The 244,308-nt window shown below is 42.8% G+C and overlaps 6 protein-coding genes across 8 annotated transcripts; 3 read left to right on the forward strand and 3 right to left on the reverse strand.

Moving 5' to 3' along the window:
- Window positions 1-59,342: 59,342 nt before the first annotated feature.
- On the reverse strand, window positions 59,343-105,029 carry pcgf3 (polycomb group ring finger 3). The gene is made up of 10 exons (XM_079556732.1): window positions 104,777-105,029; window positions 98,753-98,866; window positions 98,221-98,338; window positions 93,530-93,626; window positions 89,515-89,570; window positions 86,733-86,840; window positions 76,887-76,975; window positions 65,897-66,034; window positions 61,692-61,772; window positions 59,343-60,608 (listed from the first exon to the last, which is right to left on the reverse strand). Exons 2-10 carry the CDS (start codon window positions 98,765-98,767, stop codon window positions 60,561-60,563), a joined length of 750 nt encoding a protein of 249 aa, XP_079412858.1. The 5' UTR covers window positions 98,768-98,866; window positions 104,777-105,029; the 3' UTR covers window positions 59,343-60,560.
- An 11,610-nt stretch (window positions 105,030-116,639) lies between these two features.
- slc49a3 (solute carrier family 49 member 3) lies at window positions 116,640-135,216 on the forward strand (the record flags this gene model as incomplete). The annotated part of the gene is made up of 10 exons (XM_079557067.1): window positions 116,640-116,885; window positions 121,460-121,618; window positions 123,469-123,691; window positions 125,783-125,856; window positions 127,825-127,959; window positions 128,942-129,058; window positions 131,384-131,536; window positions 131,618-131,775; window positions 133,728-133,831; window positions 134,954-135,216. The coding sequence occupies exons 1-10, from the start codon at window positions 116,718-116,720 to the stop codon at window positions 135,214-135,216; spliced, it is 1,554 nt and encodes a 517-aa protein (XP_079413193.1). The 5' UTR covers window positions 116,640-116,717.
- Window positions 135,217-137,362: 2,146 nt separating this feature from the next.
- ncbp1 (nuclear cap binding protein subunit 1) lies at window positions 137,363-154,931 on the reverse strand. The gene is made up of 23 exons (XM_079556974.1): window positions 154,761-154,931; window positions 153,289-153,377; window positions 153,115-153,215; window positions 152,047-152,203; window positions 150,471-150,578; window positions 150,262-150,383; window positions 150,022-150,091; window positions 148,730-148,945; window positions 147,326-147,423; window positions 147,078-147,141; window positions 145,943-146,053; window positions 145,332-145,396; window positions 145,197-145,259; window positions 143,986-144,060; window positions 143,814-143,917; window positions 142,889-143,011; window positions 142,445-142,547; window positions 141,933-142,026; window positions 140,621-140,724; window positions 139,834-139,951; window positions 139,509-139,649; window positions 138,851-138,964; window positions 137,363-137,941 (listed from the first exon to the last, which is right to left on the reverse strand). The coding sequence occupies exons 1-23, from the start codon at window positions 154,792-154,794 to the stop codon at window positions 137,828-137,830; spliced, it is 2,388 nt and encodes a 795-aa protein (XP_079413100.1). The 5' UTR covers window positions 154,795-154,931; the 3' UTR covers window positions 137,363-137,827.
- Window positions 154,932-155,243: 312 nt separating this feature from the next.
- On the forward strand, window positions 155,244-174,020 carry tstd2 (thiosulfate sulfurtransferase like domain containing 2). The gene is made up of 9 exons (XM_079556420.1): window positions 155,244-155,470; window positions 156,026-156,294; window positions 166,935-167,043; window positions 168,893-169,012; window positions 170,687-170,792; window positions 170,867-170,982; window positions 171,065-171,223; window positions 173,499-173,637; window positions 173,780-174,020. Exons 1-9 carry the CDS (start codon window positions 155,330-155,332, stop codon window positions 174,016-174,018), a joined length of 1,398 nt encoding a protein of 465 aa, XP_079412546.1. The 5' UTR covers window positions 155,244-155,329; the 3' UTR covers window positions 174,019-174,020.
- Window positions 174,021-175,485: 1,465 nt separating this feature from the next.
- On the reverse strand, window positions 175,486-183,899 carry LOC306963137 (ribonuclease inhibitor-like). 2 transcript variants are annotated; one of them, XM_079556611.1, is made up of 6 exons: window positions 183,753-183,899; window positions 179,050-179,226; window positions 176,794-176,967; window positions 176,367-176,540; window positions 175,968-176,141; window positions 175,486-175,611 (listed from the first exon to the last, which is right to left on the reverse strand). In XM_079556611.1, exons 1-6 carry the CDS (start codon window positions 183,884-183,886, stop codon window positions 175,596-175,598), a joined length of 849 nt encoding a protein of 282 aa, XP_079412737.1. In that variant the 5' UTR covers window positions 183,887-183,899; the 3' UTR covers window positions 175,486-175,595. The 2 variants fall into 2 exon arrangements, with proteins under 2 accessions (XP_079412737.1, XP_079412738.1); XM_079556612.1 differs by lacking the exon at window positions 176,367-176,540.
- A 3,678-nt stretch (window positions 183,900-187,577) lies between these two features.
- On the forward strand, window positions 187,578-221,050 carry sec24b (SEC24 homolog B, COPII coat complex component). Of its 2 annotated transcripts, none has more exons than XM_079557246.1 (24): window positions 187,578-187,799; window positions 189,735-190,253; window positions 192,403-192,561; window positions 193,429-193,536; window positions 194,253-194,336; window positions 195,634-195,764; window positions 195,835-196,019; window positions 196,088-196,190; window positions 196,526-196,652; window positions 197,112-197,221; window positions 199,441-199,553; window positions 200,509-200,627; window positions 201,163-201,218; window positions 201,968-202,174; window positions 203,059-203,182; window positions 204,721-204,879; window positions 206,835-207,008; window positions 207,812-207,922; window positions 208,099-208,274; window positions 208,845-208,982; window positions 209,956-210,060; window positions 211,049-211,141; window positions 214,211-214,314; window positions 220,734-221,050. In XM_079557246.1, the coding sequence occupies exons 1-24, from the start codon at window positions 187,757-187,759 to the stop codon at window positions 220,843-220,845; spliced, it is 3,360 nt and encodes a 1,119-aa protein (XP_079413372.1). In that variant the 5' UTR covers window positions 187,578-187,756; the 3' UTR covers window positions 220,846-221,050. The 2 variants fall into 2 exon arrangements, with proteins under 2 accessions (XP_079413372.1, XP_079413373.1); XM_079557247.1 differs by having other exon boundaries at window positions 192,403-192,545; window positions 193,428-193,536.
- Window positions 221,051-244,308: the final 23,258 nt, after the last annotated feature.

A 244,308-nucleotide genomic window follows, 5' to 3' on the forward strand; every position in this document is an offset into this window, starting at 1 on the left:
AAAAATCTACTTGAAACTAAGCCCAGAAAATAAGAGAACGTAAGACGAGCAGGTCAGACTTTGCACATGAAACAATAGAATATGAAGGTAAATTGCAGTCTCTAAAAGGGATGGGACGAAAAACCGATTTGCGCACGAGAGATGCCAGTGCATGGCAGAGAAGCCACAGATCGATGCAGTTCAGAGCATAAACATAAAATGCATCGGATTTTACGCGCTCATATTGGTTTAATCTAGATACTTACGGATGTAAAGCCTTTGGGCCACTGCGAGCGTCATCTGCCTGCGTGCACATGATGCTCAGGGTTGCCAGGTATGGGCAGCCAAACCCGCCCAAAAATATCTGAAAACCGCAGAAAACCCGCGGACATACGACGCGGCTGGAATTTTCAATATTGTTTACAAGTGAACTGAGCCCATGTGCTCCTACGATGACCCTACTTCCCTCCCTTATTGAAAAAGCAGCTTACAGAGCCTTGGATTTGCCTTCGAAATAGTGATTTGGATCAATTCAACATTGATTACAGCAAGGCAAAAAAACGCGGACAGTTTTTTTTCACCCGCGGAATGGCTTTAAAAAACGCCCAATACCGCGGACCTGGCAACCCTGATGATGCTCCTCCTACGAGGAGCGCGCGTGTCTTACCGGTAAACTCCAGGCTGAGAGCGGCAAAAGTTCAGAAACGCATCCGCGGTGTGGAGTCGGGTTTGCCCTCTGCGCTGTGTTGAAGGAAGAATGTCCCGCGTGCAGAACGCGATGAAAAGTTACAGGAAGAAAAACGCTGATAAATATTCCAAACATCACCATGATCAGCCATCTTCGTTTGCCCAAGTCATTATGTCCACTTACAAGTGTAAAGAGTCCAGAAAGAGTCCAAAAATTCACTTTACTGCATTTGAGCCAGGTGGAAGTACACGTGAGACTGCGCTGAGGCAGAGGGAGCCCCGCCCATTAATTAGCATAACCATGTGAGCTTTTCTGTGTGCGCTATTAATGTGGAAATAATGCACACAATCGCCTTTTTCATTTAACAATACTGATCATAGATTAATAATAATTGTCCCCCCAAAATTGTTGAAAAACTAAAGAACAAACAATCTTAAGGTGGATAAACCCCTAGACAGGGTTGCCAGGTCCGCGGTTAAACCGCGGAATTGGGCGGTTTTTAAAGCCATTCCGCGGGTGAAAAAAATGTTTTTTTTGCCTTGCTGTAATCAATGTTGAATTGATCACAATCCAAGGCTCTGTGAGCTGCTTTTTCAATAAGGGAGGGAAATAGGGGTGGTTTCTCATCATCGCAGGAGCACATGGGCTCTGTTAGCTAGTAAACAATATTGAAAATTCCAGCCGCGCCGTATGTCCACGGGTTTTCCACGGTTTTCAGATATTTTTGGGCGGGTTTGGCTGCCCAGACCTGGCAACCCTGCCCCTAGAACATGTAGGATACAAGCAAAGCGTGGATCACGAAACATTGAGATGCATCGTGATAATTGGCCTAAATGGAATCGTGTCGGGCTGGTGGTGGTTACAGATGTGTGGATCGAGATGCATCGTGGTCTTGGTGATGATTCGAATCGCATCGCAGCTCCGGTATGACCAAGTGTATCTTAAATGAATCGGACCGTGGCAGGTGTATCGAGATGCGAATCGGATCGGACAGAGGCCTAAGATTCCCATCCCTAAAATGTATGTTTTTTATAATAGAATGACACCGTTTATTTGGCAAATTGGTCTGTTTTTTCCTTTGCTTGTGTATGCTTTTGTAGGTGAAATGGGTTTGTATACTACCGCTGCCATTGCCCTTAACATCCTTCATTGGGTTCCATTTGTGTGACGTCACAGCCAGCTAACAGGTGTCAGGCAGGTCGAGCCCTCATGATGTGCTTCTGTTGCTCCAATTATTCTAACAAAAATCAGAAGATCAGCAAATGTAGATACAAAAATGTCCAGTGGATATCAGGAGGAGCGAAATCAGCAAATGCCTGCGTAGTGGCCTGTTCGTCAATGGTAAGATAACTCTTCTTTTTTACGTTGCATTACCGCGTGCAGCAGACCTGTACAGTTAAAATGTCGATAAAGGGCACTCGACTGAAAGTTTTGTTTCTTTAAATTAGCTTTTCCCAAGTACCCTTGAAGATTCTCACTCTGTGGATTGCGCCTCTCCCATAAACTTCGCAACGTGCCGAAGCCTAAATCACTCTCCTCTCAGCTTCGCACCGACAGGATTAAGTGCAGTGAAAAGAAAAGAGGCACTGCAAGATGGAGAAAGCCCACAGGATGTCCCTAATGAGCTGTACTTCAACTCTGAAGGTATATGCTTAAAAATAAGGGTAATTTGCAGAGAACATGACGACACACATTTCAAACACTAGAAAGAAACCTCTGGAAAGGCTTGTGGTGCATAGTGCTCACTTAATTTACTTTTATTTAGTCATTTACTCACTTACTGAATTGAACCTCTTAAGTACTGTGTTAACTTTTTAAATATCTGTATGTCATGGAATAGTTTTATCACACTGCACTTTTACATTTATTTGAGTAATAATACTTGAAGTAGCCTAACAGTAACCTGAATAACACATTTGGTTGCTCTTTCCACTGTGATTAAATCTTTAACTTAGTTATAGTTCCCCCGTTCACATAACTGTATTTAAATAGGGGAAACGTGGAACAGCTTGGTAGCTTCTAATTTCACGCCATATATCTTTGCTGGGGGGAGAGGCTAAATGCTAACAACTTTTGCGTGACTGAGGGCACGCACAAAGACCAGACAGGTACGCATCAACTCGTCTAAGCTCAGGTAAGAACATATCTCAGTATGGAAAAACAGTGGCCTGTTCCTTTAAAGGAATAGTTCATCGTTTTTCCATACTGAGATATGTTCTTACCTGAGCTTAGACGAGTTGATGTGTACCTGTCTGGTCTTTGTGCGTGCGCTCAGTCACGCAAAAAGACAAAAGATGTTGTTAGCATTTGGCCTCTCCCAATGTATTCCTACAACTCCAAACGGGGTGAAGTTGGAAGCGACCAAGCTCTTCCACGGGCACCCACAAAGACCAGACAGGTACGCATCAACTCGTCTAAGCTCAGGTAAAAACATATCTCAGTGTGTAAAAACGGTGAACTATTCCTTTAAGTTTGTTTCATTGTCTCCATAGAGGTATGTTTCTCCTCTATTTGATCCATCTTCAATGCCATGCTCTTTGTGCAAACTCATCCTGTGATGTAAGATTAAAACTCCAGCCCTCCCTTCACCTGAGGGAGACCGTCGTGTTGTGAACCACTGGAGGCCTGCTCTTAAGTCTGGTATCATCGCACGGCGTGGGCCCATGAGCCGCTGGTGCCGCCGTAACGAGGCTCCGCGGCTCTGGGATTAGCCAGTACCGCTGTGCGAGCTCTCTCTGGCCCCGGTGACCTTTGCCGGGGGAGTGTCGGGGCCTGTCCCGCGCGTGTACGCAGCTCATTTGTCCGTGGATGGGAGAATGAGCTCATTACGCGCGGCCTAATGAGCTCTCAGAAGGTCAGCTCACCTCGGCATCCGGAAACAATGAAGCAACGCGCCTCATTTGTTATAGACGCCTCGATTTCCCGCGCATCCATGTGTACGCGGCGGCGCTGACAGATTAGCTGAAAACAATGCGCGATAGGAAAGGATGTGGTGATTTCTGACAGCGCTGATGCATCTCACGTCACAGGCAGGATGTGAAGATGTTAGCCCAGCTCTCGTCCGGAATATCAATCAGTTTATGTGCAAATCTCTGATGATGGACTCGAGGGAAAGACCAGGAAGGGGCAGGCGCAGTGATGTAAACAGGGGGACCTCGTCTGACCTACAATAATTCAGATGAGCAAAAGAATGGGTGGTGGATTCATCAAAAAAACGCATTGCTCGTCCATATCAAAACAAACTTGCTCTGAAAATGTAATAGTGGTTCTTTGTTGAATATACAGTATTCAGTGTTGTTTACTTGAGGGTCTGTGTACTTTTTCATTCAATGTAGTTTTGATTTTAAAATGCAAATAAAAAAAAAATGTTTGTACCATTGTAATACAAAAAGAGAAATAATACATAAAAAGGAAATAAAGAAAAAAAATAACAATATAATCAAAATTAGAACATACTATAAAAAGTAGATATCAAGGTCAGCATTGGCAGTGCAAAGTTTACAGTCCTAGTGCAGGTTGTCAATAAGTGACACATACAATCTTGTTGTACAGTCTGACAGCAGTCGGGATGAAGGACCTGCTCCTTCTTGCAGTGAGGGTGTCTCAGTCTGCCACTGAAAGAGCTGCTCAGCTCCTCTACAGTCCCGTGCAGTGGGTGGGAGGTGTTGTCCATGATGGAGGTGAGCTTGGCTAACACCCTCCTGTCCCTCACCTCCTCCACAGAGTCCAGGGGGCAGCCCAGGACGGAGCTGGCCCTCCTGACCAGCTTGTTCAGTCTGTTCTTGTCCCGCTCTGTGCTGCCCGGGGCCCAGCACACGGCAGTGTAGTGGAGAGCAGAGGCTACCTCTTTCTTGGATGGTGTATTTAACTGTGCTTTGAGAGATGTTCAAAGCTTTGTAAATCTTTTTATAACCTAACCCTGCTTTGTACTTCTCAAGAACTTTATCCCGGACCTGTCTGGTGTGTTCCTGGACTTCATGATGTCGTCTGCTCCCCAATAGTCTCATTACAGACCTCTTAGACCAGGGTTGTCCAAAGTGCGGCCCGGGGGCCAAATGCGTCCCTCAGACCAATTTTTGGTGGCCCTCTGCCTTTTTGCTGAATCGGGACACGTCATCAGAGATAGTCCTTTTTATTTGAAATGTAATAATTCCACACAATTCTAACTTAACAACTAACCTTTTACTGTGAGACAGAGCTGGCATGAAGGTTTTGAGCAGAAATAAAGGTGTGGGGCGCAATTTAAACCTCTGCTAGTCAAAGGTTTTGCAGCACTAACTACCGATCTATGGCCCTTCACCCTGTGTACGCTTCAGTATGCGGCCCCACAGGAAAAAAAGTTTGGACACCCCTGTCTTAGACCATCACAGAGCAGCTGTATTTTAAGTGAACTTAGACTACACATAGGTAGACTCTATTGCGTGACCCAACACGTCATGCAGCCAACTTACAACAGAGGACACAGTCTGGACCTGGTCATCACGTATGGCCTGCATGTTTTTTAATGTCACTGGTTTTATCAAGGGAGAGACCTCAGCAAAAAACTCAAGAGAAATTGCAGGAAGGCTAGGGGATGGAGGTAAACAAAAGACCTACAATACAGCAATAAGAAATTTAAGAAACAAATTATTTTCCATAAAAATAACCCAAAAGTCTTTTTCTCAACAATAGAAAATGTTTTAAATCCTGATTTTAACAAACCTCCTTTAACCCCACAGACACTCACAGTGAGGCGTTTGCAGACCACTTCAGGGGAAAGATAGACATTTATTAATAAAATATTTTATCTACCCAAAGTAACAGTTTTAAATACATCTGATTGTCTATTTGTTCCAGATGCTAATGCATGCTTTTATCTCCAGTTGCATCGACTACTGTATTGCCCTGCTTTCTGGTCTTCCTAAAAAGAGGATCTCAGGTTTACAACATATTCAGCAGCTCATGTCCTGACCAAGATAAGGAGGCGGGACCACATTACACCGGTTATAGAATTGCTGCTTTGGCTGGTGTGTTTCAGGATCAACTTTAAAATTCTTTTAATGTTTTTTAAATGTCTGAGTAACCTTCACGGCCCCTTCGCTCCTCCGGCAGGGGTCTCCTAGTTATTCCTAAAGTCAACAAAAAGACTCATGGTGAGGTGTCGACTGTTTTTTTTCTTGACTGGCCTCTCACTGTCAGCTCCTGCCACATTCTCGTCCTTCGTCTCTCCACCCATTTCCACCTTGTTTATTTCACTCACTCCGAAGCTGTCTATCCTTCTCTGTCTCCATCTGAAATACTGCCTGCCGCCGTCCCGCCACACTGGCCAGACGAGCCTCAGCCAATGAGTAGTGCTACATCATTTATAGCTTGCACACAAGTCTAGCAAGTCTCTGCAGCGAATCATTTGCAGAAATGCAAATTTTACGCATCATATAGAAAAACTGGAACATTCAGTGTCCCAGGAGAATACTGTTTTCCCAATCAGGTAAAACCGGGACAGGTGGCAACACTAAATAAAGTGTTTAACTGAACTTTGCTGATCTACATCATGCAATATTTCATGAATTAATTCTTTCTACCAATGGGAACTCAAACTTCTACCTGTCCTTGAAGTAATTTTGAGGCGAGCAGCAGGGTCCAGCACTTTCATGTCCCTCAGGAATGGATCAAGGGGAAAGCAGGAGAACATTTGCCGAAGCACTGCTTCATAGAATCTTCTCATAGATCTACAACAGCATTAGAGTAAAAAGGAGTTCACATTTTAGGCATACTACAAACCATTCTCTCAGATGATATATCCCTGCTGGGTAGTGTCAGAAAATCAGGGTTAATGCCTAGGGTTTTCCAACTCTAGAGAACGCTTCAACTTCAACATGACACAGAGATCAACACTTTGGTTGACTTGCAAGGGAGAGGGCAGTACCACATCTACGCAGTGTAGTTCTCCTGCACCCATTTCTCCGAGAGTTGTTTTCTGCACAGCCTTTTATTTAGTTTTCCATAGCATATTACATACATACAGGTGGAGTTACAATTTCATTGGTCAACACATTTCAAACTCATGAATCATCCTTTACTTATCTCGAGCGTGAGGCCAGGCTTGTGCTCGGACACCTGTCCTTGATGATACACAGTTCGACCTGCACAATCCGGGCCCCACGTTACTCATATCTAAACCTGCTGAGTACACGCCTCTCTTTAGATACTACTATTCATTTACATATTTACAATTCTATTACAGGTAATAAACTCACTAGCACCCTAGCTCTGTGCTTTTCATGAATGCCTTTTTGTCTGCTCTTCATCAGCCAACTGACTCCACCTCCCTGAGAGGTAGACCCACAACAGCACTAGTTGGTACGAGGTAGGCCAGGACCCTCCTGATCAGCCTGCACATCTCCTCTTAGAGTCTGTGAATTTAGTAGTAGTAGTAGTAGTAGAAATGTATTGTCCCCGTGGGGAATGGGACATAGAATTATTATTGTACTAATAATAATGAATAATAATAATGCTTTTTATTTCTTAGGCGCCTTTCTAGACACTCAAGGTCGCCGCACATCCACAAGTATAATTACACAACAAATAAATAAATACAATTGAAAATTGAATAAAAGGACGATGCAGTTGTGGTCACAGTGAGTAGGCTTGTCTAAACAGATGAGTTTTGAGGATGGATTTGAAGTGTGGGAGTGAGTAGGTGTTACGGAGGTCAGGAGGGAGAGTGTTCCAGAGCTGGGGAGCCGAGCAACTGAAGGCTCTACTCCCCAATGGTGAAGAGACGGGCGGGTGGGGCGGCAGTGAGCCGTAGAGAAGAGGAGGGGCGGAAAGAGTGGGCAGGTGTGGAGATATGGAGGAGGTCAGTCAGATATGGAGGGGCGAGCTTGTGGATTGAGGAGCAGGATTTTATATTGGATGCGGTGGGTGATGGGGAGCCAGTGGAGCTGTTGAAGGACAGGTGTGATGTGGTTTATGGAGGGTGTGTGTGTGATGTTTTCTGAGGGAGACCAAACAGCAGGGAATTGCAATAGTGGAGACGGGAGGTGACGAGGCTGTGTACAAGTATGGCAGTGGTGTGAGGAGAGAGAGAAGGGTGGAGCCGGCGGATGTTTCTGAGGTGGAAGTAGGCGATGACTACCAGGGGCGGACTGGGACTGAAAAACAGCCCTGGACTCTGACCAGCCTGGCCCAAGTTAGCGTAATTGTGCACTTCCACGAATCCATATTTCAACCTCTTACCACCGCCTTAACCGAGTGCATTGTCCCCAGTTCGGCTTTTTTTTTTTTTTGGATTGGTATCATCAGCAAAAAGAACTGGACAGGTGGTCATTAATATAAATAATAAATAATAATGGTCCCAACATTGAACCTTGTGGTACACCATACATTCCTTTTAGATTCAAATTTTTTTATACCGGGCTTTTCCCCAAATCTAAAAGCTTCTTGACTGGAGAGCAACAATGTAACGCCTCATTTGAAAGAAGACCTACAAAAGTGATGGTAACTTTTTGTCACGTCACCACAATTTTGTCATATTTTTGTTTTGTTTGTTTTTTTCATTTTTTTTGTATCAGGTTTTTTTTTGTCCGTGTTTTTCTCATGTTTTTGTTGCCTTTTCATTATATTTTTTGTCACTTTTTGTTGCTTTTCCGGCACATTTTTGCTTTGTTTTCATCCTCTTTTTCTCGCTATTTTGATGGTTTTCTTTTTTGCTTTTAGGTTTGGGTAAAGCTTGGTTAAGGCGGGACCGGTGGCCCTAGAGCCAGTGGCCCTTGTGTGCTCTTCCAGAATGGACATATGGCCGGTCCGCCCCTGATGACTACGGAAAATATCATTGGTCACAACAAAACACAGTAAAATAAGAAAGCTAAAAAGTTCAATCATATTTTTATTAAATGGACTATTAGTGATTTTGCCACCTGAAAGGCAATTTCAAGCTTAGATAAAGGCCTGAGGGCAGCATTCAAGAACATGAATGATATTTTCATGATTGGATCCCACAAATGGCTTGCCAGATCGCTAAAGTAGGCCTACAGTACATAGGCACAAAGAGTAGCAATTCATGTTTAAGTTGGAAACATAGTAAACTGTGTATCTGCTAGAGTTACTGTCCTTACCCATAATGCATTCCACTGGTTCAACACTCTCTGGATGCAGGTTAACAGACTCAAAACAAAAATGCTGCTTTTCTGTCCATAAATCTGATATGACAAGTGAAGACCAATTATCATTCAGTGTGGCGGCTCATGTAAGTAAAAAAACAAAGGCCGGGAGAGAGTAACAGCATGACGAATCCACAGGTGACGCAATAACACTGCGTCGGAGAGAAGTTCTACAGTCAACTCTGTAACGTATGTAGGAGTGGCTGCCGTACGATGCCATTTCCATACTAGAGCTTCACACTAGAGTGCTGCAACCCGTCCGACGTCCGACGGGACCCGTCGGAACCCGACGGGCTCTGTCGGACACGGACAAATATTTAGAACTTATTTTCGGGCTCGGGTCGGACTCGGACACATCAGCACGATAATAAAAAATTAAAATAAAAAGGGGTCTGTTTCATTTCATGCATTGCAAGCGTTCATTTGTCAAAAAACTAAATAAATAAATCGTAGATGCGGCATTTAAACCCGCTTATGCACTGTGCAGTGCGCACGCAGTAATGCTTTTAAGAAGTTGTGAACTGCTGTGACAACGAAACACGTGTAGTGACCGCACAGGTAAAACTGTTGCTCCGCGTACGTGCGTGCTCCGCTCATCTGTGTTGACGTTCCGAATGCCTTTTGATGGATAAAATCTGACTTTTTCCACACAAACAATATCGTATCCTACTGTGTCATTAGGCTTATGGAAATATTGTGATTTTAAATGTGTCGGGCTCGGTCGGACTCGGACACAAATATCTTAATGCCTGTCGGGCTCGGTTCGGATTTGATCACTGCTCTGTCGGACGAGGGCCGGGCTCGGACAGAAAAAAACAGCCCGATCCGCACTCTACTTCACACTGCCAACGGCTTTGATAATTATTGGGGGGGGGGGGGGCTGTCCCCGGACGCCAAAGAACCATCATTATTTTGGCAGTATCGAGTTAAAGTAAAACTGACAGTAATAATACACTCAGTACAGACGACTGCAAACAGACTCATTGTTCCCTACACTGGCGACCGTTATGGACCTAATATAGTGTAGAAGAAAACCAAGCATATCCCACAGCTTGAGTGCAGGAATGGTCGCCCTCTGCTTCAAAAGTAAGTAAGTAAACTTTATTTGTATAGCGCTTCTCACAGACACAAAGTCACAAAGTGCTTCACAGTAAAAAACAGATAGGTAGATAAACATCTTAAAAACATATCATATGCCGACGATCATAAGCAGCGTGAGTTTTGTAAACAAATGTGTTTTTAGGCGCTTTTTAAAAATGTCCACGGAGTCTAGAGAGCGCAAGTCGAGTGGGAGTTCATTCCAAAGTCGGGGCGCGGCAGCTTTGAATGAGCGATCTCCCCGAGTTTTAAAACAGGTACGTGGAACCATCAATAGGTTCTGCACAGACGATCTCAAGTTCCGGGTCGGGCTGTAGGGTTTTATGTGGTCAACAATGTAAGAGGGAGCCTGACAGATTACTCTAAGGCATTGGTTGAAGGAAGGTTCAAATGTGTAGGATAACAGTCTGCAATAATTTAATATATATACTCACAGAACCCTATCCAAATGGGCCCTCAGAAGTTGGGCATAGGTCCAAAACCCCAGTCCGACAACCGATTAGTCCGACGTCTCATTACTCCAAAAATGTATTTGTAAAACTGAATTTGTCCTATCAGGCAAGAGTCCACTGACCTTAAGGTTAAGACCAATGGTTGTATATGGCTCTCTAATCCACAACACAACTGGGTTAAACATATCGGACTGATGGAACCTCTGCTCAATGGTCATTTTTGGAATAATGAGGCGTCGGACTAATGGGCTGTCGGACCAAAGACATGGCACCGTTCTGCCAGTCTACCCCAAACGTAGTTGAGGCTACGAAGGTAGCTTACCACCACTGAGTACGGAGTGAATGTAAAGTTTTCCCACGTAAAAGCGCTTTGTGATCATGTCTGCGACAAGTAAAGACCTGTCCTTCCATATGATGGTCACAAGTTTTTGGACATTTGTTTCTTTCATCAAATTGAATTACTTTTTTTGTTTTGTTCTAAAATGCTTGTTGTATGTGGTATATGCAATTCACCTTGTGTAATAAATAAACATTGTGATATGTTTGTGAATCAAATCAAATCAAATCAATTTTATTTGTATAGCGCTTTTCATACATGTCATGTAACACAAAGTGCTTTACAGATTTAAAAACATTCTCTCACACCCACTTCCTTCCAGAAAAAACAGACACATTGTAGCATTCACACTCCCCCCACCCACCTCCCCAGAGACACACTGCACAAGCACACAATACACACTCAAGGTAAAACAGTGGAGATTATGGACAAAAGGCTAAGATAAGGCTAAGATAAGGCTGGGTGCAGATAAACCAGGTAAGGGAACACCATCCAAGGAGCCGTCTGCATCGGGAGCGGCACCTCGGCTGCAGCCACAGGGACCAACACAGGGTGCCCGGACAACACCACACCTCCATCCAGACACCCACAAGACAGCACCCCAGCAGCCACAGCCAATCACCGCTCCCGAGGCAGAGGGCTCCTCCAGAGGAAACTGGAAGAGCATAAAAATTGTTAAAATAAATAAAAGTACGTAAGTAAAATTGAATAATAGGATAATAAAAAAAAATATAAGACCGAGAGGTAAAATACATAAATACAGAATAAATATTAATAACTATTAAATGTCAATTTAATTAATTATAAGGTGCTGATAAATAATAATAAATAGGCCTAGCAAAAATAAATATCAGTTAAAAGCTAAGCTAAAAAGGTGGGTCTTGAGCCTGCTCTTAAAAACATGAACGTTCTCTACGGCCCTGAGCTCCTCCGGCAGGTCGTTCCAGAGGCGAGGGCCGTAACACTGGAAAGACGCCTCACCGTGAGTTTTCCTGTTCACTTTAGGAGTAACTAGGAGACCCCTGCCGGAGGAGCGAAGGGGCCGTGAAGGTTCATAAGGTAAAAGCAGTTCTGAAAGATAAGAAGGACCAAGACCATTAAGACATTTAAAAACCATTAAAAGAACTTTAAAATCGATCCTGAAACACACGGGGAGCCAATGCAGCGATTCTAAAACCGGTGTAATGTGGTCCCGCCTCCTGGTCTTCGTCAGGACACGAGCTGCTGAATTTTGTAAGAGTTGTAAACCTGAGATACTCTTTTTGGGAAGACCAGAAAGCAGGGCATTACAGTAGTCGATACGACTGGTGATAAAAGCATGCATTAGCGTCTCCGTGTTGGCCCGAGAGAGAATGGGGCGGACTCTGGCTATGTTCTTTAGATGGTAAAAACCTATCTTTGTGATATTTTTGATGTGTGGAATAAAAGTCAGCTCAGAGTCAAAAATCACACCCAGGTTCTTCACCTGTGAGGAAGGATTAAAAGACAGTGACTGTAGTTTGGGTAAAAGTTTCTCTCTCTGGGCCTCAGGACCGATGACTAAAACTTCAGTTTTGTCCTGGTTAAGCTGGAGAAAGTTTTCTGCCATCCAGGATTTAATATCTAAAATGCAGTTAAAAAGTGCATCCATTGGCCTGGTGTCATCAGGAGACATGGAGATGTATAACTGTGTATCATCAGCATAACTGTGAAAGTTGACTCCATGTCTCCTGATGACATCACCAAGAGGGAGCATATACAGATTAAAAAGCACTGGGCCTAAAATCGAACCCTGGGGCACACCACATGTGATTTTATGGACCTTAGAGGAGAAGGTATCCACACTTACCATGAATGTCCTGTCTGTGAGGTAGGAAGTAAACCATTTGTGTGCAGCACCAGAGAGGCCGATGTGTTTTAAACAAGTTAAAAGAATAGTGTGGTCGACTGTATCAAAGGCAGCGCTAAGATCCAGAAGAACCAACACTGTCAACTTTTTAGAATCATAATTTAATCTAAAATCGTTTAAAATCTTTAAAAGGGCGGTCTCGGTGCTGTGGTTTACCCTAAAGCCAGACTGGAATTTCTCAAGGACATTATGTGCATTTATAAAATCACTAAGTTGGGTAAAAACAAGTTTTTCTAAAATTTTGCTTAAAAATGGTAAGTTGGATACCGGTCTAAAATTGTTAAAATCATTAAAATCCAAATTGCTCTTCTTCAACAGGGGCCTCACCACCGCCCCTTTAAAGGCAGCAGGGAAGACCCCCGTCTGAAGAGAGCAATTCATCATGTTTAAAAGCTCGTCTCTAAAAGATCCATAAAATGTTTTAAAAAACGGCGTTGGGGCCGGGTCTAAAAGACATGTGGTGGGCCTCACTGAGGAGAAAACTTTATCAAGCATCTCAGCATTAACCAGGACAAAACTGTCCAGTGTTTCCTCTGGAACAAGTAGACAATCAGATGTATTTAAAACCGTGTTTCTTTGGGTAGATAAAATATTACATCTGATAGTGTCTATCTTCCCCCTGAAGTGGTCTGCAAATGCCTCGCAAAGGGAATCTGATGGAGTTTCACGGAAAGCTTTAGGATCATGGTGAAGAAGGTTGTCAATGGTTGAAAAAAGGACCTTTGTATTATTTTTATTGTCCGATATGATTTTGGTGAAGTATGAATTTCTTGAGTTTCTAACTGTTTTATTGTATGTTTTCAACTGCTCTGCGTAAATTTGGTAATTGATTGTAATTTTATTTTTCCTCCATTTTCTTTCTAGTACCCTGCAATTTCTTTTTTGTTTTTTGAGGTCCTCATTTTTCCATGGGGGCGTGGGTTTGACTTGCATTTGTTTCAGTTTTAGAGGCGCGACCAGGTCAAGGGTGGATTGAAGCTTACTGTTAAAATCATCAACAATAAAATCACAGGGTGCAGGTAAAACCAAGGGGGGGTGTTTGTCTAAAATATCGATAAAAGTTGCAGCCACTTCAGGGGTTAGATGGCGCTTCCCTACAGTTCTCAAGGAGGTCTCACGCTGGATAAAAGCGGTGATTTTAAAAAACACGCAGTAGTGGTCAGAGACAGCCAAGTCAACGACAGAGGACACACCAGTGGACAGGCCATACGTGATGACCAGGTCCAGGGTGTGTCCTCTGTCGTGAGTTGGCTGTGTGACATGCTGAGTAAAAGACATGTAATTAAGAATGTTTAAAAATTCATTTGAAAGAGGGTCTAAAATATTATCTACATGTAAATTAAAATCACCAGCTAAAATTATTCGCTCATAGGAGTTGTGTAAAATTGTTAAAAACTCTGAAAACTCATGAATAAAAAGTGAGCACTTTTTTGGTGGTCTGTAGATTGTGACACATAAAATTTCAGGGCTGCTAAAAACAATGGCACTGTATTCAAAGCTGGTAAAATCATCAAATAAAATCGGCTTGGCAGCAAGGGTTATCGAATTTACCAGAGCAGTGCCGCCTCCCTTTTTGCCACTCCTTGTAGAATAAGTGAAGTTAAAATTAGGTGGTGAGACCTCTTTGAGAACAACTGCAGCATCTGCACCCAGCCATGTTTCTGTTAAAAACAAACAGTCAAGTTTATGATCTAAAATCAGGTCATTCATAATAAAAGTCTTGTTCAGCAGAGAGCGGACATTAAAAAGTGCCATGTTTAAGGTGACTGAGGGATGACTAAGTGAATGGTTTAGTGGTGATGAGACTTTTGTTAACTGCTTAAGATTATTTGGGTTATGTTTTATGGATTGTACATATTTAGTCCGCTCTCTGCTGATAATGACAGGGATGGGTGAATTATGTACAGAAAGTCCGTTATAATATGAATTACAGCTAAAATCAGAAGTGAGTTGAGTATAAAACGGGAAGGTTGAATGACAGTAGTGGTGAGGGCTGGTGCTAACTGGGACAGTTTGCTGGGGTGGAGGGCAGGGGGTTCTAAGAGGGAGGGACGAAGGTGTGGTGGGCTTGGGAGGGGTGGCAGGTTGGGAGGATGCAGGCAGTCAATAGTTGTTGTGGGAATGAATGGCATACACTATGTTGGCTGTTAAAATCCGATTTCCAAGTGGGTTGATGTGAAGTCCGTCAGGGTTATAGCAGGAGGAGCGGAACCAGAATAATGTGAAATTGTCAATGTAGCCATAGTTGTATGTGGAGGTGAAGTATTTGAGCCAAGAATGAAGTGCCTGTATCCTGCTAAAACGAACATCCCCACGGCCCAGCGTGGGGAGAGGGCCAGAGATAAAAACAGTTTTTCCACAACGGGATAAAAAGTCAAATAAAAGTCTAAACTCAGTCTTTGTAATTTCTGATTGATGGAGAGAAGTGTCATTGGTGCCGACGTGGATGATTATTGTTGTGATTGTGGCGGGCGCTGCTTGGAGAATGTCCGGTAGTTTATTGAGTAATTTACTGACAGTAGCTCCGGGAAGACAGTGGGTTTTGGAATTTAAAAATCTACAGTACCTTATGATGGAGTCTCCAACCAGGAGGGTAGTGGGGGAGAAAAGGGGCCGCGGAGGGCGAGGGGGAGGCACGGACGGCTGAGGTGGATGTAGCGGCGGGGCGGAGGTAGCGGCCCGTTCGGGGCTCCCGTGGCCGGTAGCTGTGGCAGCTGGGGCAGGGCAAGGCACCGGTTGAGGTTGAGCGGGTGCAGCGGCTGCGGCCGTGTTGACGCTGACAGGAGGACTCCGCGCCGGATCGGAGCGAAGAGCTCCTCCCGTAGCCAAGGCAGGGCTCTCCGCTGGTTTACAGCGAAGAAGCCCTTCCCCGGAGCGCCTACGGACGGCATCTTTTAGCAGTTTGTGGCGGGAGGAGGTCGTCACTGCCGTTCGGACAGGAACTCGCTCCCTCCGCGCGCTGTCCCGAGTTGTTTCACTGCGCTCGGTGCCATTGCCCCGCGGAGATGGAGCGTGGGAGAGGCCCACGGGAGCCGTCGGGGATCTAGCCGCTACAGCCTGGGGATCCGTGTCCTGACGGTCTGCAGCGATGGGACTGGCGGAGACATCTTCGGTGGTGAAGGCTGCGAAGCGGTTGGAGAGGACCGGCCCTGGAGCTGCGGCTGGGGGGGTTCTTTGCTTGCCCCGGACCACGATGTCCACCCAGGAGGACTGGTTAGCAGGAGATGGGGTTGAGCAGGATGACGGGCGCGGGCAGGTAAGGGGGTCCCAGGCTAGCGTGTCCTGCAGCGAGGCGCTCATTTTTGATATATGCTGTGATTGTTGGTGAGCAATGTCCATGAATCTATTGAGGAGCTTTTCATTGTCTTTGAGCTGCGCTACCAGTCTCTGGTTGTGGAGTTTTAGATCTGTGATAATTTTGACCGGGTCCTGGTCTTCTGGGGGCATGACGAGGACAGGGGCAGTTAGCTAGCTGCTGGGACCGGCCGGGTAGCGAGTTGTGCAAGTTAGTGCAGTTAAAAACGCTGATAAAATCCAATAAAATGTCACCATAAAATGCTGGGTAAAAACAATAAAATATGTGTAAAAAATAAATAAGTGTGAGTAAAAGCTCAGTAAAAGCTCAGCTCGAGACAGCTACTGGCAAGCGACTTCACCATCTCTATGATTCCTGCAGGTGGGGAAGCTATACAATGAATGAGAAGGCTCTCATTCATTGTAAGGCAAGGCAAGTTAACTTGTAGAGCACAATTCAAAGTGCTTCCCAGTTACATACAGCTACAAGAAAACAGATAAACTCAATCCAGCCTGGATTTGAACATTAAAGACTGTTCCAGATTTTAGCTTGAGCCTCACCATGTTTATTATTGACTCTGGGAACCACCAAGTTCTCAGCCTCCTTTACTCCTGTCTCAAGTATTTTGCCTTCTGTATTTTGATACATAATGGCTCACTGCAATCTTCCCCACACTGGATGTTCGGTTCTTTGGGTCACAAGTTAAAAATATAATGGTAAAATTCATAGTTATAAACAATCTGGTTAAAATATTGGTAGCAGTAGGGTTTAAATACATAAAAAAGATTTATTTGAATTAATTTATAATTATTTCAAAATAATAATAATTTTGTTACGTAATGTACGCATGCGCAGTTGCGCCGTAAACTTTAGTTAATGAGCAGCGTCCATCATTTTAATCACAACCCATCGTCAGGAGCACACAGCCCGTTGGTATGTACCAAATTCCTAAAATGAAAAGTGCTACGGTCTGTTGTATGTTCGTTTAAGCAGTTTAAAGTCTAGTGCTTGGGTCGTTGTTGGGATTGTTGCGCTCTGTCCGTGCTGGGGGACTTAATTGATAATTAAGGAAGCGCTCATGGCGCTTTCAGCTTCGAAGAAGTGCCCACACTGGTAATAAATAGCCAAGTGAACTAACGTAGCAGACGGCTGTGTGGCGGGCGGCGGAGGTGACGTTTTTGTAAAGCACTAAATTTAATCAATATAATAAAGATGCAAGTACTTGTTAACGTGTGGGAGTGGTACTCTGCGCATGCTCATTAGATGCTGTGCATGATGGGAGATGTAGTCTCTGCAGTATTTTCGAGGCTGCTGTGTAAGGTGTATTTTTGTTTGCAGTAGAAATTATTATTGTTTTTAGATTATTTGTAATGACTTAAATGTTTTGTTTTATCCTGCATTCAATGGGTATATTTGTAACATTGGTCCATCCATCCATCCATCCATCTTCTTCCACTTTTCCATTTCCGGGTCGTGGGGGCAGCTGCTGGAGCTGCCCAAATCACATTGCACCAGCCCCTTATGGCTCCTCCTGCAGGTGGTGGGTCCACAGAAGGATGGCCTCACGATTAACCGGGCCTGTTGGTCTCTCATGAGGGGCTTCTGAACCGCTCTTTGTCTGACCCGTCACCTAGGACCTGTTTGCCCTGGGAGACCCTACCAGGGGCACAAAGCCCCCGACAACAGAGCTCCCAGGATCATTCACCACATTAAGGTGGCCGTTCCAGGAGGGGGAACCGCCAATGTAACATTGGTTTATTTCCTTATTTTCAGGTTTATGACCTGTGGTCTGTGGTCCTTTGTTGAAATAAAAGTAAAATACAAGACGAGTCATGCCATATGTGCTGCCTGTTACTAGCCCATTCAGATGGCTGAAAATGTATCTGTGTTGACTAGTTTGAAAACCACTAGCATTTTGTGTTTTCTGCAAATCCTCTGCAGTTTCTCTCCTGCCCTTGCTACACAGGGTATGGCCACTTCTTTTCTTCTAGGGCTTCTTCGGGGACCCCTGCACTTTTTCAAAGGACCAGAGATTTCAGCAGGTGGGTGTAAACCGAAGCCCGGTTGGTATATCATCAAGAACATCTGGGGCTTAGAGAATAACCTTGTGGCATGATGTACAGCGGTGCAACAGACTATTTACGGTTCTGCATGGAGCAATAATTACAGTTCAGCATGCAAGGCTGCTCGCATAAATAAAACATGAAACGCTGTGCATGGCTCTAATGAGGAAAATGATAGTGCGGTTGGAATGTAACAATCTCGGTCTAGCATAATGAGGGGCAATGCGGCATTAATCAATCTATGAGATATCATGCAAAATTACAGTTTAACCCTGATATAATGTTCAAAAGGTATACCTGGAGTAGTATTTTGCCTCAGTTTGGTTTCACCTTCTGAAGCGTTCTGACCTGGATTTCTTAGATTCTGCTGCATAATAGATGGAACACAGAAGTCTGGCTTTACACATCCATTTGTTAGCATGCTATTGACAAAAAATGGAAGCCCTCATATCTTAAAATGTTTAAATGGCATTTTGTGATCACCTCTTCCACATATTTAACATTATTCAGTGCCTTAAATATTGCAAGAGGCAATATTGACCTAAAACAACTTGAAAATATAAATGAGTCATTCATTGGACTCAGCCCTGCCCCCAAGCAAACGCAGCTTCACCAAAACACAGTGTCCAGGCCTAAATGTCTCACAAACCAAAATATCAAAGAACTGTCACACAACCAGTCGCCATGAATGTAAAACATGAAGAAAGCGCTGCCCTGTTTCTGACAACGCAAACATGAGAGGGGTTTTGTATCGATGGTGTTGTTTCTGAGACATGTGTTAGTGTCACAGTCAGGCTTACCATATTTATATGATGAGAAGTAGTTACTGGAGCTTCGAGCCTCTCAATGCACAAACTCCGTTTTCCATTGTCCAATCATTCCTTGTTTACGAACTATTTGTCGGTAAAATGCCGCACAAAAATAAGTCCAAAGGGTGGCCACCATACAGTCCAACTGATCTCGCCTTGTGCCATGGCCTGGGACCTAAGAAAACGTGTTGGGGGGAAGTCCTCCAGAACCATCACACTGAACACGGGGGCTCCCCAAGGCTGTGTGCTGAGCCCCCTCCTGTTCACTCTGCTGACCCATGACTGCTCTCCAGACTCAAACCTCTTCATCAAGTTTGCAGATGACACAACAGTGGTGGGCTTCATCAGCAACAGAGACGAGTCAAACTACAGGAGTGAGTGAGCAGTCTGACCATGTGGTGCACACAGAACAATCTCTCTCTATATGTGGAGAAGACAAAAGAGATTGTTGTGGACGTTTGAAGAGCGCCGGTCCAGCTCCTCTAACAATCAACGGTGCTGCAGTGGCGAGGGTGACCAGCACTAAGTTCCTGGGTGTGCACATCACAGAAAAGCTCTCCTGGACCATGCACAACACACGACATCACTGGTCAAGAAAAGTAATCAGCGTCTCTACTTTCTCCGCAAGTTGAGAAGAGCCAGAGTCCCAGCCTCCGTTATGTCCAACTTCTACAGAGGGACTATAGAGAACGTCCTGACCAGCTCCATCACTGTGTGGTTCTTCTACAGAGGGACTATAGAGAGCATCCTGACCAGCTCCATCACTGTGTGGTTCTTCTACAGAGGGACTATAGAGAGCATCCTGACCAGCTCCATCACTGTGTGGTTCTTATACGGAGGGACTATAGAAAGCATCCTGACCAGCTCCATCACTGTGTGGTTCTTCTACAGAGGGACTATAGAGAGCATCCTGACCAGCTCCATCACTGTGTGGTTCTTCTACAGAGGGACTATAGAGAGCATCCTGACCAGCTCCATCACTGTGTGGTTCTTCTACAGAGGGACTATAGAGAACATCCTGACCAGCTCCATCACTGTGTGGTTCTTCTACAGAGGGACTATAGAGAGCATCCTGACCAGCTCCATCACTGTGTGGTTCTTCTACAGAGGGACTATAGAGAGCATCCTGACCAGCTCCATCACTGTGTGGCACGGTGCCAGCACTGCTTCCTGCCGAAGGAGCCTCCAGCGCATCGTGAGAGCAGTGGAGAAGATCTGTGGAGCCCCTCTCCCCTCCATTAAGGACATGTACTCCACCCGTCTCACCCGCAAACCCATCACACAGTCTCTTCAAGGTTTTGCCTTCAGGGAGGAGACTGCGGAATCTACGGGTCAGTTCCAGTTGACTGAGGAACAGTTTTCATCTCCCTCTGGTGTCTCTGGCCAGAAAACCACAATTTCAAATTTGCTGCCTCCGGGTCGGAGTCACCAATACACACTAATGCAGGGGTAGGCAAGTTTGCTTGGTGGAGGGACGATTTTCTTCATCGTTAAAAGGCCAAGGGCCGGACCCACTAATAGTACCCCGAAGTAAAGCATCACTTTCTACAAATGCCAGTGGTGTACATCATATATGGCCTAAATGGGTGTTCTGCTAATAAATTTGAAAGGAATTGACAGCATTCTTCACATTTCTAGAGTACTTTAACAAGCATTTGATCTCTTATATGTGTAATTTATCTAGAGGGCCAGAGGTTTTATGATGGAGGGCCAGTTTGTCAGGCCAGTCTAACGTTGTCTAACCCTGCACTAATGGAATCACGAAGAAGAAGCTAACGGGCAAAGCTAACTGTGGTCTAGCGCTACTTAAACAATATTTACGGCCAGGTTTAAGTTAAAAAAAAAATCATTTCCATTGTGTAATTGGATGTACAAGATCCCTCTCTCCCTTTGTGTTTTCTGTCAGCGTAGTATTTACTCTTACGGACAGTTAATGAGTAAAAAAAACGTAACATGCTAATACACCTGCAGTAACTCTTATGGCCTCTAGGGGCAATGGCATGAGTTACTTAGTACTGCTTTAGCCAGTTTAAAATTCCTCCTGCTGACAGTGGAGGGTTTACTCTAGTGTGTGCAACTTCAGTGCTGATCTATCTAAAAGTGCCTGACCTCAGAGCTTGTTGTTGTTGTCATGCCTGCCGCACTCACACTCCCAGGTATCACTGATTAAGTTGTTGTGTATGTTACATGGCCCCTGTGCCTTTCAGTCGTATGTCTTCTCCCTCCTGAGAGCCAGCTGCAAACAGAAATGCCCTTCTGGGATCAATTTAGCACAACCGAGGCGGCACTAAAGCGGAGTGAATCCCAGGGCGGCCTCTACAAACGCCTGACTCCAACACCAGACTTATGAGTTCACCTTGTGTTCAATACAAGGTGGAAAATAAATGATTGGATTTTATCAGATAAAGGTGGGCTGGGGAAGGGGAGTGTGGCAGTTTAAAGGCGAAATGAGCTTTCAAACATGATATAGCGTCCCCATGTCAAAATCATAATGGTATCTTGACACTGCAGGTAAATAGGGAAACTTTTTCAATCTAGAGTTATCAATTTGAAACTTGTTGTAAATTACTGGCATCAATATGAGGAAAAATGTATTGCAGGTTTTCTGTGACTTTGTTTTTCATATAAAATAAGGCCATTTATGCATAAAAATGCCCCAAATTTCCCATATTTTCAGTGATGAAATCTGAATAATGGATCAAGCCAAGTTTATATTTCTTTTTCAAAGGGGATTTTGGATATTTTGATTAGTTTTTCAAATAAACCATTTTTTTGGTGGAATAATCTGTACAGAAAAATTGCATTGTTTTTTTTTTTTAATTCAAAACTCAATAAATCAGGCAAGGAATTAGACATGCACAAAATCCTTAAGGAATTAGACATATTATTGTTATAATAACATAATATTGTTCAGTCCAAGGCTGGAGAATCTGAAGTCTGTAGGACCTACAGGAGTCCGTGGAGATATTATTGCACCAAATTGAGAAAATGGCCTTGAAATGACAATTTCCCAAATTCATCTAATGGAGAAACATTGAATGTGGGAAAACATGTCATTATGAAGATTAGGTAATGAATCTAATCCTGGTTAATACGTTTTTTTCTTCTACTCTTGAAGCGATTTGGTGGGTATTCAAATGAGATGCAAAGAGGACAGTCCATACTCATCAAGTATTACAATCATATTATTATACGTTATAAAACGTGAAACATAAAAGCTGGATATGCCTTTGAATTCCAAACCAAAAACCGATGCCTATCAGTGACAGTGTTGTTTATGTTTATTGTCAAAATCATTTATGTGATATCTCTTATTTTCAGGAAGAAAAGGTAACGGTGTCGGGCTAATAAAAACTCTTGGACTAAACCAGGGGTGTCCAAACTTGTTTCTACGAGGACCACATTGGATACACAGACCGTACAGTTGGCCAGGGGCCAACATCCTCAATAATGAATTAATGATTATCTCTGTAAATTAAGCGTAATGAAAACATAAGAATAATTATGAAGACAGGTCTTTGTTTAAATGTAAGCAATGTGAACAGCTTTCTTAACACATTGAGGCCGCTCTGCTTTGGGGATTTAGCTGCTCAGCGCCAACAATCCCGACCATTTTTCATGATATTTGTAGCACCACAGTGTATTCTATGTTCTATGTCAGAGGCTAGTTAATCAAAATCACTGTTTTTTTTCTAGATTCAGACGGGGGTTTTATGAAACACTCTCCTTTCTGATTAACTCCACTCTCCTCTCTGGACGGACACTAACGTTATGGGAAGAGGCAAATGCCTAAAATATTTCCGTTGCAGAACTAAACAAGACAAAGGCTACAGGAGGAACAGAGTCTTCATCAAGAACAACCTGCCTCATGGCTCCAACAGCTGTGCGGACAGAGGCTGACCAGGCACCTGTCAGTAGAGCTGCTGTGCTCCAAGACCAGATTTAAAGAAAAAAAATCAGAGGTGTGCCTCAATAACACTCCGCAGGGAAGCTTCAGCCACTCATGTACCAGCGCACACAACGCTCATCGATGCACTTTCATATTTCATCCACTTGGAAAACAGACGGTGCTTACCTTTATCGTGAAGTCACTCACGCAGTGTCCAGAGAAGTCATGCCTCAGCGAGAGCGAATCCTCCTCGCTTAGAAAACACGAGGCACATGGTCCTTGCTTCTGTCATGTGACATTCATCATTCCATTTAACGATACGCTTCCTGTTTTATTAGTTTAGCCTTGTTCTCCGTTTGACAGAGGCTGTGTTTTCATTTGAGCCCGTTCTGGGAGGTGATGATCATGATGCCAACACACAACTACTCAAAACCAAACTCAGAACCAAGGCAAAGGCGACTTGAAAGTGGCGCAGAAAACTGAGATTTGACTGAGATGCGGGGCCCTTGCGGCTACAGGGGCCAGGCGCAACTTGCGTAGTCTGCGCATTGGAAGAACTGGCTCTGGCGCCCAGTCACAATATGCATGGATTTTTGAGCGATGCTGCCATCAAGGGGCTGTACAGTGAAATCGCAGAATTATAATATTGTTTCTTTTTTTACTTGGGGGTCGCGGGCTGTACATCAGACTTGTATAGCGCTTTTTTTGGACACTCAAAGACGCTTTACATGGGGGATAAAACAAAACAAAAAAGGGGGGTTTAGGAAAAAGCTAGTTTGAACAGATGGGTTTTGAGTACGGATTTGAAGGTTGGTAGTGAGTCAGAGTTTCTAATGGGCTGTGGGGGGGAGTTCCAGAGGGTGGGGCGGCGATGGCGAAGGCTCGGTCCCCCAAGGTCCGGCGGTGAGTGCGGGTGATGGGAGTGAGGCGGTTGGAGTCGGCTGAGCGGAGGCGGCGGGTGGGTTGGTGTTGTTGCAGGAGCTCGGTGAGGTAGGGCGGGGCCAGGTTATGGAGAGACTTGTAGGTGAGGAGGAGGAGCTTGTACTGAATACGATATTGAAGCCAGTGGAGCTGTTGGAGGACGGGAGTGATGTGTTCTCTGGACCGGGTGTGGGTGAGGAGGCGGGCAGCAGAGTTCTGGATGTATTGCAGTTTTTGGAGGTGAGTGGTGGGAAGTCCGTAAAGAAGGCTATTGCAGTAGTCGAGTCTGGAAGTGATGAATGCGTGGATGAGGATTTCAGCTGTAGACTGTGTAAGGGAGGGGCGGAGGTGGAAGAAGGATGTTTTAGTGATGTTGTTGATGTGTGATAAATGACATTGGGGGCCAGACTTTGGGCATGTCTGGACTAAAGCATGACTTTTGTAATCAGGGCTTGAGCGCGGGGCTGGAGAACAGACTCTTGTGCCTCTTTGTCACAAATAATTCTCTATTAATTTGCAGTATATACATTACAGTTACATTTTATTGAAGAGATATATTCAAATTTTAAAACAATAATAACAACACTGATGAAAACAAAACTCGTACTATTGGGGAAAAATCTTTCTCTCATGAGCTTCATACGACCTTCAACTCTCATCCACATTTACGATTCTTCTTTTTAACATTGTTGACCATAATGCAATTGTGAAATATTAATACTTGTTCTTAAACCGATTCTGACTAAAACTAGGCGAAAACCTTTTGAGTTTTGGCCGGCTGAAACTGGTCTAAAACTATCACATGGCTCAAATGTGATTAAAACTAAAGAGGGCTGACAAAACAACTCTGATCAGCAAGGCACAATGTGTAGTGAAGGTAATCTGAGGGTTGAAATGAGAAGGAAACTGAAAACGCAGGATTACTGACACATTTACGAATAGAACCAAACACAACTATACTTTTTTTTTTTTTTTTTGATGAGGATGCAACATTCAATGCTCGCAAAGTTGAACCGGTGCATGAGGAGCCCAGTCTCATCTGCTCTGGACCTGCTGTGTGGACTCTGTTGCCATGGTGATTATTTCTTTACCACTCCACTTTCTGGAGACACAAAAGCTAAGTGACCTTCAATCATTTAGTGCGACCATTATTATTTCATTTGGAACATTCACATTTTAATAATAATAATAATAATGCATCGGTTTTATATAGCGCTTTTCTGGACACTCAAAGACGCTTTAGATTGCATTATTCATTCACTCCATACCCGGTGGTGGTAAGCTACTATTGTAGCCACAGCTGCCCTGGGGTAGAGTGACGGAATTTTAGATTTGTTTTCAGGTGCTCGTCATATATTTAGAATAAAGTGAAAAAGTGTTATTATTTCAGTAATTCCATTCAAAAAGTGCAACTTGTATTTTATATCCATTCATTCCACACAGACTGACATTCTATCTCAGGGCTCTTTGAATCACTGAATCACTCAGAGACCTGTTTAGTTTTCAGGTTAAGCCCAGTAAACGGAAAAACTACTGAAAAAGGACGTTCCACATTATAAAGCAGACCATAATTTTGAAGCAATATGGTAAAGAAAAAGGATCTCTCTGCTGATGAAAAGAGTGAAATAGTTGAATGCCTTGGTCTAGGTATGAAAACCTTCGATATTTTATGAAAGATTAAGCGTAATCATCGTACAGATAAGAGATTTGTGGCTGATTCAGAGCACACTCGTGGAGAGGTGGAGAGAGAGAGCGAGAGAGAGGGGGAGAGGTGGAGAGAGAGGTGGAGAGAGGAAAGGGAGAGGTGGAGAGGGAGAGAGAGGTGGAGAGAGGTGGAGAGAGAGAGAAAGGTGGAGAGAGAGGTAGAGAGGGGAGAGAGGTGGAGGGGTAGAAAGGAGAGAGGGTTTGTGCAGATAAAGGCACAGACAAATACATCAGATGAATAGAACAGCTGCTACAAAGCAGCAGACATGTATTTGAAGCTGCTGGTGCCTCTGGAGTCTCCCGAACATCAAGGTGTAGGACCCTCCAGAGAATGCAGTTAGGAATAAACCTTCTGTAATGGACATTACTTTATACTGAAGTACTTCCTGTCGAACACCGTCACTTCCTGTGAAAGGACATGAGGAAGTGGTTAAATGTTTGTCCATCTTTTAGCTCCTAGCTGTAATGGGGAAAAAGGTAATTCATTGTTCATTTTATTATACATTTGGATGTTTATGTTTGTTGTGTAATATTGTATATGGTTTGTCCAGCTCTTACGGTGGAATAAAAGACAGATTTATACACAAGGTCCACGTGTACGCTTTATCTGTTCTGCTGGGATGCTACAGTAAGAGCTTCACCCGCAGGTGTCGCCAATTCGGTATCTTTGTTTGATCCGCTGCTGTGGTCATGGAATGGGCCTTCGATACTCAAGTCGGCAAAGAAGTAAACCATCTACGCCGAAAGCTGGCTTTTCTCTAAAGTAAAGAGAGCCACGACTTAAACCTACACGGAGTTTGTCTTTTGGGCAAAACATAAGGATGAACTAGCCAACAAAGGACATTGGCCCAGAAGAAAAATCTGATAAGGACAATGAGATTATATGGACCTTTTAAAAGGTCTTGCGCTAAAGTTTTCACGGTGTTATTCTTTCAAGTTGTGTAAATATTTTAACTCAATCGCTGATTACTGGCAAATGATCTAGAAATCTATACAAAAAAACCTGGTAAAAATAAGAAGAAATAAATGGAGCAAGGGGTGCAAGTTTTTGAGCAGTCACTTCTTGCCAATACTGCTGTATCCACTATGGAAGATGATGTCGCAAGGATGGAAAGGAGACTGCTTTCTTCTCATGAGAAATGGAAATTGGATATCCGAGATGCCAGAAGGAGACTAATGTCCTTTATGTCTGAGGAGGAGCTGTGGGCATTAATTGACCATTTAAAGGAGAAAAGAAAAGATGTTTTGATGTGTGTTTGATGAAATGAGACATTTGACTGCACCGACAGTAGAAACAAGAAGAAGAGTGGACACTTGTCACGCTGTAACATCAGAATTGATCAGTATTGCTCACAGTAGAGCTGTTGAAGAAAGGGACGATTTTGATGAAGAGAAGGAAAGGAGCAGAATGCATGAATTTCTTTTGCAAGAGAATGTACGCTCGGTTAATGGTTCAGAAGCGTCCTTTCTTTCTGAAGAACTGTCAATAGCAGCTAAAGCTGCTGCTGAAAGGGCTGCAAAATGAGAAAGTTATGCACTAATACTGGAGGAAGAAATCGTTCAAAAATCAATAAGTCAATTAAGGTCAGCACACACTACACGACTTTTCTGGTCGTAAACGATTTTATATAGAATGGGGGGTCCACACTACACGACTGGATTCAGTGCGATTTTCGAACGTCTGGGGGTTCACACATAACGCCTGTCAGAATTGTGTAGTGTGTTCGCTCTTACGATTATCAAACAGCTGATGTTTTATAACACAGAGCGTCTGTCCTCTCTACGGCTTCGAAATCTGACCCCAAATCCGCAAAGATAGGTCTGTGTGCGTGGGAAATGTGTGCAGGTCCCGATTGGTCAACAGTGTCAACAATGTCACAACACCACAGCGCTAGGCTACTCCACTACGAAGCCTTCAACTTGGCTATAGTTCTATCAAATGGAGATAAAAGGTGACAACATGAAGAAGCGGGACGTATTTCAGTGGATTTAATAAGAAAAGGAGATGAGGCTCAGCCTCGAGATGGAGGAGATAGTGGAGGAGATGGAGGAGACAGCGGAGAAAGCGGGGAGAGGCGAACGGAGAAAGCGAGAGGCTATCCGCCATTAGCGGCGAAGTGAAGCTGAACCATTCGTCTCCAAACTCAGTAAGTGCCGCTAAACTCTGTTCGTGGTTGAAATGTAGCTGGAAAAGGTGGTTGTCGTGAACTTTTGGTGACATAAAGTTGTGCTGTTTCTTGTGTGGGGCTGTGGCCATGAAATGAGCTGTTTGTGCCGCTGGTTTAAATTCCTCTTTTTTTCTATAGATTTCAGACTGAGCTGCAGTGGCTAAAAAGAGGTTATGTGTTTGTGAATGTAAACAAGAACCACCTTGCTAACTTTTGAGGCAATGGTGCTTAAAGATTAGATTGAAATGTGACACTTACTACTGGCTGTCCTGACTCAGGTGGTCATGGTGATGAAAGAGTGCTGTAACGCCTGCGCTGGGGTCACTCTGAGTCTCGGGTCGAAAGACAGAAGACCTCTGAGAACGTCCATACACATCCTGACATCTTCAGCCTGCTCTTCATCCTGGCACACGAAAGACTGTAACAAGACAAGAAGAGTTAGTTAGACAAGCTAGATTTTCAAATGCACATTGATTGAAAATGAATCTAGCTCCGTACTGCTCTATGCATTTACGAAAACAATATATTATCAAGTACAAATGTCAGAGGCAAGTAAAAGTCATCCTGGCTTAAAGCACTTACATTGAGCAAATCGTCCAACATCATCAGGTCATTCTGGAGTGGACCGGGTTCTCCTGGTTCTTGACGACTTTACACGCCGGTATTCTTCAGGCGTCAGCAGCCTCCATGTTGGATTCGGTCGGCCATCTTCTTCTTTGGTGAAATAGAACTGTGGGCCAGATCTTGTGACTGGCGCAGTCCGTGCGCAACTCTAAACGCAACGTGATACATGCGCGATCTTGCATGTGGCGCAGGTTTTGCGCTAAAGGCTGCGCCGCGAGGGAGAGGGCGTTATTTAAGAAAAAGAGGCCGACTGAGGCGTGGTTCATTACAAGCAGCACTTGGAGCCGCTCTTCTATGGCAAACTTCACATTATGTTCCTCTTAGAATCGACGTCAAATTGAAAACAAAAGCGAAATTGCCTTGAAAAGTCTGTTTGAGCGTCAGTTACGCACAGGCTTACTTTGATACAATAGATCAACGCGCACACCCCTAACACCAAAACTACAACAGTTTTCCATAAATAAACCACACATGCCTTCAAGTGCCACAACACCACGTCTAACCTGAGTTTTAAGGAGACGTTTCCATCGTGTGTCAGTGTTTACCTCCTGATGATGCTCCTTGTGTAGCCACAGCTCAGTCCAAAAGAAAGAAGTGCATTTTACAGGGCACATAGCAACTTTTTTTTTCTGTTCCAATTCAGCCGCTCCAAGAATCCTGCAGCTGAAGCGCAAATGTTCCAATACGCTGCAGTTTTCTTGCAACTGCTGCATAACTCCTCCACAGCCGATATGACAGTTTCTGAGCAGTTAAATCCTGTACATTTCGTAACTTTGCGCATTCAAACGGTGTCCAGCGTGAGGCTGCTGCCTCTCTGTCCCGCCCGCTCATCTTGGATCTGCAGCGAGTGTTTATTTCTATTTTATTTCTACTTTTATTTTTATTTAAACAGTGCGTGGTGCATCGTGCATATTACGCATGTACAAGAGAACCCCCCGTCGCTACCCACCGCCTTCCGCAGGTCTGGGGAAAGCATGGGGAGGGGGCGGCACCACAACATCGCAATGCGAGTCTGTCCCCCCCTCCTGTCCTGCCCACTTTTTGCGCCAAGTATGACACTGAAGATTGCAAGGAGCGCCACCCGTCTGCGTATTCGTCTTCTCTACAGCCGGCGCTATGAACCACAAGATCTGACCCTGTGTGTGCTTTCCAGTATTAAGCATGTCGTCAGGAGGCATCCCCAACAGGTCAACCATCATCTTCATCGATTGATATCCACAGCAAGGAAACAGCTTTTTCCCGACAAGTAGACGGGCCAAAGAAGAAGAAGAAGATCTTTATTTATAAAATAAGGACAGCCCAGTCCCCACATGTCGATGGGAAAGTCATACAAACATCCCAAAGTCACCTCTGGAGCCCAGTATGCAGAGGGCATGTCTGAAAACTCCCTTCTTTACCTCTGAGGAGGTGAGGGCAATACCAAAGTCGATCAGTTTGAGCCTGTAAGGTTGGTTGGTCAGCATGACATTATCCGGCTTTAGGGCAGCGTGGATCACGTCGATGTCTTTCAGGGCGTTGAAGGCAACGAGCAGCTGCTGGGCGATCGGCCGGACCTCACCGATAGGTAGCACAGGCCTGTGCTTCATGAGGACGTCCCACAGACTGATATTCAGCATCTCAAAGACGAGACACGTGAGACCCATGTACTGGAAACACTCTTTGAGCTGCACCACATTACAGCGTTCACTGTCCAGCCGTCCGATTCTCTCCAATATCTGCACCTGTAACAAGAAAACACAGTTTAACGTATCCTGGGTCGTTTAAACATGATCATGAAAAATTAAAGCAATCCTCCTCCGCCTCTCTGATAGCTGCAGGATTCTTCAGCATTTTCACTGCCACTCTCTCGTTGGTGTCCATCTTCAGGCACTCCACTACCATCCCAAAAGAGCCTTCACCGAGAAACCTCAGCACAGTGTAAGCGGCAGTTTGTCCATGGAGGATGTCACCCTCACAAAGTTCTGCAATAAGAGTAAAACAACGAAAGTTAACAACCAAACAAACCTGCTCGGGGTGCACAACATTAAATACATATATACACATACAGTGGGAGAAAAGGTGATCACACTGTTTGGAATTTCTCACATTTCTGTCTAAATCAGTCATAAAATGTGTTCTGATCTTTATTAATATCATAAGAATGAATAATCAGAGTCTTCTCCAGCTAAAACCACCCAGACATTAACATTTTATCATATATTTATTTGCCATAACATGTAAACATTCACAGGTTAGGGGGGAAGAGGTGAGTACACCCCCTGAATCGCACTGAACTGCAGTTTTGTAAAGAGGAATGATCTAAGATTCATCCTGAGCCTCAACAGTTTGTCAACAGTTGATCATTTTACAGGAAAATTACATAAAAAGCAACATCTCTTAACGACGGTAGGCTATACTGGTTAAAAGTGATACATTTGAGCAAATTAACGTGTTTTACCTTAAAATCTTTCTCTCTTTAATGCACCAGGACCTGACAAGCTTTTAGTCCCTCCCCAGTACTGTTCACACAATCAACGCAACTATTCCTTAACTCCGCAACTCATGCACTACTTAAGTGAGTTTCTGATCAGTTAAATCTATTTTGTTTTTATCTTTGCATGTAGGAAATGGTTTTGCTGCATCTGTTCCCGTCCTCCTCCCACTCGCCCGGGTCTGACTTTACAGCAAGCACCGCTGTGTGCTCCTACCGCCCTCTGTCCGAGTTTCGTGTTAATCTGATCTAAATATTCTTTCCTCTGTGATGTGGTGGTGTTTGTTTGATGGACTGGAACGTTGTTTGGTGGAAAAATGCCCACGAAATCTGAAGGAACTCACTTTGGGAACCACTGTCGCACATAAGCATTGCATTTCTATATGTTCTCCCATTTGAGTCTTGTTTTGTAACCGGTTTAGTGTTTTATGGAGTTGTTTTGTTTAAATGTAATGAAACATGCATAAACTATTGCAGTAATAGCGTCAATAGTCAAGACAGTTGTTGACAAAAGTTCTCTGGAAAGCGCAAAGACTCAAGGGGCATTAGCTGCACTGTACCGCTTAAACCAACTCCAAAACCACAAAACTCTTTAAAAGATACTTACCAGACAGATCCATGTTTGTCGTAGTTTCCATCAGGTGAAAGTTGACATCCGCTGTGCAGACGTAAGTCATACAGGAGCAAAAATGTTCCGTCTTTCCGGGCAAATGGCTTGATCAAAATGGCAGCTCTCAACTTCACTTGTTACATGTAACATGCCTGACCAATCCCAGCCAATCAGAAACGCCTTCCGGAACGTGAGGGACTAATATTGCCATGACGATGATGCCATAAAATGTTGTTTTTATTTAAAGGGGGCCTATTATGCAAAATCGACTTTTTCAAGCTTTACATCATGTTATTAAGTCATTCCCTCATTAAAAACATGCCTGAAGTGTTGCCTTAGCACATTCACGTATTTTCGAGTAATCTGTAAAAACTCCGATGGCAGCCATTTTAGGGATAAAACGCCTGATTCCTTCAGGAAACGCCTCCGACCTCCAGGATACGCCTCCAACCTTTCGTCACCAGCCGAGTAACCAACCACTGCTCCTCAGCAGAACCCCCTCCCCGCAGTGTCTAGCCCTAAGATGTAAACAGAGTCATCATGGAGGATTAGCTTCATGTGTTGTGAACCGGAGCCACAGCAGACTTTTACAAAGACACACATCAGTGTTTCTGTTACCGAAACACCCAGGATTAAAACCGGTGACAAGAACACTTATTTCAGTGTCTGGTTCTGCGCTGGGCCTTGATGATGCACAGAGCCTCCGGAGAAAGCTAATGCTAAGCTAAACCTCGAGTCATCACGTGAAAACGAGAAATATGCACACATAAAGTCAATAAAACCACCACACACATAAAGAACCGTTTAACAATGATCACACACGGAGCCAGGCTTGTTGATTTGGAAGTTTATTGCTCACATTTCATCTACAATGGGTCATAGCCGAGTGGTTTTCTCCCGGAGCTAACAAGCTAGCCGCGACAAGCTAACGGGAAAATTCACTGAATACTAGCAGCATATTATGCATTGAAAACGTCACTAAAACAGGCAACTGCTTGAAGCAGCCTTTATGATGATCACACACGGAGCCTGGCTTGTTGATTTTGTAGTTTATTGCTCACATTTCATCTACAGTGAGTCGTAGCCGAGTGGTTTTCTCCCGGAGCTAACAAGCTAGCCGCGACAAGCTAACGGGAAAATTCACTGAATACTAGCAGCATATTATGCATTGAAAACGTCACTAAAACAGGCAACTGCTTGAAGCAGCCTTTATGATGATCACACACGGAGCCTGGCTTGTTGATTTTGTAGTTTATTGCTCACATTTCATCTACAGTGAGTCGTAGCCGAGTGGTTTCTCCCGGAGCTAAGGCACTATTAGCCACGACAAGCTAACAACCTTCACCTTCACAACATTCATTGAAAACAGGCAGCATATTATGCACAAATAACGTCAATAAAGCAGGCAACTACTTGAAGCAGCCTTTACGATGATCACACAATGAGCCTGGCTTTACACATTTGTGGTTTATTGCAGACTTTTCATCAACAATGAGCTGTAGTCGATTATAACAAGCTAACGGGTAACCTCGAAAAACCACTGTCCACCTGCACAGATAATGTCCGTCTTTGAATCGTATGGGCTCCTGCAGATCCTGGTGTCGTCCATGGGGGTATAGTTAGAGATCCATAGGGCATGGCAGATGCAAAGAGAGAGCCTCCAAACCAGTTATTTTTCAGGCAAGAGCCCCTTCCAAGCGTCCGGTGTGGAAGGTTTGTCTCCAAATAATATCCTGTGTGGCCATTGTTCACAAAGTGATAAACAGTAGCTCCTTTCCAACAATAAAAATTAAAATGCACCGATCGTAGTTTCAATACAGTTGAGACAACGAGCGCAGTGTTGTTGTGATGCCACAGACAGCGTGTGGAGGGGGCGTGTCGGAAAGGGTCAGAGGTTCTTAAAGAGACAGGGGCCTATTTCAAGTCTTTCGCTACCGCCATTTTGAAAGAGCAATTTTATACAAGGCAGTTATTCTAATTTACTGCATTTACAGACCAACAGAAGGTTTCGTCATCATTGTAGTGTGCCATAGACAGGTGCTATGTGGCTGAAAAAAGCATAATACCCCCTCTTTAAATCAGAATGGAACCTCAAATAGATACAGTAGAATGCATCTTTGGAAGTGACTTCCTGTTTCGATCCACCACACCGAAACAAAAGCACCATCTTATTCATTGGTTCAGCAGTTCATTAGTTAGTACTTTCTTTCTGCCAAACTATTAACAGACAAAACTCTTACTATGGGTATTTGATTATATTCTTGTAATGTTGCAAGTACCTGCTGAACTAATCAATGAGACGAGCTTATTTTTTTATTTGTGAAAAATTGTTATTCACATGACAAGCTTCCTACCTATTCCTAGCTTCGTATGACGCGTTGTCCCCGTTTTGTTACTTGAGCAGAGTTTACTGTTTCTGCCGCAGGAATATCTGACACGTTTACTTTCCAAGTGTCACAGGAAGCATTCAGTTGCTCTTTGCAGAGCTTTGATATTTCGCCATCGCTGAAAGCACACGGGACATGGCAATTGCAGGACACCACGCTCTGAAACACTGACAAACCCAGGAGGCAGGGCACCGTTACAGAGGAGCACTGAGGGCAGCCAGCCAGGTTTCCTCTGGGTGCTCCTACCTCCAAAAACATGCTGGTCAGGTTAGCCCACAATGGTGGCGCACTCAGTCGCAGCGTCTCTGTTTTTTTTAATTAATGTGAAACGCTAAAGGTGAATGGGGGAAAAATGTGAGATATCAATTTGAAACAAGTACCTGCTGAACTAATCAATGAGACGAGCTGCGTGCTTTTATTTTGGCATGCTGGATCGAAACAGGAAGTCAATTGGTCATGCTCGAAGTAGCCAAAGAAATACGTCCCGCATCTTCGTGTTGTCGACGTTTATCTCCATTTTGACAGAACTATCGCCAAGTAGCAGCATGAGCTGCGTTGTTGTGACAGTGATCACGTGACAATGTTGACCAATCAGGAGACACGCACGTGTTTCCCACGCTCACAAACAGAGGCCTATTTTCTGATCTGGTAAATAAAAAATATATAAATAATGATCTGCCATGAATAAATACTTGGGGACAACTGTCCCATGTGAGAGACTTTTTTCTTTAGCAGGTCATATTGTGCAGTAGAGGAGATCTAGTTTGTCACCAGAAAATGTGAACAAGCTGGTCAGCCTGAGTGACCGGTGGAAGAAGGAGAAATAGAGCTTGGACTGATTGACACAAAGCTTAGTAAACACTTGTGCATTTTATTGAACATGAATTATTTTCATCACCAATTATCATAGTAGAACATTCTCAAGCAGTTTGTGATGCATTTTGGAAACAGGAGATGAGCCCCTGGTCTAACGCACCACCTGACTTGTGAAACTCGTTCTCAAAGACTTACTTTTAGTCATTATTTGGGCAGCACACATATTCTGAACGGCTTCAGCAGAATTCAAGCGAGACATTTTAATCTAGATTAATCTAGATTAATTTCAAAATTAACATAGATTAATCTAGATTAATAAAATTAATCTATGCCCACCTCTAATTTTTAGTCAATATATTTCCCCTGTCAGGTTAAGCCCAGTTAACGGAAAAACTACTGAAAAAGGACGTTCCACATTATAAAGCAGACCATAATTTTGAAGCAATATGGGAAAGAAAAAGGATCTGTCTGCTGATGAAAAGCATGAAATAGTTGAATGCCTTGGTCTAGGTGTGAAAACCTTCGATATTTCATGAAAGATTAAGCTTAATCATCGTACTGTTTAGAGATTTGTGATGCTGATTCAGACACACTCGGGTTTGTGCAGATAAAGGCACAATAAGAACGGTTTCTGCCAGACAAACACATCAGATGAATAGAGCAGCTGCTACAAAGCAGCAGACAGGTATTTGAAGCTGCCAGTGAACAGGCCGGTACAATAGTCTAACCAACTGGAGACAAAAGCATGAATTAGTCTCTCCAAGTCTGGCAATGTTTTTTAGATTGTACTAGGCCGCTGATGTAATTGGCTTAATATCACTGTTAAAATGCAGATCCACGATAACCCCTAGATTTTGAACTTGATCTTTTTGGGGTCAAGATGACAAATGACAAGCTCTCTTTGTTGTTTTGGGCCAAAGACAATGATCTCAGTTTTCTCTGTATTTAACTGGAGAGGGTTGTTTTGCATCCACACACTAATCTGTTTGTTACAATGACACAGTGAATCTGCAGGCTCATGTTCACCCACTGTCAGTGAAACATAGATCTGAGTATCGTCTGCGTAATTGTGATCGGACACGTTGTTACTGGATATTAGTTGACTCAATGGAAGCATGTACAAATTGAACAAGAGGGCCCCGAGAATAGACCCCTGGTGAACCCCACAGGTCATAGTTTCCCATCACAACATAGTTATTCGGTCCTCGAGGTAGAATCTGAACCACTCGCGAGCCTTTCCAGAGATTCCCAACCTGGTTTTTAACCTCTCTTGTAAGATCCCTTGGTCCACTGTGTCAAATGCAGTGCTAAGGTCCAGCAGAACTAAAACTGTGACCTTTCCTGCATCTGTGTTTAGTCTGATGTCATTTTCCTGGGGATGTTTGCAGCAAAACTTTGTTCACACCCTACCTTTTAAACATCAGTTCTTTGCAGCGAGCCTCCAGCACACACACATACACACACAGACCATGAGGAGCGCCAAATCTCTTTTCACAAAACCCTCTCCTCCACAAGGCCACAGGTTTATGCAGGTGTGGGTGGCTGAACATCACAGAAATCCTCTCTTATTGCTTCATTCTAACTTCAAAAACATGCACTTGCAGTCTCCTCTGCTTTCAGGACTGTCGGTGAGGTCTAGCAACTCGTGCAATGTACGCTTTTGTCAGGGCAGAGAACCCAATGGCACACTGAAAATTAAAAGCAAGAGGCCAAAACTGCTCAACTTGCATAACACCCTTTTCAAAGAGAACAAATACTCGCTCCCAACATCGCAGTGCCCTTCTCAAACAGGTTGTGTTCACATTCTAGAATTCAATGATGCCATAATCTCAGATGGAGGGCACGGACTAATACAACTAAACTTTCTTAGCTTGCTAACATGCTACATATGCTTAAGCTTGCCTTGAGTGCCGTTTTTTATTTTATTTTTTGATTTGTGAATAATTGTGATTCACATGACTAGCTTCATATGACGCGTTGTCCCCGTATTGTTACTTGAGCAGAGTTTACTGTTTCTGCCGCAGGAATATCTGACACGTTTACTTTCCAAGTGTCACAGGAAGCATTCAGTTGCTCTTTGCAGAGCTTTGATATTTCGCCATCTCTGAAAGCACACGGGACATGGCAATTGCAGGACACCACGCTCTGAAACACTGACAAACCCAGGAGGTAGGGCACCGTTACAGAGGAGCACTGAAGGCAGCCAGCCAGGTTTCCTCTGGGTGAGGTTAGCCCACAATGGTGGCACACTCAGTCGCAGCGTCTCTGTTTTTTTTTTATTAATGTAAGACGCTAAAGGTGAATAGGGGGAAAAATTTAAGATATCAATTTGAAACTTATGCTGAACATTACTGATATAGATATGAGGACAAAATTATTGCAAGTTTTCTGTTTCATGCTTTTATATAACAACAAAATTGTCTACATTTTCAGTAATGAAATCTAATGGATAGGCCCAGGTTTATTTTTTATGATTTTATTTTGTTGATAGTTACAACAACAAAAAATCAGAGAGGTTTTTGGATCTTGATTTTAAATAAGCTATTTACAATCATTACAATGTGTGTCTATGTGACTGCAGACTTGTCTGATGACATTCACCGACAGTGCCGCATGCTTTATTGACAGGCCAACATGCTGATCCGCAGGTTTGGAAAGTGCTCAACACCTGTTAAAATCAGATGGAATAGTGCAAATGTTTGTAAATGCGGGTGGGCCAAACCGCGCGGCTGGACTGCGAATTCTCATGTACAGGTGCATGTGCAGGCTTACGAACTCAGTGAACAGTATCATCACTGCATTGACCAACCCTGGACTAAGCTCAGTGCGCTGACCGGTTCACAAACTAGGAATTTTCTTCAGAGAAATCATGAAATATGAAACATAATATCACATAAAACCTGGTAGAGATAGATAATAAACTATATAAACTTTAAAACTATAAAGCCATGCATAAAGTACATGCAAAGTAAAATGATGTCTGCTAAAAAGACTACAGATGTCAGCAGCACCGGCCTGTAGTCATAAGTCCTGTGATCCGTGGTTTCTTGGGAACAGGGACGATGGTGGATGTAGTGGCATGACTCCAAGCAGGTGTTGAAAATCCGCCATATATTTACGCCAAAAACCTGCAGTAAAGATGAAGGAATAAGTGTACGGCGGCATAGAGCACCCCGCGGGTCCACGGTGGAACAAGCAACCGTACTTCCCACAGCAGTGTTCCTCCTAAGGCGGCTTTACTTCAGGCTGTGGGTTAGAGCTTTACCAAACTGACCTGAGCATAAGCTGATTTGAAGAGGTTCGTTTTGAGCCTAGTCTTAAATGTCGGGACTGTGTCTGCTTCTGTAACGTGGGCTGGGAGTTTATTCCATAAAGATTCCGTTTCGTGAACTGTCTCTGGACATCGTGCTCCGAGATGGTGAGGGCAGGAGGCCGTGTCTCGCCTTAAAGGGGCTAGATGCAAGTAAACCATTGTATACTCACTACTGCCACCTCAGGTCATACGTGTAGCTGCACCTTTTATATTAAGCTCGTGCATGACGGTAATTCGGACCCAAAGTGACACCTTTTTGAGTGACGGTGCAGGATTTTAGAGGCAGTTGTGGTCTCGGCTCATTCTACACCTTACGAACATTGTTGGAACATTTAGGGGGAGGAAATTAGACAATTTTACCATTTTTAAACTCCGTATAGTCCCTTTAAGAAACTAAGTTTGATGGGTTAATGCTGGTGGTACATGTTGATCATAGTGAAGTGGCACTTTAAAGGGTGGGTGTTATGCAAAATCGACTTTTTCAAGCTTTACATCATGTTATTATGTCATTCCCTCATTAAAAACATGCCTGAAGTGTTGCCTTGGCACATTCACGTATTTTTGAGTAATCTGTAAAAACTCTGATGGCAGCCATTTTAGGGACAGGTTTGCCTGAGTCCTCCTAGGAACGCCCCCACCTCCTGGAGACGCCTCCGAGCTTTCGTCACCAGCCGAGTAACCAACCACTGCTCCTCAGCAGAACCCCCTCCCCACTGATGCCACAGACAGCTTGTGGAGGGGGCGTGTCGGAAAGAGTCAGAGGTTCTTAAAGAGACAGAGGCCTATTTCAAGACATTCACTACAGCCATTTTGAGAGAGCAATTTTATACAAGGCAGTTATTCTAATTTACTGCAGTTACAGACCAACAGAAGGTTTGGTCATCATTGTAGTGTGCTATAGACTGGTGCCATGTGATTGAAAAAAGCAGAATACCCCCTCTTTAATAAAGAAAATGGGAGCGAGAGTTCCATACTTTGGGGGCATTCCTGAAGTGGTTGCGCCAAATTATTCTTGAGTAAGCCTAAATGGGAAAAAGAAAAAAAAAAATCCCATTGGTGCATGTTAGTGTAGGGCATTTCAGGCTCCACTGACGCCAGCTGCAGCCCAATTACCGTACGCCAGCCTCTGGTCCTGCTCTTAATTTTTTGGCTTCTCAAACACAATAAAAAAGCGCGCCACAGTAATCACGCTGTTATTTGTTGAACTAAGGGCATGATTACAGTCTTGTGAACGCAGTAAATACTAAACACAGAGGTCTGCTTTTAACGCGTTTCCTCCTCTTTTGTAAACACCTCTCGGCCCCTCACTCCGTGCCGCCACGCTCGCTCTCCACTCGCCGAGAGAGAGAGAGGGAGGCCCCGCTCAGTCAACATTTGAAGGAGCACATTGCCTCCTTTGTGATTCCTCCCGCGTTTCCGAATCAAGATGTTGTTGTTCCCTGGCAACGGCGCATCTCTCCCACACACGTGCACAAACACACGCCCACGCTCGCATGGCGAAACGGCATAATATGATGAGCTGCGATCCGCCGACAAAGACGTGCTTACACATTTGGAGCGAGTCCCGGAAGGAGCTTAAGAGAGGGTTAAATGAAGATCTCCGCAGATGATATCTCAGTCAGGCCTCGGTGAAGACATCTCGGAGATGACTTTATTGATCAAGAAGCAGATGTGCCGCAGTATCGTAAAGGGGACTTCCCTGAGCTTTTATGATGTCATTATCCCACTACCCTCAGAAAAGAAGAAACTTTGAGATATAATACATTTAGTTTAGTTTAGTTTAGTTTATTTATTTATTTGAACAGGGACAGTGTACAATATACATTAACCTCAAAGGGAGAGATGCATTGTACCAGGTTATAGCACTTGTGCTAATTTCCACCTGTAGTCCCTGGGCAGACTGATGTCAACAAAGTCATAAAAATACTAATACAGAATAATACATTTCCCCAAAAACAGCATTAAAATCAAGTCTGTGTCCCTCAGAGCTCAAAACGCTGTGTTATAAGTTATACTTTATTAATCTCTGCATTTGACCCATCCTCAATGTCGCGGGCGACCTGTAGGAGCACTGAGCTGCCAGTGTGGGTTGACGCTCGTGGGATCCATCTCCATGATGTGGAGCCAGGCTGGTGATCAGAAACACTGGGCTGGAGGATTCACCTATAGCACATGTTTTCACCACTAACCAGGCCCCGTCCTGGTGGGAATCAAACCCGGACCTTGGAGCTTTGAGGCACGAGCGCTAACCGCTGCGCCACCGTGCTGCTCCGTGTTCCACCTGATGATGTCACAAGGTGGTGCTCAGTGCTCGGCTATACCCATGGGTGAAAGTAAGCTGGCACTGTCCGATTCGGCGTTCGGTTTACCCTAGCTAACCCTAACCCTCTCTCTGTTGAATCTCTCTGTGCAGTTGTGGAACATGTTCACAATGTCTTGTTTATCCATGTCTTGGAAATGTTAAATCCTTGCATAATAGCTTAATAATCATTAATAATTGCTTTATAATTAGAACTGAGTGCTTTTTGGCCTCACAAAACAAAAAAGCAACTTCCCCTGTTGTGAAAGGCATGACATTAATGAGGCATCTGAGAAGATAAAGATATATACTGTCTATGAAGAGTTCATTTGCAAACTCTGGCAAACCTTCATTGGTTAAAACGTTTGTCCATCAATCAAGTGGTTCGTGGGTGAAATGGCAGCTTCAAATGTTGAATAGGCTGCATTCACATTTGGGAATTTGATGATTGGCAGTGGCCAATACAACTGACAGATGTACCAACAAAATCCCGCCGTATGCATTTTATTAGCCTGGGGCTCACCACTGTACCAGCGGGTGAGTCTGGTCACCACAGCTGTCCATACGCAGGCAAACAGGAAGCAGAGTCAACCAATCAGCGAAGGGCGGGCGTCTATCGTTGACGTGGTGTTATTAGCAGTTTTGTGTTAATATTCGTGCAGGATTATGAATCATGAAACTCACCTACTTTCGATGTTTTTGGTCATGTTTTTACCACCGATTGGAGACACGCTTTCACTCCCTCGTGCACCGTCAGTACATTGGTATTGAGAGACTTCCGTGAGTGACGCCGCTCGTGAACGACACGTGATTCAAATGAACCAGTCTGATTGCACAGGCTCGTTTTGAGTTTTCTGATGCCTCCAATGGGGACGGCGTGTCCAGACTGATCCCCCTCTGTATAAAAAATATAGAGGGGAATCATTCTGGTCATTTATGGCAGAAAGTCCCTTTTACTGGCCAACATCACAGTCATGATTTTGATTATGTTCTCCACTTTTGAACTCCTTCTACAGAAAATAAATGTGCCTTAGTTTATGCACGCTGACAGAGAAAATCATGGACGTTGAGACAGTTTTTGTTTCAAGTGGATTTTCCCAGTAATGACGAGATATTCCCCTGCCTGTCCGCTCGATAACAACTGTCTCCTGGTTCTCCTCCATCAGCTCCATCAGTCATCCCGGATGCACACTTGATATCGGTGACTGTTCCATGGTCATAAAAATCAGATAAGTGGAACGATCAGATAATCCGGTAATCAGATCTGATGCTTACATGCAATCCAGGAATTTGATCATCGAAGTCTCCAGGGCCCAGGGTCCCAAACATAACGCATCAGGATTTCTCCTGGAGGACTCTCCAGTCTGATCCAAAATTGGATTTTTCAAACCAGATTTATTCTCGGAGATTCATATCCAGATTGGCAAACCTAGTCCTGCTATAAATTGATCGTCAGTAAGATTGCAAAGTGAGGAGAGAGTGAGAGTGAAATTTGAAAGTAAACAAGCTCCCTCCCCCTCCCTCCTTATTGCACCTGACGGGCCGGTCTCACTCATCAAAGTGATAACCCGGGGAGTCTGAGTCCGAGATCAGCAAACGGGGGGACTTCAGAAAAATTATATTATTGAATATTACATTACTTCAAAGCCCCAGGCGGACAATTATGAAATCTATTACATTTGGAAAACATTTAAACTTACAGACTATTGCGTCAAATCCAGATTTTTGCCTTTGTGGTGCATTTCAAAACTTTAGTCCCAAATGTGGATCATGTTCTTACAGATAAGTAGTGTCATAATGGTCCAAAACCAACTGTGTTCATAAATTTATTACTCCATGTAGACATTCACCACACAATCTAAGTCATATGGAATTCATTCATTACTTACAGAGTAGGATGATATTTTTATATACATATCATCCTACTCTGTAAGTAATGACCGTGATCAAAATTGGTCGATTTGGAAATGTCACCAAAGCACAAGCAAAGACTTGGGAAACTATTTTCCTTCACAACTTTAGATCTTAAACCAGCACAGAGGTTTGTTTTTTCTTCAGAATCGCGCTGCAGCGGCTCCTCCTGAAGTGAATGCGAGCCACTGATTTCAACCATTTCACGTGTTTTGTCCGGTTAGGTGTGTACGCACCTTTTGAGGATCAGGATCATTTCAATCCAATCCAGCAAAGTTTGGAAATCCTGGGATAGATCCTTCTAATCCAGGGGAAAAGCATCATGTTGATGTGGGCTAGTTGTCTTTGTTTGCCTTTTGCTTCTGCACTGCACATGTCTGACCTCATCACATCAGTAATCTAACTAACTATGGTCACATCCTGGCCATATCCGGCTGACTGGGCATGGGCCACAGCGCTCGATCAATCACTGTGTGAAAACAGCTGTTGACACTGGGAAACGTGTCACATGACTTGCCATCAATATAGCGACCTCCAGCTCAGCCACTAATCACGTGTTTGCAAAAGACCGGCAGGCCCGGCCCTCGTGCCGGTGCGTGGGTCAAGCTGTTTGTCCATACCTTTATCTAACAGCAGACGGAGCTGAAGCGTGTCCTCCAAATCAGCTCCTGTAATGAGTCTCCGTTGGCGCCTGGACCAGTGAAGAAGAGAAGCCTGTATGACTCAACAGGTCCATCTGCTTCACACCGTCAGCTCGACTGGAACCTCCTAATGAGGCTCTGGGGTATACTGAACTAACAGCTTTGCATGAACACTTCATTTGTCTTATGGGGGATTTTGGGACACTATGTGGCCGCTGCAGTGATGGGTCACTTATACTTCATTCTTTTGAGTTAACACAAGTAAATCTGATCTGAATCTTCAGCCACTCTGGGTCTGATCAAAAAAAAAAAGGGCTCTAGAGTCTCTCTCTCTCTCCTTTTGTGAAACAAACAGACGGACACACATGTAAAACAAACTCATGCAGAGAGACAGATGATGGACACTGGAGAAAAAAGAAGAAAGCACAAATGAGTTATTTGGATCGCAAGATGCAAAATGCTGAAATAATACATGAATTAATACAATGGTATATGCAGCTTTACAGAAAACCCACCTCGTCACAAACAGGGCGATGTAGTATATTCCATTGACTGATGAAGAGTGCACTGAGCCGTACATTAGGAGCACAAAGCAGCATCTGCACAAGAGGATGTATCAGCACTGCAGAGAGAGCAGCAGTGGTCACTGTGCACCTCCAATGAGAGAATGAGTGCGCCTGAATCTTCTTCCATTTGGATTACTATAGAAACACTAAACAGCAGGCCTCTTCAAACTCCAGACTCCGGTCCAGACGCAGACCTCGAGGTGATTTGGTACGGACCCTGGTGGTGCCTCTGCGATGTGAATTTTACTGCCAAAGCAGAGTGTGTTGCAGTTGCAGCTTTGGCCTGTAGGGGCAGCATACTAAAAAGAAACGCACCGTCTGGATATAAACACAGCTACTAACAATAAGATCTAGAGGGCCTGTGGAAATGATGGGCTTGTATCAAAAATAATTGAATAAATATAGTGTTATAATCAGGGGTTAAAGTGGGCTTCCCAAGCTTTATCCCACTTTTAATTTCACAACAATCGGCCTTATATCTTTGGTTTGAGAGATTAATTTAGGATGCACAATGAAGAGAGAAGGCGATAAAACAGTGTGGAGTTACAGCGCTCGGTTACAGCATGTCGGCCATTTCCACTAAGTATTTCCTCTGATCTGATCCTCTGAATCTGTCAGGAATCCAGGCTAAAGTTTAGTCTTTAGTCTCGTCTGGAGCCTGTGTCTCCTCTGCTCAGTACGTTGAGCAGCTACAGACGGAGGAAGAAAAGGGGCGGAGCTGACACGGGCAGCAGACGACTCGGGCCCAAAGGGAAACACCTGAACAGGATTTTGAAAGCACATAAAAATCAATAAATAGAGTAAATAATTAAAGTAGTGTAATAGCTATCCATCCATCCATCCATCCATCCATCCATTTTCTTCCACTTGTCCGTTGCCGAGTCGTGGGATCACATTGCACCAGCCCCTATGGCTCCCCCTGCAGGTGGTGGGTCCACAGAAGGACGGCCTCACGATTAACCCGGCCTGTTGGTCTCTAATAAGGGGCTTCTGAACCGCTCTTTGTCTGACCTGTCACCTGGGACCTGTTTGCCATGGGAGACCCTACCAGGGGCACGAAGCCTCCGACAACAGAGCTCCAGGATCATTCAGGCGCTCAAACCCCTTCACCATGATACGGTGGCTGTTCCAGGAGGGGAAGTGTAATAGTAGCTATAAAAATCAGTGCTGCTTTTCTTTCCTTTTTTTTTTAGCAATGTAATCATAATGTAGACAGTTCTGATTTTCATCACTGCATAAGGCTGATTTAATCAGCATATTTTTGCCTAAATTACACCAGATTGCACAAACTTGTATCTGATTAATAAAACAATTCCTGGGGAGGACTGGCTGTTGTTCTAACTTTCTGGAAGTATCTCAAACAAGAGCACATAATATGTGTATTTAGTCAACATGTGATCATTCAGAAATATTCATTCAACTTCTGGACCTTTCAGTTTTTTATTTATATATTTATATTTTATATATATATATATTTTTTTTAAATTTTGTTTCATAATTGTGTGTCACTTAGTGTGTGTCTTTCACATAAAACTTCAATGAAATATATGTTTATGGTCCATAGTGTGGAAAATGTTGAAAAGTTATACAACCCACTGTAAATACTGTGTGGGTTGTGATGATGATGATTTTATAATGAACAGTGATACTAACATGCTGATATATTGGGTTTATGAATTAATAATTATATACTTGTTTTAAAGTGTAGCATTTAGTGAATGTTGACTTAATGTAATGCATTGTTGCTTCTCATGAGTACATGAAACTAACTTAATTGTTTTATTACTAAAAGATACCAAGGACTAAACTAAGTTCAGCCACCACATTATTGAAATTATTTAGAATGAATGGGGGTGGGAGTAAATAAGTTTGTCTTCTTCCCACTCCTCTTTGAACTAAAATGTTACTTTATTTGTTCTTGAACACTGTTTGTATGGTTTGTTTATATGGCTCGAAATAAAATGTTCAATTCAATTGAAAAGGTTTGAGAACCCCTGCTCTACACGGATACACTAACAGACTGACATCTCACTGAGCTCCATTTTGGGCCTGGAACACTGTTTTTCCCCTTCTGCAGCGCATTAACGGTCCTATCTGACCGGCCTGGAGACTAGTTGGAGGCAAGTCTGAAGACTTTTTCAAGTCTCCATGTAGTCTCCATGTAGTCTCCATGTAGTCTCCATGTGGGCACCGTCTCAAGCAGTTGTGACGCAAATACAATTTGATGTCCTGTGATCATTGCTTCCGTGAACAGATTCAGCAAGTCTCCCCTCCAGAATGGACTCCTCAGATCACACAAGCTGCATGAGTTAAAGCAAATGAGTTTAAATATAATTCCAGCTTGTGCGTTTACCCGGTCCTGCAGTTTGATCCGGGCACGAGGGGCGCAGGCAGTATTCTTAAACATTACATTTTTTTCAACATCCTGAACTCTAGCACCGGCTTAAAAGGAATAATGGCTCCATTGGCTGGAATCTAAAATGGATGGACAATTTACGATAAATACATGTAAACTCCTATTAGAGAATCCTGTCTTTCCAGTCGATGCCAAATGCAATGTGCTTCTGCTCTTTTTTGGTCTTTTATCATGACTGGCAGAAGAGAAAAGTTCAGGGGTTAAACAGAATATTTTTCCTTCATACTTACTTTGGATAGTACTGCATCATTGGTAATGCAGGTTCTAATATTGGTGACAATGCGAAACCTTTGTGGGTTTTTCTTTAATATGTGAAGCCTGGAATGTTGCACTCATGGTCTTTGCTTTGAAGGAATATACACATGAGACCAAAAAGAAGTGAGTCCTCTGCAGATACAGGTAAAGAGTCCTCGAGTCGTGCTTGCCATGTTTTGTGCAAATGTTGTGTGGATAATCATGTGTGGACATGGTGCTCTGGCCGTCCCCTCACTGCACCGCTCTGCTCCGCCCACAGACGGACACAAATAGCTCGCTTTCAGAGTGAGAGAAACAAACAGCCTCTGCCTCCTGTGAGAACAAACTCAAATCTTTCTTGTGACATTGATCTGCTTTAAGCGTTAGACCATGTTCGAACGTTTGAGTAATGCTGCACATTTAGTCCGTTTCAATCTCAAAATGCTTAAAATGCCTCTTCTGAGCTTTTGAGGAGAATGGAATCATCCTCTCTGCAGCAGCACAGGATGATCCTGGATGTTCGATGTGTTCAGACACCTTTGATCTCGCTTATAGACTTATCAGGAAAAACGAGGAGCAGAAACTGTCGCAAGGCTTTACTCTGACCAAGCACAGAAAGCAACACCTCAGCCGAGCTGTGTCATTTCATGTCATTTGAAGAAACGTCACATGACCAACACTTTCACTGTGTCATTTAGTATCATAGTGTCAGACACAATGCAGAGCAGCAGGGGGCGCCAGCTGAATGAGAGCAACATGTGGCTCATTTTGTCATGTAGGATTAATGCACCAGGCACCTGTCCCGTGGGTGCAGCTGGGCTTCAGCACCCGCCCTGGGCCGCACAAATCTTTGGGCACCTGGCGAATTTGCCCTGATCATTTATTATGATCATAATTACCATACACAAAGTATTACATAGTAATGCATTAAAAACCAAGGGTGCATACATTTAAAACGAGCTGCAATGCACCCTTTTGCCTGACCAGTAGTGTTGGGGTTAACGTACTACAAAAGTAACGAGTTGGGATTAAAACATATTACTTTAACAAAATATGTATTTGTCTTTACAATTTAAGTAACTCAAGTTACAAGCATCTGCTTTGCCTGCACTTTATTACAAGTTTCAATTTAAGTAGTGTACCTCAGCTATGTTTTTAAGACAGTAATATGTAATACATCCATCCATCCATTTTCTTCCACTTGTCTGTTGCCGGGTCGTGGGGGCAGCTGTTGGAGCTGCCCAAATCACATTGCAGCAGTCCCTAAGGGGTCCTACTGCAGGTGGTGGGTCCACAGAAGGACGGCCTCATGGTTCTAACCAGACCTGTTGGTCTCTCAAAAGGGGCTTCTGAACCGCTCTTTGTTTGACGTCACCTAGGACCTGTTTGCCATGGGAGACCCGACCAGGGGCACGAAGCCCCGACAACAGAGCTCCAGGATCATTCAGGCGCTCAAACCCCTCCACCACGTTAAGGGGCGGCTCTAGGAGGGGTATATGTAATACAAACATATTACATTTTTAAAGCCACAACTACGACTATAGAATATATTACAATTTTAATACAGACTACACGCTTTACCCATTCATTACAAAGACGTGTATCGGGGATCAGGGGTGACTTCTTCAGAATTCCCGAAGGTTAATACAAGCGTATTACCCAATAAGAGCTACAGTGCATATTGATGCAAGCGCATTTTATAAACAAGGAAGTTGATCAGCCAGAAGAGCGGAGAAAAACAATCTATGTCGAATTTGCCACAAAAACTTGAGGATACAAGGTGTCATTAGCAACATTTAAACGTAGGAGAATTCAACACAAATGTGCATGTTTTTGAGCGAGATGGGGTTCAAACCCAGGCAAAACAGGTTCTGAGCGTGGAATCTTTTAACTTCTCATTGGCCATTGCAGGGTTACGTCAATTTTCCATCCACTTTTGTAACGCAAATAAAAAATAAAAAACTGAAAACAAATGAATAAACGGCAAGTGTGATTCACAACAATTGAAAAAGTGAGGTTTATTGCCACAATTGTAGGTTTATTCACTGACCCGTGCCCCATGTCCAGATCTTCAAGACCATTACAGGCTGGTTGACCAATGAAAGCGAACGACTACTTCCGCATTGTATTTTTTCATGTAAATGTAAAACAAAATACGATTGAAAAACAAGAGAATTTAAATAAGCATCAAGTTGTATGCTTTTCAAAAATACTTGTTCAGATTGTTGAGCCATTTTAAGATTTGTAAGTGTCAAATTAACGTTAGCCTTTAGCTTTAAGGCTAAAATCTATTTAAATTGAATGTGGCAGAAAACATTCAGCTGTTGGAGAATTGCTTGCAACACGTTTATAAAATTAACATAGGAGGCATCCAATTACACAATGGAGATCATTTTTTTCATTCAAACCTGACTGTAAATAGTGTTTAAGTGGCGCTAGTTTTGCCCGTTAGCCTGCTAGCTTTTCTGCGTGATTCCATTAGTGTGTATTGGTGACTCCGGTCCGGTGGCAGTCAAGTTGCAATTGTGGTTTTCTGGGCAAAGACACCAGGGGGGACACCAATCATCCCATTAACACTTGTATTAACCCCCAGAGGGACTTTGGAAGGATTTATTAAGGAAAACAAGTTACTCAGTACTGCTTTAAAGCTAAAGGCTAACACTAACACGATGCTAACAAATCTTAAACTAGCGCAACAATCAGAGCATTTATTTTTGAAAAACACTCCACTTGATGTTTACTTATATTTTCTCCCATTTAAAAAAAAATATTATATTAAATGATTCAGTTTTTAATTTACATAAAAAGATATGGACAGGAAGAAGTTGTTTACCTTACACTGGATAAACAGGAAGTTAGTCCAAAACATTCCTTGCACAGAGTATTCACCTTATTCCGGAGGCTCGCGTGGGCGCTGCCATTAATTGTGCCCGCCCCTTTTCTCCTATGTGTTAACATGGGGCTGGACAAGTCCACATAAAATCAGTTACTGCACGAAAACAAAGCCGTTTTTTGGCCGCGCTGAGAAACGGTGCAGTGTTGACATGTTGGTGCAAATGAACATTGGCCATTTTACACAAATCACTAAACATCAGATTTGAGCGGAGAATATTTTCCCTCGTTCTCCATTTAAATCAGGGGTCCTCAAACTACGGCCCGCGGGCCAAATCCGGCCCCGGACTCGTAGAGCACAAATCCCTGAGTATGTAAAAAAAAAAAAAGTAAGTCTCTAGTGCAGAGTTAGGATATTTTAACTAAATAACCAGTTTACTCATTCCAGCCACTAGGGGGCAATTTGAATATATAAAAAATAATTCCACAGGTGTCCAGCAGAGGGCACTTACATAAGAGATCAGAATATAAACACATTATAGCCACGTGGTAAATGAAGCTTAACACCACAGAGTGAGGAGAGAATGAATAATGACTACAGTACTTTGAGAAACTTGGGACACAGGCTTGTAAAGCACAATACAAGTGTAAGAAGTTATTACTTTGGTCACATTACATAATGATGTTTTATTTGAAAATGAAAATAAATGGAAATTAAAAGAAAGTGTGAAGACTTGATTACTATTTTTGCAAACCACTACAGTGAAACAAATATGTGCCTGGAGTCAAGTGTTGATCTTGTGGATATCGTCGTGGGGACGACTGTGCAGGTGAGTCATCTCTACTTCACAAAGAGGCATTTTGGTCTGAGTCATACAATTATATGTAATAACCTGGTCCGGCCCCCATCACAGTCAGGAACAATAATGTGGCCCCCAGAGAAAAAAGTCTGAGGACCCCTGATTTAAATGAACGGGTTTCGCGCTCGACCAGAAGTGTCTGGACAACGGAAGTGCCGAGACAACGCAAAAAGTGGCAAATGGGCGGGGCGGAATAAGGTGAATATAGGCCAAATCGTAGATAGCCTATATGCTATATAGGCTCTATATGTAGACAACACTATTGGACACTCATTTATACAGTATATCACAAACAAAAAGTGGATTTGAGGGTAAGTTTTCCTTTAAAGGTCTGGTTATGGGTCCATGTAACTGCACAACAGACTTCCCATTGTGACAATAAAGCTTACTTTACTTTTACTGTTTTGGGCAACTCTATAGAACTTTCTTCATATTCAGCTTCCTATCACACGCTCTTCACGAAAACGTGCACACCACTGCCAAACCCACATGAGTTGGTTTTCATTTTATTACATAGACATCAACAAATACAATGAATACAGTACATAAAATACAAATTCATAATTTAAGTCATTTTCAATAGAAACTGTGTTATGTCCAGAATTTCGACGTAGTCTCACGGACCAGAGAATACTGCAGAGGTGTCCTGAATGAAGGAAAGCAGACAGGTGCGGCTCGTGGGGACAGCACTCGTTCAAAATGGCTCTTTGGAATGCCCCCCCCTCCCATGTACCCCTCCATGGACACACTCGGACCCCTCTACACTCACGTCACACCCGACACACCGGGGGTCCCCAAATCTCTCCACAGGTCTTGCTCTAAACCATCAGAAGTGTCCCGTGCCTTTAAAGTGGACATATCACACAAAATGGTGGCTTGTAAACCGGCTTTTGGGCACCTTTGCGTGGAAAACGCTCAAGAACTACAAATCATTTCGCTGTATCAGGGAATAAGGCTGGGTACCGTTATACCTTTTTAGATACCGGTACTTTGTTTACAACACCGATACCTGAATGCTACTTGGGTTAATCTCCAATGTCAAGAAATGTGTGAAAATGGGGAATAATTTGGAGGAATTGTGGCAAAAAAAAAATCAGAAAACAAATTAAGGATTGAGGGAAAAATAGGGAAATTATTAATAATACAAAATTGGGAAAATATAGGGGAAAGAATAACGTTGAAATGGGAAAAATTGGGTGGGAAATCACGTATTTGATCTGTAACAACCAAGTCACTTCCTGGACCAACAGCATCAATACTTGAACTTTTTTTTTTTTTATAGCATACTAGTATCTTAAATGGTACCCAGCCCTAAACAGGAACTGTGCTGCTTTAAGTCTTGTTGTATTAGAGCTCCCACTGCTGGCAACTATGGGTAATATTGTAAACTGAAAGCACAAGCTAACGGCGCGCCAACACACGAGCTTCTCAGAATGGTTCCCTCGATGGTTTATGGACTTTAACAAATAAAAATTAAAAAAATGCACCGGACACTTCCTGGCTCTATTTATCAGGCAACAAAATCCAGTACATGCAGAATGAAGCGTTTCAGCAGAAGAAGAAATGTCCAGAGTAAACCTGATTTCTCAAACCTGCATGGATGACTCAACATACTGTGGGGAACTTAACAACATGGTGAAAAGTTCAGTAAAAGTACCTTTTGCATGATACGTCCTCTTTTAAGACATGACCACAGGAACCGACCGGAAGCAAGAAGGTCCTGAGTTGGATTCCTAAACCACGTAGGACCTTTTATTGTGCGAGTTTACAAATGTGGGAAAGAAATGTTTCCCGGATAAAAGACTCGTGGCCCAATCGTGAGATAAAGGGGACCGATCATGCATAACCGAGGATTTGAAACTTTATTAAGGGCATTGTTTTATTTTATTTTCCCAACTAAACCCAGTGTATGCATTTTGAGTGTGTTGCAAAAGGCAAGCTAACAAATCAACGGCTCCATAATGAACACGTTTTTTAAGCACAAAAATGCTCAGAACAAATCCAGTTACGATTTTGAAAATGGGGAGGACCAGCCAAATGAATGATGTTTTCGGTGATGGAATGTTATACATAAATGATTTTGCATGATGTGTCCCCTTTAAAATCTCTTGTCCTCGAAACGTCATGAGCGGGGAGATGCAGCGGTCGACTGTGTTTCCAGAACAGCTTATCGGATATTTCGCACCATGGTTTTTAAAACTGTTTATAGACCGATTGTTGGCATGAGATGAAAAGGACCGATTCAAAATGTCCGCCCAGCTAGCACCGACAGTTTAAATCGAGACTCCCTAAATTCCCGGCATTTCGTTCAAGTGGAGAGAGTTAAGGAACAGGGTTATCAAATATCCTTGGTGCACCTTGGTAATATTCTGGGAATATTATGTGCTGAAAATGAGAATAAATATGACTTACAATGTAAAGCTGGTTATGTTGAAGATTAGGAATGCTTTAAAGGGAATTTACAGATCATTTCCATTCACTTGAACCACAGCATCACACTAACCATAATACATCGGCCAACATGTTTAGATGCTGAACAACTCTAGAAAAAATATAAAATATGAAATAAAATACAAATTTAGTGGCTTTCAATTTAAATAACTCGATTAATCCCCGAGAGGCATTTTAAGAGCTCATCAGCGCGAGCTACAGCTAGCAAACACTAGCCTGAGAATTGAAAGTTATTTTACATAAATCACCACATGAGCTCACATTTGTTGTATCCTCATATCAGTTCTATCGAATGAGAATGTGTAAAAAAACTCTAAACTTTTATTTTACGTGCGTAAACAGCGCTTCAGGCAGTGAAGGGGCGTTAGCCTGCTAGCCTTCCAAGCAAGCATTACCATCGTATTTTGACCTCCCATAATGTCACACAGATACAGACGGTTTGTTTTGGAATTCACAAGTAGGTTTGTTGGCGGATGATAAACATATTTATCACACACAGGCTCAGATGGATGTTTTCTCACAGCTGATCTTTCAGTAGAAGCGGGAGGGGGAAAACGCACTTAAGCTAGCGTTAAGCTGCTGTAGTGTGAAGCTAACATTAGCATTAAGGTTAGCATTCTCCGTTAACAACGTATTTACGGGCTGTTGAACCACTTTGTTCTTCTCGATGTCTATCTTTATTTGTAAAGATAATACAGTCATGATTTAACATTTGTTAGAGAAGCTTTGGAGTTATGGGATAAAGCTTCGAACATGACCATTTAAAGATGATTCCAAAGATGCCATCTGTAACTATAAAAAAGTGTAGAGAGAGTACAGGCATTCTTTTCGTTCTGTTGCCGTGTTGGAATGTCATCTGTAGGCTCATGTTCATGTTCTACAATTCTGTTTCAGTTGGAGCAGGTGCCAATACAACTCTATGGGAGAGAAACAGAAAGGTAAAAAAAAAATTGATTCACAAACCTGCCACATTATTTTTCTGGCTGAAGGTTCTTTCTACAGGCCAACATCAACAATACTGTCATCACTTGTGGACGCCTTTATGAGGAAATTATTAGACCATAGTTCATATGTGCTGGAAAAGAGGACTTTGAACTCATGTCAATTGGCCCAGGAATTACAGAGAAATTAGCAATAAAGTAAGACTAGAAATCTGCATTTTGACAGTTGCCATAGTTACACCATAGAATTGTCAGCTGCTCCACTTCAGTTTTAAACTGTAGGCTCTTTGTGATGTCATGTGAACGCACCCTATTGCTGGGTTGCAGGTTCTAGAATTTGATGATGTCATCGGACCCAGTGGGGGGCAAGAGCCCGTTTTTCCTATTAATAACATTACACTTTCACAAGCCGTAGCTAAAAAATATATATATGAATTTAAAAAATGATCTTTAATATCAGTCACTGGGTCCAAGATCTCTCAGTACAAGACCAAAAATGTCCTCAAAAACAAAATAATTTTTCCTCTATATAATAGTATAGGCCTTTAGAATGCTGTGATGTCACCTGCAACCCAGCAATAGCTACAGCGGTTTGGAAGTTAATGAGTCATACCTTTCATATTCTGCTTCAGATATAAAACAAAATGGCAAAAGAAGTAATAGGAACAGGTTTGTACACGTTTTATGTCAAAAGAATACTATATGTATATTTATTATTATTTTTTGATGGTAGCAGTGTTTGACTTGGGTCCGCCTGGGACGAAATGCCGTTCTTTTAAGGGAGTCGCACAGTTTTTCAGTTCTGTTTAAAGTAAGGAAAGAGTACATGTCAAAAAGCAGGAGAGGACTGAGGAGCCTCACACAGCGGGAAGGTAAAAAGCCCAAAATGAATTCAGTGATGACATGCCTGTACTGTAAAAACCATCAACATATGAACCCGTAAAAACAGTCAAACACACAAGAGAACATTAGGTTAAAGTGCATATGACAAGTTAGAACAAGACAATTTGACTTTGCTTACCCTGGGTTGACAGTTCTTGCGATTTGTTTGATGCGTGTTACATTTGACTTCCAATAGAGTTTGGGATCAAGTGGTAGGAATTGAACATTGCCATGGAATTCAGTATCTTGAAGGTAAGATATGTCGTTGCTTTCTTATCAGTTTTTTTCCTCAAAACTGTCAGCCACCTAAATCCAATAATGTGGAGCTGTATCAATTTGGTGGACTCGGTTTATGTATTATCTTTGATGTTTGAGAGTTCATGCTTAAACCATTGAAATCCACCATTTAAAGGCGGAGCTGGAAAACAATGTCCACTAACATTTGCTAGAAACAATATAAAAACTAGAGAAAAGAGAAGTGGGATTCCTTTGCTGCCGGCACGCTCATTTATGGCTAAAGACTAATAAGGATTGTTCACCGAGAGCATTTGGGAGTCATAGCAACGGAGCAGTCTATGAGCTAATGGCTAACATAAGCCATAAGCCACGCCCCTGCACATCCTCATTGGATGACACTCCAAATGCAGCTTTTTCTGGTTGACTTTATTAAATTAATATTAAAGTTTTGCAAATGTTTAGGGTTTGAGGTTGGGATTCAGGTTAGAACAATGTAGGGTAGATCATAGATACAGACGGCATCGCGTCATAGAAGGGGGCGTGGCTTCGCCGAGTTAGCCCTTTTCTGATGGATTATGAACTTATTTATCACACATAAATAAAGTCAAGTCCAAATCGGGTCCGTGTGGATATTTTTCCACAGCAGATTGTTCAGTAGAAGCGAAAAAACGGCACTCGTAACTCGCGCTTGCTAGCGTTAACATTAGCATGATGCTAAAATGTAGCATCATGTTAGCATTCTCCGTTATTTGTCATACATGTCTTTGTATCTTTATTGGGTTTGAAAACTATATCAATTATTCAGCATTTGTTAAAGTAATTTTTGAATAATTAGGGAAAGTTTAGATTTTTCTCCAAATCGTTTTCCCCCTTAACCGTTTTCAGACATGACCATGTATGGAATGATTCCAGAGATGCCGTCTGTATCTACGGCGTAACTGGGTTGGAAGATTGAAAGACAAACTAACCTTGTAAACACAACCTCAGTTTTTCAGTAATTGTGCAGTTTAAAAAAATAACATAGCAGGTGATGCAATATTTCTTTTGCTGTCTGGCTTGTTTTCAGTGCCATTTTGTAGTAACTTTCAATAATACAGGCTGGACATTAGAAACATGTGGTTAAGAAATGAGCCTGAGCCCACTGCTCTAATGCTTACGATAACTCCAGTATTTTAAACATTTTAATTCTACATTGGCTTATGAGGAACTCTGTCCCTTTTCCCAGAACACTGAGCCGTAGCTGCATTTGACGTAAGAGGAGGTAAACATTCCAGAACTGCTACTGCAGGTGCACCGTGCTGTACATAAGGGCCATGAGAAAGTCCTTTGTTATGTTTAAGAACATATAACTCTCAACTTTTTATAACTTTTCCTCATAAAATGTTCCCTCACCCCAGGCTTTAAAGTAGATAATAATTAGACAAACATGAAAACCTGTCATACGCACTTCAAGTACAAATCAAAATGGCGATTTAAAGATGACAATTTGCAGAAAAGAGATGGCTGCAGTTATGTAGGCAACACCCTGCGCAGACAACTAAATAACACATCTGTCGGGCTGTGTAATGTTCAAAACCTGCCAACCCTGTAGTTTACCTCTACAAACATAGTCTGTAATGCACGTGGATCTCATATTAGTTTAGCAGTTCATATTTCAGTCTTCTCTCTCAAATGTTAATGCTCCTGGACGTGTTTAAAAATGTGCACCGTGAACTGTAGCTTTTTAAAATAAATATCGCAAAAAAAAAAAGGGAAAAAATACCCCGCCCCCCCAACAAAAAAACAAATCATTACGCCTTAAGAGAACATGGTGGTCAGTGAGGACACCACGGGAGAGGGGACAGTGCTTTTCCTGAGACAGTCCTCAAGAAGAGACACGTAAGCACCAGATGGCTGGGAGAAGTCGGTGTGTTTCCAAAAGGTCATGGACAGTTAGAAAACCTGAATGAGTTGTTTCCCAAAGCACCTGACAGTTAACGCAGGGTTTTGGAATGAGTGTTCGCTAGCACCTCTTTTGATCAGTGTGTCCGGAGCCCGGCTGGTCTTACGTTATGTCGCAGAGAAAGTCGGTCTGGTGCCGCTTGGTGCAAATGGGATGTGAAGGATATGGTTAAGAGGCGGTAAGTAACAAATCCATGAGGCGTAAAAGCGTATTGTAGGGATGAGGTTACGCAACACAACATTTCCAATATTTACCTATAGATTAGCTAATGGTGAATTCATGTGGACTGGGGAGCTCGTGAGATGTGACGTCATTGCCCCAGTTGGTTTGATATCTTTGATTAGCGCTTAGCTGAACTTATCATTTAAATGTGTTAGCATTGCAAAAGCTAAACTTTACTTTGTTAGTTTAAAAAAAAAAAAGAAATCCTGTAAATTTGCTTTTGCTAACATTGATGTCCGGCATTTCACACGCAATTTTGTTACTATGAGGATGACGACAGCAAACACTAAACTCAAAAGTAGCAGTGTTTAACTAAAAAGCTCACAGTATCCGAAAAAAGAACAAATCAGCTGATTTTCCCCAGTTCAGGTGTGGAGGTCGATAAGCTCGTTTTGACCCGAGTTCCCAAGTCGTTTTTTTGAGCGAGCGTTTACGTGAATTCCCCAACTGGGGAAGTCGGTCGCCCGAGTTCCCGAGGACCACATGAACGCACCACAAGAATTTTCAGGTAAAGCTTGCTTTTTCTAACTGTCAAAATGAAAATTGTTTTAATAAATTACCAGTTTGCATAACAGATACGGTAATTAGCTTGTTGTACGTTGTAGCTATGCTAGTCTCGTCGCACGATGTGGCTACACTAGTTCCGCTCACCTGAAGTTGCCACGATCTACCAGGAATTTGCTGTCCACCACAGAATCTTTAGAAAATACTCAAAAGTGGCTTCGCTAATCTCCATAGGAAATTAATAAGACGTAAAAGCACTGGCGCTTGCAACTTCAGGTTGCGGAACTAGCGTAGCAACACGTGCAGCGAGTCAATTACTGTTTTTTTTTTTTTTGCTTGGTTATTTGTCTCAAAAACAGTGATAGATACAGACGGCAACGTGTCATGAAAAGGGGTTGTGGTCTAGCTGAGAAGGAAAGAAGATTGTTCTGGAAATCAGACTTTTTCCCATTTTCTGTAAACATATTTATCACACACAAATGAAACCAAGTCCAAATCGGGTCCATATGGATGTACTGACGCGGCAAATTGTCCAGTCGAAGTGAAAAACCGGCACATAAGCTAGCGTTAGCATGTAGAATGGCGCCAACTTTAGCGCTACGGCTAGCCTTTCCCGCTATTTATGTATCTATGGGCTGTTGAACCACTTTGCTCCTCTCAATATCTCTGTATATTAAGTAGAAAATACATTCATAATTCGGCATTTGCTTGAGTAGTGGTTGAATAATGGGTGTAACAGTAGTTCTTTTCCCCGTATGGCAGCTTTGAACACAACCATTTTTGAGGCCGATTCCAGAGATGCCGTCTGTATCTATAAACTGACTGAAGACTGAGATATCAAAGTCTAGAATGTCATGAACGCAACCTATTTGGAGACATAAAGTCAGTTTGTTTGAGGAATTTTCACTCCATGTCTGTATCACTTCTTTTTCCACGTACGTAAAGATGAGCAAGCACTTTTAGAACTCACGGTTTGTATTTCTTGCCTCGGGTCCGATGAGAATGGACTGGAGGAAACCTAATCTCTCTGGAGCGACACCAGACGGACTTTCTCCGGAAAAAGGAAAGAAAAAAAGCAATGCGGCTCATCAGTCTACAGTGTGGGTTCTGTCTTGGACACACGCACGTCCTGCAGGTGTTAAACAAGTCCCCTGGGACCGAGAGTAGTGAACCGAGCTGTAACACCGTGCTCTCTGCTCATATGGGCACCCGCGACAAACTCCACAAGGACGTGTCAAAAGAAAATCTGAAAATGTTGATCTTTTGCTCAAGAATGCAACCACGTGGAACCTGTTGTACTTTAGATTCACATTCATTCGTGTGTGCTACAATTATTTGGGACCTTTAGGAATCCACGAGAAAAAAGTTGCCATGGAAAGAATTGAGTATTTAGTGCTCCGGCATTCCCAGCACGCGTCGTAACTTGATGCATAATTGAATTTCCTAAGCAAAAACCTCCCCGCGATCAGCCTGATGAGCCAAATCGATGTCTCGTCTGGTGCGTGAGCGCGGACGGCCGCACTTTAGACTATCATCGGGTTTCCATGGCAACACTCAGCACGACAAGCCCCCCCCCCGCCCCCCCCTCCCTTTGTTCTTTGGATTTGCTTATGTCTTAGAACATCAGCCTGACAGACAAGGCGATGTTCGGCAACTTTCCTGGTGGTTTTCTGTTTCTTTGTTAGTTGGGGAATTCCCGTTCGTCAAAAATCCAAAATAAATAATGGAATCGTAGCGCATGTACAACGGAACCTGTAAACTTGATGAGACATTTTAGATGAACGTGACATTTTCCAACCAACAAAGAACCAACTTGCCTTGTGAATTCACACAAGCTCCAATTTCTGTGGCACGGACACATTTAATAATCAATAATATGAAATCTATTGGTTCCCCTCTGCAAGTTGGGGATGTAATAGTTTGAGGCTGAAAAACAGAGGGGCCCTGGGTTTGTTTAAGGTCTCCCCCCACCTGCCTAACACAGCCCACGGGCAAAAAAACAAAAACATCTTTAAAAGGGATTTGGCCGGTAGCAAAAAGCGTTGTTCTGTTGCATTTGTGAGCAAAAGATGAACATTTTAAATCAGTAAAGTTCTTCTACTCTCTAGTTGATGTTTGTCAGGCGTGCCAATATCAGCAAAGGGCACTGAACAGTATGTATTTAATAAAACGCTTTATCCCTCTCCGTCTCTCTGTCTGCACGTATATTCCTTTTCCAGTGGAACCCACTTCACTTTCTTGGCTTCACTCCGCTCTCACTTCAGGGCACGCAATAAAGGCGAGCTGCACAGGCATCAGGCGTCAATGGTGCGACCGAGACGTATGGGGCTCAAGCGTCCCGCCCACTTCGAAACACGCTTCAAGTTCAGCAAGTAAAAATCCCATTCAAAATTACCCTAAACTATTGAAAAAAACAAACATTTTTTAAAAGCGTTGTAAAGGCACTTTTTGTGTTGATTTTATGTGTAGCACTTTGGACACGTTTTTCTTTTTTCAAATGGGTCTATAAATACGGTGGATTGGATCCGACCTCTGACTGGGAAAAATGCCTTGGAATGTCACTTGAACTGGTAATTACAACATGTAAACTGGGAAGAGCTCCGAGCTCAGATACCAGATGAAGACAGCAATGGCGCCCCCCAGTGGAGAAGTGCAAAACTAACAACAACAAAAAACACTGCACCAGTGAAGTGACCGTCACTTCTGCAGCCTTCAGTATAATGTTATCAAGCATGTTTTGAATTATATCTGGTGTGAATTAATAATAAAAACTTTAGCATCTCATTAGCTAACTGTTGTAGCATTAGCCGCTTTGTTTACATCCGACGTAATTCGTAATTTTCAAGTGGGGAAAACCCAATGAAAATACAGAAAAATAATAAATAAATATATATAGGCTATATAACTTTTCATTTTGTACAATTTCGGATTTGTCAACTAATTAAAATGGTATGTTCAGTGTCCATGACTTACCACATAGCTTATTAGCTTCCATCATTCTTTCAAACGCCTAATGGGAATTTAGCTTGCATCCCCTTTTTCAAGCTCCTTTGGGAAATTTAAATGGGACTTTTACTTCCAGAATCCATATGGGGTTATTTTACAGCGGTGCCGGCTGATATAACATCGCACAGTGCGTTGTAAACGTTAAGCCGCGTGGACTGCTGAGCGTTAGCATTAGCCGCCATTAGCTCGCTTGTTCGCGCTGACTTTTAGCCAATCGGCTCATCTCCTTTTCCATCTCCGCCCTCCTAAAAGCTAAATCTGTCCAAAGTATTGGCCTCGCGACCTGTAGAGTTCACTGACTTATTTTTAGGACAACAAAACTCCGCAGAGGAAGCATCAAACAGCCTCCATTGTTCTTGTTCTGGTTAGAAATAAGTGGGTCCCAGTGGAAAAGTGGCTTAACCGATAGCACTTACGGCTCCAACAGTCTAAAGTCTCTTCAATCTTTCCCATTATGACGTATTTATGTACAATATTGATATAGAACATAACTTAGTACACAAAAAGGCCTTTTCACGACTGACAACGAAGCCAAAAGCAAATCAGGCAAATCAACAAAATTAAATAGACATTTGTTGATAAATATTATGCCAAATATAATTCTGTCCTTTCTTTTTTTCTTTCACTTTCCCGTGCTCCCAAGACACCGACTGGGAGGAAGCGTAAAAAACAACAACATTTGCGACAAAGAGGATTCTCCCGCCACCATCGCTGAGTTAGGCTGAGCACCAGTAAGTAGTGTCTGGGTTCGTACAAAAGTATAGAAATCTGGTCTCTCCTGGTGGGTTGCTGGGTGGGTGCGGGGCCCGTTAGGTGCTCCCCAGGGGCCACCTCGAGGGAGTGGGGGGGCCCCCTGCTGCTGCTGCGCGGTGGACAGATACCTCCAAGGCGCCCGCTGGTGGGGACACTGGTTGGTTTTTGCATAAAAGAAGTTTTGGGGCACAGTCGGCAGCCGCGGCGGGGGCTACAACAGGTCCATCTTGGGTCTGTAGTGGAGCAGGAGGGGTGACTTCTGTTCGCGCAAAAAAGAGGAGAGAGAGAAAAAAAACAGATTGAAGTCAGCACCTTTTAGGACGAGAAGCACTTCATCTGATGTGTCCATTAATACATTTAGCTTGTTGAAAAAAACATTATTGATTTAGCTGAGAAGCCTTAAGTCTCCGGAACTTATGAATGATAAAGATATAGGCCTTGTCCACACGGAGCAGGGTATTTATAACTCTACCAAATTGGGTCCACTTGTTTAAAAGAAAATGTTTGCATCTCTCCACAAGTGTCTGCAGCACATTCATTTTTCTCATTCTTCTCACTGAGGTCCCACCGTTAAAACTTTGCAGACCTGCCTAACTGTTTTGAGGCAGTCGACCTTGACAAATTAAATGCTTTTGGACTGTAAAGTGCCCGCGAGCCTGTGCTCTTCGACGTGAAGCAGAACTGGAGTTTCATTAAAACACACACAGTTTTGAGGCGTCCATGCTGCGCGTGTCACATTAAAGCAGATTTAGTCACAGGCAGTGACTTTGGGCCATCTAAAAAGTTATGTACAGTATGTCCACACTCAAACGTATAACCGGACTATTCCAAAGTCTTCACTTTGCTCCGGATGTTTCAAAAACCTTCGTTATTTTAGGGACAGGAACATTTTTTTGTGGGGGTGATAGGCTAAATCGTAGGAAAATATCTTATACCCTGTTATGTGGGGACTAGGCCATAGTGAAAAACCTGCAGGTGGGTGGAATCTCCATCCAGGATGCTGAGAACAGGCAGGAGATACTTTCTCAGCTCCCATTTCTATAGAAAACTGACCCTACTACACCCTTTCAGAAGAAACCTTTGTCTCATCTTCAAGAGGCTAAAATAAATAACGAATAATGAATATCTCACTCTGATATTGATTGTCTTTATTGTGAATCCCCCATTTCTTTATGTGCTTGTTTGAACATATTTTTCTTTCATCTTACAACACAGCTCTTTGGCACCTTCAAGGGAAAAGGGTTGTCAGTGCGTCAGAGTGTTTCGGACTTAGTGGGAGAGTTGATCCTCAGCTGCGCACCACAACTGTTATCATCATTATCATATTCTACCACACAATTACCTTAAATCTCCATCTGGTCACCACCACAAACTTGAGCGTATGGTCCTTTCCCAGGATCTCCTCGTTGCATAAAATGTCCAGCTGTGGAAATTGAGGACAGAAAGTTATCCATAATGCTGGCTGATGTTTTTTATAAAAGGGCACAATAGATCTTCCTGCAGAAGAAGTGTTTTGTCAAAACCAGCAGGTTGTCGTAGCCTTGAAAAAATACAGTCATAAAAAATCTCTCGAAGAGCCTATGCCATACATGAACAGAAATCAAGAAGAATTTGAAACCAAGGGGTGTGCTCTCACTATGTCACACTGCGAGTTACTTCTGAATTCTCTGAATAAAAGGTGTGTTAAAGGTATATCTATTATTACTATTATCCTTTTATTTATACAGGTTGGTCACACACGGTCAACACGCAAAGCCTTCTGTGTCTCATTGCAAACATGTGGTGCAATGTAGCAAAAGGCCTTCTTACCCCATTCTGTCTTAACACTGTGCGACTCAAGAGTACTTGACTGATAAGTATTTGACCTGACATTTAACAAATAATCAGGCAGGACACCAAGAAGAGCTTTGTAAATAAACAGCAGACAAAGCTTCTGGATATTGCCATCCCAGTTTAGCATAAACATCACAGTGCTGAATGGAAAACTGCATCAATTCAGTGGAATAGGTCTGAACATGATCTGAAAAGTTTGGGAACCCTATGGATTTCAGCTGTTTGAACAAGCTACACCCCGGAATAAACACTCGACATTTTGAACTACAAAAAACATAGAATAGTCGGACTAAAATCTGAATCCAATTTCATACAGAAACAACCGCTAAGTTGGCGGTGAATATCAGATCGAGCCTCACGCCAAATGAGGCCAATGCTGCTGCAGACACGGAGAAGGCGGCCCCGCTGGTGTCGGAGCCGGGCGCTCGTTCCAATCACTCACAGCATCCGCAAAAGAAAAAAAAAAAAAAAGAAGAAAAATCCATCTGTCAATTCACCGCCCACCGCCGGAGCTCTCCTCGCTGCGGCGCCCAAAATAAACCCCTAAAATTACCATATCCTTATCGGCGGCGGCGGATTCTAGCGTGATTATACCGCGCTAACCACGGCAGTTTGGAAACACTGTTCAAATATTCATGCGGCGAGCGGTGCAGGGAGAGCGGCCCGTTTTTGAAACAAACCGAGGAGCATTTGCCTAAGCTGGTACTCAGGCGCTATGCTAATGCTGCATCGACATGACACAAATAACAAGGTAAGCTTCCTGCGGACTGGCACCGGGGCTGAGGAGGGAGATCCAACCCACTCTGACCAGGCACAAGGTTTGGGAACTGAACCGAGACGAACGGGACGTGGGCAGACTGCTGGCCTCTGATTGGTAAACGAGAGAGAGGACGGCCGTCTCTATTAACATGCAGGTCATACGAATTCACATCATACCGCTGTTGAAAAAAGTGAGTTTGCTGATGATAGCCATTTAGCCGCTGCTAGCACAATTTTAGCTGGTGTTAGCATGTAGCTTACCTTCATAGTCATCTTTTAGCAGCTTCTTTCCTCTAGTATTTGCCTTGGCGCCTCTGAATAATTCCATAAATGTACATGCTCAGAGCAGCTGTTTTTTGCTGCAGTTGCGCCAACATTTACCAGCTCTAGGGCTGTCACAATAATCACCATATTGACTTATTGCTCAATAAATAACTACTTAACAACTTACATATTCAGGCTCAGTATTTATCGCTTGTAAATGTATTACAATTCCCCCCCATTTTTTCTTGGTAAACCTTAGATTTTTGACTGCAGAAAATTGGGTTACATTACATACATTACACAGAAGAGGCACCAAGAGCCCCCCACACCAGCAGCACAGTGGAGGCGTCACAAGAGGAGCTACAGGAAACAAAAAAAGGACAAACGAGGAGGTATCCGGGCGAGACTCACAGCTAAGCCACACATACCTTCTGCAGCTAAATTGTTCCGGCTAATGGACGTTCGCTGGAGAATAAAACAGATAAACTGCTAAGCTCTTCCCAGAAGATGGTGAAAGACTGTTATGGAGCAGAAGGAGCTGTGCAGGAGGAAGAGGAAGAAGGAGGAAGGAGGAGGAGCTGACCAGTGCAGGACACCACGCTCTGAAACAGGGACAAACCCAGGAGACGCTGCACTGTTTCAGAGGATCAGAGGAGACTGAAGGCAGACAACCGGGTTTCCTCTACCTCTAAAAACATGTTGGTCAGGTTGGATCACAGTGGCAGCGGCTCAGTCGCAGCGGCTCAGGACTAACACCTGAATGCAATTTTGTTTTATGCTTGTACAATGACAAATAAAGCACTGACTTACTTATTACTATATTTCATGTTTGTTGCAGCTTGTGTAGTTTTTTAGGGTATGATTATGCACTTTTAGAACAAAGGTTTACTGTCATATGCTTTTCCTGCCTCAATATATCGAACTTCAAATTCGATCATGACAGGCCGAACTAAAAGAAAAGAAAGTCTAAAACTCTTCTTCAGGAGCCGATCTCACAAACGCAGCTCAAAGCAAACTCTTATTTGATGCCGCTGTGATGATCGTTTCTGTTCCCGTCGCATTTCACGTGTTACTGGCACATGCTTTGGTCTGACATGAACAAACAGCGCTGTGTGATGACGTCAGGCCACGCAGCTTGGTTTGCTTGGGCAGGTGTGAGGGCTGGCCAGCAGGGGGCAGGTGAGCAGATGTATCTAACAGTGGTTTAGAAACTTGAGCATTTTTAATATTTAGAAAATATTTATCAAATCTGCAAATATTTTGCAAATTTGTTTAAAAAGTAACCGATAATCATTTGAATAATCGTGATTTCAATCATTACTAAAATAATCGTGATTATTATTTGTTATATAATCGAGCCGCCCTACACGACCAGGACTTATTGGTCAGTTTGTGTCAAACCTGGCACAGTCCCAAGGTATAGGACGCTGCTGCTCCACCAGCAACAGTGAGTAAAACTACAGCAAAAATGTTACGTAATGTGCTCTAACTACTTCTCATGATATAAACACACAAAACCTGACTGTGACACTAACGTTGCACGTCTCAAACAAAACTCTTTTTTTGTCAGACTCAGGGCAGTGCTTTATTTGCCATCGTATGTTTCCTCATGTTTTACATTCTTAGCGACTGGTTCCGTGATAGTTTTGTGTGGTTTGGTTTGTTTTAGGTCAATATTGCAATGTTTAAAGTGTGAAATAATGGAATAGATGATCACAAATGCGAGAAAAATGACATAAAATGTCTCCTTTAAACACGTCCAGGACTGAAATATGCCTTTGGGATTATGTTTGTGTAGCCCGTGTGGTCTTAGTGTCTGTCAATTTCGTTAAAATCCTGGTCTGTCCTTTCTGTGTCCTTTGTGGTTTTATTTTGTAAAATGTACATAGGTTTTCCAATCTAGACTTTTATTTTGATAGCGGCAGTGCGTGCTACTTCCGGTCCCTTTGCGCTCGTCTCCTCAGTTGCTATGAGGAGGAAGGAGGGGAGGTGAGCCGCCGGAGTTTCTCTTAATCAGTTAATATAAGAAATATCACAAAAAATCATATTTATGTTAAAAATAGATTGGATCTTTGTTGGAAATGTATTTTGGCACGTTTTCCTGCTAGTTAATGTGTGAATCAGAGTTTTTTTTATGTTTAGTACAGCCCTTTAAAAAAAAAACGTTACTTAGTATCAACTGAACTAAGCAACCGTTGCTCATGCGCGTGCAGTGTTTTCTCTGTTCAACAGACGCAGTAATGAAGAGGCTGTACTAGATTTTTGTGTTTTGTGTTTCACACAGGTATGTGGCAATGTTTAGTTTATTTTATCTATTTATTTTTGTTTCTTGAATGTCTTTATTTTATTTATTTTTCCAATTTTGAGATTTTCCAATCTGAAAATTGTCATTTGATGGGGAATTTATGGACTAAAATGGAAATGTAATATAAGATCACTATGTAAAGAACTGTATATTGTAATTTGTAATTATATTAGTTGCTATGAGGACGACGGAGGGGAGACGCAGTAATGAAGAGGCTGTACTAGATTTTTGTGTTTTGTGTTTCACACAGTAAAGCCCCCCCTCATCAGCAAACCCCTGTGTACGGCTCCATGATTCAAGACACAACGCAGAGAGTTTTCCCGGTGGTCATGCAGAGTGAAAGGCCGACCCCGCTACATTTGTAGAGGTCTAAACTCCATGATTACCTCATTGAAGGATGTGAGGTTGAGCTTTTTGGCGATGAACTTCTTGAGGTGGAGCACAGTGGCCTGGGCCGAGCAGCGGATCCACTTCCTCTTCAGGCCGCGCAGTTTGCTGCTGTTGCACTCCAGACAGATGCTCACCTGAAACACAGGGACTTAGTGAGACTTCACGGCCCAACTGTCACTTAAGGGTTTAACGGTTTAACAAAGGCAGTGTGATCAATCCAAGTTACCTTTATCTACTACGAACAGCAGTAGTAGTGCTCGGGTTATATAGATGTTTGGCATTCCTTTTCCTGGATATGAGTTAGAGCTGGGCGATATATCGATATTTAAGATACATCGATATATTTTTAAAGGAGATATGGAATTAGATCATATCGCATATATCGGGATATTTCAAATTCAGATAAGCTATTATTTAACAAAAAGAAACACATAATCTCAAGCTGATTTTTTTAAAAAGTTGATCTTATTCTTAATTTTGTTATCTCTAAACATATAAATGCTGCCCTATTTTATCTTGTAGGCTATTTTTATTTAAGATTTTTTTCATTTTATTTTAATGTGCACCTTACGGAGCTTTGTTATACAGTGTTGTGTTTACATTTCTTAGTATGACATTTCATTTCACAGCTCTCACTTTGCGGAAAAAATATCGGGATATATACCATATATCGATATTCAACCTAAATATATCGGGATATGACTTTTGGTCCATATCGCCCAGCCCTAATATGAGTATAGTTTATTCCTATGTTGTCATTTCTATGCTAATATGACATTAAAATTGGAAATGTTCTACCTTTAACCTGTTGTACCTGTCAATTTAACCGCTTCATTCATTTCATTGTAATTCTTGAATGTATTGAATTGCCGTTACTCTAGCAACTAAGATGGTCTGAATGGGAGCAGGCGAAACGACTGCTCTGGGAGTCAGAGTAGTTTCAGACCTCTGGGAGTACTAATGTCAAACACATATCTGGGGATACAAGATTTTGGGGAAAACTCCAACAAACCTAAAGTTTAAAGTTTTTTAAAAGGTGCATTACGGAACTTTTAATGCCAAAAACAATTGCTTCAGGAGCGTCATAGAGAATGAAGCAGCCGTGCTAACCACACATAAAAAGGTCAAATACACACCAATATCAAGGATCTGTTTTGCATAAAATGTGCCATAACTTCCCTTTAAATGGAGAAGCTACAGTGACCAGTGGTTATTGGGGAATCAATAATAAAATACTGAAGCTAAAGTGAAGGCAAAACATGAAAAAACATTGATCCACCAAACAACATCCAACTACTTGGAGAAACTCAATAATCACACTCAAGGCAGGTACAAAAAACTACAAAACAAGATTCTTTCCAATCTACTTTTCCAACTGAAATAAAAGGGAAGGGCAGAGAAAATGTGCATTTCATTCGACATGCAAAATAAAAATGCTGGTCACGTCATTGCTTGAACACAGGTCATGTCTGGGTCATCACATCACTTCAGTAGCCAGCTTTGTTTTGTTCAAGTCCTTCGCAAAATCTGATGTAAAGTATTGCAAGCTTTTCAAACAGATGAGACATTAAAAAACAAGCCTTTGTCGGTCCTATATTAAAATGAGGTGAGGTCCTTCTGTTCTGGCTCAGGTGCTCGAGTCATCAGTGTCTGTTCAGCTTCAAAATGTTCCTGAATCTAATCATCAATCTGTATTCAGAGCAGGACACGGTGCGATCGCCGTGTCCTTGCAAGTCTTCTTGAAAGTAAAACGGTAAAACGGTTTAGCTTCGCTCATCGATCTCACGCTGTAACTACTTTGCCCTCGCTGCTGGTTCAGGTGAAGAACAGAGAGATGAGATCCCTCACCTCCAACTATTCTTCCAGAAACAGAACACTAACGCATTACTTAGTTCTGGATCAGAGGTTACATTAACCAAAAAACTTTGACCGAAAACTATGAAGGCATTCTGTTATTTGGACTGATTGAAAATGACGCCGCAATGAAAGTCCAAAAGTGGCAGTGCTCTGTCTCCGAGCCTCTAGACCAGGGGTGTCAAACTCATTTTGGGTCGTGGGCTGAATATAATAGAGAACATTTTTCCATTAAATGAAAAATACCAAGCTGTGTTTTGGTCAAAGCCCCAACTTGACTGTAGCTTCATTAATAACAATGGCTTACACTTGTATTGCACTTTACAAGCCTGTCACAAGATCCTCAAAGTGCTATATAGGTATGGATTAAACAACGAGGAGTCGTGCATTATAACCGTCTAATGCGGCTCCTCGTTGTTTACTCCGCTTATACCAGGGTCCCACAAATGTAACATTTATAATAAATGTTTTTTTGATTTACTAAAGTCACTTAATATGCCAGACCACCGGGACTATTTTCTGTGGGTTATTAGCCGGTCACTGAAGGCTGGTCTCAGAGCGAGTCATTCTCCGCAGCTGTTACGAGGATCTCAGTCAGGCTCAACCAAACAACATCAGCACAGAATCACAACACAACAGGACTAACCCGGCACTTTTCCGTGGAAGTAAACACCGATATGCGGCACTCGTGGGCAGGAGTTATTTCACTTTTACGCTGTTTAACCTGAAGCTAGCTAGCTAGCTCAACCAGCTCAACTGTTTATGGAAACAGCTGCGGTGGAGTCACTTACACCTGGGCCCCACGAACTGAAACTTTTATGTTTGACTTTACTAATCCAGCCAAATATGTTTAAATGTTGGGATCATTTTATGTACGCCTGAAAATAATGAATAGTACCTTAACCGTTTTCAATAGAAATGGAAAGCTCATATTTTATTAACAGTAGCTAACCTAGCTGCTCACTCTCCTCTACTTCACATTTATCAAACATTTTGCTTTTGCCAAAAGCGTTGAAATTAACACAAAATCATCTCATACGTTCCTGTCAGTCACTAATTACGCGTTTATCTGATTCAGCTGTGTCATGCGTTGCTATGGCGATGCCCACAACGGAGTGATATCACAGTGATTTAACTACCGGACTACGTGTGCGGTTATACCAAAATAATGCCCATCAGATTCGAGTATTCACCCAGACCATGGTATAAGTAAGGGATAATGTATAGAACCAGCGTTCTATACATTATCCCGCTTATTATACGGCCATTTGCCAACTGAACACACACAACATAAACTTTGTACAGTTTTATGAAGGTCGAAAGGTTTATTTAGTGACTTCCGCGACAAATAGTTCCCAAAAGTTTGTGCGTTGCTCTGCAGCGTTTTGCTAGGCTAGAAGCAGCAAGGCTAGTAGCTAGCCTAGCTACTTAGCTGAAGGCGCAGTTGGAGGAATGATGGTGAATCTCTGGGTAAGTTGAAAGTCAGACTCACGCTAACTTCACGAGCAATTCCCCAACTTCTCTCGCAGAGACGGGGACAGAGATAGTGTCGCTACTACGTACGCGCGGAGTGATATGAAAGCACGAACTCCGTTGCCATTGGCAGCGGTCATTATTTTTTTCAGGAGGTCCTTTATCAGAAAATAATGACCGGTAGAACGTTGGGAAATCCCATTTAAATCAACGGAGCTTCTACTTACATTGTGAAGAGCCGTATAATAATAGTCATTATTCATTCACTCACTCCACACTCAGTGGTGTTAGGCTGTTATTGAAGCCACAGCCGCCCTGGAGCAGACTGTCCATTTACCACTTTTTTTTTTTTTTCATTTAAAGGGATATTTCAGGATTTTTGACATAGGGTGATCTGCTAGATAATAGTCCCTCAAAATGCGATCCAAAAGTTATTCTATCGACACAGGCATTTATATGGTTAGTTTTTGCCTCAGGTGCACTGTGGAGCGGGTCAGACTGTTTTTAATGCAGGCTAGCTGATACCATAGAAATGCGCTAGCCTTGCATTAGCCTAGCGCCACGAAACTCTTCAAACATAAGAACTGCATGAATTACAAAAAAAATATCTCCAGGTACCAGCAACACTCTGGACAACTAGGAAATGAGGCCCTATGTCAAAAATCCTGAAATATCCCTTTAATACCCCTAGTGGCTAGAATGAGCATTCGGGTTATTCTATAAATATAACTCCGCACAGGAATGGGCTAGAGACTAACTTGTTTTTACTACTTACTCTGGAATTTATGCTCTACAGGGCAGGGGCCAGATTAAATCATCTCGCGGGCCTGGGCCATATGTTTGACACCCCCTGCTCTAGACTCTCCCTAAAGCAGCTACATCACTGTGGTACGCTGTTTATTTTCTCTTAGCATTTCACACGGCAACTAAGCAACCTTTTAACACCGTGATGGCTCCAACATGATGCACCCTCACATCAGAGCAGAGAGCATCGACTTGGATGAATAAGCTACACAAAAGGACAGATAGGAAAGAGAGGAGGCGAGGTGCAACATGAAAGGTAAGACACGGCGCCTGTAGCGGAGGCTTCTCCAGCACTCACGTCACAGTCATTCAGGTTTGCTTGGATAATGACCCCTCTTTGGTCAGGTGTGTAAATGTACTATAGTTTGTTCATGAAATAATTTTGTTCCAAAGGCTCGTTGCTTTAGAAGAAAACGATTGCCTGGGACCAGCTGGACATGCAAGACAAAAGATCATCATAGTATAGAGGTATTTGAAGCTTCCATGAATTTCTACTATGTTTGCAGTTCAAGTTAAATTTCAGTTTGTTTGTTATTTTTTTAAGACCTAAGACCCTCAATATTTCGTTTCATTTACATGTTCAATTGTTTTGTCCATTTACTTGATTTTCTTGAGTTTGTTGTAAACAAGCAGATGATGCTCTGACCTTTCTTTATGCACGAGTTTGACACATTTCTGTTGCTAAATTTGTTTGAGTTGTGTGACTCAGGAAGCATGTTTAGTTTAGTTCTTTATCCCTACAATCTCAGCTTATTCCTAATATAAATCATAGATATACATCTCTTTAAAATCCAATAAAAATGCATGTAATGAGACATTAATTCATGTCAGATTTTTGATCCCAAGCGAAGCCACTTCTCTGGACAACAGGCAGAGCTCACAGTGTGCGACGTATTTTCTAAAACACCACATCTTTATCATAACTCTGAGAAACAGAGGTTTCAAAAACACTTGTCGGTGCCACAGGTGAAAAGGATCATGGTCCGTGAGCGCCTCTCTGCTTTTTTGCCCGTCCACTGCGTCAAAAAGAACTGAATTTAAGCCGTCGCTTTCTTCTTATTTCTTTCTTCCCCCCCGAGCCCGCGGTTTGAGCCCCAGTGTCAGCCCATGGAGAGGCTGTGCAGAGGCTGAAGGTGACCTTGTGTGCGGAGAGAGGGACCAGCCCTGCTCACGTGGAGCCCTCTACAGCTCTGCGGAGGAACTACAGGCCCAGAGACATCACACTGGGGACTGGATCTCTTCCAAATCAGATTTTCTTCTAGACAAAGAAGATATGACAAAGCTAAGAAGGAATAAATTATGACTAAAACCTATTATATGCGATATTTGTGTCAGCTGATAAAAAGTAAATAACAATGAAAAGGAGGAAGCACTTCGGCATCCACGCAAGAATGTCTTCACTCCTATAGAATTCTATGCGCGGACGTCGAAGTGTTCCTAAGCTGTTATTCCCCCTTTTTATCCGCTTAGAAAATGGACATGTTGTATTTTGTGTAACTATACTTAGCTCCTCACGTAACCGTGTTTAAATAGGGAAAACGTGGATGAGCTTGGTCGCTTCTAACTTCACCCCCGTTTGGGTCCATAGAGGAGAGGTGGAGAGGCTAAATGTTAACAACATCTTTGGTCTTTTTGTGTGATTGAGCGAACGCCAAAGACCAGACGGGTACGTATCAACTCGTCTAAGCTCAGGTAAGAACATATTTCAGTATGGAAAAACAGTGGCCTGTTCCTTTAGAGACTGCAGTTACACCTGCAGTCCTGAGGTGGCAGTAACCTGTATAAAACCTTTTAAATGTGTAAAATCTGAGTTTATAAATCGCCATTTGACATTTATTGTTATTGTTTATTGTTAAGACTGAAAAGTGCATTGACACAAAGTGTAACAAAGTGCTGTGTGACTGTTATTGGAAGACAAAGGAGTGCAGGATAAAAATGCCTTCGAACACAAATATTGCGATACTTTATAAAGTATCGATACTTATTATATGGTAAAGAGTATTGTGATCCGATATTTTGTCCCAGCCCAAAGAAATGGTGTTTTGACCGGTACTGTAGGATATGTGGAGATATGTGAAAACCAACTATGAATGTTACTTATACTAACCATATTGTGCAACATCTGGATAATCATTATGTATACTCCTTGTATATAGTTGTACTCAAAGGTTTACATACACATAGGTTTACACATAATGGTTGTTTGAAGCCATTTGCGGGGAAACAACTGAGTTTGCTATTTTTAAATCATAATGAAAAGCACCAAAATGACCCTGATCAAATGTTTACATAGCCCAGATTTTAACACTGTGTATTTCCCCCTTCAACATCAATGACAGCTTGGAGTCTCTTGTGGAAGTTGTGGATGGGGTTCTGTATAATCTGATGGTAAAACTGACGATTCTCCTTGTCAAAGCCTCCGGTTACTGTAAATTCCTGGGCCGTCTTACATGAACTGCACGTTTGAGCTCTCCCCACAGTGTTTCAGTGATATTGAGGTCAGGAGACTGAGATGGACACAAACGGGATCTTCACTTTTTTCTGCTGGAGCCAGTGGCCGGTCTCAATATTTATGGACCTGACGGAATATATATTACACTGGGTTCCAAAAAGATACTAAGTGACTTATTATGATGCCTCTATTATTTCATTTGCAGATTTCCTGTCTATTTTGCACTCAAGCTGATGGAACAATTTATTTTCTCAATAAAGGCTTATCTTAGTTTTCCAATCTCCAAGAGCCACCACTTTGACTTTCTGTTAAAACTGTTATAATCGACGTTACAAGCAGCCGCTTTACACAACATTTTGTCTGTATGTTGCTTTCACAAAGTATGACCAACACACGCTCGTTTGAAGTACAGCTGCCTTGTACCAAAACATCTGCACAAATGCAAAAAAAATAAAATAAAGTAAAATAAAGTAGAAAGATGTAAAACCTTTGGTGTTTGCCATTAAGTTTCAGAAATAGGCCATGAAACACAACTATTGTACCAGTTTAGCTTTGCATCATAAAATTTCCATCGTTTTGCCTTTAATCCACAAACCCACTCGTGACCAGAGCGGAGCCGCCTTAGATATTTTACTAAACCTTTGGTTCAGCCTCGCCGCGCGTCTGTTTGCTCTATCTGTGCACCGTAATGTCATATTTGTTCATCTCACGGCTCCTCAGACTCTGTGGACTGAATCAGACAGAATCGGCCTCTCACAGAATCCCACAGTTTCAGTGTTGGCCACATTCATTTATCTTGTTTTCACCTGTGATCTCATAAACACAACACTAGAGTAGCGGCAGGTTTTAGCGACTAACATGGTTGTTGTTGTTGGCATGAACGCAGCACAGCGACCGTACGAGCTACATATCACGGAAAAACAAGCTGCGACTGATATTCTTCCCTTTGTTGACCAAAAACCTAGCTACGATTTTTCTGACAGACATTGCCATTGGATTTTAATTTTATATATAGACTACAATTCATTTTTCATGCAATTGAGCTGCATATTTATTACTTTTAAAACTGATGTTAAACATCCCGGTGTAACAGGCCAGAGTATATCCCCGATTTGGCCTAGGCTATTCTATACCCCGGGGTATATTATGGCCTAGGTATTTCATACCCCCCAGGCCAGATTATACCTCCAATGATAACAGTCATGTTAAGTGATATAGCAAGAATTATACAGTAGTTTAGGGTGATAGAGTGGGTTGTCCAAGGGCTGTGCAATTAATCAAAATTCGATTACAATTTCGATGATTCCACTAAACGATTACAAAATTAGCATAATCGGGGGAAAAAACAATTTTTTTCTCACCTTTTTAATTTTTTTTAGATTTTTCAAAAACATTTTTTTTGCAAAGCAGACTTGCATTATTTCACGGCGCTGGGATTATTTCCCCTTCGCATTTCACATGCCATGGCTCATGCTTTTGCCTGACATAAAAACAAACAGCTCTGTGTGATGATGTCATCAGGCCGCGCTGCTCAGTTTACTTGCGCAGGTGTGAGGGCTGGCCAGCAGGGGGCAGGTGTGAGGGCTGGCCAGCAGGGGGCAGGTGTGAAACAGAGACCTCTCCTTAATCGAGGCGAACTTGAAATCATTTGTACCTTTATGACTGTTCAGAAAACAGAAAATATTCAGCATAGTTTTTTTTTTATTAATAAATATACAAATAAAATAAAGACCTTTTTTTATAGGGAACAAATAATCGTTTGAATAATCGTGATTTCAATTATGACAAAAATAATCGTGATTATTATTTTTCCAATAATCGAGCAGCCCTAGTTTGTCCTTTAACCGGAGGTTGGCAGTTCAAATCCATGCTGCAGGTACAGGCTGGTGTTATGTCTTTGGGCAAGACACTTTCACTGGGCCTTATCACAAATGTCACCTGATTGTTTTAAATAGCACATATCTGTTTTTGCTAAGTAATTCTTAGATTTGAAAAAAGCTTGTGTTTTAGAGTCTTAAAATTGTATTTAACTTACACTTAAGTCAGTTAGCGAGGGAAGATCACTAGCTAACGTTGTCAATACAAGAAAAAACAACAACGTGCGAAACGAATGTTATGCGTCATCAAACGATGGATTTGCACTTTCAGTGGCTTATAGTTATTATGGTAATTCAAGGCATACAAAGTCGACATGTGATGCAATATTAATAGCTAGGCCTATATTATGTTATTACCAATGTTCACATTTCAAAAGTCAAATCAATGTCAAACTTTTTTTATATAGGCTATTTTATACCCCGGGTATAGTTTGGCGTGGGCCATAATATACCCGGGTTTACTCTGGGCGGGGTTTAATTTGGCCTGTTGCACCTGTACTCAGTATTACGATTCAGCTTCATGCAGCAACAAATCTGTGAGAGGCAAAGACCTGATGAAAAACATCCTTAGTTTGAATCAGTCTCAAAAGCAGCGCTCGCTCACGCTTTCTCTCTATTCAGCTACATGAATGCATTCTCTGAGTCACACGCTGCAAAACGCTGCCTCATATTCACATCAAAACCTGCTGTAAAGATGCTACAACACGAGGCTCACTACAATGATTTGTGCACACACCGATCACCTTCTTTTGGACCACCTCAACCCTCTCCGCGATTACATGAAAAATGAGTGACAGAACCCGACCCGCGAGACACTCATTGTTTGTTGCTATAGCGGTGAGAATAGACACACGTGGAGTTTGTTTATAGCAACAGCAGCACAGACAGACAGGATTCTCCTTCAGTGACTTCTGATTGGACGACGGCCAAAGGAATCACTCAAACAGCGGAGGAAAAATATCCAAAGCCCCCTGAGGTTCAGTTACTGCAGCTGCTCAAACCCCAATTTCGATGCGATAAAGGTTAATCGTGCAATTTGATCAGACACTGAGCTTCATCTGCCAAAGGCTGCACGAGCATTAATTAGGACTTAATTGGAGTCAAGCACCAGGATTGTGGAAGGGAGTGTCCCTGGAACTCATTTCCAAACTGTTTGGAGCCGCAGGATCTGTCAACCATACAATGTGTTTTGTAATTGTGAATACATAACATTACAACTCTTCAGTAAAACCAATATCAGGCTCACCTTATATTTGGATAAAGGTGGGTCATGTTTATCAATAATTTACAAAAATCATACATTTTCCTATGAAGTGCTATGACACATGAGACACAGTTAACACAATTATAGATACAGGCGGCATTGCGTCATACAATGGGGTGTGGCCTCACCAAGGGGAAGAAAGTATGTTTTGGGAAGCACAATTTTCATTATTTTATCTGTTTTCTGACGTAATATAAACTAATTATCACACACAAATGAAGTCAAGTCTAAATCATAGCCATATGAATGTTTTTTTTCAAAGCAGATTGTTCAGTAGAAGAGAAAAAACGGAAGTCGTAGCTAGTGTTAGCATGTAGTATGATGCTAACATGAAGCATCATGTTAGCATTCTCAGTGATTTATGTATTTATGGGCTGTTGAACTACTTTGAACTACTTTCAGATTCCAGATTCCAGATTTAGCAAAAATGTGACCACGTTTTCCTTAGTAAAGTAAGTCTCTAGCCCATTGCTGTGCGAAATAACCAGTTTGCTCACTGCAGCCATTAGGGGGCAGCTTAAATACAAAAAAGGGAAAGAATTCCACATGTGTCTCGCAGAGGGCACTGACATAATAAGAGATGAGGATATAAACAGCATATATTGTAGCCACGTGGTAAATGGTCAGTCTGCCCCAGCGCGGCTGTGGCTACAATAGTAACTTACTGCCATCCAGTGTGGAGTGAATGAATAATGACTTTACGTAGCACTTTGAGAAATGTGTGGCACAAGCTGATAAAGCTCAATAAGCGTAAGATGATGTTTTTATGAGGCCACAGGCCTTTAGAATATATGCGGCCTGCGACCCGCCGTGGGGACTGAATTTCGGTCCTTGACTCAAATGAGTTCGACACCCCTGCTTTAGTTTGACCATGACCATGTTATAGATACAGACGGCATTGCGTCATACAAGGGGACGTGGCCTCGCCGAGAGGGAACGAAGTATGGTTTTTGTTTTTAGGTAGAGGCAAACATTTTGAAACTGTTGCTGTGCCAACCATGTAAAACAAATGAGAAGCGAGTGAGAAAGAAATCTATGGAACTTTCCCTCTATGTCATTTGCTTAAAAAATAAACTAAAAATAACTTTTCATCTCAACTTCAGTCATAATTACAGGAGGATTAAAACCTGTCATATGTGCTTTAAGTAAAAAATAGCACTGAACAACTTGCTCACACTGGAGTAATACTTTGACCTGTACTTTTACTCGGGTAATGAAGTACATTGAGCGTCAGAGTTCATTTGGAGAGAGCCGACACTGACCTGCTCGTCGCTGCGGTGGTAGTCGTTGTCCTCCTCAGCCTTCTCCTCTCCCGCCTCCTTGTGTCCGGGCTCTTCACACTTGGCGTCTCCTGTGGACAGATGACAGGCGCTTCAGGACACGTTCACACTCACGAACTCCCCTGACAGCTCGCTGCGCGGCAACCCAGCGACAAGCGAGAAATCGGCAGCGAGCAAGCAACGCCGCCGACACTTCTTTGGATAAATTCCCTTTATGGAGCTTTAAACCATCGTATCACATTGTTCCCAAAAAACATACCTGGAGTATTTCAAACAACACACACACAAAGTTTGTAGCAGACCTCCGCAGAAACAAAGAAGCGGCGGCTTGCACTCTCACAATGAGGTCTTTTCAACAGAATTCTTCAAGACTCTGTCTGCCACATTCAGTACGTTTACATTTGAGTGTAGTCCAACTAGGCCAGCAGTGCCCAAAGTGTTTGGTGGCACTCAAGTTTCTTGTTTAAATTTGCACGTATTACCAGAGATGATTAGCCCCAGGCTGCTGTGTGCGCTCGAATCATTTCGAACTGCACAACAGCCTGGGGACCATGGCCCAAATTTTCGCACGGATGTGGGAACCAATCACAGAACGAGGAGGGACAGGAAGACGATGACGAGCTATTCAACAGTTCTATTTACAGATCCAACAAGACAGCAGTGACTCCATCTTTTGATCAAGCTTTAGACCATGTTCTAAATAGTTTAGCTCTAAAGTTTAGAGCTGGTATATCATACGTCATCGGATTCGATGATATGATTGGCTGTGGCCACGTGCAGACACATACAGTATGATAGACATTCATAGCGCCCAATAAACGGCTATGGACGATCGTCCACCACACCTCTCCTACAAAATGAATGAATTGAAAAAGAATTGGTGGTCCCCAGACTAAATATCACTTGTGATAATTTTGTCTTGCGATAGCCAGGCTAAGAGATAGAGATAGAGAGATAGAGCTGCATTAAGCTGTGAGAGGTTATGTTCGCCCGTGTTGACTACTGGTTTGTGGCCCTCAATGCCATACAAACTTCAAAATGCTGCCCTCGATGGAAAAGGTTTGGACACTGCTGGACTAGGCTAAAGATTCGACTCTGATACGTTTTTCCAGGAAAACCTGTCAAACCATTCTTGTCCCAGTCTACTTTGACCAACCGTTGACTGCTATGTTGTTGCTAGCAAAGAGGTAGCCCAGTTAGCCCTGTTTAGCCTAAAGTGCTTTCAGGCCGAATTGCTGTTCTGGGGTCAACTGCGTTGCATTAACAAAACACCCGTGTTTAAGCTCAAGTCCACCTAAAACACTTAAAAAGAGGAAGATTAGCATTCGACGGCTAACAGCTAACATTATATGACACTGTGCTACCCAGCGATGCACTGTGGTCAATATCGACCCAAAAACGTCCACTGAGCATGTTAACGGACTCTGAAAATGTTCCCAGACCAGCTGACTTGCTAACTGTCTGCAACATTTGACGGTTCAGTGACGCAGTAGGAGGATCACTCAGTAGAAACTTCTACTGTATCCATGGTTACCGTGGCATATCCACTAAAAAGTACCAGGTAACAGTAAAGTGGGCAGACAACAAGGTCTTGGCAGCAGCTTAAATTAGACGAACGTGGTAGTGCGTTAATGTAGCGCTCCCTGTGTGGCAAAAAAAACATCTCCACAAAGGTCCGACGGGGTTGTTCTCACTAAAGAAAAGGGACCCGTCAAAACCCGCTCGAGCGCTTCAGACAGGAGATAATCGAATCGGTGTCCAAACTGAGTTATACAAGAAAATGAGACTTTTTAACAACAAGAGAAGACAAAGCCTTCAAAAAACGTGGCTCCAGAGTCGCAGGCTGCCGGTGTTTTGAAGGCAGATGCGCGATGTCACTAGTGCACAGACGCCTGGAGCGAACGGTTGTGTGTCTGCTCCATCTGTGAAATGAGCCACAGCACAGTGTGTGTGTGTGTGTGAGTGTGTGTGTGCGTGTGTGTGTGTGTGTGTGTGTGGGGGGGGGGGGGGGGGGGGGCAGAGACTGGGAGCAATGAGGCACTCCCGCTTCCAATTGAGCCTTAATTACCAAACGGAGGCTTTAAAGGAGCTCGGGCCAGTACGAAACCCACACCAGATCCATGTCGAGGACTCCTCCGACAGGCTGGAAACTACAAACAGCTTTAGAAGGAAGTTGCTTTGATTTTAACGTTTTTAAATCAAAACTCAGCTCACAATGCATCTTTTCAAGCTGGAGCATTTGCGTTTTACTTCATTCACGCAGTGTTGAGTAATCCTCAGGTGATCCTGTTCAATTAAGCCGTGTCTTCATCTACTGCTGAAGCCCTCTACTCTCTATCTCTACTCCCTTAGCCTGGTTTTACCAGACCCTCGTGCTCATTGTGTTTCGTACAAGGGTCTGGACCTTCACAATTGAGCTCCGTTATCAGGTGGGAGGGGTGAACTCCTTTAAAACCATTGGATCTGATTTTCGCTAGCGTTTGGTCGTGTGTGAGTGAGTGAAGCAGCTATTATAACTCTGTCATAACTCTGTCATAGCTCTGTCATAGCTCTGTCACAACTCTGTCACAACTCTGTCACAGCTCTGTCACAGCTCTGTCACAGCTCTGTCACAGCTCTGTCACAGCTCTGTCACAACTCTGTCACAACTCTGTCACAACTCTGTCACAACTCTGTCACAACTCTGTCACAACTGTCACAACTGTCACAACTCTGTCACAACTCTGTCACAACTCTGTCACAACTCTGTCACAACTCTGTCACAGCTCCGTTCCGACCCTATCACGACTCTATCACGACCCTATCACGACTCTATCACGACCCTATCACGACTCTATCACGACTCTATCACGACCCTATCACGACCCTATCACGACTCTATCACGACCCTATCACGACCCTATCACGACTCTATCACGACCCTATCACGACCCTATCACGACTCTATCACGACCCTATCACGACTCTATCACGACTCTATCACGATCCTATCACGACTCTATCACGACCCTATCACGACCCTATCACGACTCTATCACGACTCTATCACGACCCTATCACGACCCTATCACGACCCTATCACGACTCTATCACGACTCTATCACGACCCTATCACGACCCTATCACGACTCTATCACGACTCTATCACGACTCTATCACGATCCTATCACGACTCTATCACGACCCTATCACGACCCTATCACGACTCTATCACGACCCTATCACGACTCTATCACGACTCTATCACGACCCTATCACGACTCTATCACGACCCTATCACGACTCTATCACGACCCTATCACGACTCTATCACGACTCTATCACGACTCTATCACGACCCTATCACGACTATCACGACCCTATCACGACCCTATCACGACTCTATCACGACTCTATCACGACCCTATCACGACTCTATCACGACCCTATCACGACTCTATCACGACTCTATCACGACCCTATCACGACTCTATCACGACCCTATCACGACTCTATCACGACTCTATCACGACCCTATCACGACTCTATCACGACCCTATCACGACTCTATCACGACCCTATCACGACTCTATCACGACCCTATCACGACTCTATCACGACTCTATCACGACCCTATCACGACTCTATCACGACCCTATCACGACTCTATCACGACTCTATCACGACCCTATCACGACTCTATCACGACCCTATCACGACTCTATCACGACTCTATCATGACTCTCGGGGACATTCCTTGCACATTCCAAGGCTTCAGTTTTAATTTCTGGATATTTGGGAGCCGAGCCAGGATGGATTGAAGAGCTTCCATTACTTTCGTATATGCCGCCATTGCCAAACTACAACCAGCAATGCGGCACAAATGCTTGACGTCACCTACAAGTCCCGCCTCCCCCGCTCGCTGAATGACAGGTTGAAATTCAACCGATGTAACGCGGCCACTGAGATCAAGCCCAGACGTACATGTAGGGAAATTATAACTGACTGGAGTTTACGGAAGGCTAAGGCCAGGCTAGTACTCCTTGGTTATATTGTGTCATTGGTAAAAAACCCATAACATTTTTAAAGTGCATAATCTAACGTCGGGTCAGTTTGGCATTCAAATGTCCTTTCCAAATCTCTCATCCCTTCTCGTACCCACTAAGGCCTCTCTGAAGCCACCTTCAGAAGTTCCTTCAGAAGATACTTTGAGCTGTGACTGTCAGGCGTCCTCTCCCTCGCCCCACAGAACAGAAACTGGAGGTGGGCTATATCTACGAGATGATATCGAAATTTCTGTAGGGAAGATATGTAAATTTACAATAATGAGTTTATCTCCAGTGTAAAAAAAAAAAAGCTGCAGCTGACTGTGTAGTCTCTCACAAAAGGGTAGTAAGAGTTGTTTTTAACTGAGGAACAAATTTAGATGCTAGCCATATACCCAATGTCATATTTCCCAGTGTGTTGCGTTCACGTTTTGGAATTTGATGCCATAATCTCAGTTGGAGGGCAGGGACCAATACAACTCTATGGGAGAGAGACTGTTTTTTATATAAATCTCCAAAAAGAAAAATGGATACTTATTTGGAAATGATTGGTTTCACACATTCATCTTATGGCTGAAAGTCATTTCTCCTGACCAACATCAAGCACATCATTTAGAACATTGTCACCATTTTTGGACGCCTTTATGAGAAAATAATTGGACCCAAGCTAATACTTGATGACAAAGAAGACACTGAACATTTAATTTGTCTCATGTGGTTTGTCCCAGTAATGACAGAGATATTAGCCAAAAACCACGACAACAATATCTGCATTTTGACTAGGGATGCACTGATCCTACGGGACGCAGCTTTCCACTGAAGAGAGCACATGGCAACAAACTGGAGAATTGTTTAGTGGAAATACAATAATCCACATAGAGCTGACTCTATTACAGTCGACACTCCCTAAGTCAGAGTCTGTGCTGGATTTAACCAGAGCTAAATGTTGTTAGTGCTGCAGCGTGGAGTCTGCAGTGTTTACAAGATAAAGGCTAATGATGCTAACTCGCGGCTAACAGTTCTGGCGATTCTTACGTATTATACCCAGGGGCTTTTTCATCTGAAAAACTAACCCAGCGACTAAAAAGTACTCAGAAAATCCAAAATAAAGAGATGCTATAAACACACGAGAAAAAACACACAAGCTGTAATAAAGCCGAAAAGAGACCTTTTAGCTGCAGTAATAAGTAACATCTCAATACTGTTGTTAAATAAAAATACATCAATGAATAAAGCACAGGCATTGGGGAGCTTTTGGACATGGGCTGTTCTGTCTATGACGGACAGTGTCTGATATAACTTCTCTTTAAAGCAGTACTAAGTAACTCTTCCCCCTAGAGGCCATAAGCGCAACTGCAGGTGTCGTAGTAAGTTATGATTTTTTTTAACTTATTAATTGTCTTGGAGAGTAAATACTACGCTGACAGGGAAGGCGAAGGGAGACAGGGTCACTGTGCATCCAATTATACAATGGAATTGTTTTTTTCACTCAAACTTGGCTGTAAATACTGTTTAAAGTGACGTTAGCCCGCAGTTAGCTTTGCCCGTTAGCATGTTAGCTTCTTCTTCGTGATTCCGTTAGTGTGTATTGCTTTCTCCGCACCGGTGGCAGTCAAGTTGCAAACATGGTTTTCTGTCCAGAGACACCAGGGGGAGATGAAAGACCCTCCAATCATCCCATAAACACTTGTATTACCCCCACAGGGACTACGAAAAGGATTTATTAAGGTAAACACGTTACTTAGTACTGCTTTAAAGTGTAGCCTACTTTACTCAAGGAAATGTAAATGAGTAAATTAACTAATTACTAACTAATCCGCTGTGAAAAAGTAAGTATGTTAAAGAAAATGCCTTGTACTTGTATCGGTATCGGCAAGCACTTAAACAAAGTACTCGAACTGGTATCGGTTTTAGACAGTAATCTAATTTTGACAGTTGTCATAGTGCCTGCCCTCCGCCTCAGCTTTAAGCTTCAGGCTCTTCAGAATGTGATGTCACACGAACACAACCTGAAATGAGTGAGTCAGTATTCTATTTGATCATCGAAACCGAAAATGCCAATGCTGAGTCGCCCGAAAGAATGTTTCCTTTTAAGCCCCAAGGTCCAGAACTGAACTGCGAAACTAAGACCACATTTGTAGCACTTTAATTCAACTACGGGGGTTAGCAGCTTTTAAGACCCCATGGAGACGGGATTTTTGTCAATGTGATTTCATTTCCCAACTGTCCTTCCCACAGGCCCATAGTTGCGACTTCAGCTGTGGCTCCGGGCGCTTCATCCGAAAAGGTCCACAAACATGGCCGACAGCGGACTCTCTTGGAGCCTTGCGTTCTGAAGGACTCATTCAGGAGCTTTGGATCACGCGGGCGCCGATGCTGCCAGAGTAATTGCGATCAAATCACAATTAGAGCGGGCGTAATTTGGCAAATGGCAAAGACCACAATTATTTAGGCGCTATAATCTCCTCTACCTAGAAACTGAACGACCCCGAGTTCCTGTGAGGTCTCGTGTGTAAAAACCCTGTCGTTTAGGCACGGACTGCAGGATTTTTGGATTTGATTGGATGTGTTTTGGATTTCCGATTTGTGGCTGAAAATAAAGATTCAGGTCACAGCACGTCGTATTGACAGTATGGAGCTTTCAGCATTATTAGTGGACATTATCTCCTCTAAATGAGCTTAATCTGAAGCTCGGGGGAGAAGGTAACACAGAGTCCCCTGCCGTCCTTTGAACGGCTAGAGAGAAACTATGATTGTGTCGTCTAAAGTAAAACAAATATATGGGCCACTGCTGGAGCGGCTAAGTGTCTGTATTTTTGTATGAAAGGCTGTTAAAGAATAACTGACACACCATAATTGTAATGTACATGTTGTAATGATCAGATCACTTTATGTGTTATTTGTATTAATGTAACCAAATAGCCTGTCACTGATAAACCCAGGGATATTTACTGTAGAATTGACCAGTGTCCTGCAGACATGGGGAGAACATGCAAAACCCCGGTATCGTATCAGTATCGGAAGCAAAAAAGCTGAATTGGTGCTTCTCTAGGCCACACACCCACTTCCTTACTCTGCTTCAGCAAACTAACGGAAATCACCACCATCATCATCTTCATCATCATCTTTCCTCATTGCTGAATTTAACAAAAACAGTCCCACCAGCGCTTTGAGGGCTTCAGTGTGTGGATGCATAACTTTAGCTTCTCTGGCTAAAAACAAAACAAATGGAGTTCTCCCAAAAAGCAAAGCGCATCTTTCCATGAGAAAAATAAAAGAAACGGTGCCTCTGCAGACTGAACTTATTGACCTGCGGGAAAATGCAGAATTGCAGAATTGACAGTCCAACAGACACCGAAATGTTTTCCCTCCTTACAAAGAGTTTCTAGTGTTGTCCTGACCATGTGTCACAGTGTTCATTCTCAACCATGAACGTGATCGAGAACTCCAGGTGCAGCAGTTTGACCGAAGTGAATCACTTTGTGCCACGATTGAGGCGTCTTTCTGAAGCCGGGCAGTGCCAGGCCTGTCACTACAGCTACTGCTTCTGTCTTTAATGAAATCCAAAGCATCATTATTCATGCAGAAAAGGTGCTCTATTGAAAATTATAGCATCTGCTGTTTAGTGTTTAAACAGTCTACAATTTTTTTTTTTTTTTAAAGGTGCATTAAGCAACTTTTTATGCACCAAAAAGTTGTTTTATAGGGTTTCTGGTAGGTTTTCACTGCTGATGGACCAGTCTCCATGGATACGTATACATTCCATCCTGAAAAACCTACCAGAAACCCCATGAAACAACTTTTTTTATGCCCAAAAAGTTGCTTTATAGGGTTTCTGGTAGGTTTTCGATGGACCTGTCTCCATGGTTACGTATACATTCCATCCAGAAAACCTACCAGAAACCAAAAAAAAATGTCCTAGTTGTGAACCTGGTCATGCCAATGGCAATCAAACAATTCTGATTCTGATAAACCCTAAAAAAATGAAATAAAATCGGTCCTTGGGTGTCGTAGAGGCCACCGGGATGGAAAGTCCATACAGCCACAAGGTCACTGAACCAATATGAACTCTTTTTTTCACATATAAAAGCTGTATAATGCACCTTTAAATGTGTGCATTTGCAAAAGAGTTTGACATTTTACTGTTGAAATGTATAACTAATATGTCATTTCTATAAAACAAGTGTTGCCTTGTTCATGGGACAATATGCTGAATGTCTCTCCCAGCTTTTCACCCCATCGTGAGCTGTCCTATCTAATAAAGCTGCTCCTGAATACAGTTTGTATGTTTGTGTCTCTAAACCACAGGATAAATGGACTTGATGGAATGATGGAATCTGGTTAAGAGAATGACCTTTGGATGAGCGATGAGCACGACTGTAGGGACCTATAATGTAATAACAGTCAATAATGTAAGAAAGACTGATCATTATGGCCAAGTCCTCAGTAAGCTGATGTCAAAATGAAACAATAATGTCATAATACGTCCTTTTTCTCCCAGTAATGTGCAATATGTAATTAATTATGTCATACTATATTAAAAATGACTGTGTTCGACAGGATGTCTCTTTTTGGGAGGGGGGTCGACTTATGAGAAATAGCTTATATGATCAGCGCAGAAGTGCAGCTGGTGATGTTATTGCACCCCCTATGGACGAAAAACTATTACTGCCAAAGAAATCCGGCAACACTAAAGAGCATCTGCTTTCCATTTGATCCCATTTAAAAGGTGAGGCTGAACTATTATGAAGGGATAAACTTACTGCCCTGTGCAGATAGAGGTCTTTCTTGTTATCAATTCTGAGCACTTATCCCGATTCAGTCTTGGTTTATAACCAGCAGGGCTGGGTGCGTTTAAAGGATACCAGTATGGCATCAGGAAAAAAAGGTTTAGGTACGACTGGAATCTAAAAAATCAAAAGCAAGGGCCGGAAAAAAATGTATACTGTTGGTTCAGGGACAGTATTAAAGGAAGTTTCTTGTTTGCTTCAGCTCAAACAAATACATTTTCCCCCATATTTTTCTGCATATTTGCCCCATATTGCTGAGCATATTTCTTTTTACAAGGTTTTCCTTATTTTTGCCTATTTTTTTTAGTACTAATATTTTTCCTTTTTTTCCCTCCATATTCTTTCCCAATTTTTTTCTTATTTTTCTGCCACAATTTCTCCCAATTTTCCCCCATTTTTTCGCAAATCAATCCCAATTTTTCACACATTTCTTTACTTGAAGATATTGTAAATCTGAATACATTCTGTTTTCTGGTTCTAGACACCAAACATTTTAGTAAAGGTAAAGGTCGGAGAAATCATTCAGGTATCAGCCCTAATAACGCTCTTGATGTGCCGTGTTTACACAGAGGTATTTATGAAGGGGATCTGCAGCAGTTATTCATGCATTTTCACAACATACCCTGTGCTGTTGTATTCTCTAACAAAATCCTGTTGTTCTTGATAGATTCAGCCCTGGCTCAGATCTGCTCTCTCTTATAATGGCTTGCGTTTTTGTAAGACAGCCTTCCATCGCTTGAGCTGTTCTTTTTAAAAGAAAACAACCTGCATTGCGCTGAAGCGTGGCTAATTAACTGTGCGTACATTTTATATAATGACTCCTGCGTGGGTTTTTCTCACATCATTTCTCCTCCAGAAACAGAGACAGAAGCCTGTGTGCATTCATGTCGCCTTTTAGAGCCACTGCGGGTGTTGAATTGACGTCTGGGGGACCAAAGTACCGAAACTAAGCACCGGAAGACCTGATTTTGTCTGATACCGCCCCCTGCTGGTGGCACGGGGGGAGCACGTACCGTTGCGTTGGTCCAGGTGGCTCTTCACGTTGCACAGCTCTCCTTTAATGTCTCCCGGGACCTCCATGCCCAGCTTCTGGTAGAACTCCCTCTGCTTCTTCAGCTCGGCTGCACGGGACACAGGACACATTGTTGATCCATCGGAGTGAATCACAGATTTGTTCGCAAATACACGACTCAATCATAACGAGACGTGACTTAAAGGGACTATACAGAGTTTAAAAATGTTAAAGCCAAGTATTTTCACCCCGTACATGTTCCAGCCATGTCCTAATGTGTGGAATGAGCCCAGACCTGTTCACCACAACTGCCTCTAAAATCCTGCACTGTCACTCAGAAACGTGTTAATTCAGGTCTGAAGTGCCGTCATGCACGAGCTTAATATAGAAGGTGCAGCTACACGTCTGACCTGAGGTGGCAGTAGTGAGTAAAAAATGGGCAAACTTGCATCTCGTACCTTTAACATGGACTGAATCAGGATCTGAGTTTTACGTTTCGACTTGGACGCCGTTTACCAGGTTGCTGTTGCTCTGTCCTGACAGTGCAGCAGCCAGTCTTAATTTTAGTCAAAGTGATATTTTTGACGACTAAAATTGGACTAAAACTAAATTAAAAGTTTTTCATGAGACTAAAACTATGACTAAACTGTCCAGATATTTTAGTCGACTAAAATAAGACTAAATAAAAATGAAAAGGAGAGACTAAAATTATCCAAACTCCTGTTGACCGTCTGAAAGAGCCTCAGATCATGTAAATTCTCTGCCAAAGGATCAGCTCTGAGCTTTATCATGTGGAGCAGCTCCATGAAGCAGAAGAACAAGAGTAAATATGATTATAATGAATATTATAAATGCAAAGTCCACTAAATTAGTCTTAAATTTAGTAGACTAAATTTACTTGCAATTTTAGTCGACTAAAACTAGACTAAAATTGAAGATATTTTTTTGACTAAAACTACACTAAAATCGAATAACATTTTCGTCAAAAGACTAAGACTAAAACTAAATTAAAATATGTTTATTAACACTGGCAGCAGCAAACTTTTACTTTTCTCAGACATTTTCTAGTTGACAAAACTTTTTTCTCCGAACAGGTTGCGGTCACGATCAAAAGTTTCAGGATTTTATAATCTCAGATGGAGGGCAGGGACAGAAGCATCCAAAAAGAAAACTGCCACAATGGATCATTATTTGGAAGTGATTGGACTCACAAACCGGCCACATTCATCTCACGGCTCAAAATCCTTTAATCACGCACATGTTTTTGAATATTGTCACCACTTTTGGACACCTTTATGAGATAATAATGTTTATCAGGGTTTCCAGAGGTGTCAGCACCTCAAAGTAGATGCTTTTTAATGCTATTTGAATCCCTAAAAACTATATCTTTAATGCCACAAATGCAAAACAAAATATCAGTGCATACTTCATTTCTATTTGTAAATATTCAGTCAAACAGGGGAATAAGGGGAAGTCTGGATATTGAAAAACCAAATTGAACACAACGCACAACTTTTGAGCAAAAGATTGGGTCAAAATTCCATCATAGCTGCGGCAAAATTTGTTTTAGCCCATAGTTTTTGACAAAAGTTTGCCGTGAAAAAGTGAGCAATGTCATTGCTGTGGGTTCTGTCTCTAAGGAAAAATTCTATTTTCTATGAAATTTAGATTTATTGCCAGTTTAAATCCAATTTAAAGCTTTGAATGACTTTAAACGTGCATTATGCAACTTTGTTTGCAACATAGAAAGTGAATACAAGTGCATTATTGACCTTTCAGTGACCCATGAGCTGTGGGTGGTCAACATGGTGCCTTTGCTTTCCATCCCGGTGGCCTCTAGGACACTACAGGCTTAATGTCATTTCAGGTTTTTTAGGGTTTCTGGTAGGTTTTCTAGATGGAATGTATGCGTAACCATGGTGATAGATTCATCACCAGAGAAAACCTACTGGAAACCTAACAAACAATGGACCCAGAGCATTACAAATGCCACAGGGATGGAAAGTAAGGCCGCCATGCTGCCCACCCATACGGCCACTGGGTCACTGAAAGGTCAAATATTCACACATATAAGTGGGTTCCTTTCAATAAAAAGTTCCATAATGTAGCTTTAAGGCTTTCATGACTTTGTAATGCGCTGTTTGACAGAAAAGACGCTGAATATTGTGACCATTTTTGTTTCATGTGGATAATCCCACAAATGACAGACATGAGCCAAAAACCAAGATAAAAGTATCTGGACATTTTGACAGTTGCCATAGTTACCATCATGGACTTCTTTCCTGCCCAAAACCTCAATTTTAAACCTAGGCTCTGTAGAAAGGGATGTCACGTGAACGCAGCCAATACAGACGGCATGTTTGGAATTGCCCATATATGGTCATGTCCAAAGCAGCCAGAGGGAAAAGAAACAAAGGAAAGGCTAAACTTTCTCCCACTTCTCCACCATTACTTGAACAAATACTGAGTTATGAAGATCAATAGTTAAAAAACAGACAATGCTAACCAGGAAGCTAAAGCTAGCTTCAAGCTACATATGCTAACATTAGCAACAAGTGTAACTTTTCACTTCTACAGAACAATTTGCTGTGAAAAAACATCCATATGGACGCGATTCTGGCTTGGCTTAATTGGTGTGTGATAAAAAGTGTGATTCCAGTGTATCTTTCTACACTAATATAGTTTGAACTCCGCTTTAATTGTTTTTGTTGGGAAAGGCACATATGTATCACTGGGCTCTATAATCCTTTATGTTGGTGGAATTGCAGCAGAAAGAGCCTCACCCTCCTGTAGTCCCGGTACCAGCTTGTAGACGATGTCCTGCATTGTTCTGTCATGGCTGCAACGAAAAGCACAAAAGAGACAATGAGTGTGAAACTGGTCTAAAGGCCCGCAGCATGAGAACTATGGCGAGCTACGTCTAACCTAGTGTTTCCCAACCCCTGGGGGAACCTGAGCACTTGGCAGGGGTAATTGGAATTATTACAGATAAGATAAAAGTAGTCGTATTCCTATTATTGTAAAAGAAAGATAATTTTAATGATGATTCTCAGCACAAGGTTTGAATTTGAGTATTTTTGCTTCATTTTGAACACAACATATAGTTAAATACTGAAAGAATTAGTTTTGTTGACCACTTAAAAAAATAGATATTTTGGCAAGATCCTCAAGGTATGAGGTGCTGGAGTTTAAAAGCACGATTTAAGCCAGGAGTGTCAAACTCAGTTTGGGTCCTGGACCCAAATTCAGCTCCCACGGTGAGTCGCAGGCCACATTTAACATAAATGAGAAAACATATTCCTATAAATTAATCATAATAATTAGCTGCGATTTCAAAATAGTGACAATTTGGTCCAAAGCCTGACAGGACTGCAGCTTCATAAATAATAATAATGCTTTACCAGGCTGTGTCACAAGTTTATCAAAGTGCTACATTGTAGTCATGATTCATTCGCCCCACACTCAGCTGACTGTTTACCATGTGGCAATCAAATGTTGTTTATATCCTGATATCTCATTATGTCAGTGCCCTCTGCTGGACACATGTGGAATTATTTCCTTTTGTTTTTTGGCTGCCCCCTAGTGGCTGGAGTGAGCATTCTAGTAATAAAAAAAATGACAACTCTGTACAAAACAAAGAGCAAGTCTCGAACCCATTCTCATAAAGACAATCCTGTTATTACTCATTTATTGTCATTCAATTCTAAAAGATCTAAACTCTTACAGAGGTTGGAATATTCTCTTTATCGCGGACATCGAGTAGAATCTTCCACAGAGCTCAACTTTCATGCTTATGTTAAAAAATAGCACAGATCGACAGCAGTGGACTGGGCCTGGAGCGGTTCTAGCGTATCCTGTAGGGTTACGTAGGGTTACGTAGGGTTATGTAGGAGTACATAACCCTACCCTCATTTACATCTCTGATTCTACTTTACAAAAGTACTTTCCATCATTCCGGTGTTGACCTGCTATGTATTAAAAAATAAGCTCAGAGGACTGGATGTGATCTGACTCTTTTAGATCAGGTGAAGTCCTCCAAAGGCCAGTTCATGGGGAGGCGCTGACACCTGGTGGCTACATGTTGCACTACAACTTTTTGAGATGAACCATGAGCCTCACCCAGCGCCTGGCTCTCAAAATGAGCTCTCAAACTATGAAAACTACTTAAATATGGGACTCTGAAGCTGGATTTTTATGGTAATTTAGAATTAAATTATAAAAATGATGGAAGAAAAGGACAAAGACTCAACATCCATTGCCCATCTTAACCAGCCAGATATCAAACCTGAAGCTTTTTTTGCACCGATGGTGTCATACCATGACAACTTAAGTTTGGAATAGCGACTAGGGACCACATTATATAAGTTTAACGACTAATGAATTAAAGTATATAAATATTGATATACATTTTCAATATTCAGCAGGTTATTTGTCCCTGCCATGTTGCCTTAAAGAACCAAATAAAGACTGTTTAAATTCAAGAGAGTTTCATATTTACGGATAAATATCGGTCAGAAACGCTTTCTTTCACGTGGATTTGACATAAATGATGAAAAGGGCTTGGATTATTGCCTTTTTCCCTGAGAGGGGGAGCTATCGATCATTTAGTTCAAGCGAAAGGTCACACGTAAGCCACTTTTCACCGTTACCATTTATATTAAAGGGACTACACGGAGTTTAGAAATGTTTAAATCATGTATTTTCTAGGGCTGCAGCAACTAGTGATTATTTGGTAATCGATTAATCTACCGATTATTTACACGATTAATCGCTTGGCTGTGAATGGTGCATGAAAATTATATTTTTTTAAATCACATAACGCTAATGTGGCATCGCTTGATATGTTCTTCCCTGAGCTTAGACGAGTTGATGTGTACCTGTCTGGTCTTTGTGTGTTCACTCAGTCATGCAAAACGACCATAGATGTTGTTTGCATTTGGCCTCTCCCAGCATATTCCAATAGCTCCAAATGGGGGTTAAGTTAGAAGCGACCACGCTCTTCCACAGGCATAAAGACCAGACAGGTACGTATCAACTCGTCTAAGCTCAGGTAAGAACATATCTCAGTAAGGAAAAATGCTGGCCTGTTCCTTTAAAGTGAATGTTTGTAGGAGGCTCTTGGCGCTCATTCTGCTTTCTGATTTCTGACAGAACACTACAGACCCTAAATTTAAAAACAAAGTAGGTTTTCATTAAAAAATACACAATTTTCATGTCATTTTTGCTCCATTTCAGTCTGTGTTTACTGGAAAACGATTAATCGATTACTAAAATAGTTGTAGACTATTTCATTAATGGATTAGTTGTTTCAGCCCTAGTATGTTCCTCCCCCTACATGTTCCTCCATGTCCTAATGTGTAGTCTGAGCTCAGACCTGTTCACCACAACTGCCTCTAAAATCCTGCACTGTCACTCAGAAAGGTGTTACTTCAGGTCTGAAGTGCCGTCATGCACATGCTTAATATAGAAACTGCAGTTACGCGTAAGACCTGAGGTGGCAGTAGTGAGGATAAAATGACCAACTTGCATCTAGCCCCTTTAAAAGGTGCTTTATGCAACTTTTTATGTAAAAAGAAAAACATTTATATTTGCGCGTATTTGACCTTGTGGTCTCTACAACGCACCAGGATCAATTGTTTGGAAGGTTTTCACTGCTGACGGACCCTCTCACCAGAAAACCTACAAAACCATTGATCCTGGAGCGTTGTAGAGACCAGCGTGATGGAAAGTAAAGGCGTCATGCAGGTCATGCAGCCACTGGGTCTCTACGGGTCTCTAAGGTCAAATACGTGCAAATATAAACTTTTTTTTTCCAGCATAAAAAGTGCATCTTTAAGTGGCTTATTCAAGTAAACGCTGCACCCCACTTTTCTAGAGTGCATTGTGGGACATTTTGAGCACACTCCTTTTTTTTCTGTCTGGACATTCGGACACCACGACAATATGGCGTGACCGCGGTAAAGCGAACTACACACAGAATAGTGCGGACATTCAGCCCATGTTTGAGAAAGCGCAAAGTAATAATTCACATCCATACTTTTACCTTTTACGTTGAATAAATGTAGGCCTGTCACGATTGCAAATTTGAAGTTCGATATATTGAGGCAGGAAAGTATCGTGATAAACGATATTATTGACTCTAACGATACTAGATACTGTCAACTCCCAGGCATAAAAATGACAGTAAACCTTTGTTCTAAAACGGCATAATCATATCCTAAACTACCACAAGCTGCTATAAACATGAAATATTATAAGTTTTACAAAGAAAATAAGTGGGAAATGCTTAAAGTGGATATAGTAACTCACGCAGTAACTCCTAAAGACTTCCCCCCGCTCACTTCCGTCAATAACCTTTAGGAGTTACTGCGCGGACGTTGATACGTTGTATCATTACGCCTCACAATATAGTCCCCCTTTTTATCTGCTTATAAAATCAACATGTTACATTTCTGTGTAAATATACTTCGCATGAAAATACTTCGCGTAACTTTATTTAAATAGGGAACACGTGGAAGAGCTTGGTAGCTTCTATCATGAGCTTTTTTGGAGCTATATGACATGTGGGAGAGGCTGCGTATGTGCTCCGTTTGCGTGACAGAGCGCACGGACAAAGACCAGACGGGGATATATTAACTCGACTAAGGTTAGGTAAGAACATATCTCAGTATGTAAAAACGGTGGCCTATTCCTTTAAGAGTAAGTCACTAGTTGACCAAGAAACCTTTACTCGTATTGGCGTAATATATGAGAAGAGCAATCTGTACTTTTACTCAAGCGACACACTGAAGTACTCACCCGATGTACTGCAGCGGGTGGCTTTGGTGGATGACGATGCGGCACGTGGGGCATGTGTTGTTCTCCTCCAGGTACTTGACCAGGCAGCTGCGGCAGACTGTGCACACACACAAGAGCGTTAAAGTTCATACCACACATTAGACACAATTTTTGCTAAAACATAGTTAACACAATTATATCTAAGATTTTGATAAAGATTGTACCCAGTTTTCTTTAGTTTGGCCATTTTTGTAATGTTTAAAATTTCACTTCCCTATTGGACACCAAGAGGAAGTGACGTAGAAGAAGGTAAACAACTTTAAACTGTTGCCCTGCTACCATGTTAACCCTCGTGTCGCCTTCGCGGGTCTTTTTGACCCGCTGTCATGTTCCGGGCATTTGGATGCAAGGTGACACAAGGGGGCGCCCTTCCAACCTTCTCAGTGTAAATGTGAGTTGACTTTCTTCAGAGTGAGACTTTAGGTCAGACACCATGAGTGACAGTAACATGACGCTAAATACAGTGAGCTCTTTGTTTGCAGTAAAAAGGCTGAGGCCTCATTGCTCTTCAGTCACAGACTGAGAAGTGAAGAAGGAAGTCATGGAGCTTCTGCTTTAGACAGAACTTCAGACTTCTGCTGCATGTGCTGCATGCAAGAGTCATATTACATCATGTCAAATGTTGTAATCTGTAAAGCACTTTCTGATACCTTTCGGTATGCAAAGTGCTTTATAAATAAAGATTCATTGATCATATTCTGAAACCCAAATCTGTAGTAAAAACATAATATATGGAAATAATTATTACAAATAAATAAAAAGAAAAATATTTGGAAAATCATGTATCTAATCAAAAAAAAAGTTTTATTTACTCTCATTCTAAAAAAAAATTAAAACAAACAAACAAACAAACCCTAACCATTTGTATCTGCTGTAAAGTCATGTTCGTCCCAGTTCCTCTGAGTCATGGTGGGTCATGGTGGACCATGACAGATGTGGACAGGACTGTGGTAGATCTACTTTTACTTTGGAGAAAATAGTTACTATAGTAACTGTTGAAGAAATGAACCTCACAAGCTTCTTCTGTAACATCTGTCCACATCAGTCCTGCTGCACCACGACTCAGAGGAACTGGGACAAACATGACTCTACAGCAGATACAAATGGTTAGGGTTTGTTTGGGTTTTCTTTTTTAGAATGAGAGTAAATTTAAAAAAAACTTTTTTTGTAATTGTAATTATTTTCAATATATTATGTTTTTACTACAGATTTGAGTTTCAGAATATAATCAATCAATCAAACTTTATTTATAAAGCGCTTTTCATACCAACAGGTATCACAAAGTGCTTTACAGATTACAACATTTGATATGATATAATATGATTCTTACATGCAGCAGAAGTCTGAAGTTCTGTCTAAAGCAGAAGCTCCATGACTTCCTTCTTCACTTCTCAGTCTGTGACTGAAGAGCAATGAGGCCTCAGACTTTTTACTGCAAACAAAGAGCTCACTGCAATTAGCGTCATGTTACTGTCACTCATGGTGTCTGACCTAAAGTCTCACTCTGAAGAAAGTCAACTCACATTTACACTGAGAAGGCTGGAACGGCGCCCCCTTGTGTCACCTTGCATCCAAATGCCCGGAACATGACAGCGGGTCAAAAAGACCCGCGAAGGCGACACGAGGGTTAAGTCAATGGGAAATGAGCGAGTCAAATTGCTATACGTTTGTTAAGTGTGACGTCACGACTTCTGCTTCCGGGACCGGCAAATATGTGAGAAAAAAAACATAAAAAAACTCTTAAACACAACCATCAATATTTCTGAAACGCCGCGGAGTTACTGAACCTACTTATTTCTCAGACTCATTAGCAAGTCACTACTTCCGGGGTTAGCGATTTTGGTAAATTTTACTTTTATAGCAGTAGGTGCAGCATTATTGGCTAATGGGCCTGATAAATAAGTATGTTCAGTAACTCTCTGTTGAGTTTCAGGAATATTGATTGTTGTTTTTAAGAGTTTTTTTTAGTTTATTCATTATTCATAATTTTTAAGAGTTTTTAATGTTTTTTTCTCGCATATTTGTTGGTCTGCTAGGACCCGGAAGAGGAAGTTGTGATGTCACACTTAACAAACATATAGAACGTTACCTTCTTCTATGTCACTTCTTGTCAGCAGCTTAAAAATAAAAATACCTTTCCTGACCAACAATTCTTTATTAAAATTGCTGCTTCACTGAAATAAAATTATGGATAACATCATATTTTCAAAAGCATTAAAACCTGTCATATGCGCTTCAACGTACGGGACAAGACCGGACTGAAACGTGTAGACGTAGAAACTTTAGATCAAAAGGTCAGAAAAGGGTATTCTTTTACTAAATCTAAAAAGCTCATTGCACTGAAACTGTAAACATATTGGAATTTATTTAAGAAAAAAAATATCAACACTAAAAAGCAGAGTTATGGTGAGAGTTCTGTTGTCTCCTAAAACGTGGTACAAATAGCAACGTATGACACAGCTGAATAAGATAAACGCGTAATTAGTGACTGACAGGAACTAATGCAATGATTTTGTGGTTAATTTCAACGTTTTTGGCCAAAACAAAACGTTTGATAAATGTGAAGTAGAGGAGAATAAGCAGCTAGGTTAGCTACTGTTAATAAAATATGAGCTTTCCATTTCTATTGAAAACGGTTAAGGCACTATTCATCATTTTCAAGCGTACATAAAATGATCCTGCATTGAAGCATATTTGTCTGGATTAGTAAAGTCAAACATAAAAGTTTCAGTTCGTGGGGCCCAGGTGTGAGCGACTCCACCGCAGCTGTTTCCATAAACAGTTGAGCTTGTTGAGCTAGCTAGCTAGCTTCAGGTTAAACAGCGTAAAAGTGAAATAACTCCTGCCCACGAGTGCTGCATATCGGTGTTTACTTCCACGGAAAAGTGCCGGGTTAGTCCTGTTGTGTTGTGATTCTGTGCTGATGTTGTGTCGTTGAGCCTGACTGAGATCCTCGTAATAGCTGCGGAGAAAGACTCGCTGAGACGAGCCTTCAGTGACCGGCTAATAACCCACATAAAATAGTCCCGGTGGTCTGGCATATTTAGTGAGTTTAGTAAATGAAAAAAAACATTTATTATAAATATTACGTTTGTGGGACCATGGTATAAGCGGATTAAACAACTCGGAGCCGTGCATTAGACGGTTATAATGCACTGCACAACGTTATAACGTCGCTCCGCTGCGCGTCGTGCATTATAACCGTCTAATGCACGGCTCCGAGTTGTTTAGTCCTTACTTGCATCACTATGTTTCAAAAGAGAGCTTATCATTTTCCAATAAGAGGAGCATTAACACCAGTAAACAATGTATATAAGTGTTGCAGCTCTATCATCAGTAAGGCCAATTATAAAACTATCTTTATTCAACTATTTTCATACAAGCCAATAATCTGAAAAGGGACCTCAAGAGTTTATTGTCAGCAGCAGTGTCTAAAGTGTAGCTCTATTCCAGCAGACTGTGCACATCTTTTTAGGACGCTGCCCCCACAGGCCAAAGCTGCAACTGCAGTTCTGGTAATACCACACGCTCCGCTCTAATGTTTGAGAAGGTTTTGAGAGTTTGAGAAGGCCTGGGTTAAGCAAACACAAGAATCACACGCATTTAAGGCATTCTGATCCCAGAGGAGACAATTTACTGGTGAAACATTTCTGTTATTCAACTTAAACTGTGAAACTAACATATGATTATATACTCATTACATGCAAAGTGAGATATGTATAGCCTTTATTTGTTATCATTTTGATTATTATGGCTCAGCTTGTAAAAACGGGCTGTAAGCCATAATCAAAATTATAACAAACAACGTTGCATGTAATGAGTCTATATCATACATTATTCTCACATTTTAAGTTGAATGACAGAAGTAAATTAACTTTTGAACAATATTCTAATTTTCCGAGTTTCACCTGTGCTGCTTAACTTAACACCCGCTTGAACCGAGAGCATTTTAATCCAGCTTTACCCAAATCCTGTAGGCCGCTGTAACACCTCATTTGAACACTAAGACTTACAAAACTCATCTCATTGTAGTCACATTTTCATCGCTTTTTTGCCACATTTTTGTCACATTTTTTGTCAACATTTTTTCATTATTGTCAATTTATTGTCACTTTTTTGTCACTTTTTTTCACTTTCTCCTTTAATCCATTCGCTCTGAAAGAGTCTCCTCTGTAAAGCCCTCCGTCTCCGTGTTGGTCTGTCTAACGTTGCCATGACTACGGGGTTGGACTTCCGGTCCCCCTCTGTAACGTTTGAGTTTTTTCTTAAATATGCTGATAAAATTACGTTTTGAATCGATGTTGCACTTATTTACACTTCATTACGCTGGTTAAAAACTTTCCAAACTCCAAAATGTCAATTCGCACGGGACTAGAATCACCTGTGGACTGAGAAGTTTTGCAGAATTACCCTGAATGACCGACATGGCAGATTCGTACGGGCAGAAACTCCGAAGACGTCAGCAATATTGACATTCTACCTGAGGTCCATAGGTAACTCTAATCCCATACGAATAGGGTTTAAAATTGAACTTTTCGCACACTTCCTCATCCCTGGTCTCATCACTGGTCTCATCACTGACTCGTGTGCCATGACTCTCCACAAACGTGAAAGTAGACGGGCGTGTCCAGGTGCAGTGTAGCGGTACGTACAGGTGTGTAAGCACTCGGTGACCGTGGTAGCGTCGATCAGGTAGCCCTCGCATAGGCGGCACGTGATGTGGGCGTTGATGTGACACAGTTTGATCTTCCTGGTCAGCATGTCGGGGTTCTACAGACAGAAACAACACCATTTAAAAGGTCAGATAGACGCACTATTCGTGTGTTTTAAACAGCATTGGACATTGAGGCATATTCCACAACCTTAAAACATAAACAACTGGGGCCTCCACCCTGTAAAACATTCAGCATCTCGGGGCGTAAAAACTAACATACTTTAGCCGCTTTTAGCCGCTGCTGTCTCCCACAAAGGAAATGACCATATTTAGATTACAGCGAAATCTCGAGCACCTTCCGCAGAACACGTGGACACCAAACATGTCAATATTTGTCAATTTGTGAAGCGTGGGAAACCGGCCGTTCTGTCGAGATATTGTAGTTACTTCCTGGAAATCTCCGTCTCGCTAGCGACAAAAGGCCACAGAAAAAGCATGGTAAATGGTACTTGGGCTGAGAGGAGGCTTACCCCTAGCACCGCCATGCGTGGGCTGGGTGGAGGAGCAGAGGACCAGCCTGTTCAGCTCCTCATCGTAAGGGGGCCTCTCATGGAGCCGGCGCAGGGGTCTGTGCTCCTGCGGTCCTGCACAAGCAGAGAAAGAGCCACAAATCACACACACTTTAGTACACAATATCGCAACATGCAAATCATTTAATCACGGGACGTTTACAACAGAAAAGTTTTGTAACGTGCAATGAATTATTCAGGAGGTGCCAAGGTAAATACTTGAGGAAAAAAGCAGCTAAAAGCAAGTAAGTAAGCGCTTTATTTGTCATTGTACAACCGCACAACGAAATTGTGTTTAGGTGTTAGTCCTGAGCCGCTGCGACTGAGCCGCGCCGCCACTGTGGGCCGACCTGACCAGCATGTTTTTGGAGGTCGGGGAAACTGTAGCACCCGGTGGAAACCTGGCTGCCTTAAGTCTCCTATGATCCTCTGAAATGGTGCAGCACCTCCTGGGTTTGTCCCGGTTTCAGAGCGTGGTGTCCTGCACTGGTCAGCTCCACCTCCTCCTTCCTTTACCTCCTGCGCAGCTCCCTCTGCACCACAACAGTCTTTCACCGTCTTCTGGTTAGCTTAGCAGTTAATCTATTTAATTCTCCAGTGAACAAACATTAGCCAGAACAATAGTAGCAACAGAAGGCAGGTGTGGCTTAGCTGTGAGTCTTGCCCGGACACCTCCTCGTTTGTCCCTCTTGTGACGCCTCCACTGTGCTGCAGGTGTGGGGGGCTCTTGGGACCTCTTCAGTGTCTCAGAAGAAGAAATTTGTTGGTCTCAAATGTCTTTAGCTCAGAAGCTAGCTGTTTGTTTATGTTTAAAATGCTGCTTTCTTCAGGGCCTCTTTGCAGTGAAAAAAAAAATCGTCCAAACCCCTCAAAAACACGGCACAGACGTACAAAAGAATTCAGTAGAACAATGTGGAACATAGATGCAATTTGCAGAAAAAGGCAAAAAACACAGCTGTACTAAGAGAGATGGAGGTTGCTGCTTGTTTACTCATCACCATGACTAAAAGACAAACTATGAAGGTAAGCTGCAATAACGATTTTGTAATCGATTAATCTAGCAATTCTTTCTTACAATTGATCACTTTGCTGTGAATGGTGAATGTTTTTTTTTTATTCACATGAAGCAAAAGTGGCGCCATGTTGGAGTAAACTTAAAGTGAATGTTTGTAGGAGGCTCTTACTGCTAATTCTGCTTTCTGATTGGATGAGACACAGACAGATATTTATGAATTTTACAATGTACAAAACATTACATACCCGAACTATAAAAACAACATAGGTCTAAAAAATACACAGTGTTCATGTCATTTTTGCTCTATTCGAGTCTGTGTGAACCAGCCAACGATTAATCGATCACCATTTCAATATTCGATTAGTTGTTTCAGTCCTATAAGCTACATGCAATGTTATGCTAACACCACCTAAGGTTGTGCTAATAGTGCACATAAAATAATTATTAAAGCATTAGCTTAAAGAAAACTTACAACACATTTTTCCTCATAATGACTCTCTACTACACTCTCTACTATCTCCAATCTTTTTTTTTCCTTTGTAAGCTACTTTTACGTAACAAAAATGGCTTCTTAGAAAGAACCGGGGAGCCACTGGTTGGAGATCCCTGCTCTACGAGGTCTAAAACTGGACTAGACCTGTGGTTCTTCAAGTGGGGGTCGGGAGGGGTCATGAGGCACTGAGCGGGGGTCCCAGGATGATTTCAAGACTCAACAATGAAAGACAGAAGGAGAGAAGATGGAACTATACAGTTACAGCATATTTGTAAAAGTCAAATTCAGGGCTGTGCGTTATTGAAATAAATTGTGATGTACGGTACGGGCGTGCAATACAGCGATCCCGTTTTCTCATTCACCTACAGTAAAGAAATGGCATATCCACGAAGCAAAGTGAAGTGGAATCTGATTTCTATAGGTCTTTTCACATGACAGTCGCTTCACACAGGGGGCGGCATTTTTATTCAATCATTCCACCACACGCTGTGAAAGTAAGCTCGCACACATCTGCGCCAACGGACCTTCAGGCCACCGTCTTTCACTCACACACACAGACATCGTTCATCCGGGCCTATAGTACATGTTTTTTAGCAATGGGGAATCTGAAGGCAGGCATGGGGAGAACATGCTCCACACACAAATATGTTCCTTAAAACCTGTCAGCCGCCGTCTTCGGGTTATTATCGCTGTTAGGTTACATTCACATTCTAGAATTTGACGAGGTCATAATATCAGATGGAAGGAAAGAAAGAGAGAAAGAGAGACAGTTTTTGAAAGAAATCTCAGAAAAGAAGATCTGAAATTGATCATTATTTGGAAGTGACTGGATTCACAAACCTGATATATTCATCTTTTGACGGAAAGTTCTTTCATCTGACCAACATCACACAAATGAGTTAGAGTATTGTCTCCACTTAAATGTCAAAATAATGAAACCCTTAGCACTGAACATTGCTAAAGTTTGTGTCTCATGTTGATTACCCGGTAATGACCGAGGTATTAGCCAGAAACCTTAAAAGAAAATTTTGACCATTACCACAGTTACCATCACGGAATTCTAACCTGCCCACTGCCTCAATTTTAGATTGTTGTGATGTCACGTGAAAACAAACCATTATGCAAAACCAAATCTTAAAGCGTATGGACTGGAGAGCTTGCAGCCGGTGTGATACCTCATTTGAAAGCTAAGGCCTTCTAGTGTCTAAAAGTATGTGTAAGATCTGTGTGGGCGAAACACAACTTACATCACATTTGCCAACCCTAACCCTAACCTAACCCCAACCCTAACTCCAACCCTAACTCCAACTCCAACCCCAACCCTAACTCCAACCCTTACCCTAACCCCAACCCCAACTCCAACCCCAACTCCAACTCCAACCCCAGCTCCAACCCTAACCCCAACTCCAACCCTTACCCTAACCCAACCCCAACCCCAACTCCAACCCTAACCCCAACTCCAACCCTAACCCCAACTCCAACCCTTACCCTAACCTAACCCCAACCCCAACTCCAACTCCAACCCCAGCTCCAACCCTAACCCCAACTCCAACCCTAACCCCAACTCCAACCCTTACCCTAACCTAACCCCAACCCTAACCCCAACTCCAACCCTAACCCCAACTCCAACCCTTACTCTAACCTAACCTAACCTAACCCCAACTCCAACCCCAACCCCAACCCTAACCCCAACTCCAACCCTAACCCCAACTCCAACCCTTACCCTAACCTAACCTAACCCCAACTCCAACCCCAACCCCAACCCTTACCCTAACCTAACCCCAACTCCAACCCCAACCCTAACTCCAACTCCAACCCTTACCCTAACCTAACCCCAACTCCAACCCTAACCCCAACCCTAACTCCAACTCCAACCCTAACCTAATCCCAACCCCAACTCCAACCCTAACTCCAACCCTAACTCCAACCCTAACCCCAAACCTAACCCTAGCCTCCTGATTAGGTGGACGGCAAAGGTTAACAGTTAAAAATGCCCTTATTTATTTACATCCAAGCCAAAATACTGAAGCTTGATATTAACATTCAGACAAAAGTATACACAAAAGTATACTATTCTGATTTGACGGCCCTTCAATGTTCAGTAAAGGTTTCTGACTCTGTTCTGTTGTTTGTCGTTCTCAGCTTAGCCGCCGCTTGACTGCGTTGGGATTTTCAACTTGATAAAGTCGTTGTAAAGTGAGATTGGCCCTACGTGACTGTGGACGTACGTCATTGGCCTTGTCACCGCTAATTTTTTGACACAGCTTCCACATCATGTACGTTTCTGACGCGTTCTCTCTCCAGAGCTGTCCCGTATTCCAGTCGCGCAATTCCTTTGAGATCAAAAGTTACAGCAGGAGAATCATGTTCGTCTCTGCAGTCGTTGAAAGCAAACTCCTCGTGTGCCTCGCGCAGCACAAACTGTGACCTATTCTCATCGCTTCGAACAAGCAGTGAGTGTTTCGCGACCTGCAGGTGGGGCTGTGTCACGGAATTATCAATTCATCAGAGAGCGGGTTGAGATGGTAAAAAAAACTGTCCCCGATCATTGGCGTACGCGTGCATCACTTTACAAAGCTACATAGGACCTGTTTACAGCAGGTTTTGATGCAAATATATACATGGAAATGAATAAGGAGAAAGAGTGAGGGAGCGTCACGTTTATTCGAGAATCATTAAAACAAAGCATGTTTTTCTGCCTCTTTCGGATTTGGATCTGGCCGAAATGTAATGACTGAGGACCGTGACGTTTAACAGCAGGTCAAGAAGTTCATTTGCAGCTCAATGGCATGAAAAATAAACAAAAACTAAGAAATTGAATCACAATCGCAATATCTGTCAGAGAAATGGCAATTGCAGCCCTAGTTGTGAGCGTTCAAGGAAGCGCCTGATTGGTTAAACTTAGAGAGTCGGCTGTGCACTCGAAAGCAGAAACTCCATACAAAACGATGAAGTAATCGATCGCACAAGTGCTAATATCGCAATAATAAAAGTTTTGCGAAATACTGCACAGCCCTAGTCGGATTGTGAGTAAACTGTGTATGTCATCAAACCAGAATGTTGACGTTTTGCCTTTAGCCGAACCACAGTTTGAGAACCACTGGTCTGCAGGTACAAAACAGGGCCACGTTTATCCTCAAACACAAATGACTAGGATCCTCGCCTTGTGGGGTTTGCTGCCACTAATAGGGCTGAAAGACGCATCGTTATTGTATCGATATCAAGATATGAACATTCAAAATATTCAAATTGAAAAAGCAAGATATAAACAATATAGATTTTTATCAATAAAACTGCATTCTTTTGTAGTTTTCACCCAACCCATAGTTTTATCTTATTGTATCGATGTCGAGATATCTGGCATGAATATCGAGATATGAAATTTTGTCCATATCGTTCAGCCCTAGCTTCAAAGCAATGTCACAGTCCACAATATTACCACAGGACCTCTGATTTTGCAATTTGGGAAAAGATGGAAAGAGTTCAGACAAACAAGTGTGGCCTGCTTTTGAACAACAAAAGTTTCTGTGGTCAGTTCCATTCACTGCCCCGACACAGAAAGTTACAGCTTTTAAAGATAAAGGAGAACAGTTTCACTGTCAGACAAAGGTATTAATAGAGGTGTGTTTACTTCCTGAAGTGCCTCGTGTAGGTGAAACAGCAGATGTATTTATCATGACCAGGGCTGCAGCTGTTTTGGGGACAGACGGCCTACTTTCTGATGTTGATAAACGCAGACAGGTCCACACCTCTCCACAGTAAGATGGAGGACAGTAGATCACTATGGGCTGGTCCACACTGACTGCAGGAGTCAGGACTGACTGAGTGAGTGAAGTTTAAGTGTGAACATTTCCAACGTCTTTATGTAAACAACACAACAGTCAGAGCACTCCTTCATTGTAGTGCTGTTTACCAAACTTCCACAGACTTGTGTGGTCTAATGTGGAGCTGCTGTAGAGCTGCAGACTCTCAGAGGTCCACGCCAGCCCAGGACCAGTCAGATGAACAGAACTCCGGAGCTGCTCATCAGAAGGCGTGATGTGAGGCACGGACTTGTTGGCTCCAATGTCAGCCGGGACACCCCCGCCCCGGTCCATCAGAGCGGCTGTCCACACTCCAGACACAGACTCCAGACACACGCCGAACTTCGGACCGAGTGGATCCCTGCTCCCCGCCGCACAGGCGTGCGCCCCACAGGCGCAGCGTTCACCCGGGGACAGGCGCCAGGCTGCAGCCCCAGCCGGTGCTCGGACAACAAGGCACACCGTGTGCCCTGCACCGTCCTGTCTGTGCCCCCTGTCCCCCGTCTCCTGTCCCCGTGTGGACAGCAGGGCCCGGCGCCGCCATACCCCACAGCCCCACGGACACAACACCGAGAGAGCGTGCTCGAGCAGCGGCGGAAAGACAGGCCTAAACACCGCGATCAGCGCACACCGAGCCCCGGCCCCAGCCCCGGAGGATGTCCCGGAGTACTGACCTGTGTAGAGCCGACGGTCCGCTCGGTACCGGGCCGGAGACCACTTCAATCCACGGTCCGTAAAACAAAGAGGCGAAGATAGCCGAGCCGTGCCGGAACAGGCCGAAACAGCACTGTTTAGGAAGCGCGCATGCGCAGAGCTGCTCGGCGGTACGGGGGGAGGGGAGGGGGGGTGAGTGAGGCCAGAGTCACCTGAAGTGTCCCCGTCAGGACCACAGTCAGGACAGGACCGCAGAGACAGGAGGGACTTCACCTGTGCGCTTCATTATACAGCTTCATTATACAGCTTCTATATACAGCTTATATATACAGCTTCATTATACAGCTTCATTATACAGCTTCATTTAACAGCTCCTATATACAGCTTCATTATACAGCTTCTATATACAGCTTATATATACAGCTTCATTATACAGCTTCTATATACAGCTTCTTTACACAGCTTCATTATACAGCTTCTATATACAGCTTCATTATACAGCTTCATTATACAGCTTCATTATACAGCTTCATTATACAGCTTCTATATACAGCTTCTATATACAGCTTCATTATACAGCTTCTTTACACAGCTTCATTATACAGCTTCTATTTACAGCTTCTATATACAGCTTCATTATACAGCTTCTATATACAGCTTCATTATACAGCTTCTATATACAGCTTCATTATACAGCTTCTATATACAGCTTCATTATACAGCTTCATTATACAGCTTCATTATACAGCTTCATTATACAGCTTCATTATACAGCTTCATTATACAGCTTCATTATACAGCTTCATTATACAGCTTCATTATACAGCTTCTATATACAGCTTCTATATACAGCTTCATTATACAGCTTCATTATACAGCTTCTATATACAGCTTCATTATACAGCTTCTATATACAGCTTCTATATACAGCTTCATTATACAGCTTCATTATACAGCCTCTATATACAGCTTCATTATACAGCTTCTATATACAGCTTCATTATACAGCTTCATTATACAGCTTCTATATACAGCTTCTATATACAGCTTCATTATACAGCTTCATTATACAGCTTCTATATACAGCTTTTATATACAGCTTCATTATACAGCTTCATTATACAGCTTCATTATACAGCTTCATTATACAGCTTCATTATACAGCTTCTATATACAGCTTCTATATACAGCTTCATTATACAGCTTCATTATACAGCTTCATTATACAGCTTCTATATACAGCTTCATTATACAGCTTCATTATACAGCTTCTATATACAGCTTCTATATACAGCTTCATTATACAGCTTCATTATACAGCTTCTATATACAGCTTTTATATACAGCTTCATTATACAGCTTCATTATACAGCTTCATTATACAACTTCATTATACAGCTTCATTATACAGCTTCTATATACAGCTTCATTATACAGCTTCATTATACAGCTTCATTATACAGCTTCATTATACAGCTTCTATATACAGCTTCTATATACAGCTTCATTACACAGCTTCATTATACAGCTTCATTATACAGCTTCTATATACAGCTTCATTATACAGCTTCATTATACAGCTTCATTATACAGCTTCTATATACAGCTTCTATATACAGCTTCATTATACAGCTTCATTATACAGCTTCTATATACAGCTTTTATATACAGCTTCATTATACAGCTTCATTATACAGCTTCATTATACAGCTTCATTATACAGCTTCATTATACAGCTTCTATATACAGCTTCTATATACAGCTTCATTACACAGCTTCATTATACAGCTTCATTATACAGCTTCTATATACAGCTTCATTATACAGCTTCATTATACAGCTTCTATATACAGCTTCATTATACAGCTTCATTATACAGCTTCTATTTACAGCTTCTATATACAGCTTCATTATACAGCTTCTATATACAGCTTCTATATACAGCTTCTATATACAGCTTCATTATACAGCTTCTATTTACAGCTTCTATATACAGCTTCATTATACAGCTTCTATATACAGCTTCTATATACAGCTTCATTACACAGCTTCATTATACAGCTTCATTATACAGCTTCATTATACAGTTTCATTATACAGCTTCTATATACAGCTTCTATATACAGCTTCTATATACAGCTTCTATATACAGCTTCTATATACAGCTTCATTACACAGCTTCATTATACAGCTTCTATATACAGCTTCTATATACAGCTTCTATATACAGCTTCTATATACAGCTTCATTATACAGCTTCATTATACAGCTTCATCATACAGTTTCATTATACAGCTTCTATAAACAGCTTCATTATACAGCTTCATTATACAGCTGCTATATACAGCTTCTATATACAGCTTCATTATACAGCTTCATTATACAGCTTCATTATACAGCTTCATTATACAGCTTCTATATACAGCTTCATTATACAGCTTCTATATACAGCTTCATTATACAGCTTCTATATACAGCTTCATTATACAGCTTCATTATACAGCTTCTATTTACAGCTTCATTATACAGCTTCATTATACAGCTTCTATTTACAGCTTCATTATACAGCTTCATTATACAGCTTCATTATACAGCTTCATTATACAGCTTCATTATACAGCTTCATTATACAGCTGCTATATACAGCTTCATTATACAGCTTCATTATACAGCTTCTATATACAGCTTCATTATACAGCTTCTATATACAGCTTCTATATACAGCTTCATTATACAGCTTCATTATACAGCTTCTATTTACAGCTTCATTATACAGCTTCTATATACAGCTTCATTATACAGCTTCTATATACAGCTTCATTATACAGCTTCATTATACAGCTTCTATATACAGCTTCATTATACAGCTTCATTATACAGCTTCATTATACAGCTTCTATATACAGCTTCATTATACAGCTTCTATATACAGCTTCATTATACAGCTTCTATATACAGCTTCATTATACAGCTTCTATATACAGCTTCATTATACAGCTTCATTATACAGCTTCTATATACAGCTTCATTATACAGCTTCTATATACAGCTTCATTATACAGCTTCTATATACAGCTTCATTATACAGCTTCATTATACAGCTTCATTATACAGCTTCTATATACAACTTCATTATACAGCTTCTATTTACAGCTTCATTATACAGCTTCATTATACAGCTTCTATATACAGCTTCATTATACAGCTTCTATATACAGCTTCTATATACAGCTTCTATATACAGCTTCTATATACAGCTTCATTATACAGCTTCTATATACAGCTTCATTATACAGCTTCTATATACAGCTTCTATATACAGCTTCTATATACAGCTTCATTATACAGCTTCATTATACAGCTTCTATATACAGCTTCTATATACAGCTTCATTATACAGCTTCTATTTACAGCTTCATTATACAGCTTCATTATACAGCTTCATTATACAGCTTCTATATACAGCTTCATTATACAGCTTCATTATACAGCTTCTATATACAGCTTCTATATACAGCTTCATTATACAGCTTCATTATACAGCTTCATTATACAGCTTCTATATACAGCTTCTATATACAGCTTCTATATACAGCTTCTATATACAGCTTCATTATACAGCTTCATTATACAGCTTCATTATACAGCTTCTATTTACAGCTTCTATATACAGCTTCATTATACAGCTTCTATATACAGCTTCATTATACAGCTTCATTATACAGCTGCTATATACAGCTTCTATATACAGCTTCATTATACAGCTTCATTATACAGCTTCATTATACAGCTTCATTATACAGCTTCTATATACAGCTTCATTATACAGCTTCTATATACAGCTTCATTATACAGCTTCTATATACAGCTTCATTATACAGCTTCATTATACAGCTTCTATTTACAGCTTCATTATACAGCTTCATTATACAGCTTCTATTTACAGCTTCATTATACAGCTTCATTATACAGCTTCATTATACAGCTTCATTATACAGCTTCATTATACAGCTTCATTATACAGCTGCTATATACAGCTTCATTATACAGCTTCATTATACAGCTTCTATATACAGCTTCATTATACAGCTTCTATATACAGCTTCTATATACAGCTTCATTATACAGCTTCATTATACAGCTTCTATTTACAGCTTCATTATACAGCTTCTATATACAGCTTCATTATACAGCTTCTATATACAGCTTCATTATACAGCTTCATTATACAGCTTCTATATACAGCTTCATTATACAGCTTCATTATACAGCTTCATTATACAGCTTCTATATACAGCTTCATTATACAGCTTCTATATACAGCTTCATTATACAGCTTCTATATACAGCTTCATTATACAGCTTCTATATACAGCTTCATTATACAGCTTCATTATACAGCTTCTATATACAGCTTCATTATACAGCTTCTATATACAGCTTCATTATACAGCTTCTATATACAGCTTCATTATACAGCTTCATTATACAGCTTCATTATACAGCTTCTATATACAACTTCATTATACAGCTTCTATTTACAGCTTCATTATACAGCTTCATTATACAGCTTCTATATACAGCTTCATTATACAGCTTCTATATACAGCTTCTATATACAGCTTCTATATACAGCTTCTATATACAGCTTCATTATACAGCTTCTATATACAGCTTCATTATACAGCTTCTATATACAGCTTCTATATACAGCTTCTATATACAGCTTCATTATACAGCTTCATTATACAGCTTCTATATACAGCTTCTATATACAGCTTCATTATACAGCTTCTATTTACAGCTTCATTATACAGCTTCATTATACAGCTTCATTATACAGCTTCTATATACAGCTTCATTATACAGCTTCATTATACAGCTTCTATATACAGCTTCTATATACAGCTTCATTATACAGCTTCATTATACAGCTTCATTATACAGCTTCTATATACAGCTTCTATATACAGCTTCTATATACAGCTTCTATATACAGCTTCATTATACAGCTTCATTATACAGCTTCATTATACAGCTTCTATTTACAGCTTCTATATACAGCTTCATTATACAGCTTCTATATACAGCTTCATTATACAGCTTCATTATACAGCTTCTATATACAGCTTCTATATACAGCTTCATTATACAGCTTCATTATACAGCTTCATTATACAGCTTCATTATACAGCTTCTATATACAGCTTCTATATACAGCTTCTATATACAGCTTCTATATACAGCTTCATTATACAGCTTCATTATACAGATTCATTATACAGCTTCTATTTACAGCTTCTATATACAGCTTCATTATACAGCTTCATTATACAGCTTCATTATACAGCTTCATTATACAGCTTCATTATACAGCTGCTATATACAGCTTCTATATATAGCTTCATTATACAGCTTCATTATACAGCTGCTATATACAGCTTCTATATATAGCTTCATTATACAGCTTCATTATACAGCTTCATTATACAGCTGCTATATACAGCTTCTATATATAGCTTCATTATACAGCTGCTATATACAGCTGCTATATACAGCTTCATTATACAGCTTTATTATACAGCTTCTATATATAGCTTCATTATACAGCTTCTATATACAGCTTCTATATACAGCTTCTATATACAGCTTTATTATACAGCTTCATTATACAGCTTCTATATACAGCTTCTATATACAGCTTCATTATACAGCTTCATTATACAGCTTCTATATACAGCTTCATTATACAGCTTCATTATACAGCTTCTATATACAGCTTCATTATACAGCTTCTATATACAGCTTCTATATACAGCTTCATTATACAGCTTCATTATACAGCTTCATTATACAGCTTCATTATACAGCTTCTATATACAGCTTCTATATACAGCTTCTATATACAGCTTCATTATACAGCTTCATTATACAGCTTCATTATACAGCTTCATTATACAGCTTCTATATACAGCTTCTATATACAGCTTCTATATACAGCTTCTATATACAGCTTCATTATACAGCTTCATTATACAGCTTCATTATACAGCTTCTATTTACAGCTTCTATATACAGCTTCATTATACAGCTGCTATATACAGCTGCTATATACAGCTTCATTATACAGCTTTATTATACAGCTTCTATATATAGCTTCATTATACAGCTTCTATATACAGCTTCTATATACAGCTTCTATATATAGCTTCATTATACAGCTTCTATATACAGCTTCTATATACAGCTTCATTATACAGCTTCATTATACAGCTTCATTATACAGCTTCATTATACAGCTTCTATATACAGCTTCTATATACAGCTTCATTATACAGCTTCTATATACAGCTTCATTATACAGCTTCATTATACAGCTTCTATATACAGCTTCTATATACAGCTTCATTATACAGCTTCATTATACAGCTTCTATATACAGCTTCATTATACAGCTTCATTATACAGCTTCTATATACAGCTTCATTATACAGCTTCTATATACAGCTTCTATATACAGCTTCTATATACAGCTTCATTATACAGCTTCATTATACAGCTTCATTATACAGCTTCATTATACAGCTTCATTATACAGCTTCATTATACAGCTGCTATATACAGCTTCTATATATAGCTTCATTATACAGCTGCTATATACAGCTTCTATATATAGCTTCATTATACAGCTTCATTATACAGCTTCATTATACAGCTGCTATATACAGCTTCTATATATAGCTTCATTATACAGCTGCTATATACAGCTGCTATATACAGCTTCATTATACAGCTTCATTATACAGCTTCTATATACAGCTTCTATATACAGCTTCTATATACAGCTTCATTATACAGCTTCTATATACAGCTGCTATATACAGCTTCTATATATAGCTTCATTATACAGCTGCTATATACAGCTGCTATATACAGCTTCATTATACAGCTTCATTATACAGCTTCTATATACAGCTTCTATATACAGCTTCTATATACAGCTTTATTATACAGCTTCATTATACAGCTTCATTATACAGCTTCTATATACAGCTGCTATATACAGCTGCTATATACAGCTTCATTATACAGCTTCATTATACAGCTTCATTATACAGCTGCTATATACAGCTGCTATATACAGCTTCATTATACAGCTTCATTATACAGCTTCATTATACAGCTTCTATATACAGCTTCTATATACAGCTTCTATATACAGCTTTATTATACAGCTTCATTATACAGCTTCTATATACAGCTTCTATATACAGCTTCATTATACAGCTTCATTATACAGCTTCATTCTACAGCTTCTATATACAGCTCCTTTATACAGCTTCATTATACAGCTTCTATATACAGCTTCATTATACAGCTTCATTAGACAGCTTCTATATACAGCTTAATTATACAGCTTCTATATATAGCTTCATTATACAGCTTCATTTAACTCTTTTCTTTCTTTGTTTAGTGTATTTGTTTTGCAGCTAAGCTTTTGGACCCCCCAGGCAGTGCCTCTGAGACCCCCCGGGGGTCCCCGGACCCCACTTTGGGAGCCCCTGGCCTACACACTGCCCTCTGTAGGCCTAATCCTAAGGGATGGGTGAGGCTTTATGAAACATGAATGCAGCTGAACTGTTATGAAGCTTTCATGAAACATCATCCTGTCTGAGTCACATTTGGTCAATTTCTTGATTTTTAGGATTCAGAACTGTTTAGTTTCACGTGGAAACAAAGGAAAAGCCTAATCCGGTGGATTTCCCTTGAAGCATCCTGGATCGAACTGGAGAAAACCACATCCCCAGTAAATGCATTGAAATGTAAAAAGACTATAAATCTCATTGAGATTAAAATTCTCTTTTTCAAGTGTCCTGGCCAAGATGCAGGAGAACAACTTCACACTCAAGTAACATTTATCCAAAAAACAATCATAAACAATTATTAATTAATTCCATTTTTTCAAACAATGAATGGAATTTGGAGTGTTTTTGCTATGTTCTCAGAAGCTTAGAGTCCCACTCCAGGCAGTGGCTCCATCACACGAGGGAAAATGATACTGCTTTATTTTCTTTGCTCATGTTCAAATGCACTCCGATCATTGAATTATTATATTTACAAATAAATGTTTTACTATTGAACCTCTTAACCTAGGCCAAAACCTACTGCATTTTCTCCAGTTCAGCTCCACCCAAATCTAAAAGGTTACAGCCAATAGGCCAGAATTACCCCTCATTTGAAGTTAAAGCAGAACTAAGTAATTTGTTTACATTAATAAATTCTTTATATGGTTAGTCTGGTGTTATAAGTGATTTGCCTCAGGTGCACTGTGCAGCGGGTCAGACTGTTTTTAATGCAGGCTAGCTGATACCATAGAAATGCGCTAGCCTTGCATTAGCCTAGCGCCACGAAACTCTTCAAACATAAGAACTGCGTGAATTACAACAACAAAAAATTCTCCAGGTACCAGCAACACTCTGGATAACTCGGAAATGAGGCCCTATGTCAAAAATCCTGAAATATAATATATTAACTATATATATATTAACTTCTTTGAAGAACCCCTGCCACAGCCTCGCCTGCCAGTCACAAGATGTCCGCCACGTTTACCACATCAATGAGCGCCATGTTCGATCGGGTTTCATGAAATATCTTTGGGAGGAAGACTGTCATTTCAAAATTAAACATTCACTGCATTTTCTGATTGGACCTGACAGGCTGGTTTACAGGAAAAGCTCGTCTTATTGGTCATAGTAGCCCCTGGCCCGCTGTGCCAGACTGGCATCTCTGGTACAGCTCTTCACTGGTTCAAATCATATCTCTCTAATCGTTTTCAGTTCATTCAGTTTAAATCATTTAAATCCCAGCCATTTCCCCTCTCCTCTGGTGTTCCCCAAGGCTCTGTCCTTGGCCCTCTTTTATTTATCATATATACCTTCTCCCCCTTGGCCATTTTCTTTGCAAATTTCACATCAGTTTCCACTTATGCGGCTCTACCAATCCACCAAACCCACCACTGCTCTCCCTCCCTCTTCCCTCTGTGCCTGTTTACAGGAAATCAAATCCTGGTTCTCCCTCATTTTTCTTAAGCTCAACAGTGATAAAACCGAGGTTCTCCTCATTGGCAAAAAGTCCATCCTAGCCAAAACTGACAGCTTCTCCATCCACATTGACACCTCCACAGTCCTCCCCTCCCCTTAGGTGAAGAGTCTGGGTGTCATCCTGGACGGCGCACTCTCCTTCCATATCAGCAATATCACCCGTTCTGCAAATTTCCATCTCCGGAACATCACCCGCCTCCGCCCCGCCCTCACCCCCAATTCAGCTGCCATTCTGGTACACAGGCTTGTCACATCCCGATTAGATTACTGTAACTCACTCCTCTCCCCCAAAAATCACTCCACAGACTCCAGCTCGTCCAAAACTCCGCCGCCCGAATAATCACCAGAACTTAGAGTGAATGAGAGAGTGTTTCAGAGGGCGACTGGGAGACGACGGGTGCAAATTGGCCCATGGCAACAATCTGGCGTGGCGTGTTTTACCCCATGTTTCTTCTTTGAAAAAACACCAAGATGACGGTTATTCAAGAAGAAATCTGCTTTAACACCGATCAACATGACCAGCCAACATCAGAATGAAAAAATGGACCTACAATTTATTTTGAACAGTGAAAAACACTTTTTAACCTCTTGACCCCCACCTTAACCAAGCACATTTTTTCTAGTTATTATCCAGGCATTACCCAAAGCTAAAAGCAAAAAAAAAGCGTCAAAATAGCGACCAAGACAAGATGTAAACGAAGATGGAAAAAAATATGTGTTAAAAAAGCGACAAAGTTACAAAAAAAGAAACCATTATAATTTTACTCAAGTCGAAGTAAAAAGTACCATATGATGAAGCTACTCTAAGAAGTACGATTACTTCAATAAGTTACTCGAGTACATGTACTTCAGTAAATGTAACTGAGTACGAGGCAAGGCAAAGAAACTTTATTTATACTGCACATTTCGTACACAAAGCAACTCAATGCGCCTACTACCCTCCTCTGCTAATATATGTGCACATAGTACTTTTTACTTCCACTTGAGTAGCCTATTTGTTTCTTACTCTAGTAAAAAAAAAAAAAAGAAAAAAGTGCTATTGGGAGTAAATGTTAAAGGGAAAAAAAATCTTCATTTTGACTCGTAAAAAAGATAATTTCTTGTTTCCTTTAATACATTTTTTGTTTAATTCTTCACAATATTATTTTTAAAATGTTTTTATAACATTTTCTTTGAAAATATTATAATTTTCCTCATTAGTCACACGTTTTGATTCTCATCATTTAAGTCACAACAGAATCCTGGGTAACACTTAAAAACTTAAAAGGGCTAGACGCAAGTTAGTCATTTTGTACTCGCTACTGCCACCTCAGGTCACACTTGTAACTGCAGCTTCTATATTAGTGCATGACGGCACTTCAGACCCGAAGTAACACCTTTTTTAGTGACAGTGCTGGATTTTAGAGGCAGTTGTGGTGAACAGGTCTGAGCTCATTCTACACATTAGGACAAGGAGGAACATGTAGGGGGAGGAAAATACATCATTTTAACATTTTTAAACTCCGTATAGTCCCTTTAATAACATAATAACTACACCTTCATCATGAACATCTTATTAAGGGGTCATTAACACTTAAAGCAGTACTAAGTAACGTGTTTACCTTAATAAAACCTTTCTGTAGTCCCTGTGGGGGTAATACAAGTGTTTATGGGATGATTGGAGGGTCTTTCATCTCCCCCGGTGTCTCTGGACAGAAAACCATGTTTGCAACTTCCCTGCCACCGGTCCGGAGAAAGCAATACACACTAATGTAATCACTAAGAAGAAGCTAACATGCTAACGGGCAAAGCTAACTGCGGGCTAACGTCACTTTAAACAGTATTTACAGCCAAGTTTGAGTGAAAAAAAATATTTCCATTGTATAATTGGATGCACAGTAACCCTCTCTCCCTTCGCCTTTCCTGTCAGTGTAGTATTTACTCTCCAAGACAATTAATAAATTAAAAAATTGTAACTTGCTACGACACCTGCAGTTGCGCTTATGGCCTCTAGGGGGAAGAGTTACTTAGTACTGCTTTAATTCTTCACAATATTTTTTTTAAAATGTTTTTATAACATTTTCTTTGAAAATATTATATATATTATATGTTTTGATTCTCATCATTTAAGTCACAACAGAATCCTGGGTAACACTTCACAATAACTACACTTTAGCCTTAATAAATGATGAGTTAACGCTCCATCATGAACATCTTATTAAGGGGTCATTAGAACTTAATAACTACTTAACTACAGTCAATGCCTGACTCATAATGAATAGTTATGAACTAAGTGTTAACACATTATTTATTAAGGCTAAATAAGGTTTAGTTATTAGGCCAATCATTTTTACTTCTACTTGAGAAAAAATCTTTCAAAGTAACGTTACTTGAGTAGCCTAAATATTTGAGCGGCTCTACCCTCCTCTGTTATCGTAGCCTAACTGAGTAGTAGCGTCTGGTTTCGTCCCATTAAAGGTTATTTACCACACTGGTCATAACCTCAGCTCTGACCCAGGGCTCACTCACTGTCACGTGATCGGCTGCTTTGTCTTTTCAAACTCCGGCAGTGGATAATAGATCCATGAGAGGAAGTGTGACAGAGCCGAGCGGAGCGGCCCATCCTCTCCACACACGATCTTCGCTCGGGGACTCTCGGCTCTGTTGTTGTCGTACAGCCCGCTCTGGTCCCGGGACCGGCCGGAGCGACTTCACTGAGCCGCCGGGATCGACCTGAAAACACGCTCACGCAGACTTTGCACTTTGGAACCGCTCTCAAGTCTAAACTATTCCCTGTCTCACCCCCGGCTCCTCTGCGCGTCCCCCCCGCCTGTGGATGAGGGCTCGGCCGCTGGAACTTCCTGGATAAAAGCCGCGTCCGATGGAGGAGGATGACAGCGGCGAGGGCGATCCTGCCGCCCCGCTGACGAGCCCTCTTCTCCCGGGGGAGGACCGGGCGAAGCTGGAGAGGCTGCTGGAGTTTAAGGTTTACAAGCGGAGGTGGTTCGTCCTGCTGGTGCTGTGCCTGCTCAACCTGTCCAACGCCACGGTGAGCCGCTCTCCAAACAGGACACTGTGTGCTAGTCCCAAGCCCGGGGAAAAAACAACAACCATAACAACCAAGTCCTGGTTTAGACCTTTGTCTTACGCGGGTAGGAACAGTAACAGACAGAAGCCGCTGATACTTTAGTTTAGTCAGTCAGTGTCTGATCGGTCTGTGACACACAGGAGTCCTTGAAGCCCACATTGTTATAACATTATTATAATGTTGCACCGACATTAAGATGAAATGAATATGTTTTATGTGGGTCACTCACAGTTGCAGCAGAGGCTAGAACCACTGGCTTAGTTTTGGTTTAATCTAAAGCTACAGTCCTGATACATAGACCTGGTTTAGGTCCAGGTCATCTCTTCTCCATAGTTGCAAATCCTTTCCAAAGGTGTAATCCTGGTTTTATAACTTGAATACAAATGCTCTCTTCCATAAACATGGCCTCCTAATGCAGTGCAAACTCAGTCCGTTACACTCACCCTGTCAGCAACATAATAACAAGGAACAAGTTGCTGCTAACAGGGAAATATAGGAAATTAAAATGTACTTGTGTTAGCACATTATGCCACAGTGAACCTAAGGAATGAGCTGGAAGATGACTTAAAACAATCTCCTACTTTAACTATATTTAAAAGTACTAAAGAGTCCACTTGTGGAGAGCGATGCCTCTGGTTTACTTGTGGCTTAGGACTTCCAGGGTTCAAACTAGGGCTGCTCGATTATTGAAACAATAATAATCACGATTATTTTTGTCATAATTGAAATCACGATTATTCAAACGATTATTTGTTCCCTATAAAAAAAGGTCTTTATTTTATTTATATATTTATTAATAAAAAAAAACTATGCTGAATATTTTCTATTTTCTGAACAGTCATGAAAGTACAAATGATTTCAAGTTTGCCTCGATTAAGGAGAGGTCTCTGTTTCACACCTGCCCCCTGCTGGCCAGCCCTCACACCTGCACAAGCAAACTGAGCAGCACTGTTTGTTTTTATTTATTTTATGTCAGGCAAAAGCATGAGCCATGGCACGTGAAATGCGAAGGGGAAATAATCCCAGCGCCATGAAATATGCAAGTCTGCTTTGCAAAAAAAAATGTTTGGATCGTTTTTTGTAATCGTTTAGTGGAATAATCGAAATTGTAATCGAATTTCGATTACTTGCACAGCCCTAGTTCAAACTGGTTTCTCTCTGCACATGGAACATTTCGAAGCACGAGGTGTTACACTGATACTGATTATTGTTTGGATCATATCTAGGACCGCGCTAGTCAGCAAATGCAATGTATTTTTTTATTTTACTTTTTTTTTAAGTATTGATTTAAAAAAAAAAAAAAAGAATAAGTTGGTCAAAAAGCCCATACTGATGCTTTGATGGGATGAGATATTGGTTGGTAATGTGATGACAAAGTGATTCTATAAATGAATAGTAATCGAAATGTCACTTGCTCTGTGGTTGTGTGGAGTCCGCCTTCACCTCTTGACAGAAGTCAGAGCTATTCTTTGTTTATGTGCTAAGACGTCTTTGCTCAGGGTGGTGGACCTCTGTTGATAAGATCAAAGCTCTTTGCGTGTCCATTTATCACAAGCATAAACTATCATCAGCTAAACTAAACATAGCCCTTTGACCTGATTTGTTGTCTAGAAGTGGTATAAATGGGTTTGTCCAGCGAGTGGCCGTTTACATTTCTGTGAATCACGCTCATAAACTGGGAGGACTGGGATGTTTGAAACGTTTGGACCAATATCTCGGTCTCAAACTTGCATCTCTTCAACGTGACCATCCGACGCCACATGTGCCCGTTTTCAAACTTCCCTCTTTGTGGTCCTCCTGCAGCTGCTCCTCCATCACTTACACCACTCTGTCCAAACGTAGCACTTTCACTTCCCCAGACTCATGACTAGCAGTATTCCCCGGAGGAAACAAGAACAAAGCTACACTGAGCTCTTTAGTAAGTCCATTCAGGCGTCCTGGAGCAACCGCTTTGTGTTACGTGGACTTAAGTTGAACCGTATTAGTGATCAAAGTACATAAATGAGAAGCCTTCACATGTACTGTATGTACTGTATTTTAAGGGGAGACGCTACAGGCAAAACTCATTTTTTTTCAGTTTTCAGGTTTTGGGCCAAATTGGTCTCTGAACATATAAGCTTTCACCCGGAAACAGAAAATATGCCTAATCTTCACAACAACATGTTTAAATATTGCGCTGATTCAATGTTCCCCCATAGACTTATATGGGAGAATGCTATTTCAAGGGCCTTTTTCTCAAAACACACTTTTCTGTCATTGTGGCGACACTATGTCCACGTCAGTCGGACCTAAAGACTTCAAATTTTCCAGCCTTGGACTGAACAATATTTGGAAGATTTGGAGGGATTTTTTATTATTTAATCCCTAAGCCCCATTTATTGAGTTTTGAATGTCAAAAAATAAGGCAAAAATTAAATTTTTACACATTTTCCCACTAAAAAACAGCATTCATCAATAAAATGAAAACATAAATTTGAATGTAGCTCTATCCATTATTCAGATTTCGTCACCGAAAAGATGGGAAATTTGGGGCATTTTTAAGGTCAAGGTCAAGGTCAAGGTTTATTTATATAGCACATTTAAAAACAGGGTACTGCCCCAAAGTGCTTTCCATATTCAGTGCAAAATTACAGACACAAAAAAAGGCATAAATCACCTTGTTCTTATATGAAAAGATAAAATGACAGAAAACTTGCAATGCATTTTTTTCCTCACATTTATGTCAGTGATCTACAGCAACAGTTTCAAATTGATATCTGTAAATATAATTTTTTTCCCTATTCACCTGCAGTGTCTCGCCTTAAATTCTACAAATGTCCTTTGTTCTTGGCCTTTTCTCCATGAGCTTCAAAAGTCCTTGAAATTGTTTTAACGAAGTCAAAACCATTTCCTTGACGACATCGTGAAGCTCAATGAGAAAATGTCAAAAGTGACCGACTTTTGTGTGTATTCAAATTTGCATATTTCAAACACAAATTTCAGTTTGAGTGTATTTTAATGGTGCCGTTAGACACTGTATTTGAAATCTAAAATTTACAAATGTACCAAAATACCAATTCACTGCAAAAATAATTTTAAATACATTTACTATGTCATAGTATTGGAAAAGAGTGACGACATACGAAATATAAGAAATACAAAATAAATATAATTTTTGATTGAGTCTGAGTCTTTTGATGAAACAGTCGTTTGTTATGTAGTGATGTCAACGGAACTTTAGCCCTGTTCACTATGATGGGATTTAGCTGATTTTAACCTGCTGTAGAGCCGACAACATCTGATCACAAAGAAATATTACATGTTCTCTGGATTTTCATTAGTAATGCTTTTCTGGCCTCAATTATCAAATTATTTTTTACACATATAGGCTATGCCATCTAAATTGACTTTTTTTTTTGTGTTTTTTACGAGTGATCTGATGGTGAACAACATGGCTAATCGATCGCTAATTTGACAGACGGAAATGTACCCACTATATCTAACATCAACACCGTTTTGAAACTTTTCCCTACGATTTCAAGACAAATTTAAATGATTTAAAAAGTGGCGGCGTCTGTGTCAGGCTGATCCCAGGTCCTGTTGTCCCCCTGTCCGCTATGGTCCGCTATGGTCCGCTATGGTCCGCTATGGTCCGCTATGGTCCGCTATGGTCCTCTCCTGCCTACAGAGCCGTCGTCCTGACTTCTCCCTCGCTTTCAAGATATTGACAACATAAATATGTGCAAGAAATGTCACTTGAGACTTATAGTCTTTAAACAAATGCCCGTAAGCCTTGTAATTCACGGTTATGGCTCAATAATCTTCAGTGTTCTCGCTCCCCTACCTGAACTCGCTCACACATTTCAACGGCTGAGTGGTTTGTTTGGGCCGAAATTAGGAGCCTGATTGACCCACGCACGCGCAGTCGAGATGGGCATTCGGCTTATTACACCGATATTAACCATAAACTAAAGCCTTTTTTATTGTTAAAGGAACAGGCCACCGTTTTTCCATACTGCAATATGTTCTTACCTGAGCTTAGACAAGTTGATGCGTAACAGTCTGGTCTTTACGCGAGCGCTCAGTCACGCAAAGACATGTTGATAGCATTTAGCCTCTCCTCCTCTCCTCATGGACCCAAACGGGAGTGAAGTTAGAAGCGACCAAGCTCTTCCACGTTTTCCCTATTTAAATATGAGTAGTTACACGATCTAAGTCTAGTTACACAAAATTAAACATAAAAAGGGAAACTACATTGTATGGCTTAATAATACCTTAGGAGTACTTCGACTTTACTGTGTGGATGTTGAGGACGAGAGGAGGATAAGCTAATGGGAACAACATGTTTGGTGTTTTTGCTTGACTGAGCGCACGCATAAAGACCAGACAGGTACGTATCAACTAGTCTAAGCTCAGGTAAAAACATATCTCAGTATGGAAAAACAGTGGCCAGTTCCTTTAAAAGGCTAATTTTATCATTTGAAATACTAACAGTTAACTTAAACTACGGACCGTTTGTCATTGTCCCGCTGTAACGTCTCCGCTCTCTGTCGCAGATATGGCTGTCCTTCGCCCCGGTGGCCTCGCAGACCGCGGCCTCCCTGGGGATGTCCCTGGAGCAGGTCAACTGGCTGTCTCTGGTCTTCATGGTGGTGTCCATACCCCTCAGTTTGGTAACCACCTGGATGCTGGACGCCCTGGGCCTGCGCATCACGGTACGACCCTGCATTCACACAGAGGCAGCGTGACATAAGGTCGAAACACTGCTAGCCCGGTGTGTGAGTGATACTACATTGAAAATACATTGTATGATGTGTATGATGTATATTCAAAATGTTTGTTCATCTGTTTCAACTTCACTCTGTACAGGCCTAATGGTAACATGATAGATGAACTTGAGGTCGACCGATGTATTGGGCTGACCAGTGTTGTTTTTGGCAGCCCTTTTAGTTTTAGTCTTAGTCTTAGTCCTTTGGATGAAAATGCATTTAGGTTTAGTCACATTTTAGTCACTTCAAAATGTGATCGTTTTAGTCACGTTTTAGTCAGACGAAAATTAAAAAGGTTTTTGTCAAGTTTTCGTCGGTTTCATTATAAGAAGTGATAATTAATTTCGATAAGTCTTGGAAATTGGGATAAATAATAGCTTCTATTGGCTTTTGACAAACAGATGACACCACGATAGGCACTGGCAGAAGTGGTCGGCCGACTGTGAACAGGACTTTTCCCAAAAACGCCCGCTCTCCTCGTCCTCTGATCGCTTCGAGATTTTTATTTTTATTTTTTTACCAACAGCGCTGTCTGCACATACGTAGCCTACATCAACGTGCTTTCTACGTTCATACGCCACGGTAATGAAAACTGTCCTGAGAAACAATAAAGTCCCTGTGACATGGATGTCAGACGCTCCGAGGAGGATGTACGCGAGCAGTGACCACACGCCACGGGGAGAGAGAGAGAGAAAGAGGCGCCGCTGCCCGGTTACACCGGCTGCATCATGAGCATCACGGCGCCGCTCCGGGTCACGTTTACCGTGTGTTCTCTCACTCCGCGCACAAACTCTGTTTGTGAACCATCTAACGAAAAACGTTCTCCCATTTTTGTCTCGTCTCGTCTCATTGACGTAAACTCGTAAACGTCTCGTCATGTTCTCGTCCCCAAAGAGCTCATTTTAGCTCGTCATCGTTAAGTTATCGTCATTAAAAAAAGGGGCGTCAACGAAAAGATATCGTTATCGTCTTCGTTGACGAAAACAACACTGGGGCTGACTTGCTAGGAGAGGTTTGTACACCTTTGGTACACCTTTGATCATAATTTATATACAGTATTTTATGCTGTAGACCTTTGCGTATAACTTCGTAACCATATGAGATTGGAGACTTTGCGTTTTTTGGTTTGGAATCTGCTGATTTCTGTCTTTGAAACAATCTCCCTGAAGAACATACTAATCATGAATATCCTGAATAAATCACCTCTCTGCCTCTAATAAAGCACCTCCTGCTGTCACAGTTATCAGTGGAGCATATATATTTATATATATATAGCATGGGCCTTAGAAAAACCCATATCGGTCGACCTCTAAGATGAACAATAGAAAATAAATGAGTAGGACTAGTCCAATCCTCCACAGGCCAAATATTGGTGGGTGTTAATGTCAATCCCTGAAAATAACGTCAGCGCAGTTATATGAAACGGGATGACTACTGTTTACATTGTTGAATAAGAATGGCTAAAACACAATAAGTTGTAAATGCTTCAAACATATGTTAACAATAAACAGGCTATGGAAATGTATATACTTCGCTATTGGCTGGAATCACCAGTGGTGTGGCCTCACCAGGACGTGAAGAGACTGCAGGAGAATCGTTAAAATTAGAAAAGATTAAACAGAAAAATGACTTTTTAGAGCTTTGCACCATGTCACTAAGTACAGTAGTTCCCTCATCAAAAACAGACCTCGAGTTGTGTTTCAAGCCACTCGAACATGTTTGGGTTACAACTGAAACCCGTAGCATAGATCTAAAATCCTGATGTTTAAAAGCACTCTCTTTTTCGTGTGGTGCAGCTGATCCTGGGCTCGTGGCTGAACATGTTGGGAGCACTTATCCGGTTTGGGGCCGTGAGCCAGACCGTGCCGAATACCAAGGACAGTTATGTGTCTGTGGTGTTCCTGGGACAGACCCTCAGTGCACTGGCTCAGCCTCTCATCATCTTCACCCCCACCAAACTGGCAGCCCTGTGGTTCCCCGAGCACCAGCGCGCCACTGCCAACATGCTGGCCTCTATGTGTGAGTACCCCACATCCCAACGTGCGTGAGTACCCCACATCCCAACAAGTGTGAGTACCCCACATCCCAACATGTGTGAGTACCCCACATCCCAACAAGTGTGAGTACCCCACATCCCAACATGTGTGAGTACCCCACATCCCAACATGTGTGAGTACCCCACATCCCAACATGTGTGAGTACCCCACATCCCAACATGTGTGAGTACCCCACATCCCAACATGTGTGAGTACCCCACATCCCAACATGTGTGAGTACCCCACATCCCAACAAGTGTGAGTACCCCACATCCCAACAAGTGTGAGTACCCCACATCCCAACATGTGTGAGTACCCCACATCCCAACATGTGTGAGTACCCCACATCCCAACAAGTGTGAGTACCCCACATCCCAACATGTGTGAGTACCCCACATCCCAACAAGTGTGAGTACTCCACATCCCAACAAGTGTGAGTACCCCACATCCCAACATGTGTGAGTACCCCACATCCCAACATGTGTGAGTACCCCACATCCCAACATGTGTGAGTACCCCACATCCCAACATTTGTGAGTACCCCACATCCCAACATGTGTGAGTACCCCACATCCCAACAAGTGTGAGTACTCCACATCCCAACAAGTGTGAGTACCCCACATCCCAACATGTGTGAGTACCATATGGCTGCGTCCAGTCCTCCTCACACTTAGAATTAGGGATGCAGCGATTCACTTTTGTCACCATTTGATACATATTTCGATATGACGGTCACAATTTCGATTAGATTCAATACATTTAATAAGCTGAACAAGGAATATAATTAAATTTTATATTATTATTTTGCTGACAGGCAAAAAATCCTGAATCAGAATCACACTGCACTACTGTATTATATCAAAATAGGCTCGAGTGCAAAATATTCAAGTCCTTAGCTATATTCAATAGACCTATTCGACTCGTGCATTTTATAGTAACTCATGTGCATTACTAATAAATAATAACATGTCAGCTTCTCACATACAACTGACATTGCTGTTTTCCCCGGACAATAAGTCGCTCTGAAGTATAAGACGCATCAGCCAAAAAATGCCTAATGAAGAAAAGCGTATGGTTTGCTAACGTAACACATTGATGGTTAGCTACACAAACTAAATAGGTGTCTGGTATGCTAACGTCACATAAACAGTTCAGATAACTATAGCATAAAGAACATACCAAACTCTCCATCTCACTCCAAATCACTAAATCCATTGAAATTGAATACTCGGGCACGGACATCGTTGACAAGCCTCTCCCGGCAGCACGTTTTTCAAGCTCTCATTTGTGAACTCGTTCCTCTTGCTGTGGCCATCGAGCTTTTAGCCCGTGATTAGCTTTGTTTTGTTTCCAAAATGTGTTTCTGCAGCTCGAGTAGCCTGCAGTGCCCTCTAGCGGCATGTGAAATTATATATTTGAATTTAAAAAAGGAAAAAAAATCACATATTAGTCGCTCCGGAGTATAAGCCCTGCTAACTATGAAAAAAAGTGTGACTTATAGTCCAGAATATACGGTACTTTGACATATGATACAGCTTATTCCCTCCTGAGTTTGCCAGAGAAAGTGCTCGGAACAATTTGTTTTCACAGTTTTAATGAGTTGTCATGAGGCACAAAAGCAGTCATTCACAGTCACAGAATAAGGCTGCAGCAAATGTTCCAACAGCACAAGTAGTTTTCTTGAGTTCATCGGAGGCGAAGCTACAGGCGCCAACAATACTCTGAGCTTTTACTGTGCCTAATGCAATCAGATTTTGGCTGTATTGAACTTTTGGCTTTGCACCTGTTTCCACCACTTTAGTCCGTCTCCCTCCTCCAAACGCCTTCACCAGACTAGTCCAAACTGTCCGTGGTCAGACTCTCCTCCCCGCACAGACACATGCTTGCGAGTAGCTATCAGTTAAAAAGTTTCATTTTTAACTGCTTCTCTTTTCCCTCCATCAGCAGGAGCAAGGTTGTGCCCCCTGCTGGCCTTTTCATATTTGTTCTTTTCATTATTCTGCAATAATATTAAGGCTAAGGTTTCCAAAGGTAGTTTATAAAGCCTGATGTGTCTGCCCTGTGGTATGTCCAGCCAACCCCCTGGGCCTGCTCCTGGCTAACATCGTGTCTCCTCTGCTGGCGGACAAGTACGACATCCCCACCGTCGTGAGTACAGTCACTTTTGGACTACACCTTTCACTTTTTGACAAAATGATTGTATTGTATTTACTCGATAGTTATTTACTTAGTTCCTTTTTTGCCTTACTACAACGCCATGTATATTTTGCCATATGTCTGCGTTTGGCTACAGAATTTTGGTTATTCATTTTCTGCAGCTAAATGTTGCTCAACATGGACATGCTGTCACTTTTTATATATGTACTTTTTAGTTGCTGGATTAGTTTAACATTTGTTTTTAAGTGCCTATTATTCATTAGACTTTTTTTTTGTGCTAAAACACAGTTAACCAATGATACTTGCACATTTTCTTTTACCCAGTTTTCATTAGTGGGACATTTTTTGTGACGTTTATAGTTTCACTTCCTTATTGGACACTGACAGGAAGTGACAGACAGAGGCAAACATTCTTAAACTATTTTCACTCTTTTTGGCTGTTTTCTGAATATAAACTTATTTATCACACACAAATAAAGTCAAGTTTAAATTGGGTTCAGATTGTTCAGTCGAAGCAAAAAAACAGCAGTCGTAGCTAGTGTTAGCATGTAGCATGATGCTAAAGTGAATTCTCCTTTATTTATGTAATTATGGGCTGTTGAACCACTTTGACCCTCTCCATTGTTGCGTAGAAAACTATATTGATAATTCAGCATTAGTTAAAGTAATTTTGGAGTAATTATAGAAAGTTTAGATTTTTTTCTCCTCTTTGTTTTCTCCCTCAGCTGCTTGAAACGTGACCATATATGGCCAATTCTATGGAACTTTCCCTCTACCCGTGTCATTAGCTTAAAAATAAAAAATTAATTTCGATGTTATCCATCGAACCAAGTCATAATTACAAAATGATTAAACCTGTCATAAACATTTTAAATCCATAAGTGTGAACAATCGCCTGAGCCGTTAGCAGCTAGTTAGCAATGTTAGCTCCTCGTCTTGTAAACACTGCAGAACCAGTGTTGCGGTACAATGATGACATGTAGCACTGGTTAAATCTGGCAGATGCTATGATTTAAGGAGTGTAGTCTGTAACAAAGCCAGCTTTAAGTGGGGTATTGTATTTCAAGTCAGCTGGTATCGGGACGACATTAAAGCAGTACTAAGTAACGTGTTTACCTTAATAAATCCGTCCCGTAGTCCCTGTGGGTGTAATACAAGTGTTTATGGGATGATTGGAGGGTCTTTCATCTCCCCCTGGTGTCTCTGGCCAGAAAACATGTTTGCAACTAGACTGCCACCGGTCTGGAGCCACCAATACACACTAATAGAATCACGAAGAAGAAGCTAACAGGCTAACTGGCAAAGCTAACTGCGGGCTAGCGTCACTTTAAACAGTATTTACAGCTAAGTTTGAGTGAAAAAAAAATATTTCCATTGTATAATTGGATGTACAATATCCCTCTGTCCCTTCGCCTTTTCTGTCAGCGTAGTATTTACTCTCCAAGACAATTAATGTGTTAATGTGTTAAAAAATCGCAACTTGCTACGACACCTGCAGTTGCGCTTATGGCCTCTAGGGGCAAGAGTTACTTAGTACTGCTTTAATGAGTACAAGCACAAGCTCATGGTATCGTGCTGATTCCCCGATGCTCGCGTCAGTTTCAGTGCCCCCCTAAACAAATGACTTTAATTTCTACGAGGTGATTCACGGCGTATTCAGGCGTGATGTTTATGTCACATTTTCAGTGCATTCATATTTTAGTATTATTATATTATATTATAAACCCTGAAATCAGACGTTCAAAGTGTGTGGGGCCTGCGGCATTTGGGTGACCTTTTTACAGCCCACAGGAACATCCAGGGGCGCGTCTATCAAAGCAGCAATTTTTGTTTGTTTTTCGTTTGAGGAGCTGTTAGTGGTCGTCAATAACACATTCAGAGTTTGAGTCTCCATTAATGACTTTTTGTTGAGAGCTTTGTTTGTGTGGAGACTTTCTGACCCTGCTTTGTGCTCCTCAGACTCTGGCCTACACGATACCCGCCGCTCTGAGCTGTTTTATGGCCACGGCGGGGGTCCGCAGCAGCACGCCCCCGACGGCCCCCTCCGCCAGCGCCCAGTCCAGCCACGAGCCCTTCATCCACGGACTCAAACTGGTGAGGACTGAGCTCGGTGCACTTCACAGGCCAACAGCTCAGGACAGAGCTCACTCACTTACTTGGAGCTTTTAACTATGTTAGAATATTATCAGAAACAGACTTGAGAATCTGTTTGCACCCTCAGTTTGTTCTGGAGCCGGGGCTGCTTTACAATATTTGAAGGTTTTTCCTGAGGTATTTTTGAAAGGTGTGCCGGGATCAATTGTTTGGAAGGTCTTCTCACCATTAAAACCTACAAAACAATTGATCCTGGAGTGCTGTAGAGACCACTAAGATGGAACGTAAAGGTGCCATGCTGACCACTCATACAGCCACTGGGTCAAATACATACAAATATCAACTCTTTCTTTTTCTTTTTGCATAAAAGTTGGAGAATGGACCTTTAATACACAACTCCCAGCCTGATTAATTGAGCTTTGAACTCCCTCCCTCCCTAAAAATAAAAAACAAGGTGAAATTAGAATGTAATGAGTTTTTTCACATATGAATAGCTTATTCGTAACTGAACAATATCTCCCTTTGAAAAATCTTTGTTACATATACAACAGCGAACTAAAACCAAACATTTAAACCTGGCTCTATCCATTATTTAGATTCGGTCGCTGAAATTATTGGCGATTTTGGCCTGTTTTTGGCCTTATTTTCATATGAAAAGATAAAATACATGTTGATAGTGATGTTCAGCAAAAGCTTCAAATTGAATTCTCTGAATTTGTTTATTTTTTCCTATTCACCTGCAGCGTCTCGCCTTAAGAGCTCAAAATGGTCTGTTGCACCTGCTGATGTCATGAGGGGGTGCTCCTCCTGATGCCTTCCTTCACCTGATGATTAAAACAGTGTTCAAATTACTTTCATGTTTACCCCCCAGTTCATATAATAATAGTCAGTATTGAGATTCTTTCACTCAAACGTTTCCTATCTCTGCAGTATGAAACATGTATTGATTTGAAGTTCTGTGATGTTAAACTCGTGTGTGCAGCTGATGAAGAACAGGGCCTACCTGACTCTGCTGCTGTGTCTGGGAAGTGGCATCGCCTCCTTCACCTGCTTCTCCTCCCTGCTCGACCAGATCCTCTGTGTCCAGGGCTACTCCGATGTAAGTACAGGGGTCGTACTGGTCAGTCCATGATACTCCAGTGGCAGCTGCTGCTCCAAACCGTCGGTCTGTCTCCTCCAGCGGTTTGGGATTGCTAATACGATGGTACATTGTGAGGTACATGCACTATTTAGCAGTTCATTCATTATGTCGGACTTTTCCCACGCATTTGTTTCTCTTCTCATTGGCCTCATTCATGACACGTTCTTACGCATGAATTTTTTTAACACCTTGTTCACAAAATTTGCCGGGTCGCGGAGGCAGCAGTCTGAGCAGAGATGTCCAGACTTCCCGATCCCCGCACACACCTCGTCCTGAGGCGACACCAGGCCAGCTCAGAGACATAGTCCCTTAGGGATGTAACAATATCAAAATCTCACGGTACGATATTTATTGCGATATTGTGGAGAGGCTCACAGTATTGTAAAACTTTCTATGCTCGGATTAAGAATCCGAATATACAGGGGCTGGGGGTAAAAACTAAAATATTATTTTATATTTATCTTTCAGACTGCAGGGAAAAGCAACTCATGTTTAAGAGACTCTGTTTCCATTTTTGTTTTAAAGTAGCCCTCCCCGGCCCCCTTCCTTAAAGGTCCTATATCATGCAAAATCGACTTTTTAGAGCTTTTAGTCATGTTTTTATGCTATTTCCTTATCAAAAACACCCCCAGAGTGGTTTGTGGCTTCATTCACGCAGCTCTCAGTAATCCTCCTGAATCCTGCTCTCTGAGCAGCTGCTCCTCCCTCTCCTGGTGAACGACTGAGTGTTCAGTTGTGTCGTAACAGCGGAACGGAAGTGCTCGACGTCTGTAAAGCAATGTCTTACAGCCTGATTTTAATTTGTAAAACTGCTTTTTCATTATTTCTGTCGTAAGAGAGAAACAAAGAGAAAAAAAAAGTGAAGGAAAAAAAATAATAAAAAAGGATGTGCCCGAGGTGCTTCCAGGTCAGCTGTGGCCAAAACAAACACATCCCTGAGCGTCTGAACAAATCAGTCATGTTTGCGCTGCAGCTGTGAAGATGGAGCTCGTTACCTACTCTGGACACATCTGTTCTTTATTCTTAACTAACGATCATGTCACGGAGAAAAAGAAGCGCGTTTTGCTACGAGGACGGGAGTTTATTCAACCTTTTTCAAGCAGAGGCCACTCTTCATCAGAATTGTTTTTTTTCACCGGGATTCGGCGACTTTCACCAAAATATTGTTTTTCTGTGACTGTCTCTGATGGATGTTTGGGGAACCTTCACCAGAATCAAAGTGGATTAACTTTTATAACCAACACGAATCCCACTATGTAAACAGCGATAGACCAGAGCGGTGAGTCAATCCAAACGCGGGTTAGCTTGTGTGTGTTAGCATATTAGCATGTGTGTTAGCCATTTATGAAGCTGTGTTGCAGATGTCAACTCCGTATAACTGCATCGTGAAGTAACTTCACTTATTGCTGTTTATTTATATTACGGTAAAGTATGTGCGGAGAGAGGGGGCGGAGTTAACTGAATCGAAGCGTTGTGTCTTCCGGGTTTGAAAAATACCTCCAGAAAACACTTATATTTATCACAAAAATGAGTGCTCCATAATGGTAGAGGTACAATATATCATATACATGCCTATACTTAACTTTGGAATGGCTAAAATAGCATGATATAGCTCCTTTAAAATGCTGTCCCAGTAATTTTGTACATGGAGTGGAGCATTTAAAATATATATAGTTTATATTTTGTGGCTATTTAAATATTAATTAGACTTTAAATGCAACTCCAGTAGATTTTAAAAAGTTTGATTTTAGCCAAAAATGTCAACATTGCTAAATCTTGAGAAAGCACTTTATGTTTTCAAGTAGATTAAACACATTTTGAAAAGAAGAATTAGGCTTAATGCTGACGTTTGCGATTTGATATGACTTGCCGGCTAAAGAAAGACTTGACTTGACAAAAGCAATGACTCGACTTGACTTGACCCCATGACCAATGACTTGGACTTGATTCGAGACTTGCATTTAGTGCCTTACTCCCACCTCTGAGATACTTGAACTCCTCCACTTAACAAAACATAATCAGTCATGTAAAGCTAATCTCCCCCAAAATGTTTTACAAATTTTTCCTTATTTTTTAATTACTAATATTTTCACTATATTTTCTTCCCATTTTTTGTTCATTTTTTTCCTTGACATTGGAGTATTGTATTGTAAAATTGCATATCTTCCAAAATAGTAACGGTCAGGTATCATTATCATAAACCAAGTATTGTTAAAATACCCTGATGGTGACAGGCGCGCTGCACACACCCTCCGTATCAGGCCGTGTCCTCTCTGCTCGCAGGAGTTTGCCGGCCTGTGTGGGGCGCTCTTCATCATATGGGGGATCGTGGGGGCCGCGCTGCTCGGCGTGTACGTGGACAGGACCAAGAGGTTCATCGAAGTCACCAAGATCAACATGAGCCTAAGCGCCCTGGCCTGCATCGCCTTCTCTGTGGTGAGGCCCGGGACACTCGCACTTACATCCATTCATTTGCTTGCACGTCGACTCACAGCACGCCCTTCCATTTGCCTGCAGGTGGCGCTGATGCCGCAGCAGCAGGTGGCGGTGGCTCTGGTCTGCTCGCTCTTCGGGTTCTTCGGCTTCTCCGTGTACCCCGTCGCCATGGAGCTGTCGGTGGAGTGTTCGTATCCCGTGGGAGAGGCCACCTCCGCGGGGCTCATCTTCGCCTCAGGGTGGGTCCACAGGCGCACGCCGCTCATCGCTTCCCGAACTAAACCTTTTTAACCTTTTTAAAAATCGAGTTCATATTTATTTTCTTTTTTTATATATATTCTTTTTTTTTGCTCTCTGCTGTGCAAATGTGCCAAGAAGAACTATGGAAGCCCGTTTCCGCCATGTTAAAAAATAAAAGCCCAACAGGAAGTCAAAATTACGAGGTTTTTAAGTCTCGAAATTACGACAGTAACACTAGCTACGACTGCGAAACTCTTACTACGTGTTTAAATCGCGAAATTCCGCGTTTTTAAAATCCGTGATCATAGACGTCGGTGCAGCGGAATCACCGGTGCAGATGTAAACAGTCATGGAGGATTAGCTTCATCGTGTTGTGACCCGGAGCTACAGCAGCTCTGGGATTTTTACAGAGACACAGAAGTGTTTGTTTTACCTCAACGCCCAGGATTAAAAGCGGCGACAAGAAAACGTGGCTGGATCCGCGATAGGAATGTGTTTAGGCCACGAGCGTTCCCGAAGCTAATGCTACGAGCTGAAGTCCCGATGATCATGTGAAAATGAGAAATATGCAAGAATAAAGTCAATCAAACCACATCTACATAAAACATCTGTTTACACTGAGCCGGGCTGGGGGATTTTGCAGTTTATTACTCACACTTCATGTACAATTGGCCGTAGCCGATTGTTTAGCACCCGGAGCTAGCAAGTATCTTAGCAGCTAGCCCCGATAATGGATCATATTACGCACTAATGACGTCAATAAAGCCGTAACTTCATAAAGCAGCCTTGTAGATGATCACACACACGGAGTAGGGATTGACGCATTTGTGATTTATTGCAGACTTTTTATCAGGCTGATTGCACATGCTAACCGGGCTAACCGAGACTAGCCATAGTCCACCGGCATCGCCCTCTTATCAAGCGTATGGGCGTAAATACCGGTGGAGACCATGGGGGGATCCATAGGACATGGCAGAGGCAAAGAGGGACGAGTTTGCCCTATATAGCAGTTGTTTTTCAGGCATGATACGATTCCAACAACCTCCGGATTTTTAAAGTAAAATAGGGCTGACGTCTATGATCACGGATCTTAAAAACCTGTAATTCCGAGTTTAAATCTCGAAATTATGACTTTAAATCTCGCAATTTCGACTTCCTGTTGGGCTTTTATTTTTTGACATGGCGTAAACGGGCTTCCATAAAGAACAGAGCTCACCTACAGATTTTTAATTTATTTTATTAGCTCAGTCCACATACAATATAAATAATTTGGATGTTGAACAATCTTTGTTGCACAGTGACTTTTCAGTTGGAGAAAGGGTTTGCCTTTGTAATTTTGTTTATGTTGATGCACTTTAATTAAATACAATAAAATATATTTACAGGTCGTATGATTTTAACATTAACACATTAACATTTCACCCAGTTAATAGAATAAAATACAAGCATTTATTTATTCACAGATATTTTTATCGCTGGAAAATGGGAAAATGCATATATAAAGGGAGCCGAATATGAGATTTAAATACAGGGTTTCTACAGGGCATTAAAAAGTATTACTTTAAGTCATTAAATGAATAATGCCAAAAACAAGATGAAATTTTTGCTCAAAAGTTGCCCAGTCATGAATATCAACATTTCCCTTTGTTCCGGTGTTCGATTGAATGTTTACAAATCTTACAAAATGAAATATGTCAAGATTTTTTGCATTTGTGGAGTTAAAAAGCTGTAGTGTTTAATCCATAAAATGGTCAGAAAGGATTATCTATTACTTATTATCCAAGCTGCATGACAGCTGCATGTTTCCTGCCACGAACTGCTTCAATATTTACATATATCAACATGATACGGCTAACTCTCCATAGGAGTACACAGGGACAGGAAACAGCAGGAAGTTGTTTTCTGACATTGAGCGCACCGAGCCTATTGTCGTGTGCTTTGTGTTTGACAGTCAGGTCCAGTCCGTGGTCTACGTGGTGCTGCTGCAGAGCCTGACCACGCCCCTGGCCCCGCCCCTTCACTCGGTGTGTGGAGACTCGCCCCAGAGCTGGAGAGGTCAGTGAAATTAAACCGAGGAACACAAGTAGGACCCCACCCTCTCTCTACAGATAAAACAAACTAAAGTGAACTGTTCCACGACCAAACAGCTCCGAGCCCAGACCCCTTCGACCCTTGTGTTCGGAGCGGTTTGAAGCAGGTCAGGGGAAGAGACACAGTGCAATTCAATTTAATATTTGTATATATCTACAGTATAAGCTGGTAGATTTTATAGCCTATACACAATAAACCCTCTACATCGTTACATCTGAGTCAAAAAGGAAACATTTTTTTCTGGACTATAAATAGGCCCTTGTGTTTCCAAACCATAGACTGTATAATTATGAAGCTAGGTTTTTGGAGCCAGATCCATTATTTAGATTAGAGCTAGTAAAAGGAAAACTAGACCGTTGTTGCACATGTTAAAACAAACAGGTGGAAGTACTAATGACAAGCCTGTGATCTATAACGACTTCAAGAGGAGGAAAACAGTCTGAATGGAAAGCCCATTGGAGCCAACCGCCATTTCCTTATGCTTACAGGAAGAAGTCTGCCACAATTAGTCCATTCTTAATTTTACAGTCCATGTTCCAAACGTACAGACCACTTTACATTATGATTCCGATGTCCAGAAGGTGTTTTTGAGCCTGAATATTGCAAAACATAGGCTGTTAAGATACGATTGCTGCTCATACTGCAGTCGCCACTTTAAATGGAGATGTTCCTAGACTGTGAGAAAAGTAGAAGAAGTATAAACTTTACCGTCCCCGGAGGGAATTCTGTCTTGGACTCGGCAACTTCCACCACACAACATTCAGACAACAGCTGCTCTTTCATGTCCATATTGAAGTGCAGCGCAAAAACATAGATAGGCTAGTATATAGTTGAGATGTTCGTATAGCTCTGTGAGGAGAGCGTCCGGTTAGGAATCACAGGGTCGTGAGTTCGAGCCAGATGGTCTTTGGTGGTTTAGTCCTTTGACATGACATCCACTGGTGTATGACACACACTTTGAGGCATCATTTACCCATCACTGACAACAGCTCACATTCAGCAAAATGACATTACAAATAGAAGATGGTAAAAGGTGCAACTATGAAGGTGCCTGGAATGGCCGCCTTAAGTTTGTGTTTTCTGCAGTGGCCCTGATGCTGATGGGAGGTCTGTGCGCCCTCTTCACCTCCGCCTTCGTCCTGTTCTTCCACACCCGCTACAGACGCCTGGAGGCCGAGGAGCAGGCCCAGTACGGGAGCAGGCCGAGCCTCGTCGCCACTGACCAGAGCCCCCCCGCCGGGCTGAACCAAGACCCAAACCAAGACCCAAACCATAGCCCCTCCACCGAAGTGACCAAAGACACAAACCATAACCCCTCCCCCGAACAGTCCCTTGGACCCCTCCACTGAACCAGGCCTGACTGGACCAGTGGTTAACTTATTGAAAAATTGACCGAAGAGCTTTTTACCATATTCCGCACACACTGGAGGCCGCTGTGGTCCCATAATGAACGCTGCACACTTTGACCGTGTAGCACTGAGCAAAAGCCTGGTTTTATATCTGGTTTTATATTTTTAATAGTACAATCTAACAGCAAGGAAGGCTAAAGGCAAAAATAAATCATTGTAATTAACGATTTATTTAACAGACCGGCAGCAACCATAGTTCTCCAGGGCCTGTCAATCAAAGCCCAAAGCTAAAACTTTCAAAATCTAGAGAACAAAAAACATTGTGGTAAAAAATGTGATACTAGAACAGTTTTTGACACTTGTAAAGTCTCCATTGGTTTACATGTTATAGGGAGGGTGGTATCGCAGCAATGTCAGTGCCATGAAGACCAAAGTGAAGATATTTATATTGCGTGTTGATTGATTATTCTACTTTGGATAAAACCACTGAGATGGTAAACGTAGATTGTATAGTTCTATTTGACCAAGTATTGCTTAGTAATTTAAAAAGTGGATTATTATATCGTATTTAAATCAGTATCCGATCTATCCATCCGTTTGAGTAATCCTTGAATCTTCCGTCACTATTTGAAGTGGCACCTGCATTGCTTGGTTCGTAACCTAACCTGGAAGTGCTCTCCTTACCTCAAGCTTCAGCTTTTAAACGCTTTAAAGAACCTTTTAATCGAGAATTGATCACTTGAATTTTAGTGTTCTGGCAAACTTTCATAAATAATTGTGTGCCTATTTATAGTAGCCATGTGCTCATATTTGCCATTATGTAATTTGGTAGCTACACCGGCTCAGGCCCGGTGTATGGTCAGCTTCCACCCCCCAGGAGACACTCCTGGGGGCTGGGGGGTAACAGGTTCTTGTTAATGCTGCTTCTGTGGACCAAAGGTTACAGTCGTTCAAGGTCTTTTCGGTCTTGTTTTTACAGAATATTGGTCTTTTTACTTTGCTCATGTTTAAACACGTTTTACATCTGTAACTCTGTCATTAACTTGGTATAAATAAATAACTTATGGTTACGAAAACAAACCTGTTCTAAACCAAAAAGTTGTACATGTCAGCCTTTAAAGGGGCAACTTTTTATGCAGAAAACATTAGTGTGTATTTGACCTTTCAGAGACCCAGTGTCTGTATGGGTGGTTAGACTAGGGCCACTGTGGCCTCTGACGCTCCAGGATCAATTGTAGAGTTTCTGGTGTAACCATGGTGCCAGCACCAGCACTGAGCCAGAGGATCTGATTGGCTGTCAAGACACTGGACGATCCTCGACCAAATGAAGCCGCGACTGGAGCGACTGCAGCCCAATGACCAGTGGTTCCCACAGATGAGGGGCTCAGTCTGAGGGATGCTCTGTTACATCCGCACTGGCACCACCTGAAGATCCATTGTTCCACTGAAGGTCATTATAGCGCCCCCTCTCTGTGGTGTGTAGAAAACATCTCTGCTGGTCATGTCAATAATGATGGAAACTGTCACATTTTTCTCATCTGAACTTTCACCTTTCAGTTGGTCTCTAAGGAGACGAGGTCTTTGGAGACGTTTTGTGTTTTTTAAGCCCTTCTGTCACAGACGCCTCTGATGGTCATTGGCTCAAGTAACGGCTTCATTTGGGTCGAGGATCGTCCAGACATTTTTTAGTTCAAAACCTTTGCCATCAGGACAAAGTCATGACAGTGTGAATACCTGACAGAAAATGGCACTGAATCCATATTTTAGCACTGATTTGGCCTTTAAAGGCATGCGGTCCTAAACTTTTTATCAGCTGCAAAAACAGACTATTTCAGGTTATTTGTCGTTTTCAATAAAAGCTTTACTAAAAAAATGTTTTGTCTCACTCCCATTTCTTCTTGAATATTTCAGTTTTTCTTGGAACCTTGTTAAGATCCAACCATGCAAATGTGATTTTTTTTCGTTGACATTTTTCAACTGGTTTCAAACATTTGATTTAGGACTGTAAACGTTGTAAGTGTATAATCATGTCAGAGACCAACAAAAATCATCCCCTGGAGTCTGACATGTATGCATTAGACGGCTTTACATGATAACAATGGCACAGACTGGACTAGGACATATACAGCTCATCAGCAAAAACACACCGTCTTAGTGTTTAGATACTCATGTATTTTCCAGACACAAACAGAAGAAGCCGAATACAACAGGAAATAATGCCAAGATTAAGTCTGATAGTAGTTTGAATGAAAATCATTATCATAATAATAAACGTTAAAGCTTAAAGAAACAAACGAGCCAAGAGCTGAAGTGTACTGGGAGTCGACAACAGCCGTCAGAGGCCTGGGTCCATCTGAAGGGACCCCTGACCTCTGACCTCTGACCCCGCCGTGAGGTCATACACGAGTGAAAGGAGGAGAAAGACATGGGCTCTGGAGAATTTAATCATTTCCATTCCACATAAAACAAATATAAAAACGGAGCATTGTGTCCACTGCACATGAGCGGCTTAAAACACTACTGGAAAAGGAAAAGAAACCAGTGTCCGAGTCAGAGAGGGGGAAGCGACGCTGCAGACGGGACGGGAGGGGAGGGGAGGGAGGCCCAGAGCTCAGAGCTGCAGGGCACAGAACTGCTGGTACACGGCCAGGATGTGGTGGTCGAGCTCGGCCGTGAACAGGAGGTTCTCCAGGGTGCCCATGTACTGCTGGATGGTCTGGTAATGCTGAAAACACAAACGCAAACGTTATCAGCTGATGGGACGCGAGCCGAGAGCACAAGGCCAAACTCTGCAGGTCAATGTTGGATTTGGATTGAAGAAGCTGGACACCAGTGAATGTTTTCTGTTGTTTTATGGTCAAAGGTTTTCTGTTTATGGTCAAAATTGCCTAGAATTTCAGTGACAAAATTGACATAATGGATGGTTTAAATTAATGTCCTTTCGTTGTTGATAAATTAGTTGCAAAAATATTTTCAAAAGGGGATTCTGGATCTTCTTTAGTTTATGAATGGTAAATGGACTCAACTTATATAGCGCTTTTCTACCTTGATCAGGCTCAAAGCGCTTTACATTGAGGAACCAGTCACCAATATACAGACACTGGAGGCATGGAGTGTCTTGCCCAAGGACACAACGATAGGGTGCATTCAAAATATTGCTGAGTCTGAGCCTGTAAAGTGTGGAGTCTAAAGTGTGGAGTCTCGGGGGGAAGCAGGGCAAAGATGGGGATAAAAGGAGAGATAGTGAGGAAAATAATGTGGGGGGAAAAGTGGTTTGGCTCCAGTTTGGCTTTACCCCAAATCTAGAGGCTTCTTGAAAAAAGTGTCAAAATAGCAACAAAAATGAAAGAAAAACGAGGATGAAAATACAACAACAAACAAGTGATGAAAAAGTGATTAAAAAAGTGCGGAAAATGCAACAAGAAAACCACAAAAACAGAAAAGTGACAAAAATGTAACAAAAACACATTAAAGAAAACAACAAACAGTGATCTGTTGAAATGAGTTGTTCTGTAGATTTGGAAGTGTAGAAACTGCACTTGGTTATGGTGGGGGACGTCACATTTCCGTCCTATGTGCTCACTTGCGTCGGAACATTTGTGCTCATACAGTGTGTGGTTTGGTCTGCGCTCACCGAGAGGAAGATCTGCTGCAGCCGGTCGGTGCAGTTCTTGTACCAGGGCGTGCTGACGTCCACGCTGCCCGTCTCACAGCGCACCAGGTGCTCCGTCAGCAGCATGATGAACCTCTGTGGGGGACAGGGACAGGGTTTGGTACAAGGAAGGGGTTCATTCATCCACAAGACGGACATGAGCTCAGACAGGGGGGTAGAGCGGCTGAAGAGAAATGTTTAAATGTGTGTGACTGAATCATTTTTTAAATATAACCATTTTGCATTTAAAGCATCAGCTTCCTGGTTGCTAGCTACGCAGCGGCGGAGTGATCTGCGAGGTTACCGGATCTACTGCAATTTGTTTACCTGCGGCCGGCATTACTTCACAAAGGAGCTTTCTACAAATCAGACATGGCAACGTTTGGAGGATTACCCCATGATTTTGAAGAGGTTTTTAATGCAGGCTACTAGTTACCATAGACATGCGCTAGCCTAGCACTAGCCTAGCGCCACTAAACTCTTCAAATATAAAGACTGCAGGAATAAAAAAAATATATATATGTCTCCAGAAATCAACAACACACTGGATAACTCGAGATGAGGCCCTATGTCAAAATCCTGAAATATCCCTTCAATGTCTGGCCCTAAATAAAAACTGATCCTGTGAGTGTGTTCTGACCTGGAAGATGACGAGGAACAGGTTCTTCTGCTCGCTCTGGGCCGACTCCACCTTCTCCTGCAGGCGGTCGATCAGCTCCTCCAGCTGACCCTCCTCGTCCTCACTGGTGCGCTCCATGTCCTCGTCGTCCCCGCTGTCCCGCTGTGGGAGACGGGCACACGGCTCAGTAAAACCTCCCCACACTCGGCACGTTTGCATAGGATGTCCAGTCAACTCTAGTCTAACACATGACCACCGATCCGAATGTCCTTTGGGAGCAGCAGAGGAGCTTCGTCCATGTAACCGCACTGATCTTAAACCCCCAGGTGAGGGAAAGTGGACCTACCCGCTTGTGCTGCTGCTTCTCCAGCTTGTCCTTGGCCTCCTCCAGCTCCTTCTGGATCTTCTGGACGTGTTTGTTCATCTTGCGGATGGTGGAGTGCAGGATCTCCCAGATGTACAGCCTGAGGAGAGAGGGTTTGTGGGGGTGAGTGGGCGCCTGAGCGGGTGGCTGTTGCCAGTAGGGATGCACCGATCCGATACTGGCATCGGATATCGGAGCCGATGCTGGAAAAATACAATATCTATCCATTGGCTACAAGTATCGGATACTGAACCGATACCAGTTTTGGCTCTTGCCGCTTTAAAAAACACAACTTTCACCGACTAAATCCAAGTGAATATAGACATGCTGTACATCATTTTAAAGCTCAGAACCTGGAGAAAACTGTGTAACTTCCACAGACGTATTTTTTATTGTTGCTGCGATGCTGCGGCTAGCAACAGCATGCTAAAGCTAGCAACTAATCAAGGCTGGGTCAGAAACTATGATATCGGCCACTGCTGGAACCAATTGTTTGTATTTTAGTTTATAAAATGCTGTTAAAGAATAACTGATATAAGATATGTGTAAAGCACAAGTTGTAATGATCAGATCACTTCATGTTTCATTGATAATTGATCTGTAACATCATGACAACACATTGCATTGATCTCACAATAAGAGGACCATTCACTTTTTCACTCAGAGAAACCCACATTCAAAAAAGTCTCTTGTCAACGGAAAATATCAGATATCAGCAGATACTTAAACCCCAGTATCGGTATCGGTTCGCTCCAACAGCCCCGTTTACCTGGTGAACTCGTGGGCCATGTCCTGGGAGAAGAGCCAGTTGGCCACCGCTGCACAGTCTACGATCTGTGTCCGGACCATTTTATCCACCAGGACTGCAATCATCTGCACAGGAAACAACACGTGTTATTCCACGTGTTTTACAGCTGCACTGCCCAAGTCCTCATGCTTTCATTAACAGTTAAACTTACCCTCAAATCCATGAGTGTACAATAGTGCTGGCTACAAACCCTGGTCATAACTTTTGCAATTTAGTGCAAAGTAAATAGATCAACTTTCTGCCTAAAAACGTTGGTGTGGCACCGCCTCTGGTGACATGTCTGTCCTGCATTTGATTTTTGAATTGGGCGCCACTGTTGGAGACGGCATAACATCTAATGTCACTGGGGAAATGTGATGTCAGTTGCCCGGCAGCGCAAACCGTCCAATGAAACGCTCCCACACATGGCCCTGGCCCCGCCTCCAGCAGTGAGCGGAGAGGGAGATTACTTTTATTTATTATGATTTTTATTCACTTTTTCATAATGAATGAAATACATCTTGCTGATTGATAAAATTAGACATCTTTTATTCAAACGTCAGCTCAAACTAAAACAAATGCTTTCCTTCAGTTCATTTAACACAAAAGTCTTCCATTGTCTCATCCAAACTCAGTACGGCTTGTGCCAAAAAACTATAAATTATAAAGTCCTTTGACGATTACTGAGGTTGACCAAAGTAGAGATTGTCAGCACGTATAAACTATGGTCTGATTATTTTCTCATAAAGGTGTTCAACATAATGCAAATGTTTTTGAATATTGTATCACTTTTGGTCAGATGAAAGAACTTTCAGCCAAAAGAAAAATATAGCAGGTTCATGAATCATCACTTCCAAATGATGATCAATTTCAACATGTGTCATTTTTGGGGGATTCTCTCCCATAGAGTTGTATTATCCCTGCCCTCCATCTGAGATAATGATATCAAATTCTAGAATGACATCATAATAATAATCAGCAAACTACCTGGTAACAAACCTGGGCCTGGGGTTGGATATGAAAAATAAAACATTGGATTTGCGATTTTAGTAACACAGTAGTAGTAACACATTAGCATTATCTGTCTGAAAAATTGCAATTTCCTTAAATGTTTTTGTCAAAATAGGCCTCTGTGGGGAACAGCTCTGAGATAAATGCAGTCTGTTTCTCAGCCTGACAGTGTGAGCGCTGGATTAAGCCGCTTAAAAAAAGGTCTACGTTTAAAAGCAGAAGAATTTAACCCTGTTTCTTTTGCTCCCTTTATTGTTGACATGCAAGGAAATGCAGGCCTCACCTGTGGGTGGTTCTTCCACGCGTCGTACACAACTTTGAGAATGTGCAGTTTTCCCTCGTCGCTGTCTGTGAGCGCCTTCAGGATCTCATGGAACCTGCAGGTCAAAGGGCAAAACCACTTAAACAATGATCTGCATCCTACGTCACAGCACAGGGTTCCAAACTACGAGAGCTCATTTGCAGGTCTCATTATGTCAGCAGACTTCAACCATGTTCTTCATGAAAAAGGGAGTTACTTCTTTTCTCCCCATTTTATTTTATTTAGGCAATAGGTTTTAGTCATCCTGGTAAATCACTCTAAAAGAGCACCTTCACTTTAAACATTCACCACTGGGGCTTTTTCCCCCTTATTACAACAGTACATCAAATGTCCAAAATGAAGAACATGAGAGTTTCTATTTGACTTTTTACTTAGAGTCAGATAAATAGTGTATGTGTGAACCAACAAAGTAAATGTATCAGTGTGGATGTGACAAAGCTGCTCTGTGAGTGTGTGTTTGTGATGACACTGACTTGCCCAGGGCGCTGAAGGAGTGGCTGAAGGACTTGGCCGCCATGTGGAGCAGGGTCTGCAGGAACACGTCGATCTTCAGCGGGTTGAAGCTCTCGCCTTCATCTGCAGGAGCACGATACAAGATTACGGTAAAGGGTGTTTAGGAAGCATGGTTTACTCAAGTTAAACTAAAGTCTGCCCATTGTTTTTTACTTTCCCGTTAGAAAGAGCTGCATGACTGCGGAAAAGTGCCTGTGAAATGCTTTACATAAGAGTGATTTTCCACTTTTTGATGAAAACTATCATTCTTTTACCAATTAAAAAGGAACCAATAAACCAAAAACAAAATACTTTTCTTTAACTCTAATCTTTGTTTCTGTACAGAGCATGTGGTTCTCAGAGTAGTATAACATTTTCTGTGGGAGGGCAGAGATGGTTGGGAGCAGGTGTGTGGGCTGCCTTACCGTCGTCGTCCTCCTGGTTGGGGTTGGGCACTTCTTTGAGGATGCTGAGGATCTCCTCGTTGGTGGCTTTGTTCTTGATGGCGTTTACCACAGTAAGAGACACGGGGTACCCGGGTAAAGAAGCTGTGGAAACACAGGAGAGAGGACTTTATGTAGCAGCAGTGCCTTGTTAATGTGGCTCTCAAGCTTAGCTGCCTGTGTAAAGCGCGGTCAAATTTACCGTTCTTTCTCTGTCTGTCCCACAATTCTTACGCAGTTCTATGGAGCATTATCGAGAGACTTTCGTGTGTTTATTTTGTCTGCTGGTTTAAAAACCTTTCACTCGTAGACAAAAATAGTCTGAATCAAGTTGTAAAAACCTGCTCTAAAATCATTGGAGTTGAGTTGAGGGACCTGTCTGTTTTTTGTGATCAGCAGATCTTTAGGAGAGCCAAGACAATTCTTGCTTCACCAGAGCATGTTCTATATGGTGAATTCTCATTGTTGCCTTCAGAGCGTCGTTATGCCTCGCCATGCGGTAAGAGGAACCGCTATATGAAATCTTTTGTTCCGGAGGACTCTTGAACTCTCCTAATTTAACTTGAGGTTGTCTCCTGCCTGTTATTCAGACAGACTGTATCTATGTGTGAGCTCCACTTGCTTGGACGTGGTTTGTGTGGCTATTTTATGTTTTTCTGCCCTAAAGGAATGCCCCATGTGGGATAAATAAAGTTTACTAAACTGAACTGAACAAGCTTTTCACACCAAGCACCACCTCGAATATTTTCCGAAATAGAAACAAAGTTGTAGTGCTCTAGAATAAAATCTTAAAGCGCACTGTGCTCTTTAAGTGTGCAAGTGGTTTGTCCCGTACTATTGATTTGGAACCCTGAAACTGTCTTGCCAAATGAATAAAATCAATTGGATGAAGAACATGTGAAGTTACCTGCGCTCTCGTCTGCATACTTGTAAATAAAGAGTGGCTCTGCAGGGATGAGGGCGGAGAAGGTGGGAGGGACGATGTCCACGATGCGCTGGTGGTAAGACAGTCTGGAGGAGTGGACAGTTAAGTCAGTACTTGGTTAAAAGTGTTCAACCCGTAATGTTGTAGGTCCTACCTCATGGACTTCTGCAGAACCTCTCGGACAAACTTGGGCTTAGGCATTTCTGGATCCACGGCCAGACAGTCGGACCTAAAATCAAACAAACATGTATCCTATGATTAAAGCATTAAGAAAACAATCAAAGTAACTCCAATGATTTCCGAAATGGATGTACTACTAATATTTCTGAATCATACAGTCAGGTCTATAAATATTGGGACATCAAATCAGTTCTCATCTTTGTGGCTCTATAAACCACCACAATGGATTTGGAATTAAACAACCAAGATGTGCTTAAACTGAAAACTTTCAGCTTTAGTTTAAGGGTATTTATATCCAAATCAGATGAAGGGTGTAGGAAACACAACCGTTTGTATGTGTGCCTCCCACCGTCAGTGGCATAACTTCAAACAAGGGGCGTGGCCTCGCCGAGGAGGAGGGAAGTAGGAACACAATCTTTCACTCTTTTTAGCCGTTTGTGGCAGAATATAATAAACTTATTTATCAGACATAAAGTCAAGTCTAACTCGGGCCATGTGGATGTTTTTTCACAGCAGATTGTTCAGTAGAAGCGGGGGGAAAATGGCAGTCGTAGCTAGCGTTAGCATGTAGCATGATGTCAACATGAAGCACCATGTTAGCATTCTCCGTTAATTTGTATTTATGGGCTGTTGAACCACTTTGCTCCTCTCCATGTCTTTGCATCTTTATTGCGTAGAAAACTATATTCATAATTCAGCGTTTGCTAAAATAGTTTTGGAGTAATTATAGAAAGTTATGCTTTTCTCCTCTTTGTTTCCTCCCTCAACTGCTTTCCATTCCAGAGATGCAGCGGTGAGCGTTCCACAGATCGAAAATAAAACTCTAGGGATGTTGCCACTTCGATCCACTGGAACTAATGTCCAGCTCCTGCAGCCTTTTTGTAATTATTCATTGGGTTTGTGCGATCAAATGATCAGGAGCTACTGTATGCAGGCTACCCACAGCCCTACACTGCTCATGATAAAGGAGCACTTCTGTGAGACGTCTCGTGAGTTCTGAATGTGGTAGGGGTGGGCCATACGGCAAAAATAGAATATCACAATTTTTATTATAAACTCAATCACTTACAGTAAAACAGTAAAGGGCTCTGAAAGTCTTACATAACACTTCAAGCCACTTGATAATCTACGTTTCATCCCTGGTCCTTTAGAGACTTCAACCACCCCGTGTGTGCAGTGACTCACCAGTCGTCCCAGCTCCAGCGGAACTGAAAGTTGCTGAGGTGGTGGGAGAACCAGTTGATGAGTCTGAAACGGCAGTAGAGTTGTTAGAGGGGAGAGGCGTTCACGGTAAACTCGCTCCTCGCGTGTCATGCTCACCGGTCTATACAGGTGGTGTTCATGGTGTCCAGCCTCATGTACAGCATCTCTGTGGCCTGGGCCAGCTGACACACCATCGTTAAAGGATTTTCACTGACCATATCAATCAATACTTCCCAATGCGTAATTGGGCAACATCTTATATCAAACAGGGGCCAGTACTAATGAATGTGAGTATTTTACCACATCAAACCTTTTATTAATGATTCAACCATCACCGCTTTCACTTCTCCTCGAGCAGATATTGAAACTGGGACTTCACGCTTGCTAGAGCAGTGTCGGGGCCTTCGTCTGTCAAATTAAGGCCCATTCATACTTCATCCTCATTTTTGCCTTGTAACCATGGAAACGTCTAACTGAAGGCATGTCTATGGTTACGTGTCATTTTGCTCTTGCAGCTCTTGGTGTAGGAACAAAATTCTTGCGTCTTATGAAGCATGAATGATCCTTTATTGTGATGTTATTGGCCGATGTGCAGGAAATGTCCACTATAAAGTATGTGTGATCATCTGTATCCAAAATGAACAGTACTCTGTGACTTCATGAAGTACCCAGTGATTCCCCGTCCAAATACACCGACTACGTCAGTGCGGCTCGAAGTTAAAGGATACGACCTGTGGCAGAGAGCCAGGCTGTAGTTTGCACAGTTCAATGAGCAGCGTGGTGTACATGACGTCTAAGTGAGGAGGGAGGGGCAGCTGGAACAGTTGGCCAAATATCACCTAGGAAATAAACACAGGAAGAAAGTTATGTTTGTGTAGATTCATCCGATATCCTCAACTGGACTGGGCTGACTGATTTAAGGACTCTTTGTTTCCACCTTCAGAAGCTTCTTCTCACTCTTGTAGTTAAAGGCCTGACTGGTCAGGGCAGGTGTACTGTACACAGTAGCATCAAGGTAAAGTGCCTTTGACTTTAATGATTTTGATAATGACTTATTTAGATGGATAACATCTGTTGTAAGTAATAATTATAATTTTATTTCAGTGAAGCAGCAAATAAATGAAGAAATGTTGGGAAGAAAAGTTGACAGGAAGAGATCGAGGTAAAGTTCCATAGCAGTTTGACTCACCCATTTCCTATTTACATAATAATATAGTTTGCCTCCAACTATGTCGCTTCCTGTCAGTGTCTAATAAGGAAGTGAAACTATAAACATCACAAAAAATGTGAAAAATAAAGACAGCTGGGTAGTTTGTATTAACTATGTTTTCACAAAAAATGTGTCTAATGCACTTTAGGGTGTTCTTTATTGTCCACGTAGGGAAATCTGTTCTCTGCATTTGACCAATCCTCCTGGGGCGACCCGTCAGGAGCAGAGGGCCTCAGGGACCCATCTCCAGATGTGGAGCAAGGCTGATGGTCAGAACCACCTAGCTAGAAGATCAACCTATTGCACATGTTTTTGTTGATGTAAACCTGAGCACCCAAAGGAAACCCACGATCAACAGCTGCTCTCTCCGCTCTGTGTTGATACATCATTTATGAAGCAGCTGCTTAGTTTCCACAACTGCTCACAGGACTGTTCCCTGCAGTGGGCTGCATACATGGGAAACTATTACAGGGCAGAGTAACCTCTATCTTGTGTCTCTTACTACCGACTTTTGACCAAAAGAGCGACAGCTTTCTGAAAATAGAGGTGAAACATCCTCAACTTAATCAACCCAAATCTCTACTACAAAAACAAAGTTATGTGTGACAGAAGCCGGATAGAAGTGAGATGACCCAGCACCCTGCAGGACATACCTCCACGATGTGATAGTTGAGGGGGATCTTGCTTTTTCCTGGATAACTGAGTAACTGGGCCGCACTAAAAATAGACAGAAAATAAGACCGTTAATAACACCTTAGCCTTGGGGTTTTTGCACAGTGTTGTTTGAGTCCTATGTGCCTCTAAAGGCCTTGCTTGTTCTAATGTGTTACATTTAGGACCTTAAACCGGGCACCAGGCAGAGCTGTGGGATTTTATGTTGTCATTTGGTTATTTGGTGTACCATGTCTTGCGCTCTTTCCAGTGGGTCTTGATGATACAGTTGAGATTCTCTTCTATGACGAACCGCTCCACTGAATGGCTCCCAGGCATCACTGGGCCCTGGACAACAGACAAATCAAGACTTGCTCTGACACATTACCCTCCAGACTAGCGGGCTGTACTTCAAAGCTGGTTAGTTTCACTTTCACGGGTCGACAAACAGAGACACAGGAGCCTCTGGATAAGTTTTACTACAAAGTGTGCTATACTATAAGTGTGCTGAGTTAGGGTTTTTCTAAGAATGTGGAGCGTCTTCATGTGGAACAGGAAGAGTCCAAGCTAAGCGGCCAATCACGGCTTGAGACAGAGTTCATCTGAATATCAAAAATCACTAAACTCAAGGGAACTACATTAAGAGTCTGAACCGAGACGAGAAAAGCATATGTTGTTAATCTTTATTACAACTTAAACACTTAGGTAGTATTACGTAGTATTATGTGAACAACAAATTAGTCACATGTGTAGTCACCTACGTTGCTGCTGGCGCGGTTTGATATAAAGGAATTCTCTCGTCGCCAATAACCATTTTACTTCACTTAATATCAAAAAGCAGTATTTCCTATCAGAGTCTTGTTGATTCATGTGTGCGTTTACAAGGGCTCGAGTTATTGGGAGTTTTTAATATTCCGATGTGATCATATAAACAGTTTCCCGATTATAAAAAAAACTGGGCTAAGATTTTCCATTGGTAACCGGGATATAACTTCATGTATACACCATTTTCCGGCTTTAAGAAACTTCCCATTTTCTTGCGCATTCGTCGTTCATAGTAAACAAACATGGTGGCAGCGGCGAGTCCAAAGAGCTCCTTTTTTCCTTCATTTTCTATCGTGAACTCCATCAGCTTCACTCTGTCACAACAGCCCCGGCTTTAACCTTCCCCCAGTGACTCCTGGTCCGCGTCGGGGATAAAGTCAGACCCAGGACGGGTAAAGGTGAGGAATTACCCACAATCTGCCGTTGCTGCCGTAGTTCAGGATGTAGAGGACGAGCAAAACATTGACTCAAAAGAACAAGCCCCGCAATAAGCCACACATTCATGCTTTTAATATTTTCCCCGTATGGTGCTAAAAAATCATGTAAACAAGGGATTTGAGTTTCCCATTTTCTCAGTGGCATATAAACACCATTCCCCTGACAACTGCCATAACTGGGAATTTCAAGCCCATGTAAATACACTCATGGTAGACAATCTTTTCTTGCAGAAATAAGACCTATTTGCACTTGATGAGAATGTCCTGGGGATGTCGGTAAAACTGAAATTAAAAATCTGAAATGAGCTCCAACTAAATATCCAACAGACTGATTCTCACCCTGCTCTGAAATCTCTCCCTTTACCAGTAACGCTGTGTAGTGCGGTACGTACCTCAGGGGCGTCTGTGTAGTCGAACATGCGGAAGATGACGCGGGGCATGGGGTAGTGTGCGTCGGGCATGTGTCCCGGGGGGGTGAAGGGGGGCAGGTTGTGCTGCAGCGCCTCACACAGGACGCTGTCGAAGGCGATGTAGGGACGGAGGATGTGCCGCTCCTGCCACCGATCCTTCTTCAGCTTCTGGATCTGAGCCCACAGGCAGTCCAGGTACTGAGACACACACACACACACACACACACACACACACACAGTTAGCACACAGTTAGCACACACAGGGGATCAGGGAGTCCCGGTCCCGATAGGCGCAACTGGGAGCAACAGTGAAATACCTCATTTGAAAACAAAGGTCTACAAAACTTTTTGTTGCATTTTTGTTACATTAATGTCACATCTGTCACGTTTTTGTCGCATTGTTTGTCGAATTTTCGCTACGTTGATCGAGTATCGGGCCAATACCACATGCTTGTACTCATACTCGTACTCATTAATGATACCAGATACCAGAAACCCATACCACTTGACTTGCAACCATTGCTCCTACGGGACGCCTCAAAATAGCAACAATCTATGTAACAATATTCCACATAGAGCTGACTTTATTACAGACGACACTCCCTAAATCAGAGTCTGTGCTGGATTTAACCAGAGCTAAATGTTGTTTGTGCTGCAGCGTGGAGTCTGCAGTGTTTACAAGATATAAGCTAATGTTGCTAAACTAGCCGCTAACTCGCGGCTAACAGTTCTGGCGATTCTCACGTTTTATGCCCAGCGGCTTATTCATCTGAAAAACTAACGCAGCGACTAAAAAGTACTCAGAAAATGCAAATTAAAGAGATACAGCATTTATATTGAGCCAAAATGAGCTGCAGCAAAACAATCAAAATGCTGTAGCTACTGGATGAGTAACTATAAACACACGAGAAAATCCACACAGAGCTGAAGTAAAGGCGAAAAGAGACCATTTATCTGCAGTAATAAGTAACATCTCAATACTATTGTTAAATAAAAATACATAAATGAATAAAGCACAAGCATTGAGGAGCTTTTGGACATGAGCTGTTCTGTCTACGATGGACAGTGCAATAGAAATCTCACATTTTTGTTGCTGTTTTGTTGCGTCTGTCACGTTCTTGTCACATTGTTATGTTGTTGTTAGGTTTTTGTCACATTTTCATCGCTATTTTGATGCTTTTTCATTTGAAGCTTTTAGATTTGGGAAATGCCAAACCGGAGAACGCGTACTCGGTTCAGGTGGGCGTAAACAGGTTATTGAGTTGCCAGGTTACCTCCTCCTGTGGGTGGGGCTTCTCCGCCGACCACACCTGTAGCATGGACACGTGCGTCTTCACTCGCCTCCTGCGCACAGAAGAAGAAATGGGTGACCGGGGGGGAAAGCTGAGCAGGTGTGAGCGGGGACGGGGTGAGAACATGCATCAGACGAGGAAACGACTCACTAAGGAGGAGGATTTGGGAAGATTTGATCATTTTTGTTATGCTTTTTTTTTTTCAGGAGCGGACCCACTCACTTGAGGTAACCTTCGATCTGACTGAGGAGCCGGTCCATCTCCACGTCCTTCTTCTCGTACAGCTCTTTGCCCACCCAGGGGAGACAGGACAGCACCACGTACACAAACCAGTCCGAGCGCACCTGAGGAGACACGCCAGGCTCGGTGAAAAAGCGCACACAAACTGAGCTTTCAGAACATAGCCTGCTTACTTTGTGTGGCTCACTTACCTGTGGCACATCCTCTTCCTGCGTCACACTGACAAAGTTCTCAAACATGGCGATCATGGAGGGAGCGGCGATCACGTGGCAGTTGACCAGATCGGACAAGAAACGCACCTGCAGGAAGAAAAACAGCATCTTAAGAGTTTGAAATTTGTCGGGGTGAAGGCAGTCTTAACACTAGTTTTTTCTCACGTTTTGTGGCTTTTTTTGTCATTACTTATTTGTCTCGTTTTATTGCATTTTCTTCGCAATTTTGGTTTTAAGCTTTTAGATTTGAATAATACCAAACTGGAGAAAATGTGCTTGGTTCGGGCGGGGGGGGTAAGAGGGTAATACCTCAATATTTTGGGGGAGTCTCTCGATAACGATGATGAAGCGATATTTTAACAAACCATCAGAAACATGGAAAATCAAAATTTAGATTGCCGTCGCTCAAAAAGATTGCTGTGTAGGGATTGGAAGCGAGACCCAGTATCATGGCCCCGGGGTCACGTGAGTCGATCCTGGACCTATCAACTCCAGCCTTAACGGTCTGCGGTGCGGTGTGAAAACGAGGAGAAAATCTAGTTCATTATTTTACAGCAGTACGTTTTCAAGCTCACAGCTACAGCCAAATCTAACCAACACCAAAACACTTATGAGACTTCAATACTATATTTGTATTTTACCTCCCTTATATTAATTGTATACGGGAAATAGAAATGAATAAAAAATAAACAAAGGCCTAGGCTGTATTGCCCATTATACTGTAGCCTCTCTCTCTCTCTATATATATATATATATAGGCCATATAACTATGATTTTTGCCTTTTTAGAATACCGATAAGAATATTGTGCGACAGTGGCATAGATGGTAGAGAGGGTCGTCTCGTGATCGGAAGGTCGGGGGTTCGAATCCCACCTCCTGAAAGTGCACATTGTCGTTGTGTCCTTGGGCAAGACACTTCACCCACATTGCCCCCAGTGTCTGCGTACATTGGTGTATGAATGGGAGTATGAATGGGTGAGTGGATCCTTGCTGTAAAGCGCTTTGAGTGCCTAATGTAGGTGGAAAAGCGCTATACAAGTTGAGACCATTTACCATTGTTAAAGTACTGGATCGATAACAGTATCAATAGTAGTAGTAGTAGTAAACTCGACTGTATTTTAAAGTCATTTATTTTGAATTAAATGGTTAATAAAGATATTTTAGCACAATTCTGATTATTGGGATGATCTTAGTTAAGCAAAGGCCAAATAAAAGATATACAAAATGTATAAAAATTGCATCCGTTCAGTGTAGTTCTATGATCTTAGTTTGGTCCTCTTTTTCAAAAGGTTTCGACACCAAAATTTGGGGTCCCATCCTCTAGATTGGATATTACTCTGTGACTGTAGGGCTGGGAGATGAATCAAATCAGATACAGATGATGTGAAGAATAGCTACAGTACATCGTGCAATAGAATCAGTTGCAAATAAATGATGCAATAATTTATGCAAATCCTCAAGAGTATTCGATGTCTGCGATCTTGGTTTCTAAAAGTCATGGTCCACATGAAACCTAACATGTCTGTAATTGTTCCAGTTGCTCCAGGTACATACCAAGTAAACGGCCTCGATGTACAGGTTGTTCTTTAGAGTCTCTTTAAGTTGGCGGATCATGGCTTCCACAAACTCTCCTCCGAAGTTGTAGTTGCGCGCATTAAGGAGTCCGACCAGCGTGGTGTAGACCGTCAGCTTCTCGGGAAGCAGCCGGGCCCTGTCAAAGACCACCACATCCATCACACACAGGTAGGAAACACATGTACCACCAGAACCTTGACCGCTGCTCTGTTCCCAACCTTGGAACTCTCAACATCTTCCATACCCGTCATAATGGGCTTTTCTAAATGTAATAGTTGTATGGTGTGAATTTATTTTTTTATACTATAGTATTTTTTTTCAGGCAATCACATCCCTGTCTGAGTTTGCGACTCGTTTGTGCTTCGCCTGGCCTCTCCATAACGTGCATCTGAATCAAACACAGTGCAATCAGGAGCAGCATTTTGGTTTTGGGCTGTAACTTTGGACAATATATGAAGAAAGAGGAGTAAAATTGCACGAGGTGACGGCGACATGAGGTGCCAAACACACGTTTTTCTTCCTCTCGAGCTCGCAGCCATTTAGTGACACTTCAGCACTAATGAGCACGTTTTCTCAGACAGGCTTCACGGACTCCTGCCTCTGATTGTAGTTTCCAACACTTTTCATACAGCAGTTTAGCTCTTATCTTCTCGAGTGTGTACTACCTACGGGGGCGTATATATGCGGCAGATGCAGAGGTAAATAATGGCACATGGCAGGTCGTCTCCTTTGCCTCCTGTTAGAAGTCCCATACACAGATACTTTACGGTCATGAACTGTCATTATGCTTTGTCTTAAAGCGTAGCGGGTTAGCTCTAGCTCCATGGCTGTCTTGTTTAGCTACAGGGCAGTCTGAAAACAAGTAGGCACACGAGGAGACAGTTGGATTATATTTAAATCAGGGTTTAGAGCCGCGTCATACTTTTGAAAGAAAGTATGTGAAATCCACATTTGATCGGTGCAGTTAACCAATCAGCGGTCAGATCAGAACATAACAGTTGAATGACGACATATTTTACACTAACCACCAAATCAAAGGTCACTTACACAGAACACAAAATACGCAAGATCTTGTTCTTGTAGTTGGGAAGGTCCGCCTCCAACACTCCAGCCAGGCCCTCCAGGTTGCTTTCCAAGGAGGACGTGCTCTGGAACACAGCACCACCAGCAAAAACTTAGTTCCAATGAAATCTTAACATGTATTGAACACGTTTGACGTACCTTCTCCCCAACCCGACATATGAGTGACTCCAGGCGGTCTTCAATCTCTATGGGCTCCGAGGTTCTCCTCCTTTTATGGGGCTGACCTCCTGGAACACCAGCATTACATCATGATTAAAAATACAAGGAAATTACTGTCAACACAGAGCACAGGCCTGTCTCTCATCGCTTTTCAGCTGCAAAGTAGAGGGTTTAGCCCTGAGTACGAACAGGAAACCACTGCCTGAGGACTAAACCTTGGGCCAGAAAAAGGTCTAAACCAGGACTAAGCACTATTCAGGATTAAAGGAGCCCCAATACTTAGTCCAGACTCTGGGACCAGAAGGAGACCACTCTCACAGTCCGAGATGGTTCATACTGCATGGCACTTTCATTTGGTTTTAAAGTGAAGGATGATCCTGCCAGTATTTTTCAAAGTGATCTACTAAAGTGAAAATGAATCAGTAATTAGATGTGTTTAATTAGTGTTCGAAATTAATCTAAAATAGTCTCCCACCATGATCAATTGTTGTAGGGTTTCTGGTAGGTTTTCTGAATGGAATGTATGCGTAACCATGGAAATGACTCCATCAGCAGAGAATACTTACCAGAAACCCTGAAAACAACTGATCCTGGTTCCTGGAGCATCATATGTGGCGTTCGATCCCAACGTGTGCGTACTGTTACTGACTGCACTTTGGTCACTGTTTGTTTGTTTTCTAAGTGCATTATCAATAAAGCTGGATTGAATTGGACTGGACTTTTCAGAGTCCGTTGGCCTGCTTGATGTATTTATATATCGATATATGAAGTATCACCTAAACATGGATGTCCTGAATAAATCAGCCCTCTGTTGTACACAGGATGAGAGTTCAGGACTGTGACATCATATAGCTAAGCATCATGGGATTTGCAGCAAAAGTAAACTAATGGAGATTTTAAAAGGTGAAATGCTGGAGTCATTGTTCACATATAACCACATCACAGTGTGTTTCGTGTGTTTTTAAAGAGCCAAACATATAGGTGGTCCAATATACGCACGAATAACAAACTTTTTTCTGCATCAAAAGTTACATAATACACCATTAAACAAAAGAAAATGTGCAATATTATTTCAACTCCTATGTTTTTGTTATTAGTCGAAAGCCATGTGAAAACCCATTTCGACTCTCCTGCAGCACAGCTAAATGGGAACAGTGAGTGCATGTGAGTCTGTGGGGCAGAGACCTGGCTCAAGCTAAAAAAAAAAGCCTCAGTTACCGCCCCCATGTTCCTGCTCCCGACTGCGGCTATCAGACCCAATATCTCCCCGGTGTTATCACGCAGATGTCGGTTAGTGGAACCGCTGGGGCCGCGTACGAGACCCGCAGAGCCACAGCTGTGCAGAACCCAGAACCATTAGGCACAGGGGCAGTGTGTGTGTGTGCGTGTGGCCGGTCGGAGCAGCTCACACCGCCGTTAGCTCTCCACACATGCACAGCTTTACTACTCACCCTCATTGTCGTCGCTGTGTCGCCTTCGGGACATTTTAAAACTAATGGCGATGAAGCTGTGCAATAAAAAAAAGAATTCACTCCCAAAACAAGTCCGGGGTTGATACTCCGCGGAATAAAGAAGAGTACAAACGAGTGAAAAGCGGCTGCGGCGCCTCAAAAAAAGCGCACAAACGCCAGCGCTCTGAATGAAGAAGCGTACTTCCGCTGCAACCCGGAAGTGCATTGTTTTTTTATTTTATTTTTTATTTAAAAGATATGTTCTTACAGAATAAAAGTGCAGCAGACATAAGTATATACATGTAACATAATATGCACGTGTTAAAAGCCAGGGGAGAAAAACATTAAAGTAAAATGACACCGTACAAAACAGAGGGGGACATTTGCGTCAAGATATTATCCCGGAAGTGCATTCGTTTAATTCCTCCGACCGCTCCTCCTCCTGGCGCGGAGACATGTTCCGTGTCCGGGCTGCACGCTACAGCCGACTGCCACAACACGCTTGTCTCGAGGAATTATTAGAACCTGAATGAATACTTTTTTTCTTTATATATATATGTATATATAGAATGGCATCAGATGGATTGATCTGCGCGGAGTTTGTGGGCTTGGATCTCGAGTCAACTGTCCCTAATAGTCAGCACATGTGTAAACAAGAGAAACAGCTGAGCGCTTCTCTGCGGAAACACTTCAGTCTGTGTCGGAGAAAGGTATACACTACGGTGACTTTTTTAATCTGGAAGGATTAGGATCTGGTAGGGGCTAAACTAGCAATATTTGGTAAATTATACGTATTTATTTGTTTATTTTTAATGTATGTTTAATATTTTTTATATGTTGTTCTATGTTTAATATTTTTTATATGTTGTTCTATACATAGTTAATTTAATTTTACTTTATTTATTTTTTCATTTTATTAAATAATATTTAATATTTGTTGTTCTATTTATACTCGCCACTCTGCTTGAAGGGAATAATGAATAGATTAATTTTGCAACATTAATTTGAAACTAACATCAGGACTGAACACTATTTCGTTGTACGGTTGTGACAAATAAAGCACTTACTACTCCAGCGAAATAGATAATTGTTTCTTGATGAAAGCACATATTAAGAGAGAAAACTGGCCCAAAAGCTCCAAATCAGAAAACTGAATAAACATAATTTGCCTGTGGTGGCTCCCCATACAATGTTCTATAAAATAAAAGTGAATTGGGCAACACTGAATATTTACATTGATGAATATTTCTCTTCTCACTCTGCAGTCCTTCGCTGCCTTTGTCGCTTCCAAGAAGGCTGCAGACCGAGAACACTGGCTCTGCTGCGGTCAGACCTTCGGCGAACACTCCTCCGTTCACAAGCACGTGGCCCGGTGCCATCATGCCGAGGTGGAGCAGGCGGCGCTGAGGGGCTTCGAGAGGGTCCAGAGGGAGACGGGAGCGGCAGGACCCGGGGCGAGACCTGAGCTGGAGACCACAGACCTGTCCTCCTGGACTCCGGACACCAGCCACCTGTCTGAGGAGCAGCTCACACGGTAGTCTACCGCCCTTCCCTTCTGCAGGCGTGACGACACTGGAAATAGGAGTCAAGTTCTGGCCTCTGTGGTGGCCTGTCCATGTGTGAAAAATGAAAACTTTTTCCTTCTGCGAGACGCCCGGTACGGAAGAGCGGAGAAATACATGCACGCTCAGTACAAAACTTTAGGGCTGGTTTTCTCAAAATTAGGTTTTTGCTCCACTCATGCAACAAGTTAGCCACTTTAGTAATGTTAAAGAATTAACAATGGTGTTCGAGAGTTGTCAGCAGTCTGGAAGTCTTATACAAGAGAAGTATTTACCACCGGTGCAGGACCCGGAGACATACACTCAAGACATTGCGCTAGTCCTACCATTCCAGTCTGTCTATGCTTCCACAGAAAAGGGATAAATACCCTCGAAGATTTTTTCATTTATGAGTAGTTTATTCAGAAACTAAACAAGATCCAAAATCCCACTGAAAAAGTCTTGTTACTAATATGTGTCAGAAAATTAGGGTTAACACCTTGGTTTTCCAATTCTGGAGAACGCTTACTTGAAAGAAACGACACAGAGATCAGTACTTTGGTTGGCTTGCAAGGGAGAATTGCAGTTCACCACAGCTACGCAGCGTGGTTCTCCTGCACCCATTCTCAACGAGTTATTTTCTGCACAGCCTTTTATTTAGTTTGTCCATAGCATATAACATATACAGAGGTGGAGTTACATTTTACATCCTCCAATACATCTCAGACACATGAATCACACTATTTTGTCTAAGTGGGGGAGGCCTAGTGCGTGCAAGGCCATCTGCTCTTAGTGACACACAGTTAGCCTGCACGCGCCAGGGCCCCCCTCCCTCTCGACGCCTTACTGTCTCCTTATTTCTGATAAAACAGTCTCTTACAGATATTAAGGGAACAATGTGACACTTATGCTAACCTTGCAGATAATTTCAAACACTTGATTATTGCATCATTCTTATACCAATAATTTTATTGCAGTTATTACCATATTTACAATTCTATTACATTTCCCTCCTGTTTATCAAAATGTTAGCATATTTTCTCACATCCAGATACACCATTCCTTCCAGATTTCAGTATACCCTTCATATTTTTTAACTAATGCTTTTTACACCCAGAGAGGTAATACCTAAGCAGTGTAATAATCGTCAGTTTCGGCTGTGCTATCTTCTGCTGGTACCAAAGCGTATGTGTGTGTGGTAAACTCACTCGATACTGCCTTCTCAATCGTACGTAAAATGACAGTTCTACACAAAGGTATACAACAACATCCGCAGAATACAAAAAAGGCTGTGATTGCTAACACAGTGGTCAGAAGAGGTCCTGCCACACTGCTCCATCTCCCAAAAAGCTTGTCAAACCACTCCTGTATTACGTTGCTTACCCCTGTATGTACTTTCAGAGTATTTGCCATGATTTTTAATTGTGTCAATGTATGTGTTAGGGACCCATCTGCTGCTGTATTGTTGGGAATGAATGTGCAACACTGGTCTCCAAATATGGAGCAGACTCCTCCTTTCTCTGCCAACAACATGTCCACTGCCATTCTATTTTGCCACGTCATTAAGGACGTGTGATGTAATTGACTCCCCAAACTTTGTCCTAAGTTATGGGTGAGATTGGTCAGACGTTGCATCTGGAAGTGCAGATAATTTATTCTGTCAACATTTTTGTTTGGAGTTACAGGGAATACTGCTGATATCAGTGGGAGGTTTTCAAACCCGGTGGCAATTTGATCCACCAATTTATACTCATTAGGGACCCCCCTTGGGACGCCAATTGCATCCATGTATGTGGTGTCGGGCGCCACAGGTAGCAGGACCACAGGTGAAGACGCTGTGTCACGCCTCCCCCTGGTCCCCCGTACCTGTGGGGCTGTGATAACCGTGGCAGGCCATATTAGGGACACATAGGCACAGCTCCCCGTACCGCTGGCTTCCATGTGACCTCGTAACATGTTGCCTCCACACCACCACCATACATCTTGTCGTTGTATAGTCAGCATGCCATTCCCTTTTAACTCCAAAGTCTTATTACACAGGTGCTTAGGCACCCTTCCAACGTCTATGCATGCAACATTAGATTGGCACGTGGTGATGTCGTAGCAGGTAAAGGTGGTGTCTGTGGGTAATGCAAAAATAGGTGGTTGTGTATTGCTGGTTACTTTTGGAAATGCTGTTTGATAGGTAGTGCACATGTTCCTATCACCTGTTCTGCTCGCTAGAGTGTGTGCACAAGATTCATTTACAGGTAATGCATTTACCAATAATAATTTGGGCATTGCTGTCATACATACCACACAATCCTGTCTTACCGCTGTGCCTACCCCCAATGCCTGTCGCACCCATTCATTGTCAGTCGAATTTAGCCCTGTTGCTGCATACATATAGTCAGATGAATCCATTGTGTCCGTGTCTATTGCAGTGATACCTGTAGTTAACCTTGTGTGAACAACCGTTTCTTTGCTTGGGACTGCCACAGCGCAGATGCTTATGTAACAAAACGGGTCTCTGCCGGTAGTGTACCAATAGAGTTTAAATAAAGGACACTGTGTAATGTTTTCCATGTGTTTCATGTTTACTGTCACTGATAAGTGTTTTGGTGTCTGTATGAGGACTATCCTGCCCGCCCACACTTTGGCCTGTGTTGATGCTGCCTTGGGTACCCACTGATCCCCTGAATTAGCCACCTCATTGTCCCATGAGTTCCCCCCTGGCAACACCACAGCATACACTATGTCATTTCTAATGTCTGCTTGATCTGACAACTTGATTTTTCTATGCACAAACTTATCATATGGCACTTGAAAGGTATAAGCTTTATTCACTGGTACACAAAATTTGAGCAGTGTTGACTCTGAGCTTTGAAAAGAACATGGATCAGATGACCATACGACCTGTTCCTTGTCGTCAGTGCCGTCCGCACCATGTGTCCACGCCAGGATGGTCACCAGGCCCCAATGGATGGCAAACGTGCTGATGATGACCAGGGGTTTTTTCCCTGAATTGGAAATGCCACTCATCGTCGCAGAGTAGTGATACTTTGCGCACCGTAGTACTCTGTTGTTGTCTCAGCTTACAAGAGAAGTCCTGCGTCTCTCCGGTTTTACTCACTCGACGTGGTGGGTCCAGAGATGTTCAGGTCTGGCAATTCCCGCAGCTTGCAGTGAGACAGGTGCACCCACGTGGTTCGTGCCTCCACCTTTACAGCTGTTGGTGTGGCCAGCAGTACTCGATATGGCCCCTCCCACCTTGGACTGTTCCACTTTGGCCTTTTCACAGCCTTGATGAACACCAGGTCCCCGATATTCACCAGCTGTGAGGATACAGTAGAATCGTTCGGAAGTTCGTGCATTTTATACAGTTCTCTCGTTAACATTGTCTGTTTCATATGCCATGATAAGTCCTTTGGTATATTGTCCTCTTTCTCTCGTACGTCAGCTAGTCCAGGAAGTCGCATTGGTCTGCCATGTATGATCTCAAATGGTGAGAGTGTCTGTCCTTCTGCAGGCATCATGTGCATATTCAATTTCACCAAGTCTATGCACTGTGGCCATGGTCTTCCCGTTTCTTTTACAGCTTTTGCTAGTTTGTTCTTTATAGTCCCGGATGGATGGAACGAGCAGTGATTTTTTAGGGTGATGTCGAGGTTCGTGGCCATCGTTGAGATTACCTCATTCACAAAATGGCTGCCGTTGTCTGATCGTATTATTTCTGGGATGCCAAAAGTTGGTACTATATGTTTACATATTGCTTTGGCTACTGTCATGGCATCTGGTGTTGCTGTTGGGAATATTTCTATCCATTTTGAAAATGCATCTATTATTACCAAACAGTACTGTACTCCTTGTACTTTGTCTAATTGTATGTAGTCCATATGTATTACTTGAAAGGGGTATTTTGGCTCTGGGAATCTACCCCTCTTTGGCCTCATGTTTCCTTGAGTATTGTTCATTGTGCAGATTAAACACAGCTTGCAAAATTTCTTTGTATACGTATTGAAACCATAGGTGTGGTAATATTGTTCAACTAGTGCCACCATCCCTCCTGTTGAGACATGGCATGCCCCATGGCTCAATTCAGCAGCCCATTTGAAAAGTGATTTAGGTAACCAGGGTTTACCATCGGGCCCTCTGTACACTTTGTCTTTTAAAAGTGCACCTTTTGCGATCCATACTGTCTTTTCTGATTGTGGTGCGTCATTTTGGTGTTGCTTCAAAATGTCTAAAGGGTCAGTGTCTTCCTGTTGTTCTGTGTACATGACAATTATCCCAGATGCTGCTTTTTTAGCGGTGTCGTCGGCCAGATTGTTTCCGAGTGTTATGGGATCTGTCCCCTGTTTGTGAGCTTCACATTTACAAATGGCCAATTTTGATGGCAGATGTATGTTCTCTAATAATTTCTTAAGTAATCCCCTATGGGTTACTGGTTTCCCTGTAGTAGTTTTGAAACCTCTTAAGCTCCATTGCTTGCAAAATGTATGTGCAGAGCCGTATGCATATTGACTGTCAGTCCAAATTGTTACAGCTTTGTTTGCATATAAGCGACACGCCTTCACTAAAGCAGCCAGCTCAGCTGCTTGTGCTGATAGATTGCTTGGTAATTTTAGTGCTTTGATAACTGTGTCATTTGTTGTAATTGCATAGCCTACGTTATTGTTCCCTTTTTGGTCTTTACTGGCGGAACCATCTATAAAAATAGTATCACCGACTGTCAGTGGGGTATCCAGAAGGTCTGCTCTAGTCTTATATTCAGTTTGTGCTAAATCTACACAATTATGGGGATCACCATCCCCGGGAAGAGGCAGTAACGTTGCTGGATTGAACCCTGCGCACCGCGCTAGTGTCAAATGTGGTTGTGAGAGCAACACTGCTGTACACATAAGGTGTCTGGCTGGTGACAGGAAGGTCATGTTGGTTTGCAGAAGTAGTGCTGAAACAGCGTGTGACACTTTAAGAGTCAGTGGATGAAACAGTACTACTTCTGCTGAGGCCTGTACAGCTGCTGCTGCTGCTAGCACAGCCTGTACACATGGAACAGTGGCCCTAGCTACTGGGTCCAATTGTACGGAGTAATATGCCACTGGACGCATTTTAGAACCGTATTTTTGCATTAATACTGACGTCATAAATCCATTTCTGCAGTCTACTGTTTGTATAAATTGTTTTTCATAATCCGGTATGGCTAACGCCCCCGTGTCACACAGGTGTGATTTAATTTTTTCAAATGCTAAATCCGCCTCTTCATTCCACGTTAATTTATCCGTCATGGCTAACTTTTGTTTGAACATCATGTTTTGCAGGGGTTTTACGATCTCCGCATATCCCAGAATCCACATGCGACAATAATTGCTCAAGCCCAAAAAGGACATCATTTGCTTTTTAGTTGTGGGCTTTGGAGCCACTCTGATTGCTTCCTTTCGAGCATCATCAACCGTCCGGCCTTCCGCACTTAGGGTGTGGCCTAGATATTTCACTTGGGGTTTCCAAAGTTGGAGTTTGTTTTTGCTCACTTTGTTTCCTGTTTTATACAGATGATTTAGCAGCGCCAGTGTGTCCGCAATACATGCTTCCTTTGTCTCACTTGCCACCAATAAATCATCCACAAACGACAGGATCTGTGAATGTTCAGACGGTTGATGTTGCGCTAGACAATTTGACATTTGTTGTGCAAAAATTGTGGGCGATTCGCAGAACCCCTGGGGTAACCGCGTAAATGAGAGCTTTTCTCCTTCAAATGTGAATCCAAACCATGTTTGGGCCTTTTTTGACAATGGAATTGAGTAGAATGCATTTGCCAAATCAATCACACTGAAATATTTTGCAGTTGGTCGGATACTGTTGAGCAACGTATGTGGATTTGGGACATTCGGCGACCTCTGTTGTACAGCTTCGTTTACTGCACGCAAATCCTGTATCATTCTCCATGCCACAGAGGGTGGTGCTTTCTTTACTGGAAATATAGGTGTGTTGCACTGTGCTGTAGGGCATGGAATAATTATTCCTGCTTTCTTTAGATCTTCTATGACTGGTTTAATCCCTGCAATTGCGTCTGGTTTTAAAGGATATTGCTTAATTCTTGGCCTATATTCAGTTTTTGGGGTGATTTCTACTGGGCTAGCTCCTTTCATTAGTCCTACGTCAGTGGGTCCTTTACTCCATAAATCGTCAGGAATCTGTTTTACACAGTCTTCCTCCTCCTCTGTTAGGGAGTATACAGAAACCTCCTCCATTACTCACATCTCTACACTGTCTTTTAAATGCACAGCGGGTGTGGTGGTTACCCGCATGGAAAGTGGTGTCCTATACCAGGATGTTCGTTTGCTATATTCTTCCTTTCCCTTTCCTGTTTGTGTCCAGTCTTTTGTCCATCTATTGCTGCGTGCAAGTGTTCCTAGTTCTGACCAGTATCTGTCTTTTCTTTTAGTCAATGACACGTGTCTGCTGTCGTAGTATGGCATCAGCTGAGTCACTGTTTCAGTCACGTCTATGTCACAGTACGAGTCCTGTTCGTTGTAGTACAGATACGTCAATGTAACTACCTGGGGTCCCAGATCTCTGGCTGCTTTGTCATAGTCATAATCTGGCCCTGGACTTTGTTTTAACCGTAACGTCATGTGTAATTGATCCCTTTCCATTACATCTCGTGGTTTCTTTGTCAACTGTTTCGCAAGTTCAAGTAGGGTGTCAGAGGTCTGGGCTGGGTCTCTGTGTGGTAAGTCTAGTGACCACCAATAGTATGGTAAGCCCTTTCCTTCCACTACATAGGCTTCTGAGATGGGGGTGTTCAGAGGATGCTTCACTACCTTCAAAACCCCCTCCATTGTTGGTACTATGGCCATCTCGAGAGCGGTCATTACTTCTCTTCCCAACAGGTTGTGTGGGCAGCTTGGTGCCAACACTACAGATGCACTTATCTCTTCGCCTGTCTCCTCCCACTTAAATGTAGTCGCTACACTCATATTGCTAGTCTTCGCTTCTCCATTTGCTGACATCATCCTGATAGTCTGTGAGCCTTTAGTTGTCACTGAGATATCTCGTAAGACTGTTCTTTCTGCTCCTGAGTCGACTAGGAATATGAGTGGGACGCCGTTGACCATGAGGGTTACCTCTGGCCTTTGTTTGTTATTGACTAGCTCTAAATTTAAAAACATTTCTGTCTCTGTGTTGTCTTCCCCTTCTGCCCCTGTGATAACACCTGCTGCTGCAGCACACTCTCCCTTTTTGTCTTTGCAGTTCTTACAACAATTTCCTTGACAATTTTCTCCTAGTCATGCCTGTCCCTCACTGTCTTCTTCATCTTCACTGTCACCTTTGGCCTTGCGCTTATAACAGTTCCTGGCTAAATGTCCCTTTTTGTGGCAAACAAAACATCTTCCCTCTCTCCAGTCCTGAGACTTCTGTGGATCATCCTCGTCATTTTCTTTCTTTCCTCCGTTTCTTTTCTCATTACTTCTTCTCCCTGATTTCCCTTTTTTGCCTGTACTTTTCTGTGACAGGGCCTCTGATGAAACTATGACATATGTTTCTGTGGCTGCTCTGTTCTTCTCTTTTTCTTTTTCCACTTTTTCTGCATGTATGGCTTGCTCCATAAACTGATCTAGGCTCCCTGTAGTCATATGCACATAGTTCTTGCTAATCCAGTGTTTGATGGCTGGTCTAAACCCGTCACATATGGCCTTCTTTAATTGCTGTTGATATGCACTCTGTACATCTGCACTCTCGGGGATACCACTGTGATCTCTGAAAATCCCTGTCATTTTGCACCTAAACTCCTGTACGGTGTCTGTGTCTTTTTGTTTAGTGTTGTGTATGGCGGCATAGTCAGTTTTTCGTTTATACACTACCTTTGCCCTTCCCCACAACCCTCCATCAGCTCCCAGTGACAATTTTGCTATGCTGTCGGCTGTAAATGGTGTTGGTGTCGCCCCTGTTAGCGGGGTCCAATCTCCCTGTATATGAATATACTGCAACCCAAACACGCGCCTGAAACACTGCTCCATTTCTACACCATTCAATCTGTGATTTGTGATAATCAGCTCCAGTACTTTCAAGGTTTTGTCAATGTTTACTTTTGGGTCAGGGACTTCCTCCAAGACTTCTCTTACGTCTTTCATTGTCCATGTGCGATACACTTGTTGTGTCCCTCCTCGTCCATCTGGGACCTCAATCATGGGACAAAATTGCCCTTCTTCCACATTGGTCCCGTATCTTTCAGGTTGTTTTAGTTCATCACGTTTTCTTAAATTTGCTCGATTGTAGTGGGGCTGATTAGCACTATTGGGCTGTATAGGCATGGAGCCAGTGTCACAGTCGGCCAGACTTGGGTACAGTACACTGCTTGTTCCCTGATTGTATGGTGGGGGTCTACCTGCCTGCTCATTTGTGTTACCTGTGTATGAGTCAAAACTACGAGTGTCGTGGTCTTGTATTTCGTCTGCAGAATGTGCCAGGAGGGAAATATTTTTTCATCCATTTCACATCTGTTAAGTCTTTATCACTTGATTTTACTGAACGAGGTGTAACCTCATGGTCAGCCATTATGTGGTCTGGTCGTCTGGGGAAAATGCTACGTGCTCTGCCAACGGACCCAATGTCAAGCTTCTAGTGGCTCCCCTGTTGGTTACCACCGGACATTAGCTAGGTGTTCAAGATTCACACCCGTTGACAAATTTTAGATTCCTCAGATTAACGCCTTTTGACCCTAATAGAATTAACAGTGCTCACACAGATTCACAGGGAAAAAAAAATTACAATATAGCACGTCGTTAATTCTCATTCATTCAATCATACTTTTCATTCCTGTTGTCTGTCTTGACCACTCTGTCTTGAGCTTGGTTGTACGTTTCGTTCAGTTCGTCTGTCTTGACTACTCTGTCTTGAGCCTGATCGCTCGTACTTCAACCAGTATGCATATAGCGCTTATATGTCTCACTCTGTCACACAAAGTTATCTGACCTCTGTCCTTGTCGCTCGTTCTCCTCTGGCTCGGATGACGAACCGTCTCCGCGGAGAATGAGGTGAGATGGACGGCCACTGGAAGGTGGACTTCTCTCGTTGCTGTACAGACTTCGCCAATCGCCGTTCACCCTCCACGAAGATCAGCTGTCATCCGGCTCGAAGGACCATCTGTATGTCAGAAAATTAGGGTTAACACCTTGGTTTTCCAATTCTGGAGAACGCTTACTTGAAAGAAACGACACAGAGATCAGTACTTTGGTTGGCTTGCAAGGGAGAATTGCAGTTCACCACAGCTACGCAGCGTGGTTCTCCTGCACCCATTCTCAACGAGTTATTTTCTGCACAGCCTTTTATTTAGTTTGTCCATAGCATATAACATATACAGAGGTGGAGTTACATTTTACATCCTCCAATACATCTCAGACACATGAATCACACTATTTTGTCTAAGTGGGGGAGGCCTAGTGCGTGCAAGGCCATCTGCTCTTAGTGACACACAGTTAGCCTGCACGCGCCAGGGCCCCCCTCCCTCTCGACGCCTTACTGTCTCCTTATTTCTGATAAAACAGTCTCTTACAGATATTAAGGGAACAATGTGACACTTATGCTAACCTTGCAGATAATTTCAAACACTTGATTATTGCATCATTCTTATACCAATAATTTTATTGCAGTTATTACCATATTTACAATTCTATTACAATATGTCAATGAAATAAAACCATACATTTAACCCTAGAACAATATCACTCATATTCAAAACACCATCACTAACACCGGGAGATTTTTTACCACGAGATAATACACCCACGTCATATATGTAAAAACATGACGATATATGACAAATTTGAGTAGTGTTCTTTTATATTAAACTGTGTCATGTCTAACCATATGAAAATCCTCCAAAATTCCTGGAAAATGATGAATTTGGGAACAAAAAGGTACTAAAAAAAAAAAAAATGAAGATGGAATCGTGTTTTTTGGTCCACCCATTCCTCGGGTATTTGAGACTTCACTGGTGAAGGTTCTACCCTAACCCTGTGTAGAATCCACCCGAAATCTATTTTACACCCAAACATGTGCCTGTAGAAAAAAGTGTGTTTTGTATTAGGAGAACACCCAGGCCATCGAAGATCTCAAAGACAATGCTGAAGCTGCCCAGAGACCCAGGACACTCAGATAAACGCAGCCTAATGAAAATCACATATATGTATTTGCTCTGGTGAAATACACCTGGGAATAGTGTTCTAGGGTTCAAGGGACTAGATGGAAGTTGTTATTTTTTAAATTGCTCCTGCCACCTCAGGTCTTATGTGTAACTGCAGTCTCTATGTTAATTTTCGAGGCAGTTGTGGTGAATAGGTCTGGGCTCATTCTACACATTAGCACATTGCTGGAGCGTGTAGGGGGTAGAAAATCCCTTTAAATCTGGGTACAGCATATCTATTATTTAGATTTCGTGGCTTATTTTTATATGAAAACATAAAATGACAGAACACTTGCAATACATTATTTTCTCATATTTATATCAGTAATGTTCAGCAAAAGATTCAACCTGATGTCTCTAAATGTAATGTTTTTCTCTATTCACCTGCAGTGTCTTACAAACAATCAAGCCTTTAGTCCTAATACTGTGCTCTAACATGACGTATCTCCCCACGTGCTCCTGTTGCAGCGGCCCGGGCAGAGTTCTGCTGTATTACTGCTACACTGATGTTGCAGACCCACAGGCCGTCTGTGCCTGGCAGAAACAACTGTGTGAGAAGCTCCACCTAACGGGGAAGGTGAGTCCGACCACTCTAAAGCACTGTCATTTACGGACTATAATCACACGCTTTGAACCTTACAGCTTTTACAACGAGGCCGGTAATTTATATAATGTTACGTTCATACTGATCATTGTGTCATGTCATCAATAACAAAGTACCTGGGTCCATCAATTACTAATGAAAGAAGAACAGATGGCAAACCCTATCGCTAAGCATCATGGGATTTGCAGCAAAAATAAACTCATAGAGATTTTAAAAGGTGAAATACTGGAGTCATTGTTCACATATAACCACATGTCGTGTGTTTTTAAAGAGCCAAACATATAGGTGGTCCAATATACGCACGAATAACAAACTTTTCTTCTGCATCAAAAGTTACATAATATACCATTAAACAAAAGAAAATGTGCAATATTATTTCAACTCCTAAGTTTTTGTTATTAATCGAAAGCCATATAAAAACCCCTTTCTAATCTCCTGCAGCACAGCTAAATGGGAACAGTGAGTGCATGTGAGTCTGTGGGGCAGAGACCTGGCTCAAGCTAAAAAAGCCTCAGTTACCGCCCCCATGTTCCTGCTCCCGACTGCGGCTATCAGACCCAATATCTTCCCGATGTTATCACGCAGATGTCGGTTAATCCATTACATCAGTCCAAAAGGGTTCCTGATACTACTAATTTACAAATGAAACACTTCCTGTAGTCCTTGGTCAGGTCGATCGTTTAGAAAAGTATATGCAAACACTTACAGAATGAATGGAATGTGAATTAAAGGGACTATACAGAATTATGTATTCCCCCCTCACCCCTACATGTTCCAGCCATGTCCTAATGTGTAGAATGAACCCAGACCTGTTCACCACAACTGCCTCTAAAATCCTGCACTGTCACTCAAAAAGTTGTTACTTTCGGGTCCGAATTGCGGTCATGCACGAGCTTAATATAGAAGGTGCAGTTACACGTATGACCTGAGGTGGCAGTAGTGAGTATAAAATGGCGAACTTGCATCCAGCCCCTTTAAAGGAATAGGCCACCGTTTTTACATACTGAGATATGTTCTTACCTTAGCTTTGACGAGTTCTTTAGGACCTGTCTGGTCTTCACCCGTGCCTTCAATCACGTAAACACAGCGCAGACGGTGTTAGCATTTAGCCTCTCCCTCTCTCCACTATAGCTCCAAAACAGGTCAAGATAGAAGCTACCAAGCTCTTCCACCAGGAGTAGTTTGGCATCCGCACAGTAAAGTGAAGATTACTGCGCAGTAAAGTGAAGATTACTGCGCGGATTTCGAACTACTCCTGGTATTATTACGCCTTACAATATAGTTCCCCCTTTTATCCGCTTAGAAAATCCTCATTGTTTAATTTTGTGTAACTATACTTTGTAGTGTTACACTTCACGTAACCATATTTAAATAGGGAAAACGTGGAAGAGCTTGGTAGCTTCTATCTTGACCTGTTTTGGAGCTATAGAGGAGAGGGGGAGAGGCTAAATGCTAACGCCGTCTGCGCTGTGTTTACGTGACTGAAGGCACGGGGGAAGATCAGACAGGTCCCAAAGAACTCGTCAAAGCTAAGGTAAGAACATATCTCAGTATGTAAAAACGGTCGCCTATTCCTCTAAATGACCAATTTGTACATTTCAAATTGTCAAGCGTCACATACTGTACATCTCTAGCTTTGTAGCCACGTCACTTCCTGGTCTGACTGGAAAGTGTTACCCCCAGAGCAGGAGCTGAGACAGTCCCTCGAAAAGTGTCCCCGTCCCAGTTCTCTCCTGTCTAATAGCGATGATCAAAAGGAGGAAACAGCACCAAGAACTGCTCAACTAACGATGAATCCCATGCTGCTGTGCGTGTGCTGTAGGTGAGAGTGGCATCAGAGGGCATCAATGGCACCGTGGGCGGCTCTTGCGTTTCCACTCAAGTCTACATCCAGGCCATGTGCTCCAGCCCAGTCTTCAACATGAGCAGAGACGACTTCAAGGTTAGTGGCTCACTGTGAGTGGAAAAGTGGGTGGTCCTCTTTTCTCCAAGTCGTACTATATCTAGTAGGACTTATCTGTCTGGAACAACCTGCCAGAGGAGCTCAGGGCTGCAGAGAACGTTCAAGAGCAGGCTCAAGAACCACCTTTTTTCATCTTTTTTCTTGCTAGGCCTATTTATTTATCTCCAGCACCTTATAATTATTGATTGACTGCGGAATTCTTCCGCAGTCAATTATTGGTTTTCATGTTCTTTATTATTATTCCTCTTCCATCTTTTTCCCGATTTTCTAGAGCTTTCAGCACCTTCATGCTTTGTGCAATTTATGCAAGTTATGCATCAAAATGTTCCGCATGTTGAGGAGAAGGGTGCTATTACTTTTGGGGCTTCTGCAACTTATGGTTTTTCCGCAATCGGCCAAAATGTCGGAGATTTTTCCCATTGACTTATAATGGGGCTGCCGCAAATCCATGCTTTTCTGCACTTTTTTCTGCATTTTATGCAATTTCTGCACTTTGTGCATGTTCAGCTTATGCAACTTGTGGGTTTTGAGAAAAAATTGTCCTTCTGCAGTTTTCCAGTTTTTTTATACAGGAGTTTGAAATTTTTGAATTGGTGTGTATGTGGGAATCCAGCCAATGGGGAGACTCCAGGCCTTTCAGCCATTTGTGCAGCTTCTGCCAATCAAGCACTTTCAACAGTTTGACCAGTTTATGGAATATAAAAGTTTATGCAATATGAATAATTTATGCAAAGTAACCACTTTATGGGATTTAACCAGTTAATGCATTTTAAAGCGTTTATGCAACTTAAGAGTTTATGCCATTTAGGATTTATGAATTTTAAAGAGTTTATGCAATTTACATAATTTATGCAAAATAACCCATTCATGCATTTTACCACTTTATGCAGTTCATGCAACATGACATTTTATGCATTTTACCAATTTATGTAAATTAGATTATGCAAATTAAGCAATTTATGCAATTTGAACAGTTTATGCAATTTCTGCATTCGCTTCCCGCAATTCCGCAGTCAATCGCAATGGCGCAGCCATTGCATTTCTAGTTTTAATAGTTATTAATATTTTTTTTGTATTTATGTAGTTTACCTCTCGGTATTGGAGTGATCCCCTTATTCAATTTTATTTATTATTTATTTTAAAAATGTTTAGGCTCTCCCAGTTTCCTCTGGAGCAGGCTCTGCCTCGGGAGCAGTGACTGGCTGTGGCTGCTGGGGTGCTGTCCTGTGGGTTGTGGAAGTGTGGCGTTTCTACCACACTTTTTCCGGGCACCCTGTGTTGGTGCCCTGTGGCTGCATCTGAGGTGCTGCTCCCAATGCAGACGGCTCCTTGTATGTGCCAAAGCACACTCATTCTGATAAAAACAGAGCTTCCTGTGACTTAAAGAACCCTGAAGATGCTGGTACTGAGTCCGTCCAGTTTGCTGCATGTGTGCCCTTCCTGCCAACATTTCGGTCTGCAGCTATGAATGCAACATGTCTTTGATACCAAAAAGATATAGAGACACTTTTAGCTTTGACAAAAGGGTTTTGAAGGCTGTCCATCATTTTCGGACAGAAATAGCTGTTTATGATTATGTCTGACAAAATGATGGAGGGAAATGATCCCTAGTGAAACCGCTGGTTCTGATATAACACTGTGTTTTCTCTTTAGACGAGTGATGGAGGAGCGGAGTGTTTCACAGAGCTGAAGGTGGGGGTCTACAGAGAAATCGTCCCGATGGGAGTGGACCCTTGCTTACTCTCGTACCGTCTGGCAGGTGCATGTCAGAACTTTATACCTCTTTAAAATATAGCAAAACCGTCTGTCTAATTTAACTAATGTGTGGCTCAGGAACCCCTTTGGAGCCGGAGGAGTTTCACAAAGAAGTGGAGGCCTTGTTGTCTGAAGGCGACAGCGGCGCAGACACCGTTCTGCTGGACTGTCGCAACTTCTATGAGAGTAAAATAGTAAGATAATGGTCATCTTCTCCTTTAGTGTTAAGTTTTCAGTTAAAAACTAACACTGTTCTTCTCTCGCCGAATGCTCCAGGGTCAGTTCACTCACTGTCTGGCTCCCAACATTCGAAAGTTCAGCTACTTCCCCGACTACGTGGACCAAAACCTGGATCTGTTCAGGGACAAGAGAGTGCTGATGTACTGCACGGGGGGGATCCGCTGTGAGCGCGCCTCGGCCTACCTGCGCACTAAGGTACTCGAAGTTACTTTGCATTTAAAATACCTGCCAGTAAAACATTATTTCCATGAGTCCAGATTTAGCCTGTTTTATTCAACAGGTTTGACTGACTGACAGGCTCAGACTCAGTTTTCATAGTAACTAAACTTAGCCACACTTGTTATAGTTCATGACACAAAATAAGCTTAGATTTACACTGCGTTCCAAATTATTATGCAAATTGGATTTTTGTGTCAAAAAGGTAAAAAAACAACAATAATAATGAAACTCATGGATGATATCGTGTCTTGGGGCTCTATGAATCACTGACATTAATCTCAGAGACCTGGGATGATTAGTTTGCAGGTTAAGCCCAGTTAAGGGAAAAACTACTGAAAAAGGGTGTTCCACTTTATTAAGCAGATCATCATTTTTAAGCAATATGGGAAAGAAAAAGGGTCTTTCTGCTGATGAAAAGCGTGAAATAGTTGAATGCCTTGGTCTAGGTATGAAAAACTTCGATATTTCATTAAAGATTAAGTGTAATCATAGAACTGATAAGAGATTTGTGGATGATTCAGAGCAAACTCCGGTTTGTGCAGATAAAGGCACAATATGGACGGTTTCTGCCAGACAAACACATCAGATTAAGAGAACAGATGCCACAAAGCAGCATACAGGTATTTGAAGCTGCTGGTGCCTCTGGAGTCTCCCAAACATCAAGGTGTAGGACCCTCCAGAGGCTGCAGTTGTGCATAAACCTTCTATCCGGGCCTCCCCTAAACTGTTTATTGAATGTTCATGAACAAAAACGGCTGCAGTGGCTCAGAAATACATGAGGACTCATTTTCAAACAGTTTTGTTCACTGATGAGCGCCGTGTAACCCTGGATGGTCAGATCAATGGAGTAGTGGATGGTTGGTGAATGACCACAATGTCCCAACAAGGCTGTGACGTCAGTAAGGAGGTGGCGGAGTCATGTTTTGGGCCAGAATCATGGTGAGAGAGCTGGTCGGCCCCATTAGGCCCTTTTAGGCTCCCTGAAGGTGTGAAAATGACCTTTGAAATATATGTGGAGTTTCTGACTGACCACTGTCTTCTATGCTACAAAAAGAAGAGCCGTGCTTTCCCGAACAAAATCCTCTTCATGCATGACAACGCACCATGTCCTGCTGTAAAGAAAACCTCTGCATCACTGGCTGATATGGGCAAAAAGGAGAGACACTCATGATGTGGACCCCCTCCTTTCCTGACCTCAACCCTGTTGAGAACCTTTGGAGCCTCAACAAAAAAAAACTTCTATGAGGGTGGGAGGCAGTTTTCATCCACAGCAGCTCTGGGAGGTTATTCTAACATCCTGCAAACAAATCCAAGCAGAAACTGTCCAAAAACTTACAATTTTAATGGATTTAAGAATTTTGAAGCTGCTCAAAGAAGGTCCTATGGTAAAATATAACTTGACCTGTTAATATTTTTTTGATTGAAATAGGATTTGATTTCAGTAAATATGACCTCCTAATGCTACAAATACAACAAATGACCATTTTCAGTTAATTACAAGCTTTAAAATGTATTGAAACGATGAGTTGCATAATAATTTGGAACGGTGGATTTTGAGGTTTTTACTATATTTATTTTTGAAAAAAATACTGTTATCACTAGGAAATTTTTTCCACCACATTTAAATGATCGTCCACCAGGTAAAGACTTAAAAATTATGCTGACTCTCATTTGAGTTGACAATTTAGAAAATCTTAGAAAAATGTAATTTGCATAATAATTTGGAACGCAGTGTACAAGACAGCCTGAGTCTGAAAGAGCAGAGCATTATGAAGCCTAAAAGAAAACTAAATAAGGCACTTTACTGGTTCTCTTCTCTTCTCATCTGGATCGGTGTTGTTTACATCAATGATGATGGAATGTTTTTGTTTAGGCCCCATTTTTTTCCTGACGTGAGAGAACACAACGCTCCGTGTGACAGATGGGGAGAGTGGCCGCTGTAGGAAAAGCCCTGTTCACAATTTTATTTGTGCCGATACTGGTGGAATCTGTCAAAAGCTTGATACAACCTGTCAATCTTCAACCCAATTTCAAACACTTATCAACCTATATTCATTTGTTGAAATACTAATTATTATAAAAAAAATGTTTTGCTGAAACTGACTTAGACTAAACATATAGACAAAACCTTTGGAATTTTTGTCGACTAAAACTGTCACTTTTATAAATGACTAGAATGTGATTAAGACTAAAAAGTATTTTTGTACAAAGGACTAAGACTAAAGCTAAAAAGGCCCTGTCCTGTCCTCAGGAGGTGTGTAAGGACGTGCTGCAGCTCCGAGGGGGGATCCACAGGTATCTGGAGCAGTTTCCTGAGGGACATTATCGAGGAAAACTCTTTGTATTTGACGAGCGCTACGCCATTTCCTTTAACGACGACGTCCTCTCAGGTACACTGTGCCTACTGTCAAATTAAGAATACTTATTATTTATCGCCTGTGTCTATGCTTTCATGCAGTGTCCAAGTCCACTTTGAACTTAGTCCACCTGTCACTCATTGTGTCTAACCTGTCCCTGTGTGTCCGTGTCCAGACTGCAGGTACTGTGGAGCCCCCTGGGACCAGTACGAGCTGTGTTCCTCTGCCTCCTGTCGGCAGCTGGTGCTCTCCTGTCCGGGCTGCAGACAGCGAGGACTAACCGCCTGCTGCCCCACCTGCCAGAGCAACGACTCGGCCTCAGCCCTGCACCTGAAGGAGGAGTGTGAGTGCACGGCGGCCAGGCCGAGGATCCCGCTGGACATCTGCACCACAGGGCAGGACAGTCAGGACTGACTTCACCTGATCCTGTCACTGCTCAGATTGCCTCCTTTGAAAGTGTTTCACACAAGTGCCATGCACTTTCGTGATGCACTGAAATCAAGGCTGAATAACTTTTATTTTCAACTTTATTAACAAAAACAATATTGGAAGTGTGCTGTTTTACCACAAAATTCGCCAGATCATACATAGATTAAAAAACTAAAATCTAAATCTGTTTTATTATTTTGTTGTAGACTGTGTGTGCTATTTTATCATTATTTGTTTTGTTTGTCACAGTGAGAGTAAATAGTACATACCCTCCACCGTTAACATTTATGGACAGACTTTGATTCAGGGTTGCGCTGCATCGACTTGCTCCTCCACGCCATGGGCCCGAGCGCAGAGGCTCAGCCCAGACCAGAGACACTAGAACCTGGGCAGCGGTGGCACAGAGATGCTCATGGTGTTATGTTTTTGATACAACGTGTACTGGGACTCACAGGCCTCCTGATACATGAATATTTTGGGCGTTTCATTCAAATGATGCTAGTTTTCTGCTGCCTCATCTGTCATCAGCTGCTCATACCTACAGCAGGATTGGAGCAGTACGCACAGGTTCATAAATGCCACATGCCCTCCAGCGTAGAATCATAATACACTAAAACACGCCATTTTTGTGCGCAATGTTGATAAATGAGAGCCAGTATGTGGGAAATGTCTCAACCATGTCAGATTGGAACACTTTGCGTACAAATTCTCATCATGTATCCTTTTAATAAAAGTTTCCAAACTCAATTATCAATAGTTTTACATGTTTTATGATCAAAAGTGCTTTTCTACCAGGGTTTCCCGCAGCACTTTCCTGTTTAGGCGGCCGCCTAAACTACACCTAAGTTCTAACTAAGTTCTTCAAAAAATAAAAATTAAAACTTTTTTTTGTATTTATCAATTATTTTGTTAAATAATTGTTTAATGCAGTAAACAGAGTCTGGTGGAGAAACCACCAACTACCGAATTTCCTGGGGAAACTCTGTCTACTATTGTCATACGTCTGTCTTTGCCTAATGAAGCCAGTCTTGTCTTTGTTTGTGAATGCTGTGATTATTTATTTACTCATTATTTTTTCTATTATAATACTTTATATATAATACTTCAAAACTTCCCCAAGGCCCGGAAATAGAATTTTATAATTCCATGACTTTTCCAGGATTTCCATGACTGTTTGAACTCTGAATGACGGATATAAAAAGGTCATCACTGATTTGTTTATGATCTTGTCCATCAAATTGACGATGAGAAATTATCCCTAGAGAAACTACTGGTTTAACGATACCCAGCCCTATCAATAAACACAATGGAAGTACGACGGATAAAATCCACAATCTGACGCCTGGAGGGTTTGTGATCCGAAGAGAAAGGACTTCACTTTCTTCTCACGTCAACATCGTTCTGTTTTTGGAGGTGACTTTTTCCTCAGACCCGATCTGGATGGATCTCAGACCTGTTCCACTGAGCCGCGATGCTGCGCTGGATGGTTTTGTCGGTTCATTCTCTCTCACCTGGGCTCAGTCTGAGGCATCTGCTCTGGAGCTACACATCTTCAGGACACATTAGTCCCATAACGCGCTGTTGAGAAGCAGATTAGATTAGACGCCAATTTTAAATGATGAATTACAACAATTATTTTCACAAGAAATATTATGTTAACTGACACAAAAATCTGACACGGATAAAGTCTCAATATTTTGGAGTGTGGGCTTTGACTGAGGAAACGGGAGATGGACTGAACATGTACTGAAAGTAAACATTTCAGGTTCGTTATTCTGATGAGGATATGACATAATAACATGGTTAAGAGAAATTCAAATGTAGAATGGATTTAAACACAACAAACTCCAACAGCCTCAGTGTTTTATTCAGACAAAAACAGACAGAAATGTCCCGCTCCAGGTTCAGAACAGTCTCATGAAGTCAGTACTCACTGCAGTCTCTCCAGTTGATAGTGAGGGCTCTCTTTCAGGACGAAGAGCTCCTTCATATCTGACTCTCTCAGACTGTTATCATCCAGCTCCAGTACAGTGAGATGTGAGGGGTTGGACTTCAGAGCTGAGGCCAGAGAGGAACAGCTGATCTCTGACAAACCACAGACATTCAATCTGAATAAAGAATACATGAAATAAAAAGTGATTAAAGTCCAGAGATAAATACACCCAGGGAAGTCATGAGAGGTATCCAAACTGAATTGTAAGTAAATGTAATGGATTTAAAAAAAAATAATTCACAATTTAATTTCTCTGAAATTATCAATATCATCAGCAAAAACTAAACATCAAACCTGTTATGTTCATAGTTAAGACCTGACCCAGAGACAGTGAACTGACCTGAGAGTCTGCAGGCGACAGTCTGACCTCTGTAGAAAACCACACAGGTGAGACACTCCTGAGTCAGACAAACTGTTTACATTCAGGTCCAGTTCAAACAGATGTGAGGGGTTGGACTTCAGAGCTGAGGCAAGAGAGGAACAGCTGATCTCTGACAAATCACAGCCATACAGTCTGAATAAAGAATAAATGGAGTTGTTAAAGTCCAGCGATAAACACACCCGGGGAAGGACATTTTGGATTTAAAAAAAAGTCCATGAGAGTCATCCAAACTGAATTTTAAGTAAACATAATGGAATTTTTTTTATCACAGACTAAAACAGACAAGACTTTAATTCCTCTGAAAATGATCATTTCCATCGCAAAAACTAAACATTAAAACGGTTATGTTCATAGTTAAGACCTGACCCAGAGACAGTGAACTGACCTGAGAGTCCGAAGGCGACAGTCTGCCAGTTCTAGAAAACCACAAAGATGAGACACTCCTGAGTCAGACAGGCTGTTCATACCCAGGTAGAGATCAGTGAGATGTGAGGGGTTGGACTTCAGAGCTGAGGCCAGAGAGGAACAGCTGATCTCTGACAAACCACAGTCCTCCAAGCTGAATGAAGAACAAATGAAGTGGTTAAAGTCCAGAAATAAACACACCCTGTGAAGGACATTGTGGATTAAAAATGGGCATGACAGTTTCTGGAGGATCTGAGCATTTTTAAAGAATATGAAAGATAACACAGTCACTCATAGTTAGTGATTGTGAAGCCAATTATGGTCAAACAAATGAGTTTGCTCTTTTGAATTCATAATGATAATTGACACTTCCAAAATGACCTTGATCAAACGTTTACACGCCCCAGTTCTTAATATCTGTGAAAATGTAGTCTAATGTGTCATATGCATGACACTATGTCTAATGTGTCATTATGTCTAATATGTCTAATGTGTCATATCCATGACAGCTTGGAGTCGTTTATGGTAGTTGTGAATGTGCCTCTTCATTCGGATGGTAAAACTGGCCATTCTTTTTGGCAAAAAGCTTCCAGTTCCTGTAAATTCCTGGGCTGTCTTGCATGGACTGCACGTTTGAGATCTCCCCACAGTGGCTCAATGATATTGAGGTCAGGAAACTGAGAACGCCACTCCAGAAATTTCATTTTATTCTGCTGTAGCCAATGACACGTCGACTTGGCCTTGTGCTTTGGATCGTTATCATGTTGGAACGTCCAAGTGCGTCCCGTCTGCAGCTTCCATAGCCACTTCCATAGAACTCCCCCATGCACCACGGATACACCACTGATATTCATTCACACCCCATACTTGTTTGTTATTATTTCAGTTTGTTATGATCATAAACAATAAAACTACCAAAATTGGCCTGTACTGTTGTGGTGTCCCCTCATTCTCTGCCACAGGCATGAGCCAGCCTGTGACACAGTGGATCATACCGTCCTCATCTCCTGGCTTCAACACGCTGTCGGTTTACACTGCGCGGTGCTCAATTGGTTCTCTTTATATCTCACTAACAGCACTTTTCTGGACTTTTCCTCAGCTGCCCCTCTATCATCCGGCGTGCCTCAAGGATCCAGTCTCGGTCCCATTCTGTTTTCACTTTATATGCTGCCAATTGGTCAACTAATTTATCACAACATCCATTTTAATATCTATGAAGATGACCTCCAGGTCTACCTCCTGTGATTCTGAGCAACCGTTCTGCATTGGACCCTCTGCATAGCTGCCTTGAGGACATCAAACAATGGCTTTCCCAGAATGTCCTTCCTCTGAATGAAGGTAATACTGAGTAGATCCTGTTCAACCCGGACGCAGTTCCCTCAGTTTTGGTCCTCTAACACCTCACTTTAGTCCCACCGTCCGTAACCTGGGTGTCATCTTTGACAGTAGTATGATAAGTGCAGTTGTGAAGCCGAGCTTTCACCAGCGAAGGCGCAACAGTAAGGTCAAACCATTCTTATTCCGAGCTGACTTTTAAAAGACTGTTCATGCCTTCATCAGTTCGAGGATATAGATTACTGCAAAGCCCTTAATCAATCACTCCTTAATCGGCTTCAACTGGTACAAAACACGGCAGAAAGTCTCCTCTCCAATACCTCCAAACGCGCACACATCACCTCCACTCGCTCCACTAGCTCCCAGTGTGGTTCAGGGTGGAGTTTAAGGTCCTGATGTTCCTGATCAATGGTCTGGGCCCGGCCTACCTCGTAACAAATTAGTAACGGTCTACCAACCAGCCAGAACTCTGCGCTCTGCTGAACACACCTTGCTGGTCACTCCCCAGTTGAAATATAAAAAGTTTGGAGGCCGGTCATTTGCCCTCCAAGGCCCAAAGCTGTGGAACGCACTTCCAGCACACCTACAAAGCATCACTGAGTTGAGTGTTTTTAAATCGCAGTAGAAAACACATCGATGCAGACAAGATTTTAACACGTAGCCTCCGACTCGACTACTATTTTTTTAATGTACATTTGTCTTTTTATTTACTTTTGCCTACTGATGTTTTTGCTGGAAAGCGCCTTGTGCAACTTCTGGCTGTTGTAAGGCGCTCTGTTTTCACAAACTAAAACAGATAAGTCTTCTAGGCTTCTGAAAATGATCAAGGTCATCAGCAAAAACGACACCTTAAAACTGTTATGTTCATAGTTAAGACCTGACCCAGAGACAGTGAACTGACCTGAGAGTCTGCAGGCGACAGTCTGACCTCTGTAGAAAATCACACAGATGAGACACTCCTGAGTCAGACAGGTTTGTGTTAGAGTCCAGGTCCAGTTCAGTGAGATGTGAGGGGTTGGACTTCAGAGCTGAGGCCAGAGAGGAACAGCTGATCGCTGACAAATAACAGTCCTCTAATCTGAAAAAAGTAAAAATGAATTTATTAATTTATTTCAATGGGACAATGCACATTAATGAACAGATAGAGCCCAGGTGGTGTTCAAGCACTTGCCCCTTTTCCCTGTGCCCTTTAAGTGCCCTTCTCAAGACCATTTTTTTTTTCAGTCAGAGCAGTGTGAGGTGAGCTGAGGAGACAGAAGGGAGAGGAGGAGAGAGGAGGAGAGAGGAGGTGCCTGGGCTCTGGACACTGTGCATCTGTGGGAAGAGCACAGGAACATGAACAGCCCAGGATTATTGTTATTTAAGATATTTTCCCCCTTGTGCAGTTCAAGTCTGGGCCTTGCGTTGCCGCGTATCTCCATCGCTCTTGATGCTGCGCTTGGCCCTCCACCATACGCATGGAGGCCTCGCAGTCCCACGCCTTCCCCGCCGCCGCAGTCAGGTTTCCTACTTCCTCCTTGGCAAATACAATATACAAGCAGTAACACTAACAGCTTGTGTTTTGGCCATGGTAGGTGTTAGGTGTGTTAAAAGCTTATAGTAGATAAGCATGGTTTTACATTTGTGATCTGAAAGAAGGTGTGACTTCCTCCCCCTGCCAGCAAATCCAACTGACCACCAGGTGGTGAACGGTTGACAGCTCAGCCCCTCTCTTCACCCGAGTGTCCGAGACACACGGTTGGAGGTCTCATGACACAACTACAAGGTCGATCATCAACCTCCGGCCACGGGTGTCCTGGTGCCACGTGCACTTACGGACACCCTTGTGTTCGAACATGGTGTTCGTTACGGACAAACTGTAACTAGCACAGAAGTCCAATAACACGCACTATAGGGTTTGGATCAGGGAGGCCGTTCCTCCCAAGCAACCCCGTCCAGGTCTCATGGGCGTTGTAGCCCAAGAACAATGGAGTCCCGAGTCAGAGCACCGTCGAGTGCACCTCCCAGGGACTCCAAGAAGAGAGCTGCATGAGCTAAAAGCAAGCCCACACCAGAACCAGATGTGGAGTCCAGCCTCTCTCCAGGAGTTGGGATGCAAAACCCAAGCTGTGCAACGAGGGCAGACCCACGTCGTCCCTTTAGTCTGAGCCCGGCCGGGCCCCGTGGGCAAAGGCCCGACCACCAGGCGCTCGCATATGAGCCCCAACTCCAGGCCTGGCTGCAGGGTCGGGCCGCACCATACTATACATAAGAGTTTTCTGAACTGCTCTTAGTCTGGCCCGTCACTTAGGACCTGTTTGCCATGGGAGACCCTACCAGGGGCAAAATGCCCCAGACAACATAGCTCCTAGGATCATTTGGGCACACAAACAACCCCACCACGATAAGGTGGCAGTTCCCGGGGCGATGCCTAAGTAATAATTTAACGTAATCATTTGTTTTATATTATTTGACCTTTATCTAACCAGGGAAGACCCACTGAGATTAGGCATCTCTTTTTCAGGTGAGTCCTGAAGCAACACCCCACCCGTGCTGTGAGAATGTGGGAGGGGCAGATGTAGATCTTGGAGGAGGCCTGCGTCGTGCACCTCAGCGTAGAGACTGTTTGGGGCGAGGCTTGTTCAAGTAGCCCTGGGAGTCCCGGCGTCTCTCCCCGAGGTCTCTGGCTTCAGCCCAGTGCACTGAGGTCTGAGTGGAGGGTAGATAGTCTTAGTGAACTGAGGAACACAATCCATCCTCCATCTTCATCACGGGTCTTTGTCAAAGCAAGTCCTAATGTGAGTAGAAATCTCTCCCCGAGCTGAGAGAGGAGTCAGTCACAAACATTCTTGGGATCCAGAAAACGGCATCACTTTGCCAGGGGAACTTTTCAGCCTTCAACATAAGACATGGCCTGATATAAAGAAAGTATGTGTAAAGTAAAATGTATTAAAAGAGAAATGTATGAGAAGAAATGTCGTCTGTGTCTTGTCAGAACAAGCGACTGACCCAAGTGAGCTGTGGGTCTCAGCGGCTCCCACTGCCAAAGGTGAAACACGGAATGTGTGATGTCACAACAGAACTGATGATGTCACTGCAACCGGCCAATCAGAGGTCAGAATCTTTTTTCTTTTTTGTTGCCATGGAGATTACTCTGCCTAAATAGAGTTTGGGATGGAATGTTCTGAAGTGAACGTTACCATAGAAACCCGCCATGTTTGGGAGAACTAGCAAATCAATGAACCTGAGCTAAAACCAGTGTAAACAGTATAAAAGTGTCCAAATGCTTCTATGTGAACAATAATCCCAGTATTTTACATTTACACAGTGGCATGCTGGGTAGGAAAGTCCGAGTGTTCGACAGTGGGCTACAGAACTTTTGGGACGCCAGAAAAAATATATAGATTTTTTTTTATTACAGTAACATAAAGTGCTGTGAAACATTAATAAAGTATCAATACTTAGTGAGACGTGCTGTGTTATGTTGCTAAATGAGATATTGTTCCAGCCCTCAGCATTAGCGCCTAAATCTGATCTGTGAATGAGTGAATGGTGCGTTTAGTCAGTGGTGCAGATGGTAGAGCGAGTCGTCTCATGATCGGGAGGTCGGTGGTTCCAATCCCGGCTCGGTGTGTGCACAGTGTGTCCTTGGGCAAGACACTTGGTACATGGTAAGGCCCGACCGATATGGGTTTTTGGGGTCTGATCCTGATATAAAAGGAATTGACCGATAGCCGCTATATAGGCCGATATTTTAAGTAGTTTAATTTGATGTAGTTTTTCTCTCAAATAGCCTATAGGTAAACATTTATTATTATAGTAAAAGTTTCAATCATAGGAATGTATAGGAATATATCTAATAGAGGTCGCCCAATGTGGGTTTTTCTAAGGCTGATACCGACGGGCACGTGCACAGATAGAGCCCAGGTGGTGCTCAAGCACCTGCCCCTTTGCCCTGTGCCCTTTAAGTGCCCTTCTCAAGACCATTTTTTCCCCTCCCCAAAATTAAGTATTATTTCTTTTATTATTCTTAGATATTTGCGCTACTAAGCCAACATGTGCTGAAAATGCAGTTTTAATGTTCAGCAACTTCAAATCGCACTTCATTCCTCCTCTGCCTCTATTTTTGACATGGACAAAGCAATGATATTCACAAACCAATGTTGGCTATAGTACCTTTGCGTAATTTATTTGTATTTGTGCTAATCTTAAGTGCAGAGCCTTGTGATAGTCTTACATCGTCCTCTAAACTCTATCTAGTTTATTATTAGGTCCACATAACATGGACATTTTATGTTGCTGTGTTAATCAATGGTCTGTTACTGTCAGTAGTTACAGAAAAAAAAGAAACACCTCTTTTTTTTTGCGGGGTGGGGGGATTGCCCTTTTGTCTTGGTTGAGCACCTGCCCCTCAAAATGTCTGTGCACGCCTAGTGCTGTAAATATGCCGGATTTAGCTCAAAATTTAAAAATGCGTATATTTGTCTAGAAACGCATACATGAAAAGACTGGGGTTTTCCGATCAAGAATCTTAATAGCCTTTTTATACAACTGTTGGATTGAGCGCAGTAACACCAGTGAAGGACTACACTTTACAGCAGTTTTCAATATGGGAGAATATCACACAGTGGCTATAGGACTTTGCTGCCTCAGTTGTCTGTTGTTTTGCAGGTTACATTTAATTGATTATTATTGTATTATTGTCAATTATTGGTTTTCATGTTCTATGCATCAAAGTTATGCATCAAAATGTTCCGCATGTTGAGGAGAAGGGTGCTATTACTTTTGGGACTTCTGCAACTTACGGCTTTTCCGCAATCGGCCGAAATGTCAGAGATTTTTCCCATTGACTTATAATGGGGCTGCCGCAAATCCATGCTTTTCGGCACTTTTTTCTGCATTTTCTGCAATTTCTGCACTTTGTGCATGTTCATCTTCTGCAACTTGTGGGTTTTGAGAAAAAAATTGGCCTTCTGCAGTTTTTTTATACGAGAGTTTGACATTTTTGCATTGGTGTGTATGTGGACCTGTCGTATTAGTGTGTATGTGCGAATCCAGCCAATGGGGAGACTCCAGGCCTTTCAGCCATTTGTGCAGCTTCTGCCAATCAAGCACTGAGGCCATTTCAACAGTTTGACCAGTTTATGGAATTTAAAAAGTTTATGCAATATTAATAATTTATGCAAAGTAACCACTTTATGGGATTTAACCAGTTTATGCATTTTAAAGCATTTATGCAATTTACATAATTTATGCGAATTATCCCATTCATGCCTTTTACCACTTTTTGCAGTTTATGCAACATGACATTTTATGCATTTTACCAGTTTATGCAAATTTGATTATGCAATTTGAGGAGTTTATGCAATTTCTGCATTCGCTTCCCGCATTTACGCAGTCAATCGCAATGGCGCATTTCTAGTTGTATTTGCAACCTTTTTAATGTGTTTTTTTAAACGAAAGGTTGGAGTCCGGCACATCCCCATGGTATTTAAACTGGGTTACCAACTCCAATTCCTCTCCATCCAAGAAAACAAACAAACGATCTGCCTTGTGTTGATTAAGTCCAGAGCAAAGTCAGAGGAGGTTTCATAGACAGCTGAACAGTCGAGTCCCAGCACTGACCTGAGAGTGGAGAGCTGACAGTGAGGACTCTTCAGAGCAGCACACAGCACAGACACCGAGGAGTCACTCAGGTTATTATTACTCAGATCAAACACTCTGAGATGGGAGGGCCTGGAGCTCAGTGCTGATGCCATCACTTCATAGCGAAGTTCTTTTTTTTTTTTTTATACAATCGTTGACTCTTGCCACAACTCTTTTGGTGACACAAAGTTATATGACACCAGATGGACCACTATAAGTATGATTTAGTTCAAGTTTGAACAAATGAATAATATTTAAAACAAATAGACAATAAAGCTGAAGTGTCCCACATTACCCAAATCCGTTACTCCTTTACTCATTAGCAACATGCAAGTGCACGAAGTGGACACAGTTTTGTTTCCATATCTCAGCAGACTTAACAGAAACAATACTGGACAATCCTAAGATGAGTCTGATCCTGTTTCCACTGAGTCTATGTTCATGATCTTTGATTCAGAATGTGCTACTGGAAAATGTCCTCATGTTGAAATCACGGTGAATAAATAAATCCTAAAGACTCACCTGGATCTGACGCTCGCAGATGAAAACAGCTCTGAGGAGATTTGGAACCTGGGCTGATCCAAGGAAACGGCAAGTTCCTGTAATACACGTGCCCGCTCAGCCAATCAGAGAGCAGGGGCGTTCACCCAGCTGTGCGTACGTGTACGTGTACGTGTACGTGTACGTGTACGTGTACGTGTACGTGTACGTGTACGTGTACGTGTACGTGTATGTGTAACAATCCATTACGAAACTGCCATCCAAGTCCTTAACTGAGCTTTTGCAAGTTAAGGTGAAGTTTTGTTTCCAGTTTGGGGACTATTTCTGCCAAATGGTGACAAAGATTCAAAGACATTCAAAGATTTTTTTATTAATCGATTCATGTGTCAATGAATTTAAATGATCGTTCGGTAACACTTTATTTTACACTACCCCTGTACCTAACTAAATTTAGTACAATGTAATGTGCTCTGTAGCGATGTGTAATAACTTGTACCTATGAGTTAGATACACAATGGAATAATATGTATTTGTAGTTTGTAGGTTCATAATGTAATAGAACATAATTCTATAACCGAACCTTAAGTCCTATAACCTTAAGGGTCTCGTACTAATACAAGTTATTCCATTGTGTACCACATAGGTACAAGTTATTACAGATTGTTACAAAGCTTATCACATTGTATTAAATTTAGTTAAGGACAATGTATGTTTGTTTGTTTGTTTGTTTGTTTGTATACTTTATTGTCCCCGTAGGGAAATTTGTCCTCTGCATTTAACTCATCCTTCGATGCCGCTGGGGCGACCCGTAAGGAGCAGTGGTCGACGGCCGTGCCGCAGCCGGGGACCCGTCTCCATGATGTGGAGCCAGGCTGATGGTCAGAATCACCTGGCTGGAGGATTCACCTATTGCACATGTTTTTAGTGGGAGGGGAAACCGGAAGTGTAGTGTCAAGGTAGTGTAAAATAAAGTCATACCGATCATTCTCAATGAGGGGCAGGGAAGGGAGGGAGTTCAGCTTCCTGACAGCCTGGTGGATAAAACTGTTCTTCAGTCGATTGGACCAGGCCTGTGGATTCCGAAGTCTCCTCCCAGAAGACATTACCTTGGAAAGAATGTGTGATGGTTGCGTAAGGTGGGGAGAGGGGCCCCACAGACCTTCTCCGCTGCTCTCACAGCGGGCAGGAGGCTCCTTGGGCAGGAGGCAGTGCTGGTGCTGTGCCACCCAGTGATGGAGCTGGTCAGGATGCTCTCTATAGTCCCTCTGTAGGAGAACCACACAGTGATGGAGCTGGTCAGGATGCTCTCTATAGTCCCTCTGTAGGAGAACCACACAGTGATGGAGCTGGTCAGGATGCTCTATAGTCCCTCTGTAGAAAAACCACACAGTGATGGAGCTGGTCAGGATGCTCTCTATAGTCCCTCTGTAGGAGAACCACACAGTGATGGAGCTGGTCAGGATGCTCTATATAGTTCCTCTGTAGAAGAACCACACAGTGATGGAGCTGGTCAGGATGCTCTCTATAATCCCTCTGTAGAAAAACCACACAGTCATGGAGCTGGTCAGGATGCTCTCTATAGTCCCTCTGTAGAAAAACCACACAGTGATGGAGCTGGTCAGGATGTTCTCTATAGTCCCTCTATAGAAGAACCACACAGTGATGGAGCTGGTCAGGATGCTCTCTATAGTCCCTCTGTAGAAGAACCACACAGTGATGGAGCTGGTCAGGATGCTCTCTATCGTCCCTCTGTAGAAGAACCACACAGTGATGGAGCTGGTCAGGATGCTCTCTATAATCCCTCTGTAGAAAAACCACACAGTGATAGAGCTGGTCAGGATGCTCTCTATAGTCCCTCTGTAGAAGAACCACACAGTCATGGAGCTGGTCAGGATGTTCTCTATAGTTCCTCTATAGAAGAACCACACAGTGATGGAGCTGGTCAGGATGCTCTCTATAGTCCCTCTGTAGAAGTTGGACATAACAGAAGCTGGAACTCTGTCTCTTCTCAACTTGCGAAGAAAGTACAGACGCTGATTACTTTTCTTGACCAGTGATGTCGTGTGCATGGTCCAGGAGAGCTTCTCTATGATGTGCACACCCAGGAACTTAGCGCTGGTCACCCTCTCCACTGCAGCACTGTTGATTGTTAGAGGAGCATGCTGGACCCGCGCTCTCCGAAAGTCCACAACAATCTCTTTTGTCTTCTCCACATGCTCATAATAACTGGTTCCTTGATGTAAAGAGCTTTGAGTACCTAAAGCAGGTAGAAAGTTACATAAATGTGACCATTTATCTCATTTTTGCCACTTTTTTGCGGCTTTTTTGTCACTTTTTTTGCCAACTTATGTAAATTTTATGTTATACTTTTGTCGCTTTTTTGTTGAGTTTTGTCACTTTTTTGTTGACTTTATTATCGTAATTTTCTTCTCGTTTTTTGTCGCCGTCTTGACGCTTTTATTCCAAGAAGCTTATAGATTTGGGTAAAGCCAAACTGTGATCGTTTCAAGTGGGGGTTACCCGCAGGGGCAGACTGGGACAGAAAAACAGTCCTGGACTCGGACCAGCCTGGCCCAAATTAGCGCAATTGTGCAGTTCCACAAATACATATTTTAACCTCTAACCACCCGCCTTAACCAAATGCATTCTGTCCTCTTTTGGCTGTGTAGCACCTCATTTGAAAGCTAAGACCCACAAAACTGACCTTTTTTCCTCGCACTATTGCTGTGTTGTGTCACCTTTTGTATGTTTATTTCTTTTTTCTTTTTTTTTTTCTTTTTGTCACATTTTTGATAAATTTTTGTCACATTTTGGTTGAGCTTTTTGTCACTTTTTGTTGAATTTTTGTAATTATTTGTTGAGTTTTTGTCACATTTTTGTTGAGTTTTTGTGACACTTTTGTTGAATTTTTGTGACACTTTTGTTGAATTTTTGTGACATTTTTGTTAAATTTTTGTCACATTTTGGTTGAGCTTTTTGTCACTTTTTGTTGAATTTTTGTAATTTTTTCTATCATTTTTTGTTGTGTTTTTTGTCCGTGTTTTTCTCATGTTTTCATCCCTCTTTTCTCGCTATTTTGATGCTTTTCTTTTTAGCTTTTAGATTTGGGTAAAGCTTGGTTGTGGCGGGACTGGTGGCCCTCGAGCCAGTGGCCCTTCTGTACTCTTCCAGAATGGACATATGGCCAGTCCGCCCCTGGTTACCCGGTTGATGTCCTGTCCTCCGAGTGGACATGTCCTCATGAATGAACTGGCACTATTACGGACAGACACGAGGGGGCGCCAGAGCACCGGAGCTCACGAGCATCCTCAACATCCTCACTCCCAGCCTGAGCGCAGCCTCTCGGTGCGTCCTGCTCCAGGCAGCCGCTCTCTTTCACACCTCCTTGTTTTGGGACAGCTGGCCCAGGACCCGGGGCCTCATGCCCGCTCACCCTGCCGTGTCTTCGCCGGCATAGAGAGAGGGCACAGGCGGGCACAGAGATGTCTGCGCCCGGGTACAGCAGCACCGGCTCCACGGCCAACGGTAAGCAGCTCGTCCCAGCAGCAGCGGCTCCACCGGGGCAGGCCCATGCGGCATGTCCATCTCCGCCACTGCCGGCGAACCCCGAGAAACACTTTAGCCCGACCTGTCCGAAACTCACGGATTACACAGGACTGCTTTAATATCATCGCATTAGGTCAACGTTAGCCGAGCAGCGCGTGGAGCTGCTGAGGTAAAGCAGAATCAGGGGAATCCACTTGAGGATGAGCCAAGTGCCAGAACAGGCGCAGGTGCATTTCTTATTTCAGTTTGCAACACGTGCTTGCCCTTTTATTCGTGAAATAAATAATCACTATAATAAAAAACAGGCCAGCGTCTCGTCCCGCGGAGCTCTTGGAGGATTACTGCTCCAAAGCTAATGCTAACCACAGAGCTAACCCGGGCTGATCCACGGATGACGCGCACCGCGGTGACACTTCCAACCCCGCCGATGCTCGCTCTAAGTCATGTTTTATGTCCTGGCTCTGGGGTGGTGCCCCGGGGCTGTCACGGGATAAACGGGGTCATTGCCAGGCCACAATTGTTTATTTAGCCGCCGAAGCTAGGTGCTTTGTTATGCTAGCACGGGGACTTTTACTTGGCTTTCATTGATAGCGTAATCCAAGACGTGCTGCGTTTACTGCCAAAGAGAGCATAGGAATATGGATGTACTGGACCAGTTTCTTTCACTGTTGAGTTGACCTGCTGAGGAGATGTCTGGGTTTCATTGGCACCAGATTTACCAAACCACTGTTCAAAGAGACAGCAAAACTGGGGCTGTCAATCACTAGCCTGTTCATGATATGTGGCTATTGCTTATTATACAGAGGTCTGCAATCTACATTAAAGCGGATATGCCTCGTCAGCACTGATATTTTGTTATTTGAAATGATGTCTCTGTAAATGGTGATGAAATACAGGTTAGGGCTGGTGAAGACTTTGACTGGGGCTCCTCCTGCAGGCAGATGTAAGAATAGTCGATTAAAAAAAAGAACTTCCAGTTTCGATTTACGGTGTGGTTTACAGCTTCAGCACGACGTGATAAACACACTTGGTAACTGCGAAAAGCTTGTGAATGTAGTGAAATACTACTAGGTATCTCTTTAAAGGGGCTAGATGCAAGTTGGCCATTGTGTACTCACTACTGCCACCTCAGGTCATACGTGTAACTGCAGCTTCTATATTAAGCTCCTGCATGACGGCACTTTGGACCCGAAGTAACACCTTCAGGTCTGAGCTCAGTCTACACATTAGGACATGGCTGGAACATGTAGGAGGAGGAAAATAGTTCATTTTAACATGTTTAAACTCCGTATAGTCCCTCTAACAATATACACTAGCATTTTATTTTCTCCATGAATTACTTTGAAATGAAAACAGCAAAGAGTTACTCTCCCTTTCAAGATACTTGTGATACACTGGAGTTGGAGACAGTAAATATGTCAACCCAGAGTTTAATTCCCAAGTTTCTTTTTCTAAATCGAGATAAAGGCAAGTTTATTTATACCACGCATTTCACACACAAGGCAACTCGATGCGCCTTGATAAAGATCAAGCTAGTTTGGGACGACCATGAGTCTGATTCAAATGTTTAAATGCACCACTAAAGCATCAGTACAATGTGCATAGTTAAAATGAATGAAGTCTAAAGTATCAGATGTCCCTGTATAAATGTGGTGCGCCCCACAGTGTGAAAACCACTGACCTAAATGATGGCTAGACACAGAAACTGTATTGATCCTGAAGGGAATTACATCCAGAGTCAGCTGCTCTCATTTACACATCAGAAAACAAACAAAGTTTAATTGTGCAGTCTGCTGGGAGAGCAGTCAGCTGCTGAGCAAGACCATATGACAATCAGTCTGGTCTATAATCCTGTGAAGAAATAAATACTTTAATACTATCCACACACTTTAACAGAGCTCTCCATGTGTGCAGGCCCGACACAGAGCTACCCGCAGATGTACCCACCACCGTCCGCCGGATACTACGGAGCCCCCCCTCCTCAGAGCTACCCCAGCAAACCCCCGCTCTCCAGCACCACCCACTCTCCACACTACTACCAGAACAGCCACACACAGCCGCACCACCCCCCACCATCCCAGCAGGCCTACCCTTCTACGGCGCCCCCGTCCAGCCCGCAGTACGGTCAGCAGCCGTTCCCGCCGCAGCAGCCCTCTTACGGCACTCCTCCGGGCTCCTACTACGGACACCAGCCGTACCCTGGCCCCCCACCCCCGCAGCAATACCCCGTGACACCTGCCCCGGGGAACTACCTACACCCTGCGCCAGGGAGCGGTCAGTACGCTGCCCCTCAGAGCGCCGTGGGTGGGGCAGCGCCTGTGCAGGTTGGAGCCCCTCTGCATCAGTACAGCCCTGCACAGCCTCCGCGGGGGTACGGCAGCGCCCCAGGACAGCAGCAGACGGCCGCGGTCAACGGGCAGCCACACGGCACAGGTATGACAGTACTGAGGGCATTTAGAGACACTGTTTGAAGTTTCCCCAGGAATTTGACAGAGGAAAACTGATTCTCTCTCATTTAGGTTTTCATTTTGAGAATGTTCTGCATAAAAATGCCCCAAATACAATTCATCGGACAGTGTTCTTTTTTGGCAGCTTTAGATTTAGCCTTTTGGATGAAAGTGCCTCTAATTTTAGTTCTAAATGTGATAGAATTTTAGCTTAGTTTTAGTTAACATCTAAACCCCCAAGCACATTTTCTCCAGTTCAGCTTTAACTTGTCATCACGTTTTTGTCGTATTGTTGGTTTTTTGTTGCATTTTCATCACTTTTTGCCGACTGTTTTGATTTTTCATCATTGCCTGTTTAGCTGGGGGTTTTTGGCGCCTGTTTTGTTACATTTTTTGCTCTTGTGATGCTTTTCGCTGCCTCTTCCTCCTCATTTCTGTCTCATTTTTGTCTCAAAACGTGCTTGGTGAAGGTAAACAGACAACAAAAAATTCATTTAGATAAGTATTGATAATAAGTATTGAAACAGGGTTTCTGCAGGGCATTGAAAAGTATTAAAAGTCATTAAATCATTAGTTTAGATTGAAACTGGCATTAAATCTGAATAGTATCAGAAAATTATGACATTTCTCAACATTGTTTACTGTTTAAATTAATCAAAAAACTAGGGGTGCAACGGATCAAAAAACTCACGGTTCGGATCGTTCTTCGGATCAGCAAAAATTATAAAAAGACAAATAAACATAGGTTTTGTCTTTTTTTTATTAACAAATTCAGATGTATAAAATCAACATGAAGGGCAGAAGCATTATATCTTCTTTTTAACAAAGTGCAACAAAGGCATAAAACGGGGAGAAAAGACTTTATGTTGAAGAAAGGTAAATGATGCCAACAAACCTGTCAAATTTCTTAGTATTTACTTTAAAATGCAGTATATATATTTTTGGTAACTGTAAGTCTGTCTCTTCTTCCCTGTGGCCCCGCCCCTCACTGCTGTCATTACAGTCTGAAAGCAACACACCGCCGTCCTCCTTTCCCCACTTGACCTCTCAATAAAACTAAGTAATGGAAAGAGCACAACAGCTATTTTCTGATCGTTTTCTAGTAAAACCTTTTGATCAAATTAAACTACAGACATCACGTGTTTCCGCGTAAATGCAGTGAACGTAAATAAACAAACTGTAGGGCTCTTGCAACCTGAAAATATGAATATCTCCGCAAATATTTCACCAATTAACACGAAACAAAAAGCGCTGTGATGCTGACCGTCCACTCTCCCACGTAACATGCCAATATCAGTTTAGTGAAAGATCGCACAGTCAGAAGACGTGTCCCCTACGCCCCTCACATCGCAGTGGGAGCAGCGGGGCATCATGGGCTCAAAGACGCTCTGAACTCTGCCCCGCCGCTGATGCTCAAGCTACTGTCCACAGATGTACATGCTCACAAGGGAAAAGTTGTGGCATAATGGTGGGGACATGCAAATAGGGGATTTAAATGACGCCGGGCGTTCAAGCTCCTCGGTTCCTCCACTCGCCTTGTCCACACTATGTAGACTGAACGTGCGCATAAAGCAATCATGTGTGTGCCGTCCCGAAGAAGTCGTCTGGTTTGTCCAATTATCTTTCCTCTGTTTGATAAACATATTATCACATCTGAAGAAATGAAACATGCACAGATCATTCTCTGCGTTTGTGGCTTTAAAATATAGTATTTGGGCATTAAAAGGTATACATTAGTGTAAACCCTGTAGAATGAGATGATGCCATAGTATCAGGTGGATAACAGAGCAGCTCTATGGCAGGAAGACAAGTTTTGAAAGAAGAAGAAGAAAGAAAAGAAAGAAAAATCTGTTTTTCTACTGGCCAGTATCATACTAATGTTTTTGAATTTTGTCGTATTGTCATCTTTCAGTGAAAATAACTGGACCTTAGCTCATACAGACAGACAGAGAAGACGATCAATTATGATACTGTTTTTGTTTCATGTGGATGCTCCCAGTAATGACACAGATATATGACAAAAACTAAGATAAAGTACCATCGACACCACCATGGGATCTTCAGTTCAGCCCCCGCCTCAAGTTTTAAACTCTCGTCTCTTTAAGGATGTTGTTCTGTGTTGCTCCTGTGCCCAGCCCCGCAGAGCTTTGACCAGCGCCCACAGCCCTCCTACGGCCCGTACAGTGGAGTGGAGCCCAGCAGTGGACAGACAGACGCCCCCTCGTCCACTGGAACCCCCTCCGCCTCTGTGGCCCCCTCACCCGGGCACCACCAACACGGGAACGCTGCCTCAGGTTTGTATTGTCGCTACCCTCGTCGTCCCAGAAGCACTTAAGTGAGAATCTGAAAATTGGTAAATTAGAATACTTTACATTGATAATGAATAAATAAGTAGCCTATAGTTTATTTTCAAAACAAATGTATATCTCTAAAAGTAGGGATGCACCATTACCAGTATCGGGCATCGGGCGATACCACATGCTTGTACTCTATACTCGTACTCATTCATGAGGTCCCGATACCAGAAACTGATACCACGTGACATGTGACCGGTGTTCCTACAGGATGCAACTCTCCACTGAGGAGAGAAAATAGCAACAAACTGGAGAATTGTTTAGTGGAAATACAATATTCCTCATAGAGCTGACTTTAATACATTTGTTTTAGAATCTGATTTCATTCAGTACATTTACATGTAAAGTCTAATGCGATTAGGCCAAAGGTTTGACTCCGATGCGTTTTTAAAATAAAAAAAATCTAACTCTACAGAGTAAAATCTGTCAAACCAGTCTTGTCCAAGTCACATGACAGCCTCCGATGCCTCATGGCGTTTAGCCGCAATGCTAACAGTTAGCTTAAATGCCGACATTTTCTTTTAGCCTATTTGTGGTTTATAGATGCATAAAAATCAATCCTAATTAACGTGAACAACTTTGTAATAGCTTTGGCTTCAACCATTTGAATCTTTATTCAACCTAAATGTTTTACAATATTAGAAAAATGGGGGAAGATGCAAATAAATGTAGTGAGGATTAATATTGAGCCCAAAATGTGTTGTTTATCCATCATTTATCGAACGATAAGTCGATATAGTAATTATGGTGACAGCCCTTTTGAACAGAAAGTGGACATACTGTAATGTGTCTGCCTTTACCCCGCAGCCCCCCAGTCTGCGTATAGATATGAGGGCCACAGCGGAGCCTCCGAGCCAGCACAGTCCTCATCCAGCTCAGAGGACGAAGACATCGAGGAGGAGGACGAGGAAGCAGGTGCTCACGTGTTTATCTGTATACAGACATTTCAGAGAGGGTGTGTGAGAGGGTGCACCTGCAGAGGGCTGTGGTGTGAAGGGAACAGGTGTGTGTGAGAGGGTGCACCTGCAGAGGGCTGTGGTGTGAGCGGACCAGGTGTGTGTGAGAGGGTGCACCTGCAGAGGGCTGTGGTGTGAGCGGACCAGGTGTGTGTGAGAGGGTGCACCTGCAGAGGGCTGTGGTGTGAAGGGTACAGGTGTGTGTGAGAGGGTGCACCTGCAGAGGGCTGTGGTGTGAGCGGACCAGGTGTGTGTGAGAGGGTGCACCTGCAGAGGGCTGTGGTGTGAAGGGTACAGGTGTGTGTGAGAGGGTGCACCTGCAGAGGGCTGTGGTGTGAAGGGTACAGGTGTGTGTGAGAGGGTGCACCTGCAGAGGGCTGTGGTGTGAAGGGTACAGGTGTGTGTGAGAGGGTGCACCTGCAGAGGGCTGTGGTGTGAAGGGAACAGGTGTGTGTGAGAGGGTGCACCTGCAGAGGGCTGTGGTGTGAAGGGAACAGGTGTGTGTGAGAGGGTGCACCTGCAGAGGGCTGTGGTGTGAGCGGACTGATAATCCACTGGAACTGTCGGCTCAGCTCCTGCACCGACCACCATGGATTAACTGTAGTTATACAAGAGTCTCTGTGTGTGTCCCCTCTCCGTCTGTCTGTGCTATGTTTGACCTGTGTTTGTCTGCAGGGGGCGACACCTCCTCGTCCACCACTGGCAGCGCCTCCCCTGTGCCCAACAGCTATGACTCTCTGGAGGGAGGGAGTTTCCCAGGTACCGTGTGTCACACAGGTCTCAGTGGTTCTCAACTGGTGTTGGTGCAGGACAAGCCACAACCTCAATGAGAAAACAATATTGTTAACACAAAATATGCATTCAACCAAATTATCCAAACCCTTTGCCGTTTTGAAAGTGTTTAAAGTGACATAAAGTGACCACAAGAGCGTTTATATCACCATGACCAGGCGTGTCGGGTCATTTCTTCATTAGCTTTATGTTTTTACGCACACGTCCACACTCCTCGTGTTTAAGGGCAGATCTACTATAGACTTATACTTATGTAGCTTTTCCGGCCAGTCTCACTTACTTTGTGAACTGTACAGGAGCCTGGATGATCCATACTCTCTGTTTGTGAAGGCAGGTCTCTTGAACATCTCTTGTTTTGTTTATATTTGGGACATGTATTATGCCGCCTCATCACTGTGCGCGTATCCCTCCGCTGTCGTCATTACACGAGCCTTAACTTAACGCGGGCCTGTCGTATATTTTGTTTCCACTCAGTGTCGTTTCAGGACTACTTCTTCAAAAAATAATACCATGACGATAAATCCAGCGCTTTATTAAAATTGCGCTGCTGCGGACGTAGAAGGAGGGGAGTGCGCTCTGATGCAAGAGAAGAGTGGAGACGCCGACTGTCAGTCACAGTCCGCTGATTAGAAGAGTGAAAGAGTCGCCAAACTTCAAATGTTTTTGAAAAGGCTAAAGTACACTTGAAAGAATGGAGCTCCTGGATAAAGAATACATCAGAAGTAGGGCTGACACGTGACAGCCACAGTTAACCAGGCAAAGGGATCTTAACCGGTTATGCAATTAGCAATTAACTGGTTAATCGGTTAACCATGACCATCCCGAGTTAGGAAATAAACCTAAATCCTAAATCAAAATAAGAAAATAGGCTAAATAAAATGGACAGAGTCATTGAACATTTTTGCAACAGAAATGTGTCATGTAAGAGCTTAATTTGTCCTGGTACAATTGTAAATTAAAATCTCATTCAGGTGTTGGGTCAGTCCTGAGCCGCTGAGGGCCAACCTGAGCAGCGTGTTTTTGGAGGTCGGGGAAACAGGAGTACTGCCTTCAGTGCACCGCCCCCTGGGTTTGTCCCTGTTTCAAAGCGTGGTGTTCTGCACTGGTCAGCTCCTTCCAGTTAATGTAACCTCGGCCCCTCACACAACTGTTCCAACCCAGTTTTGGTCCTGCCCCGCCAGATGAGAACCTGTTTTGGACCATGGCTGTCTCTGTGGTGTGTATATGTGGAGTCAGTGTTGGCTTTAACCATTCTCCTCTGCAGATGCACAGACTCCCTCCTCTGAGGTGGCCCCTCACGTGCAGCCCTACACTGGCTATGGTTACCCCAATATGGAGGCCCCTACCTCTGCTCCCCAGCACCAATACCAGCCCGGATACCAACAGTACTCCCAGGTATGTGCCGCGCTGTCATCGACTTTTCAAATGAGAGGAATTCAATATTAAATGTAATATGTTTGGGCAGCCCTTCCCGAATCTGTCCCAGCTGTCAGCGGCCCTCGGGGGCCTTAGTGGAGTCCCTGAGCTGGAGGTGGAGACTCTGAGGCCAGTCAACCTGCTGCAGGAGAGGAACCTGCTGCCCCCCCGGCCCCTGGGGGCCCCCGAACCTAACCTGAGCCCGGAACTCAAGAAGGTCAACTGCAGCCCTGAGTGAGTCCAGTTAAAGGGCGAGGGTTTAAAGAGCGGCGCTCGTGCTGACTGTGTGTGTGTTTGAGCAGGACCTTCCGCTGCACTCTGACCAGTATCCCCCAGACCCAGGCCCTGCTCAACAAGGCGCGGCTGCCCCTGGGCCTGCTGCTGCACCCCTTCAGGGACCTGCAGGTAAGGGCCTCATGGAAATCACATACAGCATTTTCATTTGCCTGCGAGAGTAATCTTCCCAGTGCACTCCCTCCATCACCTGTTGCTGCTCGCTGCCCTTTTTTGTGAGCGTGAGAGGAAACCGTGATTCCCACATTACGAACAATGTGGGACACAGACACCACAAATGCAGTTAGCAGAAAAAGGCAAACAATGCAGCTGTACCAAGAGAGAGGGAGGTTGCTGAAATTGTTGTATTTAACATTGTGCACTATCAACGTGATATCCGAAGATCCGGAGATTGAAATGGTCCTGTATCCAGCGTGTGAATGACTGTTTGTGCTCCTCCTCCGCAGCAACTACCAGTCATCACCTCCAACACCATCGTACGCTGTCGGACCTGCCGCACCTACATCAACCCTTTTGTCACCTTCCTGGACCAGCGCCGGTGGAAGTGCAACCTCTGCTACAGGGTCAACGATGGTAAGCGTATAAGGCGTCTTTCCAGAGGAGGGGCACGGTGCGGACCGACAGGGCGGAGCGGTTTCGGAGTGTTTACAGTGATATATAATGTACAGCGGGAGGAAGAAGTTTGGAATTTCTCACATTTCTGCCAAAACTTGTCATATAATGTGGTCTGATCTTTATTTAAATCACAAGAATGAGTAAACAGTGTCTGCTTTAACTAATACCACCCAAAGCATGTACATATTATCATATTTTTATTGGCCAAAAAGGCTAGCCTAGCGCCACGAAACTCTTCAAATATAAGAACTGCATGAATTACAAAAAAAAATATCTCCAGAAATCAGCAGCACTCTGGATAAGTAGGAAATGAGGCCCTATGCCTATGTCCAAAATCCTGAAATATCCCTTTAACAGCACGATAAGACGATAATGCACAGTGATGACTCTGTATTGACCCGTCTGTGTTGATGTCAGTTCCAGATGAGTTCATGTACAACCCGGTGACGCGCTCGTACGGAGAGCCCCACAGGAGGCCCGAGGTCCAGAACTCCACTGTGGAGTTCATCGCCTCCTCAGACTACATGGTAAACAATCATCTGTCCGCTCATATGTGCACATCTGTGGTTTCCAGACCCACCTTTATCTTCTCATTATTCTGCCAACATATCTGAACGAGCCGCCATCCAAAGGGAAATCTTCATTTAGACTTGTAACAAAAGAAATGTGCAGTTTTGACCTGTTTTAAGGCGAGACGCTGCAAGTGAATGTGGGGAAAGATTAAATTAGAGACTTGAATTTCAAACTGTTGTGGCCGTAAGGTCTCTGGTGCCTGTCGCGGCGGCAATCCCTGAACCCGGTGGTGGCGCCCGGAAGTAAGGGATGCCGTCAAGCTGAAGAAGGAGTCCTACCTGGCCTTGTTGGCTTGTGGGACTCCGGAGGCAGCTGAGAGGTACCGGCAGGCCAAGCGTGCTGCAGCTCGTGCGGTCGCAGAGGCAAAAACTCGGGTCTGGGAGGAGTTCGGGGAGGCCATGGAGGAAGACTATCGGTCGGCCTCGAAGAGATTCTGACAAACCATCCGGCGCCTCAGGAGGGGGAAGCAGTGCTTCACCAGCACTATTTACAGTGCGGGTGGGGGGCTGCTGACCTCGACTGGGGATGTCGTCGGATGGTGGAAGGAGTACTTCGAGGACCTCCTCAATCCCCGTCGTCATGTCTTCCAATGAGGAAGCAGAAGCTGGGGACTCGGAGGTGGGCTCGCTCATCACCGGGGCTGAAGTCACAGAGGTGGTGAGAAAGCTCCTCGGTGGCAAGGCTCCGGGGGTGGATGAGATTCGCCCTGAGTACCTTAAGTCTCTGGATGTTGTAGGACTGTCTTGGCAGACACGTCTCTGCAACATCGCGTGGCGGTCGGGGACAGTGCCCCTGGATTGGCAGACCGGGGTGGTGGTCCCTCTCTTTAAGAAGGGGGATCGGAGGGTGTGTTCCAATTACAGAGGGATCACCCTCCTCAGCCTCCCCGGTAAGGTCTACTCCGGGGTGCTGGAGAGGAGGATCCGGCCGATAGTTGAACCTCGGATTCAGGAGGAACAATGCGGTTTTCGTCCTGGTCGTGGCACACTGGACCAGCTCTATACCGTTCATCGGGTACTCGAGGGTTCGTGGGAGTTCGCCCAACCAGTCCACATGTGTTTTGTGGATCTGGAGAAAGCGTTCGACCGTGTCCCTCATGGTGCCCTGTGGGGGGTGCTCCGGGAGTATGGGGTCCGGGGCCCTCTGCTAAGGGCTGTCCGTTCCCTGTATGACCGCAGCAGGAGCTTGGTTTGCATTGCCGGCAGTAAGTCAGACCTGTTCCCGGTGCGTGTTGGTCTCCGCCAGGGCTGCGGGTGAAGAGTTACGCTGTGTGGCTTTAATGGAGAAAACTACACACAAATCTCAAAATTGTCCACTACTTGAAAAATCTGAGTTTTCCCCTGCAGCGTCTCGCCTGAACTACACCCGGACGTGACCATAATAACTGAGTCTGATCCATCTGGACTAGAGTGCGGATCGGGCCGTTTTTTTCTGTCCGAGCCCGGCCCTCGTCCGACAGAGCAGTGATCAAATCCGAACCGAGCCCGACAAGCATTAAGATATTTGTGTCCGAGTCAGACCGAGCCCGACACATTTAAAATCACAATATTTCCATAAGCCTAATGACACAGTAGGATACGATACTGTTTGTGTGGAAAAAGTCAGATTTTATCCATCAAAAGGCATTCGTAACGTCAACACAGATGAGCGGAGCACGCACTGCAGCACGCACGCACGCACGCACGCACGCACGCACGCACGTAGGCTACGCGGAGCAACAGTTTTACCTGTGCGGTCACTGCACGTGTTTCGTTGTCACAGCAGTTCACAACTTCTTAAAAGCATTACTGCGTGCGCACTGCGCAGTGCATAAGCGGGTTTAAATGCCGCATCTTCTATTTATTTAGTTTTTTGACAAATGATCGCTTATAATGCATGAAATGAAACAGACCCATTTTATTTTATTTTTTTATTATCGTGCTGATGTGTCCGAGTCCGACCCGAGCCCGAAAATAAGTTCTAAATATTTGTCCGAGTCCGACCGAGCCCGTCGGGTTCCGACGGGTCCCGTCGGACGTCGGACGGGTTGCAGCACTCTAATCTGGACGTGTCCCCAAACAGAAAAGTCATTTAAATTCATGTAGAGGCGAAAAGCTTCAACGAGTCAAATGTGCTTGAAAAGTTGGATGTAGTTTTGTTTCCCGGTATAACCGACTCTACTCCGCCTCCGCAGCTGCGCCCCCCTCAGCCCGCCGTTTACCTGTTTGTGCTGGACGTGTCCCATAATGCTGTGGAGTCCGGATACCTCAAGTACTTCTGTGACTCTCTGCTGGAGAACCTGGACAAGTAAGTTTCTCTCCTGCCAGCTCTTCAAATCTCTGTGATCACTGGCATCATAATATATATACATGTACAGTGTAACTTACAAACTTTTTATGTCATTTCCAATGAAATGCTCCTCGAATAACACTGAACCACATCGCTCTGTTTGTGGCTGGGGGTTATCTCTATTCGATGCAAAGAAGAGGAATGCAATTGACACGTTATGTCACTTCCTGTGTCCAATAAAGAAGTGAAACTACCGTATTTTTCATAGTTTGGCTGGGGGTGCGACTTATTTATCAAAATATATAATTTCACGTTTGTTATTTTCACACTGACAGCCACTAGAGGGCGCTCTAGGCTAGTGTACCAGTATCTGCTAATCCTGTACAGTTGTATAATGACAATTAAAGCACTTACTTACTTACTGTACCACTGAAAATGTAAAAAACAGTAAAGTTTGGAGTGAGCGTGAGACATGTGAGGGACTGGCGAAAACCAATGAACTCTTACTGCAATGAAGAAAGCAAACAAAGCTAATCGCTAGATGGCCACAGCCAGAGGAACGAGTTTGCTAATGGGTTCTTGAACAACCTGAACAACGGTATAGTTACGCCTCCATGCCCTAATAGTTGCCAAGGCTGGTGCGACTTATTGTTTGGAGTGACTTATAGTCCTGAAAATTCGGTATAAACATCACAAAAATTGTCAAATTAAAGAAAGCTGGAACATTTTTGGCAAAATCTTAAAAATAATTGTATGTTTTAGCAAAAAAATGTGTCTGTGTCACATGAAACGGCGAGACTGCTGGATGAAACAAGCAAATGCTGTGATGTATAGTTTCCCTCCCTCTTGTGCCGCCCTGTCTCAAAAACCGCCACTGAGGACGTGACCGTATTCTCCAATTGGATAAGAAGTGTTTTCAGAATGGGGTGTGACGGAGTGTTGTAGCTGCTGTTAAAGCTCTCCTCTGTCTCAGGCTGCCTGGGAATGGTCGCTGCAGAGTGGGCTTCCTGACCTTCGACAGCACCATTCACTTCTACAACCTGCAGGACGGACTGTCCCAGCCCCAGATGCTGGTGGTGTCGGACATCCACGGTGTGTGACCTCTGCGCATGTCCAGATATCCTCTTCCCCTGCACTGTCACAGTAGGACTCGCGCGGTACACTGTTCACGCCAGTGTTGAGAACTTTGGAAAAGTCACGTATTTGCTGCACGGCATTCAAAACATATCTAGGTGCAATTTTGTTTGAACCTGAGTGGCTGGTTCACAGGAAAGCTTCATCTGATTGGTCACAGTGATGGCACTGGGGATTCTGATTAGCTGCTGAGTTCAGTACAGGGAACGACTGTAGAAAAATGTAATTATTTACTATTTATTTATAGTATATAATATATAACATTTGTAAAACATTTAAATTGACAGTATTGACAGAGTATTGCTTTAATATGCCCATGGTGAGCTTGAGTACAACCAAAGTACAGTAGGTTAAATGCATGTACCCAGCAGCATCTCTCTCTGAAGATATTTCAAAGTTGACTGAAATATGATTCTAATGGTGTTACATTATTATTAAAACATTATTGTTGAGCAATAAATCACTGTATAACATGTTGTTTTTTCCCTCTTAGATGTCTTCATTCCCTCTCATGACAATCTCATGGTCAACTTGAAGGAAAGCAAAGAGGTACGCACTTTTCTCTCAGGTATAGAGTGACTCTGACTCCAATAAGGTTTGTTGGACTGAGGCCACTTTAATGGACATAAAAGATCTTTTCTAAACCAGATGTTCAGTTCCCAACATTAGCTTACTACAATAACGCGATTCATTGGAAATGAATCCAGTATTGCCGATGTTTGTACGGTTATTGCAGGTGGGAAGAGACAAGAACACTCCAAAATCATTTCCAAAACGTGCTGTAAAAGCAAGCTATAGTGCATCTCTTCATTTCCAACAAACTCTGTTTGAAGGAAGCACAGAGGTGCTTTCAGTGCAATGGTTGAAGTTAATGAGGATAAAAAGTTCAATAACCTAAATACTGAGGCACACACATGTGCGTCCTTGGCTTGACATGGCTAAATATTTACAGAAAATAATAATCCTACTAAATAACGGTTGGTATCAGCTCTTCAGAATACACAAAGTTGAGCAGAAAAAGTTTGAGTTATTGTTGGTGCGGCCCTCTGACTCAATTCAGGCTTCTCATGTGGCCCCTGATGAAAATGAATGGCCCACCCCTGCTGTATACCAACCTTTGGCTCGGCTGATCTACTCCCACCTGAGTTTCCACATGACAGACTCTGTCCCCTCTGTGATGTGATTGGAGTGATACACTGGTTAACTCTGGCGACAGTAGCTTGAAGCCGCCGCATCAGCGTCTCTTTACTCATCCGGTCTTTACTCTCTGATGTGTGGACTGTCTGTGCTGTGTGCAGCTGGTCAAGGAGCTGCTGGCCGCGCTGCCCTCCATGTTCGCTCACACGCGGGACTCCCAGAGCGCCCTGGGCCCCGCTCTACAGGCGGCCTTTAAGCTCATGACCCCCACGGGAGGGAGGGTGTCCGTGTTCCAGACCCAGCTGCCTACGCTGGGGGCCGGCCTGCTGCTGTCCAGGGAGGACCCCAACCAGCGCTCCAGCACAAAGGTACTGCAGTCTTAAGCTAGTTTAGTGATCGATTACTATTGTGCCTTCAACTAATATGTGAATTAAAAGTGCTTAAGTGCATAAGACCAGTTGATAGATGGTAAAAATCACATTTTGCATGATTGGATCCAAGTAGAACTTCAATATGCAACAAGAAGAAATGGGAGTGAGATAAAAACTTTTATTGAAAACAACAATTAAACGGATTGATTTGGGGCGATTGATTTGGTTAGCGCTCGTGCTTCACAGCTGGAAGGTTCCGGGTTTGATTCCCACCTTTCTGTGTGGAGTTTGCATGTTCCTCTCTGTGTAGATTTCCACTGGGTTACCTTACCACAAAAAACATGTACAATAGGTGAATCCTCCTGCCAGCTGTTTCTGACCATCAGCCTGGCTCCACATCTGGAGATGGGTTCGTGGGCGTGGTACTGCCGTCGCCCACTGCTCCTTACGGGTCGTCCCGGCGGCATCGAAGGATGGGAAGATGCAGAGGACACATTTCGTTGTACAGTTGTTGTATAATGATAAGTAAAGCACCTTTAAAAGGCCAAATCTGTGATGATGATGTGGATTCAGAGTCATTTTCTGTCAGGATTTCACACTGTCATGACTTTATCCTGGTCAATCAATCAAACTTTATTTTTAAAACGCTTTTAAAGCACAGGTGTATCACACAGTGCTTTACAGAATAAAATAGTTAAAAAACATTCTCACCCAGAGCCTCCAATATCTACAGATATCACGATGGTTACATACACCCACACACCCTCACCTACACCATGCGCTCCAGGACTGGCTAATAAACCTTTCTTCACGTGTGCACATGCGTGGACTGGATTGTCTCCTGCTGCAGCAGTAGCCTGACGTGTTCTGTCCATACACAGGCGGTGCAGCACCTGGGCCCGGCCACAGACTTCTATAAGAAGCTGGCTCTGGACTGCTCTGGGCAGCAGATCGGAGTGGACCTGTTCCTGCTCAGCTCGCAGTACTCGGACCTCTCATCTCTAGGTAACACTACACACACACACCTGTACTGCAGACACGGTCGTCTAATCTGCCTCTGTGCTAGGGCAGGGCCATTTTAGAAAACAAAAAAAATCACGATTGCTTTTTTTTCCCCCATATTGATCGATCTCGATTTTCGATTCCATTTTTTTGATTAAAAGAAAAAAACAATAAATGTGGTCTTTCCTGGACGAGCATGTAAACAGATGCTGCCAAACTGAAAACTGCAGCTAGCTCATCAGCAAAAACAAACACCACATTTCTAGCGTCACAGTAAAACATCCCCATGTCACCCCTTCACCTGGACATTGGACAAGCAACACAAATATCTGCAAAGGAGACGCAAAAAAGTGGAAGGTTTGAAGAATGTTAGAAGCAGAACAACGAGCGCATATTTGAAGCGTTTACTTATTATGTACAGAAATAAATGTGTAAACTGTGCTTTTATTTGTAAAAAAGACGATCAAACTTACAACTCACTGTTAGAAGTCCAGCTAATCCACGGCTGCAGCCTCAAAACAAATCCACATGGTCCAAATAGCGATCGATAGTTTTCCTCCTCAAAGGTAAACTCTTCATCCCCGTGTGTGTCCTGGTTCTCTGTCAGCTCCTCACGTGTTTCTGTTTTGCCCTTTAGACGAGTTCGCGCAACTTTGTAGCTGATTTTACTCGTAAAATCATCAGGTCCTCTCCTCTGGCTGCCGCATGTGTCATCCTGCGCTTCCTGTTCCAATTCTCCTCGATTAAAACGCACCACGCGATGATCGTGATCGACCTTTATTTACCCTATTCTGTGCCCAACCTGTTTCGGACTCGATGAGAAAATGAAATGTTGATTCTTTGGTGTTCGAGGTGGGCAATATATCGTCTGTGAGATAATATCGAAATTGCTCTTTGGAAGATATTTACATTTACAAGATTGAGTTTATCTCAAATTTCAAGAAATGTGGGGGGAGAGTGAAAAAAAGAAATGAAAAAAGGGGAAAATTTAAACAAAAATGTAGAGAAAATTAGGGGGGGAAATTTATATAAATGGGGGGAAAAATAGTAAGTAAAGTGGGAAAAACTGTAAAAGAAAAGGGAAAATAAGTAACATTGGGAAAAAATTGGAAAATTAGGGGGAAAAGGTGAAACAAATTTCAATAATAAATGTTTTTAGAAAATTTGAAAAACAAAAATGGGTGTAAAATAGAGAAAAAAATTGGGGTAAATAGTGGAAAAAATGTTGGGGAGACAATGAGCAAAAATTAGGGAAGAAATAGGGGAAAAGTGTTTTTTTCTGCCCTTTTCTAGTCTGTGCGGGGCCATTATCTGTTTGAGCGACAAAGCCATGTAAGTGAAGATGTTTGGAGCACATTAAGCATATTTCTGATGGTTTGCAGATATTTATTTTTATCACTATCGCCCAGCCCTACTGTGGTGCATTTTGTATTTGACAGTCTTCATTAAACCAACGCCATGCCCTTTATAAATACTTGCATGCAAAAACAAAACACAGTACATAGCAGCGCGTTCTGACGTCCTCTCTGTTTTCTGTACAGCGTGTATGTCCAAGTTCTCGGCGGGCAGTGTCTTCTACTACCCCTCCTTCCACCACGTCCATAACTCCGCCCAGTTGGAGAAGTTCCAGAGGGACCTGGAGCGCTACCTCACCAGGAAGATCGGCTTCGAGGCCGTCATGAGGATCCGATGCACTAAAGGTACTGCGGCTGCGGGACAGTAGTTAGAATTAGTAGTTAGAACTGCCCTGCTCCCATTGCAACAGGGTTTGTGTCACTGTGAGGAAACCTGGGATGAATTCTTCAAACACAAGCACAAGCCGGGCGGTGAACTCGCATGTTATAGATCGATGGTCTCTCCAGCACAGAGGGGTTCACTCCACTTTAACCAAGCGCATTCTCTCCAGTTCGGCTTTACCCAAATCTAAACGCTTCTCAACTGGAGCTTTCAGCCCATAGGCCAGGGTGATGCCTCATTTGAAAGCTAAGTCTGACCAAACTCAGCTAAGATTTTTCCTTGCACTGTTGCCCTGTTGTCACTTTTTTCATGCATTTTTCATCACTTTTTTGTCCGATAGTTTTTTGTTGCTTTTTTGTCACATTTTTATAACCTTTTTGTCATTTTTTGGTTGCTTTTTCATCCTTGTTTGCTATTTTGACTCTTTTTCTGGAGAAGCTTATAGATTTGGGTAAAGCCAAACTAGAGAAAATGTGCTCGGTTAAGAGGTTAATGAAACTCCACAAATGTATTTAACGATAATATATATTAGTATAGGTCCACAAATGCTATGTCAGCCTACATTCTTAGTATTTACGTCTAAAAATATTCAGAGCCTTGAATAAGATTCATTTCCACAAATCCAGAACATGCAGTATCTCAGCCTATGTTTTAAAGGTGCATTATAAAAAAAGTTGATATTAGTTTGTGTTTGACCTTTCAGCATGGATGGCTCGCATGCCGTCTTTATTTTCCCTCCCAGCAGCCCATAGTAACAGACGGCATCTCTGGAATCGCCCATGTGTGGTCATGTTTAAAAACAGTTAGGGGGAAAACAATTTGGAGAAAAATCTAAACTTTGTCAAATGATTCAAAAAGTACTTTAACAAACGCTGAAATATGAATGTAGTTTTCTACTAAATAAAAATGCAAAGACATGGGGAGGAGCAAAGTGGTTCAACAGACCATAAATACAGAAATAACAGAGAATGCTAACATGATGCTACATGTTAGCATCGTGCTAATGCTAGCGTTAGCTAGCACTAGCTATAGCCCATGTATCCATATGGGCCCGATTCACACTTGACTGTATTTATATGTGATAAGTTTTTTAGCCATTTTCTTTTTAACCAGAAAATGGCTAAAAAAGAGGGAAAATTGTGTTTCTCTAAAGATTCTATTTTCCCCCTTGGCAAAGCCAGCTCCCTTCTGTGACGAGATGCCGTCTCTATAGGACGCTCCAGTGTAGGTTACCCCAGTTAGCATGTTACAATCGCCTACACCTCATTGTTGATGAAAAGTCTGCAATAAACCACAACTGCGTCAAGCCCGGCTCAGTGTGTGATCATCTTAAAGGCTGCTTTAGGTTTTATTGACGTTATTAATACTTGTTTTGTAGGATCAATTTGTGCAGCTAGGTTAGCCATCTCCAGATGCTAACCATGCTACAATCAGCTACGGCCAATTGATGAAAAGTGTGCAACAAATTACAGAGTCATAATAATTGCCTTTTTTGTGCGTTTCTCTTGTTTTCACATGATCAGAGCTTTAGCTCATAGTAGCATTAGCTTTGGGAATGCTCTGTGCATCATCAAGACTCAAACACATTCCCAGTGCAGATTCAGCCACTGAAATGTGTTCTCCTGTCACCACTTCTAATCCTGGGAGATGAGATTAGGTGAAAGAAACACGATGTGTATCTGTAAAAGTCCCAGAGCTGTTGTAGCTCCGGTTCATAACACGATGAAGCTAATCCTGTTTACATCTGTGGTTGCTCCACTCTTACGTCACTGTTGGGGAAAGCTCCTGATTGGTCGATGCACCTCAAATTTTCCCCAAAAGTTCTGCAATGCCTTTTGACTATACTTTGAGTAATGTGTACATGTGTCTAACATTAGCCTCGTCCTCCTGTTGATATTAGTGTCTTCGCCTCTTGCAGGTTTATCCATCCACACGTTCCATGGGAACTTGTTTGTTCGCTCTACGGACCTGCTGTCTCTGGCCAATGTGAACCCTGACTCTGCCTTTGCTGTGCAGATGTCCATAGAAGACTCTCTAGCAGACTCCTCTCTGGCCTGCTTTCAGGCCGCACTGCTCTACACCTCCAGTAAAGGTAAGTCTGTGACCAGTGTGGGCTAGTCTTACTTTTACCTCGTGACTCCTCTGTTGTAGCGTGATTGAGTATAATAGACATCTATATGCAGCCTTTATTTGCCAATCTTCTCTTCTGATGCTGAAGGCTCCATTTCACAGACTAAGCCGCCAAACAAACTGGTTATCAGTAAATGCATGAAAAATAGCCTTAAATCAATTTTTTTGCGTAATTTATTCATTTATATTGACAAACAGCAACTGTCCATCTTAAAAGATGAACAAATTGGAAATAAACGCACTCACCAAAAACACTGATGCAGCAAAGTTGAAGTGCAGCTTCTCCGCTCTGCTGCCCAGACCTAAGAGCCTGTTCTGGGGCCGCACTGAGCGCAGGGAAACACTGAGGCTGAGAGGAGACGGCCTTAACTAATGCCCTACGTTACTTGTTACTTTACAAAAGTACGAGTGAGTCATATTACCATAGTACCATGTTTATTCTGGATTGTGGCATTGTTTCTCAAAAAGTCATGCTAAATATTAAGGTTTATACTGTCTGTGAAGGTCAGTGTATATCAGTGTGTCTTAAATCATATTGGGTTGGTCTTGCTTACGTGTAGCTCCATTGTTTAGTTTAGTGGTTTAGATGTATGAACTTCATGGAATAATCAGGCAATTCCTGGTACATTGAACATTTACATTACAATGTGGTGAAAATGAGTCACTACAGCTGTGCAGTGGAGTTCACAACATGGTTGTGAAGTTTGTATATTGGATATCACAATATGACTTGACTGTTGTAACTCGTGCTTGTGTCTGCTGTAGGGAAGCGGCGGATCCGTGTGCACACTCTGTGTCTGCCTGTGGTCACCCAGCTGAGTGAGGTGTATGCGGGGGCAGATGTACAGGCCATCACCTGCCTCCTCGCTAACATGGGTAAGGATGCACACCGGCCAGGGCTGGACAGTAAATCCTCACTCTCTACACTCTATACATGACAGTACACATCAGATTTGTTCCCAGCTAGACATTGCACTTAGTTTGGAGATGTAAAGCTCTGTGATTTCCGGCACTGCAGAAATCTTCTTATTAAAGCTCACCATGTGCCGCAGCTATCGACCGCTCGGTGTCGTCGGGCCTGCCAGATGCCCGGGACGCTCTGGTGAATGCCGTGGTGGACCTGGTGGGTGCGTACAGGAGCAGCGTGTCCAACCTGCAGCAGAGCTGTTTGGTGCTGCCCTCAGCCATGCGCCTCTTCCCCCTCTACATCCTGGCCCTGCTCAAACAGGTTTGTGTGCTTGGTGAATAAGACTAAGTGTAATGTTGTGCTGCACAATGGCTGAGTTTCTCAAAAGGCGTTTTCGCACCAAACAGTTCATGGGGACAGTTCCAGAGACGCCCTCTGCTCTGTTCACACTGAACAGGGGGCGGCGCCGTGTGTGCCTGTCTGCGCACTAACCTCACTCTACTGTTAGCACAATAAAGTTTGCAGCATGTGTGCAAAGCCTCAAGATCGGTCTTTTCACTGCAGAAAATATATAATTGAACAAGAAATACAGCGTGCAATGAACAGGATTTGGAAATTTACAGAAACACAGGGATTCATGGTTTTATTTTTCCTGTTCATAATGCACAATACAAAAAGCAGATCCACAATGACAAAAGCCGTCTAACCGGTTTGAAATTAGCTGCTGGATTGTATGTTATTCTTAACATAACATACACCTCCTGCCATGTAGTAAGTTCTGAAACTTCAATTTATCCTTACAATATTTTCAAATGACAAAACTGGACCAAAGCATTTCTCTTCATTCACTGACGTAACCCCTGTACCTCCTGCTCTGGTGTCGTCTCACAGAAAGCCCTGCGGACTGGCACCAGTACACGGCTGGATGAGCGCGTCTTTGCCATGTGCCAGTTTAAAACCGAGCCTCTGCCACAGCTCATGAGACTGATGCACCCAGACCTCTATAGACTGGACACCATCTCTGATCAGGTAACTGTACTGACCTCTATAGTTAATTGAATTAAAATAACATGGGTAGTACAGGGTTCTCGGCAGGATTTTTTCACAGCGTAAGAGCAGCACATAGATCTAAATAATAGAGATCGCCGGGTCCCCTTCAGCCCTCATTCATAGTATTGACCCCCAGAGGTCTGTGAAACTTAGTGAGACTTAAAAATGCATATAACTGAAAGTATTTTATCTACACTCTTGCCTCTTACTGTAATTGATTAATTCTATGTTGATGTTTTTATTGATTGTATTTGTTTTCTTATATTTATGCAATAGTGAAGCACTTTGAATTGCCTTGTGTATGAATTGTGCTCTACAAATAAACTTGCCTTGCCTTGAAATGAACGTGGCTGCTATATCTCCTCCTATAAAGCCTGTTCCTTGAAAGGGCAAAAAGGCTTCAAGCCTCCACAGAGCTCCAGAGCCTGTCAATCATAGACTTAGGCTCCCACTTTTTATTTCTAATATACAAAAAACAGCTTGGTTAAGAATATGATACCCAGCCCAGCGTTGTCACATGGGTCATTGTCATTTTTAGAAACAGAAAAACTTTTAGACTTTTTCAGGCTTTTAAGCAGTTTAAACCAGACCCAAAGCTACATGAGAACCCTGTTCACCAAGTGTCTTTTGGAGTCTTTTGGCCACCAGGGGGTGGTATTACAGCAATGTTAGCTCCCCGCATTAGGACCACAGAGAAGAGCCGTCCTGCCTATTGGGTGGAGCTAAATCAGATACTACTACAGAAACTGCATACAAATAACAACCTAACCAAATGTTGTTACTAATACTCATGTTTACGTGAGTATTCTGAATCAGAGAAGAAATTTGTCATGAAAAACATGATAAATTATAATCTGAACTCATTCACTGTCACTGCACAGAAATTCTTGACAACCTCCGTGCTAAACCACAAAGGGCCAAAATGTGTTGTTCACTGTTGTGCTGCCTCCAGGGGGCGCTCCACCTGAACGATGTGATAGTGCCTCAGCCGCAGCTCCTGCACCTGTCTTCGGACAGGCTGAGCCGGGACGGGGCCTTCCTCCTGGACTGTGGCTCGGTGAGTACCTCTGACCGGCTCTTCTCTCACCTTTAGAGATTAAGATCAAGCACATTTTTGAGCCAAACCCTTCGCTTTGTGATGCAAGCTCCAAATTTGGGAGAAATCTTGCCTTGGAGAAAAGCCTGTCCACAAAAACGATCAGAATAGGCAACATTTTGCAAGAGAGTTTCCATTGGCTCCACTGGAACTGGATACAGGCGACGACCCTCATACAAAGGGGCGTGGCCTAGCCTAGGGGGAAAAAAACGTATGTTTTTTCACAGCAAAAAAGCAAAAAACTGCACTGGGTACTAATGTTAGCATATAGCATTATACTAACGTTAGCGTCCTGGTTTGCCTTGTCTGTTTTTTATGTATTTATGGGCTGCTGAACCACTTTGATCCTCTCCTTGTCTCTGTATCTTTAGTAGAAATATATTTCAGCATTTGTTAAAGCTACTCTAATGAGGAAAATGCATAATTTTAACATTTTTAAACTCCGTCTAGTCCCTTTAAAGTAATGGTGGAGAAATGGGAGAAAGTTGACAGTCGAGGTACAAACTATTATGACATGATTTGAATAATTGTTAAATAGGATAATGGGCTCTGCGCCAGTTTTAGTGTTGAACATTTTAGAGGCTAACATTTAAAATTAGAGTCTGTTTTAAATCTAGATGTTTTTAGGGGGTTTATGAACCAGTGAGCATTCATACCACATGAGTGAAATGTCGCTCAGTCAAAGCCATTTATTCTTTTTCTACTGAGGGGTATCTGCTGTTTTTACTATAGGCTATGCATGCTTATGTACTATTATGTAAATGAACAAGTCAATTCTGTCTATTCTTAATATTGTGCCTGTATTTCAAGGGGAATAATATTTTTTTTTTGTCTAATGTTCTGCACTATGACGTTAAAACTCTGCTTGTACATGTACAGTGACACATCTTCACACTTCACACTCTAACTGTGTCTGTGTGTGTGTTTGTGTTTGTTTGTTTGTGTGCAGGTGCTGTTCGTGTGGGTGGGCCGGGCCTGCTGTGATATGTTCTTGCGGGACGTGATGGGAGTGCACGACTACGCCTCCTTACCCCCCAGTATGGTGAGTCCACACACTCTTGGCCCTCAGTTGGGCTGCGCAATCAATCGCATTCAAATGGAAATCACCACTTAGCAACTGGCATGAGCTGCACTTATTTAGGCAGCACCAGATTCTTTCAAACAACCAAATATTCTGCCTCCAGTTCCTTTTCTATGATAAACCCAACTGAAGTGGAGTCATTTTCTCAAAGACATGGGATACTTGTGTCTGTTTAGCGGTTCATATTTCAGGCTTCTCTCAAATAATAAAGCTTCTTGAAACTTGATTTTAAAACACATGTATTATCTATTTTTGGGGAATCCCCAGCACAATGAGGCCATTCTAAACCCAGACCTAATAAGATCATATTGTAGTGTTGCTTTATGGAACTTTTTATGGCTAAGGGGGTGCAGAAGGTTATTTTTTAGGGTTTCTGCCAGGTTTTTCATCAGCAGAGAAAGACAGAGGGTTTTGAGATCTTGCTTTAGCGTATATAAGTGTCCTCTGAGCTAAAATGCTAACTCAAATTCAGTTCAGTTTCTGCTTTTTGTAAGAGCGATGGGTACAATGGCCACTAAACTAGGGCTGCTTGATTATTGAAAAAATAATAATCACGATTATTTTAGTCATAATTGAAATCACGATTATTTGTTTCCTTTTAAAAAAAGTCTTTATTTTATTTATATATATTTATTAATAAAAAAGCTATGCTGAATATTTTCTGTTTTCTGAACAGTCATAAAAGTACAAATGATTTCAAGTTTGCCTTGATTGAGGAGAGGTCTCTGTTTCACACCTGCCCCCTGCTGGCCAGCCCTCACACCTGCGCAAGTAAACTGAGCAGCGCAGCCTGATGACATCATCACACAGCGCCGTTTGTTTTTATGTCAGACAAAAGCATGAGCCATGGCAGGTGAAAAGCGCCGTGAAATAATGCAAGTCTGCTTTGCAAAAAAAAAAAATATATATATATTTTTTTCCCATTATGCTAATTCTGTAAGCGTTTAGTGTAATAATCGAAATTGAATTTCGATTAATTGCACAGCCCTACACTAAACATCATCTTATAACACGTTAATGATAAAGAAACCACAGAAATGATCTAAATGCCATGAAAAGGACAAAACATACCTCCCCATACGTTAGTATTGCATCTGTCTTCCCCATTCATTTGTATGGGGATAGAATATTCAATTTTGAACGGGTTCAGGCATTTCTATTATTTATGTGGAGAAAAGCTAATATATTACCTTAATAACCTTAAAAAACAAAAGGATTTACGTGACATCACAACATTTTAAAGAGTTTGAAATGGGTTGTGTTCATCATGTTATAGAATTGTATTTCATTTGGAGCAGGTGTCTATATAACTCTATGGGAGAGAAACCAAATGTTTTCCCTGATCACATTATTCTTATGGCTGAAAGTCTTTTCTACTGACCACACTTTGTGATTTTGGACGCCTTTATGAGGAAATAATTAGACCATAGTTTGTATGTCATCTTTCGCAGATGTCGTGAGGAAAAAACATCTCCGGGGTCCGCCAGTCCCGCTTTAGTCCAGGTTTTGCCTCGTCTGCTGCTCTATAAAGATCCACGCGTTTCCGAGCGTAAACTGTCACTGCCAGGTTAAAAATTGCAAAAAGAAAAACCAACACGGCCACAGTCTGATACCGCTCCATTTTGTAAACAAGAGACGGAACAGGAAGCAGAGTTTAATCAACCAATCGGAGAAGCGTGTTTCTTTGATCACTGTTTTTTCTGTAGACGGTTTTGCCACAGCGCCCCCACAGGCTGCAGAGAGCTGGAACAATGTTGCAATGTTGGTCCCCAATCGAACCGAGTCTCAGGTGTGAATGTGACCTTAAATATTAGGCTCTGTTGGAATTATTAGTGTTAGAATGTTGTCTCACACACTGCTGTGCCCCTCTCTCCCCCTCGTACATTACAGACAGGTCACTTTATCTTTTCTCAGAACGTTTTTTTTCCCCCAATAAAATACCGTAGTGTGTGATCAGAGGACGAGGAGAGCGGCCGTTTTTGTGAAAGGTCATGTTCAGACTGTCACACGCTCAGAACAGCCTGTCAGACTCCATCCACATGTACAGTACTTATTTTCAATACTCTACCTATCAAAATGAATTTGTTGAAATACTAATAATTACTTTTTATAATGAAACCGACAAAAACGTGACTTAATCTGAAAGCATTTTCATCCAAAAAGACTAAGACTAAAAGTAAAACTAAGAGGGCGCCCAAAACAACACTGTTACACCCGATTTATTCAGCTTTGAACCCATAAAAACAAGGCAAAATTTGACGATTAGCTTATTCAAAATCGAGAAAAAAGGAAAAAAAAGATCCAAAATCTGTGTTATTAATATGTCACAAAATAAAACCATAAACTTAAATCTGGGTCTGTCCATTATTTAGATTTTGTCGCTGAAATATCTTCTACATTTTTTTCCTCATATATATATCAGCAAAAGTTTCATTTATATCTCTTCATTTATTTTTTGTCTCTATGCCTTAAGAGGAATATGTCCGGTTGGTAAATCCAATCCCTTCCAAATCATTTCTTTTTGGAGATTTGTTTCAAAAAATGTTCTTCTACCATAGGGTTGGCCCCGTCCTCCATCTGAGATTATGACATCATCCCATTCTAGAATGTGAACGCAACCTAAAAGGTCAAATACACGATACAGGTTGTTTGTAGCGTAAATGATATGTTAAAGCCACACTCCGGAACATTCCTGGAGGATCAGGTCAGAGCAGTTTGTGTTGTACTTAAAACATAGACATGCGTCGGTACCAAAGGATCAGCTGGACACCGACAATGCTATTTCTGATTGAATGATGGAAGCAATTCAGAAGAGGACCTTATTTTAAACCTCACTTTTGTCTGAGAGTCAGGTCTGAGGTTTTTAAAAAGGTTCCAGTTCTCCTGCCCGTCAACACACTGAACTGTGAGAGATTCCTGACCTCCTGAAGCGCACTTAGCTCTATTTGAAATCCTCCTCCGCACTGTGGATAAGGCTGTTCGGGCTCCGGTCTGTTTGGCTGATAGTGCCTCTCCTGTGTGCTCCTCCAGAACCACATTCCGGAGCTGGACACTCCCCTGTCGGAGCGGATCCGGGCCTTCCTGGACTGGCTGCAGGAGAACAGGGCCTTCAGCTGCCCCCTACACGTCATCAGGTACGTCCCGCCTTCCAACCACACAGCTCATGCGTTTTCGATCGTCCGTTGAGGTTCAAAATGATTTCCACATTTCCTACTGCGTTTCTAACTTCCCTATTGTTTGTTGGGTTCATGGACGAGTTTCACAACTTTCAGGAAGCAGTGGAAGCAGCACAGTAATGTTTGCAACTGCCATCCTGCACCAGGGCCACGTTTTTTTAGTTTCAATAGTACTTCGCACACTTCATGCAGTGGTCCTTTTACCCACAAATGTAGAGGAGAGTGCCCGCTGGGTCACTACTGCAGAAGTGTACGCTAGTCCCTGGAGAGCGCACTAAGCTTACCTCAGGTGGGGCTCGTGGGGCCAAGCAACAAACAAGAGAGAAGAGAGATTTATTATCGTCAACATCGCCCAGCCCTACTTTTAACACACAAAAAAGAATGTTGTCTCCAGCCCATCTCCTCGACAGTCACGTGCTGCGCTCCTACACACTTGTTTGTGGATTAGTGAGGCCATGTTTTCACTGTCGACAGCGCGGGGCGTTCCTGCTGTTTCACACTTTTACATGCTGTTACATCACATGCCCCTTCTTTCTGAGAAACACAGCAGGCACAGAGCAACAAGTCCGCCCGGTTACACTTCTCACTCAAGGCACCACAGAGTCATGTTAGTGACATGGCAACTGGCGGACCTGGGTCCAGATCCAGACCTCCAGAGGCTTTAGTCCGGACCCCAAAAGCCTTTTCATCCTCTCAATATGCTTAATTTCTAAGACTGAATAAAGAAAATATCTAAACAGTTTGAAAAACATTGAAATGAAATGGCAAAATGACTGATTCATTGCTCAGTAAATAGACAACCTGTGCTTATGTTTTAAGATTTTCAAGAACAATGACTCTTTTGTCCGGACCCTGGAGTCTAAAGTTCCGAAAGAAAATTTTGTGGACCTCGAATTGAGTTGGCTGGGACCCCTGTGTTAGACTGTGTTCATAAAGGCTTATTTTCTGTCAAGTCCTGGGACACCCCAGCTTTAGAATTTCACATATGCATATCCTGTGACGTCCGCATGTTACAATATCTCTACTCATCCTCTTGTATGTCATTTTAATCACTGCTCAGGAAGATGGCTGTAAAAAGACAGCCCCATAGGCACATGTTTATGTCAACAAACCAGCATGCGGTTGTTTTTAAAGAGCAAAGACATAGCAGCCCTTCAGTCCAGCTACAGCAGGATTTAGCAAAGCTCAGACTAAATGAGCACGTCCGAGAGGAAGCCGATACCTTTCTCTGTGATTTTTACACTTTGCCATGTCAACAGAGCCTCAGTCTGAGTCGGTGTTCACGCTGCTCCAGACGTCAGCATTTCAATACAGTAAACACATCTGTGAACCCTCTGAGGAAATCTACAGTCACAGCTCAGCTCTGACCTCTGTCACATGTTATACCCAAGGCGAGATGTTTGGAGTGTGGTTCAGGGCTTTTCTTGGAGAGGTTTGTACCTCCAAACCACAGGCAGATATTATTTGATCATTGCAAGGAGCGGTGGAAAATGGAAAAGCTAAAGAAACCTACGTTCAGTTTAATGGTGCATTATAGAACTTTTTGTATGCAGGGGAAAAACAACAACTGAAAACTTGATATTACTGCGTATTTGACCTTTCAGTGACCCAGCGGCTGTGTGAGTGGTTAGCATGGTGCCTTTCCTTTCCATCACAGAGGCCTCTACAATGCACCAGGATCAATGGTTTTGTAGGTTTTCTGGTCAAACAATTGGAGCGTTCTAGAGACGTCCATGATGGAAAGTAAAGGCACTCACACAGCCGGAGGTCACTGAAAGGTCAAATATGCATTCCTATCAACTTTTATTTCGCATAAAAAGTTACAGATGCACTTTTTAAAGATTGCTTTTCCACAGAAAGTTATGTTAAATGTAAATTAAAAAGAGGACAGTGGTCTCTCTGTGGAGGTGAGTCTCTGAAGAGAACAGACTATGTAATGTTTGTGGCCTCTGTTTGGTGGAGGATGAGTCCGTTGTATAACCATTGAAATACTGCTTTGTTTGAAAAAGTTCACCGCAATACTCCTGATCCATTTTGGTTGGTTTGGTTGAGTTGGTTATTTAGAAATGTTTTTTTTTTGCATGGCAAGATCGGTAGAGAAAGCATGGACAATGTGACTGAAAGCTTTGGACTTTTTTGTGGTGAAGATCAGAAGCTGTAGCTAATGTCCACACATTTTCTCCAGGGTAGACTTTGTGCTTTAAGTGGTGTCCGTAACGCTCCAGGCACTTTAAGTTAAGTGCTTTGTTTGTCCTACCGTTGTACAACAAAACAGCGTTCATGTTTCGGGTTAGTCCTGAGCCGCTACGACTGAGCGCACCGCCATTGTGGGCCAACCTGAGCAGCATGTTCTTGGAGGTCGGGGAAACCGAAGTACTGCCTTCAGTGCTCCTCTGAAACGGTGCAGCGCCTCCTGGACTTGTCCCCATCTCAGAGCGTGGTGTCCTGCACTGGTCAGCTCCACTTCCTTCCTCTTCCTCCTGCGCAGCTCCCTCCGCTCCCCAACAGTCTTTCGCCATCTTCTGGGAAGAACGTGTCAGTTAACCTGTCTTATTCTCCTGTGCCAGAACAACAGTGTTAGAAGGCATGTGTGGCATAGCTGCAGGACTTGGCTGGATACCTCCTTTTTTGTTTTTGTTTCCTGTAGCTTGTGACACCTCCACTGTGCTGCAGGTGTGGGGGGGCTCTTGGTGCCTCGAAATGAGTTGGTCTCAAATGTTTTTAGCTCATAAGTTGCTGTTTGTTTTATAAAAGCTGGGTTAGGCTTGTACAGACTCTCTGCAGTAAATCAGCTGAACCTCACAAAAACACAGCAAAGATGTACAAAAGTATTCAGTAAAATCACCTGGAGCACAGAAACTACAAATTAAGTTAGCAGGGAAAAAAACACAGCAGTACCAAGAGAGAGAGAAGTTGCTGCTTGTTTACGCGTCGCAAAAAAAGGATCAAACAAAAAAGGATCACATTTTGAGGTTTGTGTTTTCTCTAAGTATCAGCTCTGCTCATCACCACTATTTCTGGATGCAGTGTCTTGACTTCAGTCAGTGGAGATGCATTGTTTCAGATGATCTACACTCAACTAGCCAGAGGTGTCCAAGATGGCGGCCACACCTGTAGGAGTCATGCGACTGAAAGCCATGTATACGTTGAATCTATGTGCTCGTGTGGAAATTAGACTTGGTGAGTGAGGACTTCTCTTTTGCTCACACTCTTGAGTTGCTTGAAGCACACTCGGTTTGCAGTTGGGAGGATCAACCATGACAACGACCAGGTACAAGCTACCATTTTCAGTCAACAGCATGCTAACCAATCAGCGGCGCCGTGACCAAAACCGTTTGAGCACAGAACTGGTTATGGGCTATAAAGATGGAGGACGCTTTGTTCTTTCTGTTACACCTCAAAATCCTGGAAAGCCCTTCAGCAGGAGGAAACAACCACAGTGATTAAAGCGCTTCAGTCCAGCGTCTGCGCCCTCTGTTGGCAGCAGTGTGTTCGGGCCGGTGTCTTTGTATAAGTTGAGGCCTTTGTCCTCCTGAGGACAGCTCCCCTGGGACATGTTCGCTGGGGTTTGTCCCGTGTACTGGATGACTCACATCCGTGTACTCTCATTGTTTTGCTGCCTGCTCCCGGGCTGGGCCATTGTGAAACAGGAGGGTGGTTCTTATTTATAGACTGCACTTCACACGCAGCGCTGGTGTCAACAACAGCCCCACTGAGGGAGGAGGGGCGAGCTGCAGAGGGGGGCTGATGTTTAGGACTCTGCAGGGGTTTCAAGATCAGAACAACTAGGTAAGACTGCTGAGTAAATCCAAACCGAAAAACCCAAAAAGAAATACAATTTGAGTGGTGGACAAAAATGTACATGTGATTCCAAACATAACATAAGACAGAACTTTTTTAAACATTGGACCCTCATAAGGCTAGGACTTAACCGGAATGTACTGTATAGGAATTAATGGAAGTCAAAAGGGAGTTAACGCAACTCACGGTTGAATTTTACAGACAGATTTAAACTAAAGATTAAACTTCTTTTTATAGTTAAACACTGAAACATCTCTCATAGCAGAGATGAAAAGTCTTAAAGAAATCCTCGTCACCTTGTGACAATTATTTAGTAATCGATTAATCGTTTTCAGCTCTTTTTACTCGTGCATATGATGCTGAAAGTATTTTATCTGCACTCTTTGCTTTTACTGTGAAGTATTTATAATTTTTGATGTTTTATGGATTGATTTGATCTGCTTTCTCACTTTGAACCATTACCATGGCTACGAGTTGTGCTCTGTAAATGTCTGGTTTACACAGACTGAAAAGCAGCAAAACAATCACCTGAAAATGTAGTATTTTTGCAGAAAAAATGACTTTGTTTTTAAAGTTTGTGCTAATTCTGCTTTCTGATTGGAGAATTGCCCTTAGACCCAGACTGATATTTATGAAATTTACAATACATACTCTTACAAACGTTCACTTTAAGTTCTCTTCATCGGCACGTCCACTTTATGTGGGGAAAAAGGTTGAAAAAATAAATACAATTTCCGCACTTTTCACAGCCAAGCCATTAAGAATTGTCTGCAGATTAATAAATGACCATAATAATGTCCCCTCGTCAGAAACACTTTGGTTACTACTTCTGCTGCTGAAGCGCTTGGATGTGCATTTCCTGAATATTCCGTCGCTGGACCTTTTCTAGACTCAAACTGCACTTACCGCGGCCACGTCAGTTTACCGGCATGCCATTAGTTTAAAAATGACGTCTTATCACATGTTTAATTCCCCACCGCTGACAATCAAATTTGTGATGCAAAAAACAACCCTTGCCCTTGGTTACAAAGTCTCCTTTCTATTCCCAGCATGGATTCCAGGTTATAACATGTAAGGCATCATTTCTACAGAGTTACAGTTTGTAAGTTCACACACCGAGAGCCAATGAATGACTGTTATTTAGTTGTTCAAATGTGCACTTTGAACTAAAGAGTGAAATGGAAAAGTCCCATAGGTGCAGAGTGATGGGTGTGGCTTATGTTTGGAGAGCAGGTGGGTGTAGAACAAGCTGCACTGTTGCAACAGACGTGTGTTTTGTTTGCGCAGAGCTTTTGACTTTAGCCATGGTTAAAACTGAAACAGGCAACTGTGGCTCTCAGCACATCTGGCCCCGGGGCCCACAATTTACTCATTATATGCATTTTATTATATTTCTGAACACAATTATGGATCAAAAATTTTGCAACAAAAACTCGTTTGTAAGTCTCAAAGGAGGACGACTTATTCAGAGCATCATCTGCTCCTCAATATTCAGGCTCATATTTTACTGTTACAAATGCAAATTGAAACTTATTATTTGCATTTCCTCAGTTTTAACTGGTTAAGAAACACAGGGAACGGGAAACATTCAGCAGTTCACCTGGTGCGTCTTTGAAGCCTGTACTACATCCGCCCTGTGACCTCTACACAATGACTTATGACGGACGGCCTCATTTTCCATCCATTTTCTTCCACTTTTCCGTTGCCGGGTCGTGGGAGCAGTTGTTGGAGCTGCCCAAATCACATTGCACCAGCCCCTTATGGCTCCTCCTGCAGGTAGTGGGTCCATAGAAGGACGGCCTCATGGTTCTGACCGGGCCTGTTGGTCTCTCATAAGGGGCTTCTGAACTGACCGTCTGACCCGTCACCTAGTTCTGTTTGCCGTGGGAGGCCGTACCAGGGGCACAAGGCCCCCGACAACAGAGCTCCCAGGATCATTCGGGTGCTCAAACCTCTCCACCACGTTAAGGTGGCGGCTCCAGGGGGGGATCTGACGTTTCATATCCTCTCATTTAGTCATTGATTCATTTATATGGCCAGGGGCATCTGCTGTACTACAATGCTTTCTCTGATTCCATCTAAAATATTTACTCAAGGAGGAACCTGCCTTAGTCCAAGAATGGATTTACACACCACACCAAAGCAAAACGCATTCTAAAGCATACATTATAATATACAGAATATATTAAATATTTTAAAACATGAAATTCATTCAGTGTTTTAAAATTTCTTTGATAACTGACGGCTTGTGGGAAAAAGGAATCTCTCTGTTGAAGTGAGTCCTGAACTTGGTGTTGTTTAGATCCTGATAACTCTGTAAAACTCCCATTCAAAACTCCTCTAGGGACAAGACAGACAAGTCTCATTGAAAAACTCAACATATGCGTATTCTAATGGGACTTTTACTTCCTGAAACAGACCTGGCTCCATGTCCTGTCATCATGCTTCCCCTCTGCTTTGTATTCACAGAAGCCTTTGTTTACCCGCTCGTGCTACGCCGCGTTTGGAAAAGTCAGGAAATGAGTTTTTGATTGAGGGCTCACGCATTGTTTTTTTTTTGTTTCTGGTTTCCGCAGGGACGACGCTTCGGAGAAAGCCACCTTCTTCCAGCATCTGGTGGAGGACAGCTCCGAGTCCGGCTCGTCCTACTACGACTTCCTCCAGCAGATCCTCCTGCAGGCGTCCTAATGACCCTCCACCTGCCAGGGCTAAGTCAGGTCTTAGCCAGGACTGAAACCCCGGGCCGAGCTGAGCGGGTACTGACCAGAACCCCGATGAACCCGGGAGTAGAGCTTGGTAGAAATGAGTGAGGGCGGGGGGGGGGCGCTCTCTGCAACAGTGCTCATTTTGTCAACTGATATCTCCATCGAACAAAGTAAATATTTGAGATTTTGCTAAATCTTGTCCCGAGTTGGACCTTTTCGTTCAGTACTTTATTTGACTTCCGTATTGCGAATGAGCACAGGATGTGGAGTAGAGGAAGAAGGAGGAAAACATTCCATAACTGTTGCCAAGACACCACACTGTACAAAAGGGCCAGCTCCTAGTAACGCCGTTAGCCGTCTGAGCCTGTTCCTATGAATGAAGAGTACTCCGGTTAGCCAAACGTCTTCCTGGAGCTGTTCTGGAGAAGCCGGTCCCTATATTAAAGTATGGCAAGGTCTGACATGTCAGTTTCATGGCATTTACATAATTTCTATAGGTTCTCCATCATTAACACATGATGAAGTTTAGTGGCCACTGGATGTGTAGAAACTGAACTGAGTTTGAGTTAGCGATTAGCTCAGTGGACACTTTTAGATGCTAATTCGTATCTAAGGTAATATCTCTAAAAGTCTCTACATTAAGTAATAATTTCTAATGCTATAGGAAAAATACATGGAGCAGACTAATGCAATGGCTATTCACCTTTTTCCGCCCCGCCCACTTTTGCCACTTTTTGCGTTGTCCTGACACTTCCGGTCGAGCGCGAAGCCCGTTAATATTCTCCGCTCAAATCTGATGTTTCTCAGATTGATTTGTGTAAAATGTTCAATGTTCATGTCAACACTGCACCGTTTTTCAGCGTGGCCGAAAAACGGCTTTGTTTTCGTGTAGCGACTGATTTTATGTGGACTTCTCTAGTCCCATGTTAATAGATAGGAGAAAAGGGGCGGGCACAATTAATGGCGGCGCCCACGCAAGCCTCCGGAATAAGGTGAATAGGGAAAATACATTGAGCAGGCTAATGCTAATGGCTATAGGGAAAATACATTGAGCAGGCTAATGCTAATGGCTATAGGGAAAATACATTGAGCAGGCTAATGCTAATGGCTATAGGGAAAATACATTGAGCAGGCTAATGCTAATGGCTATAGGGAAAATGTATTGAGCAGGCTAACAGACAAGGTTTCCAGGACTAGCCTTGCTAACTAGAAGTCGACTGATATATCGGGCCGATATATCGGTGTTTTACAACATCGGCAGTCAGCCAATAAAAGGCCGATATCTCCGGAGCCGAACGTGATGAAGATCTGTTTTTGTTTTTTCATTGGAAAGACTTCAGTCAGAGCCTTAAAGTGAACCTTCTAACAAATATGAAATGAGAAACATTGCGGTGAAAATCAGTCACAAGTTTGTTCACCTTGGATCATGTTTGATACATTTTATGTTGCAGACTTGTGCTTATAATTTCAGAACCATCAGAGACTTATCGTTTTGGAATCTGCTGATTTTTGTCTTTCAAACGAGTTTCCTCTGAAATATCTACTAAACATGAATGTCCTGAATAACTCGACTGATACAAATGAAGCCAAAAATGAACCTATGGGACGACTGTAAAAGATGCAACTATTCAAATTTACTTTCTTCCTTCCTTCACTTTTCTACTGAATAGATAATCTGATCTACTAAATTTGCTTTGAATTTGGGGATCCCTCCATTTAAACGGTTCCCTGTCATCCAAAGACTGTTGACAAAATGAGCACTGGTCTGGAGGCAGTGGGGCGTAGCTTTCCCTCCGCCCGCCCGCCCTGGGACCACACTGGCCAGTCTGAACCGCTCTGTCGCCGCTGCCTTTGAAGACATTTTATTCATCCTCTCCACGGTCTTTTATTTGAACAGTTTAAACACTGGATGGTCGCTCCGCTGTCGGACTCTAGTAAGACTCTGCCTGGCCAGGGGAAGAGACTGGAGCACTAAGCAAATGATGAAATGGGGAAGAGGCTCCCATTGGAACTTTACTGCTACGTTAGGTTTATAGATCCTGATAGAGGTCGATGTAGGTCGTGCCAAGGATGTGAGAGGTCAAGTCCCTGTTTTCTATCTGTCAGAAACTCACAAATCCGAGTTGCGTTCCCTTCTTCAGTTTGCTGTTCGAGTCGAGGCACATGTCCCGAGAATGACTTTGATCAAAAAGTGCTTGAATCTGGGCTTTCTGACTCGTTTTCAGAGTAGAATCATGTTTTCAGTATGTGCACTGTAAGGAGAATGAATGATGGATATCTGCATATGGTCTGTTTAGATCTAAAATAATTCCGCTCAGCCTGGTTCTGCTGCTGATGTTTAGGCACCGCAGCAATATAAAACATATTTTTGAAGGGAAGCTTTTAGAGCAGAGGTCACGGATAAGCAGACTCCAGTCCGATGCAAACACAGTTGCCGACCCGTCCAGACCAAGCCTCGGGTCCGAACCCGGAACCCGACCTTAAAGCCCCTCAGTTGCAGGCCCATGTGAGTCTTTCCTCTCTCTTGTAGCCTCTCTCCGGTGCAGAGCGGCCTCAAAATGACCGATGACCAAATACAGCGAGGGATCAAATAATTTATTCCAATATGCACAAGAGCAATTAGCGATCCATCAGCGCAAATGTTTTCCAAATCGTTTTCTTATGATCATCTACGGCAGAGAATAGCGTTTTACTGACTAGAACTGCTGCGATTGTGTTAGGGTCTAAGACAGTGATAGGCAACGCCAGGCCTGACGGCCAAATCTGGCCCACCACCAACATAAAACCTCTGGCCCCAAGATGATTCTGCGAAATATCATTGCACAAATCAGATCAAATACCTGTTAAAGTACTGTAAAAGTTCCTTAAAAATGTTTTTGCCACACCCTGCTAGGTCATCTATGATTGTAGAACTCAAACCTGCCTAACCCTGGTCTAAAAAAAAACAAATTCATTTTGTCAATCTAAAATAAATAAATAACAGGATACAATCAATTGCATTCTTTTCAAAGCAGTGTCATTATTATTTGAGATTATGTGGGTTTACATAGCCCTCAAATTGTACTTTGGTGAATTGAAATTGAGGACCTGTTGCATGTTCATTTGTCCTTCAAAAGCAGCTCTGCGGTCACTAAAGGTCAGCACACACTACACGACTTTTAAGCCCGATTTTGTTCTGATTCTCAGTCGTGCCGAGTCTAATCGAGTCGCGTCTAGTCGAAGGCGGTAACACGGAGTCGGGTCGTGTAGAGTGGGGGGGTCACGACTGGACTGCCGTTCGAATCGTGTAGTGTGGGCGGTAGAAAGACGCGACTAGACTCCAGTCGTAGGAAATCAAACATGTTTGATTTTTAAGCCCGATTTTGGACACACAGGAGAAACGTGGGTGATTTTACCGTCCCAAATGTGAATGACAGAGAGATATAAAGACAGAAAAACACCGCCGCGCCTCCTTTTTTCACTTCTCTGTTAAACCAGCGGCACAAACAACTCATTTCATGGCCACAGCCCCACACGAAACAGCGCAACTTCATATCACCAAAAGTTCACAACAACCACCTTTTCCAGCTACATTTCAACCACGAACAGAGTTTAGCGGCACTTACTGAGTTTGGAGACGAACTGTTCAGCTTCACCTCGCCGCTAACGGCGGCTAGCCTCCCCCGCTTTATCCTCCGTCTCCTCCATCCTGAGGTTGACGCTCGTGTCCTTTTCTTATTAAAGCCACTGAAATACGTCCCGCTTCTTCCTGTCGCCAACTTTTATCTCCATGTGACAGAACTATAGCCAAGTTGAAGGCATTGTAGTAGCAGTAGCCTAGCGCTGCGCTGTTGTGACATTGTTGACACTGTTGACCAATCGGGACACACACGTTATCCCACGCTCACAAACACAGGCCTGTCTTTGCGGATTTGGGGTCAGTTTTCGAAGCCGTAGAGAGGACAGACGTGCTGTGTTATAAAACACCAGCTGTTCAGAATCGTGTCGTGTGTTCGCTCTTACGATTATCAGTCGTTAAGTGTGAACCCCCAGACGTTTGAAAGTCGCACTGAATCCAGTCGTGTAGTGTGGACCCCCCATTCTATATAAAATCGTTTACAACTAGACAAGTCGTGTAGTGTGTGCTGACCTTAAAGGTCAAATGGATGTGGCCTCCATTTGAAAGTTCTTTGGAGCAGCATCTCCTTTCACGGTATTGAATACAAGTCATTCTGGCCCACCTCGAAAACGTCATGACCTGGTTATTCTATCAATGACTTTACTCCCATCAACCCACAAACCATAGTTTACCAAAGTGTAGCACAACGAAACTACATGTACAGTATATGTGTGTGTGGGGGGAGTGGGGGGGGGGTCCTAAATGCTGTGCAACAAAGTGCCACAAAAACAAGAACCCCCTCTAAATCTGAGCCTTGTCATCTGAGACAGCTGGCTGAAGTGACCCCAAGTTTTTCTTTGCCCCATGCGACCTGTGTGATCTTTCTGTGACCGACTGAACGACACAGATCTGACGTGTTTAAATGCGACTCAGGCCACTTGGAGGTGTCCTAGATCTGACACGTATCTGATTGTTTGCGATGGGACTTCAGGCTGAACGGCAGGTCGCATTAAAGTAGGCGGGAGCGGGAGGCAAACAGCACGTGCACTCGTCATGAATTCATTTAGCGCGAGTGAAGCCGCTCACCTCCCTCTCCACGGCTGAACTCCACAGAGACACGTTTCTCGTTAAAGACACTGCTGCGTCCACAGTCCAAAAAAAACGGTCTCTCCTCGTCCTTATTAATGAAGCTGCTCCGTTAGCCTCCCACAGCTTAAACATAGCCAGATCCGTGGCACAGGAGGTCACATACAGGTCGCGTGTGAGAGTAACATGAATGACCTTGGGTGCGGCATCATCCAATGCGAGAGTGGAGCCTCTTTGCTTAGTTTGGCCAAAGCGGTGTCTCTGTCCGCAGCCGGACCGTGTGCAATTGTGCTCATGAACAAAGCCACACATTTGCATGGAATCCATTGCTCTGTGGCTGTTCCAAAACTCTTTCAGCGCTGAACATTTTGAGTGTGAAGATGTGAAGACCCAAGGCGTCCAAATGTTTTAGCTTTTCTGAGCGTTACAAACACACACCGTACCTCATCTCTGGGTGAAACCTACTTGTAGTCCATTCTCCTGTTCCTTTTTTCCAGGCGCTGACGGGCCACTGTCCTGTTTGTATCTACTGAAGAATATTTTATGTGATAATTTATGAAACGGTTATTAAATAAATGCATAAATACATGACTTTTCTGTGTGCCGTCTGTTGGGAACTGTCGTTGCGCTATTACAATGTAGATGATCGGGATCGGGGACCTGAAACAACGAAGAAACACAGCACAGGATCATCTAGTGTAGTGGTTCCTGAGACGGGCACGGGGTCTCAAAGCAGTAAATCCAGTCAACTGAATCGACTGGATTATCTTGACTTCAGAGCCAACGTTCTCCGTCAGTGACTGAGTCTCACAAGATCACACAGGGAGCAGATGACTCTTCTGCTGATCCACTTTTGCACATTGCTCTTTTTCTTGACTTCATTTCAAACACCTGTGCGGCCTGTAACAGCCTCGGGGCCACAAAGGTTCCAGCCTTAAAGGGATATTTCAGGATTTTTGACATAGGGCCTCATTTCCTAGTTATCCAGAGTGTTGCTGGTACCTGGAGATTTTTTTTGTAATTCATGTAGTTATTATGTTTGAAGAGTTACGTGGCGCTAGGCTAATGCAAGGCTAGTGCATTTCTATGGTATCAGCTAGCCTGCATTAAAAACAGTGTGACCCGCTCCACAGAGCACCTGAGGCAAATCACTTATAACACCAGACTAACCATATAAATGTCTGTGTCCATAGAATAATTTTTGGAATATAACTGACCTTGCATCACATGAATGATCGCATTTTGAGGGACTATTTTCTAGCAGATCACTCCGCCGCTGCGTAGCTTATACAACCACGAAGCTGATGCTGCTCAAATATAAGGTCTTTTAAATGCAAAATAGTTAAAATTATTCTATTGACACATAACACCAGACTAACCATATAAATGTCTAAGTGATTTGCCTCAGGTGCTCTGTGGAGCGGGTCACACTGTTTTTAATGCAGGCTAGCTGACATCGTAGAAATGCGCTAGCCTTGCATTAGCCTAGCGCCACGAAGCTCTTCAAACATAAGAAAAATATAACAGAACAAAAAAAATATCTCCAGGTATCAGCAACACTCTGGATAACTAGGAAATGAGGCCCTATGTCAAAAATCCTGAAATATCCCTTTAACAAGGTTCAAGGTTTTTTTCTTAGTACACGCAGGTAAAAAATACAGCCGTCCACAACATATAAAATACACAATAAGAACAAGAAACAAACAATATGCAGGTACAATTTATCTACAGCCTGAAAAAGAGTGAGGTAGTTACGACCCAACACCCTCCTTATTCAGGATAACGATTTCCGCGGGTTCAAAACTGCATAGCGTCGACCCGAGCGATGAAGAAGGAACTCTCCATGCAGAGGGCGAGTGACGTCCTTGAGAATAGAGTTAACCTTGCGCTGGAGCTGCTTTTTGTACACTTGCTGGGACTGACCCGTCAGCCGCCTCGGCCACTTTACCACCTGCTGGAGAGAATTTTGGTCCTCTTATCAGGGCTAAAGAGTCACGGTACTCGAAATGTGCTCCGCTGAGCCTCCCTCCCTCTCCAGGTGAGAGACAGGTGCTGTAAGCTGCCTTCTGTAAGCGCAACAGTTAAAAGCTTGATGTGCTCAGAACCCCCCGAGCTGCAACTTAACCAGCTATCACAGGCTTTAGAAAGAGAAACTAAAAACGAGACGTCGTCCTCATATTGACGAGCCACACTCACTTCTCTTCACTCACAAATACACAAACTAAAGGAGTTTCCGGAGGAGTCTACTTTTCCACGGCACGGCTCACACACGACGCTGTGAAAGTATTCCCAAACAGGCTGTGGTTCATTATTTTACAGCTAAGTTTCCATTTAGGAACAGTCCCAGTTTGTGGTAGTGAATTTTAAATCCCGCATAGAGCTGGGGTTCCCAAACTTCAGGGCCTGTAATAGGATCAAGTGGGAAAATGTTTAAAGTCTTACTTCACCAACAGTATTCACCTTATTCCGCCCCGATATGATTTTTAGTAAATCGATTTGTGTAAAATGTCCAATGTTCATTTGCACCAACAAGTCAACACAGCAACGTTTCTCTGCACGGCCTAAAAATGACTTCATTTTCGTGTAGTAACTGATTTTATTTTGACTTCCCCAGTATTTTGACTTATGTAAACTTAATAGGAGTGAAGGGGCGGGCGCAATTCATGGCGACGCCTACGCAAAGGTGAATAGATACAGACGGCATCTTTGGAATCACCCATTTCAAAGCAGCCAGAGGGGAAACAAAGAGGGGGAAAATTCACTTTCTTCCTTCGATATTTTTTAATAAAAATACAGAGACATGGACGGGAGTAAAGTGGTTCAACAGCCCATTAATGCTTAAACAACGAACAAGGCTAAGCCGAAAGCTATGTTAGCTTCACACTACGTATGCTAATGTTTGCAACAAGTGCTGTTTTTTCTTCCACTGAACAATTTGCTGAGGAAAAACATTTATATGGACCTGATTGTGGCTGGACTTTATTGGTGTGTGATAAATGTGTTTATAGATTGGCTAAAAAGAGTATAAAGAGAGGTGTCCTTCCCCCTCGGCTGGACCACGCCTCCTTGAGTGACATGTTGCCGTCTGTATATATGCTGTTAAAGAGGTTGTATTATGCTTTTTTCAATCACATAGCACCAGTCTATATCACACTACAATGATGACAAAACCTTCTGTTGGTCTGAAAATGCAGTAAATTAGAATAACTGCCTTGTATAAAATCGCTCTCTCAAAATGGCTGTAGTGAATGTCTTGAAATAGGCCTCTGTCTCTTTAAGAACCTCTGAGCCTTTCAGACACGCCCCCTCCACACGCTGTCTGTGGCATCAGTGGGGAGGGGGTTCTGCTGAGGAGCAGTGGTTAGTTACTCGGCTGGTGACGAAAGCTCGGAGGCGTCTCCAGGAGGTGGGGGCGTTCCTAGGAGGACTCAGGCAAACCTATCCCTAAAATGGCCGCCATCAGAGTTTTTACAGATTACTCAAAAATACGTGAATGTGCCAAGGCAACACGTCAGGCATGTTTTTAATGAGGGAATGACATAATAACATGACGTAAAGCTTGAAAAAGTCGATTTTGCATAATACCCCCCCTTTAAGAGTTTTACGGAATACAGCGTCAGTATTTATCTGTTTTACATCTTGAATTTATCGCGGTACCTCCAGCTCAGTGCTTCGCGACCCTCTGGGGGGGGGTCCCGACTCGCACCTTTGGAACACCTGAACTCTGGGCAGACGGGGGCTTCAAGGGAAACGTGTATTGCTTGTAAAAATGGATCTATTCTCCTTGTGTTCCAGCCCCTCTCCCTGTTCCCATGCGGCGCAGCTGATGTCAGCGCTGGGGTATTTTCCACGTGCTGCGCTGCCTCGGTCATGCGTCCCTCCCAGGCACCCTTACATCAGCCCGTCCTGTGACAGCCAGGTTACACCTCACACAAGGGCCGCTTTCACCGAGCACAGAACTCACTTGTCTCAGCGACGGGACCGCTGCTCCTGCTTACGCCAAAACAACATGCACATCTGAAGAGTTTCATCTTGGGTGGAGCTCAAACTCTGGAATGTTTATGATTAGGGATTGTGTCCTCAAATGTGCCATGCTAATATTTTTAACTCACAACTTTTGCCCTGGGGTGATAGAACTGTGCTGCTACTATTCATATGGTGTGCGAGTGATGTCACAGCTTGGTAAAGGAAGCCAGTGTTTAGTTTTGAAATTAGTTTTTTGTTTGCACACCGTTGAGAGTTCTGCCTACACCGCGTTCCAAATTATTATGCAAATTGTATTTCAGTGTCAAAAAGGTTAAAAAAAATAAAAAAAATCAATGAAACTCATGGATGGTTTTGTGTCTCAGGCTCTTTGAATCACTGACATTAATCTCAGAGACCTGGGATGATTAGTTTTCAGGTCAAGCCCAGTTAAGGGAAAAACTACTGAAAAAGGATGTTCCACTTTATTAAGCAGACCAACATTTTCAAGCAATATGGGAAAGAAAAAGGATCTCTCTGCTGATGAAAAGCGTGAAATAGTTGAATTCAAAGGCACAAAAACCTTCTATATTTCATGAAAGATTGAGCGTAATCATCGTACTGATAAGAGATTTGTAGATGATTCAGAGCACACACGGGTTTATGCAGATAAAGGCACAATCAGGACGGTTTCTGCCAGACTCCATCCTCCCCTGACCTCAACCCTATTGAGAACCTTTGGAGCCTCAACAGCAAAAAATGTTCTGTCTGTTTCTGTTTTGCTTGTTTTTGTGTCAATTGTAGCACTTTGAGATGTGTTTTCATATGTAAAGTGCAATACAAATAAAATGTATTATTATTATTATTATTATTATTTAAAAAAACATCTATGAGGGTGGGAGGCAGTTTTCATCCAAACAGCAGCTCTGGGAGGCTAAGAAATCCAAGCAGAAACTGTCCAAAAACTCTCAAGTTTAATGGATTCAAGAATTTGGAAGCTGCTATCAAACAAGGGCTCCTATAGGAAAATATAACTTGACCTGTTTTTTTTTTTTTAATTGAAATAGCTTTTGATTTCAGTAAATATGACCTAATGCTACAAATTCAACAAATGACAATTTTCAGTTAATTATGAGCTTTTAAAGGAATCTTTAGTTTTTTGGTTTCTTTTTGAAAGACACTAGGTAGAAACAAACAAAGCTGTTCAAATACCTAGGTAGGTAATACATAGGTATTTGAACAGCTTTGTTTGTTTCTACCTAGTGTCTTTCAAAAAGAAACCAAAAAACTAAAGATTATTACTCAAGAAGACATAATGAATGTAATAAAAGAAAAAAATAAAGAAGCTTTTAAAGGAAACTCAAACATATCATTGAAGTTGACGTTTTAAACACGTTTTTATTCGTCAACAAAAATATCGAGACCTTTTAGTCATAGATTGAATTTAAATAGCTTCTTTACCTCTAAAATAACATGAAATACTTCAGTCGACAGAATGAACACATTGTCTTCTCTGTCTACCACATCAGCACAAATGAAACGAGGTGAAGAGGTGGCCCTATCCAAACAATGGTGGGACATAATACTATGGCAGACAATGACCAGGGACAACATTTCTGACTATTCTTTCAAGGACTGTGCCACTTGGGGTGAACAGGTGAGTTGCCCTGAAATTCGGGACGGGGTCCAAGCGCACATGTTTTTAATCATATGCCACATTCACAATCACGCACATTATGTACAACTGCAAATCAAACTAGTGGAATATGTTAGGAATAGGAAATAATTAACAGACTGCAAGCCATCCATCATCCATAGATATATAATGAATCTCTTGATAGAAAGTCGCCCTAGAAATCCTTTGGACTCAAATTCATCTGGTTTTATTACAGACAGAATCACCTCTGACTGTCAGCAGCGCCGCAGAGCATCTCTCTCCCTTTCGCCTTTCACCCCTCGCGCTAATTTTTCCCAAACTTCACCTCACTGCAGCCTCACGACTTTTCCTCACAGACTTTCACGCTTTCACACGGAGCTGTATTTGTCCCTCTGAGGAGTGAACATAAGAGAAAGAGAGAGGAGAGAATCGCTGTAGAGAGCTGCGAGCAAAGGGCTGCTTTAAAAAAACGTGAGCCATAGTCTACTTACGCACTAAAGGCGCTCCCCCAGTCCCTAGCAGGAAAAAGGTTGGGGACCCCTGTTTTAAAACATTCTTCAGAGCGCAGTTTTCATTGTAGAGCTCTTCCAGATAAACCCCTCTACCATTTTAAGAGCGTAAACAGCGCTTTCAACATTCAAAAATATTATTCGGAACCATTTGGGTTGGATTCGGGACTTAGTGCTACTCCCATAGAGCGATATATGCTCCTGCTCTGGTGACATCTTCAAACTATAAAATGTGAACCCAGCCTCAGTGAACCCACATTTCTCTAACGCAGAGGGTCAGATTCAGAACCTGAGTATAACAACCTCCAATGTTTTGTAAACCCCACTGGGCACGTTTCAAATAAAACTACTCGTAAGAAATAATACACCTTCATATTTTCTGACGGCTCCCTGACATGATCTCACAATCAGGGCTTGACATGAACTCACACACTGGCCCTTGTGGCTAGTCTTTTAGCTGCAATGTTATGCTAAATTTGACTTAAGGTGGGTTGTTCTCTCGTTTTTGAGGCCATAATCTACTTTATTAAAGGGGCTATGTGCAAGTTGTCACTTTTATCCTCACTACTGCCACCTCAGGTCTTACGCATAACTGCAGTTTCTATATTAAGCTCGTGCATGACGGCACTTCAGACCCGAATTAACACCTTTTTGAGCGACAGTGCAGGATTTTAGAGGCAGTTGTGGTGAACAGGTCTGAGCTCATTCTACACATCAGGTCAGGGGTGTCGAACTCGTTGTGGTCGAGGGCCGAAAATCAGCTTCCTTGGCGGGTTGTGGGCCACATATATTGTAAAGGCCTGTGGCCTCATAAATAACAACAGCTATTGCATCTTATTGTTCTTTATCAGCCTGTGTCACACATTTGTCAAATAGCTTCATAAAGTTATTATTCACATGTCTCTAATATGCTGTTTATATCCTGATCTCTTATTCTGTCAGTGCCCTCTGCTGGACACATGTGTCCTTTTTCTTAATTTAAGCTGCCCCCTAGTGGCTGGAGTGAGCAAACTGGTTATTTTGTTAAAAATCCATAACCCCGCACAGGAAGGGCTAGAGTTACTTTTTTGACACGTTCTGGAATTCATGCTCCTCACATTAAATCTTCAACGGGCCTTGACTTTGACACATGTGCATTAGGACATTGCAGGAAAATACATAATTTCAAATTTTTAAACTCCGTCTTGTCCCTTTAAACTAAATTTGCTGGAGAACAGCATAAATTTAAACCCACCTTTAAACTCGAATTAGCCGGTCAATATTGCTAGTGCTTAGCTAAAAAGAAACCCATCATTAGGCCAATATGCGAATGCTAATGTCAAGCTAAAAAAGGCTAGCAACAAAGCTGTTTTATAAAACTCTAGATCAGACATGCCACTTGCTGACGTGGCAAATGTGGCGGCCATCTTGTGATTGGCTGTCAAGGCTAACCCCTATAGCAACCAATGCAAAACCAGGAGAAACATTTTCATTGATTCAACGGCAGAATGTGAGACACACTCATTGTTTGTGATTGGTTAGCTACTTCTACGTCTCGTATCTCAGTCAGGATCAGGACATTTCTTTCAAATGTCTTGTTCTTCACTGTATCACTGTCACATGTTCAATATCGGTCATGTCGTGTTAAAAAATACACAAATACTGTTTTGAAGTAGGAAACTGATGTTATATTTGATATAAATAGGAGTGAATGATTTGAAGTGTTTTACAGAAGAAAAAACATGAACAAAAGGAGCTAAACACCGAGCTCACACCAACAGCGGCGGAAGAAAAGAGCGGCGAGCTTCCATTCATTCCCTCTGCTGCCTCCGGAAACACAGGGCGGTGAGATACGCACGGCCGGAGCGCCAACTAGCGTTAAAAAGAAATTAAACGCTATGCAAATACAGAGCCATTTCCGGCGGCGACCACCAACCACACAACAAGATCTGACAGACACCTGTACGACGTACGTAATTGGCTCACGCACTTCAGCTGCGTCTCAAACCCCGCCTCCACCTGCTCCTGCACACGGGGCCAAGGAAGGAGAGCAAGCTGAGCGACGGAAAGCGCTTTTTTTCCCGTTTGGTCTGAGTGCAATGTAAGTCTCTGCCTCCTATAAATGACATTTGAAAAACTTTATTTTCCAATGGCCATGTCCTAGCTAGAGTTGTGTGAAAAGTTTTTGGCTAGCAGTTGCCTGTATGATCCTCGCCAAAACGACAACCTAGCATTATTTGTCTCACAGGCTAAGGCTAATGTTGAGCCCTCGTATTCTCACAATCCTTGCAATTTCCACAAAAGCTAAACTTTTCTGTTCATTAAATGTAATGATGAACATTTACATTTTTAGATGCTGTATCAATCTCATGTTCAAATTCCGTCGCAGTTTTTCAATATAAAACGCACTTGTGACTACTACTACTTCTACTACTACTACTTCTACTACTACTACTACTACAGCTGCTACTACTACTACTACTACTACTACTACTACAGCTCGCAAATAAAGGGTAATTTATTCACTACAAGTCTGAGCAGGAGAAGGGCTTTTAAACAAATCCACAGATCAGTTCAGGGGTTGTGTGTGTGTGAGCCGGCTCGTCCTGATCAGATTGTGCAAAAACAAACAGTGCTTGAGAGAGAGCAGCAGGCTCTTAATGAATGCGTCGTCGAGGCATCCGAACATAAATCTTGGCTGCTGAACCAGTTTGGCGGCAGTTTGAAGTCTGGGCGGCGAGCGGTGCTGCTGTCAGGCCCTGAATCTGGATCCCATCTGCCGCTCCGCACGCACCACCCAGAGCCTCAATGTCTCCAAGATGTCTGTCAAACAGAGGGAAAGATGTCTCATACTGAGCTGAGAGCGCACAGATCCAGGCTCCCAAAGGCCTTTAGTCCTACATCAGTTTGAGGAATCAATGTCACTGCTGTCCCGATGAAGCAACTCACAACTAGAGTCACACAATGAAAACAGTTGAAAAACGAGGAGTTACTGATGCATTGACTGGATGAGGAGGAGGAATGCACACTCGAGCTGATACATCTCACCTAAAGGCAGAACTCAATATGAATCTGTCACATTTAACTCAGTGCAGACCCGAGAAAGGAATTTGATGTTGTGCTAAACAAAGCTAGCTTATTAGCAAGAGCTGTTTCCGGTTGGGCACTCGCGATTAACCTTTTACGTCACTTATCGACTGACGGCTTCTTAAAATAATGGCCAATGTCATTTTTTCACATTTTTCATAAATATGAGGTGCGAGATGGAAGAGGGGACGTCGCCCCGGCCCCATCACGACCATCACCAACCCACACGGGCCGGCTATCCTGGTGCTCCGCGGTGCTACTCTATCATTTCTATCAGTATCGGCTTCTGACTCAGAGGCGTTCAGTCATAATCCCACAGATGGTAGCTTCGCACCATTGGCTCCTCAGCCAAGCACATGCACCGAATGTCTGAACCTGCGGTTCCTCTGGTACTGAGCAGGATTACTATTGCAACAACACATCATCTGTGGGTAAAACTAACCTGTCTCACAACTAGTGGCGGCTGGTGATGTGAAAACCAGGGGGGGCTGTTGCAACTACCTACCTTCAATTACTGTATATATATATTGTTTTTAACTTAAAAAAGAAAGTTATCTTTGGGGCATTTAATATTATTATTTTATGTAGAATATATTCAAAACTTATTGTTTAGTTTCAGCAAAAAAAATAATAATTTCTGACTAAAGTGTAGTGATAGTGAGTATACATATTTGTTTTGTGCACCACTGATTTGTGTTTTGCACCAACAGAACCAGAACAAAGGCAGGAGGTGTTTCCTCTTTGATTTCATGTACAGTTTTAGTCCCAGACCTGCTGTGGTTTCATTATGAGCGTCAGAGCCACAGGTTTAAACCCGTATAAACCGTCAGACAAATGATCCGCTCAGAAATAATGTGCAGCTCACGTTTAGAAGAGAGTCCTCCTCCTCCTCTGAGGCACCTGGAGCTCCACCTCTGTTTCCCTCAGTGAATGAATGATGTTCTCCTGCATCTCCTGTCGTAGCTCCTCCTCATGGTCCTGAATCTTCTCTCCATCAAATGTCCACGTCCTGGGACAGAACTGTCTGTCCAAGTCAGCGAGGGTTTGAACCAAAGTGTGAGATAAACAAGCAGCAGCTAAAGCGGACGAGCTAGTTAGCATCGTCATGCTACCTCCAGGAAAGTCCCTTTAGACGTGACTTCTGACGGAAGAAAGTTGTCCCAAGTCCATTAGTTTGACTAAATCCTTTCACCTCCTCTTAGGAAACAACATGAAGCTTCTCCGGTTTTTCCTCCGATCGTCCGTGAGCTCAGAGCTGCTCCAACAACGAGCTCCTCGTGTTTGTTTACAGGAGACGCTTCCTCGTCTTTCACCTGTTAATAATTTTTTTTTTTATTATTGCGCGTCTGATTGGTTGAATTAATGATATTTGGTGATATTTTTATACCATATCAGAGTGCCATTGGTTAGATGTTTGGGGCGCTGTTCCTCGCCGCCCCGAGCACAAAACTACACATTTATGATGCTGTTACAGCGGTTACAGCACAAGATGAACCAGGCAGACAAAATGACACCTCCTTCACCTCCGCTCCCCCTCACGCCAGTGTAAAAAACACCTGTACATAAGAAAGTTATGATTTTGCTAAACTTCAAACTTTATATTTTATTTGCAAAATTGATAGCAGGGGCGGCGCCCACCGCCCATAATGGATCAGCCGCCACTGCTCACAACGGTCTAAACCCAGCTATTCAGGGGTGAACAATCCAACGCTTGTCATCGGTATGAATGCTTAGCAGTTATCCCTGTGTTAAAGTCAGAAGGACTGTGAGGCCCTGCTCTCACGGTCTGACACTGAAAATGAAGATCAAGCAAGCGTTTGCCCTTCAGCTCCACGGGAGGTTTCTGTCCTCCCTGAGCTCGCCTTTGGACACCTGTGTTACTGTTTGACAGGTGCACCGCCCGGGTCATGTGGGGAGGAGGGCGACAGGGCGACTGCTCCACCACCCACGAGCACCTGCCCAGACCCGCTCCGCACCCCAGCCCGACCGAAGACAAGGCCAGTTTATTTGTATGGCACATTCCATGTGCAACAACTCAATGTGCCTCACATATTTCCGGTTTGCTAGGACCCGGAAGTGGATGTCGTGACATCACACTTAACAAATGTATTGCTGGGTTGCAGGTTCTAGAATGTGATGATGTCACAGGACCCGGGGGGGCAGGAGCCAGTATTTCCTATCAACAGCATTACACTTTCACACGTTGTAGCTAAAAAGAATAGTATCAATTACAAAAAAAATCAGTAATATCAGTCACTGGGTCCATGATATCTCTAGACCAAACATTTCCTCAAAAACCAAATTATTCTACTTCTACGTATATAATACATATATATATAATGTATATAATGTACATGACCATTTTGACTCACTTTTAAAGCTTGACTTCGCAGCGTTGGTGTGGGCTGCTGTGGTGCACGGAGGAGCCGTCTGTGTTTTGACTCTGTCAGACAATGGACTGTTGTTACTCCGGATGTTCTTCACATTCATACAGTCCACAGAGACCCCTTCCTCTCACACACGCACTTACACGCACTCCAACACTGAGCCACAGGCGGGATCGATACTCACCTTTTACTGCTGCCATCCCTTCTGTGATTACCCTGAACCGCTCTCTGTGCTCAGGGAATAATGCACCTAAATGTGAAGCGGCAAAGAGCCCGATATTGTGTTTCTAAACTCAGACTAGCAAAACATTTTGCGCTTTGTATTTTTTAAGTTACTTAATTGTGAGGGACGGATGGAGTGTGAGATCGACAGTGATGCGGTCGCTGTATCGGTCTGTCGTGGTGAAGAGGGAGCTGAGTCGGGGCAAAGCTCTCGATTTACCGATCGATCTACGTTCCCACCCTCACCTATGGTCATGAGATTTGGGTAATGACCGAAAGGACAAGATCGCGAACACAAGCGGCCAAAATGAGTTTCCTTCGCAGGGTGGCTGGGCGCACCCTCCGAGATCAGGGGAGGAGCTCAGTTACCTGGGAGGAGCTCAGAGTAGAGTCGCTGCTCCTTCACGTCGAAAGGAGCCAGCTGAGGTGGCTCGGGCATCTATTTCTGATGCCTCCTGGTCGCCTCCCGTGGGAGGTGTCCCAGGCATGTCCTAGTGGGACAAGGCCTCGTGGAAGACCCAGGACACGCTGGTGGGACTATGTCTCTGAGCTGGCCTGGTCCAGAACAGCTGGAGGAGGTGTGAGTGGATCGGGAAGTTTGGGCATCTCTGCTGAGACTGCTGCCCCCGCGACCCGGCCCCGGATAAAGAGGAAGAAAATGGATGGAAGGAAGTTACTTAATTGATGAATTCATAGTGGAAAAATGAGTTAAATATTCAAATGCATTCGTGTTCATTTGGTAAATAAATCATGTGAATAAGATTGTTAAAAGAGCTCATTTGTCGTCCAAAAGCTCTGCATTGTGGCTTTATGCAAATGAGTTTGCACCAAGAAGCAGAAAGGAGTTTTGTGCCACACACTTTATACAAAGGAAACTAGCTTTGTGTTTTTGTTGCTTTTTATAATCACCTTTTTTGTCTGTTTTGTTTTTTCCTTTTGATGTTTTTTTTAAATTTTTTGCTGCATTTCCTCATTTACATCTCGTTTTAGTCGCTATTTTGACACTTTTTAAAGAAGCTTTTACATTTGGGCAAAGCCGAACTGGAGAACATGTGCTCAGTTAAGGTGAGGGTTAAAGGTTAAAGGAATTATTTCTATGTGAAAACGTAAAATGACAGAAAACTTGCAATACATTTCCCCCTCATATTCATGTCATTCATCCACAGCAGAGGTTTCATACTGACATCTCTACATTACAAAAGTTCCTCTATTCACCATTACTGTTTGTGATTTCCCTCTCTCTCTCTCTCAGCCTGAGGAGTGGGGCGTGTGCTGGCCGCTCCCCTGGACACTCTCCTTCCGCGGGGCCCCCGGTTTGGATGTGGAGCCCGTGAAGGCGGCCCTTACGTAAAGACTCCTTTGTTGCTGCTGTGACGGGGGCCGTTTCCTCCACTCGAGCCAGGCTTCCTCTGCAGAAGAACTTCTTTCTCCGTTTCCTGCAGCGAGCACTCCCCTGCACTTAAAAGAAACAAAGCACTTCACACACGCTCCGCTGTTGGACCATTGTTCGCCAGTGCTCGTGTTGATAAGACTTTTGGATTCAGTTCAGCGCTAACGTCGGGAGGAGTGCTTTGAAAAAGGCACCACTGATTCAATGATTCTCCGTAGATTTATTTGGGGAATTAAAACTTACGGAACCATTTTCTCTCACATACGGACACCACATGTTCAATATGTCATTCCCGACGTGACACAGTGACGAAGCCCTGAAAACAAGGAGAAAAGCGGCAAAAAAGTCACAAAAGAGCAATGGGAAAGTGACCAAAACGAGATTGAGACGAAGATTAAAAACTCGACAAAACATGACAAAAAAACTATGAAAATGTGAGAAACGTGGCAAAAATGCAACAAAAAAAGCCATAATAAAGTGACAACAACAAAGGAACAGCATGTTTTGCGGGTCTTAGCTTTCAAATGAGGCACTAGCCAATGTGCTATATGCACAGTGACCCCACATGATTTCCGCCTGGACAGTCAGCCAGACGCTGTCCTTCCTGTCCGTTATCTCTTCCTATAAAAAATGAGCAGGTCCCACAGAAATGAAGCGATAGCTCAAGATTTGGTAAAGGACAGCGAGTAAAAGTTCGAATGTGGCTGGAGCAGGTTAGAAAATATTACGTGAGACGTAACGACTTCACTGGAGGAAACCTCTGTGTTCATAACGTGGATGTTTTTGTCTTGAGGCTAACGCGGCTAACACAAAATAAAGATTAAATCTAGCGCAAAGTTTTGAACAAGCTTGCGCAAAAAAGAATCGTTCTGTTAGTAGTTTAAATAATATTTACTTGTTTACATGTTATATTATCATTTTTAACACTAGCCTTCAGCTCTAAGATAAAAGCTTCTACCTTACGACAGCTGGCGTTTCCTTTGGGTGCAGGATTCACAGTGAACATGATGTTTGTAATACGTTTCTGTGACTGTCCATCAGTAACTCGTTGTCCTTAACCAGATCCTGAGCTATTTCTTTATTTGTGTGGGACCTGCTAATTGTGAACGTAAACGATTGCCGACAGGAAGTCCAGCGTCTGGATTACTGTCCAGGAAGACGTCACGTGGGGAAACTGTGCATATAGCCTATAGACTGTGAGAAGTTCTTTGATTTGGGTGAAGCTGAACTGGAGAAAATGTGTTCGGTTAAGGCATAGGCCACAAATACAAACGATCTGTGCATTTTTCATTTCCCAAGATTTGTAAACATTCAGCCAAACACAAGAACAGGGACACAACGAGAAACTGTGGAGCAAAAGATTTTTCAAATTTCCATCAGAACTGCAGCTAAATGTGTTTTAGGTCAGAGTTTTTGTGTTTTTATGTCTCAAAATGAGTCATTGTTGTGTGACTTTTAAGTCTTTGATTTTGACATAATTCATTCAGTTACTTTATTTATTTATTTGACAGGGACACTGCATGAAACAACATTTCTGTAAATGCAGCGGAATTAGCCAAAAGACTATATTTCATCCGTACTTTTACTGCTCTTTAATGCCGACGATGAATGGAATTGAGTCCATGATTCCAGCCAGCGTGGTGTGTTTACATGCATGAGTCCCATATGTGTTCATTAACAGGAACTGTCCCGACCAAGCAAACCCATATGTACAAGGAATGAGAATGAGGTGTGGTGGTCGTAGGGAACAGTCAGCCTCGCTTCCATCAGTCTGCCCCAATGGGCGGCTGTGGCTACAATATCAGTGTAGCGCTTGGCGTGTTAACACTTGAAAAGTGTCAGCCATTATTATTACTGTAATGTTCGTACTATTGAGCGCACCTGAATATAAGCTGCACAAATATAATTTATATATTCATTTATTATCATTTATTAAACAGATTACCTGTGAAGCTCTTCCCAGAAGATGATGAAAGACTGTTGGAGCGGCGGGAGCTGACCAGTGCAGGAGGCCATAAATGACCATAAAAAGCTATAAATCCGCCACATCGTTGTAAAAGCCGCGAGGTTCAAAGCATGTGAAAAAAGCAACAGCTTATACAGTAGTCAGTAGTAGTGACTTTAGCCAGTTTTCACATAAAAAGCCTTATTTTTAAAACGTATAATGACAGAAAACATGCCAAACATTTATCCTCTTCATCTATATCTCAGAAATCTACAGCAAAAGATACAACTGTTCATTTTCTCATTCACCCGCAGTGTCTCGCCTCCATCATCAGTGCTTAAGTGAAAATGAGGATCAATTACAATGACGGTCCTTTTCTCTTCGTCTGATATATTATATAACCCAATGCTGGAATGATGTAAATGTAATGTGGTCCATCAGCTCTGGTGCTCAGGCTAACCACGGGCTAACACCACTTCAGTCCTTATCATTATGACTCTGCCGTTACGTCACAGAGTTACGAAAGCCGCTCTTATCTGCTCAGATATATGAGGCCGCCATATGTTACATCTTGATCTTTGCCCAAGTCACGCCCCGGACACTTTTACTCACCGCTTGGTCGTCCACGTTCAGGTCTATTTCAGGCACTGGATATCGTCTCCTGTGGAAAGACAAACACTCTACGATGAGGACGTTATTCATTTTATTCAGAGATCATTCTGTTTCTGCTGTAATGAATCTGTGTTGGTTCAGACATGGCTTAGACTGACTTTAGTCCCGTCTCCATCTCTGTAAGAACCTCTTTAATCCCCATTAAGTCTTGATTTGACCTTGATCTTTTCCCCCACCATTTCCAAGTTTCTCCCATTTTCTGTGGCACTTGTAATATTTGTGTGTTTTTGTCACACCTCGTATTTTCGTTGGATTCCTCCTTCTTTTTAATTGGGTGCCTGGATGTTTGGCTCTGCCCAGCCCCGCCCTGCAGCACCTGGGCTCCGCTGCACCATGGCTGCTCAGTTTCTTGGTTAGCTTTTTGTTCCTGTTTTTGTATTCTCTCTCCATGAGGTATATATGTATATTTTTGTTTCTTAGTTTGGGTGCTGGCACCAGCTTCTCCGGCCCTGCATAGTGACCACCTGTCCCTCTTTCTGCCAGTGTTCTCCAGTTTGCGTGAGTTTGGGCCAAAACAGCAGACGCTTCAATGCTGATCTTCTTCTAATGTCTGTCGCTCCATGTCTCCAAGCGGCGCGAGTGTCCCCTGTCCTTAGACTCTCCAGCACGGCAAGGAAAAACTCCAAAACCCAGCGAGAGAAAAGAGAAACCTTGGGGAGAACCACAGAAGGAGAGATGCACTCCCATGGACGGACAGGCTATACTGTAGACCCAGGGCCGAAGGATCCCTCAGCAGACGGGCCAAGATCACAGACCGTCCAGTCCTCAGATTCTAGAATGCAGGTTCCTCCGTTCAGCCGAGGTCATCCATTTCGATCTAGACAGGCACTCCCGAGGGGGAGTGGGACAGGTGACACCATGTGAATAGTGATGAACAGACAACAGATAAAAGACATTTTGTATCATAATAAGACAAAGTCTGCAGTAAGAAGAAGAGGATAGAGCTCAGTGGACCGTACTTCCCACAGCAGTGTTTCTCCTGAGGCAGCTTTACTTCAGGCTATGGGTCAGAGCTTTACCAAACTGACCTGAGCATCAGAGGTGCGTTTTGAGCCTTGTCTTAAATGTAGGGACTGTGTCTGCTTCTTTAACGTGGGCTGGGAGTTTATTCCATAAAACCGGAGCTTGGAGCTAAAGGCTCGGCCTCCGACAGTGACTTTGGAGACTCGAGGAATCACTAGTCCCTGAGTTAGAGAGCGGAGAGCTCTGGTTGGCTGATATGGAACGACAGCGTCTTGGAGATAGAGCAGAGCCTAACCCTTTATGGATTTAAATGTGAGGAGCAGGATTTTAAATTTTATTCTAAACTCAACAGGAAGCCAATGGAGAGACTTTAGCACAGGTGTAATGTGTTCTCTTCTCTTTGTCTGCGTTAACAATCTTGCAGCTGCATTTTGAACTATCAGGCAGTTACAGTAATCCAGCCTTGAAGAGACAAATGCATGAATACGTTTTTCTGCATCACTCTTGGGTAGGATTTTAAAGGGGGGTATTATGCAAAATCGACTTTTTCAAGCTTTACATCATCTTATTATGTCATTCCGTCATTAAAAACATGCCTGAAGTGTTGCCTTGGCACATTCACGTATTTTTGAGTAATCTGTAAAAACTCTGACGGCGGCCATTTTAGGGATAGCTTTGCCTGAGTCCTCCTAGGAACGCCCCCACCTCCTGGAGACGCCTCCGAGCTTTCGTCACCAGCCGAGTAACCAACCACTGCTCCTCAGCAGAACCCCCTCCCCACTGATGCCACAGACAGTGTGTGGAGGGGGCGTGTCGGAAAGAGTCAGAGGTTCTTAAAGAGACAGAGGCCTATTTCAAGACATTCACTACAGCCATTTTGAGAGAGCAATTTTATACAAGGCAGTTATTCTCATTTAATGCATTTTCAGACCAACAGAAGGTTTGGTCATCATTGTAGTGTGATATAGACTGGTGCTGTGTGATTGAAAAAAGCAGAATACAACCTCTTTAAAAGAGAGGTCTTGGTCAAACAGAGCTCAGAGGTTTTTTACTGTGGAGCTCGTCGATAAATCCATCACTAGATGAAGCGATGACCGGGACAGTGGGCAGCGCTCAATAACAACAGCACTTGTATCAGACGTTGCCTGGAGGAACCGGGAGGACGACAGATCCGTGCATCGCTGGAAACGGCTGCGCGACTGAAGGGCTAAAGTTTTACTGTCAAAATAAGTTGCTTGTGGGCGGTTCTTGGCGACGTCCTGGCGGGGATCTCATGATGGCGGCTCACGTCCCGCGTAGCTGCGATAAGTCCAAACTCAGGCTGGGCGATTTTGGATAAAAAATGATCTCGATTATTTTCCCCATATTGATTGATCTCTTAACTTGAAAACAACTGTACACGTATAATCCCCAGGTCCTCTCCTCTTGGTGCCGCATGTGCCATCCTGTGTTTCCTGTTTGTTTGGGCCGAGTGTTTCCCTGGGATTGACCTGACAGGCGCTGCAGCGTTGTGCCGTCCGTATTTTTTTCCGGAATGTGACAGGACTGGCCAATTCTCCTCGATTAAAATACGCGATTATCGTGATCGACCTTTATTCTAATCACGCTTAGATTAAAATTTGATTAATTGCCCAGCCCTAGTCCAATCCTCCACCTACACACTCGCACTTTGGAGAGTTCAAAATATGTCCATGGGGAGGTCCATCGCTCAATGGCAGTTTTCAACCGTAGTCCCTTGACAAAGATGTAGATTGCCAGCAGTAAACAATACACAATAACAACAAAAATCATCAATCATCAACCTATTAAATGGTATTGGAAGGAACTGTCCCACTTCACCTGGACTTTTAGGGACAAATAGGGACTGGTTTATTAGATTTTTTAAAAGTGATTTTCTCTATCTATAATCTATACTTAAAATTAATTTATTATATATTTATATTTATTAACATTAATTTATTTATTAATGTTCAAGGCCTCGTGGAAGA

The sequence above is a fragment of the Gobius niger genome (genome assembly GCF_951799975.1).
Source record: "Gobius niger genome assembly, chromosome: 5".
NCBI lineage: Eukaryota > Metazoa > Chordata > Actinopteri > Gobiiformes > Gobiidae > Gobius > Gobius niger.

Excerpts from the sequence above, each read along its gene's own strand:
- pcgf3 (XM_079556732.1), bottom strand. Across the intron at positions 89,571-93,529 it reads CACCCGCTGCAGTACATCGG|CCATGACAGAACAATGCAGG; the intron begins GTGAGTACTTCA and ends TTTTCGTTGCAG. Across the intron at positions 76,976-86,732 it reads CCACCTGGACCAACGCAACG|GAGACGCCAAGTGTGAAGAG; the intron begins GTACGTGCTCCC and ends ATCTGTCCACAG.
- tstd2 (XM_079556420.1), top strand. The coding sequence starts at position 155,330 with ATGGCATCAGATGGATTGATCTGCGCGGAGTTTGTGGGCTTGGATCTC. Across the intron at positions 170,793-170,866 it reads ACTCTCGTACCGTCTGGCAG|GAACCCCTTTGGAGCCGGAG; the intron begins GTGCATGTCAGA and ends TGTGTGGCTCAG. Across the intron at positions 170,983-171,064 it reads ACTTCTATGAGAGTAAAATA|GGTCAGTTCACTCACTGTCT; the intron begins GTAAGATAATGG and ends CGAATGCTCCAG.
- LOC306963137 (XM_079556611.1), bottom strand. The coding sequence starts at position 183,886 with ATGGCATCAGCACTGAGCTCCAGGCCCTCCCATCTCAGAGTGTTTGAT. Across the intron at positions 179,227-183,752 it reads TGTCAGCTCTCCACTCTCAG|ATTAGAGGACTGTTATTTGT; the intron begins GTCAGTGCTGGG and ends TACTTTTTTCAG. Across the intron at positions 176,541-176,793 it reads TGTCGCCTTCGGACTCTCAG|ACTGTATGGCTGTGATTTGT; the intron begins GTCAGTTCACTG and ends TTCTTTATTCAG.
- sec24b (XM_079557246.1), top strand. The coding sequence starts at position 187,757 with ATGTCTGCGCCCGGGTACAGCAGCACCGGCTCCACGGCCAACG. Across the intron at positions 187,800-189,734 it reads CACCGGCTCCACGGCCAACG|GCCCGACACAGAGCTACCCG; the intron begins GTAAGCAGCTCG and ends CCATGTGTGCAG. Across the intron at positions 207,009-207,811 it reads GCTCTACACCTCCAGTAAAG|GGAAGCGGCGGATCCGTGTG; the intron begins GTAAGTCTGTGA and ends TGTCTGCTGTAG.
- ncbp1 (XM_079556974.1), bottom strand. The coding sequence starts at position 154,794 with ATGTCCCGAAGGCGACACAGCGACGACAATGAGG. Across the intron at positions 152,204-153,114 it reads TTGCGTATTTTGTGTTCTGT|GGCCCGGCTGCTTCCCGAGA; the intron begins GTAAGTGACCTT and ends GGTCTTTGACAG. Across the intron at positions 145,397-145,942 it reads CTGGCTCTCTGCCACAGGTC|CTGGCCCAGGCCACAGAGAT; the intron begins GTATCCTTTAAC and ends ATGGTGTGTCAG.